Source organism: Cydia pomonella, chromosome 7 (genome assembly GCF_033807575.1).
Source record: "Cydia pomonella isolate Wapato2018A chromosome 7, ilCydPomo1, whole genome shotgun sequence".
Lineage (NCBI taxonomy): Eukaryota > Metazoa > Arthropoda > Insecta > Lepidoptera > Tortricidae > Cydia > Cydia pomonella.
Genome location: NC_084709.1, coordinates 789,910 through 1,077,500, shown reverse-complemented (window position 1 = coordinate 1,077,500; position 287,591 = coordinate 789,910). Strand labels below are relative to the sequence as shown.

General features: G+C 37.0%; 3 protein-coding genes and 2 long non-coding RNA genes across 8 annotated transcripts in view; 3 read left to right on the top strand and 2 right to left on the bottom strand.

Annotated features, from left to right (window-relative positions):
• LOC133519553 (PIH1 domain-containing protein 2) overlaps window positions 1-6,578 on the top strand; it is a 24,710-nt gene extending 18,132 nt beyond the window's left edge. Inside the window, exons 4-6 of the mRNA XM_061853559.1 lie at window positions 2,982-3,074; window positions 3,310-3,502; window positions 5,293-6,578. Of these exons, the coding sequence (XP_061709543.1) occupies window positions 2,982-3,074; window positions 3,310-3,502; window positions 5,293-5,678 (672 nt within the window). The 3' untranslated portion in view covers window positions 5,679-6,578. The remainder of the gene's footprint in view (window positions 1-2,981; window positions 3,075-3,309; window positions 3,503-5,292) is intronic.
• Window positions 6,579-14,308: 7,730 nt separating this feature from the next.
• Window positions 14,309-21,151, top strand: LOC133519551 (uncharacterized). Its single transcript, XR_009799638.1, has 3 exons — window positions 14,309-14,788; window positions 15,387-15,549; window positions 18,379-21,151. It is a non-coding gene; the product is annotated as an uncharacterized LOC133519551 (long non-coding RNA).
• A 23,546-nt stretch (window positions 21,152-44,697) lies between these two features.
• Window positions 44,698-65,922, top strand: LOC133519568 (pseudouridylate synthase 7 homolog). Of its 3 annotated transcripts, XM_061853579.1 has the most exons (12): window positions 44,698-45,199; window positions 45,633-45,843; window positions 47,277-47,418; window positions 50,641-50,761; window positions 51,865-52,053; window positions 54,606-54,780; window positions 56,780-56,959; window positions 59,306-59,441; window positions 59,661-60,051; window positions 62,083-62,231; window positions 64,408-64,554; window positions 65,755-65,922. In XM_061853579.1, the coding sequence occupies exons 1-12, from the start codon at window positions 44,895-44,897 to the stop codon at window positions 65,907-65,909; spliced, it is 2,301 nt and encodes a 766-aa protein (XP_061709563.1). In that variant the 5' UTR covers window positions 44,698-44,894; the 3' UTR covers window positions 65,910-65,922. The 3 variants fall into 3 exon arrangements, with proteins under 3 accessions (XP_061709563.1, XP_061709562.1, XP_061709564.1); XM_061853578.1 differs by lacking the exons at window positions 50,641-50,761; window positions 51,865-52,053; window positions 54,606-54,780; ... (4 more) ...; window positions 64,408-64,554; window positions 65,755-65,922 and adding an exon at window positions 48,085-50,095; XM_061853580.1 differs by lacking the exons at window positions 44,698-45,199; window positions 50,641-50,761; window positions 51,865-52,053; ... (5 more) ...; window positions 64,408-64,554; window positions 65,755-65,922 and adding exons at window positions 45,213-45,482; window positions 48,085-50,095.
• A 1,262-nt stretch (window positions 65,923-67,184) lies between these two features.
• On the bottom strand, window positions 67,185-214,708 carry LOC133519472 (zinc finger protein 239-like). The gene is made up of 5 exons (XM_061853476.1): window positions 214,634-214,708; window positions 141,394-141,469; window positions 69,855-69,938; window positions 69,107-69,192; window positions 67,185-67,363 (listed from the first exon to the last, which is right to left on the bottom strand). The coding sequence occupies exons 1-5, from the start codon at window positions 214,706-214,708 to the stop codon at window positions 67,205-67,207; spliced, it is 480 nt and encodes a 159-aa protein (XP_061709460.1). The 3' UTR covers window positions 67,185-67,204.
• LOC133519550 (uncharacterized) lies at window positions 95,537-141,234 on the bottom strand. 2 transcript variants are annotated; one of them, XR_009799636.1, is made up of 5 exons: window positions 141,220-141,234; window positions 99,183-99,270; window positions 98,395-98,435; window positions 96,698-96,871; window positions 95,537-95,869 (listed from the first exon to the last, which is right to left on the bottom strand). It is a non-coding gene; the product is annotated as an uncharacterized LOC133519550 (long non-coding RNA). The 2 variants fall into 2 exon arrangements; XR_009799637.1 differs by lacking the exon at window positions 141,220-141,234 and adding an exon at window positions 100,063-100,077.
• Window positions 214,709-287,591: the final 72,883 nt, after the last annotated feature.

Here is a 287,591-nt window from a genome sequence, read left to right as displayed (position 1 = left end):
CTTAAAAATGCTGAAAGTAATAACAATTATAATAAGTTGGGGGGAGTAGCGACCTTACACACCCGAGTGCTCCTGGGGAGTTCTGTTACCGGACATACAATAATAATAACAATAAATAAATATTATAGGGACATTCTTACACAAATTGACTGAGTCCCACGGCAAGCCGAGAAGGCTTGTTTTGTGGGTACTCATACAACGACATAATTATAATATATAATATACAAATACTTAAATACATAGAAAACATCCATGACTCAGGAACAAATATATGTGCTCATCACACAAATAAATGCCCTTACCGGGATTCAAACCCAGGATCATCGACTTACTAGGCCAAACCGGTCGTGAAAAAAAGAGCAAAAAAAAAAGAAAAAAGAAAGATATGTCAAAAGAAAATGCGATTTGCAAACGTTATTCGCCACTTAAAACACTATAATTATATTTGGTTCACAGCATTTATTTGGTGCAGATATAATGCCTGCAATATTACCCGAGTACATTAAAATATGAATAAATTAGCATAAATTCAAAAGATGGTCCCTATAACAGTTCATTTTTACGTGGAAAAATGGCTTTCATGTAAAATGTTTGTCAGACATATTTTTGGAAGTACATAGTACAATCATTAACTTAGAAATATAGGTAACATTTCACGAATAAAAATACGGTAACACATATTTTTAATTATTTTTTTAACTTATCCTACGCAAAATAGAATTGGAGAAACTGACATAGGGACTACCATTCGACACGACACGTATAGTAAAGTATGAATCCGCTCTAAGTCCCCTTACATAGACAATGGGAAGTAAAATAATTCTTGTTCTGAAAGAATAAAATGTAAAATGATTAGGTAGGACAATCCAAACTTCTAAGGTCGCGTAGATCAGAAGTAGATATGAATTTGTTCGACAATACGATAGGAAACTTTTCAGCATTTACATTGGCGCATTTTTTTCTGTAATACTATCTAAATTGCAATTTGTGTATATGCTAAATTTTTTATATAATTTGGAGCCTTTATTTTCCATGGAGTCGAACGCTATATAGCAGCTATACGAGAAAAAATAATACTTTTATCTTACCTACCCCATGAATAGTGAAGATCATCAAGGAGCATACTCTCTGAGATCAATGGAATGGAGTGCCTTTCGATTGGAGAAAATTATAGCGTATTAGAAATATACTATTTTGTAATTACAATGTTGAATATTCTAAATTGCGTGTTTTGACAATTATTGTTGACAATATTACATTCAGAGTCATCTTGACATAACTTTAGAAATCCATAAACTAGTCTATACTTTTTAAAATGATGGAGTAAGACTGACGAGATTACCGCTATGTATAAATGTTTTACGTCAAGTAGAATTTTGCTTTAGAGCGACATCTGGCGTTGAGTAGAAAAGTTAAGGCGTAATTGACTACAATTAATTAACTCATTAAATGGTTTTATTTTGGTCCCTGCAACGATTTGACCCCAGTTATATTATACGAAAAATAGCTTATAAAAATACTTTTCACATGATATACATGGCATTTGTATACACTCTTATTTCGCTGTGTATCAAGTAATTTTTAGAATGACGATTTTTTAAAACTGTTCATTGTGTCCCTTTAAATACTTTATCATTGGTGTTGATACAAAAAACATAAAGCATTTTTTATATTCTTTCGAATAAAATACGCTAAAACTTTTTATATCCCGGGTATAAGGAAATATAACTGCTTATATGCGCAACTTCTTTTTTTATATAGCTCGGTCCCTGCAAGTGATCCAAGGTTGGTGCCATACAATAAAATAATACTACGATTAAGAGCTTTAAAACGACATATGTCTCAACAGTATACATCCATGGGACACTCCCCATACAAAAGTGCCCATTGTCCTTTCCTACATTATCGTTAGAGTTAAACGGTGCGCGGGTTATTTTAAACGTCAGGCATAAGTACCAAAATATGTTAAGGCACTAATGAAACATATTTATATATATTGAAAATGAACTATATTTCCACTCATTTATTATTACACTACATTATGGATGTAAACTTAAAGGTTCATATACCGTTAGCGCTTGTGGTTAGTTCTGTACTATAACTGAATGTACTAGCGTAATAAAATAATTTAGCTTTCAATAAAAGTTATTTCTCCTAATCGCATTTTGATTCAAACATGCGATTGTTGGTCCTTCGAGCCGGATACTATAATAGGAGCTATGAGACCTAGAGGATCATAACATTTTCCAATAAATGACAGAACTGTTCTTTTTGTATGATTGCTGTCCTCATCATAGGGGGGACACTCAAATGTCAAAGAACCTACCTACCGGGAAAACCGAAATTCGCCAATTGCGGGGATCTTTCTCTTTTACTCTCACTAAGACGTAATTAGAGTGACAGAGAAAAATGTCCGCAATTGACGAACTTCGATTTTCGCGGTAGGCCCCCAGACTCCCATAGACTTATGACGTTTACTTGACACTTGCACCGTCTGGGCTATCAAAGCTGTTGCCAACTTATTATGACTATAGGGAGCGTGCATGAACTGTAGGAGGCAGCACAGCAGCTGTCAGATTTTTGGCGCGAAGCGTAAATGTGCAGAACCTACTATGCACAAGAAAACACTTGACGTGTAAATGTGATGTTTATTGTTCCGATTCAGACCACAAGATGGCAGACCCTCCAACGCGCACGGTCCCTATTAAGATGACAAGAAATTCAATCTCAGACAAAAAGGCATAATTTATCGTCATTCGAAGATCATCCATAGAATTTAAGGCATAAATAAATAACCGAAAATAACCGTAACTGGTTTTTAGATTTACCGTTATTTATAACCGGTTATTTCGGTTACGGTTTAAACCTGTTTGCATTATATGAAATTCAGCTCGCTCTGCACATTCATCAAATAGTTTTTGGCTTTGCAAATTGTCTTGCAAATTATTAGAAGAATTATTTAGAGTAATATAATTTCCTAGGACCGAGACTTAGCGGGCGAGCTCAAAGACGTGTGGCTCGCTGTCCAGAACAAGAGAGAACGGGAAAAAGGCAGCCAGGATGTCATGTATAAGGTTAGTTACTTTAAGTTAGTTAGTTTAGTTACTAAAACTAAAAATAGTTAGATTTACACAATTTTAATTTCTATAGCCACCTTCGTTTTCCATCATTAGTTTATCTGCCATTATAAATTGCATTAAGTATAATGTCTCCGTCTTTATATCCAAGTGGTTCAAACTTGGCTTCCCAGATTTAACACACACGTGCGAGTACGTGCATATTATATTTATTTTTTTGAATATGTTTCAGGTTTACGACATTGATGGTATAGGTAGCGACGAACCTGAAGATTCACGCGACCAAGGCAAGAAAGCTGTCAAATCATCCAAACAGATATTGCTCAACGCCGGACAGAAGTCGGAGTTTGACTCCGGCATGAACAACTGTCAGATCAATCAGAGCCATGTCAATAATACTGACAATACTACGTATTGCACCCCAGGTATGTCATTCATACTAATTTTTACTTTTTTCATAATTTTTAGGCCCTAGAAAGTAGGCTTTTTTGAGGTTAGACCGGTTTTTCTCAAGATTTCCTCCATCAGAGGGCAATTTGTAAATATCAATGACATTTGCAACGAATTCACTTTTACCGAGGTTGGAACCAAGGCTCAGAATCGGTTTTAAAAATAGCGGTAAATACCGGTTTTGTTGGTTGGTTTTACTCCGAACTTTTATAAGAAAGCGAACGCTTGAAGAACTTTATTGTAACCTAAATAAACCGGTTTATTTGATGAACAACCATAGACGGCCGGCCGGGTTGGTATTGTGCTGCGTAAACAAAGACATCCACATAGAAAAAAAAACGGTTTTTATTGTTCTAAACCGGTTAATCTGATAAGAACTTAATGGAAATGTTCTCCTAAAACCGGTTTAAAAATAACGGTTTTACGAACCAAACCGAAATTAAAAGGTTTTGCGCCATATACATGATAACGGTTTGGAAATTTAACCGGTTTCCTTAGTTGCAACCCACAATTCACAATTTCTGGTTTAGATTAGAGTCACATCATCAGTCAAATCATCCAAACAGATACTGCTCAACGCCGTTTCCGAGATGACTGACTGTCAGGTTAATCAGAGTCATTTTCCACGTTTTTGGTCAGATCAACGATCAACGGTTCATATTATGGGTGTAGTACCTACGCTGCATCTTCCGGTACTTTGTAGTTCCCACATGCGATCTGGCCAGCAAAGAAAATGAAAATGAAATTCTAAATTTAAATAACAAGGTCGTTTTTTTCTTGCCATTTTCTATTTAGTCCGCTAGGAGTTCCGAGGGTTTACGTGAAGCCCTTCTTTCGCTCGTTCGTTGTTTTGCCTTTTTATAGCTCGAATATGCACTTTATTGGGACCGTGCGAAGTGCATTGTGGGGGTAAGTAAAGCGATCCCAGCGCATAAGGTGGTAAAAATTATAACTAACTGCGGATAGCGTCTTTAACATTTCATACAAGTTATATGGCTCGAAACGAAACTTTAATTTACGATTACTCGTAACATATCATTTAAATTGTATGGTGTAAGGGACCATTGTAATCTGTATGAAATGCTTAATATAACTAACATATTTAATTTGATAATTATTAATACTGTATCCGTGTAAATAGCTTTGCAAATGCCACATACTATGTTATATTTTTCTAAAAGTTAAGAATGGGTAAATAGTAAGTTATCCTTAAAAGATATACATTCAACATCGCGGACTTTTTTGTAGACCCATGAAAGAGAGACAACCCCACCATACATTGTGTTGTTATAGCTTAAACGGATTAGGCAGCGTTTTCGATTAAAGTTACTAGCCAGCGTGATTTTTTCTGACAACATCGTTATATTTAAACCAATTTACACAAAACCTTAGCAAGTTAAATACCTAAACCTTTCTCAAGAATTACTCTATTGATAGATGCGTCGTATGAAAATCTGTTCAGTAGTTTTTAGTTTTGTAGTAGTTTTATAATATGTAGTGCATTGACGTTTTCCCTTAGACTTGCGGACGCTAGGTTGCGTGACAGTCGTGCACATAGCGAATAAGTTAATTTTTTTAAGTTTGATAAGTTTGACCGATATCTGTCTGTGCCACTATAGTTCTTAAACGAATAAACCGATTTTTATACAGTTTTTATTATTCAAAATCAGGTTTTCAAGTGGTGTTTCTGAGATATGTTTTATCGAGACTATTTATCTTTTTTTAAATTAAAAATCTCAACATAAAAATTCTCTCATCATTCCAGTATACGGACAAATAGTTTCAAGCAGAGAAAACCACAATCAAATCAACGACATACAGCAAAAACTCTCATCCAACGACACCAAACCATCTACATCATTCAGGAAAGACTGGAACACGGTCCACGGGAAGACTCCGGAGGGCTGGGACGAGTTCTCCAAACGGAACATATCCACCATCAAGAGTGGAGAAGAAAAGAAATCCGAGAAGAAAGTCAACGGGAAGCCACACTATGACTTCTTTCCTGTGTTCGACAATAAGGAAGATTCTCCGGAGAATTCAGAGGTCAGTGAGGATATTATAGACTCAATGCAGAAATTAGTTCTGCGTTCGACTGATAAAACAATTTGTGATAATAATACAAGTGCTCTCAGCTCTTTAAGCTCGTAGTTCGCTTTTAGGCATTGTTGGGAACTAGTCAGGTTCAATGTAACTAACTGGCCATTTGTAAGTTACATCCCAGAATACTAAAATTACACGTCGATTGGTGAATTTATAGGTATCGGCAACGGCAAGGCGAAGTCACGCACATAACATGTCATGTAATAACAGCGAGATTTAGAAAATAGTGTTCTTTTTTACCAAAAAGTTTCTTCAAAAGCTTAAATATTCCACTTTGAAGTCTCATTTTCTCTATCATTTTTTAAATATACTTTTAATAATATTGCTATGTAGTTGTGTGTAGCATGAGGGTAAAACCAGACGAGCGTAATTTTGTGATTTGTGACAGAACATGGGCTATGCGACGAAAAAAAAGACACTTTTTAAGATTTTTGACAACATACCAAACACAACCTACGTAATTTGGTCGGGTTCGTTGTTATACACCATAAAACCATAGCCTACTATGGTGGGGGTATAAAAAAATTAAGAGTGACAAGGACAAACAATAACGCTTTCTCTGTTACTCCTACTAAAAGATACATAACACTATCCCGAGCGCTCATTTCCAGCCACCGCTCATATATATCAAATATCAAACATTTATTCAGCAAATAGGCCACAGGGGCACTTTTACATGTCCATTTCTACAAACAATAAAATTACAAAAAACAATTACAAATATGGAATCGATGAAATAATAAATACTTTATTAGAGATGTATACTGTCTCTAAATGTCAAATTACACAAAAAAACTATGATAAAAAAATAAAACCAACAAATACTAAAATTCTTTAGAGATGTATAAGTCTCTAAGTGTCAGAGATAAAATATAAAAAAAGATATTAAATTATCCTTAGAGATGTAGAGGGTCTCCAAGGCTTGAATTCTTATATAAATAATTAAAAGACAAAAAATTAAATCAGACAAGAACCGAATATGATCCAGTTATACTACATACATGTATGAAACCGAATGCAGAAGTAATTGAGCAACCGAAATTACTCGACTCACAACTCAAAAAATTACGCTTGTCCAATTGTCAAACGCTTGTCAAATGTGTCAAATTGAACATAACAAAACAACTTTTTTTCACAGTAAAAAAAAATACCTTTGAAGGAAAATGTGAAAAAATACCCCCCCCCCCCTCCCTTATCTCCAAAGTTTACGATTGAAAAATAATATTTTTTTTACATAATAATAACATTATCATAAAGAGTACAGGAAAAATTAAAGTAGACCTTTATCTTGATAACTTTTTTTATTAACAAAAAACATTTTGTTATTTAATTTGCAATTTAATCCCATTTGCGGGTGTTTCTTATAGTTGAAATTCCTATGAAATTATGCTAAAGGCACCATCTTGCAAATAAAAAAAAAAAATATTGTAATCGGTTCACATGATAAAGAATTATCCCTGAAAAACCAAAATACATACAGATCGCACAAATTAGTTAGCCAATTCGCCCATAGATGGCGCTGTACACATCACGCTGGTCTATCTTCACCTCAACTCTCCTGCTTATACTTACAGTACCCAATCATTTTGCTTATGTACCAATTTTGTACTCAAATGACAGATCAGTTGGACAATACCGATAGTAATTTTAGTACTGGGGATATGAAAACAATGTAAGCCTTATGCAGTTGCAATAAGATTTACATATGGTCAGTTAAACGGTTAACAGTGTCGACGATTGTACGTTTTACTGACAATATTGATATCTGACCACAATACAAATATTCAAAGTATTCTAACTCGTGACATTTTGTGAAATAGCAATGTGCCTATTTTTCAATATTGTCAGTGAAACTAAACATTAGAAATAAACGCAGTTTTGATTTGCATTTACTCCTGAGATTGAAACGAATGAAACTCGAACAAATTGTGCAAGAGAAATCTCATTGTTAATAACATTTTGTATGAATGAGAGTGAAAATTCATTTAGATAGCTATTTGTTGGTGTATGACATCGAATTGAACAGTAAACTATTTAAATGTATTTGCATTATTTCTATCTGAGGGTGTTTACAGAAATACATATTGATTTAATTATAAAAATGACATTAACTCCTTTTATTTGTTTTTCTAGCGATTAAAGAAAACCTTTAGCTCAATGTAAAACAAGCACTTACAGAAAAAGACTTTTCATTTTAAGATTAGAGTCTAAAATCACGTAGAAAAATTGTGGGTAGTGACTGAATGGGTTATATTGTCATTTGAAAATTCAAAAATGGCGGCCGAAAAGTGGAGATAAGATTCTGTTCTCTTCTTCATTTTGTTTTACTGGTATTTTAGAAAATGATGATTGTTGTATAACAATTTATGTAACACTACCCTTTAAGCACCATTTCTGTGACTACCCTCAGTACCCAGCATTGTGTGAGCTTTGTATGTGCGAGATATTGGTGAATTTGTACATTTATGCTATGTTTATCATTGTTGCCAAGTTTTTGAATATAAATAATATAAATAACGACAAGCTCATCTCGCGATAATATTCACGGTTGTTTCTTAGTGTCGAGGGAATGAAATAAATAGTTTTTAAAAAGTTTATATTTGCTGATTATTAACATTATTGACAAAATAGGGTTAAAAAGCTTAAATTCTTAGCATACTTTTAGGATATTTTCTCAAAATCTGAAGAATTTAGCTCCGGTTTTCAACCTTAGCTGAAACAATAACTCCCTTATTCATAAACGTCCGGCGTATTGGTATGATGGAAAGGGACAAACGATTATTAGCGGCTTGTCAACTTTAGTAGACGTTTATGAATAAGGGGGTAAAACTGTAAGTATCATAAAATTACACTTCCAATAAACAATCACTTTCTTTTTTATATTGAACGAATATTTCCATTCCTGAGTTCATATAATACAAATCACCATTTTGTACTTTTACAAATATGACTTTAAACAATGTCACGAACATGCTTTCCCCAGTCTCTTGAAAGTTACGTGACAGATACTTTTAAGGATACTTTTACTCGTAATTTCAAGAGAATTACCCTGCAAAAATATGAAGGATAGGTGAATATTTTTGTTTTACATCCAATATCTAGTAATAAATTTCCTTGGTTAACCTTAAATCATGCCCTCTATTTGATTCATTCCCCCGACCCTCCTTTGATCTCAGCTCGCATTTTAACTTAGTCCTCCAACCTGTCCAACACTGCCAAACGATGCTTCTACCCACGGCAGACCGATTTATAAAAAGTTAATATACTGAATGTAATACATTCACTGTGTACAATAAGGGGCATTCCAGGAAAGTGTCGGGTACGTGACGCTTTTTTTTAAATACCACGACGGTGGCTAACAAGCATACGGTCCGCCTGATGGTAAGCAGTCACCGCAGCCTATGGACGCCTGCAACTTCAGAGGTGTTACATACGCGTTGCCGACACTTTAAAAACTCTTTTACACTTCTGCTAAAGCTGAAAATGTGGGTTTCCATTAGAGTCCTTATGCTTCATGTGAACTCTTAAGGACCCTGATGGAAATGTCCTTAGGCATATATGAAGTGTAAGGACCCTTCTCGGACCTTGCATGCTGGGTTCCGTAATAAAAACGAAACCTCAACCAATGGTTTGAAATTTATTTTAGTTAAAATATTTATGGACCGACAAAGATTCGTTATATTACGATTTGAAATGTAATTTCCAAGTCCAAATGGTTTGTAAACGTAAGGTTAAGCCCATTTTTTTCCGTAGAGTTCAAAAATTCTCCCTTCCTAGGGTTATCCCTCTGGTTTGTTTAGATATGTTTTCGATTTTCGAACCAATTATGTCAAAAAATATTTAGTTTAACAAAACTACTGATGTTTGTTCGGAAAGTTTCTAAAATTGCAAAATTTCCACAGGAAATAAGAGAAACTTTCACTGTGGAAACGATCGATTCCCAGAAAAAAATATGAAGTTTCCGGAACTTTATCATATTTTTCTGAAAAATTTTCCAACTTTTTGTAAACATTCCGCAACTTTCACGTCTGTAACCCAAAACATATTGTACAACTGTAACAATTTTCAAATATATTTGTGACAGTGAATGTGTTATTTTGACAAACATCACAAATAAAATAAATCGTATACCTTTAAGCGAGCAATTCTTGTATATATTTATTTCGGGGACATCGGAAACAGCTCTGACTTTAAATGTGCTATGGCGGTTTTCGGGGGCGAAAAATCGATCTAGCCAGGTCTTGTCTCTGGGGAAATGTTTTCTGAGTAAAGACATTAACTAAGAATAAAATCGGTCTGCCACTATCTACAATATCTACACCTTTTGACCTAATGTTAACTTAGTTAGAATTTTGTAACATTTGTATTTCAATCGCAGAACAAATATATCATAGCGTAGATTTTATATGGTTGTTTAGTCCGTAATAATATACCAGTCTTTATGTGCGATTTTCACATCACATATATTTGTATATAATTTAAGAGTGAATTTCAGTATTTAATGACACAATATCATATTTTTATTATGTTTACGATTTTTTGTTAGTTTTCGATAAAATTTGTTTGATAAATAGAGTTATCTATTCTGTACAGTCACCTGCAGTTACGAAAAAGTATTTTAGTAACTTAACGGTATTATTACATACTTTTTTTCATATGTAACGTTCTAAATTTCTACAACATTCTACAACAAAAGGGCGTACTTCGAAAACCGAAAAATCTTTCTCTTTTACTCTCACAACGACGTAATTAGAATGACAGAGAAAAATGCCCGCAATTGACGAATTTCGATTTTCGCGGTTATAGCCCAAAGTCCCAGAAAACGGCACTTATATGAAAATAACAATCAGTGTTGCCAGTTTTAATAACGTACTCGTAATATAGTTTTTAAATTGTGATGGAGTAGTTTTTCTTAATTGTGTCGCTTAACTTCAAACTCAAATAAATCCATTCGACCTCAAACTCAAATAAATAAATCGTTTCGATTGAAATTGACCCTCTTAGGAAATATCTAAAGCTTGACCAGTAATATATGAGCACGCGCCATATTGCGGAGTTTCATCGGAACTAAATTTATCATATTAAACTGAACTGTCACCCTATACATGAGAAAAACAGCGCCCTCTTGACAATGACCATATATTCCTGGTCGGGCTTTACCCTATTACCTTTTCTTAGTACCAAAATCTGATAGAGTCATACCAAGATAAGTTCAATCAATTTTTCGTGTTATGGCTCCATCAAGGTGTTGATGATTCTGATTTTAATAGCCCAGATGGTGCAAGTGTCAAGTAAACGTCATAATTTCATAGAATTTTGACGTTTAAAATAACCCGTGCACCGTCTGGGCTATCAAAATTACTGCCAACTTGCTTTTACTCTAGATGGATTTATCTCAGTTTGAAGTTAAGCTACTTTTAAATACTTTCGAATACGTTTTAAGATCAAAATTTAAAGACTCGAATCATTTTTGTGCTCTTTAGAGTTTGGCAGTTTTTAAAATAAAATTGAATACAATTCAGCTGTCAGATTTTACAATAAAATATATTATAGAATCTGACAGCTACGGAAAATAATTTCATCATGCTGATTTATCACTATATAACCTGAATGACAACTATTTCAGGGTTGGGTTAAGTATATTTATTTAAACACTTTATTCTTATTATTTTTTATTTACACCTACATGTGAAGCCCAAGTCTGAATCAGTGTATTTATTTGTACCAAATCTTAGTCTATTCCATTAGGATCTTTAAAAAAAAAAACAAAAGAAATGTGACTCGGTCATTTGACTAATGACATAATTAGATACAAAATGTTTTAACTCAGCTGAATAACCGAGTCACGTTTATATTATTTTCAAATCTACATGGAATAAAATGGAAAGCATTTAGATTAGATGATAACAATTATTTGATGCACTTTTATAGATTATGTGCTAATTATCGTATAGCAGTTTGACAGATCTAAGAAAAACCTTCATTTTATAGAAGCATGAAAGGATATTTCATAGAAAGTTATTTGATGATGAATATCGGAAATGTATTAGTGTTTATAATATTTTACATTGAATACACAATGTTTCGACATGGGTTTACCCTGGAGTGAGCTTGTGTCAAGTTTCAAAATGGATGTAATACAAATTGTGAAATTGCGTGTCATATTGAGTTTCAGAAAATAACCTCTAAAGGTTATGTATTCATGTAAGTAGTTAAATAATACTGTAACATTTAGCTGCCGTCTGTGATATTGAAATCACAAGAAATGTTACTGATGCGTCTAAAATATCGTCGTGTTTCAGTGATTTAAAAAAAAGTTACAGTATAATTTTACAAATTTAATTTAACTGGCAATATTGATGCGATTGACAGCTTGTCCAATGATTGGCATTTTGATCGGTGTTATTCTTGTAAAATTATAACCTGCCGTGGCAGCATGGTTCCATTTTTATCATTTGTCACTATGCCCGTCACTTTCGCGCTTACATACGTGTTAGAACGTGACAGGAATGGTGACAAATGATGAAGAGTCGACCATCATAGCCCTACTGATGCTTTATAAAATTGGGCCGCGGTAACAGTTGAATAAATTAAATTCAATTACATGGCAACACTAAACGTCATTGAAATAAATTGAGGCAGTGTTGCCACGTTATTGCCACGTTATTGCTTTTATTGTAGATTTAATCACAGATCCCTGTATTTTATTCCTATGTCATTCGCATTTATTTCGTTTTAATCTCTGTAAAAATATTTTTTGACGTGCTACTTTTTGTATTTAGTCTTAGTCATATCTTAGAGAGAGAGTATTCCTAATTTTATTAATTTAGACAACTTTTTGTGCCCTAGGCAGTGATTATGGTAAATAGTGCTAATATTGTTCCTTTGCGAGTTGTACATTATTTTATAGATATATTTCGATCGTATTATAACCATTGACTAGTCTATTTTTGCAATCTATTCTTCTTATATTATATTTTCATATTCTGTTAGTTTTTAATAGGTCTACCTCGAGCATACGCAAACATGTTTGGAACTATAATCAATGGACATTTCTTTAACTGTAAATTTATCAGTATTAAAAGCACCCTATCGTGTTAATTTAACATCTATGAATTAATAATTTAAAAGTAATGTCATAGATAGAAATAACTACTGATGTACGTGTTTTTATACTGATTTGTTTTCGATCTTAGACGTTGTATGTTGCAATGTAAAGGAATTATGTCAGATCTCTTGTTTACAGTATTTAAATTACATGTCATTTACAAGACTGGTTACGGTGGTTTTATTTTTGAAGAAATAAAAAACGTATAGGTATGTCGTGGTTTAATAAATATTTGTGCGCTTTGAATACTTTTATAATACTGGGAAGGCACCAATGCTGGATTTAGAGGTCTGGAGGCCTCGGGCAATAAAGAAGTGGAGGTCCCCTGGCCCCAAATTATTTTCCAAATAAAATGGTAAATTTTCCGAAGTCTATTGTGGAGGCCCCGGGGCTATAGCCCCAGTTGCCTTTCCCTAAATCCGGCCCTGGAAGGCACAAATTAGTAAACATTGGGCAGTGGAATCTTGCAAAGACCACTAAATAAACGTAGTTATTTTAAGAATTGAAAGAACTGCACTGACTGCAGAAATATATCTTAAGGTGTTTAGACTGGCTCAGGACTGACTCATTTCAAACAGACAGAATCATGAAATGTATTTGTCTTAGGCCTAGGTCGTTTTCACCCGTCGCCCGCGGCGTCTCGCGATTGTTTTCTACGCGGCGGGTACACGGCGGGCGAAAACGACCGCTCCCGAACATTACGAACACACCATACAGAGGGCCTTCCGCGAAACCACGTTCGATGTGTTGCCTCCCTATCACACTTACGCATGAATTTACAAGTGCAACAGAGAGGCAACACGTCGAACGTCGTTCGCGGTAGGCCCTCAGGCCGCGGGCGGCAGGCGAAAACGTCCTAGGCCTTACGCTAGCTAGTACAAGCATCCAAAATAAAGGGATGAGTATAATCTTCCTGGTTTTTACTGACTGACAAGTTGTGTTTGCCAGACTATAAATTGGACACTAAAAAAAAAATTTAATAAAAAAAAATAAAAAAATACTATTATTATTATTTTTTTAATTTACTTTAATATATATATTTTTTTTAATTTCTTGCGGTAAAAACCCACAACGTATCAGTAAAAAAAAAATGTGTTTTTAATTTTGTCGCATTGCGTATGTTCTGTCCCTCACGGGCGCACGAGTATAGCACATCTATATAAATACTAGGTCTATGACATTTTATTTCGGTGTATTGTGGCGCTGCCTATTTAATCAAAGAGCATATCATCACTACTATTTAATGTTTTTTGATGGACAATTTTCATACATACAATACCCCTCTGGTGTTGCAGGTGTCCATGGGCGGCGGTAATCGCTTATCATCAGGTGATCCGTCTGCCCGTTTGCCTCCTCTACCATAAAAAAAAAATAAAAAAAAATAAAGGGATTTCTATTCAAAGCACTGACATTACTGGCAACTCTGTAGTTGTCAATTTGATGTGACGTTTAATCTTATAGAGTTGGGGAGCCACTAATGCACAGCCAAATAATGCACAACCCAGGAATGTACAGCCCAATAATTGGCGTCCATCATGGACGCCAATTATTGGGCTGTACATTCCTGGGTTGAGCATTCTCGGGCTGTGCAAGTTCGGTCCGGGGCGATAATACGAAGCCACTCTTTTCACAGGGCAATAATGTACGACCCTATAATTCGCGTCCACTAATCTGAGTCCCTTGGCTTTCAATTATCGGGCTGCGCATTATTGGTACGGGTCGAGAATGCTCGACCCAATAATGTACATCCCAATAATTGGAAGCCAAAAACCAGAGACATTTTTTTTTTTAAGACAGCTGTCAAAATTAGTAGGGACGTTCTGACATGAGCTCTTGACAGTTTAAAAATAATCGGTTTTTTCTAGTGACATCTTTCAATGATATTGACAGTGTTGACACGTGTTGGTTTACATTACGCTTTGTTATCATCTTTTTATTTTTAATGTATGGTTTTCAAGAGCTCTAATACTTGTAATGTATGCATGAAATCATATGGCAAGAGAACCTAAATCGTTTTGGAACTATATGAACTCTAAAAGAAACAGTAGAGGTACGGAAAAAATATTATTTAATGGAACCTTTGTCCGGTAAACAAGTAGTGAATTTGCTAGGTTTTTTCACTCTGTATACAGTGTGAAGGTGTGGAAAGTTGGAGGTAAGCGCCGCAGCCCGCAATAGTCGCAGCGGGCACCGAGAAGAGCGCTGTAGGGGTTCAGGTTATGACAGGCTAGATATACAAGACGTGCGACGAGCCCTTCAACAACTTCAAGCCAAAAAAATCTTCTGGTCCGGATGGTATTCCCTCGTGCGTATTTAAGGACTGTAGAATTGTGCTGGCGGAGCCGCTATTGCACCTCTGTTTCAAGCTAAAAGTATTCCTAGAAATTTATAAAATTACTTGAGTGATAACCAGTACTGATAGGTGGATCAGGAGATAAGGCAGAGGGTTTCGACTTTCGAACGACAAGAAGTTCGGCCAGCAATCTTCTTAGTCACGTAGTGCAGATAATATGTATAGTGGGTAGCAGGAGTCAAACTGATAATGGTTACTTTGACTTTAAAGACACTAGATCTGGTTGATAATGACTTGTTGCTGTCAAAGTTAGCAGGCTTTGGTTTTACCCCACACTCACTTAATTTTTTTGCAGACTACATGAGGGAAATACAGCAGTATGTAGATTATGAAGAGCACAGATTGAATCCAGCAGTGACATGGGCCATTTGTTCAATAGAATATCTTGGTTATATGGAGATTGGCTGAGAAAGCAAGGTGTATGCTACAAGGTGCAGGTTTCTGCAAAATATATTAGGGTGAGTCCATTAAGACAGCTGTTTATCTGAAAAACAGGGACTGGGTCATTGGTCAATGGGTCATACACCATCAAAAACTCAATCTTAAGAGCAAAACTACAAAAGGATGCATATGTTGGTGGATCCCCTTAATACAAAGAAACATAACACTTTCAGAAAATATATATTCTCTAATTATAATGCATGATATGATAAATTTACAATGGTCATGTAACAACATTGTTACCTGACAGGCAGTCTTCCACACATGTACCTTAATTAATTTAAATAATTATAGTCCGCCTTTTTCAGATTTCCTCAGTTTGAGGTTTTTTAGATTACCTCAATAAAAATAATTTGTAGGTTCGAAAAATTCTAATCTTAAAAAACAATGCTGAGGTCAACACTGGTGAGTGTCAAATGGCAGGTGGATGTCAGCAATTTCAATAAAATATTAAATAAACATGTTAAACCTTCTTTGTACTTCAGTGTACATTTTATAGAAACCTGTGTACCTCTCCGTGAAATGAGATATAGACTCAAAACAAATGCAGGTTTTTTTTATATACCACATCGGTGGCAAACAAGCATACGGCCCACCTGATGGTAAGCAGTCACCATAGCCTATGGACGCCTGCCAGCAAACAAAAAGTCTTCTGGAAATCGATTTTCACTCATGTTGTCTCGGATATGAGTGAATATGGTATTGATACATTCAGTGTAATTCCCTGAACACAAATATATGAGATGACAGCGGCGAAAGTGGTAGGGGTTATTATATACATACCCACGCTCGTAAAACATTACCCTCCTCCTGACACAGTCGGGTAAAAATATGTTTTCAGTAACAAAATAGTATTTTTACCCGACTGCATCAGAAAGAGGGTAACGTCTTTCGAGCGCGGGTATGTCTATAATTATGTTTATTTATTTGGCACGCCCTACAGCTCAAACGGCTGGACGGTTTTTGATATATGAGTTCTGGTTGAATTCGTCAGAATTTTCTTAGTGACAGGCTATATACATTTTCAAAATGGCGCCCGCTAATGAAAAAACGGGGGGGGGGGGGGGTCTTACCATAGCAATATGGGTACCAAATGAAAGTTACCTAGTAAAATGTTCTTTCAAAAATATATGTGAACAGTCGGGTTTTTTGTGTTGCAGTTTAATATTAATATTTTTTGATAAATCTGGTTAATTATTTTTTATCATTATAAAGAGGATATTAACAGTCGCATAGCAAAGAGTCTCGATCAACACCTTGAGAGACTCTCGCTAGGTGGTTGTATCAAGGGTCAGATGCAGAAGGCGATGATCTTGGACACGGCGCGGATAGTCCGGCGGTTCCTCTCTCTGCGGCCATGACCACCGGCAGCTTGGGCCCTGCCCCGCTACTGGCGGCACCCTAGGTTAAGTTTTTTATAATGTGTTTATATGTATTTTTGTATTCTTTTTGTATGGTTTTTTGTATTTTACTTTTATGTATAATCATATTATAAAATGTCTAACCTAAGACCCAAAATAAATAAAGAGATTAAGGGTGCCTTTCGACCAGAGATGTGCCATACTTGCTATGCTATGTTATCATACATTTGAAACGCAGCTCCAGCTGCAGCTACGTTTCAAATGTATGATTGAAAACATAGCATAGCACATCTCTCGTCGAAAGGCACCCTAATAATAAAAATAATAAAGACGTTTATTCAAAAAGTTTAAACATAGGTACATAATAAAAGTACACAATAATGCTTACAAACTAATTGAAAGGGAAAGTGGCTCAGCTAATGTCTACGCCAAATGGCCAAAATTGTTGAAAGTTTTCAACTAATTTGTTAGAGCAAGTATTGAAAAAGTTACAGTATGTTATATATTTGTTATCTAATCACAAAGCCCTGTTATTTGGTACCTCACATGGTATGCTTAAAGGAAAATAAAATAAAAGTTTGTACTGCCGACTTTATGACGTCACAGCAACTAGCCCCACCACTTCGCGCTTGTCATCTCGTATATTTGTGTTCAGGCATTGACATATATCTAAGGACGGGCCTTACGGGCACTAAGAATGGTGCTAGTTTAGTGGTGTCACTCACGAGCCAATCCTGCAGTCTAACGCAACTAGTCGCGACCAATCGCGCATGTGATGCGAACTCATCAACAATTGGCGTTCTGGCGGTAGACTGTACGATGGGCTCGAATTCGTGTGCGTGACACCGCTTTACTGACCCCATTCTTACCATTAAGGCCCGTCCTTAGATATATGTCAATGTGTTCAGGGCATTACACTGAATGCATCGATACCATATTCACCCATATCTGTGACGACATGAACGAAAATATAAATATAAATATATATATATATATATATATATATTGTTTGTATCTCTTTACCTTTGGCTATTACTACTTACGATTATAACGACGAAATTTCGGTGGTCCCTTCATCGTCGTTATATTATATCCGAAATCCATTGTATGGGGTTTCGTACCCTTTTTTAAGCCTAGGTCGTTTTAGGAATAGATGTACTGATTTCGTTGTCTGAGTACCCATAACACAAGCCTGCTTGGCTTACCGTGGGACTTAGTCAATTTGTGTAAGAATGTCCCTATAATATTTATTTATTCTATTAAAGGTTTACAGAGGTACACTGAATGTGCAATATAACTGCATATTTTAGTGCGGTAGGTACAATGACAAGATTTCATAGCTCAACCCGCCATCCTGACGCTCACCTATAGTGACACATATTAGTCAATTGTAATGTATAGTTATGAAAGTAAATTAAAGTTCATGTTGCACAGATAAAATCACTTTAAACAACGTTTCTAATGAAAATAAATCTCAAATTTCAGGAGCTGATACAGGCAGCCAGAATGAGTCTGCTGGGTCGCCGGCGCCGGACGCGCGACGCGCGCCTCGGGCGTCTGACGTCTTCGTGTCTCTCGCCAGTTGCAGGGGAAGATGCGAATAGTTATAAAGGCGTGCATGACGTCGCTAAAAAATGATAGATATAATACTAATCTTGTTGCCCGAGGTATTCCTCAAGTTCACGGGGTAGATTACAGGTGTAGTGCATAATCCTTTACCATTTTGACGACCACTCTGGCCTAGTAGGTAGTGATCCTGCTTATGAAGCCGATGATCCTGGGTTCGAATCTCGCGGTAACGGAATTTATTTTAGTGATGAGTACAGATATTTGTAGCTGAGTCATGGAAGTTTTCTATGTGGGAATTATTCAATTTGTGTAAGAATATCCCTTTAATACTTGTTTATTTATTTTTCGTATTTTCTCGGAAACGTTGCTATTCGTCATGCTACTTCAGTCAACCTCAATACTTATTGTACTGAATGACCGAAAAAGCATGACACGTTCGTACGTTTTCGTGAAAATACGTTGGTAAAGGAAATTGCACTACATTTTTAAAACCTGTCAGTAAAATATGAAAAAGGAAAGTTCATGAGTTTCATAATTTTCTTTCCTCCAACAGCTTCCCATGGAGCAAATGTAAACCTTTTGTGCATGTCAATAGTTCTCAAATGGAATTGGAATAAGTCATAATATAATCGTAGATCAAAATTAGTACATTACGATATACTCGTATAAGGAGTGTACCGAAAAAAAACTGTAAACTTCAAATGAAAAAAAACTGATGCAGTTGAGAACAAATTAAGTTTTTTAGAATAACTACAATAAAAAGCGACTTTTAATTTAGATAATTGTCACTTTTTTTTATTTGTTCTGTAGGAGTGATAGGCAGCTTGTTCCTAGCGCATTCAGTGGCAGCTTTTTACGGACCCGTTTTTCATATTTGCCTGCATCACCCCGTCACCTGCTGGAATTGTTAATGTTTTTTGGCTGTTTCATTCTTCTCTTTTAATACACTTTTGATTTGAGCCCAATAATAGTTGATAGAACGGCACTGCAGGACGTTTGGAGCTCGTACTCTATTCTATGTCAACTGCCAAATGCGATTTTTGTAGGAAGGAAATTGTATGATTTTCGATTTGGCCTAGAATGATTATTATTCCAAGATTAATAATTCTGGTTTTACGCTGTTCGACTTTACACCGGCAAATAAAAGAGATGCCTAAAAATATTAATCAACATCTCCAGAAATAATCATTTTCTAAAAATGCAACATTTTAAAATAAATTTAAGAAAGAGATCAACATTTAAACACACTTTTAGTGCTTTATAGGTTTCTAGAACATATAAGTCATTAAGTTACATTCTTATTTTGGTAAAAAAAATAGCAAAAACGTCTCAGAAAAAATTAAAATAATCATGTCCAAAAATTGCCAATTTTTGAGTTACTAATTTACTCAAACTTTAAAACTGAAAAAAAAAATACTTAAAAACATATTTTTTGTGCTTTTAACCTAGGTATGAGATACTTGCAACATAATCATTCTTACTCTGTCAATAAGAAATTTATACCTCTAATTAATTTTGAACCTACGAAAGTCTGACATCTTATTTTCACATTTATAAGCGAATTTGTTAATTAATTGTACTTAATGTTAAGTTTGTGTTAAATGTATTACTGTAAAGTTGTCCATTAGGTGAAATATATGTGAAAGTCGCTTCTAACAGAATACGCAAACGTGGAGTCACGGGACAGGCTTAGCCTAGTGTGACCCACAAAATTTATGTAATTTTATCTGATTTTTAAAAATAAAATTTTACTTTACAATCTGTACCTTTTTAGGGTTCCGTAGTCAACTAGGAACCCTTATAGTATCGCCATGTCCGTCTGTCTGTCTGCACCGGAAAGCTACCTATGTTTTTATAATAATTATCTGGTGCTTTATTTCATGCATGGTGTGAAATAATTTATTTTAAATACAGTCAAATTACGGGCATCTTACCAGTCTACCATAGGGCAAATCTGAAATGGGTCAAGGTCGGTGCAGTGACAAAAAAAAACAATTTACCTCCTTTTCTACATAATTAGGCGTAGTTCGCTGTCTTTTGTATGTTTCGAGTTTGCAATATTCTTACCCCCGGAGTTACACACAATGTTTTTCATCACACTTGCGAAGAAAAAAAAACAAAATTTTAAGCGAAATAATTCTTAAATACGGTGACATATCATACATTCGTCCGATTTCTTGGAAGGTGAGGCATCGAAGGCACAGACCTATTCGGCATTCAGCCACGATTGAAAATTAAGTAAAAATATTTTTATCGGATGTTAAAATAATCAAATTAAATTAAATTATAAACGTCAGTATTTTAAAAGTAAAACTCATTTAGGCTACTTGGTTTGTATGAATAAGTGACATAATTAAAGAAAAAAGCTATAACTCCCTAGGGAGTTATAGCTTTTTTTTCACAATCCATAAATCCCGCGGCAACAAAGTAGGCCTTTGTCCTTCAGCACACCTGCATGAAATAAGATCTTTTTCGAGCAAGTGTGATGAAAAGATTATTGTTGATTTTGGATTTCATACAATGGAATTAAAAAGACAGCGGCCTACGCCTAATTATGTAGAAAATGAAGAACCAATGAGAAATGATTTTATTATAAATTTGTATTAATGTATGTGTCATTACATAAAATTTACTTAATAACTATGTATTTCATATTTATTATAAATATATTACAAGGCGTTGTACCTTTGTCGATGTTTCACTTATATGCCCACCAATATAGCCTAATGTAGATTACCACTGCAAAGCCAGGAAGGCTAATCTTTAACACGTTGGCTGCCATAAACATCACCGGTGGGATCACGTAATCTTCTCTGGCCAGCTCTCTGGCTGTGTCGCTATGACCATCACCGGTGGAATCGAAAGCTTGTTACTTACATCTTTATTAACCTCAGTAATAGTCCGATGCTGGGAACACGAAAATTGTATGGGGCACGGGAGGAACACTTTCGGTGAAGTATGGTGGGCAGCCAACGTGTTAATACTTCGTTTATTTTTGGTAGGCTTAATTTGGCTGCCCTTTTTAGGGTACCTTCCACGTACCTACCGTAATAGGGGACTACTACGTAAAAACCGTATGTAAAATAAAAGGTAAAAAAGACCTATTAGTATACCAGAGAGCCTACCGCGAACCACGTTCGACGTGTTGCCACTCTGTCGCACTTATTAGTTCTTTCTTAAGTGTGACAGGGAGGCAACACGAACGCGCCCTAGCGCCCGCACGGTAGGCCCTCAAGTGTAACTGGGTCGCAGCTGAATTTTGTCCATAATGGCGGTGAATACTGAATACTTCATCAAATCATCATAAGAAGCCTGTCGAAGAGCCCTTGCTCTTTCCATACTCTTGGACGTAGCCATGTGCAAGAGTATGGAATAACAAACACTTTACGAAAAAGACTAAAATGACTGTCTACCAAACTTGTGTCTTGAGCATACTCTTGTAGGGGGCTGAAAACTGGACGTCGTACGCTATATAAAAAGAGAAAGATCCCCGCATTTCGCGAATTTCGATTTTCGCGGTAGGCCCCCAGGAACAAAGACGGAATTTACACCTGCCACGTGCGCTGCCTAGGTACGTAGTGAGTAGGTACGTATGGTATACTAAACATAAACATAACGTGGAAAGACAGGGTTACTGGGTACCAACGAAAGTGTACTGGAGATAGCTCAACTTCCTAATATCACCGCGCTTATGATCTGAGACCACGCTACTCAAACAAAAACGCTTGCGGTGGCTAGGGCATGTGTAACGAATGGACAGTGGCGACAGCGACAGTGCTGATTAGGCTAGCGCAACGTAGGACGCCATTGCTCCGCTTTAACCCATAATAGACTGCGTAAAGCGTGACGTGTCGGTTTAAAACGGAGTTTTGTTTCAAAAAGTATTTTATCTTAAAAAGTATTTAGAAGATACCTATCTAGTATTTCAAATACCATTTCCAGAGGTAGGTATCTTAAATTGTATCATTGATGTAAGTATAATTAACTGGATTCACTATCAGCCGAAAAAAATGGCCCCACAAAAGTAATGCTCGAACGGCTCGAGCACGAGTTTTGCTCCCAGTCTCATTTCGGCGGTCGACACGACAACTGTCAAACATGACGAAATGTTCTGTAAAAAAAACCGGCCAAGAGCATGTCGGGCCATGCTCAGTGTAGGGTTCCGTAGTTACTCTTCCGTCACAATAAGCTAAACTGGAGCTTAAAGTATAGTAAATTGTTAACCAAGGGATGAAACGCGAGTTAAACAAATAGGCAAATTTGCATAATCAGTACCTAATTAAAGTCTTTTTACTATGAAGGGGAAACTTTTTGCGATAACTCAAAAACAGCTAAACTTATCATATCCGCTATAGTTTTCATTTAAAGTCTTTCTTAAGCTCTACTTCCACGATTTTTTTCATATTTTTTGGACCTATGGTTCAAAAGTTAGGGGGTGGGGGGACCCTTTTTTTTTTTTGTTTCGGAGCGATTATCTCCGAATATATTCACTTTATCAAAAAATGTTTGTTGAAGACCCCTATTAGTTTTGAAAGCCCTTTCCAACGATACCCCACACTGTAGGGTTGAAGCAGAAAAAAAAAATCACCCCCCACTTTACGTGTAGGGGAGGTACCCTCAAAAAAATTAAATTTTTAGATTTTATTGTACTACTTTGTAGGCTTTATTAATTTATATATCAATGCCGAATTTCAGCTTTCTAGCACTAACGACCATGGAGCAAAGCCTCGGACAGACAGACAGACAGACGGACATGGCGAAACTATAAGGGTTCCCAGTTGACTACGGAACCCTAAAAATGCGTTTATTAGCAAAACAACAAGAAAAAACTGGCCACGTGCGAGTCGGACTCGCACAGGAAGGGTTCCGTACCATTATCTATAAACACGGTCACCCATCCAAGTACTGACCACGCCCGACGTTGCTTAACTTCGGTGATTGGATGAGAACCTCGAGATTGGAAATAAATATTTATTTTATTCTGTTTTTAATATTTGTTGTTATAGCGGCAACAGAAATACATACTTAATCTGTAGAATTTCAGCTCGCTAACTATCACGGTTCATGAGATACAGCCTGGTGACAGACGGACGGACGGACAGCGGAGTCTCAGTAATAGGGTCCCGTTTGACCCTTTGGGTACGGAACCCTAAAAAAGGATGGCATATATTTCTTTCAGTGAGTTCTATTGATAATTTAACAGAAATAAAAATTTAATAATTCATTTTGTTGATACAAATTAACGGTTGTCACGGAACAAAAATCTATGGAGTCTACATTAGTTTTTTTTTTAATACCATGTTGGTGGCAAACAGGCATACGGCTCACCTGGTGGCAAGCGTTCACCGTAGCCAATGAGGTCCTGAAACACCAGGGTGTCACATACGCGTTGCTAACACGTTTTTTTGTTGTTGTACATGGGTGGGCTTTTTTATGCGTCTGAAGATGTATTTACTATTTGCAAAACAACTGAAACTTTTTAAAGACATTAACATGCGAAGGGGAATAAACCATAACAATTCTATAATAGCATCTAATGTATTGAAAACATTCATTCACGTAAAAAACATAACAACAATCACAGAATTGTTGTAATAAAGTCGATGTCTAACCTGTTACTAACTGTACGTTTACATTACACTGCGAAAAAAGAAAGCTCCAAAAATAAATGTAGATCAAAAAGACAATGGACCCGGGTACGTCCTTAAACTACATCCACAAGAGAGGTATGGGTATTGTGAATATCATCTCGCTTAGTGTGGTAAGGCACAGCACAGTGGATGTCATTCCAGATCTAGAGCAGAGCCCAACTGGGGAAGTACCTCCACCTTACAGAAAACCGCAGCCAAATAACACTAGACTCTACTCATAGTGTTGTGTTCCTGCCGGTGAGTAAGGTTGCCATGCCAGAGCTCAAAGAGGGGAGGGAGGGTTGTTAGGGTTGGCAACGCGCATGTAACTCCTCTGGAGTTGCAGGCGTACATAGGCTACAGAGACTGCTTACCATCAGGCGGCCCGTATGCTTCCTTCGTTAAGCTCTGGCAACCTTACTCACCCCCTCACCTTGTTTAAGAAGAATTCCAGTGATGGGAGGATCCATGAGAACTAGAAGCGTTTGAAAATTGATAGGCCGCTGGATATTATTCGGTAATACATCGTATAACGAGCGGTTAAGTCTGTTGCAAAAAAAGAAATTGTGATCCGAAGTTCCTTCGTCAAAACAGCACTCGCATAAAGAGCTAATTTTTGCGAGGAATACAGGAGTGCAGACGTGACCCAATCGGAGACGGCAGAGTGTAGACGTAGCCTATTTACTAGCAGAATGAAAACGGAAGAACCACGGTTTATGAGGTATAATTGGTTATATGATTCCATAGTGTTTTCCAACATGGCGTCCAGAAGAAACCCATAATTCTTGGCAATCGTCCCTCAAGTCACGGCGAGCTTTAATCATTAAGTCGGATGCAAAAACCATGTTGCGAGCAGTGTTGGGCAAAAATCAATTCGAATAAGAATAAAAACAGAAATTTTATTCTTATTCCAACACAATGGAATAAGAATAAATCCATTCCTTATTATTTTAAAATTACATGAACTGGAATAAATCATGCAATTTTTATTTTAAATGAAGAATAAAAGACGGAACGGAATATTCCATGAATGGAGTTATTCTAAATAAGGTTTTAGTGGAATAACATGTTATTTAGAATTAGAATGAAGTTTGAAGTTGTCGTTAGGTCAATCTTGCGAGTCGATTTACTACCACTTCCCGACGTTCGATTTGGCCTGGTATTTGGTAGTATCTGGTGCACTTGGTGACTGTGCAATATTATGGTGCTATGAAGCTGGTCTGATGGTGGAGCCCGAAGGTGGCCAAAGGAACTCCTAAAGTAAACAAAATAAAGACACCGTGTTTTGGCAAACACTTTGATGTTTTATGGTTTTTCTGAACACCTGCGGCTGCCGGCCCTTCAAAAGATCTTTGAGCATGTTATTTTGCCGTTTAATAATATGAAGAAATTTTAAATAACAGGTATTTAAAAAGACCATGTAATAACTCAGTACTTAATAAAAGTTCGGTAGCAACAAGGACACTAAAAGCACCGAAGTTAATTTAGAAACATGAAAATATATCCAGTCATCATAACTTAGACATATGTATTTTGCAGTAGCGGCGGCTCCATACAACCCGATTCCCATTCACTCGCTATTCATTTTGACGTTTATACAATGATATATCAACTTACGAAAACGTCATTTAACCATAAAGTATTCAATGTTTTAAAATGTCCGTTTGAAAACTGTATTTCATTAAGTTTACTTTTGTATGAAATACTTTTCTTGACTAAAATTATAAAGAAGCGTTATTAGCATCTACCAGAGCGCATTGCATAATGTCAAACAGCTCTATATATTTTGACACATTTCTTTGGCATTGGCCATTGGGCGTCCTCTTCTTTTAATACGTCAATGTCTTGTATATGGAGTGTGGAATTAAAAGGAGGGAAATCTCTTATGGTAAGGTCTGTTTTTTTATTCCGTAGACTAAAATGACGTTTCATATGTAAGACATGACATGAAAGTCAGTACCACATGAAATGTCATTTTAGTCTACGGAATAAAAAAACAGAATATAGAGCTGTTGCAAAAGTGTCCAGCTGTCAGCTATAAATAATTGTTCCAAATCTCTCCAGAGTAGCTAAGAACCTAGGCGTTATTGACGCAGTGAAGCGCGCTGTCTATAATTTGTTTTTTTTTTTTCAAGTATTCTAGGTATTGTAGCGCCACCTATTTAAGGTTTTTTTATGACACTTTTTGATACATGGAGATTCCATTCTTTACCTCCACCTTCCATATCTGATATCTTAGATACTTGACTATCTAGTATCTTGTATTTTGTATTTACATGTACATCCCTGGTAGTGATATATATACTTAATGTTCGAGTACGTACGTACGTTGGATTGCCTTACACGGCGGCAATGAATATAATAATTTTCTGTAGGTACATAAAAACACACAGTCGAACCCAGTGGCGTAGCTAGCATGAGTGGCACCCGGTGCGGAGATTGTGGGTGTCACGCTGTCACCCAAAATCAAAATTGTTCAAATATGTGACGGTCCACATCAAAAGGCACCTTAACGCGGTCGGCGCTTACGTCGCGTTGCTGCATAGTACTGAGGGCCTACCGCGAACCACGTTCGACGTGTTGCCTCCCTGTCACACTTACGTACGAATTTACGAGAGCGACAAAGAGGAAACACGTCGAACGTGGTTCGCGGTAGGCCCTCTGCATTAGTATTGGCGCGCCGCTAATAATGGCGTAAGCGCCGACCGCCTTAAGGTCCCTTTTGATATGGACTGTCACATATAATAATAATAATAATAAGCCCCCAGGGCAGCTTGTGGCGAGCTGAATGGGAAGTGACGTCCCTTGGGTCCCATACCCCCGAGAGTCGGACAGGCCTCTCTCTCCGGCTTGCCTTGATTGGCCGGCTGGAGTGAATACTGAGCAGGGGCCGCAGGACTCTCACCTCTGGCTTGCCTTTACCGGCCGTCCAGAGTGGGGTGTCAGAGCTATATGCTCGCAGGGTGGAAGTGAAATATGCATAAGACGCGAGTTGGCACAGTGGCTGCTGACAGCCACTGGGTAGAAAGCGGCGCACACCTCTCCACACCCTGAGCCGCTCACGCAATGTTGTCCCCTTGTCGCTCTGTGCGAGCGGCCGTTTTCGGGGACCCATATTGTGAGTTGGCGAGTCACCACCTGTCCATTTTTTCGTGTTTTTTAACATATGATCAGGGCAGGTGCCATAGTCACCTCCATAGTCTCGGTTACCAGTCCACTAGCAACTCAACCCAATAGCCCGGTTTCTTTTTGTACCTTTTTCTTACAATAGTCCTACACTAACCGGGGCTTGTCCTTGGGTGCACTGCTATAGTGTGAACAGGGATAATCGTCGGTTGGTGTCACATTACTTTTAGAGTAAATTGTCTTATTACAAGGGACCTCTACGTGTTGGCTTCGGCCCCACGCACGCCTTCAAAATGCCCGGGACCCCATGGTCCCGAGAATTTGTAAGAGACATACAAATAATAATAATAATAATAAGCCCGCAGGGCAGCTTGTGGCGAGCTGTTGGGGAGTAACGACCCCACGGACCCGAGTGCTCCAGAGAGTCGGTCAGGGTCTCCGTCTCCGGCGTGTCTTCGTCGGTCGGAGTGGAACCCCAAGGGGACCCGTAGGACTCTCTGCTCTGGCTTGCCTTAATTGGCCGTCCAGAGGGGAGACGTTAGAGCTATACGCTCCAGGGGTGGAAGTGTTAAAGGGCATAACGCCGCGAGTAACTGCCGCTCACGCCGGTGTTGCGCCTGGCCGTCTTTACGATGGCGCATCAGGTGCCCATCTAGCGAGTGGCGAGTCACCGCCTGCCTTGATAACACTGTATATCACAATGTTATGGCAGGTGTCCGGAACTCTGAGCAATAGCCCAGTCTTATTTTCCACCCAAATTCAAACCATAGACCAGGACTCTTTCTATTTTTCTGCAATAGCCTCCAATGCCTGGTGAAACCGGTTTATGGGTATCTATTTATGTACACATGAATGGGTTCCAGCAGGCGTTCTACATGACATCAAAGCTCTCCAAACGGCCTCTACGTGTTGGATCTATATCCCCACGCACGCCTTATAAATGACCGGGCTTAAAAACCCGAGAGTTTGTAACGGAGATACAAATAATAATAATAATAATAAGCCTTTTATTTCCATAATGAATAACTAATCTAAGTACATATTCAACATGCATTAATTATTAAGATTTCAACATTGATTATTTAAATAAAATATAGTCTAATTATGATTAATTAATTAAAAAAAAATCAGTTCCATGCAGAAATCAAGTTTCATTAACTACATATATGTATTATATAAATTTTTTTTTTTCTATCACTATAATAATTATGTCGAAGCAGATATGATCAAAAATTCGAAATTACTAAATTGAATTATTAAAATTATTTACTGTTTTTTTTTTTTTTTCAATATGGACCCCTCAACGGGTAAAGGCCTCCTCCATTTTGCTCCACGCCTGTCTATCCTGTGCTTGTGTGATCCAGTCTTTGCCGGCTTTTCTTATAATATCGTCGATCCATTTTTCCCTCGGTTTACCTCTTTTCTTTTTATTTGCTGGTCCTTGCCAAGTAGTTATTCGCTTTGTCCATTTTTCTTTGTCCATGCGTGCTATATGACCGGCCCATTTCCATTTTAGTTTTTGAGAGTGTTCCAAAGCATCTATTATTTTAGTGGTTTTTCTTATTTCAGTGTTTCTTTTTCTGTGTTTTAATCTTATATTTAGTACACTCCGTTCCATTGCTCTCTGACTTACTTGTATTTTATTTTTAATTTTTTTATTATAGATCCACCTTTGGCAGCCGTACGTCAGACAAGGTAGTAAACAAGAATCGATAACTTTTTTCTTGAGCTTCATAGGGAGCTTTGATTTTAGGGTTTCTTTATTGCTCCAAAATTTATTCCATGTTATGTTAACCCTTCTTTTGACCTCCTCTTCGATTCTTGTCGCAGAGAATGACACCTGTTGGCCTAAGTAAACATAGCTTTGAACGTATTCTAGTGTGTTGTTGTTAACACTTATTGGTATTTTATGGTGGTTCGTTAGTACTTTGGTCTTGCTAATATTTAATTCTAAGCCGATCTTACTGCTTGCCTCATTAAGGTCATTAATCATTCTTTGTAATTGCGATGCTGTTTCAGAAAATAGTATTATGTCATCAGCAAAGCGGAGATTACTGAGAAATGTCCCATTTATATTTAATCCTTTTCTGTCTGACTGTCACATATATAAAATGGGAATGGGATATCCCATAGCCCAGAATTTAGCCGATTAGTCTAGCTCATTTTAGATCTCATGAACTCTCAATAGTCCTTACACCCTGGCTGGTGTTGCCTCTGCGTGCATTTTAAGATGACATGGGCAAGGGCAACACCCGCTCGGTGTAACCCTTACATTTCATAAGTGTCAAAAGGGACTCTACGTGTTGGCTTCAGCTCCACGCACGCCTCCCAATTGTCTGGATCCCTATTATCCCGCGATGGGAAAGACATAAAATAAGCAAAAAACGGAACCCTTATGGATTCGTCATGTCTGTCTGTCTGTCCGTCCGTGTCACAGCGACTTTCTTCCGAAACTATAAAAAGTATACTGTTGAAACTTGGTAATTAGATGTATTTTGTGAACCGCATTCTTCTTCTTCTCGTGTCGATGGTTTCGGACTTTCAAACTGTGCGGGACCAAAAGGTAGCGACATTTATCGCCCTGTCCGTCGCATCACGGAGGTCCTGCTCAGAGCAGGCATGCGGGCACGCTGGGCAGGACAGCATGTGTTTCATTGTTTGGAGAGTCGTCCCACATGGGCATTGGGTGTCTGAGCCGCCTAGGGCGCCCCACTTCAGCATGTTCTCCTTGCTGCGACCGACCTGGGAACGCAATCTGTTTAAGGCTTTCCAGGTCGGCCACGGCTGCTTATGCCCAGCCGGAAGCGTTTCAGCGGGGCGGACGTAGTCGTCAGGAGGGGCGCGGGTACTCTCCCATTGGGCAAGACGGTTCTGGGACGGCGGGATCTGGATAGCTGCAGTACACCGCATAAAGCTCCTACGGCTCTTTAGGCGAGATGGTGGTAGCTTGTGACCGTGGAGAGGGTGCCTTGGGTCTTGTTCCTGCTTCAATTTTTCAACACTACACGCCACTTCTCTGCGGGTTTCCGGGGGTGCAATTCCTGCCAGGGGGTATAGCTTATTAAGCGGCGTTGGTTTAAGACATCCGGTGATTATGCGGCAGGTGTCGTTTAGTGCCGAGGTAACTTGTGCTGCGTGGGTAGACCGGTGCCACACCGGGCACGCGTATTCGCCAGCTGAATAGCAAAGTGCCAGACCAGTAGTGCGGAGGGTGTGTGCAGTAGCGCCCCAGTGCGTTGAAGTGAGTTTCCGCAGCAGACAGTTTCGCGAACTAACCTTCAGACGTGTATTTAAACAGTGGCTCTTAAAGGACAGCGTTCTGTCTAAGGTTATTCCAAGGTACCTTGGGCAGGGGCAGTGCTCAATAGCGACTCCATTCCAGGCAACATTGAGCTGCCTATTTGCTTCCCGGTTTCGTAGGTGGAACACGCACGACTGAGTTTTTAGGGGGTTTGCTTTTAGACAGTTCATCTCATAGTACCTAGTTAGACCCTTTAAGGCCGCAGAGAGTGATTTTTCTGTTCCCTCAAAGCTATCACTTTGGGCCGCTAGCGCTAGATCATCTGCGTATGCGAACCGCTGGGTTTTGGGCAGGACTGGCTGATCATTGGTGTATATGTTAAACAGCATCGGGGCAAGCACGCTACCCTGCGGGAGACCATTTTTTTGCGAGCGCCAGCGGCTTTTTTCAGACTGCAGGTAGACTTGAAATCGGCGGTTGTGGAGCAGTTCGCGAAGAACGTTCGTAGATCCAGCATCTCCCGTCATACCATTAACCTTCAGGAGCAGCCGTTGCATGTTTACAGTGTCGTATGCGGCTGTTAGATCCACGAAGACCACTCCCGTAACCAAGCCATGCTCGAACCCATCCTCTATGTGTTGTGCTAGCTTTAGTGTTTGACTCGTGCATGACTTTCCCGGGCGAAATCCCGCCTGTTCTGGGATTAGCTGCGGTTCGATAATCGGGACGAGGCGGTTTAGAAGTAATCGCTCTAGCAGCTTATAGGTGTGGCACAACAAAGATATGGGACGGTAACTTTTCGCATCCAAGGGGTCCTTTCCTGGCTTGAGAAGTGCGATCACTTTCGACTTACGCCATGCTTTTGGTATTTTGAGTGACGAAAGACAGCTGTTATATAATTCCAGGAGCCAGTTCCTGGCTTTCGGCCCAAGGTGTTTGATCTGCTCGACGGTCAGGTCGTCGATGCCGGCAGCTTTACCATTTTTAAGTGATTTTATGGCAGTCTCAAGTTCGTGGTGGGTAAAGGGCTTGATGAGATTAGTGCAGGTCTGTTGGTTAACAGGTACTGGTGTCGGTTTGGGCAGGCGGCCAGTGGGTTTACCGTTAAGCAGAAGTTGTGTAGCTACCTGGTTAGCCGAAACTTGGCCTGGGTTTGTTGGTGGAGGTGGTTCACCAGTTAGTTTGCGCAAGTTTGACCACGCTTTCTTGCTGTTATGGGTCATATCGGTGTTGCTCACAGCTTCGCACCATTTTTCCCTTCTGCTAGCCGATATTTCACGCATCAGATCTTCACCAGTCGAGATAGTCTCTTCAGAGAAAGGATCATCGCAGTATAGTGCTTCGTAGGCCTTCAGAAGATTTGCAGAGGTAGAATTAAGTCCCGGAATATGGTGTGTACGGCATCCCCTTGGTATACATTGACACGACACGGTTCGAATAGTTTTTATAAATTTGTCGTATTCCGATGCCCTTGGTAGCAGTCCGTCCAGGTTTTTATCTATTTGATCCGAAAATTCGCTCCAGTCAGCTTTTTGGAAATTAAAGCGACGACGGAAAGGGACTTTGACGGGTTGCACGATAGCTTGAATCCGGCACATCAGAGGTCTATGTTGCGTTCTCGGTATCGGTTTGCAGACTGTTTTGACACACTGAGGACTTATTCCTTCGCTAATAAATATTAAATCGGGATTGTAGCCACGCTTCCAACGCCCGCTGTTGAAGGAGGAAGGTAATTTAGGGTTGTGGAGGAGTAGCAGCCCGTTTGCATCTGCCCATGCTTCTACTCTCTCGCCATCTGGGTTAGATGAACCGCATTAAGATTTTCACACAAAAATAAAAAATAAATTTTTTTTGGGGGTTCCCCATATTTAGAACTGAAACTCAATTTTTTTTTTCATCGAACCCATACGTGTGGGGTATTTATGGATAGGTCTTCAAAAATGATATTGAGGTTTCTAATATCATTTTTTTCTAAACTGAACAGTTTGCGCGAGAGACACTTCCAAAGTGGTAAAATGTGTGTGTTAAGTTTTTTTTTTTTACTTTATTAGGTACACTAAACGGATATCGTACAATACCTATCATGGGAAACGCTGTGGGAAACATGCATGCACATTATGGCTTAATGAAAACTTTTTACAAAACAAGAAAACCGACTTCAAAAAGGATAAAATAAAATATTATCTTGCATCCTAATGCAACCAACTGCAAATAATATACAACATGCAATATACCAACTGATATGTTTGATTAGAAGTGGTGTCGGTCGGTGGCGGTAAGTACGGAATATTTGATTATATCCTATTTGAAGTCGGTTTTCTTTTATTGTAAAAAGTTTTCATTAAGCCATAATGTGCATACATGTTTCCCATGATATTGTACGATATCGGTTAAGTGTACTTAATAAAGTAAAAAAAAACTTTACTAATATTTCGAAAACTGCTTAAAGGATATTTATATTTTTTTATTTTCCATTTAGAACAAAATAATTTTTATTCGTAAACACAAACAAGACACATTATATTACTTGTTATAACAAAAACAAAGAAACAAACAAACAAACAAACAAACATTTCTAGTTATTCCTAACCTAACCCCCGATCCATCAACTCCCAACCCCTCAGTCCCCTACCGATCAACTCACCGCCTCTTCAACCCCCTAACCTCGCAAACCCTGACTCGTCAAACCCCAACCCCTCAACCCCGAATCTCAGACCCCCAAAACACTACCCTCTACCTTCATCTCTCACAACTACCCCTCACCTCTCAGTCTCTTTGTTTACGAAGACGTTAGCGAATATGTAAGGTCAAACTCGTGGTTAGGCTTAGGCTACAGTTGCACAAATGGGTGGTTTTTGGGAGGAAATGCTTGAAGTACTTTAGAAAACACTGAAATCACCATACACGTGCCTTTAAAAATTGAGGAGTTTCCTCAATTTCTCATGGTTTCCATCAGAGCTAAAAATATTACGGAAACAACTTGGAGGTAACTTCTTACAAACAGAAAAAGAGTTACTTTTACCACCGGTGCTGGAGTAATGTAGATATATTTAAAAAATCATTATCATGAAAACAATCATCATCATCACTCATCAGGTCCACTCTTACAAATTGGTGATTTTCGAGAGAAAATGCTCGAAAACACCTAAATCACCATACCATACATGTGCCGTTAAAAATTGAGGAGTTCCCTTAATTCCTCATGGATTCCATCATCAGATCGGGACCAAAGTAAAATGGAACCACCTTGCATGTGACTCCTTTCAAACAAAAAAGAATTAGGTACTCTAATCGGACTACGGGTGTGTGAGTAATCGGTGAACGCACATAAAAAAATCACTAATTCATAATTAAATTCCATCAAATCTACTAAGGAATGTCACTGTCACAATGACATCTGTCAACGTCAGTATGACGGACCAGATATCACCAACCTTTTTGGAATAAAAAAAAAAATATTATCTTACTGAAGGTGACGAACATAATAAAACTGTATTTGTATGGAATACAGAAATTAAGTCAAAATATTTAATCGAAACCGGCAAAACGTCCCACTTTGTCGCTTGCCATAAGGACGCCTTGACAGGTTATTCGTATAAAGATACAAGCAAATGTCGACCTTATGGCAAGCGACAAAGTGGGACGTTTTACCGGTTTCGGTCACTCCATTTTCTATACCTTTAATTGAACGCTGCCAAATCCATAAGTGAAGGGTTTTTGTTTAATGTGTCGCCTATACTTCGACTTTTAGATGTTTGTTATGTGTAAGTAAATATTTATTCACTATACGTACAAAATTACATTCAAATGTATCGTCTTTAAGCAATAGGGTTGTTTCCATCTACAAATCTTAGGGCAGAATTGTATCCCAATAAATTCTTTTGGATTATAAGAACATGTTAAACTACTTTTAGGGGACCTGTAATGACCATATTTTTGCAAATATGTATTGAATTTAAAATATCTTTTGGCACACGTCATGTGACCAAACTCGAAACGTCATTGAAGATTCTGATGACGTCACAACTCTCGGATTGACACTGTTGATAGTTAGGCGATAAACAACAAATGACAAATGTCAGTTGACAGTTCGTATCTTCTACGTGTGTATGTAGTTATGTGTCAAATCGTAAACTGTGACGTCACACAATTTTCAAAGAGCGTTTTGGGCGCCAAAGCATCTGTCAAAATATATTTGGTTAATTTAACATATTTAAAGCCGTTTTTAGTATAAGAGTTGAATTTTAGGGCAACTTTTAGTTAATATAGAACGTAATACAAGCGTTTCAAAAAATTTGGAACAACCCTATTATAATGTATATAGTACAAGCCTTGCTCAGTTGGGGACTAGGGTATTTTTAAAACATGCTGGGTACGGTGAGAGGTGTCATTTCCTACAATTTATAATCTTAAAATGCCAAATCTCGCTAAATTGTATTGAGATGACGTCTGTTCTTTTCTGATTACCCTTTCTGTTTGAAAAATACTATGAGTAACAGACGTCAGATGCCGAATGAAGTGACAACTTGACTTGCCAATTGACAAGTGAGTGTCATGGCCGCCATAAATCTATCATGGTACCATAAGGGCGTATTACACTATCCTGTAGTTGTCGTTTTCGAATTTACGTTTTGAGGTATAGTAATAATACTAATAATACACACATCTTAAGACGATAATGTTTTTGTATTAAAACGGAATACCAAATGTTGTTTACACCTGAAGTATCACCATTTCATAACGAACATTTCTACCTCAAAATAGTCTTAATTCAGTATTAATTAACGCTAATTAATACTTTTTTCATAAGTCTGATTATTTAAACTAAGTATTTAAATATTGTATTTCAAATTAGTATTAAATTATTTACTTACGTGCATTCGTTCGCCAATAATATATTTACTATTTATGGAACGTTTCATTTTACTGGCAACACAGTGGTAGATTTGATGGAATTTAATTATGAATCAGGGATACAGAACCTCCTCCTTCTATGAAATTGAAGTCTGCTTAAAAATAGCACGAGATCTAAAACAACACAGCATCATGTTTTACAATTAAGCGGAAATCGTACCTACAAATTAATTTAACACCATATTATAGCTACAGTGTAAAATATCAGGGAAAAAATACTAAACTATCTAAAACTTTAAATATTTAGGTACACACATAAAAAGCATATGTAACTATCTAAACATTACAATTTAATTATAATTGCTTACACGTATCATCAGGTTCAAATTTTTACAATTTATGAATGATGTCATTCATAACATGTCCATGCACTTTTGAACCCTACTGTGAGTACATATCAGGTCTTCCACTTCTTCCAGTAACAATTGAGTCGCTTAACTTCAAACTCTGGTAAATCTATCTGTCAGCTATGCGATTTTGGTATTAACAAAGGTAAATAATAGGGTAGATAATAGGTATTTGCTGAGAGGGTCGAATGGATTTACCCGAGTTGGAAGTTGGAAGAAGCGACACAATGGGGTTGGCAACTGTCAAAGGTTTGCATAGATGGTGCCATCATAGTTTGCCCCTTTTTCTAGAATATAGCTGAGAATATGAGATTTGACTTAAAGGGGCGGGCATCCGGGCTATAACCGCGAAAATCGAAGTTCGCAAATTGCGGGCATCTTTCTCTGTCACTCTAATTACGCCTTCATTGGAGTAAAACAGAAAGACATCCGCAATTTGCGAAATTTGCAGTAGCTCCCCAGGGCATAACCGATAGCCGTTTGTCTTATAATTTTTCTAGCTGTAGTGCAAATGTAGGTGATACGACTCAAAACTTGTCAAAAATCTATGGAAATCGTGGGGAGGCCTTTAATGTTGAACTTGGCTTTCGCTTTTGGCTGTCATTTCACATTTATGTTTTTGATGGGTTTAACTAACTGACTGAAGGAAGTGATCACCGCTTACGTTCAAGTGCGAATCTCACTCTTGCTCTTCCTTCAAATAAGCCGCGAACGTGTGCAAATTCATTCACGGTGCGCACTAGTTGTGGAACGAGTTGCCCCTGTCGCTTAAACAGTCCCGGGCTGTGTGTACCACTCAAAGTTAATCTTATGAAGCTTTTGGCTTTCCAATGTAGGCAGTGTGATTTGGTTAAGCACTCTTTATTTTTATATTTTTACTTGTGATATTTATACAATATGTTTGTACAGGTATAGTGGAGCCGTTAACCACGGATAGTACGATGATTTTTATCGACAAATCATCCCCATACCTGTTCTTTCTCAACCATTTTATAAATGCTCGTCTTCAAAGTTTTATGGCGCCAAACACGACTGCACTTGGTTAATGTACTATTATTTGTCCATTTACCTGTCGCACATTTGAAGGAAAAATATCGTTCGATAGCTTTGTAAATTAGGGCATTAGAATTCTCCACAATTACTCGAGAATTAATATCAAAGTAACGGTAGGGGGGGGGGGGGGGGTTAATGGTAATTTTTATGCCTATTTTCTTGAATAACTTCTAATACTAAACTGTATATTCCAAAATTATAAAAAAAATTTTTTTTTCACAATGAGCTCTTTCATTTCATATGTAATACACTAAAGTTTTCACGTCAGCAGCTCGAACAAGGGTAATTTGCTGCTTAAAAAAAAGTGAGCAAAATCGCATTTTGCTCACTTAGTGAGACAAAATAACATTCAAGTGACCTTTAGATTCGAATGTCATTTCAAGATTGCCTAATACAAGTTCGAAATATTCGGATTCTATTGTCTTTGTCCCTTTCACGTCATTAGCAAAAAGAAAGAGACAAAAAAAGTGCATACGTAATTCAACGGTATATTGACGGTTTATAATATAAATAATAAAATAAAATATAAAGCCTTTTATTTCCCGCTAAATTAGTACAATTATTTGTTTCTTATTTTATGATGGTTAGTAAATCATTTTTTGTTTTTTTTGCTTACATACTAGTTTTGGAATTGTTAGTTATTTCCTAAATAATTTGTAGATATGTAACAGGAACCCCTCTCAGGTGAAGGCCTCTTCCAAATTTGCCATTTTGATCGGTCTGATGCCAGTTTGGTCCAGCTATTTTTATGATGTCCTCGTCCCAGCGTGAGTGTGGTCTTCCACTGCGTCGCTTGCCTTAAGGCCTTTCCATAATGTGACGATTTTAGTCCATCTGCGGTCTTTAGTAGTGCCACATGTCCGGCCCATCGCCATTTCAACTTTTGAGCTTGGTTGAGAGCATCTAGGTATATAGTTTTAATCGCTGTTCTTATCCTTGTGTGTCGTATCTTTTGATTTTTTTTCAAGTTTAACATGCTACGTTCCATACCTCTTTGACATGTAGTTATTAGATTCTGGATTTTTTTGGTGAATTTCCACGTTTGACTTACATATATTAAACATGGAATTATACATGTGTTCATAACTTTCCTTTTCAGCTTTATTGGCATTTTACTTTTAAACACTTCTTTTACGACGGTTTATAATAGACCCCCAAAATAAGTCAGACCGCATCGTTCCAAAACACCCTACGAGTCTCCATTCGTATATATAATAACTAATTAAAGAAATAAAAGTTTAAAATTTATAATATATATTTAAGTTTTAAATATGTAAAAGGAATTATTCTGTGTATTTCTTATTGTGTATTTAAATAAAAAAAAAAAAAAAATTAATAAAAACGCCATATTTTACGTATTTTATTATACAATCAAAACAATGAACTTATACAAATTTACGCAATTGTTATGCAGTAAATAATCCTACTTAACTACTTTTACAGTACATATGGTGCTACTTTATAGCACTAGTGCAAAAATAAGCATATTTACGTTACTGTGTCGAGCATTTAAAGGACCATATGTAATGTAAAACGTTGTACGATACATGTGCGAATAGGTAATTCGCAACTCGTGTCGATTTAAAACACTCCCTTCGGTCGTGTTTTAATTTATCGCCACTCGTTTTGAATTTCCTATTTTTCGCACTTGTATCGTAATGTACTATTAACGATCTCTACTATAGTTGACAAATAGTAGTATCCGCAATTCGGACCGTATCTTACAAAGTTTTTTTTTTTACAAATAAAGTTGTCAATTGTACTGTCAATTGATGTTCGTTAATTCATTATTTTCGTATTATTTTATTGAAATTTCTTTCGTTTTGTTTTATTGTGGTAATTAAAGTTAATTGTTAGAATACCTTCAGAAAACATGAGTTAAATAATGATCCGTCCGGATTACATTTTTTCAGGTAGTATTTTTTGATGGCTGACTGACGTGAAAATTTTTGTGTACTACACGAGATCAAAGTTATTTACATCTCGTGCGCTTTTGAGTCCCTTACTACGCTCAATATTCTAAATTAGATTATATTATAGAATCTTTCGCTTGCACGGGACTCAAAACAAGCACTCGAAGCAATATCAAACTTTGCTCTCTTATTGTACAAATAACTATTGCAAATTTAAATTTTTTGTATTACTAATTTATTTAAACTTGCCCCCAATTCAGACCTACACCTACCCCTATAGACTGGGCTTTAACCGCGACAATCGAAGTTCGTCAATTGCGGGCATTTTTCTCTGTCACTCTAATTACGTCATAGTGAGAGTAAAAGAGAAAGATCCCCGCAATTTGCGAATTTCGGTTTTCGCGGTAGGCCCCCTGAGCTTATAAGACGACTCGGGGTCACCGCCCGTGTGATATTTTTTTTTATGATACAGGAGCCAAACGAGCAGACGGATTACCTGATGGTAAGCGATTACCGCCGCCCATGGACACCTGCAACACCAGAGGGGTTGCAAGTGCGTTGCCGGCATTTAAGATGGGAGTACGCTCTTTTCTTGAAGGTGCATGTCGGTCTTTGGGTCACCAAGCTACATACGTGTACGACTGTACGTGTACCAAAGTCCAGTTGTTCCGGAGTAATCGGATGTTAGAGTTATGAATCGGATGGAGGGTTACGTTTTTTCCTTTTAAGGTACAGAAACGGAACCCAAAAAATCGCGAAAATTGCGGATTTTGTAGATTTGGGCGATTATAACCCTAAAGGACTAGTTTTTAGGGTTCCGTACCCAAACGGTAACCACGGGACCCTATTACTAAGACTCCACAGTCCGTCTGTCTGTCCGTCTGTGACCCTAGCTGTATCTCATGAACCGTGATAGTTGAAATATCCTCAGATTATGTATTTCTGTTGCCGCTAAAACAACCAATACTAAAAACAGAATAAAATAAATAATTAAAGTGGGGTTCCCAAACAACTAACGCGTGATTTTATTTGCCGTTTTTTGCGTAGGTAATGGTACGGAGCCCTTCGTGCGCGAGTCCGACTCTCACTTGGGCGGTTTTTGATAGTACAGTCAGCGTCAAACAAATACTTCGTAGCAGTCAAAGTGGCCAAATAGTTCGGTACACCATACTAAAAATATGGTGTACCGAACTATTTGGCTACTTTGACTGCTACGAAGTATTTGACGCTGACTGTACCATTACAAGGCGTCTTTAAGGTAGACTAAATCTACTACAATACTAGACTAGAATTTATTGTCTCTGTAGATCTAAAGATTTCTTCGAACTTACATTCATATGCTAAGTAGGTATAGGTAAGTGCAGTGATTGTTCTAATTTCTAATTTTTATTAAGTAAAAAACTAGTTTTGAGGTAAAATACTAGTTTGTTTATACCTACAGTAGAATACGCATATAATGACATCGAAGGGAAGTGATCAAGTGACAAATAAAGCGGATGTCGAAGAAAGCATAGTGGATTAACTTCTTATTTTTGTTAACTTTTCCAAATTAATCTCAAATTCCTTTGTGAGAGATGAGTTTTATTAACCAGTACCAACTGAGTAAACGCCCGATATAGTAAACACCCCTATAATGGAACAAGCATCAGTAATGGGATGGTATAGACAAATTCTGTAAAACAAGTATTTACCATCAGTTTTTAATCGCTGCCAACATTTTTCCATAAACAAGAGCCAAAGAGCTGCTTAAGTTACATTTTTCATTGATATTTGTTAGTTTGAAAGTTAATAGTGCCTTACATTCCATGACTGGAGCATTTCGTATGGGATTTAGAAACAGCGCGCCAAGCGGAACGTTTTGAATTCTCAAAATCCCATACAAAATGAGACTTAACGTAAACGCGTACGTCACGTTACGCCATCGAATAAATTTACACTAGGGGTACAGGCCCTATAAATTGGCGCTATAGGATAGTTTTTATAACCAAAATCATCTTTTGAGAGTGTGAAAAGTAGGGGGAAGTTTGTATGGCGAAACAATAACCGCTGGACCGATTTAGATGAAAGGCCATGCCTGGATAAGCTAAGTGAATCTGCCCCCAGCGAGTTTTGGCTTGTAAATTTTTTTTTGATGATATGGCTTTATATTAGTAGCAAGTATGCAAAATATCAGCCCCCCCAAATGTTATAGATTTTGGTAAAAAAAAAAGATCTTTATTCAATTTTTTTTTTCTAGCGAGCCGATTTTGACGTGCGTCACATATATTATGCATATAGTAAAGGCAATTATACGACATCAATTTTATTATAGAACACACTGCGATACAAAAAAAAAATGAAAGTACTTTTAGATCGGCGACACCTCCAAGTTTTTCAGATAAAGATAAAGATAGTTTATTATTCAAGTAGGCATATTACAATGCGCTTATGAACGTCAAATAAAGCTACACCGGCTCTAGCCCTACATCTCTGACCCGAGAAGATTTAAATCCCCCCTCAATTGGAGGAGGGTATCCCAATATGGACCGGCAAGAAACTCGGCGGGACACATCTTTTCAAAACATTACATCTTATAATTGACATGCATTAAATAAGAAAAATAAAATACAATTTAGATTACTATAGAAATCATGCGTAATTGCATGATACAGTAGCTACTTTTCTTTATAGAAAATTGATAAAAGAATATAATATATGTATGTCATATAAAATCATACAAATACGTAGCTCTTTCAGAAAACATATCGAATTCTTATAAAAGAAAAAGAAAATTAAATTAATAAAGAAATGAGAATAAAATCACTTTCATGACTGCTCGATAGATCATATTTTTTTAGTGTTTTATATCTATTAATGCCACTAGTAATAATCAGATAAAAACTTATATTAGGTATTAAATGCCTTAATCACAGGGTATAAAATTAAAACTAAACTAGCCATAAAATAAAACTACTTAAAAATTAAACTAATATTAAATAAAACTAAAAGTAAAAGATATACTAATGAACAAATTAGTTATAAAAAGAATACCCCTTCTAAAGCCTCCGCCTGCGGCAAAGATCCCATAACGCTACCTCCGAGTTACCTCTCTGTATTGCCAGGGATATACGCTGGGAGAGCGCCAGCCCTATGGTCTCCAGTGGCGTCGATCAGCCGTGCCGACAGGGCCCCCATGAATGTTTTCATGTCCGCCGACCAAGGTCCCATTGTCTCCACTGCAAGCGCCGCAAACTCATAATCTTGCAGTAAAGATGAGTATTTGCGGCGCTTGAGTAGTTGGGCCTGGTCGGCAGCAGCGCCGGCTTGTGCGCGGGTAGCCTGGATGTGGGACAGCGCAAAGGTGTCTACGCATGTGGCGTCCCACACCAAAGGCCTACCCAGTCTCCACGGCACCAATGTGGCTCCATCCGGTCGCTTGCCATCGTCTCTCGCCATGCCTGTGGGTTCTAAAGTAGCAGGCACAGAGACGGTAGCAAGCGACCGCCGAATCAGATCATTAATAGTGCCGTGGCGATATAATCGGCCGGCGCTTTTGGTGCATGAGAGGCCATGTCGGCCTAGCCGGTCCACGTCCTTGCCGCATGCACAGGTATGGGCGGAGCATATTTTGGCTCCAATAATGAGAATATACATTATATAAGTCTGACAGATTGCTATACCTACAAAAAGTATTTGATGTGCTTTCTTACCTGAGCTGTGTCACCTATACAATGATTTTACATATACACACAGTACAATGATTTTAATTGCTACTTGTTTTTACAGTTTCTGGTTTGGACCATGCATGTTTGTCTGTCAAGTAGTCCTCGACTCTGTAATAAGCCTTCAACATCAATGACTTCTTTAAGTATTCTTAAGAGCTGGCAAAGGTAATCTTAAAGCATCGTCAGGTAACTTGTTATAAAAATGAATGCATTGCCCAACGAATGACTTTTGTACTTAGCGGACACGAAACTTTATGATAGAAAGCTTATTTTTATTTCTAGTGTTATAGTTATGAACATCTAAATTCTTAGTGAAGGAGTCTAGGTTCTTAACAACATAAATAATACAACCATAGATGTATTGGGAAGCTACAGTTAAAATATTAATTTATTTGAAAAGTTCTCTTAATGATTCACGTGCTCTTAAGTTACGAATGGCTCTCTATTGTAAGACAAATATAGTTTGTATGTCAGCTGCTCTGCCCCAAACCAGAATACCATATGACATTACACTATGAAAATATATATAATAGACAAGGCGAGCTGTCTCAACATTGGTCAATTGCCTGATTTTCCTAATGGTGTAAGCGGCCGAACTTAGTTTCTTTGCTAGCGTTCTTATATGAGGACTCCATTGTAGATTTATGTCCAATGTACTAACACTTAGTTTTAAACCTTAAATGTTACTAACCATTATGGACCATTGTTGTCTTTTGAAATAAATAAATTAAATTAAATTAAATTAAACCAAGAAACAGTGCTTTATCTACCATCTCTAAGCATTCATTATTCAAAAGTATCTTCACTTGATCACTTTTGATTGTATATAAGTGCCAATTACATCCACACTTTATCAGACCTGGGCTATAACCGCGTACATCGAAGTAAGTCAATTGCAGGCATTTTTCTCTGTCACTCTAGTTACGTCTTAGTTGGAGTAAAAAAGAAAGACCCCCATTTTGCGAATTTCTATTTTCGCGCTAAGCCCCCTGATATCAGACCCGATTTCGGGCCCGAGAAAGAGTATTTTGCCGTTTCACCAAATAAATATTAGCACATCGTTTACATTATTTTAAATGTAAAAAATGGTTCATTGCAAAAAATATGAAACATTTCACAATTTTGGCAATTAGAGAAAAAGTATTTTTTTAACGAAAACGATTATCAGACATGAAATCGGGACTGATTTCGGGTCCGAAATCGGGAAGTGTGGATGTAATTATTATTATGATTAATTGATGATTTCCGCATCTTCATATCAAGTGCCAATTACGTCCACACCTTATCAGGCCTGATATCAGACCCGATTTCGGGCCCGAGAAATAATAATTTTCCTTTTCATCAAATATAAGCACATCGTTTACAATATACAAATCCTCTTTATTGCACAACCTCTGAAAAAATGTAAATGGAAACACATATAATACATAGATAGAGGTAAACAACAGGCGGCTTATCGCTACATAGCGATCTCTTCCAGATAACCTTTAGGTAGTAGAGAAAAGAAACTTAATTTAAATATAATATTTGAAATGTAAAAATATGGTTCATTTGCAAAATAACAAATATTGAACATTTTGGCAATTAGAGACAAAGTACTTTTTACTTTTCAAATATTGTTAACGATGTGCTGATATTCCGTGAAAAGAAAACGCTTATCAGGCCCGAAATGGGGACATTTCGTGAAGATATCGAAGTGTGGATGTAATTGGCGCTTCATCAATAATATTGGTCACTTCCACACCACCAGGGCTATACCTAAACGCGAAAATCGTAAGTTTGCAGATTGCAGGCACTTCTCTGTCACTTTAATAAAACTACGTCTCATTGATCGGAAAATTTAATTAGATTGACGAAAACTTGTTCCCGTCTAGGCTGATTTTACCATTATCTGCTTATTTTTTGCGCATGGCAACATTATTGAATCGTAAACTTAAAAATCGTCGCCCCATCCCTAGAATATCACTCTATGTGTCAAATATTTATAATCTGTGGTTTGTAGCGAAAAGTGGACGCCAATTATTGGGCTGTACATTCTTGGGATGAGCAATCCCGGGTCGAGCATTCTCGGTACGGGCCAATAATGTGCGACCAATATTCGGCGTCCACTAAATGGATTCGCATTATAGGGTCGTGTATTATTGGGTTGAGCGTTATCAGGCTGTACAAGCTCGGTCCGGGCCAATAATACGAAGCCACTGTTTGTACAGGGCAATAATGTACAGCCCGATAATTGGCGTCCAAAAAAGTGGTCGCCAATTATTGGGATGTACATTATTTGGCTGTGCATTAACCGGACTCTAGAGTTGTAGGTTATAGCGTGTTGTGATTTGCAGATCGGCAATTATAATTCGACGCGCTATTTTTTTAGCCAAAAAGCATTAAAACCACGTAGATTTAAGATTTTACTAATGCATCTAGTTAAAATACGGTTAATCTAACTAGTTTCATTTCTTTATTTTAAGTAAATTCGAGCGTAACTGTGGGTAAACTTATAACTAAACATGAGTAGTGGAAATTGGGGTAATAGGAAGCCATGGGGCGGTCGAGGTCGTGGGGGCTTCGGAGGCAGAGACCGAGGCTCCAGGGGAGGGGTCAACAAGAACTACAGGGGGCATAATTTTGGAAATAACAGGGGTTTTCGTGGAGGCCGTCAGAATGATTATGGCGGACGCGGACCGCCTCAACCGTTTCAGAACTATGGAAAAACGCCGCGAGATATGCCTGGGAAGAGACTGTCGGAGGAGGAGATTGGTGTTACTGAGTATATCAACGACCATGAGGGATTTTTAGGTGTGATCAAGTCCAGGTAATACCAACATTAATATCTGTTTTAATTTTGGTAAAAAACATGTTTGTGATAGGCATTCGTGGGGTTATAAGTGAAAATCTTTAGTGTGAGATGTGTTACTCTCTCATTTAGCCCCTTCATGTGTTTCCATGCGGTTGATTTTGTTTCAATGTGAATTTGAATGTGAATGCATGTAAATGTCACTAGTTGTAATTTATTATACTCACTTATTCAGTGCAGCGTGAGCTACGCGCTACGAGTGTACCCAGTACCATGAAAAAACCTGTATCTTTCAATTCTGGTGATTACTTACTATCTAAAATTAGCTACAATCCGATGTGTTTGTTTTTGTACTAGAATAACAGTTAAATCGGGAATATTGGGTAGTAAATAAGTAGAGCTTACTTAAATGTATGCAAAAATGCTTACCAAACTTCCAAAACCCTTCCAGATACTCCGACTTCCAAGTGTCGGAGATCAACCTCAATGGTGAAATAGCTAAGCTCACCAACACCAAACCTCCGCAACCCCCCGTAGACAAAGATATTGAGCAGGACGAGGATCTGCTGTTGAACAAGTATAATGTGGAGATCCTGCCGATGGATGAGTGGGACCGGATCAATAAACTGGCCATGTCGGAAGCTAGTAGTGAGAAGGTTGAAGTAGGTATTAGTTTGTTTTAGCTTAAGAGGATAGTGGACGACCATGTCTCCGTAACATAGTCCTCATTTTCTTCCCTGGATATTTGTGCCTTTTTTAAAAGCTTTTATTTAGTTTCACCTGTCCCACTGTCTGTTGGTCTGTAATCAAATCTTGCAAATTAAATTTCATCTACTTCCAGGTTTCCGATGAATGCTGAAATTTTGCATGCTTCTATGAAACATATGACAATGCAATATTATTATGACATAGAGCTGATCTGATGATGGAGACAGTAGGTAGCCATAGGAACTCTGTGATAAAACAAGGCAACCTAATTGTGTTTGGGGTTTTTAGAATTGTCTCAATGAGAATTAGTTGAATAAAAGGTTGTACTAAATAAAATTTTTGCCAAAAGCTTATTTTTACTCCTTTAACTTCAGGGTATGGTTAAATACATTTAAGAAAACTGAATGGCATAGTTTATTGTAAATTTTTTTTGCTAGTCTAAACTAAAATCTTAATCATAAATCATTTATTTCGTGGTAAAACTTTACACTTTCGCAACCAGGCAAAATTTCGAACAATACCCCAGAAACCGACAGTACTCGCTAGTCGAGCAACGACGACGTGCAACTCAATGCCGCACGCCGCGAACCCGCTAGTCGGGCAAGCGGCGGACGTTCAGGGCTGTGCCAAGTAACTTTCGTATACTTCGTGAATAAAATTAAATCTGCTGTCTCATCTGTTTATCCGTATCTCCTATTGATACATTACCGTGTATGCAATTTAACGTAACCAACTAATAAGAATTTTTATTTTGTAATCGCATTAGGTTAAGTAAATAAAAATACAAAGTGAAGTAATAAAATATAATAATCAACTGTACCAATTTTTCGACCACACAAGTACATAATAATCAGAAGACTTTTTCTGTTAGTGGCAGTGGCAGCCCTGAGGTAGCGAAGATGCAATGCTTGCCCGCCTGTCGGGTACTTTGGCGTCGCGTGTAGGTTTATAGCTCGTGCCCGACTACCGGGTACGCCGGCATCTGAGTAAAGTTTACGAGTGCCCGAGTGTCAGGTACGCGGTGTCGAAAGTGTTAAATTACATACAGAAATATATATATTACAAAAAAATAAGATTTAAACATATTGAAATTTGTTTACCACGAAATGGGCTCGCCTCAGCATAATGCTGATCTTCCAAAAAGATACATAAGACTATCCCGTTCGGTCATCTCTCCCGCCACTCATGTCTGATCCAGTTATACTGCATTCATGTTGTAAAATTGAAAAATGAAAAAAATGAAAAATATTTATTTCGTAACTTATAAGTAGCTTTTTACTATCAAATACTATATACTATCAATAATTATCAAAAAAATCCTCATCAAATTGTTATAAATTAAATACTTGTCTGCCTGTTTACTAAAACGTCAAACATTTATCAACAGATAGACGTAACAGGCATGTCCAAAGAGCAGCGGACCAAAATCCATGATGCGGTGAAAAAGGCCTTCGGGAACAGTATTGTCGGCAGCACCATCGGAGAAGGTGACAAGAAGCTTGTACGGTTCGAAAGATACAGAAAAGGAGGTAAGCTTTGTTGTTGTTGTGGATGTTTTATGTTTTGTATATTATATATATTGTTTTCTGAGTTGTGGGTACACAAGCCTTCTTGAGCTTACCATGGCACTTGGTCAATTTGTTAAAAATGTGCCTATAGTATGATATAATATAATATAATAATATAATTGAATAACACTTTGTTACAGGCCATTTTACGAAATTTGTTGTCACCACGCGAGAAAATCGTTTGAAGTTTTTTTTCATTCCTCTACTTTTTCTTTTTCTACTTTTGATTCCGAGTATAAATAACATACAATTTTCTGACAAAAAAGGAGTGTGGATAACTTCCCGTAAAAATGCACATAAAAACAGCAACAGAACATACAGTTTGTGAAATGCTGACAAACATGGGTGTAGGCAGGTACAGGCAGGTAAAATTTGAGCTCTGGGGGGGGGGGGGGGGGGGCAGCCACCTCCCCCCAAGAGCTCAAATTTTACATACAATGTATGCCCGTCTGTGGCCTCAGGCGATATCAACTTGCTCCCCCCCCCCTAGTTCACTGGCTGGCTAAGCCCTTGCTGACAAATCCTTCAATATCATATTTTAAATACTAGTCAATATATTTTTGTGAACTATAATTGTTTTCTTACCGACTCTCAGACTGTATGTTGAACAACATCACTCGTTTTCAGGTTGGTTACCTACTGACATAAACCCCTTCGCACGAGTTTCAACACAGGATATCATGAGAGACCAGAATAGAGATTTTAGTGGTGTTTCCACACACAGCTATGACAGAGCCGCCAGGCTAGCTAATAGTATGTGTATTGGTGCTGTTTCGACAGTGCCATACAATCATGAAAATGCTCTGGCAAGATCCCGTCTTTCCCACAGTGGTTTTTTCACTACAATACCCTACGATTTTACTCAACGGGACAGTTCTACTATGCTCTCGCATAATTTTCAAAGTGTTGGTGGTGTTCCCACAATGCCTTCTCTGTTTACACGACGAGGCAGTGTTTCTACACTAACCTCTGTCTTTACAAATGATGAAAGAATGGCGCTAAGCCATAGCCAATCTAGTGGAAGTGTTGTTGGACCAGTGGCTTATCCAAGCTCGGCGCAGGGTCTAAGCCGTACCCAGCTTGATGGAAGAGTTGCTGGACCAGCTTGGAAAACTAACTCAGGCGCTCCGGGTCATTCACTGAGTGATAGTAATCTTGATGAATCAGAGGCTTTGCCTACTGATACTGAGTGTCATGCTCACTCTATAATCATAGAAGATAGTAACGATTCACCAGCAGTATCTGATGTATCAGAGCAGACAGAACAAGACGCGATATCCGTACAATTCGACGCTAATTGGACTATTCAGAATCCCGGAAATAAAACAATAAAACGAGTGTCTGAACCTATAATTAATGAAAAAAAGAAAAAGAAAAATAGAAAACAGCGTCGAAAGGCTAGAGAACAAGCAAGACAAGCAATAGAGATGAACACAATACCACTATATACCTGCCTACCAGATGCTTCTAAAAACACAAATTCAGTTCCATACAATACTCCTAATAAAAATGAAGAAAACCCGAATATATCACGAAAAAGAACCACTGAGGAGGTCATATCTCCTGCTGATCCTAAGAGGAACAAACTCAGTGCCAAAAAAAGGAAACAAGAGACAGTGTCGCATAAAAGAGATAACATTGATAATAATGTTGAGGCTAAGAGACAGAAAACAGAAACGACAGGAAATATAACGTATGAAGAAGCTATAAAGTTGGGTCTGATAGTTTCCATCACAACATTAAATGGACACTTTAGTCCTCAGCTTTCTGAAGAATTTCAGCAAAAAATACAAACGAGACTAATGGAAGAAGCCAGGCAACCAAATGCCAGTCCTGGCCCAATATTTAGAGGAAAGCCGATCTATTCCAACGGTGCTTTACGTCTTTGGTGTGAAGATGAAACCACGCTATCATGGCTTAAACATACCACCTCGACCATAAACATTTCTTCAGGAAATAAAATAATTGTAAAGAGCCAAAGACAGGTTGAACCAATGGTACGCTGTGGTATAGTTTTACCTGGTATTTGGGATGACTTTAGTTTGGTAGCAAAAACATTGAGGTATCAGAATGCTTGGGCAGAGGTCGATCGTTGGAAACTGCATAGGATTGAAAAACAGGAGACCGATACTTTTGCTGTTGTTTATGTACCAGAGATATTGGTGAAAAAAATTTTAGAGCACGGACGTCGCCTTGGCTTTATGTTAGGTTCCGTATATATAAAGTTTCAAGGTTCTAGAGGAAAGTATTCTGAACTTCCGCCTCAAAATGTTTTGCAGAATATGCATAAACGTATGGACAGTGCTATAACCAACCAACAATCCCAAACTTTGGATAGGACTGACTCGATTTTAGAAAAAGATGTAGAATTTGGAGAACATTTGGAAAGTGAAAGAGAAGACTTTATTAGACATCACTCAGAAAGCGGAGACAATACGCAGGCAACATCAATAGAAAGACAAAAAAAAAGAGAGGGAATACCAAGAGAGGGTATCCCATTCTCTCAATTATAACTTCTAACAAGTAACCAAGACAACCTCCACCTTAAAATGGCTTTAATTTTGGTGGGGGTCTTATACAGCCATATTGATTTTAGAGCCATGGATCGGAACAGGCACAATTATTGGACAACGTGTAAAAGGTAAGCTGTCATCATGCCAGTTTTGCCAAGTTTTTGATATGATGTGATGGACTAGTTCAATGCGAAATGAAATGTAGTTCCGTGGATGTTCGAATAAAACGATCTATCTATTATGTTAATGTATTCGTGTGTGTGTTGTGTCCATATTTCCTTTGAGAGGTATCCCATAGGTTCCACAAACAGTTGCTGGTCTACAGTTAACGTTCATTTCCTTGCAGTGGAGCGTCAGCCATCTTGTTACTTCAATCTAATAAATCATAAACTTAAAGTTGTATCCACATTTCTCGCCAATTAATAGGTATCAACCTCCTACAGAGCCTTAACGTGAACCTCTTCTTTCGTTCGTGTATATGCGTCTTCATCGCCCAACAATGCAAGCTATTAGACTTATTAGAGCGGCAGATAGCGAGATTTCAAATTTCGATGTTCGCCGTAGGTCTTCTTAAGTATTCACGCTCTCTATTGTTCCCAAAAGTTCCGAGACCTTTCCCACACATTTTAGAATTATGGTTGATGATGATTATATATTATTTCTGTTTCAGTGCGCATAGACAACCGTGTAAAGTGGGTGTGGGGCGGTGAACACGTGCACTTCATTCTCCACAAAGAAAACTGCGATACTATGGATGCGGCACAGCGCCTCGCAGAACGACTGCGTATGAAGTAAGTCGAAGTAATAAGTCAAACTTAGGGGAAAAATCTTAACTATACATGGGCCCGCGGGGAAACGGAAAAAATAACCACGTATTCCTAAGGTCATAAGAAGGAAAAAATCTTATACAAAAAGTCAATTCCGCCAAAATATTTTTTTTTTTTTTTTTACTTTGGTATGATTTTAAACATAATAAGTACATTATGGAAGGTCGAGGCAAGGAATAGAATCTCCATAGGCAGAACTGTTGCAAAACTGTCCAGCTGTCAGCTATAAATAATGTTTCTAAATCTCTCTAGAGTAGCTAAGAACCTAGGCGTTATTGACGGAGTGAAGTGCGCTGTCAATGATTCGATTTTTTATTTATTATTTATTTATTTTTTAATAAGCAGGCAGGCAGTTTGACAACTGATATGACCTGTATCCAATATTCATAAAGATAGTTATCATGAACGAGTAGTAGTCTAATTTATTTTGAAACTGGTTCACATTTTGTGCTGAAACCACATCTGGGAGCTATATAAGCAGTATCCGTAGTCTATGTACGCCTGCAACTCCAGAGGAGTTACATGCGCGTTGCCGACCCTAACCCCCTCCCACCCCTCGTTGAGCTCTGCCCTCCTCTGCTCTGCTCTGCGTTGTGTTTGCTCTTGTGTTGTTGCGCTTGAACATCTCTTGGAAATCCTTGAGGTCATAGATTAGATTAGATGATTTATTTCATGAAAGACAATTACATAATAAATTTGCATTGATGTCAAAAATATAAGAAATTCTATCATGATCGTCAAAATAAAATAAAAATGAAAATAATAACAGTACTAATGAAATAAAATTATAGCTCCAATAAGGATTGTCAATACAATTAGAATAACAGTAAGTAGGTAAATACTTACAAAATCCAAAATATAAATTTACAATGTCAAAACTTACGAAAATACGAGAACAATAAAAATAAAAACGATAAATTAATAAAAGAACAAATAATATCTCCCAATAAGAATCGTCAACACACAACAATATAAAAAAAACAATGAAATAGTATCTCCCTATATAATCATAGTGCTCAGATAGTATTTTACACGTATCAGCCGTTAGTAATATGTTTTGTGAGCAGTCTCCGGCCGTCGTGCCTGGGCTACGCGGGCACCAAGGACCGGCGCGCCAAGACCTCGCAGTGGTTCTCGGCGCGCCGCCTGGACCCGCGCCGCCTGGCCGTCGCCGCGCGGGACCTGCGCGACGTCCACATCGGCAACTACACCTTCAGCGACACGCACCTGAAGTTGGGGATGCTCAAGGGGAACCGGTGAGTTGTACACCGACCATTCTTGGCCGTCGGCGATTTTCCCGGTGATCCAACTTTAGCGACACAGTCTTCGGTCGTCAATTTTTCTTTCCGATTATCAGAAATCTGAGCGATCTACACGGTATATTAACCTTTGTACGGAACATTATGTTTTCCGTGGCTAAGCTTAAAAATGTAATAATGTCAAACCAAACTTCGGTTTCTTAGCATTATTACACTTGAGCAATTTAAATTAAGGCAATAATTTATTTAAAGTCGTTAACTGCATTGCTAATATTTGTGATTTTGACGTGACAACGTCTTATAATTCGATGGAGCCGGCTGCACGCACGAAAAAACATGACTCATGCGGCGTTACCTCGCTCTGAGGCGTTCCATTTAAGGCTTGAAGTGCAAGCGAGAGCGCGCAACGAGCGACAAAGAGGCACAATCGGCCTCCGCGTTCGGCAGCAATTGTATTTATGCATACAAATAAATGTAACTTGATCAATTCAATTATGATTTCCATTTACCTCCTCTATATCCATACAAAATATCTATCAAACAAATAAAATTAAAATTTACTTTTGAAAAATGAAACCATTCCATCAGTATTTTCTTATGACGTTGTCACGTTCAACTATCGTCAGTAAACCGACTTTACACACAACCATTTTTATTTCGATTCTGTTGCCATTTTTCATAAACTTTTATGAATGGAAAAAATGAAAATTGCATATGGACATTTTGGGACAGTTTAATTTTCTCGTCTAATACGCTCGAAAGATAAGTCATGATTCTGAATAAAGATCTACATACTTACAAGGAGAGGGCACGGTCTGGGAAACTCACTTTGGGACCAGACTCCGTATAATAGTAGTCCTCCACTAAGGTGTTCAACCCTTAAAATAAAAGTGCCGAATGGCCAGTTACTTCGGAGAAATAAACCCTTAAAATTTCACATGTAGCTTATATACTAGTAATTTTATCACCGCGCCAGCGTCTTCATAGTGTAGTCGGTTATGTACCTGTTATTCGCGTGGACGCTTGAGGTTCGAGTCTCACTCTCGACTATTTTTTTTTCTTGTTCAATTAATTATTTTTAATATCAAATAGATTTAATAAGAATACAATATTGTTAAATGTAAAATTATTTTTTTATTTATATTAACTACTCTACTTTTCCAATTATTGTATTCTGATTGAATTTTAAAAATAATTAATTCAAAAAGAAAAAAAAATATAGTCGAGCTCGAGAGCGAGACTCGAACCTCGAGCGTACACGCGGCAAACAGGTACGTAACCGACCACACCATGAGACGCTGTCGCCGGTAATAAAATTACTAGAGATGTGCCGACTAGTCGCCGACTAGTCGGGAAAGCCGACTATCCGGCTACATTTATAGTCGGCGACTAGTCGGCGACTAGTCGGCAAAATGAGCCGAATAGTCGGCTGCCTAGATCTTCCAAAAAAATAAGGAAATAAAATAAAAAACCACCATACTCGAAGTGTTTGCCGATTGGTACCAGTCCACCTCACGAAATAAGTACTTGGCATTGATTACTTTACTTGAATCACCTTCAACATCGTCAAAAAATGTCCACACGCGTGATTTTCTTTTAGACATAATGTTTATAAAGATCACTACTTGTTTATTTAAACTTTTAAACAACAATTACGATTCGTTTTGTATGTTTTTCTAATAATAACACACCGGAGCAACAAGTGAATCGGAAAGGTAAACAAAACCAGTCAAAACATGAAAACGCGGCACGTGCGGCAGCGAATCAGGCGACCCGAACGTTCCCGATTACGCCCGAACTTAGGCGAAGACCATAGTCGGCTACGCCGACTAGTCGGCCGACTAGTCGGCCACCTGACTGCCGACTAGTCGGCTAGTCGGCTAGTCGGCCAAAACCGTAGTCGGCACATCTCTAAAAATTACTAGTATATAAGCTACATTTGAAATTTTAAAGGTTTATTTCTCCGAAGTAACTGGCCATTCGGCACTATTATTTTAAGGGTTGAACACCCTAGTGGAGGACTACTATTATACGGAGTCTCGTCCCAAAGTGAGTTTCCCAGACCGTGCCCTCTCCTAGTTAGACAAGTTATGGGGTAACTTTCTTGTATTCATTCGTTTTATTTTACTTAAATAAAAACTTTTTAGTAAATTATAAATACGTAAGTGTCGTGGAACACTCGGTTGGAACGAAGTATACTATTATTGATAAACGTATTATATTATTCATTAGCAAATACAAAAAAATTATTGACAAAATAATAACTATCGAATATGCTTACAATATTTCACAAATCAGTTTAGAAATACGACTTACAGGCAGGGAGGATAACTAAACATAAGAAAACATTTTTGGACAACCTGAAACTGTCGAACGAAAAGCTAATCAAAATATTAAATTTAAGTGAAAAAAAAAATAGAAAACGTTCACACACGTGCATACGTGTCCGGGGATCGAACCCGGATCGTCGCCATTACCACCTGTTTCTAAGCGGCGTCCGCCAGCCGTCCGATGAAGGAACCTCGTTCCAAAAAACTTTTTCTTTGCAGATTCCGCATAGCCCTCCGCAACGTGACCGCCCCCGAAGACTCAGTGGAAAAAGCCTGCCAGCTACTGAAGGATAACGGGTTCATTAACTACTACGGCTTGCAGCGGTTCGGCACGAGGGCCGACACGCCCACTTACGAGATCGGGAAGAGTATGCTCAAGGGGGCGTTTCAGGAGGTGAGTAAAAAATAATACAAAAAAAATCATTAAAACCAAAAACATTTCACCCTGTGTCATCCCAGGCGTGAAGGTGCCCATTATGCTCCGTAGTAGTTGATGTCATTATCTTTTAGTAGCCGTCAAGCCTACCTCTTTCCCCTTTAGATATGATATTAAAAAAATGTGTTTTAAAGGTATGGGTAGGAAGCAGGGCCCATCGTCATGGGTAGAAGGCTAAGGGCCGGGGAGGGTCGCAGCGTTTTCGATTCTCCCCTCCTTTGGAGGCGAGAGCTCCACATACTTCATAGTTGAGGGTCCGTCAGACATTGCATTCATGTACAACAACACAAATACTGACTGACTGACGACCGGTCTGGCCTCGTGGATCACTATCCACGACCCTGCCTATGAAGCCGATGGTCCCGGGTTCAAATCCTGGTAAGGGCATTTATTCGTGTGATGAGCATGGATATTTGTTCCTGGGTCATGGGTGTTTTCTATGTATTTAAGTATTTATAAATATTTATATATATCGTTGTCTAAGTACCCTCAACACAAGCCTTATTGAGCTTACTGTGGGACTTAGTCAATTTGTGTAATTAATGTTCTATAATATTTATTTATTTTATTTAAATACTCTATTCACGCCACTGTTCGGGAATGTTACTATCACAAACCACACTATTCAAAGCTCCATATTTGTAACTCAAAAACTGTAACTAAACAGTATTTCTGTATTTAATTTTTGGTTTGCTTTCAAAAGTCAAGTCTCTAAACTCCTCGTTCCTATATAGAACATACGGGTTCGATTCCCGCTTCGGTCACCGGTGGACCCGGTCACTTTTTATTAAGTGGATGATATCTATTTCGGTAAGTAAGCAAAGTAAAGTAAATCATTTATTTTGTCAAACATTATGTGTAGCTGGTGGATTACAAAGTTATTCAGTATCAATAATGTTTGTACCTTAATTTAGGCATGCAAAAGTTTAATTACATATTTACATAAAACTAAACTATTATAACATTATTATGACGACCGGTTTGGCCTAGTGGGTAGTGACCCTGCTTACGAAGCTGATGGTTCCGGGTTCAAATCCTGGTAAGGGCATTTATTCGTGTGATGAGCATGGATATTTGTTCCTGAGTCATGGGTGTTTTCTATGTATTTAAGTATTTATAAATATTTATATATTATATATATCGTTGTCTAAGTACCCTCAACACAAGCCTTATTGAGCTAACTGTGGGACTTAGTCAATTTGTGTAATAATGTCCTATTATATTTATTTATTTATTATTATATATTATCTATTTACAATACAAACGCAATACTTATTATTTACTTTTATAACATTGCCTAGTACTACTAATAGGTACTCGTATTTATTTACTGTACACATTGTTTTGTCCATGTCCAGTTAACACTCATTGGCTTCACATTTTGGACCGGGGTATGTTCTTAAACTACGTCCACAAGAGAGGTATGGGCATTGTGAATGTCATCTCGCTCTGTGTGGTAGGGCACAGCACAGCGGATGTCATTCCAGATCTAGAGCAGAGCCCAACTGGGGAATTACTTCCACCTTACAGAAAATCGCAGCCAAATAACACTAGACCCTACTCATAGTGTTGTGTTCCTGCCGGTGAGTAAGGTTGCCAGAGCTCAACGAGGGTGGGAGGGTCGGCAACGCGCATGTAACTCCTCTGGAGTTGCAGGCGTACATAGGCTACGGATACTGCTTACCATCAGGCAGGCCGTATGCTTGTTTGCCATCGACGTAGTATATAAATAAGAAAAAAACATGTAAGAAATTCGGTTTTTTTTTGAAATTTTTTTTTGCTTAGCCATTTATGGAGTGTTTTTTGGAACTGATTTATTGGAAGACCAGCTATACAAGACGTTAACTTATTATACAGTGTGATTGCCATTTACATATATGTATGTAAACAAAAACGTAAGCAAATATTGTCCTTTGTTACTGAATAAAGATATTTATTTATTTATTATATATTTTAGGCGATAAACGGCATACTCCGGCCGCGGCCCGGGCCGCTGCAGCTCGCGCTGGAGCAGTACCGCGCGCGGGGCGCCGCCGCCGCGCTGGCGGCCGGGCTCCGGGCCCCGCCCAGCCTCGAGCTGCGCGTGCTGCGCGCGCTGGCCGGCCAGCCGAAAGACTTGTGGGGAGCTCTCAATAAGGTACCTCGCTATACTTTGTGCCTTTAGGTACTACTACTACTCCGTTGGCTCGGCGACCCAAAATGAGACTTGGCCTCCGACACGAGACAGCGCCACTTTTCTCGGTCCTGTGCGACCTCTCGCCAATTGTCGACTCGAAGCTCGCGCAGCTCCGCCTCCACCATGTCGCTCCAGCTATACCTAGGGCGTCCGATAGGACGTCCTCCTGCTTGGCGACCCAGGTACGCTCTTTTTACGTTCCGATCTTCGTCCATTCTCTCAAGGTGGCCCAACCGACGGAGTCTGTGGGCTTTACTTTCTCCCATGATGTTAGGTTCAGCCCCTAGGTCCTCAATCTCACGGTTCTTAAGGACTGTCCAACTTCCATCCGGTCTTCGTTTGGGGCCCAATATTTTACGGAAATAAAAAAAAATGCATTAGCTTCATATTTTGATATGTAAATTAAGGAAACTATAGATCAATTAACTGCTGCTTAATCTACTGATTAATGTTATTGAATAACTATTTGTTTCTGAATAAAATAAAAAAAAGTAAACAAACAATTTGTACATTTTCGGGTAGTTGTAACATTTATTGGTTAACCGACCAAATACAAAACCGCCTGGATCTGTCCCTGAACGATCTGACTTTAACCTACATTATTTGATCATGTAATGTTTTCATCTACCCTCAACTAGTTTGAGAGTAGATTTTGTTTACTTTTATTTAAATACCTAAAGATACGACCTTCAAACCTTCAAGAAAACAGCATACTCCTATCTAAAATGCCGGCAACGCATTTACAACCCCTCTGGTGTTCGCTTACCATCAGGTGTTCCGTCTGCTCGTTTGCCTCCTGTATCATAAAAAAAGATATAGAGTATAATTACAGTAGTTTCTATGACTGCTACATAATGAGAGGCATTAAAATATGAGTGTGGGTTTAAAAAACTAACGAAGTGAGTTTCTTAAAAGGACCACACGAGTATTTCAATGCCTAATTATGTAGAGTTACATACACTATTTTATCTACACACATATTAGAAACTTTCTATGATATATTCACTAACCCAAATTACAGCCAACGTTGGAGCATCGTTGGTCTCCTAGCTGAACTCGCGGATATGTAGTGGCGTATCCGATATATCTTAACCGCTCATTTTAGACGAAACTTTTATTATAGTTACTTTAAAATCAACAATATTAGTTGTCTGTGGTAAAAAAAATTGCCAAAAACTTATTTCTTCTTTAAAAATTATTTAGATAAATTCGGATGTTAAATATGATGACACTGTCCTAAATTAAAAGACTTTATTATTTAGGATGGTAGAAATTAGGAAGGATATACTAATTAGTGGTAAGCGCTGTGGGCCACACATAAATAATATAGTAATTAGTTTTGTAAGTATTACTCGTAGTGGCTGTTTGTTTACCCAAATAAAGAGAGAAAATGACCAGGCAAGTTACAAATCGCATGCTAAACAAACTTCCAACTGAATGGTAGGCACAGATCTCTTCTAATAATATTTCAAGGTACCTCAAAAGAGAAATGCTGAAACAGTTGCATGGAAATTACAATTAAATGACTAGTACGTACATAATTGGAGCATCCTGTACTCGGGCGAATGTAGACCGGTTCGGCCAGCGATAAGCAACAATAGGATAATGAAGGAATAGGATTAGGATAATAGGTAGGGAAGGAAGTTGTCCTCTGGAGTTGCAGGCTACGGATACTGCTTACCATCAGGCGGGCCGTATGCTTGTTTGCCACCGACGTAGTATAAAAAAAAGGAAACAAAATGTATCTCCGCTCAGTGCAATGGTATCGGTTTTTTGTAATTTATAAATTGCTGATAATAAACCTGAACCTGAGTACAGTTACTATGAACAATTGAACAGTTTGTTATGATTTTAAGATTATTCATTTTTGTATAAAATCTGCTACGGAATGGAGTATCGAGACAAACCTTACAGGTTTAACGATACTTAGTAAATGAGCTTAGTGGTATCCTGCCTTTTCGCCGAAAATTGTAATGCCGAATTTCACTTGCCAACCAAATTTTTCGCAGACGTTTTAATTGGCATTATAACTTTTATCAAATAATTATTTCGCAACCATTTCATTTCCCAACCCCATAGTTGGGAAATGAAAATTGCGTACTAGGTTGGGTTAGGTTAGGTTGGATTATGTAAAGTTGGGAAATGAATTTCGCCCAAATGAAATTTCGGCGAAAAGTTGGTTGGCAAGTGAAATTCGGCAATATAATTTTCGGCGAAAAGGCAGTGAACCGAGCCTAGTTTTTTTTTTGTAATTACCTGAATAAAAAAATGTTGCCAGAAATAGTTCTCAATGCAGTATTTCCGCAGTTGGCCCGCAACACGCGCCTGCTGTACGTGCACTCGTACCAGTCCATGGTGTGGAACCGCGCCGTGTCGGAGCGCGTCAAGCGTTTCGGTCTGAAGCCCGCCGCCGGGGACCTCGTGCCTCTCTCCGAAGTCGATGGTGAGTTAAAAAAAAAAACAGATAAAGAATCGCAGGTTGTGAACAAGAATTCAGCCCCCTTCATTATTAACTTCGTCTAAACAGACCGCGTTGTAATTTACTTTCTATTGCAACATATATCCCCGATTCATTTATTTAATTTCTCTTTGAATAGTTCGCCATTTGTACTGTTTTCTTTCTTTGCGTAATTAAGCTTAAATAAATAAATTTCTTCAATAGATGACATAGACGAAGACGGCGACGAAGAAAACCCCGACGATCAAGATGGCGTCGAAACACAAGATGGCGGCGATATCAAAGATGGCGGCGATATCCAAGATGGCGGCGACATCAAAGATGGCGCTGACGTTCAAGATGGCGACATCAAAGATGGCGACCAAGCTTCAACTACGGAGTCTAAAGACAATAAAACAGGAATGCAAAAAGAACCAGTGAAATTCCCAGTGAAAATATTAACGCAAGAAGATGTGGATAGCGGGCAGTTCAGTATATTAGACATTATAATGCCTCTGCCGGGGTATTTTATAGATTATCCCCCGAATATGGTCGACTTTTATGAAGAGTTGTTGAAGAAGGATGGACTAACTTTGGAGTTGAAAAATAAAATCAAGTGAGTTACCTTTTTTCTTGAGTTGAATAATACCGAGATAATATTTTATTCGGATTGAATTATTACATTTCCAACCTTAACTACCGATTTCAACAATATGTACAGAATAGTATTTTATGCAACAGTTATATAAGAAGGGTCAAAAAAGGCGAGTGGCGTGAGTTACAATGTGAGCCGGAGCCGAAGGCGTAGTCGAACATTGTAAAGGAATACGCCACGAGCATTTTTTGACCTACTTATATGACGTTGCATACAATACTTTTCCTACGAGTCAACAAAAATAAATCTTAATTTAGGTAAACAAAGCTAAAGTATATAGCCAAGACGCGCGAGCATACCTTGTGACGCGCCCGGCCCGCCCCGGGCCGCGGCCGGCCGGTCCGCGACACTTTCTCGTATCTTATGAGGCCCTGGTACTTGCTACTTGCTAAATTAAATTTTTGGACAGTTTTTTCTCGATTTTGGCCACCGTAGCCTACGGAGACTAACAAGCAACGCTAAGCGGTCTTCGTAGTCTATGGGTGTTGCTATATTACGGGTTTCTGACTTATGAAGTGATTGTTTTTACTATGCAACCAAATGAATATTTTGTAATGCACTTAGTTTAAAACTGTATTCGTTTTGATTTTGTTAGGTTGGTAGCCATTAATCGCAGTAACGTTATAGCGATTAAAATCACAAGTGCTGTTGATGAAATGAGGAATAGACAATATAGACTTTTCTTGAAACCTTTTATGTATGTTCTTATATTCGTGTTAATGAATGCATAAATGACAGATAACAGTAGAGGAGTAGGAAAAGACTAAAGTTTCTTTCTCGCAATGTCTACGTGTCTTACGTATAAAAGATTTAGATCTTTCAACGGTTATAGCACGGTCGCATTTTTATCACTTGTCACTATGCCTGTCACATTCTAACAATTATGTAAGTGCGACAAGCGATGAAAATGCGATCGTGCTTACAATTTCTGACCCATTTACCTCGTCTGAAATAAAAAACAGCATGCATTTTTTTTATTGCATGTAAAATACCTAAGTATAACGGGTTGGCACTGAATGAATAATATTTCTGTTTTAATTATTATGGATTTTCGCAAAGTAACGTCTGATTCTATTCACTATGCCTTCATTATTTTTATACTACGTCGATGGCAAACAAGCATACGGCCCGCTTGATGGTAAGCAGTCTCCGTAGCCTATGTACGCAACTCGAGAGGAGTTACATGCGCGTTGCCGACCCTAACAACCCTCCCTCCTCTCATTGAGCTCTGGCAACCTTACTCACCGGCAGGAACAACACTATGAGTAGGGTCTTCATTTGATATGGCCATTTCAACTTTTTTCTAAAGTTTGGTACCCGACAAATCTTGGAATTTGTATGTAACGTGGCAGTCCTGAAATCGATACTGAAATGTTTTTAACTTTTTAAAATTTTGATTGACAATAAACTACGGAGACTGCTTACCACCAGGCGGGCCGTATGCTTGTTTGCCACCACCGTAGTATAAAAAAAAAAAAACTACGCACTTCGTGCCCTATTTTTTATGATAGAGGAGGCAAACGAGCAGACGGACGTTTGACACGGACGGGACGGACGGGCTTTGACGTTTAACCGGCAAAGTCGATATTCCCGCAATTTTTGCATCTAATTTACGCAATATCTGATGATAATAGACTGTATTTGCATTTGTATAGTATAAAAATTTAATTTAGCTACTGCATGTTACTTGTTTACTTATAACTAGCTTGTAGGTTCTTATTAAAGTGAATATGTAACTTATGAGAATAAATTCTTTAAACCGAAACGAGCAGACGGACGTTTGACACGGACGGGTCTCACGTTTAACCGGGAAAGTCGACTTTCCCTCCATTTTTGAGAGAAATAACCTTAATAGCTATTGTGTGAAAAGAAATCTCAGTAAAAGCTGCGTAGGTCATTTCAAAATAAAACGACTACACACTTATTTTCAGTTCGTTTCCCCTTTGAACGAGTGTTTATATAATTGTTACCAATGAATATGTTGGTCGTCAGGAGTCTCAGCATGTCAGGCGCATATCGTCGCCTGGTGACCCGCCCCATCGACATGTCGTGGTCGTTCGTGCGGTACAACTCGCCCACCGAGGACCTCATCCTGTCCGACATGGATGAGATGAGAGGAGTCACGTTGAAGGAGACTCCAGGTACGTACTGTCAAGGGTGGCATTTGGTGGCTTTTGTCATGTCATTTGTTATTTTATTTATTTATTATTATTACTTCCTATTATCCATTTAAAATCTTAGATTTTCTTAGCGGTATCTGGGACGCCCAGACGGACGTTTTCCACCCGGGTGCCCCACATACGCTCTTCAGTCTCTGTTTTTTTTTTTTTTTTTTTTTTTTTTTTTTTTTTTTTTTTTTTTTTTTTTTTTTTTTTTTTTTTTAGTCTTTCAAATCTTAGATTAGGTTAATTATAATATGAATATAAAAGTAAAATATAAAAACACAAAACAATACAAAATACATATAAACACATTATAAGATTCCGTGGTACTACCGGACTTATAGAGCAGGAAGGTGACACCAGTTGTTAAGGAAGGTGGGAGAGAACCTAGCTCGAGGGCTTGTTGAAATTGCTGTCAAGCGTGAGTGCGAGCATCGGAACCATTTTAGCCAGAAGTTGTGCAAACCATCCGACCCAGGGCTTTTCCAGTTCTGGACCGTGCGGATGGCACAACTTACGTCATCGGGGCTGATGGTGACCGCCCCCATAGGTTCGATGGACTCGCACTCACGCTCGACGACACTCATCCAACCCCCCTCGGTGTGTCCGACCGGACCAGACCAGACCACCACCAGACCAGATGACCAGATGCTACGCCAGAAATCAGTCATGGCAGTAGCATCCGGTGACTGTCGGACGCACGACGGTTGGTTTCCTTCCACTTTCGGTATACCTTCCTTTGGTCACAAAAAGACAAAAAAGACGATTCTGCTGGAATCGATCCACACGCTTTCTGTAGCGGCAAATACGGTTTGCCCATGCATAGATTTTCTGCTTAAGAAAGTTAATGCGCTAAGTGAGATTGGCAATATAGTCGCGGGGCTCAATACTCGTCCCCGCGAACGCCTGATTCACAAAGCGCATTACTCGGGGGCTGTTGGGGGGTGGGGGGGGGGGGGGGTGGTTGCCCCCCCTGAAGCAGATCAGCTTTGCAATGAGAGTCCTAAACGAGTTGATACGTCGCTCGATCGCCCGAGGCACCTCCGGCGGTCCCGGGTGCACGTGCAGCGTCCGGGAACTTGACTCGTGCAACACGGCACGCCGCGATGGCTCCGCAATACATGATCATCATCTAAATCTCTCTCTCTCTGCTTCTGCTTTGCCTAACGGTCGACTGGTAGAGAATGCCTCATGACATTAAGTCCGCCTTTTGTACTATAAGGTTTTCTTTTGTGCAATAAAGATTAAATAAATAAATCTTTGTTAGTCCGCAGATATTGAAATTGAAAATATTTATTTCAGATTTAAAACCATCAGATTTACAACCATCTATATATGATATGGCTCTAGTAAAGCGTTTAGGGCTCCCATTAGCGCTAGATTGCGTCTATTCACAGGCAAATGTGGTAATCGTGGCCTAGTGTTGGGTGTGGACTGATACTGCGTAATCACCTCTTCCAGAGTCCTCCTCAGTTGCTCATTGGCTGTACTACTCACTCTGCGCGAACTCCTCCTCGTCCATTCAAAATTCAAATTCAAAATTCAAATTTTTTTTCTGCAAGTAGGCCTCAAGGGCTCTTTTACAAGTCAATACAACATTTATAGTAACATCATATAGTGACATGAAAAATACATAACAACATTTATAAGTACAACAGCCAATACCTGGGTAAACATTACATTATAATAATCTTAAAATAAATAATTACTACAATACAATAGAGATGTATAGTCTCTATGGTTAAAAACACATTAAATCTGGAGATGTAAAAGGTCAGAGTACTAATACTAATAAAATTTGGAGGTGTAAAGTCTCTCCAAGTGTCAAAATAAAATTTACACTAAGTAAATAAATAAACCGCGTCTGGACTGTTAAACTAGCAGTCTCATAAACTAATGCTACAGAATACATAACTAGTATATACCAAGTCAAGTATATTAGACAATATGACAGAGACGTATAGTCTCCACGGTTAATACATTAAGTTTGGAGATGTATAAGGAGTAATAACATTTAATTACTAATATTCACACTGTAACTGGCTATATGTAAGTTAACCATATTGTAAAGACAAGGTCCACTGATGGTTACTTCAGTGTTACTGTTAGTGAAATACCACATACTTCGTAGTTATTCAGTCTTTTTTCCTTTCAGACGGCCAATACAAAGCCCTCCTTCTCAGCATGTCGCTCCCGGCAAGTTGTTACGCGACCATGGCGCTCAGGGAACTGCTCAAAGTCGATACTTCTGGAGACAACCAGGCGCTGCAGAACAACTACCACAAGAAATCTGAAGCCACAGGTACTGGATAAAGTTCTACTTTCATTACAGTATTAAACTTGGACCCGGCCGTCGTTAAACTACGTCCAAAAGAGAGGTATGGGCATTGTGAATGTCATCTCGCTTTGTGTGGTAGGGCACAGCACAGCGGATGTCATTCCAGATCTAGAGCAGAGCCCAACTGGGGAAGTACCTCCACCTTACAGAAAACCACAGCCAAATAACACTAGACCCTACTCATAGTGTTGTGTTCCTGCCGGTGTGTAAGGTTGCCAGAGCTCAACGAGGGTGCGGAGTGTTAGGGTCGGCAACGCGCATGTAACTCCTCTGGACTTGCAGGCGTACATAGGCTACGGACTGCTTACCATCAGGCGGGCCGTTGTTTTCCACCGACGTAGTATTAAAAAAAGTACGAATTACACCTCACATTCTCACTATTGTTTTATTTCCGCTACCCAAAGGTTGTCTGGAAGAGATCGCTCTTTAGCGATAAGACCGCCTGTTGTCTGCGTCTATCATTAATCAATTGTTTTTATTTGAACTGTATCTTTTACTGAGGTGTGCCGATATTCTATCTTCTATCTATCTATCGGAGGCGATTTTCATTGGCTAGATATTGATATAATGTCCCCGACGGAACGACGGATCGGACGGGCCTCCCGATAACGACCGCTATGAGGAAAACTGACAACAGGACAGAAGCGTTTCAGGACGTAGACGACCTTCAGCAATGAAGAACACGTCATAGACCGCGGGCCAGGACCATATATCGTCAGTCATCGTATCGCCTCCGGCTGATACTTTGCCAGATGATAGTTTAGATGCTGATTTAAATTTTTAAAAACCGTCAGCCGGTTGAATCGCGGTGGAAAGACCGTCAGCTGTAAAATGAACATGTAAAATATACGCACCTTACCACTTTATGTCCGCAAAGTATGCGTAATGTGTAAATTGCGTAATCCGTTTATTTGAAACGCCATGGAATGCTACATGCGAAGTTTAATGATTTTGTTTCACTATCATAAAAAAGTAAAATACTTATTTTTTACATTTTCGTTGGTAACGACCACACTTTTGAGTGGTTTTCGATGTGTCAAAGCTGGGGTGAACATTTTCAAGATGACATCATATAAACCTCGTTTAACAAAGATCTAACCTAGAACTGAGCGTCTAGTCGAGTTTTTTTTATTATTATCTTCAATGTTATTTTGTCTCTTTCAGAAACAACAGATGCCAAAGGCAACGAAGCTTCAGAGGAAAAAGCTGACGAATCGGAAGTGGACAACGGAAACGAAGGCGAGAAGGAAAATGGTGCGAAGAGAAAGTTGGACTCTGAAGATAGTGACGCCAAACGGGCGAAGCAAGGGGGAGAATAAATATTCAAATTAATTATGCGTTTTATTTCGAAGTTATTCTATACTCGTTATAAGTAATTCTTACACGGTTCGACTTAGCTCCACATTATTATAGTAGCATTATTTTTTGCTGCTTTCAAACATATACTCAAACCAGCCATTAACTAGCAAGTTGCTTGAGCATTAATTTTTTATAGGAGTTAGAAGATTTAGTCATTTTTTAGTACTTTGGAGGACAATTTCTCCCAATAGGTTGAGTTTGGGCAGCTAAAAAAAATACGTGTCCGTTATTTTAGACTACTCTATAACATATATCAAAATGAATCAAATCGGAGTCAGACAGTTGGGTACCCTTCCTTGTCAGGAATATTTTGAATTTGGTTGTATATTAATTATTATAATGTGGGTTGAATTTTGTTTGTTGGAGAAGTTAACCAAACGAAATAAACGCTACTTATTTGTTTTGTAAATACTAAAAATTCCATTCAAAAGGAGTGGTCTAATAAATCAATACGGATAAAGAACAAAAATAATTATTATACACTACCAATGTATAGGCAATAAGTGTACATATGTTTTTGGGGCTTTGTCCTTATCGATATTTTAGATTTTGATTTCATTGTAATGTCAAAGTATTAAATATCGACACAAACAAAATGCCAAAAATATGTACACACTACCTTAACGTACGGGAAATAAGATCGTGTACACATATTGTCGGCACTTTGTCCTGTCGATATTTAGTGAATATTACCTGGAGTGTACACCAAGCCGCAAGTTTGCATGGAATGGTATTCATTTATAACGTTTGTATTTAATTTTGGCAATTTTGCAGCTTGCTGTACATCAGTTCTAAGGTTTAAAGGGAACTCCAAAATCGATTTCTTCACTTTATTTCTCTTCATTCGTCATATTAATTAAAAATAAAATAAATAAATATTATAGGACATTATTACACAAATTGACTAAGTCCCACAGTAAGCTCAATAAGGCTTGTGTTGAGGGTACTTAGACAACGATATATATAATATATAAATATTTATAAATACTTAAATACATAGAAAACACCCATGACTCAGGAACTAATATCCATGCTCATCACACGAATAAATGCCCTTACCAGGATTTGAACCCGGAACCATCAGCTTCGTAGGCAGGTTCACTACCCACTAGGCCAAACCGGTATTAGCATTACATCTGCTGTAAAGATGCGGCGCCAACGCTCGAGCATGCGTGCCGTGCGCTGTGTGCGCGTTGGTGAGGAGAGGTTTAAAGAAAAATGAAATATTTCTGTCATTCATTTTCTGATTTATCCTTTACATATTGGCATTACGTCTGCTATAAAGTCGTGGCACCATCGCCGCAGGACGAGTGTGTGCATGCGTTGCGTGCGCGCCGTGCGCCGCAGTGTGCGCTCGGAGCTCGCCAGGTGTCGGGAACGAACGCGGGCACCATATGCATTTGTGGGGTTTGTTCTGAAAAAGGAGCAATCATTAGCTAGGTTTATGTAGGTACCGTGGGGTTAGAAGGAATTGAGGGGGCAGAAGGGACGCAAATGTTTTCAGTCGCTACTTTTTGTAGTTTTAGACATATATTTTATTTCGTATGGCAACACTGAGTATCCAAATTATAACATTAAAAAAAGTGGAATCTCTAGAAGTGAGTGATGTAAGATATGGTGCCGGGAGCGGAACCAGGGTGGTGGGGAGCGATCATGTGGAAGAGGAGCGAAAAGGATGAGCGTAGAGTGGGACGGACAGCGGATCAAGTCAAGCTAATCCGAAATTATTTTTTTTTTTTTTTTTTAAGTAGCAGTGATGCGGTCTGTCCGAGATCTTAACGATTTACGTAACCTTTAGTTTTACTGTTAGTATTATAAGCAGTTCTATGACTTGTATAAATTTTTTTTTTGCATTTTTTAAAATGTATAAGTCGTGATAGTTGTGTGAACTTGCGCGCAAAGTTTGTTAATATTGTTATTTCATTTCTATTTGTGAGTACCTGTAATTGGCTTTGTGTTGTTACCTAAATCTGCATAATGTTTTTGTAGCTGTTGGTACTCCTTAAAATAATTAAATAAATAAATTCACAATCTGAAAATTACACATACACACACATTACATACATACATTTTCCCAACTCACCTCATTGCTGGGTAGCAATTTAGGGGGTCCTCTAACTCTACCTACGGTGTGAGGTGGGATTTCCCACTATTCTGTGCTTATCGTTAAAATTATAAAATGACACAACCGATGATCATAACAAGTTTTTGGCAAAAAAAATATTTTTGGTACAAGCTTTTATCGCTGTCTGTACTTTTCTTTCCACAGGCAACTATATAATACTCATCGAGCCAATTCTAAAAACCCCAAACACAATTAGGTTGCGTTGTTTTATCACAGAGTTCCTATGTCCACCTCTTGTCTCCATCATCAGATCAGCTCGATGGTACCATAATATTGCATTGTCACCCGACTTACATATGTATGCAAATTTTCATCTTCATCGGAAACCGGGAAGTGGGTCAAATTTAACTTGCAAGATTTGTCCCATACATACTAACAGGGCAAAACTAAAAACTTGTAAAAAAATCAAAATTCGTACGGTTGTAATATTTTTTATATATAAAAACCAACGTGCCAACATGTAAAAATAAAATAGTTTGACTGTCTGTCCCCCCCCCCCCCCCTCCCTTTAACGGCACTGTAATTATGCCGACGGTACAATATCATTAGTTCCAATTCCAAGGAATTAGTCTGAAAAACCCTACACTTTATCAACATTTTACTAGTTTAAGTATTCCTCTAATTCATTCGTGCACTACCTGTTCTAAAAACTTACTGTTCTTTATATCCTGCTACCCTAAGGTTGTCTGGAAGAGATCGCTTACAGCGATAAGACCGCCGGTTGCTACCTTTCTTTACATTGTAAATCTGTTTTTTAAATTTGTCTTCTTTGTGGTGTAATAATAGTACATTACGATACAAGTGCGAAAAATAGGAAATTCGAAACGAGTGGCGATAAATTAAAACACGACCGAAGGGAGTGTTTTAAATCGACACGAGTTGCGAATTACCTATTCGCACATGTATCGTACAACGTTCTACAGTACATATGGCCCTTTAAATGTTCGACACAGTAACGTAATATGCTACTTCTCGCACTAGTGCTATAAAGTAGCCCCATATGTACTGTAAAGAATATTTACTTTACTTTACCTTTGTGTGGGTCATACGATGGTAGTACAGGTTAGAGCTGGCGGTGAAACACTTGCCGCACTCTGGACACTTGTGGGGCTTCTCGCCTACAAATAAAACAAATATCAGCAAAAACTTTATTGCAAACCGAATAGTAAATGCCTGGAACAAATTACCCTCTGAAGTTGTGAACTCTTGTAGTGTGAATCAATTTAAAAACAATCTTGACAGACTATCTAAGCAGTGAAATCGTGTAGTGAACTCTGATTTAGACGTACCAGCATCAGCTGCCTGTCTTAAACCAAATAATAATAATAATAAATATCAAATATTATTACGAGCTGCCTTTCAGAAAATAGATCATCACCGGCTCATTTTGGGAGCTTGGGTTCCGCTCAAAAAGAGGCACTTGTTTTTACGAAAGCGATTGCCATCGGACCTCCCAACCCAGAGGGAGAACTAGGCCTTACTGAGATTAGTCCGGTTTCCTCACGGTGTTTTCCATCACTAGTGCCTACGCCAATTCTTGGGATTCGTTGTCAAGCGGACCCCAGGTTTCCATGTGCTATGGCAAAAATACCAGGACAACGCGAGAAGGAAGAATAGTGATTTAAATTATAAAATTCCATTCTAAGTGGAGTTCTACCACATTCGCAGCATACATTTTAACTTCAGGGTCCTATCATTAGCGGCTGAGCTGTGTCTACGTAACGAAATTATTTCTGATCCCGATGTTGGAAACCAATTAAATAAAGCCTTATTATGTCACCTGTATGTATCCGTCGATGCGTGTTGAGTGAGCTCGATGTGCTGAACCCCTTGTTGCACACGTTGCAGATGTGAGGTTTTTCGCCTACGGAACAAACACTTGTATAGTTGTTGTATATACTTCCTGAATGGATAGGACATCCGGGAATGGATAGGACAGTGGATACTTTGGACATTCGTCACACAACTAGGTAGTCATGTGTATGTCTGTGAACTATAAATGTCAGACACGGACGTAGCGGGTACTCCCTTTTTTTATATAAATAAGACACAGCTACAATACAGACCACAAAAAAACATGCCTAGAACTTTCAAAAATATTTTATTTTATTTCATATGAATTTTGTTAAATTTGAAGATTATGAAAGTTACGTTTTTTCTGGCTCCCTCGCTTGATTTAGGACCGAGAACTCCAGAATTCTACGAACAATAGAGCAAGAGCTATCGTTTGTGTTTTAAAGTGAGGGCCGGCCACACTTACCCGTATTTTCCTTACCAAAGCAGGTCTGGTAACTACATTAACAACTAGCAAAAGGTTAACAGTCGGGTTGCATTAAAAACGAACTTTTATTTATCCTATTTGAGTGTCCCAATGTTGGGCAAAGGCCTCTCCCCTGGTTCTCATTAACTTCTGATTTTGTGCTTCTTCCAACCCGTTATAAAAGAAGGTGTTAAAGTTCATCTCCGCCTGGGCCTGCCGCGCCCACGCTTCTATACCGGCATCCACTTGATGGTTATGTTAGCCCATCCCTCCAGCCTGAGCGTCCAGTTCTTGCCAACGTCAGAAATGCGAGTTTTAAAGAACTTTGTGGCATCAGCATAAAACGACGTGAGTTGAATACCTAAGATACCTACCAGTATGTGTCCTCATATGTCTCTTCAGCAGCGACGGTCTGTCAAACGTCTTTAAACAAACGTGGCACGGAAGTACGCTCTTACCCCGACATGGGTTCCTAATACATTGACTTTCATACAATTTGACAAGCTGATTATTGATGCCAGCGAGGAACGCCAGGTCGAAGCTCAAGTTTCGTGATTTGGTTGACAGATCTAGTGGCTCGGTTTGGGTCAGGTTTTGTAAGTCCATCGTGGTTTAAATTTTGTACAGACCGGTCAAATCAAGTATGGTTAAGAGACAGGACTAGGATATTTTTAAAAGACGAGGCTGTTAGTTGTATCAAGAGTTTCTCTTAGGACATGGTTATTGATTCGAAATTGGGCAAGGAACTATTTGCAGGCTCTTTAGAAACTCATAATTATTTAGCATACATAGAAAGTAACCAGGCAATTTAGAAAATTGGACCACTTGTTTATAAAATAAAATCTTAGGACTGAAGGAAAACGCAAGCGTCTCTTTCTCTCAAGAAGCTTAGAATTCAAGTAATTTAACACCCTGGCACAGTTTATGCACAATTAGACTGATTAGAGCACTATTTTCCGTCGAATTTCCATAAGGACTGAAGGGAACATCCAGGGCTGTCGCTTAAATAGCAGGTGGACAAATACAGGGTTGTGCAATCGAGCTTTGTGTACAATGCGTATTGTACGTGCTAATCGACGTGATTTGACGATTTTTCGGGCAAGGCAACGAGCTACGAAGGGGTTAGCAATGTGCCCAAGAAATTTTCAAAAATTGCAAAGTTCCCATGAAATGTTCTCGGTGTTTTTTCTGCACGTCTATTGCCAAACCTTACGGTTACTATTTCTATAACACTTAAAATACATGCTAGTGAGTGAGACGTAAATATTAAATGAAACAGTCGTCAGCAGTTAAGAACATTTATTAATAATTCCTAATCTAAACGAGTATTTTCTAAGTGGAAACTTGCATGAGGACTTTTTCATGAAAATTTTCAGAAATATCGGAAATTTTGAGAATTTTTTGCAACTTGCACATTGTTACGAAGGGCAGGTTTGTTAATGGGTTCATGGAAGTCGCAGCAGATTTCGACAAATTCAGGTAATAACCTGAAATTGTTGAAATCTGCTTCGAATAAAGTAAATAAACTAATAACTTTTGCACGTCTTGAACCGGTAAATGCCTTTAGTGTATTGTGTGTCTTTAATTCAAAGTTGATCAGTGAAAAGTGCAATCTTCCGGACACTTTAGAGATTGTTTACAGACAAGAGGACTAAAAAACGGGTTTATCTAATCATGATAGGCGCACTGTTCTAAAATTAGCTAAAATTAGATACAATCTTACACAGGTCGACCTACTAAGCAAATCATTGCTATGGATATTAGGCGACGACATGCATAGGTACTTATTAATAACAGGTATTAATACTTACACACTCAAATATCACTATAAGGAAAGATGAACCCTTAATTTTTACAGCATAGTTTTGTTGGCGACAAACCCGCCGCCGCATCGAATTAACTCAACAGCAATAGCGATGACGTCCACCGTCACGTCACCGGACCGGTAAGCCAGCGACGGGGACCGGGGCCGGTCCGCCGGGGGACGGTCAGCATCGAAGCGGCTCGCGCAACGCACACATATAGAATAGAATAGAATAGAATAGAATATCATTTATTTCAGTATAAGTACACAGTTATACAATACATATAGAGGAAGAAAGAGAAAAAATGACTTATAACTAACTTGTACACTGTATATAATTATACTGAAAAAGGTGAACACTCAGCATAATGCCAGGTCCTACTGAAGTAGTATGCTGACGCTGGTCTTCCGTGGACACCTGTAGGGAGCGTAGTTGCGCGCAGCTACCAACTACAGTTAAGTTACTGAGATAACTATAATAATTACGACGGTAAACAACAAAGCGGCAATGAAGCAGTTGACATCATATGTTAGCATGACTATCATGGTCCAGAAAATATATATATATGTACCCAAAATAATAATATAAATAATTAGTTACAGTACTTAAGATTTGTAATGGCTTCACTCAATCACTCTGACAATAGTTTTTGCTTAGAGAGAAGGTAACTTTTTATTTTTACTTTAAAAGACTGCAAAGAAGTTAGTTGCTTAACCCATTGGTAAGTTGGTGGTAGGTTGTTCCAGCATTTTGTGGCGGTGTACTTAAAAGTGTACATATCGCGTCGCGTCGCAAATAATTATATAATTTTTTGGAACTACCAGTAATTAAAATAGTGTTTACAGTCCGCTATGGTTTTATTCAGCAGTCTAGATCTCCTGGATTCAACGTACTACACGAATTAGGCACTAGACGCAACAGTTTGTTCAGAAACATAATACTTAACTGCCACATCCAAAATTACCTCCTCCCAACCTTGTATTGAAGAAAACGTAATCGCCTATAAAGGTGACGCATCGAAAAGTGTCGCTCTGACAAACGATACTTCAATCAAATTCATTTTCAAAACCTCCTAGCTCATCAACACCTATCATTCAAATATGAACTCCATTTGTACATGTATAAGGTTGGTTTTTGACGGAAAAGTGGGTGAGATTAGACTTTGCTAGAGTTGTAACCCTGATATTGTTGTGGGTTGTATTGGGTTGTCATTCAGCGTATACCTTTCACGGTATTAGGGATGTTTGTAATATTGGAAAGTAATTTATTTATAGAGCTTTTGTGGCGAGTTATTCAGGTTGCGGGTGCTCGTTCCTTTCAGATAACCCATATTTTATGAGTATAAAGCTTTATTACATCGCAATACACTGTTATACATTTGTCAAATTGCAGACATATTTTTGAGGAGTTTCTCGGTGAGCATTTTCAATCAATGTCTAATTCTTAGTCGGCAAAGCGCATATGTAACACCTTTGGAGTTGCAGGCGTACATAGGCTAAGGGCGGGCGTACATCAGGCGGGCCGTATGCTTGTTTGCCACCGACATAGTATAAAAACATGATCTATTCATGCAGCACCATATCTCCCGCTATATCATAATCCCGTAAGAGATTCCACACAGGCGGTGCAAGCACATTCTGCTCGCCCCTAGAGTTGGTCAGGTTTTTGAATACATCATTATATGCATACCCTGGGTTTTGGGTACTTGTGTTATTTTTATTTCGTCTATTTATAACTTTCTTTAATGTGAAATAGTTACCAAACTATCAATTAAAAATAAATAGTAAGCTCCAAATGAAAGTCCCTTAGAAGTGCATAGTTTCCATTTTTACCAATTTTTTTGCTAGTAACTCGACCCTTGAGGCGAAATTACAGACTGTACTTTAGCCAGTAGCATTTTACGTGGGGATTCTGGCTGCCCCGAACTAGTAGCTCGGTTACTGCGTCTGCCATTTGTTAGCGCTGCGACCAGTACGAACTGTGTCCCGCCGAAAATCAGCGCTTGTTCAAGTCTTGCACCTGATAAACGCGCTCATCCAATCAGCACCACACCGTGATGTGTTTGCGAGTGGATGGTTGGACGACGTATGTGATGAATGCATGAAATTCTGCGACGAATGAACGATGGTTCGGTGATATGTTAATTATGCGTACTATGTGTATGAAATTCTCTATTGATTTCACACTTTCACAGTGCTTTGGCATTCTGTCATGCTGTGAAATGTAATCTATACATATAATAAAGCTGAAGCAGGTCGAAAGTCTGTACACGGAAGATATTCGAAAAAAAATAGGCTGGGGATACTAAGAATCGTTAACAGAACACGTTCCAACAGTTTTTAGAATTTTTGTCTGTCTGTTTCTCTGTTTGTCTGTTTATTTGACCTCGCATCACGTGAAAACGGCTGAACGGATTTTGATGCAAACTTTACTAATCTGTCGAGAAAATGCCCGGCCAAGTTATAGGCTATAAAAATTCAACCCCTAGAAGGGGGGGGTAGCCACTACACTCGATTGAGTTAAGTTTGCACCTGAATCTTATGACGCTACTTAGGAAGGAGGTGCCCACTTTTACAACAAATATGTGCTACGAGTATCGAGTACCCTGCTAAACTAACAGATATGGTGCTGAAATTAAGCCACCGAGGAAGAATTTTGCCAAATTAACTCTAAAGTTAGAAGAGGGGGGTACGGATATCAATTCAATTTCAATTGTGTTGATGTAATAATACAACGAAATTAAACGACACTAAATTAATTGCCATACATTGCACAGTGCCATCTTTTGGGAAACTGAGTAAAAATTTTGTAATCAAGTAAACTAATAATTTTTAAGAAAAAAAAACCGACTTCAATGAGGTAGACCGGTGAAAGAACGATTATTGTTGATTTTTGATTTCATACAATTAAATTAAAAAGACAGCGTCCTACGCCTAATTATGTATAAAAGGAGGTAACATGTTTATTTTTTGCCACTGCACCCACCTTGACACATTTCAGATTTGTCCTATGGTTGACTGGTAAGATACCCGCAATAGGGTATTCGACTGTATTTAAGATAAATTATTTCACACCATGCATGAAATAAAGCACCAGATAATTATAAAAAAAACTAAATAGGATAGAAATATAAAAATGTGTCTTGAAAACCTAACTACTTGACAAACATGCACAGAGAACAAATTGCCAAACGTGAACTATGCATCGTTGAAGAGTTCCATTCTGTTCATCATGAACAGCTCCACTTCATCAAATGTCACTTCTACAAATGTAAATACTTGATTTGTTGATGAAAATACAAAAAATCACTATATGTATGCCTTTCACATTTGAAGAGTTCCCTCGATTCCTCATGGACCCCATCGTCAGGACTCGAACTTGACAAAAATTTGGCTTAAAAATCTAATTTACTTAACAAACACAGCGAAGAGGACAAATCGCCAAACGTGTACTGTGTATCGTTGAAGAGATTCTGATCATCATCAGCAGTTCCACTTCATCAAATGTCACTTTCTTAAATGTAAATGCTAGATTTGTTAAAGAAAATACAAAAATCATTATATGTATGACTTTCATATTTGAAGAGTTCCCTCGATTCTCCTCCTTTTGAAATCTTGAAGTCGGTTAATAATGAGTTTACTTACATAGTTAAGTAGTGGCAAAATCAACACACACACACACACACACATACACAATCAACACGAGTATAACTGCATAATTATCTAAAAAAATATTTTCTCCGTCATGAATTATACCTAATCGTAATTTTATCGTATCCATATTCATACGTATCGCCTCTTTTAAGCACTTAATAATGGCTACGAAGGTGGGTACTATGAAAAAAAAATTCTCTGATGTTTGCGGTGTAAATGTCAAACGATTTGGGACTCGCATTTTATACGCGTTAAAATGCCATAAGAACTAAGAACTGAAAATGCCTTATGAAGAATGCCGAGTGTAGTTTTATTAAGTGGTACCTAATTGTAAAATATTTTATCTAGACTACAGTCCTCTAGCGTATCCATCTGTCAACTTTACTTCAAGTTCCACCTCCAGGGGAGAGGCAGAGAAATTAGTGGTGAATGAGCCGGTTACTGACACAGACCGAATACCACGCGAGCGGAGCCGCGGGCACAGCTAGTGAATTATAAAAAGAAAAAAGAACCCAAAACTCCGGGGTATGATAATGTGTGTATAAACGTAAATAAAACATAGGTACCCGTGTATTATAATTAACGAAAATTCGGCATCCGCGTATTTCAGAGCGTGGAGACTCATGCCAAGCACGTCCAAGACTGAGGTGTCCTGTTTCCATCTCACTAACCAGCTGGCCGGATACCAGCCAACTGTTTATATGAATGGCGAAGCTCTTAAATACACCCCCTGTCCCAAGTACTTAGGTGTCACCTTGGATAGATCACTGACATTTAAACACCACTTATCAAAACTCTCACAGAAGGTCGCCACGAGGAACAATCTTCTCCACAAACTTCGCGGCACGAGCTGGGGAGCCTCAGCTGATTGCCTACGCACCTCGGCCATCGCGCTTGTGTACTCGGCAGCGGAATACTGCGCACCAGTGTGGCTTGAAAGTGCACATACCCATACATTGGACGTTAAGCTTAACGAGACCATGCGTTGCATCTCTGGCACTATCCGATCTACACCCGTACACTGGCTGCCGGTATTGAGTCACATTGCCCCTCCTCACCTCCGACGACTCCAGGCGTTAAAGAGGGAGGCTGAGAAGATCACGAATAACCCCGTAATGCCTGCCCACGAGGAATTCTGCCGCCCACCCCCTCGGCGATTAAAATCCCGGAATCCACCCTGTACTGCAGCTGAGAGTCTGAGCAGCTTTAACATTTCGGATAGGTGGAAAGCGGATTGGTCTGCTTCGGCAACACAGAACAGGCATATATCCGACCCGACTAAAAAACCACAAGGGTTCGACCTTCCTCGGAAAATCTGGTGCCGCCGGAACAGGCTGAGAACCGGACATGGCCGCTGCAATTCAGCCACACACAAATGGGGATGGACGGCTTCCCCACTTTGCGAATGCGGAGAGGAAGAGCAGACCATCGAACATATTTTCCAGCGCTGCCCACTCCACTCATATCCTGGGCCTCCTGAGGACCTAAACACCGTGACACCTGACTTAGTTGCCTGGCTTAGCAACCTCAAGGCTACACTCTGATTGCCCTCAATATAATGCCATACGATTAAATAAATAACGAAAATTCGGCATGAAGGCATAATGGATTGGCACGGAACAATACGGTATGGATGCCGACTCACGTCCGCCTGCCCTCGAAACGACTCGATCAAACTAATGTAACACAAAATTACCTATCTATATGTTTTAATACAAGTATACCAAAGAACCACGAGTAAAGGTTAGGACTACGTAAGTAATTTTGTGAAGTGGCGAGTATTTGTGACCGTGCATGCCAGCATGCCTAAAGGGTATATGCTAAACATGGAGTATAGGACCCTTTAGGCATGCAAAGTCACAAATATTTGCCACTCCACTAAATTACTAAAGTAGTCCGAACTAGCCTTGAGAGGATACGGGAGCTGAGATTTAAATATTTTATGTGAATATATATATCCGTCTCGCTAACGGAAGCGGCTCCTAAAACTAGTGCGATAAGGACAATGCCAGGTTAAGCGAAAAATCCTGCGTAAAAATCTCAAAAAACTGTTTCGTACTCGACGGTTTCCTCCAGAACGAAATGTAACGAAATTTGGAGATCTAAATGGTAAGCTATCTGTGTTGGACTGTTTTGCTTTTTAGGTTAATTAATGTCAGTTTTGAATACCATGCTTCTCTTTGCGGCCTAGTAAATTAGGCCGTTTTTGCGAATATTTGAAGTGCACTAGCGCCTTAAGAACAAAAATATCAAAAAAAGCAAAACAGTCCGACACAGATATTAAATAACAATAATCTGTGTTAAATTTTTTTATTGCTCTAGCTTCAAAAACCACGGAGGAAACGGTCGAGAACGTTCGTATGGAGAAATGACTGTTGCCTCTTAACGGCAGTAAGGCGCTATAACATTATACGGTTTCCAATCCAAAAATAGTTTATTTATTTATTCATTATTATTTATTTGTTTAACTTCACCTAACTATCTATTGTTTTAGAAGGGGGCAAAGTTGTTTAACCGCTCGCGCTAATATTGATACCCGAGCAAGCGAAACATCCCAAAATTGGACCACGAGCGTAGCGAGTGGCTTGAGAAGTGGAATCTTGAGCGTTGCGAGGGTTTCGACGCACGAGGGTTAAACAAACTTTGCCTCCTAGTGAAACACTGCATATTTTGCGATCTGCCCATTATGAGAACTGCACATTTTGTGATCTGCCCATTATGAGATCTGCACATTTTGCGATCTGCCCATTATGAGATCTGCACATTTTGCTGTCTGCTAATTATGAGATCTGCACATTTTGCGATCTGCCCATTATGAGATCTGCACATTTTGCTGCTCATTATGAGATCTGCACATTTTGCTGTCTGCTAATTATGAGATCTGCACATTTTGCGATCTGCCCATTATGAGATCTGCACATTTTGCTGTCTGCTAATTGTGAGATCTGCACATTTTGCTGTCTGCTAATTGTGAGATCTGCACATTTTGCGATTTGCTCATTTTATTTGCTAACCTAACCTGCACATGCGAGGAAAATACTAACTATGAAATACCAAAAAAAAAAAACAAACCAAATCAAATCCAAATGAACGTAATAATAAAATGTATCATTCAAAGTCATCATTTACAAGTCAAACCAATAAGGAAACAACGCAAAATTTTCATCAGATTACTTTGCCCCACATGTGGATGAAATGCAACTTTTTCATTCGTTTTTGAACAATCAAGAGGGCTTTTACTGGTTGGTGTGGTGAAAAAATAGTTTCAGAGTATAAAATAAAATAAATAAATAAATATTGGACATTGTTACACAAATTGAATAAGCCCTCAACGCTCAAGAAGGCTTGTGTTGTGGGTACTCAGACAACGATATATATAATATATAAATACTTATGTAAATACATGTAAACACCCATCAGCATCACTCAGGAACAAATAAATGCCTTTACCGGGTTCCGAACCCATACTACATCGATACCAGCACACAGGAAAGGAGCCGTCAGATTTTTGGCGCGAGGTGTAAATGTGATGTTTATTGTTCCGGTGTAGCCCACAAGATGGCAGAAACTACTATGCACAAGAAAACACGTGACGTGTAAATGTACATGTTTATGGTTCCGATTCAGGCCACAAGATGGCAGACCCTCCAACGCGCACGGTCTCTATCGGCTTCATAGGCAGTGTGCACCTGCTAGAGCAGATCGGTCGTCTAAAAATATTTTTATTATGAAAATACACTAATAAAAACTTATTCGAAATCCTGAATGTTGAACACGTCCATAAATCCAAAGAAACAATTATGATTGCATGCTAGTTTACGAAAAGTTATGGACGGAAGGCGAATTTAGGGTATGTATTGTGTTAACCCTTCTTTTCAACTAACTGTAACATAAATAACGTGGTTTATATTCAAAGTCCCTAAAATTGTAGGCATCTAGCTAAAGTTAGACCACGATAAGTCTGCAACGATTTTGATAACACATACATTGCAAGTGTTATTTTAAACGACAAATTTCTATGGAAAAATAAACGTCTTCTATAATTAATAAAGGTAATTGTGTAAGGTTTTACAATAAACTTCCTAATATTATAACTGACAGGCAGCGGATGCTAACTTAATCTAGTTAAATATCTATGTTAAATATTACAAAACTCCTTTTAATTTCAAATTTAAAATCGTAGTTTTATAATCTGTACAAATTTATATAGGTACTAAAATTAAAACTAAACTAGCCATAAAATAAAACTACTGTCTGTTATTATTATTTCTAAAGCCTATTATAGCACACAAGACCACATGAATGACGAAACACCGTGGGATTGTAAATAATGAATTATTTATTGTTATGTTAATAATAACTAAATTGATAATTCAATGTATATATACCGTATTTTTTTGACATTTAAATTTCATTCTAGAAAGTTTCTAGACTAGTATTTTTATACAATTTTGGTGTTTGACGATCCTTTTGTGAAATTCTTATTATAGAGTTTAACATATCTATAATAATTCTATGTTTTTTGAGAACAATAATAACTGCATCAATAAATTGCTCTGATATTTAGATTAAGATGATATTTGTTAAATTTGACGATTTAAAAGTGCTTGTTGCAAGAATATATTGACTTCGACTTTGAAAGGCGCGGATGTGTATATCTTTCCAGACTTCACTGAGAAAATAGGTACATAAAAATTCATTCAGTCTGGAAAGAACACTTTGATGAACGTTGCAAAGAAAAGGGCGTGTAGCCTATTTGAATGAAGAATATATTGACTTCGACTTTGAAAGGCGCGGATGTGTATATCTTTCCAGACTTCACTGAGAAACTAGGTACATAAAAATTCATTCAGTCTGAAAATAACACTTTGATGAACGTTGCAAAGAAAAGGGCGTGTAGCCTATTTGAATAAAGAATATATCGACTTCGACTTTGAAAGGCGCGGATGTGTATATCTTTCCAGACTTCACTGAGAAACTAGGTACATAAAAATTCATTCAGTCTGAAAAGAACACTTTGATGAACGTTGCAAAGAAAAGGGCGTGTAGCCTATTTGAATAAAGAATATATTGACTTCGACTTTGAAAGGCGCGGATGTGTATATCTTTCCAGACTTCACTGAGAAACTAGGTACATAAAAATTCATTCAATCCGGAAAGAACACTTTGATGAACGTTGCAAAGAAAAGGGCGTGTAGTACAAGACGATGCAGTCGGAACCTCTTCAGATACCTTGGTTTACTGACAGTAATTTAAATAGACAGTTTAAGTTTAAGATTGCGTTCCGGGCATATGCCATCAAATAAGTTTACTTACTTGATGAAAAAAAACCATCCCCAAATTGCGAAGTTTTCTGTTCTGTTGAAGATGTGCTACATATTTTGACGGAATGTGCACAGAAGGAAAGCGATAGATAAGCATTACTAACTGCCTTCAAGGTAAATATATTGGTTTTTTGACGACCGGTCTGGCCTTGTGGGTAGTGACCCTGCCTATGAAGCCGATGGTCCCGGGTTCAAATCCTGGTAAGGGCATTTATTCGTGTGATGAGCATGGATATTTGTTCCTGAGTCATGGGTGTTTTCTATGTATGTAAGTATTTCTAAATATTTATATATTATATATATCGTTGTCTAAGTACCCTCAACACAAGCCTTATTGAGCTTACTGTGGGACTTAGTCAATTTGTGTAATAATGTCCTATAATATTTATTTATTTATTTATTTATTTATATAGGTGCTTTTCAGAGCATCTTAACTGTACCGACATCAGAAGAGGCTAAAAATATTTTTTATATGTTATAGATTTTTTAAACGGTACAAGTCCCATAAGTAGACATGTAAGAATACTAGAATGAGGTACGACGGGGCTGGCATAATCATGTAACTGATTTAAGCCCGTCAATAATAGTTAGAAAAGAAAAACTTCTATGAAATTATTACCCATAAATAACACTGCGCGTGTGCTATCAAAATTGTTGCAGACTTATTCAATTCAATTCAATTTATTTTTATTTCGGACCATGTCCATAGTGTTAGTATACATTCCCTTAATCCTATGTTAGTTAACTACTATACTAGCTCATAATAACTTATACACTAAGCCTCTGGATCCCATATGTACTCCCTCCCAGTGTTTCCAGAAGGCGCAAGCAGGCGTTATATTGGTGTAACTCTATGTATATCTACCTAAGCATATTTGTTTCGCATTATTTTATTATGCAATGTCTCTGCTAAAGTAGAAATACTTAGATCCCATCCCCCCATTAAAAGGGGGCTCGGCAAGGTAAGTACGCACTTGTTATTGGGTCTTATTCAAATTCGGAATCCGATTTACTCCGTAAACTTGTTAAGGATTCTCAACTTTTTCCTTTTTTGTTTATTTTTGTCTATTGTTTAACGAAAGGTGAATTACTTATTCAGGATTGAAATAGGGCCATGGCTTGTTTGTTTAAAATTTTTTTTAAAACTTTTCATTTTCATTCAGCAATCCTAAATTTCAGAGTTTTTCAAAATTTTGCGCCGGGTGTGGGCCAGCCCGCGGTCAATTGCGGACAGGTTCGACTGTCCATATTTGAGGCACTGCTGCGAGATGCATGTTTTCTGCAGCCCATATTATCTATAATTTATTAATTATATACTGAAGAAACCCTAAAGAAAGGTGTATGAGGAATTTTATGAAAGTGAAGGAAGCGAAAGAGGTATGTCAGGATCGTAGCAAGTGGAAATCCGTGGTCTCTGCCTACCCCTCGGGGAAATACGCGTGATTATGTATGTGTATGTATGTAAAATTCTATGAAAATATGACGTTTATCAACAAAGTGTCATTCACTTACACTCTTCTGTTCAAGTCAGTGCTAAAATAGCTTAGAAGGACTCTAGTATTAGTATGTCGAGTGTGTCTTCCAAACCAGGAATCATCAAATTCATATTCCACACACTTCATTGACCCTCGATAGAAACAAATAGACGATAACCAGCGAAGTGTGGATGGAGTCGCAGTTTCGGTGAAATTACGCGGCGTATCGATCGAGGCTAACGGCTGTTGAATAAATGCATTAGTCTGAAGATAGGCACCTCGTGTTGGATCGGGGTTAAGTTGAGGGCACCGGCGGGTTGGGTAGCGATTTCATTTCCGCTTGCGCTGATGAGACGGGAACTTTGTATAATAATTGTTTAGGTACCTGTAATTGAGACAGAGAGAGAGGGGTAATAAAAATGTGAATGATACGTACGTTGTTTAGAATGCGAAGTGTAATGTGTTTTTCGTTTTAGAGAATTTTGAGTAAAAAAGTAAGTAAGTAGAGTAAGAGAACGCCATGGCAATGTTCTTTTATATGGAATCTTAATACTGTTTTTGTTGTTTGGAGTAAAATAGATTGCGTTAATTTTACCTCGTCACGCTATAAATATTAACAAGAAAAGCAAAAAATAGTAAGAGCACGTTGAAAAAAATCAACCTGTATATGTAATATGGTAAGGACTGGAGGTAAGTGACTTATGTTAGCTCATTTCACAATAAAACAAAGTCTTTTATTTTTTTTTAAAGAAAAAAAACTGCATTCATTTCTTTATTCGCTTTATAAACCTACACGCATTATGCAGACGTTTTTGGAAGTATTAGCCTCAGGAAATATGTCTGAAGATAAGAAAAGGAGGGCATGGCAACTTACAGCATTTGTTGCAAAAAACATTAAGTGAAAAATAGTTTAGGGCTATACAAACCGTACATTTGTTTTAACAATAATAACTTTCGAGAACAAGAAAGACAAATTAGTAAACGTAAATATGTTTACCTATGAATCTAATGTACCAATTTTATTTACTTACTATTTCTGTATACTGTAGATGTAACTATATTTAAAAAAATTGTTAAAAGTTTTTTGGCCAGGAAGGCTTTCTACTCCTGTAATGAATTTCTTACTGGAAACTTTGACTTGAATATAATACATACATTATTATTATTTTATTTAGAAATTGTAAAAAACTTATTCTTATTATGTTATAGTGACATTGCTGGAAGTTTTATTGTTGTTAAGTGTTCATTGTATTTGTTGCCATTTAATTCTGTTTGCAATTTAGTGCATGTTGCATGCTAATTGATATTATCAATGAAACATAATTTCGTATGCCCTTGGGTATGTACGACATAGTGAAACAAGCAAATGTATAATCTTAATCAATATAATCCTCATATGCAATATCATGTTGTATACACCTATGTTTGACGAATAAAATATTTGTATTTGTAGTTCGTATACTGACATTACTGACACACCCCTGCTCCAATTTCTGCCGAGTTTTCCAACCTGCTTGTCCCCTTTCCCTTGGACCACGCGCCGCCCGCCGTCCGCCCTAAATTTATTCTTAATAAAGCGCCAAGAGGCCGGCGTGTATTTTTTGATATTTCTCTTTGAGCTCTGAGGGCTCAGGATTGAGGCACGTGCAGGGTTCATAGCCAATAAGTGCACCTATGAGGGCTTTGTTTGTTTTTTAACGCTAGATAGAGGAAAGTATAAAAAGGAGGCGGGCCGATTTTTATTTATTTATGTTTTCTCGTCATAATAAAACTTTGGTGAATTTTCCCTGTTCTGTACAGCACAGGATGTTTTTTTTTAATAACCTAGAATATTTTACGATGTGTGTAGGTCATACTGGGCAACTTTTACTATGGGACCAACCCCGAAATCACAAAAAAATGGCTGTTTCATACATTTAGGCTGGTTTGATGTAGTATTTATAAATAATAATAATATAAATATTATAGGGACATTCTTACACAAATTGACTATGTCCCACGGTAAGCTCAAGAAGGCTTGTGTTGTGACTCAGACAACGATATATGTAATATACAAATACTTAAATATATAGAAAACATCCATGACTCAGGAACAAATATCTGTGCTCATCAGACAAATAAATGCCCTTACCGGGATTCGAACCCAGGACCACTGGCTTTATAGGCAGGGTCACTACCCACTAGGCCAGACTGGTCGTCGTCGAGGTCGAGGTCGTCGAAGTCGAAGTCGAGTATTTTCTATGGGAAATTAAAAAAAATCGTGATTACGTAGTTGGACCCATAGTAAACGTTGCTGCTCAGTATGACCCGTATCACAGCCTGTATAAGCGTAATTTCACTGTATGTCCCTAAAATCTTCTATGAGGTACGAAAACGGAAAAAATCAACGCAAAATTACATTATTTTTTTGTCCCATATTAGGATGTTTATTTCCCATAGTCTAGTACCCATAGAAGCTTTGCTTATAGGGTCAGGTCGACCTGTGTAAGATTGTCCCTAGATGTATATTAACTATTTATTATTCGGCTACGAATGAAGAGCTTTTCAAAACAACCAAATTTTACTTAGTTAATGTTTGAACATACGTAGAGGTAAATACAGGCCCAACTTCAGATGGTTGGACGGCGTTTACCAAGATATCAGGACCTCAGGAGTGACAAGTTGTAGAAGGAAAGCCACGAATAGATCGGACTGGAGAGATTTGCATGACCAGGCTAAGGCCCACCCGCGGCTGTAATGCCTCAGATGATGAATGTTTGAACACTTTGGAGTTGGTTTGTCATCTCATCTCAATTATTTTAAAATAAGATTATTTATAGCAAATATTTCAATTCTACTATTACTATAAAAAAAAAATCTTTTGAAGACTCATTACCTTTCGCTGCCTTAACTTGCCTTTATTTATGATTGTATAATATATAATGCATGTATGCACATATGTATTTATTTTATTAGTATGTAGGTATGTATTATATTGTTTGCGTCTTCATTTTGTTGAATTATATGTATATCGGCACTACCCGTTCAATGTTGTAAGTTCATAGTTTCCTGCTACCCAAAGGTTGTCTGGAAGAGATCGCTTCTTAGCGATAAGACCGCCTGTTGTTACCTAACTTTTACGTGTTTTCATTTCCTGTCTATTTTTAACTGTATGGTGCACAATAAAGAATATTTACTTACTTACTTACTTACTATACCAGCTCTTTAAATGAGAAAATATTGTTAGAAAATTTGTAACTTAATAAGAATTCCAACAACTTAATTTCCCACCATTAGAACGCTCAATATTATTTCTTTGTATAAGAAAACCAAAGAAACATAAAAGTTTAACGTTCGCAGTAAGTTATCTCTGAAACTTACGTAACGCCCCCGCCACTCGAGGGTGGGGGTAATAAACCACAGTGTCTTTTCCCCGAACATTCTACTACCTACTTGAAATACTACTTGATACTTGGTTCTGTATTATTATTTTTATGGGTTTTACGAGTTCAGGTTTCGGGTCTTAATAAAACAGTAGGTAAGTTCCTAAACTTTTCAATCCTTTACCCCTTTGTCTGTCCGTGACTTTTATCTGTAACTGTTTTACCCCTAGGTTCGAAACCGATTTAGGTAGGTACAGTCAGCATCAAAAGTAGCGGATCAAAGCTAAGGGCATTTATTCGTGTGATGAGCTCACGGATTTTTGTTCCTGAGTCATGGGTGTTTTCTATGTATTTATATATTATATATATCACAGTCTAAGTACCCTCAACACAAGCCTTATTGAGCTTACTGTGGGACTTAGTCAATTTGTGTAATAATGTCCTATAATATTTATTTATTTAAATAACGCTTCATAAGTATCTACCATTCTGTAACAGCTTAACAAAAAGTGATGTCTTTAATATAAAACAACTTAGACTGTAAAAGATATATTTTTGAACGTGAATGTTAGAAAATTATATACATTTGGAAAAGTTATACGGAATATCAGATACTTTTGGCGCGTTGTTTCATCCGCTACTTTTGATGCTGACTGTACTAGACGGTTTAGTCATCATTTCAGTCGATCGTACAGTGCTAAAAGGAACGCGTATCACCTTCACTGACCGATGATTTTTTTTTAATGATACAATTTTTTTCCATTGTGTTTTTTACATTTTGCCATGGAACTGCAAGCTTGAAGTTTTAGTAATTTCCATATTTTTGATACTAAATGATGGTAAGACAAAAGTGATATTATGGCATAAATAATAGCATCTTCGAGTAGCTTGTATTTCCTAATGCGATTGCCTAGGACCCAGGCTAAATTATAAGATTTTAACCTTTTCAACGCCAAAGACCACTAAAACTGTCATCGTCTGTCGTGCCCGCGACGTCAATGATCATTAAAAAGGCTATGGCGGACGTTGTCAAAGCGACTTTCCTACTGTCAGTTAAGCTTCATATTCGCTCTTCACCAGTTAACTTTTTGGCGTCCATGGCATTTCTTGACACGTCTGGAAAAGCGTTGAAAAGGTTAAGCAAGTAGATAATAATTTTAGTAATTATTGTTAATAAAATAAAAATAATAGTACTATTCACTGATTTAAACTTTACGATTTTTACACATTATTAACTAACACAAACGGGACTTAATCGCGTATTAAGTTTAAAATTTACCTCCGACGTTTCGAGGACGGCGTTGTCCCCGTGGTCTCGGAGAAGACTGCTTCTGCATGCTTAACCAGAAAAATTGTCATTACACACAAATATCTTTTTAACACCACCTTATTGTACCATGTTTTTTGCAAATAAAGATTTTTTAATTTTTATTTAATTCCACTTTATTCTTTAAAAAAAGTGCCAAAAATATGTACAAGACTTATACAAGACTTTATTGCCCATATATTAAGGTAGTGTGTACATATTTTTGGCACATTTTTCGTACCGATATTTTCAGACGTGACTGCACAATGATACTGTTTAAGTCATTTCTATGTTTAAAGTCAAATTTGGCAATGATAACTATACCTTATAAAACAAAGTCCCCCGCCACGTCTGTCTATTTGTATGCATGTATGTTCGCGATAAACTTAAAAACTACTTCATGCTGTTTTCATTTTCATCTATTAATAGAATGATTCTTGAGGAAGGTATAGGTGTATAATTTGTAAAGATTTTGCGTAGCTCGTGCGAAGCCAGAGTACTCTAGTACATAGGTATACGCTGGTAACCATTTCGAAACTATTTAATTTTTTTTTTTTTTAATATTATAGGACATTATTACACAAATTGACTAAGTCCCACAGTAAGCTCAATAAGGCTTGTATTGAGGGTACTTAGACAACGTTATATATAATATATAAATATTTATAAATACTTAAATACATAGAAAACACCCATGACTCAGGAACAAATATCCATGCTCATCACACGAATAAATGCCCTTACCAGGATTTGAACCCAGGACCATCAGCTTTGTAGGCAGGGTCACTACCCACTAGGCCAAACCGGTCGTCAAATTTACTTACGTTCCAAAATAATCATCCAATTTCCTGAAAGCTTCAGCTCGCAACGCAACCCTAATAAGAATCGCTTCAACGAAGGCTGGGCGTGGCCACGACGTAGGCGGGAGGCGTGGCCACAAAACTATGTCAAGTACTTTTAAGACGGATTTGCTGCTGAAAGTGCCTTCGAGAGCTTTTGACCACGATAGATAGGGAGGGTTATGTTTCTTGGGAAAACAGCTTTTATTTGAAATAGTGAAGAGGGAATTCTTTGAAGTAATCTTGAAATTGAAGAAAGGTTTCGAGGAAAAATACGTTGAATTTTGTGGGTTTTTTTTTTGTTATTGTCGATCGACTTTCTTGGAACTTATGTGCGGAGTATATTTTCTTGTTTACTAATTGTTAAAGGAAGGCGTTATTAGAAAATCAGCATACATCTACAAAATATAGAAAAGTAACAAATTCTAAATAATAGTTACGGATTTTACGTTTCTAATACTAAAAAAAGTCGGGATTAAATAGGTAGATGAAAATGATGAATTTATAAATTTTAACGTACTTAAAGACACATATAAATAAATAAATATTATAGGACATTATTACACAAATTGACTAAGCCCCACAGTAAGCTCAATAAGGCTTGTGTTGTAGGTACCTAGACAACGATATATATAATATATAATTATAAATACTTAAATACATAGAAAACACCCATGACTCAGAAACAAATATCCGTGTTCATCACACAAATATATGCTCTTACCAGGATTTGAACCCGGGACCATCAGCTTCATAGGCAGGGTCACTACCCACTAGGCCAGACCGGTCGTCAAAATACAACATATGGAACACATATGGAACGTGAACTTGAGTAGGTACCTATTGAAATAGGTCATCTGCTCTGTCATTATGTATGTATTTATAACAACCATATTAAAAACTCATCAAGTCCACTGAAAAAAAAATAGCCGATCATTGAGTAATTAAAAAAAATAACTGAACTTAACTATGTAATCAAAAAATAAATGGTGATGAATATCCGAAGAAAAACAAAAAGAAAAAAAAAATATCTCGCGCATGGGAGGCTTGTGCCCAGCAGTGGGTCGTATATAGGCTGCATTATTATTATTTAATATAACCCCAATTTTCTTGTTATACTCGTACCCGAACTGTAGCCGTTGTTGTGTCAAGCGATGTGTCATAGTTCGCAAATTTCAATTATTTGTAATTAAGTAAGATATTTTGTTACAATGTACTGGTACTAATTAATTTAACCGTAAGATTACTGCATGTTCACTGGTAGAAGATACTTATATAAGATGTGGTTACCTATAATTAGATAAGCATCAGTCCTGATTGTCATATAGATTTAAGAGCATGTAAGATGTATTATCTGTTTGTAAACCTAAATAAAAAAAAAAAAATAAAAAAAAAAGCTAGATTACGATGTTACTGCTGTTTATTATGTAACAGCAATAGTAGCGGATGAAACGCCTTAAAAGTATCTACCATCCTGGAATTATTTTACAAATAGAACCATAGTTATCTATACGGCGGATGTCATTCCAGATCTAGAGCAGAGCCCAACTGGGGAAGTACCTCCACCTTACAGAAAACAGCAGCTTATAACACTAGACCCTACTCATAGTGTTGTGTTCCTGCCGGTGAGTAAGGTTGCCAGAGCTCAACGAGGGGGGGGGGGGGGGGGGGAGTTAGGGTCGGCAACGCGCATGTAACTCCTCTGAAGTTGCAGGCGTACATAGGCTGCGGAGACTGCTTACCATCAGGCGGGCCGTATGCTTGTTTGCCACCGACGTAGTATAAAAAAAAAATACGGCGTTCAAAAGTATATGCAACCGTCTCATTTTATTGTTCACATAATAAAGACATAAGTACCTTTCTTGAATTGAAAAAAATTATTATAAAATAAGTGATTATTTAGATGAAAATTAAATGTTAACATTTAATTTCTTAAGTATAATTATATTCCATTTTTTGCGATAATGTTTTAAATGATTAAATAATATTTAATTTACAAATTGTAAATTTTATTATGATGCATGTTTTACGTTTAAAGTATAGTTAGTATTTGTACGCCACTTTTGGCAGAGCATAGTGAGACTACGAAACCTATGTAAGAATTGTAAGATCGATCATTGTACCTGTGTTTTCACAAATAAATAATCTCTCTCTCTCTCTCTCTCTCTGTCTTGTTAAGTTGTCAAAAAATTCTACCATACCATACCATAAATTCATCATTATATCAACATTATCAATAAAAGCATACTTATCAGACAATGAAAGAACAACATTCAGCTCACGTCCAAATCTGTGTGTTAACCAGATTCCTTGTCCCAATCGTTGCCCCCCCTTTTATCTCCACTACTATTAATTATATGTCCTGGAATGTATAAATCACACTTTTGGTGACCTTTAGAGTGAATTCTTTTGGTAATTGTATTGAAGTGGTTTTCTTAATATGTTGGACACTATCTGTGTAGGCTATAATAGTTATTTACGATACAAGTGCGAAAAACAGGAAATTCATAACGAGTGGCGATAAATTAAAACACGACCGAAGGGAGTGTTTTAAATCGACACGAGTTGCTAAATTCCTATTACGTGCAAAGTTTTACAGTGCATTTGGTCCTTAAAATTTTTGACATAGTTACATAACTACTACTACTACAACTAGTGCGTAAAGTAGCACCATATGTACTGTAAATACTTATTTACATGATAATATATGATATTCTAGAACGTCTAGTGACAAAAGTAGGTATGTATTACAGGATAGACATGTCACGTCAGACGCCCGTATTCGAACAATGCTTATATGATATGATATCACAGCGATACGATACCGTTCTATCAGTGTCAAAAGTGACATTTTTTCAACTCAAAAAATGCCTGGTTTTCGACATTACATAATTGAAACTCAACTCTCATAGGAACCCACAGCGTCATCAAAATTTATCAACCTACCCTCTTTAAAAATATGACTTTGACTCTTCATATTGTACAGAATTAAACAGGGGAAAGTAAAATAAAACGCAGTTCCACCTGACTACCCGCTTTCTTTCAATTTCATCATGTATATGGAGATGAGGCTGTAGCTGCGCGCTTAATATGTACCGACACTCTTTATTATCTTTATGGAGCAAGGGTCCATTGTAGTACGGAATTTTACTGAATACCTTCCTGATAAATACATTTGAGTAGTTTCAAAATGTTTTCTACTAGATATGACAGCATGGAAATTCAACCAGAAACAAGTAGTTTGATTTTTAATATTTTTAAAACGTAAGTATCTAATTAGGTACTTACACCCAATTGTTTTGAGTAAAAAACTTCACAAAGCAAAGGATGTATTACGAAGTACCTAATAATTTACCATAGGCTAAAGGATGACCCACGCTAGACCGAGCTGGGGCCGGGCCAGAGCTTCCGGCGCCTCATTTTCTATAGAAAGCATCTCGAGATCACCGATCAGAGGGCCTACCGCGAACGACGTTCAACGTGTTGCCTCCCTGTCACATTTACGTACGAATTTACAAGTGCGATAGAGAGGCAACACGTCGAACGTGGTCCGCGGTAGGCCCTCAGCTGTCATAGAAAATGACGTGTCGGACGCCTCGGCCCGGGCAGGGCCGGGTCTAGCGTGAGTCATCCTTAAATCAGTGTCAATTTTATCACATGTAAAATAACCTCTTGTTACTATAAAAAATCCATAGTTAACTTTCCTAGTTTCCAGATGCAAGAACTTACATGAATTTAGACTAATTCAGCCTAACCTCACTTTATTTGTTATTATTATTACTTATACATTAGAAAACTATAACCATAGGTCTATAACGAAATCAATGTATATTAGCTATTAGCTAAGTTGCTCATATGTTTATTTTAAGACTGTTTGTTTCTCAATAAATTAAAATTAAAAAAAAAAAAAAAACTCATCCAGATCATTCTGATTTTGTACTATGTAAGAATATAGATTTTTACATACAACTTGAAAGAAGATATTAAAGTTGTTCATATTGAGGCAGTCGAATGGTAATTTTTGAAAGTGTATCATAGGTTGATTGTCCAAATTGCCGTGTCGTGCGACAACGCGCCCGCGCTCCGCTCGGCGTGTCGCGTCGTATTTTTCCAATTTCGCGACGACGACGTGTCGGGAAAATCCTCTTTTGATTTATTTCTTAATTCTCTTATTTCAATTTATTGCCGCGTCGGCATTTGTGCTACTAATGTTTACTAATCGAGTTCCTTTGATGGAATTACGCTCATGTCTTATGGACTTTCTGAAGTTTTGATTTGTTTTGAGGGATCGTTTTTATCTTTATCAATCAATCTTTCAATTTATGTTGCTGTGAATTTTATGAAAAATTACCCAAAAGTTTAAGTTTAGATAAGGTCTTATGAATAAAATGATATAAATAAAATATACAGGACATTATTACACAAATTGACTAAGTCCCACAGTAAGCTCAATAAGGCTTGTGTTGAGGGTATATATATAGTCCTCCTCATCGTTTTCGATGACGGCGACCCCAAATAAACACATTATGGACGTTGTCTAGCGTGAGCCCTAATGTGGCTGGCCAGGCCGAACTTGCTCTTAAATACAAATGCTCTTAAATGTTGAGGGTACTTAGACAACGATATATATAATATATAAATATTTATAAATACTTAAATACATAGAAAACACCCATGACTCGGGAACAAATATCCATGCTCATCACAAAAATACATGCCCTTACCAGGATTTGAACCCAGGACCATCAGCTTCGTAGGCAGGGTCACTACCCACTAGGCCAAACCGGTCGTCAAAAATATAGCAAATAACTTATGCTTTTTATAAATTTTATGATATAGGAGACGAATCGCCCGCTGGTAAACAATCACCGTCGCCCATGGACACCTGCAACAACAGGGTTGCAAGTCCGTTGCGTTTTAAGATGGGAGTACGTTCTTTTCTTGAAGGTTTGAGCTCGGTATTTTCTCTGCAAATTATAAAATTCGCAAGACAACCGTCCGTTGACATAGTCCAGAGAGTTATTAATAAATAAAAAATACCTCATCATTTTACTGTTAAATACATATTTATATTATTAAAATCCAGGGAGTTTTATTTTCACTTTTCATTGACTCGATTTTAAGATAAAAAGCAAAGGCATTTATTTGGCTGTATAACTGTACTGATATGTAGAAAATATTTATTTCAAGTAAAATTTCATTCGTGGTTTCATACGATATTTAATTTTAAATATGCAATGTCTTTGATCTACACAATGTCCTACACATCATTTATTCTCCCAAGTTAAATTTTAATGTCGATTCCTTAAAAACACATTCTAAAAACTGTCTCCAGAAAATGAGCGTAAAGCTTTATTTTGTGAAACAATATTAGCGCAAGATGGCGGCCAAGTAGCAGATGATCTTCATTTAAATATTGCGGAGACGGGTACACTAGGGGACTTTTTAAAAAGTTTTTTCCTTTTTAACTGTGCCAAGTTAAAATTACTAACTTAGAAGACGGCATCTGTTCAATAGTAAAAAAACAATGTTTTGTTGTAGGTAAACTTAATTTGAACCTCAAAAAATAGATTTCTATGAAATCCTATCTTAAAACGAAGCCCCTCTTCTGATCGACACATTTAGATGTAAGCTTAAACAAAACATTTAAGAGGCGTAGTTACATTTTATAAGGCATCGCATCGTATCTAGAGACCTAACATTTGACGTATCTTAAAGTTCGAATCGGGCAGTAAGTTTAATATTGTAAATTATTTCCAAAACAATAAAACAAAAAACTAAAACCGACCGATGACACTTTCTTTATTACCTGTGTCAAATACTATGAAGCTGTTTTTGGTATAAATAGTCTAAATAGTAAGTACCTACACATACATATAAATGAATAATTAGTCGTCAGTCGGATAGATTCAATTAGTTTAAGTCGTTATAATTCAATACAATTTCATTGGCTTACAGTATTATTTGCAATAAATCTTTCCATGAAAAACAGCCTAATGTGTTTGCGAAAATGAGATGCGGGTCCAGCAATATCTGGGGATCAAAGCGGGGTCGGGCATTAGCAGCCCGTCGAGTCAGTCAAGTGTGTCGCTTCATAACTGACGAATAAAAATATATCGCACCTTTTTAATTACCAGTGATCGGAACTATGGGAGTAAAACTTTAACAAAACTTGTTAAGCGGACATAAAATCCGGCATACAGCTCTAAAAATATTCATGTCCATAGAGATAGGAATAGTATAGTACTTACAGCCACAAAAATATTTACATTCATAGATATTCGAATATTTTTAAGGCTTTAAGCACTCTTTTTACGTCCGCTTGATAAGTTTTGTTAAAGTTTTACTCCCATAGTTCCGATCACACTAAAACACACACACTACACTAAAATGAACCCAAAGCGTGAGCTCTGCACCTTTCGGACGGAACCGGGCTAACCACAAAAATCGAAGTTCAATTGCGGGCATTTTTCTCTGTCACTCTAATTACGTCTTAGTAAGTGTAATAGAGAAAAATCCCCGCAATTTGCGAATTACGATTTTCGCAGTAGGCCCCCCGAGTTACTGCCTCTCCAAATGTCACCGATAATTGCATGCGATTTGCTATACATGGCGCCATTTGATCGATCGATGGAATTCGTTGCTCGTACGTAGCCAGCAATTATCTAGAATCACAGAAGTCATTTTTTGCAGGGTTTAGAAGCCTATATAATTCTAACTAGCACATTACGTAACTATGTCGAAATTTAAAGGGCTGTAATACGTACTGTAAAACGTTGTACGATACATGTGCGAATAGGTAATTCGCAACTCGTGTCGGTTTAAAACACTCTTTCAAAACACAGCTTTAAGAAAAATAACTGATTAAAGATTAAATTATGAGAATTAAAAGTCAAATATCGAAACAATTCCATCTCACATCGATATTTCATTTGCCAATATATGAATCAGTCACTTTGTATCGTAATCTCCGTTTAAAGTAGTTCGTTTTTATGGATTAAGGTGAAGTTTATTAGATGTTAACTGCAGCTGCATTACTGTAGCGATATTACTACGGCGCTGTTGATGTTCCTTGATAAAATGAGTAATGTCTAATGTTTGCCTCCGCGTTAAGGCGGGATTCCACCTGTGTGCTGCACTGTGGGGCAGTGTTTGCCGAAATTTTAATGCAATTGACCATTATAAATTGAACTGTAAACTGTAATTTTTAATGGTTAATTGCAATTAACGTACGACCGACACTGCTGTGGGGCACAAGCGTAACCAGTACAAAAATGCTTGTACTGCACATTGGTGGAATCCTGCCTTTACTGCCACGTAGTCCGTCTCTCAGTAATGTCGCAACAGTAATGCAGCTGCAGTTGACATCCGTATTTTAAGAGCAGTAGGCTTTTAAATAAACTGCAGGGAAAGGCGAGATGCAAAATAAAAGTACCAGTTTTAAAGTAAGAAAAAACACAAGTTTAATAGAAAAAAAAATTAAAACTAGGGTCAAAAAAGAAACTTAACTAGCGCCGACTGAAATGTAAAATGGATTGACAAAAAACTTATCTCTAAAATTGTGTATTATACTATGTAAGAATGTTCAGTAACGGAAAAGTATAGCGGTGAATCCCTATTTCATTTATAATGCAATCGTGAAAGACTGGTGAACGAATTACAGATATTATAATACTAAAGACTTAACTAAAATGTTAAAAGGTTTGATTTTCTGAAACGCAGCATGTTAATGTTTAAACTACAATCTTTGACTCTGCTACGAGACCGCGATCTGGAACAAGGAGAGGAAAAACATAAGTTAATAAACAATATTGTACATTTTGTACATTTTGTATTAAGGGCGTTACAAGAATTTACGAACTAGTGTGAATTGAAGCCCGAGACTAAGGCAGAAGCCTTAATTAACACGAGTTCTAAATTCCTGTAAATTAAGAGGAAAATAGGGAAGTAAATATAACCTTTGCCTAATTTCGTACGTACATTATTGCCCTATGTCGAAATTTTTTATTTCGAGATTTACAGACTGCATCGCCTACATGTAATAACACCTTTTACGAGCAAATGTGATAAAAATAGTAATAAGTAACTGGGTTTAAAACCATTCAATTCAGAAGACGTTAATTTACGACAAAGGTTGTTACATCTTTGGTTGACGATTCGTTACTGCCGGGGTCACGCAAAACACTTTCCAACGCAGTCACGAAAAACACTCTCTCAGCGCGTCCACTGCTAGCCGCTCGCTGCATGGGCGCAGCCTCGCTGCCAGACTTCCGATATCACCCGATGTCGACCGACATCGATCGATGTCTACTGCCGGAGTCACACAAAACACTTACCAACGCAGGACTTTCTCATCGCGTCCAGTACTAGCCGCTCGCGGAACGCAGCCGTGCTGCCAGACGTCCGACTTTACCCGACGTCGCTCGACGTCTATCGATTTGGGCCACCCTACACTAGCGTAGTTTGAGTGTCGGCATCTAGTCAGCGCTATAGAAAATGGCAGCTGTGAACGTTGCATCGAGCAGCAGCCATAGAGTTAACTAGACGCCGACGCTTGGGAGACGCTAGTGTGTATCTCGCTAACTGTTATAACACTCACCAACGCAGGTCTCCCTCAGCGCGTCCACTGCTAGCCACTCGCTGAGCGGGGCAGCCGCGCAGCCAGCGCTCCGCCCGACGTCACCCGACGTCGCTCGACGTCGATCGACGTCGCTGACGGAACGGCACCGGGCGGCCGGGCTTGCTGCCGGAGCCAGGTGCGTGTGCTACCTGCCTGGAAAAATAGAAACGTTCCTAGTTAAAGCTACTATTGAAATTGAATTGAAGACCTGGAACAAAAGTCCGCCTATACAGATTTGTTTTAGTCATAGGCATAGTCATTTATTTTATAAAGCCAATTTACAAGTCAACATTAATAATTAACATCAAATTACTATACAGTAAAATTAATACTTACATCACTGTAAAATTAAATAAAATAACATTAAAATGTTCAATTAATACATTTTAAAAAAAGTCACAAATTCATTGAAATTATAATAATATCTAATAATAGATCCGCAGGGCAGCTTGTGGCGAGTCAGCGAGTCGGTCAGGGTCTCCGTCTCCGGCGTGTCTTCGTCAGTCGGAGTGGACTCCAAGAGGACCCGCAGGACTCTCAGCTCTGGCTTGCCTTCATTGGCCGTCCAGAGAGGAGTCGTTAGAGCTAAATGCTCCAGGGGTGGAAGTGAAAACTTGCATAAGACGCGAGTTGGCACAGTGGCTGCTCGCAGCCACTGGGTAGAAAGCGGCGTACACCTCTCGACACATCAGTGTTGCTCCTGGTCGTCTTCACGACGGCATTTTCAGGGGCCCATCTAGTGGCCGGCGAGTCACCGCCTGCCTCGATAACTAGTGAAAACATTGTTGTGACAGATGTCCGGACCTCTTTGCAATAACCCAGTCTCATTGTCCTCCCAAACTTCAATCCATAGACCGTTATACTGTTCACTTTTACTACAATAGTCCCAATGCCTGCTGTAACCGGTTCATGGGTGTCTATTGTTGGGCCTGTGAACGGGTTCCAGCAGGCGTTCTACATGACATTAAAGCTCTCCAAGGGTACTCTACGTGTTGGATCTATATCCCCACGCAAGCCTATCAAAAGACCGGGATTTATAGGCTCGTGAAATCCAAGGAGATCTAAGAATAGTAAAATAGAAATAATAAAAAATCTGAATAATTTATATATAATTAATAATTATATCTAAATTGATGCTTAAAAAGACTAACTGCCCTTATACATTAAAAATTCATTATCATTATTTAAAACGGGCGCTCAATAAGCCAGTGTTTTAGACGCCGTTTAAAGCTATGCAGACTTGTGGCCTCAGTAACAATGCTTGGCAACCTGTTGTAGACCGTGGGGCCCATCACGTGTGTTAGCTTGGACGACTTCACAAGTTTACGGCTAATACCCACGAGCTTGTTATCGTTTCGCATATTGTACTCGTGTAACATTGCGTTGGTTTTATAGAACGCAAGGTGTTCACGCACGTACACAGCTACTTGCATAATGACTACTGCGGGTAATGCGAGTATGCCCAGTTTTTTAAACAGTAGCTTCGCTGGAGTATCAGCGGCACTCGTGAGATGATGCGTATAGCACGTTTCTGGACGCGAAAAACTCGTTTTGCTAGGGGAACTGCATATACTTACAATACCTATATTAACACCAATAAACACTAAAAAGTCAACAAATACACGAGATAAAAGTAGTTAGGAAGTGGAAAAAGGAATATTAAAAAATAAACTTACCATGCTGCCGCAAGCCCAGTATTAGCGGGTACCCTGGCTTACTGCAACAAAAGGACATAATCAACGATAAAGTACAGAAATACTTTCAGAGAACGATTAATACTAGTTATGAATTATAAATTATCAGTTTATGTCAAAAATAGCAGCGAAAAAACATCGTTGGTTTCTTGACATTATTTTAAAAGTATATTTAAGTTATGAGTAAAACTGCTTTAATACTAGTTTAATTCTTCATCGATTTAAAAGATTTAAAAACTGGCTAAACGACGTAACTTGAACACGTGGTTTTAAACTGAAACGATATTATGTCACGTAAACTACCTATTCAAAAATAATGTTCCTCATCTTCCTGGCCTCAGCTTCTTATTTAAATCATTTGAACGTGAAAAACCAAAACCAGAAAGAAAAAATTACGAACACGTGGTTTAAACAAGATGGCGGATTCAAAGAACGGAGTTAGCTAACTGGAAGTTCTAAAACAAGATTAATTACTTTTCAACAAATAAATGTTTATTTATTACTCAATTAACGTTTAAAGTCGAAAAAGAACTAAACAGTTAAAATGTTAAACAACATGTCGGATTTCCGAAATCCATCTTCGATAGTAAAAAAAAGGTTTTTAGCAATAAATATCCCTTTAGAACTCAGTTAAATAACAAGTAATATTTACTTACTTACTAACTTAAATAACATTTAAAGTTGAAAAATAACCAAATCATTTCAGCACGTGTTAAACAAAATGGCGCCATCACAAAATGGCCGTTAAAGTACAGAGAGTGAATACTTACGTCCCGCTCCGGTCCCGAGTGCGGCGTGCGCGTGGGCACGCTGCCTTTTATAGACGCAGATGCAGGCCTCCGGTACATAGGGTTGTAGCTAGAAAATAAATAAGTAGATTAAAATATAATTGCCTAACATTTTCACGGCATTATACCTGTGGTCTCGGAGAAACACTGGCCAAGTTGTTCTTCTTTCTTTCTTTTCTATTAAGGCCCGTTAAAGTAAGTGTGAAAATCGTGAAAGTTTTAATAAGTATTTTCACATTAGCCTTGATAGTTGTTGTCACTCATGCCCTTAACATAATCATTAAGTAATTCACATGAGTTTGATCCTCAAAGCAATTATGTATTTAGAAAGTATCCACACAAAAAAACGTGTGTGTGTCAGCTCTGACTCTGACGCACGATTGGAGTTGAGAGACTAAGCGGTTACCGTAGCATACGGACGCCTGCAACTCTAACCCTAGCACCCCACATCATCGTTGAGCTCTGGCAACCTTACTCACCAGCAGGAACACAACACTATGATTAGGGTCTAGTGTTATTTGGCTGCGGTTTTCTGTAAGGTGGAGGTACTTCCCCAGTTGGGCTCTGCTCTAGATCTGGAATGAGATCTGCTGTGCCCTACCACACAAAGGTAAATGACTAAGATGACATTCATACCATACCTTTCTTTTGGACGTAGTTTAAGGACATACCTGGGTCCAATTATAGCTCTTGCTTCCCATAGTAGGTATCTTATTAATTATTTACTTTTGGGTTAAAAAATGCTTCTTTCATCGACGATGTTCTCCATATGAATCGTTGTCAACTATGCGTGGTTTGACAATAATCAACAAATTTAGTTATTTAAAAAGAGCCAGAAGAAGAAATAAGATGTGAATCTTACCTTAACTACACCAAACTCACACTTTCAAAGATACTTTTTACCCAAAACATTGTGTGAATATTTCGGCCGCCATGCGTCAACTTGTCAACGACATTCACGCAATAAATCAAAACGCAAAAACAGGAGGCGCATCGTGAGATTCCATCTTTTTGTTGAACATTCTTCGGAAAAAACGTTAAAAGAAAACTTGTAACTACATAAATATTTAATTTCTTTTGTTTTTGTGTATAAATTGCGTTTATTCAGTTCTTGAATCGAGTTCTGTTTAAATTTTGCGTGTAATTGTATTTTCTATATATATATTGCTACATAGTTATTGAATGATGGCCCTGGGTGATTAATTGATTATTGATTAGGAGAAAGTCAGGACACATGTACGGTAGGTATATAAATCATTTTCTAGGGTCACTTGCACTGTACGTATCTTCAGTTTCGCTCGTATTTCTTCTCAAATTATAATTGTATCAGAAATATAAAAGAAGAAATAGTACTAAATAAACACCTTTTCAGTATAAATGCCTGGCTAAGTTGTTCTTCTTTCTTTCTTTTCTATTAAGGCCCGTTAAAGTAAGTGTGAAAATCGTGAAAGTTTTAATAAGTATTTTCACATTAGCCTTGATAGTTGTTGTCACTCATGCCCTTAACATAATCATTAAGTAATTCACATGAGTTTGATCCTCAAAGCAATTATGTATTTAGAAAGTATCCACACAAAAAAACGTGTGTGTGTCAGCTCTGACTCTGACGCACGATTGGAGTTGAGAGACTAAGCGGTTACCGTAGCATACGGACGCCTGCAACTCTAACCCTAGCACCCCACATCATCGTTGAGCTCTGGCAACCTTACTCACCAGCAGGAACACAACACTATGATTAGGGTCTAGTGTTATTTGGCTGCGGTTTTCTGTAAGGTGGAGGTACTTCCCCAGTTGGGCTCTGCTCTAGATCTGGAATGAGATCTGCTGTGCCCTACCACACAAAGGTAAATGACTAAGATGACATTCATACCATACCTTTCTTTTGGACGTAGTTTAAGGACATACCTGGGTCCAATTATAGCTCTTGCTTCCCATAGTAGGTATCTTATTAATTATTTACTTTTGGGTTAAAAAATGCTTCTTTCATCGACGATGTTCTCCATATGAATCGTTGTCAACTATGCGTGGTTTGACAATAATCAACAAATTTAGTTATTTAAAAAGAGCCAGAAGAAGAAATAAGATGTGAATCTTACCTTAACTACACCAAACTCACACTTTCAAAGATACTTTTTACCCAAAACATTGTGTGAATATTTCGGCCGCCATGCGTCAACTTGTCAACGACATTCACGCAATAAATCAAAACGCAAAAACAGGAGGCGCATCGTGAGATTCCATCTTTTTGTTGAACATTCTTCGGAAAAAACGTTAAAAGAAAACTTGTAACTACATAAATATTTAATTTCTTTTGTTTTTGTGTATAAATTGCGTTTATTCAGTTCTTGAATCGAGTTCTGTTTAAATTTTGCGTGTAATTGTATTTTCTATATATATATTGCTACATAGTTATTGAATGATGGCCCTGGGTGATTAATTGATTATTGATTAGGAGAAAGTCAGGACACATGTACGGTAGGTATATAAATCATTTTCTAGGGTCACTTGCACTGTACGTATCTTCAGTTTCGCTCGTATTTCTTCTCAAATTATAATTGTATCAGAAATATAAAAGAAGAAATAGTACTAAATAAACACCTTTTCAGTATAAATGCCTAAAGTCGAGCATATGTTCTGAGAGCAATTTTATTATTAAAGTCATGCCTACCCTCATTCTTAGTAATGTAAATTGAGTGTTGTAAACATGCACATTTTTAAAACATTTGAACTTTTACGATTTTACACACTATTAAGTATTTACTTAATCGTGAATACTTAATTCGAAACGTCGGAGATAAGTTTAAAGCTTAATTATGCGTGATTAAGTCCCGTTTTGGTAAATAATAATGATAATCTTAAATTTGTAACGAGTGTGGTTATATTTCAAATATAATCACGAAGATAGGTAACATTAATCTATCTTATACTTGTAGGTCCCTACATAATTCAAAAGACGAAAAATAAAGTGAGTTGTCGTTATAAAGCGTATAGAAAATTTTAACTAGTTTAAAATTTAAGCTAAATAAACTTAAAAAATGTTTACTTAGTTGAATCATTATCACAGCCAACTCTCAAACGTCTTAAGTGAAATAGATCCTACTGGCGCTTAAGTCCTTTATGCCAATTTCCACCATATAGAACATTTTCAAAAACGAAACGACAGAAAAAATATATTTAAATACCGAACCTACTCACAGAATTTTATGAGAATCGATTGAGAAATGCGACCTGCAGAGAATAACCGGACATACGAAAGAATTTTTGCCCGAGCTAAAAGAGAGACCTTCGCTAACGCTCTGTCAATAAAATCTTTCTCTATTGAAGTGTTGATTTTTATGGATTTTTTTGGAAAAAAGGAGGTGTAATGCGGGTTTTTGATTAACGTATAAGTATCTCTATTTCATTGGCAAGCTTGTAAGCCGAACGGTATGATATAAAAATACAAAAATACAAAATACAAATGTGTTTATTTCATTGCTGTTTATATGAATATGAAAATTGAGTTTGTAAATAATTAAACAATATTAATAACAAAACTTCTGTGAGACATATTACATGTTTAAATTGGCTACTGATATATAAATAAGTAAACATTCTTTATTGCACCACGAAGAAAATAAATTTAAAAACTACAATGTAAAGAAAGTAGCAACAGGCGGTCTTATCGCCGTAACCGATCTCTTCCAGATGTTTCAGACAACCTTAGGGTTGCAGGATATAAAGATCAGTAAGTTTTTGAACAGGTAGTGCACGAATTAATTAGAGAAATAGGAAAATTACACAAACATTAAGCAGACAGTACATATACATTGACAATTTATTTATTTTTTATTTATTTAATTAAAATATAGATTGTACTCAAACTATAGCATTTTTTTTCAATAACTTTTAAAAAATATGAAGTCTTTAGACTTCCTAGTTCGTAAAAAATATAGGGACCGTGCGCGTTGGAGGGTCTGTCATCTTGTGGTCTGAATCGGAACCATAAACAGGCACATTTACACGTCAAGTGTTTTCTTGTGCATAGTAGGTTCTGCCATCTTGTGGGCTACAACGGAACAATAAACATCACATTTACGCTTCGCGCCAAAAATCTGACAGCTCCTGTGCTGCCTCCTACAGTTCATGCACGCTCCCTATACCTATAGGTAATAATAATAATAATATTCTTTATTGTGCACAACGAAAACATGATTACCTTCATGGATGCTATTGTACGAGTAATTGACGTTGCGTGTCACGTTTTAAACATAACAAAATTAGCAATACATTGCGTCTTAGAATAAATGAAATGAAATGAAATCATAATAAACCTAATAAACCTTAAACCTTAAAGTGTAGGTACTAAAATCAAAACACAGGTTATTTTTAGAAGTAGTTGAATAAATGTTGGTCAGTTTGCGGAGTACAACCTAGTTTATGTTTTTTACTCCTGTTACAGGCCCCATCCGGTATATTTAATATACAATATGGTATTTGTGGTTTAAGAGTCCTTATTCCTACAGACGAGCGTATTTTGTAAAATGCTTCCTTTTTCATTCAAGATTACGACGTAACTATTAGTATTTATTCAAAAACTGATAACGTACTTAAATAATCGTTTCCTAAACTAGGGGCTCCAACAGTTCAAATTTTCATTTTCTCTTTTAAACCTCTTTTTTAATGAGGTTTTTTGGGAGTCTTTTCCAAATTTTGCAGTGAGATGTGGCGTTTCGGTTCTCAATTTTGCTATAAACAAGAATCATTTGGTACATGAATGACTACAATTTGATTCAACATATCTCGTACGAGGGGCTGGAATGATTAACAATCGAAGATTCATTTGAAAAAACTGATAAAATACCTTCCGAGTTTTCTTCATTTTTTTGGCGAAAACAGGGTTTTATTATATTTTATTTCCGCAAATTGTACGCATATTTTGCTTTAAAAATAATATTATAGCAAACTGTAACTTTATGTTAACCTATAAAAAAAAAATCGTAACTATGGGACCTACATTGCCGTAAATTTATATTTTTTTAAAACACGTATAAATCACGTAGCAGCGACGCCCCGCTCTCAGTCCGCGCGGAGCGCGCTTAGAGGACGGACCTGTGCTCGATTGTCAGGCATTCGTTGCGATCGTAATCAGCTACGGAGTTCCGAGAAGTGCTATATACTGCGATTAGAAAATCTTAATAAAAGTTCATTTTATACAGTATGCCTAACAGACTCGCTTATTGATGGATTTTCAGTGTTACTTTTTTTTTAATACTAAGTCGGTGGCAAACAAGCATACGGCCCGCATATGTACGCCTGCAACTCCAGAGGAGTTACATGCGCGTTGCCGACCCTAACCCCCTCCCGCCCCTCGTTGAGCTCTGGCAACCTTACTCACCGGCAGGAACACAACACTATGAGTAAGGTCTAGTGTTATTTGGCTGCGATTTTCTGAAAAACGCATTTTCAATTGAAATTACGTTAGGGTTTGCATTATTATTTTTGACCCGGATGAAGTCCAAGTTCTCATGATGGAGTCAGGAGTTGGTCACCAGAACTCCTAATCTACTAATTATAATCCCATCGTGTTTGGGCTCAAAAGATTTGCCCTGACGAACACCATCAATCTAGATGAGGTCCAGGGTCTCATGATGGAGTCAGGAGTTGGTCACTAGAACTCCTAATCTACTCATTATAATTCCATCGTGTTTGGGCTCAACAGAGTTGCCCTGATGAGCACCTTCAATCTAGATGAGGTCCAGGGTCTCATGATGGAGTCAGGAGCTGGTCACCAGAACTCCTAATCTACTCATCATAACTCCATCGTGTTTGGGTTCAATAGAGTTGCCCTGACGAGCACCATCAATCTAGATAAAGTCCAGGGTCTCATGATGGAGTCAGGAGTTGGTCACTAGAACTCCTAATCTACTCATTATAATTCCAACGTGTTTGGGCTCAAAAAATTTGCCCTGATGAGCACCATCGATCTAGATGAGGTCCAGGGTCTCATGATGGAGTCAGGAGTTGGTCACCAGAACTCCTACTCTACTCATCATAACTCCATCGTGTTTGGGCTCAATAGAGTTGCCCTGACGAGCACCTTCAATCTAGATGAGGTCCAGGGTCTCATGATGGAGTCAGGAGCTGGTCACCAGAACTCCTAATCTACTCATCATAACTCCATCGTGTTTGGGTTCAATAGAGTTGCCCTGACGAGCACCATCAATCTAGATGAGGTCCAGGGTCTCATGATGGAGTCAGGAGCTGGTCACCAGAACTCCTAATCTACTCATCATAACTCCATCGTGTTTGGGCTCAATAGATTTGCCCTGATGAACACCATCGATCTAGATGAGGCCCAGGGTCTCATGATGGAGTCAGGAGTTGGTCACCAGAACTCCTAATCTACTCATCATAACCTCATCGTGTTCGGGCTCAATAGATTTGCCCTGACGAGCATCATCAATCTAGATAAAGTCCAGGGTCTCATGATGGAGTCAGGAGTTGGTCACTAGAACTCCTAATCTACTCATTATAATTCCAACGTGTTTGGGCTCAACCATTTGCCCTGATGAGCACCATCGATCTAGATGAGGTCCAGGGTCTCATGATGGAGTCAGGAGTTGGTCACTAGAACTCCTAATCTACTCATTATAATTCCAACGTGTTTGGGCTCAAAAGATTTGCCCTGATGAGCACCATCGATCTAGATAAGGTCCAGGGTCTCATGATGGAGTCAGGAGTTGGTCACTAGAACTCCTAATCTACTCATCATAACTCCATCGTGTTTGGGCTCAATAGATTTGCCTTGATGAACACCATCGATCTAGATGAGGTCCAGGGTCTCATGATGGAGTCAGAAGTTGGTCACCAGAACTCCTAAACTACTCATCATAACCTCATCGTGTTTGGGCTTAATAGATTTGCCCTGACGAGCATCATCAATCTAGATAACGTCCAGGGTCTCATGATGGAGTCAGGAGTTGGTCACTAGAACTCCTAATCTACTCATTATAATTCCAACGTGTTTGGGCTCAAAAGATTTGCCCTGACGAGCACCATCGACCTAGATGAGGTCCAGGGTCTCATGATGGAGTCAGGAGTTGGTCACCAGAACTCCTAATCTACTCATCATAACTCCATCGTGTATGGGCTCAATAGAGTTGCCCTGACGAGCACCATCAATCTAGATCAGGTCCAGGGTCTCATGATGGACTCAGGAGTTGATCACCAGAACTCCTAGTCTATTCATCATAACTCCATCGTGTTTGGGCTCAAAAGATTTGCCCTGACGAGTACCATCGATCTAGATTAAGTCGAGGGTCTCATGATGGACTCAGTAGTTGGTCACCAGAATTCCTAATCTATTCATCATAATGGTAATTTGATGGTGCTTGTCGGAGTAAATCTATTGAGCCCAAACACGATGGAGTTATGATAAATAGATTACGAGTTCTGGTGACCAACTCCTGACTCCATCATGAGACCCTGGACTTCATCTAGATCGATGGTACTCGTCAGGGCAAATCTTTTGAGCCCAAACACGATGGAATTATAATGAGTAGATTAGGAGTTCTAGTGACCAACTCCTGACTCCATCATGAGACCCTGAACATCATCTAGATTGATGGTGCTCGTGAGGGCAAATCTATTGAGCCCAAACACGATGGAGTTATGATGAGTAGATTAGGAATTATGGTGACCAACTCCTGACTCCATCATGAGATCCTGGACTTCATCTAGATCGATGGTACTCGTCAGGGCACATCTTTTGAGCCCAAACACGATAGAATTATAATGAGTAGATTAGGAGTTCTAGTGACCAACTCCTGACTCCATCATGAGACCCTGAACATCATCTAGATTGATGGTGCTCGTGAGGGCAAATCTATTGAGCCCAAACACGATGGAGTTATGATGAGTAGATTAGGAATTATGGTGACCAACTCCTGACTCCATCATGAGACCCTGGACTTCATCTAGATCGATGGTACTCGTCAGGGCAAATCTTTTGAGCCCAAACACGATGGAATTATAATGAGTAGATTAGGAGTTCTGGTGACCAACTCCTGACTCCATCATGAGACCCTGGACTTCATTTAGATCGATGGTACTCGTCAGGGCAAATCTATTGAGCTCGAATACGATGGAATTATAATGAGTAGATTAGGAGTTCTAGTGACCTACTCCTGACTCCATCATGAGACCCTGGACTTCATCTAGATTGATGGTGCTCATCAGGGTAAATCTATTGAGCCCAAACTCGATGGAGTTATGATGAGTAGATTAGGAGTTCTGGGGAGTTCTGGTGACCAACTCCTGACTCCGTCATGAGACCCTGGACCTCATCTAGATCGATGGTGTTCGTCAGGGCAAATCTTTTGAGCCCAAGCACGATGGAATTATAATGAGTAGATTAGGAGTTCTGGTGACCAACTCCTGACTCCATCATAAGAACCTGGATGGACTTCATTCGGGTCAAAAATAATAATACAAACCCTAACGTGATTTCAAATAACACTGAAACTCTATAGCACTAATGTGCGCAAACGATTGGCATCTTGACTACGCAGCATGGGTGCGTAGCCACCATGCCAATCGATACGACAACGAAACACTATCTGTCTCTCTCTCGTACTAATATGCACAAACGATTGGCATCTTGGCTGGGCAGCATGGGTGCGTAGCCAACATGCCAAACGTTTACGATACGACAAGGAAACACTATCTGTCTCTCTATCGCACTAATATGCGCAATCGATTATTCGATCGATGTTTTGTAGTATTGCCTGTAAACATGTTTCAATGTGGTGTTAAATAAATAAATTCTATGTCTATGTCTATGTCGATTGGCTTCTTGGCTAGGTATCATGGGTGCGTAGCCAACATGCCAATCGTTTACGATACGACAACGAAACACTACTCTCTCTCTATCGCACTAATATACGCAAACGATTGGTATTTTGGCTAGGCACTAAGCAAGTGTGTGGCCAACATGCCAATCGTTTACGATACGACAACGAAACACTATTTGTCTCTCTATCGCACTAATATACTTTATTTATACCTGCAGTCATTTAGTAACTTCTTCATTTTCCATTGGTGTGAAAGAGACAGAATAAAGAGCAAGGGTTATAGTACACTCTGTAGTCTGTACACTTAGTAGTAGTGTACATAAAAAAAAAAAAACTACTGTGCATATACAATAAAATAAAGAGTGCCCATATGATATCATATGACACTGAAATTAATGTTGCTTGAAATTATATTGAAAACTATCAAGATTATTCTAGTCTGCATTGAAACGCGCGTCGCGTTGCCGGCGCTCGCGTACCGAGCGCCAACGCCATCTATCGAGCGTTATTTCGTGAAATCGGAGAACGCTCCATGGATTAAGGGCTCTTAAGATATTTATTTCTCAAAAGATTTGCATAAATTGCTTATTGAGAAAACAATAATTTTGTTTAAATGTTAATAGGAGAGGGTAGCATGCAAAAACGGTGAACGACTTAAGAGGCTGTCAACACCCAATGTCCTCAAATTGATGTTACTTAAACAGTTTTTTAAGAAAGACTATTTGTTTTAGTCAAGTAAGAAAAATATATGTTCATATTAATTATATTTCAAAGACCGTGGTTGTACTCGATACCTACATGATTGAACGAAATTGGCTCGATAGAAAATAATTACAAAGATTGGTCTTAAAATCACAATTAAACGGTTTTATGTCTTTATTGTTTTGACTTATGGGTCTGCAATTAAAATCACAATTTCAAAACATTTATATCTAAACCGCTATTGAGTAAAATATTACACTAATAATCCACTTTTTTTTATTTAAATATTTTTCTTATTATTCCCTTGCCCAGGCCCAGTAACATGCGACAGTGCTATCTCATTTACTCCGATACAAATAGACAGTGTGCGCGCTTTAGGTATTGACAGCCTCTTAAGTACAAAGACGCTTGGTAAGAACATGCGCAATGCAATAAATGCAATAATGTCATGCAGTGCGTCGAGGCCATTTGATTCCCAATATTCCTCTAGTCAACCAAAGTGACATGCTTAAGAGGGACGAATAGCTTTTTGCATCTAAATAAATAAATAAAATATAAATAATAACTTTATTTAGCTACATGATAGCTCACATAACTGCTTACAAGTAATAAATGATACAAGGTGAACTTACCATTGTAAATAATTTGTAAACAAGTTTTAAGGTAAATGCAATGAAACATTGAGTAAGCGTCATCTGATCCCCGTACTAGTAAAAACTGTATCACGGTGGATCAGGATTCCCCTTGTGGTTGTTTACATTATTATGTGTAATTATTATAACTATTTATTATTAATATAACATGACTTCTTCTAACGAAATTACGGTACTTTTTATATGAAATTCCATTCCGGGAGAAAACGTTTTCCACTTACTCAAACTTAACGAATCACTTAGATGATGTCAATCGCTTCAGCGTAATATATTCTAGGTTTATAGGTTTCGCTTTATAAATAAAACATAAAATAAACAGTGTGTCCCTAGCCATTGGACAAAGCCGAAATGCACATATGCATTAGGGTATTTAGAACCAGTGTACAAAGTATCATAACAACCGGTGTAGCGGTTTCGAAGAAATTAACAAATTACCATTTTTTACTTTGGAGCAGCCTGTATGTGTTAGTAGCTCCGAAGGTTATGTCCTAAAAGAATAGTATGGAACCTTCTTCGACCTTTTTGATTATCTTTTTATTTATGACACTAATAAGCTTCTGACTTTTGAAAAATGTCATCATTATCAAGTATTTCGAAAAAATTGTCAAAAACACTGCCAAAGATTAACACAGATCGAAAAATTTAATTTTGATCTTTAGTTCTAATCAAAAAAGATAAGCGCTGGTGGCCTAGCGGTAAGAGCGTGCGACTTGCAATCCGGAGGTCGCGGGTTCAAACCCCGGCTCGTACCAATGAGTTTTTCGGAACTTATGTACGAAATATCATTTGATATTTACCAGCCGCTTTTCGGTGAAGGGAAACATCGTGAGGAAACCGGACTAATCCCAACAAGGCCTAGTTTACCCTCTGGGTTGGAAGGGCAGATGGCAGTCGCTTTCGTAAAAATTAGTGTCTACGCCAAATCTTGGGATTAGTTGTCAAGCGGACCCCAGGCTCCCATGAGCCGTGGCAAAATGCCGGGACAACGCGAGGAAGAAGAGTTCTAATCAAAAAAATATATTAACGTCAGAGCATTCCTGAGAAGTAATCCTACGTGGGATTTCAGGGTTTGTCCAATGGCTAAGGTCACCCTGTATATTTCGTTTTCTTCTAATTACCTGGCTTTAATAGGTACTTTTGGAAAATACAGGATGTTTATTTGGTCACCTGCAATAATTTACGGGGTTAATATATAGCAGCGGCGGCGCGTCACAAATATTCGTGGGGAACCCGCAGCTAATTTTCCTTTCCTTTTCCCCATGAAGCGATCGTGAAAGTACTCAACGGGCTGAAATTAGACAAGCCGGTGGGAATCGAGTTCTTTGAACGTTCCGCCACTGATATATAGGTGATACTGAGCTACTTTTACTATGGGACCAACCACAAAATCGCGAAAAAATGTTGTCTGTTTCATATATTTTGGCTGTCTGACCTTGACATTGACTTTTCTATGGGAGAGTACTTTTTTTTCGCAATTTCGGGGTTAGTCCCATAGTAAAAGTAGCTCAGTATGATCTATATATTCACCCCGTAAATTATTGCAGGTGACTAAATAAATACTCTGTAGAATGTTTATACCTGACATAGGTACAAGTCTCTTTGTCTGCCAGTAAACTTAGTTAGCCAACACAAAGGAAGGCAAAATACCTACATATAGGTACAAACCAGCATATCTTTTGTTACCAAAGCCCATTTCTCTCAAATAGACCCCCGCATAAATAGTAGCCATCTTTCCCCCCACCACCCACTGGAAAATAAAACCTGGTAATTTTAAGGGGGGAGTGTCAGTGGGCGGGGCGTCACCACGCCCTGTCGAGTGGGCGGGGCGTTTGAAAATCGTCTTTTGTTTATAGATAAGTGGACAAAGTAATTGGTTGGATGTTGGTCAGAATTAAATGGAATAGGATGATATTTATGTTTGAGATAGGAGTTGGCGCCAAGTGGATATTGTTTTCCGTAAAAATTGTATGTTGTTTTTCTCTTGGCAAGATATGAGGCTAATGTCCACATAGACCTTCGATATTTACCAGGTCGCTTTCGTAAAAACTAGTGCCTACGCCAATTCTCGGGATTAGTTGCCAAGCGGACCCCAGGCTCCCATAAGCCGTGGCAAATGCCGGGACATCGCGAGGAAGATGATGATGAAACCATAAAACGTTATGAAATTTCACTTTTAGAAATTTTTAGTAATTATAATGCAGGGGTCTTTTTGCCTTCAATCAGCCTCCTGTGGACCAATAGACAGCCTTTAACTGCCTCGAAGCCAGTAGTCAGATTAATTAGATTAAGATTCTTGCTAGGCTTGCCAAAGAATATTTTTACTTTTTAGGCCACGTTCTTCCCAACTTCGCCTAAACATTATTTTATGACGAAAATTATACCAAAAATTATTCAAAATCCTAAATGTTGAATCACTAAATATAACGGCCATGATACAAGTTATTGTAAAATTGTGTTTTAATAATGCTAGTTGACGCGAAGTTATGCACTAAAGGCGAATTTAGAGTTCGTATTTTTGCCAATTTTCATTGAGCTTAAATATTGCTGGATAAATAAATAAATATTATAGGACATTATTACACAAATTGACTAAGTCCCACAGTAAGCTCTATAAGGCTTGTGTTGAGGGTACTTAGACAATATATAATATATAAATATTTATAACTACTTACTAATATATAGAAAACACCCATGACCCAGGAACAAATATCCATACTCATCACACGAACAAATGCCCTTACCAGGATTTGAAGCCGGGACCATCAGCTTCGTAGGCAGAGTCACTGCCCACTAGGCCAAATCAGTCGTCAATAACATAATAATAGTCGTTGTAGTATAGTGGATGTGATAAAAAAACAACAAAGGTCAACATTATTATCCCTAGCCGGGTATGAAAATAATGTGGTGTTTGTCGATCTACTGTTAGGTCCTGACATCGCGTCCTTAGTTTTTTTTTACAAATTGTAAGTTCAATGTGAACGTGGCTCCGCGGGGGAAAGTTTAACAAAAAAAACCTGGCTCGTATTAAAAAATAGCATTTCACCGTTTTCCACAGATTTTCGAGTGACGAAATCGAGCGAAATAAAAAAATCGGCCCCCCAGATAACGAAATTTCATTTTACGTGGTTCGCGGTAGGCCCTGAGAACTGAAAAGGTAATTAAAAATAAGTTTTTGGCAAAAAAATATTTTTTTACAAGCTTTTATCGCTGACTGTACTTTTTTTAGACAGGCGACTATTATTACTCATCGAGCTAATTCTAAAAACCCCAAACACACTTAGGTTGCGTTGTTTTATCACAGAGTTCCTATGGCCACCTCCTGTCTCCATCATCAGATCAGCTCGATGGTACCATAATATTGTATTGTCACCCGACTTACATATGTATGCAAAATTTCAGCTCAATCGGAAACCGGGAAGTGGATCAAATTTAACTTGCAAGATTTGATTACACAACGACAGACAGACAATGGGATAGGTAAAAATAAATAAAAGCTTGTACAAAAACCGTTGTACCGTTATTTATAAAAAAAACTTAAAAAAATTATGTTTGTTTTATGGGAGCCCCCTTTAAATATTTATTTTATTCTGTTTGTTATAGCGGCAACAGAAATACATAATCTGTAGAAATTTCAACTGGCTGACTATCACGGTTCATGAGATACAGCCTGGTGACAGACTGACGGACGGACAGCGAAGTCTCAGTAGTAGGATCCTGTTTGACCCTTTGGGTACGGAACCCTAAGAAACAAGTAACAATAAGACGCAGAGATAATTATTTGTTATTTTCGATTTGTCTAATGCCGGTACTTCGTGCAATTGACATTATTGCGACATTGTGCAGAGTGGATTTGTGAATCCATAAAACAAGATGCCTAAAGTAGTATTTTAATGCGAGCTTTCGGATTTCCACGTATCCGTTTTTAAATAATATCAAGTAGAATTAAAAAAGAACTGTTTTTACGGCACGTAAATTTGTTTTCTACAAACGGGAGACGGTAAAAGATAGTATAACCTCCGGAGTCTAACTAGCACAAAGGGCAGTTAGCCGGATTCCGTATCGCAATAAATCTCACCCTGTATGTACCCACTTTTGTACTTTTTAAACCGCATTTTTATTCAAATACCCACTTAGTAAATAAAATATGGGTGAAACAAAGCAGGAGCTGGGTGGAGATTGTCCTCTTCCGTCCGACTTCCTTTTTTAAGAGAATTTATTTGTTGCAAATAGGGACAGGATAAAGAATAAAGACGTTAAGACATCCTACCTTTTTTGAACTAGGTAGGTACTTACATTTTTATTACGATTTAAAATGAAATTTCTATAATTAAAATCAAAAGAAAACGCCCAGATCACTAAGGTGATCTTCGGATGTCGACTGCAGCTGCATTTCTGTGGCAACATTACTGATGCCGTGTTGATGTCGTCGTGATCTGTCAATATCCTTGATAAAAATAAAATGCGTGACATTCGCCGCCGCATTACTGCCACGATTATATCGGTCAATCTGTCACTCATTTTATAAAGGACATTGACAGTTACAGTGGCGGCCTCAACGCCGCCGCAGTAATGTCGCAACAGTAATGCAGATCCAGTGGACATAAGGTAGTCACTTTAGCATCATTTTTAGGGTTCCGTACCCAAAGTATTATTATTTTTCTCAGACCGTGGGGACCTTATACATCTCCAAACTTAATGTATTAACCGTGGAGACTATACGTCTCTGTCATATTGTATAATATACTTGACTTGGTACATACTAGTTATGTACAGAATGTAGCATTAGTTTATGAGACTGCTAGTTTAACAGTCCAGACGCGGTTTATTTATTTAGTATAAATTTTATTTTGACACTTGGAGAGACTTTACACCTCCAAATTTTATTAGTATTAGTACTCTGACATTGGGGACCTTTTACATCTCCAGATTTCATGTGTTTTTAACCATAAAGACTATACATCTCTATTGTATTGTATTAATTATTTATTTTAAGATTATTATAATGTAATGTTTACCCAGGTATTGGCTGTTGTATTTATAAATGTTGTTATGTATTTTTCATGTCACTATATGATGTTACTATAAATGTTGTATTGACTTGTAAAAGAGCCCTTGAGGCCTACTTGCAGAATAATAAAAAAAAAAAAGGGTCAAACGGGACCCTATTACTGAGACTTCGCTGTCCGTCCGTCCGTCCGTCCGTCCGTCTGTCACCAGGCTGTATCTCATGAACCGTGATAGCTAGACAGTTGAAATTTTCACAGATGATGTATTTCTGTTGCCGCTATAACAACAAATACTAAAAACAGAATTAAATAAATATTTAAGGGGGGCTCCCATACAACAAACATATTTTTTTTGCTGTTTTTATGAATAATGGTACGGAACCCTTCGTGCGCGAATCCGACGCGCACTTGCCCGGTTTTTAAATTAATTGAATTTAAATAGCGAACTACCGCAATGTCTACAGAGTACCTAACCATAGACAATAACTTAAAACATTAAACCTACCCACGGTATGTATCAGAACGTAAAACAATTACTCACACCCGTTAACGTTTAGGCCATACTGAGCAACTTTTATAGTCCTCCTCATCGTTATCGATGACGACGACCCTAAATAAACATTATGGACGTTGTCTAGCATGAGCCCTAATGTGGCTGGCCAGGCCGAACTTGCTCTTAAATACTCTATTGCACGCATGACAAGAAAGTTGGCCAGCTGAGTTGAACGTGTACACGTAGGAGGGCTTAGGTCGCTCTTTCCGTAACTGGCGTTTTATGTCAAGGCTAGTGAGGCGGTTATCTTCAAATGTTTTGACACCGTTATGGATGGTAGAACGCCAAGAAGACCTCCGTCCAGCATGCTCCTCCCAACGCTCAGGGTCGATGGCGCAAGCGTTCAGATGTCGTTTGAGCACGTCCTTGTAGCGCGAAGCTGACCACCGTGTTTCCGCTTACCCACCGCCAACTCAGAGTAGAGAACAGCTTTAGGCAAGCGCTGGTCATCCATTCGAAGGGTACAAACCCGTGATCACTCAAACCAAGCATTAACGGGTTTAAGTAATTGTTTTACGTTCAGATACCTACTGTATTTGATATAGAAGGACAACAACTATCAATAAAATCTAAATAAAGTTCTTGTTGTTGTGTAGGTTGTCGAGCAAATGCATTTGTGACTCACGTCTAACTTGCCCAGACGATTTCCAAATAGTTTTACGAAGGTATTTTATTTTTAGTGTACTCTAACATTCCTTAAATAAACTTTCGCGTCTATCCATTTATATTTTTCCAGTAATAAAAATAACCTAACGCTTTTCCTAAAACAACAATAACACAGTTTGATGTCGCATGAGCCTGGCTAAAAATACAGTAAAAACATTGACCGTCGATCGCCGAAATGGCGGTATTTTTCTATGCGGTCATGAATTACGCATGCCCGCTGTTTTATATCGGGTCACAATTTTTAAATTGAGGACCTGGAGAATTTTCAGATCAAATATTGGGAATTGCGTAAAACTTTCTTAACATACATTCTCATTATGATGTCGTCTCTGTAAGGTGGTATTAATATGCAAGAACTACTGTGAAAATCATAGTAAATTTGGATAGGTACGAAATAAATTGAACAATGTACTAGTAAGTAACAGTACGTAAGTAATAAATACTTTATAGTACGAAAAAATATCGGTTAGAGCAGATAATACATAAGGCCTATTGAATACTAAAATACAAGCTAATTTTATTAGTGATTTTACATATTAAATCACTATTATTGTGCAATAGGCGTATGTATTGGTACGAGTATCTATATACAACAGTCTCTCAAAAGAGAAGGAATAAAATAAATAAAACAACTGAAGCACGTGCGCCTTTTTCTTTTATCTAAAGTGTACCCCGTTTTGTTAGAAATTGTAGCGAAAAAATGTTTAGTTGTTGGCAAATTAGCATTTGGAGGACCCGCGGAGGGGTCCGGGTTTTGTTTTACTTTTAAACCGCTCTTAGTTTAAAAACCTTTTCGGGATTTCATTTAATTTTGTTACAAACTCGCTTCAAAATAAAATTGCGTTACAATTTAACTTTATTTACTTAATAGTAGAACCTACAGTCTTCTTTTGTTTTTACGAATATTACCTAACTAAACTTCCTATAAATTTACAATTAACGAATTTATTACAAAATATGAATAACCTAAAGTTACGAGTAAATATATTGCGCAATAATAAATAAATAATAATAATAATAAATTATAGGACATTATTACACTAATTGACTAAGTCCCACAATAAGCTCAATAAGGCTTGTGTTGAGGGTACTTAGACAACAATATATATAATATATAAATATTTATAAATACACCCATGACTAACAAAACAAACAAACATCCTTGCACATCACACGAATGAATAATAAACTAAGGTTGTTCTAGTCACTGACAGGTGTGACATTTTTTCGACAAAAACGTCACTTTTGATACTGACAGATCAGATCCATAACTAATCCAGATCTAATTTATAACCTGTTCGCGATCTAAAGTATAATTTTTCGCGCCAAAAATGTTTCTTCTACTTTTTCCTAATCAGAATACGATATCGATTATACCCTTAAAGGAATCCCCACTATTTTTGTTATATCTTGTACAAATAACCGAATTATTACATTTCTTTTGACAGATACAGCGACGAAATAAACGCCTCTGTAGACACTACACTCGTCTGATGTTTTTGTGGAACTCGCTGACAGCTCGTTTCATAAATCCATACTCGTATTTTAATGCCTTTCATTATGTAGCAGTCACATAAACTACTGTTTTATTTATAGTAGAAATTAATAATGTAGGTATTGTTGTTACCTCCTTTACCTCCCAGTCCTTATGGATGTTAGGTTCTAACTTATACAACAAGTTCTGAGACTTAGGGCACATTTAGCTCTATGAACAGAGGACCTGCTCACTGTGCACTACTCGAACCAGTGTATCACACACACAACACTTCAAAATCATAACATCATATGTTTTCTTCATACACACGACACATAAGCCTAAATTATTCTAAACTCAAAATTGCCCTGTAATATTATTGCGTCAAAGTAAAATAGGTCTTATATTAATCTCGTTAGAGTCAGTAGTGCGACGTGGATAATTACTGCGGGCCTACCGCGATAACGAAGTTCGCAAATTGCGGGCATCTTTCTTTGTCACTCTAATAACGCCTTAATTTGAGTAAAAGGGAAAGATGCAATTTGCGAACTTCGGTGTTCGCGGTGGGCCTCTGATTAGGACAATAAAAATTGGTCTGTAAGATTCCTGTCCTTCGTCAAAGGGAAATAGGTCTTACGTCAAGGTGCTAAGGGTCAGGTGTGTGACCCGATAAGGTCGTGATCTTGGTAATCGCTGTGCAAACAGTAGTGGCATGCGCACGATTGTTTGCTCACTGGTTTTAATGTACAGGTTGATGCGATTATTTTTAATCGAAAAAAAAATATCAGGGACAAAATATAAAAAAAAAAAAATTAAAGAGGGAAGTATAGCACGGACTAGTCCTTGCAAACAAACAAACATTTTTTTCAGCAAATAGGCCACAGGGGCACTTTTAGATGTCAATTTTTTACAATCAATAAAATAACAAAATATAATTAAAAATATGGAATCAATGAAACATCAGATACTTTTGCAGTCTCTAAATGTCGAATTACACAAAAAGTAAGATAAATAAAATACAAACAACAAATACTAAAATTCTTTAAAGATGTAAAAATCTCTAAGTGTCAGAGTCGTCAGAGATAAAATATAAAAAAAGATCTATAAATTATCGTTAGAAATGTTAAGGGTCTTTAAGACTTGAATTCACGAGTATGACGCGTATCTCAGCCATCCTTACAAAAAGCAAAAATGTTTTTCCACTTCCAAAAATTTTTCATTCTCCATGATTTTCTTTAAATATGTTATTGAAAAAATGATTTTTCAAAATACGCAAAACTACTTTTTTCAAAAAAGCGAAACCTATAAACTTAGAACATATTATGCTGATTTTTGTATTGTTTCTGTATTGAGGTGTGCAATAAAGAGTATTTGTATTGTATGCTGTAGCGACCGACATCAACATTAAAGTTTTTAAGATTAAATTTATAAATTTGTTTAGATTTAGTTAGTGGAAACCGTTTTTTCCCGAAATGGAATTTTATCGTAAAACTACGTTAAGTTTCGTTAGGATCGCATAGTTATTCCCTCGTAAGAGTTCCTTTTCTACGATATAGGAGGCAAACGAGGAGACGTATCGCATGGAGGTACGCAATTACCGTCACCAAGGGTGTCCGGGTGCAACACCAGACGCGCTACAACGCACAGTTGAGAACTGCCAACCATCTAAGTGGTGGGCAACGTTAATGTTATGTGTTCTTGTACAGCGCACTAAAGAAACCAACAACCTGTAGGATAATGACCGTGAGAGCGGCGTGCGCGAGCATCCGACGCCTCGGGCGGCACCCGCGCATTACGCCTAGCTCTCACCACCGCCAATAATCAAATTATTACGTACCCGACAGATCCGTCTACTGAAGTACCTACCGTACAGCTCACTGGCTTCTAGTAAGGTCAATGTGGTGAAGACCGGCATATAACATTTTTGGCTTGTATTGTATGTGTAAAAAAGCAAGAGTTGGAAGCGACGAAAGAATACGACCGGTTTGGCCTAGTGGGTGGTGACCGTGCCTACGAAGCTGATGGTCCCGGGTTCAAATCCTGGTAAGGGCATTCATTCGTGTGATGAGCATGGATATTTGTTTCTGAGTGAGTGTTTTCTATGTATTTAAGTATTTATAAATATTTATATATTATATATATCATTGTCTAAGTACCCTCAACACAAGCCTTATTGAGCTGTGGGACTTAGTCAATTTGTGTAATAATGTCCTATAATATTTATTATTATTAATATGAAGACGGTCTTATCCACATTGACCTTAAGTGTGTTGTTATAGCTAAGATCTACTTTGACCAAACTCATGTGCGCTGGTGACGTCTCGGGCACCCGCGCATTACGCTTAGATCTCGCCACCACCAATAATCAAATTATTACGCTCCTATCATCAAATTATTACTTTGTCTGACTGTCGCATGACGTTTTGAAGTCAACGACTACCGCAGTGTCGAAAGCCAGAAAAAACGCTAAATGTGAAATTGGTTAAGTTCTCCTTTTTTGAAAGCCTATCGTTAATTTATTACCTATGCATCCGATCCGACGCATTAAGGATGACTCACGCTACACAGTGCCAGGACCGGGCCGGGGCGGACCGGAGCGAGCCGTCACACGGACTTTCAGGAGCGCCACCGTCGCCGGACCGTTCCGGGGCCGGGGCGACCGGGCCATCATCTCTATATTATAGTATCTCTATGCGTTGACACTATCGTTGAGTCTCCGAGCGCGAGACAGGCCGGGCCGGGCTGTCCGAGCTCACCGAGCCGTCCAAATAACGGACTGTTCATGACAAATGTCACAAATGTCAATCATATTGAAAAAATTGGTTCGATGGGAAGCAAGTCGATATAGAAATAAATAATAAAATCAAAATATTGGCCCTGGCTGCCATAATAGCTGATGAAGAGAATACTGCATACTCTGGGTAATTGTGCATTTGGACATTTCGCGGACACTTTCGGAAAAAGGAGAATTACACAACATTATGTTAAGAGCTTTATTTCCACATGACCCGAGACTCTTTCGAAGCCACCGTGTTCTCTGCTTAAGGTAATGGAAATACAATGCGTGTATATTGTCTCAAATAATCATGTGCCGAAGCATATTAAACTATTAAAAGGAAAAGGGATGACCGGTTCTCCATACAAACATAGTCCCCATTTTCCTCTCTGGATATTGATATTCCCTTCGTTCTACATCCAATTTTGTAATAGTACATTACGATACAAGTGCGAAAAATAGGAAATTCGAAACAAGTGGCGATAAATTAAAACACGACCGAAGGGAGTGTTTTAAATCGACACGAGTTGCGAATTACTTATTCGCACATGTATCGTACAACGTTTTACAGTACATGGCTCTTTAAATGTTCGACACAGTAACGTAATATGCTAATTTTCGCACTAGTGCGGTAAAGTAGCAACATATGTACTGTAAAAATATTATCCGTAATGGGGACTACGTTTGTATGGAAAAGCGGTCTCGTTTTGAGGTAGGTAACTAGGCAGATTACTTAGAGATTGACTCATCACAAGCTGCCCTAAGTGCTTCTTAGCGAGTAGACAGGCCTATTGTTTTTCAGTATTATTTTCTTCTATTGAGGTGTGCATTTGTGTTGTATTGCAAAAATATATCCGTTGGGGTTCAGTGATACCCGATAGATATTAACCCTGAATCACAAATGATCATTTTGCTTAATGCCGCGTTTTTGCATTATTTTCTCCCATCAATCCTATCATAGACTTGTTCCGTTTCAGGAATGCATGAAAAACTTAAGTTTAAAAGAGAAGATATTTAAAATGGCTGTAGGAATACCACAACATTTTAAAGTATCGATATAAGATAATCATCTACAAACATTCAGCTATAGAGAAATACGCGTACACCACTAAGAATGTCGGTGGTGCGCTCTCAAAGTGAAAAAAATAACTGTTAAGTTCGGTACACTAAGATAGAATTGTCTAACAAGTACAAAAAATAAACTACTTACTGGCTTACTTACTTCTTGCGGAAAAGGAATTTTTGATCTATAATACGAGTGGGTTAGGTAGTTGAAATTTACAGTGTGCATTTTATGGTTCCGTAGCCAAAATGGCAAAAACCCTTACAGTTTCGTCATGTCCATCTGTCTGTCTATCTGTCTGTCCGTATGTCACAGCTATTTTACTCAAAAACTATAAGATAACCAAAAGAGAAAAGTGGAAAGTAGGTATTTTTTATACTACGTTGGTGGCCGGCCTGATGGTAAGCTACTACTTAGTTTAGAAGTTCAAATGTATAAAAATATAATTTTTAGGCACGCCATCCATGTAACTAAAAGTGAAAAGGTTATTCAAGTAAAAGAGTATTAAATTTAAGATTTTTTTTAAGTAAGTGAGATGGCAAAGGAGTCTTGCGTAGCCCGTCATGCTAGCCCGAAATGATATGTAGCCCTTGTGCTATGCGTGCTCTAAGGCCGAGGGTCCCCTCATAACAAATGAATCGGGGGTAGCCTTACGTACCTAAGTAGCTTCCTCATACTAAAAAGTCGTGCAGAAGAAGATAACAATATAATTTTTTCAATATGTCAATTCCAGATTTTCTGTGTTTCTTAAATGTATAGTAACATGGCAGCAGTTTTCATCTTTAGGGTTCCGTACCCAAACGGGACCCTATTACTAAGACTCCGCTGTCCGTCCGTCCGTCCGTCTGTCACCAGGCTGTATCTCATGAACCGTGATAGACAGTTGAAATTTTCAAAGATGACGTATTTCTGTTGCCACTATAACAACATAGTATTGTGTTCCTGCCGGTGAGTAAGGTTGCCAGAGCTCAACGAGGGGAAGGAGGGTTGTTAGGCTCGGCAACGCGCATATAATTCCTCTGGAGTTGCAGGCGTACATAGGCTATGGAGACTGCTTACCATCAGGTGGGCCGTATGCTTGTTTGCCACCAACGTAGTATATAAAAAACCAAATACTAAAAAAATTACGGAATCACGTTGGGCGAGTCCGACTCGCCCTTGTCCGGTTTTTGTATTTATTCGTAAGCTTGCATTAATTGCCATGGCACTTTAGGCTTAGCTTGTAAGTACAGTCGAGGAAATTGATTCTTTAGCAGTTAACGTGTCACGTTACAATGGACAGCTCTTACCATAAGTATGTACAGCCAAATTTACTTGAACCGCAAGTTGCTAAAGAATCAATTTCCGCGACCGTACTAATAGGATATTCTTTGCTAATAGGTCTAATAAATAATATGTTGCGGACTCTTTTCTTAAACCTTTTTACTTGTATACTTTTTACGACATTTGACGCTGTCATGTTATTCAAATAGTAAAATAAATCTGACAAGAGAGAAAATTGTGATCTTATTTACAGAAAGATACTTAATGTATGAAAAAATAAGCAAAAATAAGAATGAATGTTTTGTGAGTGTGAAACAATTTTATTTTCTTTGACAAATAGAGCACTGCATTGCATTAACGATTATTATTATTTTAATTTGTATGTCTTTCCCATCACGGAACAATGGTATTCCGGACCTTTGAGAAGCGTGCGCCGAGCCCTAACCTAACGTAGAGGCCCTTTTGACACGTTCATGAAATGTAAGATGTACACCGAGCTGATGCTGCCCTTGCCCATGTCATAGGACGCACGCAGAGGCAGGCCCGACAGGGTGTAAGGACTATTGAGAGTTGTTGGAATCTAAAATAAACTAGGTTATTGTGTGAAAGCGATGGGCTAAACACTGAGCTATGGGATAAAAAACCAGACGCCTGCCTAATAAAACGGTATACAATTTTATTTCCGGCAGACGACACAAAAAGCGACATCTGGGATGGCTCAAGAGTAACACTGGTGTGAGCGGCTCAGGGGTATCGAGAGGCGTGCACCGCTTTCAACCCAGTGGCTGTAACAGCCACTGTGCCAACTCGCGTCTTGCACTTCCTCCCTTGGAACTTATAGCTCTAACGACTCCACCCTGGCCGGCCGGCCAAGGCAACCCAGAAGCAGATAATCCTGTCCCACCCACCCTCCTTCGAATGACAGAACTCCCTAGGAACACTCGGGTACGTGAGATCGTTACTCCCCAACTGCATGCCACAAGCTGCCCGAAGTTGACTGATTGCACTGGTAAAATCAGCGGGCCATAGATTATTAGTTTGCAGTTCCTAAAAGCCATTGCTGAAAGGATGTGTAGCTGTCATATACAAAAACAATGGGTAGACAGTCTCAAAGGGTATGTCTTATGATAAATAGTTTCATGCCGCAGTAAAATAATGTGATTTGTAGTATTTAGTTTTAAAATATATTTTTATAATGTGTATGCTAATCTTAAGGTATTTATCTATGGGCCGCTAGTTGCCTGAAATAAATTATGATAGATAGACGGATAGATGGGGTGTTCTAAGAGAAAATCGCTTTGAAAATGCTTTTGTCTTGTATGGCAGCTTCCTCAATCAACTGCGTTGATCGGCTAGATAATAAGTTTTTATAAAAGAAACATGTCTTTATGGCACCCATAACATTGAAGCAATACAAAAGTTAGAAATGAGAGTCAAATCTGACAATCGTTATCTACGCACGAAACATCCCTTATTAAATGATACTTGATCGTGACGTCATGATTAAGTTTAATGCGTTTTATTTGCATTGCATTTACAAAAAGAGGAGCTTTCGAGTTTCGAGGATTATGTTTTTAAAATACGTGTATATTACGTAGGTTTGTTTGTATTGATTTTTTGATTCTAGAAATAATAGTTGTATAACCTTAATATGTATGTAGGTAAGTACTAAGTACATAAAAGGTACCGAAATAGGTCAGAAGAGCAGTAAATTCAATATTACTATACAGTATATCCAAAAAGAGCGCTATGATAAGTAAAAGTTCCTTTTTAGGGTTCAGTACCCAAAGGGTAAAACGGGAGCCTATTACTAAGACTCCGCTGTCAGTACGTCTATCCGTCTGTCACCAGGCTGTATCTCGTAAACCGTGATAGTTAGTTGATATTTTCACAGTTGCCGCAATAACAACAAATACTAAAAACTACGGTACCCTAGATGGGCGAGTCCGGCTCGCATTTGTCTGGTATTATTTAAATATAGGAGGCAAATGAGGAAAGCCCATGAACAGAGGTCGTACCTATCATAGGATAAGTAGATATATATGTACAAAGAAACAGCGGTATGTTAAGTAGATTTTTTTATATAGTAGGCAAACGAGCAGAGCCCATGAACAGAGGTCATACTCTTATCATAGAATTGGTAGATATGTACAAAGAAACAGCGCTATGTTAAGTAGAATCGATTTTTTTTAAGTAGGAGCTAAACGAGCAGAACTCATGAACAGAGTTCGTATCATAAGATTTGTAGATATGTACATAGAAATGGCGCTATGTTAAGTAGAAGTATTTTTTTAAATATAGGAGGCAAATGAGCAGAGCCCATGAACAGAGGTTGTATCATAGGATAAGTAGATATGTACAAAGAAATGGCACTATGTTAAGTAGATTTTTTTTTTAATATATGAGGCAAACGAGCAGTGCCCACGAACAGAGCTCGTATCAGAAGATTTATAGAGATGTACAAAGGAATGGCGTTATGTTAAGTAGAAGTATTTTTTTTTAAATATAGGAGGCAAACGAGCAGAACCCATGAACAGAGCTCATATCATAAGATTTGTAGAGATGTACAAAGGAATGGCGCTATGTTAAGTAGAAGTATTTTTTTAAATATAGGAGGCAAATGAGCAGAGCCCATGAACAGAGGTTGTATCATAGGATAAGTAGATATGTACAAAGAAATGGCACTATGTTAAGTAGAATTTTTTTTTTTTTTTATATAGGAGGCAAACGAGCAGAGCCCACGAACAGAGCTCGTATCAGAAGATTTATAGAGATGTACAAAGGAATGGCGTTATGTTAAGTAGAAGTATTTTTTAAAATACAGGAGGCAAACGAGCAGAGCCCATGAACAGAGGTCGTATCTTAAGATTTGTAGATATGTACATAGAAATGGCGCTATGTTAAGTAGAAGTATTTTTTTAAATATAGGAGGCAAATGAGCAGAGCCCATGAACAGAGGTTGTATCATAGGATAAGTAGATATGTACAAAGAAATGGCACTATGTTAAGTAGAATTTTTTTTTTTAAATATAGGTGGCAAACGAGCAGAGCCCACGAACAGAACTCGTATCAGAAGATTTATAGAGATGTACAAAGGAATGGCGTTATGCTAAGTAGAAGTATTTTTTTTAATATAGGAGGCAAACGAGCAGAACCCATGAACAGAGCTCATATCATAAGATTTGTAGAGATGTACAAAGGAATGGCGTTATGTTAAGTAGAAGTATTTTTTTAAATACAGGAGGCAAACGAGCAGAGCCCATGAACAGAGGTCGTATCTTAAGATTTGTAGATATGTACATAGAAATGGCGCTATGTTAAGTAGAAGTATTTTTTTAAATATAGGAGGCAAATGAGCAGAGCCCATGAACAGAGGTTGTATCATAGGATAAGTAGATATGTACAAAGAAATGGCACTATGTTAAGTAGAATTTTTTTTTTAAATATAGGTGGCAAACGAGCAGAGCCCACGAACAGAACTCGTATCAGAAGATTTATAGAGATGTACAAAGGAATGGCGTTATGCTAAGTAGAAGTATTTTTTTTAATATAGGAGGCAAACGAGCAGAACCCATGAACAGAGCTCATATCATAAGATTTGTAGAGATGTACAAAGGAATGGCGTTATGTTAAGTAGAAGTATTTTTTTAAATACAGGAGGCAAACGAGCAGAGCCCATGAACAGAGGTCGTATCTTAAGATTTGTAGATATGTACATAGAAATGGCGCTATGTTAAGTAGAAGTATTTTTTTAAATATAGGAGGCATAAGATCAGAGCCCATGAACAGAGCTCGTATCAGAAGATTTATAGAGATGTACAAAGGAATGGCGTTATGTTAAGTAGAAGTATTTTTTTTTAATATAGGAGGCAAACGAGCAGAGCCCATGAACAGAGGTCGTATCTTAAGATTTGTAGATATGTACATAGAAATGGCGCTATGTTAAGTAGAAGTATTTTTTTAAATATAGGAGGCATAAGATCAGAGCCCATGAACAGAGCTCGTATCAGAAGATTTATAGAGATGTACAAAGGAATGGCGTTATGTTAAGTAGAAGTATTTTTTTAAATACAGGAGGCAAACGAGCAGAGCCCATGAACAGAGGTCGTATCTTAAGATTTGTAGATATGTTCATAGAAATGGCGCTATGTTAAGTAGAAGTATTTTTTTTAATATAGGAGGCATAAGATCAGAGCCCATGAACAGAGCTCGTATCAGAAGATTTATAGAGATGTACAAAGGAATGGCGTTATGTTAAGTAGAAGTATTTTTTTTAAATATAGGAGGCAAACGAGCAGAACCCATGAACAGAGCTCATATCATAAGATTTGTAGAGATGTACAAAGGAATGTATGACCTATTATTCACCTCGTAAATTATTTGCAGGTGACTAAATAAACACCCTGTATATATTTGTTGTTGTATCAACAAATCAAGCATTTACATTAAAAAAGTGAGTGACATTTAATTAAGTGGAACTGCTGATGAAGACCAGACGGAACACCTCAACTACGCGTATTTCACGTTTGGCGATATCTTCTTCGTTGAGATTGTTCTGCAAGTTATTTTTTAAGCTTCATTTTAGTCAAGATCTATTTCTGATAATGGATCCCAGGAATAATGGATGAAACTCTTCAAATATTTTACATATAGTATATTTTTATATTTGCATTTAAACAGTGCTATTTGGTGAAACGTGTTCATGAAGATTAGAATATAACTTCTCCTTGACAAGTATTTTACGAGTTAGGGCTTAGGTATATTATATGGGCTTACCTATAGGCTATTGTTTTTCATTCAATAGTTTACATATGTGAAAGAGAAAGTATAACAATATGCTTGTTAGACTAAAATAGCTTTAGTTTTGTTAATTTCAAAAACTTAGTAGGTGATAATTATAACATAGGTATAGAATCTTCAAAAATAAAACAGTAGGTACAAAGCAGGTGTTATTGGCCCGTCTTTATATATAAAAAATCGATGGCATGATTCCTAGGAACAGATCTTCGTATGTGTTATAGTTTCAAACTTTCCCATACTGAACGATCTAAATAGGCCACCATGTATACCCTACGGAACATTTTATTTCGTTGGATGAATTTAGGGTGTAGGGGAGAAACTACCCAATTATGAGCTACTTACTGAAAACTATCATTAATAGACAATTGTAAGGATATTTAACATTGCCAAAATAAGGTTAAAGGTGCCCTCTAGTAGTACTTAGTCGATATTGTGATACAATGAATGGTATTATAAACATTTTTCTTTTTTCATATACTATGGACATTCCTCGATGGCACCAAGCTGCAACTGGAAAGCGATGATCACACGGCAAATAAAATCGTGAAGACTGTAGCAGCCACGTCTAAGGAGGATGAATGTATCCACATTCAATATTTTTTATTTATTGTTTGTTTGATATGTAAAAATGCACGTCAATAAGGTGGCAAACTATTATTAACAGAGACCGGAATTATTGTGGCATTCTTGAACTGTCATAGAGAGTTCTCATTTATCGACTTCGGGTACACATATATCCATACAACGTAGAACACAAAATATTAAAAAGTTATAAAGTTAATGGATATTTGACTGTAAAAGAAGTAACTGCTTTTTTGCATTTCTTTTTACTTATTAAAAAATAGCTCTATAGTTAGGGAGTACAAGTCCAGTAAGGGTTGCTAGATAGCATCTCTCCAGCAACTCTTACTGAGTTTCAACATAATTACTTATATTTTCAAGAAATGAGAGGGGTAAAAAATTATAACTAACCATATTATTCTCAAAATGTTGGATTGTTTTAAGCATGACATCAGTGGAATATCATTTTGAGCGCTGGGATTCGGTGGTTAACAGTCATAGTCGGTCTTTCGCATGTATTGCCGTTATTCTTTAAAAACGGATGGGAAAGTTACTTACATTTTATTCACAAGAAATGCAAAGTAATTTAATCATTCAAATTTTGAAATATTTTATCACCTAGGAATGTAAAATTAACGACGACGACGACTTGTGATGATTTTGAAGTTTAAATATTTTTTGGCGTTGGTGTGGTAATTATACATTAATTCATAACGAGTTCAATTATTCACAACCAGTGGCAGTAAATTAAAACACGATCGAAAGGAGTGTTTTAAATCGAAACGAGTTGCCAATTATCTATTCGCACATATACAACGTTTTACAGTACATATGGCACTTTAAATTTTCGACATAGGCGCGTAAAGTGCTAATTAACGCCCCAGTGCGGTAAAGTAGTACCATATGTACTATAAAAAATGTTGTGTTTCAGTCGTTAGAAAAAAATGTTTAACCCTCGTGTCTTCAAACCCCCGAAACGCTCAAGATTTACACTTCTCTAAAATACATAACTGTTTTAGCCAAAAATAATAACTGTTGAACTATATTGAAGGCCCGGTTCACATTGAGTGGCTGCACCACTGTGCACATACAAAGTTTATTCTAACTGTAACTTTTTTGACCACATTATTTTCAATATTTCTCGATTTTTAGCGAGGTAAATTTTTTTTGATGTCATGTACCAAATAATACAAAAAAGGTACTAAAACTGGGAGTAAGCGTCAGGATGTCAGGACCATGATAGCTATTTATATCGTTATAAATAGCTATCATGGTCCTGACATCCTGACACTTACGATACTACAATACAGTAAGGGCTATAACCGCGAACCACTTCATTAGTTCATCTATTCGCCTCTCTATCACTGCGCGATCTTTCTTTGTGCGAAAGAGAGGCACATAGGCTTCCCCTTCCCCTGATGAAATTATGCGTTCCACGTCTTAATCATTAATTTAAGAACAATAAAACATACGAAGAGTATTATTGTATTATTTCAGTAGTTACAGTAATAATAGGCATAAAATAGGGAATATTACGCAAAACTCTGCGTAGAGGGCGTTACTAACGCACACAGGGCCTACCGCGAAATGGAAAATCTAAATTGTGGTTTCTGCCTCCATCATTCTTGCATATTCGATAGACAGAGAGGCATATAGGTAAATAATTTTGTATTTTGTATTTTGTATTTTGAAATTTCGTTTCGCGTTAGACCATCTGTAACCAAAACGCCTTGATGCATCAATGCCATAGTGAAAACTTGTCAAAAAACTGTTTAAGGCATAGTATGCATAAGTTACTCTCAGGTTTATAATATATGCTAGTGCTGCTCTCTACAGCCTGAAAAAATGTATGGCCTATCTATTTCAGGAGAATGCATCGTACGCGAGCAGTTAGCAATAATATCGCCAACGACAGATTGCAAATGAAATATAGGCACCTTTATGAGTAATTCAATAACTGCACTGAAATATGATGTTCGTACTCTCTGCAGGCAGATTTACAGAAGATCAGTTGGACTCTAAATTAAGTAAAAGAAATAGTTTCCCGTAATCTACAAATTTATTAACGAGATATTTCATTATATATAACTTCGTACGAAATGAAAAGTAATATGTGGGAATATGAGAAAAAATTAATATATTTATATTAATTTATAACCTACATGCTCATTAATGAATAATTTTTACAAGCAGTAACATTACTAGATATCTCATTTAATATAATCCGACTAAATTACATTTCCGCAACACCTCCGTATTTCACAAAATAAATCAAGACATTATGCAACTTATATAATTTTGACGTATATATCCGAGTCGCCCGTGTTGCGACCGTTGCGACTTTCATGTAGTAACACCTAACATGGAAAAGTAAATAATAAAGACTGAATCTTCACGGATACCGCGTTGTTCGGGAAATATATATAGGTCAAATAAATACTTAACTAAGTCGCTTGTAATAAACCTTGCGTAGATAGATAGATAGATAGATGTATAAATAGAATACTCTTTATTGGAACACCTCAGTAAAAAATACAAAAGAAAATAAAAAACAAACAATTGATTAAATGTAGAGGCAGACAACAGGCGGCTACGTAACGACTTCTATATACTTATAGTACGTTATTCTTTTGTTATATAATTTATTTCATTGTCAATAATATGATAATCCGACAATATGTACGAAACGGCAGTATTTAGTTCTTAAAGCTCTGCTTCTTCTGAATATTTTTTTATTCCACTTCATTTACTATTAAAATTGGTAACAAATTCTAAGGCAACTTGTCTGGCGCTATCAACTATCTCAAGTAAAATGTGGAGCCAGCGTGACTAAAATAAATATAAGTACTATTTTTTTATTGCTTTCCACAAAACCGGCAATATGTAGAATTGTGTAGCTTTATTTACAGAAATTTGGTTTCATATAGAGATTGGCAGTCATTGTTAATTAACTTCTCTCTGCGCCGAGTAAAATATAACCCGACCAAGTAATGTATTGGCTATACCATCCATATTTAACAAACAAATTTATGACGTTTTGTAACCTTCTTATTTTGGCAAATATATACCGACACATCCGAGCATGCACATTGCGAAGGGTGGTATTCTGGTTTTTCATCTTGGTCCAATGTGTATTTGCGTCTGACATTTTGCTTAATGAGAGAGTGAGACGCAATGCACATTGGACAAAGATCTTAGACTAGTGGAATATCACCCGAAAGGAAGAATTGAGTCACCGGGTGGCCCGGAGGCTCCGGGAAGTCCGATTTTTGCTCATAGCATGACCGGCTAGTCTCCGGTCCGAGCCCGCACCGGGCCACTACAGAGCTCCGGTGATGACGTAATGCTTTCCATAGAAAACGAAGCGCCGGAAGCTCCGGCCCGGCCCTGCCCCTGTGTAGCGTGAGTCAACCTTTAGGCACGAATTACGCCTACCGTCACCATATCATATAATCAAATTATTGATGATGATGTCCTCCCAGACGTATCCGTCGACGATGACAAATTATTACCTACATATCTACTGACGTACAGAGGTTATAGCTGTTATACTTATAAGCTACTTATTGGACACAGCCAGAAACATGAGCTCTCAAGATGGCCATAACATTGCACATTGCATGAGCTTTTTGTAAGATCTACAACAAAAAGTTTTAATTTTAGAAAAAAATCCACATGTTATTGTACGCTTAACAGTCCCCGGCAAGCTCGGCCCAGTTTTAACTTCCCATACAAACGGAGTTTAGTTCTCATTTTAAAACTGCGTGTTGGATGGTAATGAGACTTTGCACATACAATGACATGAAGTATATCTAGTCCTGCAATTAGTTTATGAAACAACACAGTTTAAAAAACAAGTGAAATAGATCAAAAACAAGTTTTGATTGAAAAACTTAAATTCGCTGTATTTTTTTAACTATAGTATCTGAGGTTACATAAACTAATTACAGGACTAGATATACCTTGTCTTATTGTAAGTACAAAGTTTCAGAGCCATCTAGCTAAGTCGTTTTAAAATTAGAGCGTAACTATTATCACGAGCTACTGGGTAGACGCTAAATAAACTGGATTTTTGGTCCGTGGGGCCCCGCAGCACAGGGCCTATACCGGCAATTGGCGAATCGGCTGATGGATGGGACCGGGGATAAGAGAGCTGGCAGCTTCCTCGCCCAACGCTTGAGCATAGCGATCCAGCGAGGAAATGCTGCCAGCATCCTCGGTACCATGCCACGGGGGCCCATTTTAGATTTAGATTTATAGTTTTATATAGTAGTTTTAGTTTAGTTAATTGTATTACGTTTGTAATAAATAACCGGATAATTTAATTTTAATTTAGTTTTATGTAAGTTAACTGGTACTTACGTAGGGTGTAAGAATTATTTTACTGTTACTAACAAAATTTATGGATCTTATCGATCTGAAATAAATGGTTTTTATTTTTATTTTTTATTACGCATCTTTCGTATACACGTCGCAAGATTAAGGGACTCAGAAGCTAATTTTTATGCTACACGGTACCAGTAAGCTATTTTTTTGTTAATAAGAGTACACAGTGAACTTAAATTGTTATTGCGCTATTGAAAACCTAGCTATAAACATATCATATACAACAACTAAGAAGTAGTTATTGCTCATTGTTTCACTCGGTCATGTGCTATGGTATAGAATTTTGGGGTACGGCAGCGGAACGGCAACGGGTATTTAGACTGCAAAAACGTGCAGTACGAACAATATCATACTATCCCTCCGACTCCTCCGCCCGTCAACTGTTTAAAAGTAAAAAAAAATATGCCTTTGACATATCAATATATATATACCACGTTATTAAACACGTCAGAAGTAATTTTCAATTATACCCAAGTAAGGTTTTCAAAAGTACAATGATTGCGAGTAAGAACAAAAACACGTTATCTACAACATGTTGCCGACTAGGTAAATCGTCTAAAATAATATCTGTTAGAGGACCAGTACCCCTAGTGTAAATAAATTCGATTTTGAAACGTGACGTACGCGTTTGCGTTTAGTCTCATTTTGTATTGGATTTAGAAAGAGCGCGCCAAGCGGGACGTTTTGGAAACTCAAAATCCTATACAAAATGAGACTTAACGCAAACGCGTTCGTAACGTTATGATGTCGATAAAATTTACACTATCCCTAGTCTACTACTACAGAAGTCTACAATAAACTACCCAATGACTTAAGGCAGATTGAGTGTGACTCAACCTTTTACAATAAATTAAAAATAAAGTTAACTGCCCCAGATTTTATGACATTAACGAATTTCTTAACTTTTAAATGTAACAATTATAAATCATGTAGCTTAAATAATATTAATGTATGATTTAAATTTTATCCGAATTACTTAATAATTTTAACTTGATATTTTTATTTATTTATATTTGTATCCTTTTACTTTAATGTAATGTAGATCAACTAAATAATTGTAAATTTTATATTTAATTTCATCTGAGTATTTTATTGCCGACATGTAAAATTGTTCTATTTTACCAATAAAAGAGTATGAGTATAGACACATTTAGCTCTCTCTTTCTTTACTCTTTTCTCTCTCTTTACAGCATTCTAAAGAATCATGTAATTATTGTACTCTCACAATTTGCTTTTCACGAAACGATTCAATAAAAACAGTCATACGTCAGTTATAGCAACTCTAAAAAGCTGATTGACCCGTACTTGTACATTAGCGAATTTGCGCAAAAACCTCGTCAGATTAGACTCATCGGGTAATACTTTATTGCGTAGAACTTGCACGCATTCCTTAAGGCGACTGACTATCTCAACGTAAAGACCATCAATTGAATACATCACCGCGATTCGAAGCTACCAACGTTAAACTTTCAACGTAAAATTGATTCCATTTTTATTTCATCAAACTCTTGCCTCTCGCTCGTAAGATATGTTTATAACCGTGTGAGAGACTGGGAGTAACTGGGTTTTTGTGCCTGCGTCTAAACTCAAAATGTTTGAAAAGTTTGACGGAGTTGAGGCTGACCGCAGTCATATAATTTGAGAACGACCCAACTGAGAAAACATTTTTAAGTTCGAATGTTGATGAGAGTAAAAGCGGGATTCGACCATGGTGCGACATTGTGCGGCACAAGCATATTCAGTACAAAAATGCTTGTGCCGCACACTGGTAGAATCCCGCTTTAACATACACTTCTGTCACGATCTTTAGTTCAGTACTTAATTCAAAACCTTTAGACTATGGAGTGACCTTAGGAGAAAAACGACGAGGAGTGACCTTAGGAGAAAAACGACTGTCAGAATGCCCAATGGACTCAAGTCCTTCTATTTTAGCATTGATGCTTTCGTTTGAAAAACAATGATAACTTGAAAAAAAACAGGCACTGTTATCCTTTTTGCTTTTCTCAAGTCTTATTCGACATTCGATATTGGTCCGCACTATGTGAAAACGCTCTTAGCTTCGAAAAACAAATATTCAATGTAACTAATCGCCTTAACACTGCTTCAACATAACCCAGTATAGATCGTGTCATTCACGAAGACACGTGCCTTGACTCGTATTGTCATGTTATTAAAGGTTAGATTTGACAAATCTGTGCGTCATAGTGGATGACACGATCTATACTAGGAATACAGCCATGAGAACCGCGATCGTGGAATCAATTACAAATGCTCGCATAATTACTAATTAAACTTAACGGACCCATTCTCCTTAAACAATTAGCTGGACTCGATGCGATGTGGAACACATCCGAGAGAATGAAGACATAATTTTATTCCCTTTTAGTCTTATGAAGACTTCTGAGGAAAAACGATCAGTCCATTTTAGAGATAACTGACTTTTCTTGCCGCCGTGTGCTTAGTAGATTGTGTCACAACTCACAAGGGACGTAAATGACATTTATGGCAAGGGCGTACATTGAATCCTAAACGAATCCCGAGAGTAGCGAGGGATTCTAAAGTAGAATCCTGAGCGTAATGAGGGGTTGCAGTGTGTTACGTCCAAGATGGAAATAATTTTGCTACCACGTGACACATACTGTTTTTCACATCACCTATGAGGAATTTATGATGTTTAAAAATATTATTTTAGCTAAAAAAAGTATGTAAAAAAATATTAAATGTGTTATTTTGATCCCTCCTAGCAGGGAAGAAAAAGCCCTTTTTCGAATTGATGATGTGAAAAAGTAATTGTTTTTAGAAGATTTTATTTGTTTGGGTCAAATCTTGCGAGCTAAATTAGACCGACTTCTGATTATTGGATTGAAGCCTGAGCTGAAACTTTACATACATATATAAGTTGTGTGACATGGCATATTATGGTACCATCCAGCTGATCTGATGATGGACACAGGAGATGGCCATGGAAACCCTGTTATAAAACAACGCAACCTAATTGCGTTTGTTAGAGCTGTCTCAATGATTATTTTAGTTGCCTGTTAAAATAAAATTATACCTACTCAGCGATAAAGGCTTGTATCGAAAATGAAATGTTTGACAAAAACTTATTAGTTTTTTATTTTTTACGCCTCGTAATAGGTACGTAAAAAGTTAATTACGAACCTTGATTCGTTTTGTTCGTGTGAAACTGGTTTCAGTCACCCAAACGATCCTGAAGAAATATTACGAGCAAAATTATACTAATGTAGTTCTTTATGAATGGTCTGCAATGCGCTAACATTAGTATAAGAGATGATTTAAGAACAGCGAGCCATGCTGTTTAATGTTACTAGTTCACGTAAAACCTGCGTACTTAGATGTGTTTTTTAACCGACTTCAAAAAATCTGCATAGCATGATATGATAGCTTCTCAGTATAGAATATTTAAAAAAAAATCTATACTGAGAAGCTATCATATCATGCTATGCTCATTTTATGAAGTCGGTTAAAAAACAAATCTAAGTACGCATATAGCATGATAGCCTTGCAAATTCAAAACTACAGATTCATAGTGCGGAGCTTATACTAAAAAATAGTTTATATATGACTTTCAAATTGTAGCTAGTTCACCTCGCTACTGAGATGAAAAGAGTTATTCGCAAAATGCGCCACACGAGACCAAAGTTAATTATATATTCCTCTTGTTTTTAACCGACTTCAAAAAAGGAGGATTTTTTTTGTATGTATATTACTCGATATCTCCGAGAATCGTGAACCGATTTTCAATTTTTTCTTTAATCGAACGGGTATAATCCCGAGGTGAAGAGTACGCTCTTTTCTTGAAGGTTTGAAAACTTTGAGAACGTTAAAACGTTGTACAATACACGTGCGAAAAGTCATACTCGTTACGAACTTTCTACTTTTCGCACTCGTATCGTAATGTACTATTACTAACCTAATTAGGTAATGAAACATTATTAATGTTAAGAAAATATTGACGGTACTGTTGTATTACAGGTTACGGTCGGTAAGAAAAGAAGTTATCATGATCGGCTAAGAACTGACTGAAGGCTTGGCTGAATAAGATGATTTGTACACATTATGTTAAGTATATATAGATCAATTTTAGTACAAAAACTTATAACTCTCTTTAGGTATTTAAATAAAAGTAAACAAACAATTTTTAAATTTTCGGGTTCTTATAACATTGATTGGTTAACCAACCAAATACAAAACCGCGTGGATCTGTCACTGAACGACCTGACTTTAACCTACATTGTTTAATCCTGTAATGTTTTCAGGGATAATGTTTTGAGCCATTAATAGTAAAAGCTAGGCTAAGGTTTAATTTAGGACTTTCATATTCATATTTTCAATTTCAATTAATTAATTTATTTTTATTCATCATTAATTTATTGACATTCCCGTTATTGTGTATCGTACTAACCATATATTTTAAGATATAACATTTTTACTAACAATAATGATCTCAGTTGGTCTCTCAATAAATGAAATTGAAATATCATTTGTAGGTACTTTATGATTTGTACAAAAAATAGTTTTAAAAATTTGTTCTTTATACAACTAGATAAAAGATTAATTTGCACTGCCCTACCAGGGCGCCATGTGTTCCACAAATGTACCATGTTTGACAATAAACGATTCTATTCTATTTTTACTTTACTTTTATTTAAATACCTAAAGATACAGAGTATAGCTACCTTCTTTTAGACAATCGTCAATCACTTACGCAACTTTTTTACCATCCACACTGAAAGAAATGTTTGCATAACTGTAACAAAATTTTGGTTACTGTTTACACAAAAATTGGGACTTGCGAACTATGTGTTATATGTTACAAAACCGTGTTTGGCTATCAGTGTTCAGGTACTGGGTATACACTACAAAATAAGTTTGTAAATTTATGCAAAGTTTATTTTCTTATAACCGTAGTTTAGTTATTTAGTAAAGTTACAAAACCAGTTCGGCTATCTATTTTTTTCAGTGTACCTGAAATAAATTGGTAGACGTATAACACATAAATCGTGGCCGTTAATTAGTTGCCACAACAAAGTAGAAAATATTTACGTCAACGTTCTACTAGTACAAACGACGTAAATAAATCGTGAGGCTAATTAATAGCCAATGTTTTACCACCTACCCTAACGAGCCTTTGTACACGGAATTAGGCCACATATCGCAAGAAAACATCGAGACTTTTCACATTGGTGGCTTTCTTTATGACTGTTGTTTTTATTTATGTTAAGAAATATTAGCTATGTTAACATTGTTGAACAACATTGTTGGGGCTAGTTAGTTCAAGTAGCCCCGATAATGAGTGCTCAATAAATTTCAAACTTATACAAGAATAATATGTAGCTTTAACGGAATTCCGCTCATTTTCGAGTTTCAGATTAGATTTTTTTTATGATAGACACCCGCAACAACAGAGGGGTTGTAAGTGCATTGCCGGCGTTTAAGATGTGAGTACACTATTTTCTTAAAGGTTTAAAAGTCGTATCGGTCCGAAAATACCGCAGGCGATAGTTCTTTCCACAGTCTTTGATAACCATACAAAGAAACCAAAGTTTTCCAGCATTTAAATCACTAATTACTATCATCTTGTGCCAAAGCAAGCCACTGGAAGCTTGGGAAAATGTGCTTTCTGCCTCTCTATCCGACTCATCTAACAAATCCCGGCAGCTCTCCTCTATATCTCGATATTTTTAAAATTTTGTGAGCAGGATCGATAATTACTTAATTACCCATTTTTTTTTAATTTTCGGGCTTTTTACAAAAATATGTGCTCACATACTCACTATTACTATATGAGAAGTGTACATAATTAAGTCCGATTTGTCAGTAAATAAATAAATAAATACTATAGGACATTCTTACGCAAATTGACCCACGATAAGGTCAAGAAGACTTGTGTTGTACTACTCAAACAACGATACAAATACGTTATTTACGTATTACATAGAAAACATCTGCATACACGCTAAATAAATGCCCGGAATTCGAACCCAGGACCATCGGCTTCATAGGCAGGGTCACTACCTCACTACCTACTAGGCCAGACCGGTCGTCTACGGTAAAATACGATAACATCTTTATATACCTTCACATATTTGTCAAAACCTGCGTGTGTTGTCGTCAACTTTCCAGCAACTTCGTTGACTGGTGCCTCAACATGCATGTGCACGTCAAAATAGTTTTACTAAACATTTCCATCTCGAATTCCAAATTTAAATGGAAATCCGTTATACGCATTTTCCGCATGCATCGAATGCCCTCGACATCAGAATCCGTTGACACCTGATTTTCCACGCTAGCGCCCTTAACCGAGCACATCACTCCAATCTAACTAACCAAAACAACCGATGTTCCATACAAACGTAACACACTTAAGCCCTTTCAGTTTTGCGGTACAGTACAGGGTTGCATATAGCAAAGTTAAATATGCATGCGCCAATTAAATAAGCAATCTTATTTCGAGCTCGTAAGGTGCATTTTGCTAGTTAACTTTGTTTGACAGATGCAAAGTTATAGTGGTGTAAGGTTGTGACATATGCTTCAGGTGACAAGTGATTTGTATGGGCGTAAATGGATGAAGGTGTGCTGACTAGTTGCAGTATTTACATGACGAGATATTTAAAATGAATATAGCCATATATCTGTCTGAAAAATAAACGCTTTTTAGCGATAAGACCGCAACCTTAACTTTTTTGCTTCTGGCAGCTTCGTTTCAATAAGTAAAACCGTATAATAACTAAAATTGACTTAACATGCCATTTCAATTTCTAATAGTAAATAGTAGACTGTCACAAGAGAGAGAAAATTATTACTTATTTACGTCAAGGGCGTACACGAAACGTCCTGAACGAAGCGAATGGCCGGGTGCAGACGGCTTGGCGGGAAAATAAAAACGATCGCAGCGCTTGATGTGGCCAAAGTTGGCGACAAATGTCGCGGTGTATGGGTACTTCTCAGTTAGGTAGTATGTTCGCGATAAACTCAAAAACTTCTGAACGGATTTTCATGTGGTTTTCACTTATTAATAGAGTGATTCTTGAGGAAGGTTTAGGTGTATAATTTGTTAAGGTTTTGTGTAAATTGGTTGAAATATGACGATGTTTGCTAAAGATGTCGGAAAAAATCACGCTGTCTAAGAGCTTTATTCGAAAACGCTGCCTAATCCGTTTAAGATATAACAACACAATGTACGGTAGGATTGTCTCTCGTTGGTTGGTCTACAAAAAAGTCCGCGATGGTATATATCTATCTTTTAAGGATAACTTACTATACCCATTCTTAACTTATAAAAAAAGATCACATACTTATAATCTGGTATTTGCAAAGCTATTTACACGAATATAATATTAATCATTAACAAATTAAATACGTTAGTTACATTCAGCATTTCATACAGATTTTATATAAATTGAATCGAAATATGTTTAAAATAATTTTAATATGTTCAGTCTTACGAGAATAAAAAAATAAACGTAAAGGCTAAACATTTTATCTAGCTTATGTCAACACAGAATTAATGCTTGCTTTTAATATAATATGCATAATATAGTATGATAACATTAGGCGATTTTAATAATAGTTATAATATAGGTGTACCCCTTACATTTAATTAAAGTGTCAAAAGGGCATCTACGTGTTGGCTTCGGCTCCGCGCACGCCTCCCAAAGGTCCGGAATACCATTGTTCCGTGATGGGAAAGACATACAAGTAATAATATCAGTTACTGAAAGACCGTCAAAATCATACTTTTGGGGCGTAGAGCCAGACGCATAGACTTTGACCAAGCTAACTTGGCAGCAATTTTGATAGCACAGACTGTGCAAGTGTTATTTTCAACGTCAATCTTCTATGAAATTATCAATTATCTCCTCATCTTCATTCTGTCTGTCGTCTGTCAAGTCAAGCGTGTGGCCGAGAACGATGACGAACGAGGTAATATAATCGTACTGTAGGAGTAAGTTGCTGTTTAAAATCCATAAAAAGGATAACGTTTTATATTTGAAAACATCATACGTATTCCCTGAAAGAACATCACAAGGTATGCTATAAAAACACAACAAAACATAATTTTTTTTCTATAATATGTAACGAAAGATCAACGAATAATATTGACATAATAGTATTAAATACACAAATAATTCTTACTATTTTCAGTAAACCTAAAAACCAAATGTGTTTAACCTTAGAAACGAATAGATTTTACGCATTAAACTGCATTACAAAAAATGTTTTTAAAGGAGATAACCTTTATTTTGTTGCGCTCATTATACTTGAGCGCCTACCCAGTTGCTAACGCTAGGCGGTGCTGCCATCGTGCACCCGGCCACAAGAGATTCTAATCAGTGAGGGATTCAAGTGTTAACGCCCAAGATGGAAATTATTTTGCTACCATGTGATGTAACACATACTGTTTTTCACATTGCTCATTAGGAAATTGTTATATTCCGAAATATTATTTACCCAAAAGAATAATAGTATGCATAAAAGAGAAACAATCGTGAAAAGTGCCACTTTGATCCCTCCTAGCGGGGAAGAAAAAGCCCTTTTCGCATAGGAGATGTGAAAATTTACTTTGCATTCAACCAAAAAACTACAAACACTTAAAAAGTGACGAAGAAAAGAAACACTAAAGACTAAAGCTTAGGAGCCGTCATCATGTAAAGGAGTAAAGACACTAAAATTAAGGAGGAATAAAGCACATAATGATTGTTTCTACGTACTCTTACTAAGTACCAGTATGTATTGAAGTTTAGAAACAACTGAAATATCATTTACTAAATCCAATCATTCAACAAAATATTGATGATTATTATGTGTAACTGTTCACAACCTGATTACCTTCAAAATGTAACATGAAATAAACCTTAAATTCATTTTGATCTTTAGTAATATTTGAGTAGATGGGCTACAAAACTTGAAGCATTTTGTGGTGGCTCAAGTTTTTATTGGGATTTGCTAATATTCAAACCTATAATTATACCTAGTCATCATCTTTAAACTTATGTCATTAGTAATAGAGGTCACGTCTATTGGGCATCGTCAAGGCAAGCACTGGCTACGACGTTTAGCTCATAACAAGTTTGCCCTATTTGGCCGGTATCAGAACTTGCATGCAATATTCGATACATTGCTAAGTACAATGCTTTCAGTCGATCGACCAAATACAGCAATGTAACGAAAATCGAACCGTCTAAACGGGGTTTAAGTTAGTAGCAGTAGATAATAATCTTTTTAGATTCTCACTTGTTTAGTTTGCACGCGACATACCGTATAACCCTTCTGACTGTACGCACGCGCTAGCGGCCGAAAGCGTCCAAATCCATTTAGATATTACATGTATTCGCCTGTTTACGACTCCCAAACATCTCCAAATAAGCAATAATCTAATGGATTAAAACACAATGCAGATTCCATGCAAAAATATTCAAAGTAGACAGTTACGACGGCCATGTTCGGAGACACGCACGCCGTCTGGCGGACGCAGATGGAACCAACTGACGTCTGCAGCGCCATCGCGCTACAACTGCATTCAGCCCGCATCTCTCACTAAACCCGCACTCATTTACATTCATAAACACTTAACACTTTAGTTTTTTTAAACGGGAAAACACTTCACTGTTTCACGCGCGATAATTAGTTAAAACTAATTGACGGAGCTATGTCTTCTACGACAGCAGACCGGCGAATGAAATCCTCCACCATGTTGTTACGGAATTTTATACTCCATCCGAGCCACCAGAGCCTCCAAGTTTGCCTCCTTCAAATTCGTTATGCATACAGCACCAAGGGCTGTTGAATACCGTTCGCGTTTATTTATGAACACGCAAACTTCTGGTGCCAGTCCACCGGGCAGCCTCCGGCTCCACAATGCATGCGATCGCTGAAAAAGCCCTTTTTATGTATTCAACTTCACTCTAGCTCATCTGCAAGTCGTATTATGGATCTAATTAACAAGTTAATATGGATGGAACGCCGCGGCTGCGCAGAGCGGTCGAATCTTCAAACCATCTGACTGCAGCTGATCAGTCAGTTTGAAACTTAAACTATTTACCTGTATCAAGCTTAAAGCGAACGATTGCGACTTTGCAATGGTAAGAAGCGTTCAGAAATTCCGCCCCGCCTGTCTCCCCCATCACAAAGTATAATGATATCGTCGCCCGCGTTATTATGGAGTCGTCATAAATATTTCATGGCGGGCAGTAATGGGCAGCGGCCGGTGGTCGAAGACACCGTTACGCGGCATTACGTATCTAATCCAGAGAAATCGATGATCAGACGCGGGTATCCTGCAGAATGAGACTGGACTATGCTCCGCTGCGGTTTCCTTAACGACCACACAAGCGCTTTCCGTCGTTATTTTTCTACTTTGCGCTTCAAATTCACGCAAATAGTACACCGTGAGAGCATTTGGAAACTAGTTTGTACTTTATTGCAAGGAAATAAGGTATACAATTGAATATTGTTAAGTTCAAATTAAGAGAAAATGCAAAACCTGCTTAGCTTACAAATAGAAAGAAAGGTTGATAGGTAGCGAATACCTTTTGGCATTAAGTCCGCCTTTTGTACGATAAGTTTTCTTTTTGTGCAATAAAGTTTAAATAAATAATTGTTAAAATTTGTTTTGCAAGGGGGCAAAGTTGTTGTTTAACCGCTCGTGGTAATATTGATACCCGAGCAAGTGAAAGATTCCAAAATTGAACCACGAGCAAGTCTTTCACCGTTTATTGTCCCTACCTGCAAAAGAAAATAAACATCAACGTTTTTGTGAGATACAATAGATAACCATAGAACCAGATGAAGATTATCTAACATCTCCTTATATGTGCAATCTTTTCCGGTCGTTCAATAATAGCACCTGAGATCCAATAGATAAACGTTAGATCAATGGAGATACTATCTCATTGATCTGTCTTGAAATATTATCTATGTTTAATTCAAGGATCAAAGAATTTATCGGAAGTCATGAAAGAAGTTGGTCCTAAGTCAACTTGTTTGTCTTGCTAGACTGAGAGGTAGATTAATTGAATAGTCCATGGTACTGATGTAACATCACAGGTAAAGAGAGACTGAAGTCAGGAGTGTTAGGATTTTCTGAAAAACATTTTGTTGAGATTGCGACATTTGTGACGTAATGTAGCATTTAGCGACATACTTCATATAACAACGTTTTCATTCCTCGCATTCAAGCGCGCGCGCCGGCGACCCTGCCGAAGAAAGGACGCACCTCAAGGACACTTTTCGAAAATGAGCCAATCAGGAGAGAGCTGGCGTCGCCCGTGCGACGCCATCTTTCTCTAGGCTAGTTGCGGAGTTAGTTGCTAGACCGCCGCGTTTAAGTCATGACCGTGTGTTTAAATGTCATAATTGATGTGAAGTGTAATCGGCTTATTAGTGAATAAACCTAAGTGCTCTATATTACATTGTGTTATTTGTTAACCTAGCGACAGATTTCCTTAACATTCAATTAATTTTTAACAAGCAGAAATGTCTACGAACGATGCTATTAAGCTTAGAATAAATTTAAAAGTGGAAAAATTACTTGAACTCACGGCATCTGGATCGATACTCCAGCGCTCTGCCATCTGAGCCACCAAGACCTCATCCATAGACAGCAAATTTTCCACCATATGGGTCTAGGGGACCCTAGCGACATCTACCGACCATCTACCATCTTAAAGCCCTTGGTGGGCTTCTACGTGTTGGATCTATATCCCCAAATCCAAGGAAATACAATACAATAAAAATCCTCTTTATTGCACAAACCACAAAATAAATTTACAAGGAGCACACATAATATATAAAGACAAAGTCAACAAAACAGCAATAATAGGTTAATGATTAGATCAGATCCATACCTAATCTAGATCTAATTAAATAAATAAATAAAATATTATAGGACATTATTACACAAATTGACTAAGTCCCACAGTAAGCTCAGTAAGGCTTGTGTTGAGGGTACTTAGACAACGATATATATAATATATAAATATTTATAAATACTTAAATACATAGAAAACACCCATGACTCAGGAACAAATATCCATGCTCATCACACGAATAAATGCCCTTACCAGGATTTGAACCCGGGACCATCGGCTTCATAGGCAGCGGCGGTATTATGGTTCCATTTTTACCACTTGTCACTATGTCCGTCACTTTCGCGCTTACATATTTGTTAGAACGTGACATTCATGGTGACAAATGATAAAGAGCCGACCATCTTAGCCCAGAAGGGTCACTACCCACTAGGCCAAACCGGTCGTCAATTATTAAGAGCTTATTATTAAAATTAGAATACGCCTGTTTGGCACTGAAACGTTTTTTTTCTGTATACCTTAACGTGGCTGGGGTGTTTAAGCTAAGTACTTATGTAAATTCCTACTTCTCATTTGTAAATACACGTAACATACATTAACTTTTCCATCCAGGCAATGTGGGTCTCAATAAAATTTTACATTATTATTCAATTGCCCAAAAAGGCATTCGGGATACAGAAACCATTCCTTTTTGTTGCTGGTTTTTGCTTCACCCTTTGCCCTTAAATTTGGAGGTTTGGATCAAACATTTATTAATTATGTGCATTAATTTACCGCAAACTGGCCTGGAATATTGCGACATTTTACTTTTGTGGGTTTAGGTTTCATTAAAATGGCATAAAACTGGGATATATAAATGTGAAACGTATGACAATTTAGAAAAAAAAAAATAAGTACGAGGAAAGTTTCTCATTAAATTCAACATGTACAGTCAAATAATTTAATTTCCGTATCATTTCGTGTCTTGTATGTATGTATGTATGTATCAACTCTTTATTGTACAAAACACATATATACAAAAACGGTACAGGATAGGCAGTACAAAGCCGAACTTATCCCTTTAAGGGATCTCTTCTCACAGTCTTCTCACACAGTTTGTCAGTTCTTGTCACAGTGACAATCAAAAATACATTTTGCTTAATATCCTAAAACCCAATTCTGTAAAAGGTAAACACATAATTCGCAAGTCCATTTTTTGTGTAAGAAGTATCCAAATATTTTGTTACTTTAATGTAAACATTGCTTTTAGAGAGAGCCACATGGCATAATACCTGTGTTTCAAGTCTAAAATTTGAGGCCTTTTTCTGTTTGAGATTTTGAATATAATAACTGTTATAAAACTTAGAAACATGAAAACCAGTCGGTCAAAACTTGACCTGCACTAGTTTACCCATACCGAAAGATGTCGAAGCATGAAAATGATAATGTTTATTTGGTTAACAAATAAATTATAATTATAATATAATGGCTGGAATTTCCTAGTAGATGAATGTATACATCTGTGTCAGGAAACCCCGCTCTTCCGTTTAAGCTTTACAATAGCTGTTTCCGAAATAAACTAGGTACATATTTGCGAATTGTATTTCATAGTACATAATAACAATTTCACCGCATATACGCAGTGATGCGAACTTATAAGTTGCATCGTCGAATATTCTTGTGTTTTATCTCAACCTACTTTCTGAAAATCAGTAGCAAAAGGCTGAAAGAGCACCTATTTGTGATTTGCATGTAGTTGCTATTGACTTTCAAATCCACGCTTGCCCTGCTTCACAAAAATAAATGCTTCTCAGAGACACAGAAACACAAAGTTACCAGCCAGTTGGGGGCTCTCTATCTCCACGGAGGGGCTTAGTAAAATAGGGTAAATAAGTTTCTTTTTTCGAACTGTCAAAACGATTAGCCACTATGGAATTTATATGAATATTGCACATGTGACGTCACGGTCAAGTCACCTACTTATAAGCCACGAAATGGTCCCGACTCAGCGTTGTGCTAGCGCTGGCATTTAAAGCAAATAATAATTAATTTGAGAGCGTTGAGAAGTGTGTGTGGTGTAAAATTACAAGATAGAATTAGGAACAGTGTGATACGGGAAAAGTGTGGACTGAACGAAGGTGTAGTAACGAAAATTGAGAAAGGTATGTTGAGATGGTTTGGACACGTGGAAAGAATGAGTGAAAGAAGGTTAACAAAAAGAGTGTATAAAGGAGAAGTAGAAGAGGGAGCTGGAAGGGGTAGACCTCGGCGGACTTTCTCTGATCAAATCGGGGAAATCCTGAAGAAAGGCCAGGTCAAGAGCACCCTAAACCGATGAGCGTGTATGAGGAATGTCATGAAAGTGAAGGAAGCGAAAGAGGTATGTCAGGATCGTAGCAAGTGGAAATCCGTGGTCTCTGCCTACCCCTCCGGGAAATAGGCATGATTATATGTATGTATGTAATAATTAAAAACGAGAGGATTTTTGTTTTGTTTGTACTTGTTGTATGATGTTACAATTAATAAGTGATTTAATTGTATACGTATTCTATCGTTGTAAATTCTAAATTGATAATGGTTGTCCATTATCACACACGGTTATTAATGCGGTGGTTATGGCGCTGCGGACAGGATGCATATATTTCTTTTTCATCTTACTCGTTACTTAATTCTATTTCTATCCCTTTCATTCGATCAATCATTCTTCTCTTTCTTTCTGATGTATATTCAAGCATACTGTCTCTTTCACGCAATACGTTTCTTTCTATACAGCACCTTACAATAGGGCAGTAGGTACTAATGGTGAAGTCGGTAGCTGTCTAAAATCCGGGCATCAACATTAATTTTGACATTTGCAACAGTTATACAGTCACCAACAATGTTTCGCCGGAATAGAAGTACTCATAACGCTAGCGGAGTCTGAATCCGAATGTTACCTTTAGGCTAATCGTATGCTGAGACGCAGGCGACGCAGTTCCGCGCATCGCGGGGCAGAGCATGTCCCATGAGCAGGACCCGGGTATGTCCTTAAACTACGTCCACAAGAGAGGTATGGGCATTGTAAATATCATCTCGCTCTGTGTGGTAGGGCACAGCACCGCGGATGTCATTCCAGATCTAGAGCAGAGGCCAACTGGGGAAGTACCTCCACCTTACAGAAAATCGCAGCCAAACAACACTAGACCCTACTCATAGTGTTGTGTTCCTGCCGGTGAGTAAGGTTGCCAGAGCTCAACGAGGGTGGGAAGGGGTTAGGGTCGGCAATGCGCATGTAACTCCTCTGGAGTTGCAGGCGTACATAGGCTACGGATACTGCTTACCATCAGGCAGGCCGTATGCTTGTTTGCCACCGACGTAGTATAAAAAAAAGAGCAGATTTTGTAAAGTATGGAACGTACTTTAGCAACGCACACTGCGGCTTCGTTGTCTGCGTCTCAGCATACGCTTTAGCCTTATGGACGCCTCGCCACTGCAGTCCGTATTATTCTTATCGTCCCTGTGCCCGGTACGAGGCGCTATCAAAGTCTCCCTGTCTAATTACGCTGGACGGTCCTTTGATCAGTTACTTCGATCGGACGCCGTGGACACACGAGCGAGAGGGACATCTACTTATTCAAATTAATTATTTTTCTAACAAATATATGTTTATTATCAACTATAAACTGGGACTTGATGGCGTATAATTTAAAACTTAATATTAACTTGAAGTAGTCAATAATGTGTAAAAATCGTGAATGTTTAAATGAATATATGTTCCACGGGAATTTTGCTCTGACTACTAGAGGTTTTATTGTTCTGCCGAAAACATATTATAGCATGCCAAATTATAAGAAATGTTCTGAAATGTTTTGAATGTGTATCTGGATTTATAAACCGATTTTATAGTTGTGTGGTTCAACACAGCTTCAATGTCATCCAAAAAATATATAAGTAGCGCGACGAATTTCGAACTTCGCACTTATTCATATTGTACTTGTAGAATCACTAAAAAATATAATTTATAATCTTGAATCAAAACCCATACCTATTTACGTGTGTACAAGATCCACAAATCTAAATTTTAAGATTTACTTACAAAATTTCACCTGAACTCACTTCAATCGCTCTCAACACAAATTCCACATTTTCACCTACCTACAATCCAAACCCGATTTAGAAAAGTTTCCTCAAAATTCGCGTCCGCTCCGCTCGAGTGCAAGGAGCTTTCGAGTTCTACACGATTCCTTTGACGCCCGAAACTTGTTAGAGTCCGTATTAAAATTCAAAAACGTCGCACAACTCCTGAACATTATGCAGGAGGCCAATTCCGATCGTCGTTTCTTTTTAATCTGTTATGAATATAATGCTAGCTGTCAACAGTGACATATCTGGTTGAAAAAATTACACTGGAAATTGGACCGATTTATATTCGTTTGTCGAATTTCGATATAATTTCGCAGATAGTTTCCTATTCTGTACAATATAAGCGACATTTCATTATTTTCCTAAAAATCTTCCTTTGAGTTACAAAAACTCATGGTATTTGCGTTACTCAATAGAAATTACATAGGCAATTTTGTTGCGGAACACGTTTGGTTTCGTATTTATTTCGCCCAGAGGAGAAGCTCTTCAAACCAGCTCAATTGTATCCGTATATTTAACGAAAAAACAATCTACAACAAAAAATCAATTGGTTCAAATCATACTAATAACAAAATTATAACAATAAATTACTAGATATCCGAATTGGCCTCTTGAACATTATGCAGGGATTTGAATAACGATTTTGTTTGTACCTAAGGTAATGTATGCGAAGATTGGAGTTTGTAATGTGATTTTTGGACTTAAATGGTTTTAAACTTTACTTTGTGGGTGTTTTATGTAACCGAATTTATGGTGCAGGACGCTGGGGCAAATAAGGTTTTGAGGCTCTGTTCTCCTTTGATGAGAAAAGCTTTACCAACGATGTTTAGGGTGAAGCCAGTGTAATTTTGTGAGTTGTGAGCTGCGTAATTTCAGCTGCAGAAATTCTGATGTATGTCAGCAGACAGTCATTTTGCGTCGTCGTGTGAACCAAACAGGCGTTTTGTATGAAACTGAATGCAACTGTAATTGAGCAACCAGAATTACACGACTCACAACTCAAAAAATTACGCTCGTCTGGCTTCACCCATATATTAAAGCGGGCGAGTACCTCCAAATGTCACCTTGTTTAAAATAAATAGGTTTACAATTAGGCACTATAGCGTTTCTAAACAAGTAGACGTATTGATCGGATTTCACGATTTCGTATATTTCATGATATTTTAGTTTTACCTTTACAATTTTTACAAAAATCTATATTTGTTCTGACTTAGTATTATAAAATTCGGTCCTCTCTCCTCTTCGTCCACATAAATAAGAAAAGACTATAGGACATCAGACATTATAGGACATCACACAAAAAAATACTAACTGGGGTTCCAAGCCAGGACCATCGGCTTCATAGGCAAGGTCACTACCGACTAGGCCTGACTGTCATAAACATAAACAAAGTGTTCATGTAACCATGAGACTGTCAAACTTAACTTGATTCACATTTTAATAAAACTGAAACATTAACCAATAAGACGCGCTTTAAATCAAAAACCTCATTAGCATTTTTATCACTATTCTCTTCAAAAGAATACACCGTTCCGCGACAAAATGAGGACATTATGACAACAATCTTGGCAACAATTTAGGCATTATTTATAATTTCTCAAACATTCGTACTTAATGTATTGCTCGGTGCCATACTTCTCCACCAATTTATCATCTTCATCTATATCCCCATCAGTTATTGAAAATTAGTCTTTAAGTTCACGTAACACGGTATTGTTTTGTTTTTAGGGATGGTATTTACAACGTGGTACCGTTTTAGTAAGTGATTCCTCTCAGTTTAGTCATAAAAATGTTAATGCGCAAAAACAAACAGCGGTAATGTATGCGAGGGGACAGGGACAGGAATTAAAGAGACGCACTCGAGAAGTTGAGACGGCAAATTGAATTGGAGATAAGAATTGATTTTATTTGATAAGCGAGTTTGAGGGAGCTTTGTTTTATTGTTAGCATTGACAGGAAATAAGATAGGTATATTATGTTATTTACGATTATATACACACAGCACATAACCTCTAGTTGTAGAGATCACTATCAGATGATAATAAAGTACAGTCAGATGCAGAGAAACGTGTCCCCCCCCCCTGTGTACAATCAGTCTATGCAGGGGGGGGGTATAACATGACAATACAAGTTAAGGCATGCGTCTTCGTGAATGACACGATTTATACACAAAATAAAAATCGAGCCTATATGAGCTATGGAAGCACCTTGATTTTCCACAATATTTTTCCCTGCTTCCCCATGACTCAGGGATATACTTATACTTGTATAATTATGTGTATATCTTAAGATAACGGTCCAGCGCGCGAGTGATGGATGGCAGGAATCTGCGAAAACGGCCGGATGTGGACGCCATATGTACACTTGTACGGCACTATCCGTGGGCGGAAGGAATTAATTGATCCAATATTATATACACACTCTTTTGTACTTTGTGGTCATGGGTATTTTAGGTAAGTATTTAGGAAGGCATGATCTTTCTCGAAATATTTTGACGAAATATAGAAGGTTTTATGAAATAAGCTTGACTAAATTTAAAGACACATTTCTTTTAAAAAATAGGTACTGACAATTTAAATGACAAGAAAACGCAAAGAAAGGATATTAAACACCGGTTGCATCAATTTTTATCTACTTTTCACTTACTAATCATATTGATAAAATTTTATATTAAATAAAATAAAATAAATATTATAGAACATTTTTATACAAATTCACTAAGTCTCGCGGTAAGCTCAAGAAGGCTTGTGCTGTGGGTACTCAGACAACGATATATATAAAAAACAAATACTTAAATACATACTCGTAGAAAACATCCATGACTCAGAAACAAATATCTGTGCTCATCACACAAATAGGTACCCTATATTATTATCATTAAAATTAATATAAACCATTTTTAAATCCAAATCAATTCGAAACGTTAATATTTTTGCACAAGCGACCGGTACCCCAAATTATTCAAATAAATGCAGAGAGCAGAGACCCGACTTTGTTTGGCACAGCGTTGTACAGTGTTAAGGACTTAGGTGTTCGCGATATTGTGCTCGCTTGTTTGTTTACTTAGTTATGGAGCCGTGGCTTAACATGCTCATGTACACTTGATACACGTAATATTTGAATAAATAAACACATCGATCGTTCTATACAGGATACATTCGGATATCAACTGCAGCTGCATTACTGTTGCGACAGTACTGCGGCGTTGTTGCCGCCGTTGTTATACGCATTATTCAATAAGTATACATACAGACAGAGACAGACAGAGAGACAACGGTCATCTGTCAATATGTATAGTTATTGAGTAAAGCGGTGGCGAACGTCACTCATTTTATCAAGAAAATGGACAGATAAATCACGGAGACGTGATTGGAGAAAAGGTTAGATTTGATAAATCTGCGCATCATCGTGGATGACTTTGACTCTGTAGTTCGATACAGCGACGGCATCAACAATGCCGAAGGAGTAACGACGCATTAGTAAGGTAGCTGCAGTTGTCATTCGAAAGTCACCCGGACCCCCCACTAGCATCTCCCGAGTGTCGGCATCTTGCCAACTCTATAACTGCTCCTCGACGCAACGTTGGCGCAACTGCGCAGCGACGCCATTTTCCATAGCGCTGACTAGATGCCGACGCTCAGATGACGCTAGCGTGGGGTGGCCTTTAGAGTCGTAATTTTAGAGGTCAAATTCCTGGATTAAACTTCCACAATATGAAATTTGTTACATAGTATGTTTTTCGGAATTAAAGATATGCTGTGGTTAATGGGCCATTTTTTATCGTTGTCGGTTTTCTTTTTTCGTCAGATTTTGATAAAAAGCTTGGTGGGTAGATGGAGATCCTATTCAACATTTTTTTATACTACGTCGTTGGGAAACAATACGGCCCGCCTGATGGTAAGCAGCGTCTGTAGCCTATGGACGCCTGCAACTCCAGAGGTGTTACATGGGTTGCCAACCCTAAAACTCCGACCCTCGTTGAGCTCTGGCAACCTTACTCACCGGCAGGAACAGAACACTTTGAGGTCTACAGTCTACATATAAGCTTAATTTCACCGTATGTCTACAAAATCATCCTCTGATTTACGAAAACGTATAGTATTTTTGTAGCTCAGCGGAAAATTTCATTTTTTTTTTCCAAATTGGAATTTCGTATTTATTCCGCCGAGAATTAGGAGCTCCAAAATATATTAAATTGTATCAAAATTAACAAAATAATAAAACACCAAAAAATGATTAGGTATTTGAAATACATACAATTATTTGCAACTTAGTGAACTTAGTGAATGCGTTGGGCGGACAGAATAACGTCAGAGACAAAAACCACAGTACAGGCTAGCATACACTGGGCCCAAGATAGAGCGGCCTGGAGAGCACTGGTGAAGATTGTCCACTGTCGTCACGTCCCTCAGTCATGAGGATACGATAATGAAGAAGAAGAATTGTGTACATAATATGTTATTACTTCCTCTTGGGTAAAATGACATGGGTTTTTCCAAAATGCGAGATTTTTTCTGGGGCCCCTGGAAGCTCAGTAACGTAGGTAAATTAAGTCCTCTGGGGCAACATGACTGATTATTATAGTTATTATTTGGATGTGGTTAGGAACATTTAAGTGACAAGTTTCGTTCTGACATACCTACATTCCTTTTTTGACTGCCGTGTCTCACAAGGCTGGCGTCCACTAGGCTCGCCGAGGCGAATCGCAATAATTCGCCTTCTATACATTGACTATTAAAACTAAAAAAAATAGAAACATTGTCGAAGAGCCGCGGCGCGTCGAATCGAATTTAACATTCATAGTAAATGTATGGAAGGCGAATTATTGCGATTCGAGTCGATTCGCCTCGGCGAGCCTAGTGGACGCCAGCCTTAAATGTCAGGCACACGACAAGATTATTAATAGAAGTAGGCACGTATAAACCTCACTTGAAAATATCAAGACCCCGTGGGTTCTTCTCTCATTATCACAGAGCGTAAGTTTATTTTGACTGCTTATGTCATAATTCTTACAACCTGTCTTGGATCTTCAATAGTTATTTGTACAACAAGAGGAAAGTTTTTTTTTTTTTTTTTTTTTATAACGGTAGGCAGGCGTTTGACCACGATCTCACCTGATGGTAAGTGATGATGCGGTCTGATGGTTTTTCTTGCGACACTCAAAAACACAAGATGTAAAATAACTATGCTCTCGTGTGACACATACAACTTTTCACCACAGTAGTGAGAACAAAATTCAACATCAAGTAAAGTTAACCACATTTATTTTACATAAATGAATGAAAGCCATTATCATTAAGACGAAAGCTTCTAGAAATATTTCTGTATTCATGGCCTGGATTAACGAAAATTGTTCGAGCTTCTGAGGTGAAAAATAACTATGTCAGATATTTTCTTCTTATTACTTAGCAAGGCGTATAATAGTATGATTATCAATTTATCACGGTAATCGACATGACAACAACGTGTTAGAACAAACTTCACCTTTTGACACCTCGATATACAGTCGGAAGCTTTATCATGTCATTATCACGCGATAACTGCGTCCATCATACGTAAGTCAACAACCATAAGTCAGCAATGATCATAAGTCATGAAGTTCTCGTCCCGATTACAGCCCTCATTACGGCCGAGGCCGGGAAGGAGATGCTTCCCTCCCGCATTTACATACGACAAGGCTTAGTTGAGAATAAAAAATAAACGTCTCGTTTACCGTTTTTTGGAAATTTTGGGACTGGGTTCCGTTCAGCCAAACTATCACTACTAAAAGTGTGTGATAAGAAAAACAGTAATTTGAACATTTATCGTTTCCCAAATCTTAAATTCTTATGATTCTTCAGTATGAGGACAGTATGAAGGCATGTAATCTCCCTATAGCTAGCAAGTAATTATAGTTTTTTTTTTATATAAGCAAAGAGATAGGTGCGGGCTGAAAAACAGCGCTGTGCAGTCACCAGACTCGCGGCAAAAGCTGAGTCCCGAGCCCATTGTCGCACTTAAGAGTTTGAATGTAAACAATAGTTCTACAAGGTATATTATCATAGTTCTCAAAAGCTGTATACTTAAGCTGTAAGCTGTCTACTGTGCTGTAATTAATCCTTATAGGGTGGTTGACTGTTAAGTCAAATCAAGTTGCTCAGTCAAAACGATTAGTCAATCATGTTTGCTGCTGCTTGCTGTATACTATTTATTTATTTTTTGCGACAATAAATGACTTTCTTTTAGGTCATACGGGTCAAACACAGTATCACATACTTTATTGTATGGTTAACACGTTCGCGTCTTTCTTACAGACGGGATTCATTTAGAATTATATTTTTTCAATATGATTGTTGATGTTATTATGAATCCCACTCGCATACACATTTACACATTCACACACACACACACACACACACACACACACACACACACACACACACACACAAACACTTACTCTTAAAATCTAATTTAATAGTGTTACCTATTGTTATAAAATATTATAGATCCTTAATTGTAATATCACAATTGAATCGGGTCTGAAATTGTATACTTATTGTAAATTGTAATAGTAAATAATAATCAGATTTGTAAATTGTATATTAATTACCTAAGTTAAGTACAGTTTGTTGTTTTTACCCTATTTCCTAATGGAAGAGCGGGGTCTCCCGACACAAGTATTGTTATACTTAATGGGAGATTCCAGCCCTTTATGTTATGTGTATTATAAGTTAAGCCAAATAAACTATTTGTATTTTGTAAACTATTTGTATTGATTACTCTTTTATTTCTTGTTTATATTCGCTAAATTTATATTTTCGCGAGTTGAGACTTGTGGAAAACACGACTGTATTCTAACGTTACACCGAAAGCTGCAGTTACCCGTTCCCGTTATAGATCAATATTTTTCGGAATTTTTGGGGTGACGTTCGGATACCAAATGCAGTTTGTATTTCTGTTGCCGCGTATTGCCGCCGCTGTATATTCTGTCAATTTCCTTCATACTCGTAAAACGACTGACGGTTTGGCCTAGTGGGTAGTGGCCCTGCCTATGAAGAGTATGAAGCCGATTGTCCCGGGTTCAAATCGGTAACTAATTTGTTAGCACCTTATAATTATATTTTTACCGTGGGATTTAGTCAATTTGTGTAATAATGTCTTATAATATTTATTGTAAGTATGTGTATTGCCCGCTGCCAGAAAATTTATATAACATTTTTCCAACGGTTCTCATATTATTCATTTATTCGGTTGTAACCATATTCATTTATTTATTGATGAATAAACCCCATAATCGCGGCAGTAGTGTATCACTCATTTTATTAAGGAAATTGACAGATACAGCGGCAACAGCGACGCAACATAAATGTAGCTGCAGGTGTCTATATTTTTGAATTATCATGTCACTGCCAAGGGACCCCTAAAAAAAGCTAAAAAATAAGTAAGTTTAGCATCTGCGAGGCGCAGTTTCGGTTCATTTGCTGGAGATGTATATAAAAAGTTAACGCGCCTCCCCCAAGTGTTCTTAAGGCTGTTTTGAATACGGGCCTCCTGTTCACGGGCCGACGGCAAAGATTACAAGACTGTCGCGAAATGTAAAAAATGGCCTTAATAAAAGGGCTTAAATTAAAAAAAATTAAAGGGGGCCGATTTTTGAATTTCGAGCGCTCGATTTCGTGTGGCTTCCTTCAATATCTCTACACTAACTAGGCATTTAATTTCTACTAATAGAATTGAAAACGAGTGGTTAATACTACTAGATTCGCAATTTCTATTGCTTGTATTTCAAAAATATCACTTCGCCGTTTTCCACAGATTTTCGAGTGACGAAATCGAGCCTTCGAAATTCTTAAATATTGTATAGGTAATGACCTAATTCAAAACTCTGTATATCTTGTATTTACTGATCTTTAAAAGAAAAACGCTTGTAAACAACTTTGCTATTTTAATTTCTCTGGCGCTCGAAATATGTTAACGGCACCAGTCACGGGACATTTAAGAGAAAAATTGGAGTAGTTTTGATATTTCACCGACATTTATAAATTTCTACCGCTTTATGCTTTAAAAGTTGAATGTCCAATCCGTCGTTATGTTTTCTATGTATTTAATGAAAGCTACTGCAATTGATTTCAATATTATTAAATATATTATATGTAAGAAAATATCAAACAGGATACACTGAAGTAAGTGAAGGTTAATTGAACAGGAAACTAGTGGTAGGGAGAAAATTCATTACAGTTCTTGAAATTTGTAAGTAAATATTTCATTGTCTAAATTCTAATGTACTGGCGCGGGAGTTTTGATACTGCGGTCTATAAAATAAGTAGGTAGGTACGAACAACAGTATTAGGCAGGTAGGTAGGTTTCTTTGTAGTTTTACATGTAAAGTATATTATTATTGGTGCAATAAAATTTTATTTTATTCTAATTTTAACTACAGATAAGTAAGTTTTACCATGATTTTGCACCGCGTGAGGAGCAAAATATAATTAACCTGCCGTATAATCTCACAATTTGAGTGTGATTTTTAGTCGCAACCTTTCGTCGCCCGTGAATAGCCATCTTTCCCCAGTTTTTTGAATAATGCGAGTGTTATGGCCGAAATATGCTTCATTTGGCGCGAAACTTCAGCGAATCGTATTCATATTTCTTGCTCCGACTGTTCTGTCGCTATTTGAATATTTACACGTTGAAAAACTCGCTAAATTGTTTGGAATATCTGAAACGAGTATTTAAAGTTTTTTGATCGCATCCAGTGTGATAACCGCCTTAATAACAAAACTTTCATAAGACGTAGAAAGTCATTTGAAATATATTAAAAAAACATGGGTAACCATTTTAATAGATTGAACATACCTGAAACTAAAATACTAAAATACAAACATTGAAGTTTTCAATGTTTGTATTTTAGTATTTTTATTTAAGTAAGTTTTGTTTAAGTATTTATTTCTAACTAATTTATTTATATGTTAGCAACATCGTTGCTTACAGTAAAGTCTGCATCTACAAATGTTTCCCTAAACTCATTTCAAAATCAGCGCTCAGCTCCGCTAGACGCAAAATATTACAAGCGAATCCGCATAATTTTCTAAAATTCCGCATTTCCTAGAAAACCTCAAACCATATTTCCAGACCGAACTTAATTTCGCCCTCGCAAAGAAAACTTACCTCAAAATTAATATTTCTTTCATTAAAATCTTGTAATATTTTCCCTCCTGCATGCATAAGTAATGCCGGAATAACTTACGTGCAAAAATCGGCAGACTGATTGGGAGGATGATTGTTTTCTCTTCTGGAAGACGTTGGCGAACTGTTTGGCTCTTTAATTGTGATTGGTTAAACAAATATTTGGATTTGAGTTTGATTGATGGATTTGGGGAAAGTTTTCAAATTGAGTTTCCTTTTTTTCATCTTTAATTTTTCTGATTTTGAATATGAACTTGCTTTGTTTATGTTACTAGCGAATATATTCGCAAAATTGAAATCCATTCACGCTTATAAAAGTATGACATTTGTACTGACTTTGACTTACAAAAGTAGACAAGCATCTTAACCGGACCATCTTAAGCGCAGGTAATACCTTACCTTGTACCTTCGGTAATACTTCTTCTATATTCAAGTTTTTGTCTATGGGTAGTAATCCTAAAGTCTGGACATAATCTGATCGACGAATGAACCACGCAATTTGCCTTTTTTTTCTGAATCGCGGGAGCGAATAGTAACTATTGTTATTTTAACAGGCCATTGGAAGGTAAACTGATATCAGAATTAAATTTAACTGATGTCATTCAGTTATCGTGAATTTCGCTCGTACCTACTTATCCGTACATGTATTGACGCGATAACTATTATTGATTCTAATATCATTCTGATGTCAGTGTACGTTCGAATTGGCCTATGTAAAAACCTTAAATTGGTTAGTTTCGATAAAGTTTTTAAGACTTGTACATAGTTTTTATTACTGTATGTATTTTTTTCAACATCGCCGGCGCCATATTAAGGGCCTGTTCCACAATGTCCAACAAAACTTAGCACTTTATCCACCAGTTAATAAATAATAATAATAATAAATATTATAGACCATTATTACACAAATTGACTAAGTCCCACAGTAAGCTCAATAAGGCTTGTGTTGAGGGTACTTAGACAACGATATATATAATATATAAATACTTAAATACATAGATAACACCCATGACTCAGGAACAAATATCTATGCTCATCACACGAATAAATGCCCTTACCAGGATTTGAACCCGGGACCATCAGCTTCGTAGGCAGGGTCACTACCCACTAGGCCAAACCGGTCGTCAAAAGCTAATTTGAATATTGTGAAACGCCAACGTAGACTTTATTCGTCAAATAAGTGGCAAGTAGCTTATTCAGGACTTTACTAGGACATTGTGAAACAGGCCCTAAGACATGGTCTTAGACTGTTATTCAAACTTATAAACTTAAACAGCTACATATTTATTCAAATTTAGTTTCGAAGAGGTCTTAACGAGTTTTCTTCTTTATTATTTTATGTCAAAATAAATAGACCCATCCATTTCCAGTTTAATTATACCGGACCTCATAACTCTATTCGCGAAAGGGTTGCGCTAAGAAAATGAGGAAGTTGAGGTAAAAATGAGGCAATACATCACCTCACACCTGCTACACGCCAGGCTGAGGCTACTTTATTTTTGTGGCTCTTATAATGCTTGTAAAGGGTGGATACCTATATGTATCTTTAGTTCTGTTTTCACACTATTTCCTATTACATACCTACCTACCTAAAAAGAGTTGATTGGGTAAACTTGTCTTTTATGAGTGGGATCTGATGGATACGAATAAGTTAGGTACAATCATGTTACTTGGAAGTTGTTGTTAGCGAATTCACAAAAAGAAGGTCATTTTTGGGGCGGTACATAATTCAGTCATTTATTGCGCTCATAGGTATGTACCTATGTATGTATGTGGGGTGGTATATTAAAATAAGGTCAGCTCGTTGGTACTCATGATTAAATGAGCGGTTTTTCGTGATCTCCAAATCATAGCGATTATTATTACTATTATGTTAGCTGTTAAAATAATTTGATGTTTATAGGTTATGGTCCGAATAATATCTTACAAAAAGTAGTACGCAAAGATATATGACACGCTCTTAATGACGACGACAAATAAGATGGTGACTGATATTTTCATGCGCACCTTTGTGCAATACAATGCTTTCAACAATACTATGAAAGACGACGACCGGTTTGGCCTAGTGGGTAGTGACCCTGCCTACGAAGCTGATGGTCCCGGGTTCAAATCCTGGTAAGGGCATTTATTCGTGTGATGAGCATTGGATATTTGTTCCTGAGTCATGGATGTTTTCTATGTATTTAAGTATTTATAAATATTTATATATTATATATATCGTTGTCTAAGTACCCTCAACACAAGCCTTATTGAGCTTACTGTGGGACTTAGCCAATTTGTGTAATAATGTCCTATAACATTTATATTTATTTATAAAGGTAGAGGCAAGGAACAAAATCTCCTTAGGCAGAACTGTTGCAAAAGTGTCCAGCTGTCAGCTATAAATATTAGTTCCAAATCTCTCCAGAGTAGCGCTAGAGTACCTAAGAACCTAGGCGCTATTGACGGAGTGAAGTGCGCTGCCTATGATTAGATTTTTTTCTCAAGTATTGTAGGTATTGTAGCGCCACCTATTTATGGTTTTTTGTCGCACAATTTTTGGTATATGGAGTTTATGTTCCTTGCCTCTACCTTCCGTAAACAATACTCTAGATAAATGTCAGAACAGATTGTTCATTAACTCGCAACCAAAAGCAATTTCAACCTTTTCACCGCCCTCTCAAACCGCCCAAACGGCACCTTTCGCGTTTTTGCTACTATTACGTACCTAAACTCCCCGTAAACTATGTAAATGCCGACCCCTGATTAAGCAAATGTCTAAAATCTAAAATAAGTTGCCAAATACAAAAGGATTAGTCCCAGCGTCGCAAATTATGCACCGCGGGTTTATGCAAAGAAAGGGACGAAAGGGGAGTGTAAAGAAAATAGTGGAAAGAACTTTTGAGGATGGATTGCAGTCGAGTGATTTTAGCTTGAGTTGTTTGCTTGAAAAACCAATAAAGTTTATTTACTTTCAGTTGAGTAAAAAAGAGAGAAAATACTGTTATTTAGCATCTATAAGATGGTTGTTTTAGAGGGACTGTCCTAATCTATTACTAATAAGGTATGTAACTAAACATATTTAAACATTATGATACATGTTTGCACAAAAAACTACGAGTATAATTACTTTTAGTGCATTTCAATTTAAACTTTTAAATGGTTTCGCCATTCCCGGAACTGCGTGATGTGGCACAGTAAAACCCATACAAGATATTTTCCCGGCTATGAACGGGCTCCCACATCACACTTTCTATAAAAGTTGTGCCACATATTGACAGCTCAGTTTGTATGCATCTTCATACATGGAAGCGGCTCGTGATACGGCATCTCGTCTAGATGTAACGTCCTCAGTCGTGTCGTGCCGGAGCACGCGTCATGGCCTTATAATGGTAATGCATAAAGTCAGTAGGTAACTGTGAGGATTTTGCTGTGACACCACAGAGCCTTGTGCTGTGCCTAAAACGGCACAAGATACTTAAACTTCTTTATAATCCTATGAAAACTCGGTGTCTGTGGACGGGATTGGGGTTTTGTCAAAGTAAAAATCACCGGCTACAGACGTGGTGCGATATTACGGGAGTCCCGACGGACTGTCCGTGAACGTGTTAATGAACGATATCTGTTTAGTTCTGTTCCAATATTGAATGCATTAGTTATGTATCTAATTATACTCGTTGGCTATACCTAATTTCAAAATGATAAAACAAAAAGTGCCTAGTTTAGAAACCATATCATAGTGTAGTTTGGATCATAGGTATGTGTTTGACTTACCTGGTGGTAAACAATAGGCGGCCCGGCCTTATCTAAATAGCTTGCTACTATCAATATGGCTTAAAAAACTAGTGAATAATATAAAACTTACTTTGAACATCTGGACACCTACCTAGGCACCTACTAAAGGTAAGTAAGTAGGTGTCGTTATAAATGAACAATGCGATCGTTAAGACACATAGTAAACATAAAACGGTAAGAAAAATCCTTCATAATAAACGACATGTCATTATAACACGAAAAAACTAAAGTTATTTCTGCAACAAAACGGCATTCTACATCAAAATAAATTCCATACAAAACCGTCGCATTGTCAACGCTGACTGAATGACAGCTTCTGTTTTTTCACATAATTATTCCCAATCTTGAAACCTTCAATCAAATAGCACCCTTACCACATTACGAATACGATTAAAAATCAATCACATACATCCATCAATCGGGAATAAAATTCGCAGTTTCGTGAGCCCTATTCTACACCTTAATCCAGCTCTTATATGACTTATATTTGCGTAGTGCTTAACCTGTATCTGACATGGCAAACTTAATTTTGCGTTTGCTGAAAAATGGGACTGCCTGGGTTTAGTGTATGAAGGTCGTAGGCAAGTCGTTTTAGGAACTGCATTGAAGGTTGGTAGTAGTGTTGTCATATTTTTCACGCTCGTCTTGGTGGGACGAAGCGGAGTGCCCTCGACGTAACCTATGTGCATAAATTTGCTGAAGAGTTGTGGCAGCACAGACACCTTTGTGCGAGGCGCTGGGGAGTCTTTGAAGTGTAGGTGTGGCATTAATTGCAATTACGCGTTTTTGCTGCTTTGAGGAATGTTTGTTTTAGGCCTTCGTTTTTAATGTTGAGCCATCCAAGATAAGCTTTGTAAAATAGTATTTGTATTACTTTTTAAAATGTTCAGGTTGTTCATTTAAACTGTTAATCTTTGTTATACGTGCATGATTCTAATTACAACTGAGTCACTGATGATCAACACAACAAAGTTAGATAGAAGTATAGTTAGAATGAGATTTGATTTTATTTTATTATAGTTAGTAGGTACACGTAGGTATCTAATTGTTACAATTTTCAGTTTTGCCTTGTCTTTGGACCTATCAGTTACAATTTAAGTTGCATGTTTTCTTCCGGATGGGAGTATATTTACAGCTACAAATAAACCGCATCAAATTTCACTATTTGCCATAATATTATTAAAATAGCCATTATATTATCCAAATATTATCGCGAGGAAACCGGAATAATCCCAATAAGGCCTAGTTTATCCTGTGGGTTGGTTAGATGGCAGTCGCTTTCGTAAAAACTAGTGCCTACGCCAATTCTAAGGGTTTGTTGCCAAGCGGACCCCAGAGGCTCCAATGAGCTGTGGCAAAATGTCCGGACAACGAAAGATTATCCAGATAACGTATTAGAACAGAAGAACAAAAAGTGGGGAAGAAATCGTGGCTGTTCTTTAGTTCAAGTTTATTTATTTATTTACGAAACCAAATAGTCATATAAACATATTAAAAAAAAACACAATAGATGTATCGCAACAAAAAGACAATAAACTTAAAGACCTGGAGGTTCATAATTATAAATTATGTTAACTGAAATAAATATAGTTATAAAATATTGGTTAAACACGGGTTATCTAAGCAAGCCGCTTTTTAACAAAAAATAATGCACCGAAGTTCACAAAAATAATATATACTACGTACGATATATTTCACATTGCTCTTTCAATAATATTTCCCAGGACACGACACATTGAAACCCACATTAAGAACCTAATATAAAAGTTTATTACCCTGACACATTTCAAGAGAAATGTATTCTTCTAACAGGAAAAGTTGAAAAAGGACTTAAAGCCAATATTAAACTAAGAGCCCATGAATACGAAATCCTCAGACAGACTGAAATATAGCCTCGGAAACTGCTGAAATTTACATGAAACATTTTAATATAGCTTCCAAGCTCACCTGCCCTTTTTTCTCACGCCATAAAAGTACCAAAAAGTTAAATTTGATGCGCCCCTTAAACCCGTTATACGGCTTTTATACAGCCTTTATATACCTATCCAGCGAAGTATAGCGGTGACAAAAACGCTTGGCTCGCGTTTAAGGTTTGTTAATGGAGGGCCGACACTGTGCTACAATAACTATTTAATAGTAATTAAAGCTAAGTAATATTTGGTATCAAAATGTGAGCACTTGCGATGAATATTTGCGTAGATGACTGTCTTTTGACTTTTCAAACCCAGAGAGATGTTGCTATTTATAACCACTATCAAAATAATGTGTTAACGATGTATCGATTTTATAATAATATTTGGAATTAATCAGACGCAGTAGTGAATAAAAACGCCCTAAAATAATAGGTATACAAATGGTAAAATAAATTAATAGGGCCTGCTATTTTATAGATTTAAAATATCAACATTGACATTATACCCAGTTTGATCTTATATTTTATTACGTGTATTGTAATATGGTACGGATTTCTGTAAGTAGGTTGTACAGGCAGTTACAATGTCAACTTAAATATTAAGATTTAGAGAGATTTAGGCGGGTTATATCAGTCATCAAGTTAAAAATCCATCAGAAAATGAATAAAAGAGTTCAATACTTTAATATTTAAAACCAGACAAGATTTATACTTGTGCCTTAAAAAATAAGGAAACATTTTTTATTTATACCACGTCGGTGGTAAACAAGAACACGGCCCGCCTAATAGTAAGTGGTCACCTTAGCCTATAGAACTGTAACTCCAGTGGTGGAACATGCGCGTTGCCGGCCTTCCATAACCTTAATATGCATAGGTAAGTAGGTGCATATGCATATTGACCTTGTTCGAAATAGATGGTTTTTGATTTGATTTGATTTGACAAACATCTCATTTTATTGTCTCCGCATTACGCATTCACCATCTCCGTTATATCGTTGATAAAATATGTTCAAGTTTGTTTTACGCTCATTCTACTCGTAGAAAGTGTGATATTTTTTTATTAAATTTTACCCAATCCTAGTTATTATTTATTCATTTATTAGCCTGTTGTGTCTCACTGCTGGGAAAAGGCCTCCCTCTCTTTGTTCCTCGCGTCTCGGTCTATGGCAAGGCCAATCTTTCCGAAAGACGACAAGATCGTGCCACCATCTCTTTCCAGGTCTGCCGTGACGCCGCACTATATTTGGTGTCCACTTAGTAGTTTGCTTGGCCCACTAGTCGTTTGGCCTACGGCGGAAATCCTAGTTATTTGGTAAAATTTTATTTGACAATGTAGCAGTCCGTTGCCGCATGTGGCACAGTATACATCCGACTGCACGGACATTCGCGCGGAACGTCGCCGACGCCGCGAATCCGTCGAAAAAGTCGCGTCTTTCAATCAAGTTTGAATAAGGAATGGTTCGGAATGCGAGTTTGTTTGTAAAGTTCGGAATAAGTGATTAGGACCAAGTTCTCGAGTATTTGAATGTCGAAACGACGGTTACTGGTGAAGCGCGTTTTGAGTTTGTAAGTAAGAATTTCATTTTAAACTTTTTATACTAAGTAATCTTTCTTTATAACGTTTTTGTATTAAAAACTGTTAATCTATTGTTGACTTTTGTACAGCACACTAAATATAGATAAATAATTCGAGTAGGTTTCCTGTCCGTCAAAATAGACTTTTGACAAAGACTCAAAGCTGAACCGATCAGGTTCGCTAAAGTTTTCCTTGTAAGTCAAGTTTTTGGACTCATGGTTCAAAAGTTAGACCATGGTCGGAAAGTCTCCGGTCTCCGAAATGACCTCACGCTACACTAGCGCTTCTAGCGATGAATTCGTACGCAGTATGGTAGCCTTCATTATGGCTACGCGTTAAGAACTATATCAGTCACATTGCAGTACGTTTAGGAAGTAATAGAATTTGAGAAAAGTGCAAGAATGTAAATGAGCCACAACGAGTTTACAGTTAAGATTAATAGGTGAGGTTTTTCATAAAGCTTCATTAATCATCGGGCTAATGCCCGCGGGCAGCGTGGAATTCAGAAATTGATGGAATATACCTACCTTCCTATAGTACCTAATTCATTTAAAAATTGTTTACTTTTAGGTCTAATTTAGGCAAGATTAACATGACATCTTGATGATAGTAGGTAGAAGGTAGATTTAAGTGGTTTTGAAACTATTTGAAGAATTTTTAGAAGTGTAATTATTTCTACATATGCGTTGAATCTTGTAATTCGTACATAGGTACCTATATGACGAACATCAAGCATATAAACGGATAAAAAACCAGCCCACTCCTGGGCACAGGCTTCCTCTCATGTTCGAGAGGGCTTAGGCTATAGTCCCCACGCTAGCCCAATGTAGGTTGGGGACTTCAGATTCACCTTTGAATTTCTTCGCAGATGTATGCAGGTTCCCTCACGATTTTTTCCTTCACCGAATAGCTAGTGGTGAATATCAAATGATATTCCGTACATAAGTTCCGAAAAACTCATTCGCACGTCATATCCATTAAGCGAACATCGCTTTTAAATGGCTTTTACAGTACATATGGTGCTACTTTACCGCACTAGTGCGCAAATTAGCATATTACGTTAATGTGTCAAACATTTAAAGGGCCATATGTACTGTAAAACGTTGTACGATACATGTGCGAATAGGTAATTCGCAACTCGTGTCGATTTAAAACACTCCCTTCGGTCGTGTTTTAATTTATCGCCACTCGTTTCGAATTTCCTATTTTTCGCACTTGTATCGTAATGTACTATTTTAAATGGATTATTATAAAAAAAATAATGAGACGCTAAAATAACTTGAAAGGTAAATAATAAAATGAAAACGCCAATCCATCCCCTCGTATAATACCCGGCCGCTGTTTGTTTTGATTGTATTAATTAAAACTTTGCTAAGAATCGGGCTTAGCACCTTCTTTCCTCCATATTCATGTCTCTTTACAAGTGTTTAATTTCATTTATTAAAGGGGTTGTAAAAGTAAAGTTTTTTTAATTGCAATTAGAACTAAGAGGCAAACATCAGTGAAGCTCTTTAATTTATTTCATTTTATTTACTTACTTAGACTTATCTACTAGTTGCAAACTACAAGCTTCCACATTATCTACTCTTATTCCTATAAAAACCGGCCAAGAGCATGTCGGGCCATGCTCAGTGTGGGGTTCTGTAGCTACCCTTCTGTCATAATAGACCGAATGGGGGCTATAGGTAAGTATCATGTACATTATAAGGAAAAGGGAGTATTTAGGTACCTTCGCAGCGCTTTGTGTCTTTTTACTAAGAAGGGAATAATACATTTTGAGATAACTCAAAAACGGCTTAGCCGAATTTGTTTGCTATAGTTTTCATTGAACTTATTTATTAAGCTTTTATTTCATGATTTTTTATATATATTTTTCATATTCTTGTAAAAAAATAAAGCACTGGTGGCCTAGCGGTAAGAGCGTGCGACTTGCAATCCGGAGGTCGCGGGTTCAAACCCCGGCTCGTACCAATGAGTTTTTCGGAACTTATGTACGAAATATCATTTGATATTTACCAGTCGCTTTTCGGTGAAGGAAAACATCGTGAGGAAACCGGACTAATCCCAACAAGGCCTAGTTTACCCACTGGGTTGGAAGGTCAGATGGCAGACGCTTTCGTAAAAACTAGTGCCTACGCCACATCTTGGGATTAGTTGTCAAGCGGACCCCAGGCTCCCATGAGCCGTGGAAAAATGCCGGGATAACGCGAGGAACAAGAAGAATTCTTTTAAAAAAATACGTGTAGGGGAGGCACCCCAATTTTTTTTTTTAAATTTTATATACGACTTTGTTGCCATGATTGATTTATGTATTCATTACAATTTGCAGCTTTCTAGCACAAACGATCTCGCAGCATAATCGCGGACGGACAGACAGACGTACATGTTAATAAAACGACACCAAACTAAAAAAAAAACACAGAAAATCTAAATAAGTTAAGTAAACATGATTATTAAAAGGCAATAAAGACAAAGACAGCTGGTTCGTTTGAAATGAAATGAAAATGAGTTACACCTGCCGACTTATCGACTAAATCGCAAGGTAAAAAACTATGGACGCGAATAACAGTATGCGATTTTCATTAGCTTAAAATGATCATTATAATATTCGTATTTCTTTTGAGCTTATGCGCCAATTACATCCACACTTCCCGATATCGGGCCCAAAATCAGTACCGATTTCGGGCCTGATAATCGTTTTCCGTTTGACGAGATATCGAAGTATTTAAAATTACTTTGTCTCTAACTGTCAAATACGTTCAATGTTTGATATTTTTGCATATGAACCATTTATTTACATTTCAAATATTGTAAACGATGTGCTGATATTTGGTAAAACGGGAAAATATTCTTGCTCGGGCACGAAAAGGTTCTGATATAGTGTGGATGTAATAGACAATTTAGGGAATTATACATTCTCTATGATGTTTTTTACAAATTAAATTAGGCAGGTATTTCAAACCCTGAAATATTTCAACAAATTTCCTAAGCATGTCCAACAAAATGTACCTATTGGTGAAACAAACCCTCGCCCAATGTCCATATTCAATCCATTCCCACAACTCTTATTCAATAATCTAATTTATTCCCCCAAAGCAACTTAACCCGAAAATAGAAAAAAAAGATAAACGCAGCAATAATTTACCCGAACGGGGAAATTTACCCACGAGGCGGGGAAAATACCCCAAATTAGCATAAGGATGTACCTACCGCATACGTCGAGTGAATATAAGATGTGTTCAATTTAATTGGACACCAGAATGGTGTAATATCGTTTTATTGTGGGGTAAATGACTTCATCCCGGTAAAGAAATATTGTATGGTAATTTTGTCCATGGATAGGGATGTTTTTTTTTATGGATAGGAGTAGAATTATTTTTTCTCTGTTCATGTAGTGTGTAAATAACTGTTATGGGTATAGTTATGGGCACGCACGCAAAAATAAAAAAAATGTAATGACAGCGAGATTTTGAAATTAGTATTCCTTTTAACCGACTTCAAAAAAGGAGGAGGTTCTCAATTCGACTGATTTTTTTAAAATTTGTTTTTATTATGTTACTCGATATCTCCGAGAATCGTGAACCGATTTTCAATTTTTTTTTTATTTGAACGGGTATAACCCCGAGATGGTCCCGTTGGCACCAAGTCGGGGTCTGATGATGGGATCTTGGAGAAATCGAGGGAACTCTTCAAATGGTATAGGTACATGTATGGCGCGATTGGTAATATTTGAAGTCGGTTTTATTTTTTGTTAAAAAGTTTTTATTTCGTACCGATACCAAGTTGAACCGCCAACTGCAAGATGGATCAAAAAATGTCTTCAAGGTCTTTTATTTTTTTATCTTAATGTCGTTCGCTTAACTTCTTCATACCTGCGCTGTGGATTTCGATGATGATTGTGTTTTTTTTTAAATGATGATCTTGAAAAATAAATTGTAAATATAAGGGCACTTTTATACGTCAACATGGAATTTATATACAAACAAAAAAGGACATCAAAATAATAATAATTATAAAACACTATTAACTGACAATATCAATGCAAATCAAACTATTATTATTACTTAGAGATGTATAAAGTCTCTTAATGTCGATTAAAGAAAAAGCTATAATTATAATATTAAATAACCGGCCAAGAGCATGTCGGGCCACGCTCAGTGTAGGGTTCCGTAGTTACTCTTCCGTCACAATAAGCTAAACTGGAGCTTAAAGTATAGTAAATTGTTAACCAAGGAATGAAACGGTACCTTTCACCCGAGTTAAACAGATAGGCAAATTTGCATAATCAGTACCTAATTAAAATAAGTCTTTTTACTATGAAGGGAAAACTTTTTGCGATAACTCAAAAACAGCTAAACTGATCATGTCCGCTATAGTTTTCATTTAATGTCTTTCTTAAGCTCTACTTCCACGATTTTTTTCATATTTTTTGGACCTATGGGTCAAAAGTTAGAGGGGGGGAGGGGACACATTTTTTTTTTCTTTCGGAGCGATTATCTCCGAATTTATTCACTTTATATAAAAAATGTTTCTTGAAAACCCCTATTAGTTTTGAAAGACCTTTCCAACGATACTCCACACTCTAGGGTTGAAGCGAAAAAAAAATTTCACCCCTACTTTACGTGTAGGGGAGGTACCATAAAAAAAATTAAATTTTTTGATTTTATTGTACGACTTTGTCGGCTTTATTGATTCATATATCCATGCCAAATTTCAGCTTTCTAGCACTAATGACCACGGAGCAAAGCCTCGGACAGACAGACAGACGGACATGGCGAAACTATAAGAGTTCCGTTTTATGCCATTTGGCTACGGAACCCTAAAAAAACACAAACAGATACAAAAAAAAATTAAGGCACAAATCGAATTTAAACTATCGTGAGCCATACTATAAGTGCCTTAAATTAAAACGCGACATGTTTCGGAGAGCTTAGGTAAGCTTGAGAAAGGAGACTCTCCAAAACATGTCGCGCGACTGACTTAAACCACTTGAGTGAAATGTATAACTAGTTTAATACAGTGAGGATTTTATAAGCACACTAGCTTCTGTCTGTTTCTTCGTCTGCCAGGACTAAAACTGTTTCCATTCCAAATTTAAATAATTTGAATCGATTCAGCGGTTTAAGCGTAAACAGGTAGTCTCTATCGAATTTGTAATATTAGAAATGATTAATCGATTCAGGGTTACGTTCGATAAAATACTAAATGAAAGAAAACTATGTGAATGGATTACGTATATAATGAATTTAAAATACTCCCCGTCGCCGCGTTCGTGCTCAACGTGTGACTGATACCCGATTACATAATGTGGAGTTCAAGACAAAAGACAAATAATGTAAACAAATATGACAGATTATGTTAGCATTTGACGTATAACCTAAAAAATTTACGATGGTAATTTTCATTTAAATACATATTAACAATTAGCATATACTTTAACTAGTAATTGATATAAATAAAAGGTTTAAGTACCTATATAAACTGTTGATAAAATCATTGTTGTCCACAAAAGTGAAGGTAAATTCGTTTGTTTACATTATTTGTCTTTTCTATAGAACTCCAACTTTCTTATTTCATGAATATCGCGTTAACCGAAGACAATATTAAAATACTAAAACTTTTTTTTTAAAGCCGGTGTCTTGCATTGTTCAAAATTGTTTTATCTCCCATCGTCCACACCTAAAGAGTAATCTCACTCGGTGCAACAATAAAGCGAGCGTAAAAAGCGGAATATCAGTCAATGGTGGGATATCTCAAAGCCTGGTTTTTATCCTACTTGACTGGTAATGTGGTGAATACATACATGAGAAATCGCGGGAGGGGGTGGGGAGGCTTTGTTGTCTTTGCGTAGGGCTGGCGCTAAGGAAGATTCTTTCTTAAATATATTCCTGGAAGAGTGGGCCGAAAATGGTTACTGAGTTCCCAGTCAACACCATAAATGGTGCAAAGCGGGGTACAGGCAGACCTACAAGGAGATGGATGTTTTTTTTGCCGCAAATGTCAACAAATAATCAAAGCGGAATTCATGCCGAAATTCACTTTATGGTTTGTTACCTATCAGGCCAACTCGAACGAACATTAACATTAAAATGATATTTTATCGGCTGATTTGAAGAATGATTAAGACACGATCCCAATAAGATCTATCTATAAGATTAGCTAAATCTCTCCCCATTTTCAAAAATCAGCTGAAACTATACTTTTTACCTCTACCTTAAGTTGCCATTTTATATATTGTATATGTGTAAGTATATTGTATTATATTGTATATTTATTAGTATATTAGGTATTGTTTTTTTTTTTTATTTTTTTATGTGTGTTTGTGTTTAATAGTCTCCATATTTAGCTCCTTGCACTACCTGTTGACTTTTGTATGAGTTCTAAATTTCCTGCTACCTAATGGTTGTCTGGAAGAGATCGCTTTTTAGCGATAAGACCGCCTGTTGTTACCTGGTTCTATTTTCCTTTAAAATTCATTTGTAGTTTAACATGTATGTATGTGTAAAAATGTATAATTGTTGGTGCAATAAAGAATATTTACTTACTTACTTACTTACTTACTTACTTACTTACTTACTTACTTACTTACTTACTTACTTACTTACTTACTTACTTACTTACTTACTATACGATATTTCTAACGTCAGTGACATTGGTTGCCCGAATCGAGCTGCTTCTGTCAATTATACGACATACAAACGATATCTAAATGAAAACTTATCTAAACCAGAACTTATCGTTGTCGTATTTCATTGTTCGCATAGGCCCGCGTGTTATTCACACTAACGAAGGTAAACGGTGCTACGAGCTACGGCGTAGCTTAAGCAGAGTTTGTTTTCATCAAATTAAGTATAAAATGCATACATAACGAAATTTTTTGTAAAGTACACTGATTTAAACTCTCACGGTTTTTACTCACTATAATGTATTTTAACGCCACTTAAACGATACTTTAAGCTTAAAGTGCATCTTGTTTAAAAGGTGTTGATGTTAACTTTAGCCAGTCTTTCTCCGAGAGCACGGGGCGATGTCATCCTCGAAACGTTGAAGGTAATTTTAAAGCTGTACATACACGATTATGTCTCTTTGAAGTGAATAATTTTATTTCTTATTACTAATTTTTTTTACGATGTTACAGATGGATTTTTATCAACTATTAGCCTAATCATGCTACGATACTTCTAGAAGCTGCCCTTTGGAATTAAACCCTCCATTCCCATAAATGAAATATTCTCGATTTCTTTATTCAAATTAAATTCCTAAGGTTTTCTTTAATCTTTAAGGTTTAAAATAAAATAAAAACTCCGTCATTGCCATCCCTAAGCTCCGTAAAACCTCCGTCCGAGTCCGTCCTATTTCCAGCGTACATAAGCCTTATATACTATATACCGCTGTTTCAGACTGTTTTCTGATTTGCGCGCACCGAGGGAATCCTTATGTACGCGGTCACTTGTTTAGCTGGCTTATGTATATAAATTGGCTAAGTTTTTTCATGAAGTTTCAGCTTTGAAATGAATGGGAGTTTGGTATAAGTTGGTGCTTGTTAATGGGAATTTGAGGTGTTTTTGGAAAGTGAGTGGGAAAATAAGCAGCCAGATGAAAGAGTAAGTGTGATTGTATGGGTCAAAGTAATTATAGTACATCGTGCAACGAGGGGGGTAAGTGAAATTCTGGATACGAGGGTGGTTATGGAAATAAAGAATCGAGTTTGCAATATTCTTACCCCCGGAGTTACACACAATGTTTTTCATCACACTTGCGAAGAAATAACTAAATTTTAAACGAAATAATTCTTAAATACGGTGACATATCAAACATTCGTCGGCCATTTTGTAATTTCTTGACAGGTTAGCATCGAGGGCACGGACCTATTCGGCATTTAGCCACGATTGAAAATTATGTAAAATATATTACAGTACATATGGTGCTACATTACCGCACTAGTGCGAAAATTAGCATATTACGTTAATGTGTCGAACATTTAAAGGGCCATATGTACTGTAAAACGTTGTACGATACATGTGCGAATAGGTAATTCGCAACTCGTGTCGATTTAAAACACTCCCTTCGGTCGTGTTTTAATTTATCACCACTCGTTTCGAATTTCCTATTTTTCGCACTTGTATCGTAATGTACTATTTTAAACTGCTGTTAAATTAATCAAATTATTTAATTTTAAACATAAACAAAAATATCAAATTATAAACGTCAGTATTTTAAAAGTAAAACTCATTTATGCTACTTGGTTTGTATGAATAAGTGACATAGTAAAAAAAAGCTAGCTTTTTTTTCACAATCCATAACTCCCGCGGGAACAAAATAGGTAATTGTCCTTCAGTACACCTGCATGAAATAATAACTTTTTCGAGCAAGTGTGATGAAAAAAATATAATAGTTTTAAGGAAGAAGTGTGCATTAATTGACGGACATAGGTGTATCTTTGTATACATGGCAAAATAAAATTGAAGTTGAAATTAATATAGGTAAACTTAGAATTTGTCTGGTTGACGTAACTGGTGACCGAAGAGCTGGCGATTTCCTCGCACAACGTATCAGTATTGCGATACAACGAGGAAATATCGTCAGCATCCTTGGTACAATACCTCAAGGGCCTATTTTAGATTTAAGCTAGTTATAGCAATCCTCGCCATATATCCATGTAATGTATATTGTTAATGTAAATAAATACTTACTAAATATAGAAATATAGCTTATTAAGGTGACGTTCGAATGTCAACCGCTGCATTTTTGTTGCAGATACTTTTTGCTGCCGCTTGTCAATATCTTTGATAAAATGAGTGACAGTGAGATTACTGTCACGATTATGACGTTGATTATACAGGAAACTGACAGATACATCGCAGTCATCAACGACGACGCAACAGTAATATACACCGTGTTTTTATTGAATTCCTTTAACAATAAATAAAAAGATTTTATTTAAATTAAAAGTAATCAAATGTTGCATATAGCGTTGTAGTAACGCGGGCATTACATTTAACTCAACCAAACAATTGAAAATTGTGACATATCAATGTAATTTCGAACAGCGATCGTCCGAGATAGTACTTACGTTTAGTAGCAAATGTATCAACTCGTACTAAACACTAATCAATATCAAAACAGGCCCTAAGGCAAGTGTACACGCTCGTAAGGGCCTTATCAGATAAAAAAATAATTATTGATTATCTCCGAAATGGAGTTAATTAGAATACCGGTGTCTTTGAGAAACTTACTTAATTTAAGCTCAGGGATCAAGCTCACCTTTGCAATTAACGGAAATAAAAAAAAACACTGTGTATAATTATGTAGCTGCAGTTAACATCCGGACGTCACCTTTAAAAAAATAGTTTTCTAGACAAAGCTAATTTGGTTAAAATACTAACGCAATGACATGTCTAATGTAAAGTGAGGCAACAGGAGTGGTTATTTCTCCGTACAAGCGTACTCGACTGTTTCCTCCGCGGTTTTTGAAACTAGAGCAATGTTTTTTTTTAACACAGATTATTATTATTAATATCTGTGTCGGGCTGTTTTGCTTTTTTTGGTATTTTTGTTTCTTAAGGCGCTAGTGCACTTCAAATATTCGCAAAAACGGGCTAATTTACGAGGCCGCAAAGAGAAGCATGGTATTCAAAACTGACACCAATTAGCCTTAAAATCAAAACAGTCAGACACAGATAATTTCATTACCATTTAGATCACAAAATTTCGTTACATTTGGTTAAGTTTTGGAGGAGGAAACAGTCGAGTACGAAACATCGTCTTTTGGGTTTTTTATGCAGGATTTTTCGCCTGACCTGGCGTTATCCTTATCACGCTAGTTTTAGGAGCTGCTTTCGTTAGCGAGACGGATATATTCACCTAAGATAAAATCTCAGCTCCCGTATCCCCTTAAGAAACAGAGTGAGAAGGCTTTTCACGATCTTTCTTCTGGTAAATTTACTATGAATTCATGGTTTCAATCCTTCAATGATCATCAGAAACACTATGTAGGGTCGCAGGCGTCTATAGGGTACGGTGATCGCGTACGATCTGACTAACAGTAAGCTTGTTCACCGCCGACGTGGTAGACATAGACATAGACATTCTTTATTGGTAATAATAACTTACAGGTCACAACTTACATATTATTAAATTATTATAAATTAGTCATTATATACATATTATTTCATAATTATACTTTAGTGATTATGCATATTATTTTATTTATTTTTGTTCAATAAATTCTTTGTAACTGTAGAATCATTTTCCAATGAGCCATTTTTTTAATCTATATTTAAAGCTAGTGTCGCTTACAGCTTCTATTACAACTTTTGGCAATTTGTTGTAACCTACAGGTGCTGCAATATGAATAGACTTTGCAGTCTTTTTGAGTGTGTGAGGGATGGTCTTAATTTTGTGCGCGTTTCGAGTGACCCGTGCATTTCCGTCACCTTGTCTCCCATACAGTTCTAAGTTCTCTCTCGCATAGACTGCCGCCTGGAATATTAGAAGTGAAGGTAATGTAAGTGTCCCTAGTTCTATAAAATGAGCCTTGGCGCTGTCAACGTGCTTAGCGCGGGCCAGGGTGCGTACACCGCGCTTTTGCAAGCGGAATACGCGTTCCCACTCAACAGCCCGGCCCCAGAACTCCAGGCCGTATTGCATTAGGGATTGTATGCTTGCGAAGTAGCACGACCGCACTGCCTGACCTTGTAATGTCTGGCTAAGCCTCGCCAGCGCAAAGCAAGCCTTGCTCAGTTTGCCACATGCCGCACTGATGTGGAATTCCCATGTGAGGCCTTGGTTGAGCTGGAACCCCAAAAATGTGGTAGTTGGGACTTGTTGAATGGTATTGCCTTGATGATTTATATTGAGTAGATGACGTTGTCTACCCGACAAGTCAAATTGCATGAATTGCGTTTTAGTTAAGTTCAGTAGTAGTCCGTTCATTTGGCACCAATCTAAAATTTGTTCTGCGGATATGTTCAATTTCGATTCCAGCTCGTCCAGGCTCTCAGCAGTGACAACGGTCGCCACGTCATCCGCGTACATGAACACTTCGCCTACCTTTACGGTATTCGGGAGGTCGTTAAGCATAAGTGAGAACGCCAGATTCGACAACGACGAGCCTTGCGGGACACCTATTTCCGTGGACAAGCCATCCGATTTTATGTTATCTCCTTGACTCACAACGTCAACGTCGTCGTTTATTGTATTAAACTAACTATTTTATTGTATGCTTGTAGTTTAAAATGCTAATGCATAGAATGTCATTAAACGACAATATTTCAGTGGGCATCAAAATTACATTTTCACAGAAGCTTCGAATCTATTTTTGATATCCCTTTTATATTATCACCCAACATTTTTATAAACATTCAATTAAAAGTGTTGTTCTCAGTTCGCGTTAGTAGTTCGCCTAGTTCGTTCTCATTCACTGCCAGCGAACCGCGATGCGGGTTCGTGTTCGTGCAAAGCGAAAAACACGTGTTATCGGCTACGCTCGTGTTTTTAAATGCAAATGTGTTAGTTTTTTTACTATAACTAACGTTATTTACGCAAAACACCGTAAAATATTTTACAAAAATGAAAATAAGACTTTCATTTTACAACTTCAGGGATAAAAAAAACTCCGCAAGTGTCTCCCAATGTATTCCGCCAGGGTAATGAGATACGGCGACCCGGTCCGCCATTACCAGATTGCGTGGTCACCGTACACATTAATTAATTTGGTATGCGCTGGAGTGGAAGTTATTGTTATGTTGTGTTTATTGTGGTGGGGTGATGGGTGTAGTCGCGGACGTGTATAGTCGTATGCAATTTATATTGCGTTTTTCATCGTGTCACATCCAATTGTGTACAAGAATTATAGTTGTGCCGTTTTCGAGAACGTTTCCGGTTATTATGGGGAATATTCTCGCACGAGAATATTGCCTATACAAACGGAGAACGTTCTCGAGAACGGCACATCTATAACAAGAATGCTTGGTAAATTTTAACTAATTATCGCACTAGTTACCATTACCACCGGCGTAGTATAAAAAAAAATGGCATCGAAATTAATTATACTAAGTATGTATTTGTATTAAATACCTATCTATTATATGAATGAAAATAATTCAGCGTATCTTCGTCTCTACAATAACGAAGCAATCCTGGTAATGGCAGACGGAGCCGGGGTCGCCGTATCTCATTGACCTGGCAGGTGCCCGGGAAAATATTGGAGATTTACTTTGTTCCTTGAAATAAGTGGTATATAGTTTAGGACTGTGTCATTTCAAATATAGACAGAGAGAATCATATTGTCTTTGTCCTACGCTAGTAATAGCACTTAAAAGAAAGGGATGTGTATAGTTTTCTTTGTTCTTATTTACTGACTTTGGCTTGCCAGACTATATTTAACTTGAAATAATATGATAATGTTCGTAAAAAGCAAATATGTTTTAAAGGTTGTGATTTATTTTGTATAACTGGCTTGTTATTTATGTTATATTTATTTATTTTATTTTATTTATTAGGTTTGCCAACAGTTTTTACATCACGACACAGACCATGGCTCGGAAACTGGTTAAATTTCCAAACCGTTATCACGTACTTGGCGCAAAACCTTTTAATTTCGGTTTCGCTCGATAAACCGTTATTTTTAAAACGGTGTTTATGAGAGCAGTTCTTGTCTAATTAACCGGTTTCGAGCAATAAAAATCGGTTTCTTCCTATATCGGTGTCTATGTTTACGTGGCACACCAACAGTCCGGCCGGCCGGCCGTTTCGGCGCTCGTCGCATAAACCGGTTTTTTAGGTTACAATAAAGTTCTTAAAACGTTCGCGTTCTTATAAAAGGAGAAAAACCGAAATAAACCGGTATTTACCAGTATTTTATAAACCGGTCCAGAGACAAACACTACATGCAAAATCATGACATTATGGTTGATACAATTGATACACTAAATGGAGCTTCTTAATAAAAAGAGTTGGTACTTTTTGACCTGAAACGGTAATAATATTCATGAATTCTATATTGTTTTATTTCTCTGCAAAATGAAAGTCAAACTTTGTAATTAAGTAAACTAAAGTAAACATTCTTAGTTATTTAGAAAAAATACGCACGTATCACAAATATCTTATTGAACACATACAAATTCATAAAGTTTAAAATAAACTCTAATTAGGCGACAAAACCCCGTGGCTTCGTTGATGGCTTCTGAGTTATTTCAATTCGGAATCTTGAGGCCATCACTATAAAAAGGAAAAAAAAGTGTCCGAAAAATATTGTATTTTGACACACAATTTGTATGAAACATTAATAAACTGACAACGACAAACTGACAAACTGGGGACACTTTTCCTTTGTTTTAATCAACAGTCCTCGTAATTCTCAGACGACCGCTCTGGCCTAGTGGGTAGTGACCCTGCTTATGAAGAGTATGATGAAGCCGATGGTCACGGGTTCTAATCATGATAAGGGCATTTATTTGTGTGATTAACACAGATATTAGTTCCTGAGTCATGGGTATTTTCTATGTATGTATTTGTATATTATATATATCGTTGTCTACTTGTCTGAGTACCCACAACACAAGCCTTCTTGAGCTTACTGTAGGACTTAGTCAATCTGTGTCCTATAAAAAATGTCCTATTCCGTGTCGAAATAACCCAAGAATTGCTAGTTAAATGTAAATGTTACAATTTTTTTATACTTTTTTTCTGAAAACCCCCATTAAAGATAAATCCACTTTTTCTGGATTCGCCGTGTTTATTTCACCAAAATAAATACAAGAATCACTCGAATCGTCGAAATACAAAGCTTCAACGTTGGGGTTTCCATTCAAGTGGCATGAATAATCATGAAAAACCGAGTCTCATTAAAGCAACCGCAGCTTGGGCACCCTATTCAGTAGATGTCCTGATAAAAGTAATCTGGGAGATGGTCGCTGTGGCGGTGAGTAAAGTGGACCTTTGCTGTGTCACCTTATTAGCAAAGCTGTGGTTGGATGGACCTCTTTGATGGTTTGCTAGAATGACTATGAGAAATCGGTTGGCGTTTACCATACTATTTTACGAGTACTACCTTTTAAGAATTTTGCGAATGTACGCGTAGATTATGTTTGTGACATCTGCGTAACCAAATGTCAAATTTAAATCACATTTAGTAACGCCGTACATTAAGATTAGACACAGTAGATTATTAGACACAGAGGATTTGACGATCGGTTTGGCCTAGTGGGTAGTGACCCTGCCTACGAAGCTGATGGTCCCGGGTTCAAATCCTGGTAAGGGCATTTGTTCGTGTGATGAGCATGGATATTTGTTCCTGAGTCATGGGTGTTTTCTATGTTTTTAAGTATTTATTAACATTTATATATTATATATATCGTTGTCTAACTTTGTGACCTCGAGAGCCGAATGCGACTTTGTCAAAAATCGAGGAAACCACGATATTTTCGTGTTTTTTTTTTGGGTTTTGGCGATTATAATCTTCAAAGACTAGTTTTTGATAGTATCTTCTCAGTGAAATGAAATGTATTCATTTTATTATGCTTCTGTCTGTTGAATTTGTCTTTACTTGTTGTTTTTTTATTGGTTTGTTTTTTATATTGATTTTATTCAGACGAAAGGAGTGCCTGGCGTCCGTTGGCTCGTTGGGTGGACGACATTCGGAAGACTGCGGGTCACTTCTGGATGAGATTGGCTCAGGACCGGGACAAGTGGGGTACTAGAAGAGAGGCCTATGCTCAGCAGTGGGCGTTACAAGGCTGATATGATGATGATGATGATAATTGTTACATTTTTATATTACAATAACTTAACATTAGAATTAAGATTTGATATGTAAACGACTTGGTACTGGACTGTACTGTAAGTTTATTATGTATCTAAATAAATGAATTGAATTGAATTATACAGTTTCCGAGATAATAGTTATTATATTGTAGTTCTGTCGTTGTGCATGATTTATGTAAGTATCTTTCGCGGACAGTCAGACAGACAGACGGACATGGCGAAACTATAGTTGACTACGGAACCCTAAAAACGGGTACCAACTTAAACATTTTTACTGACAGAGATCGCAAGTGACACGCAATGACTTGAACAAAGAAAAGTGAGGCGGTGTCATTACATAACTAACTAACTATTGTGGCGAAGTGATGAAAAGAGGGTCTTGGCCTCCAAAACGAGAGAACGCCACCTGTCCCGATCCTGGGCCACTTCCTGCCAGTTATCGGCTTTGAGTTGGCACAGATCCGCCTGTACACTGTCGCTCCAGCGGTATCTGGGCCGACCCACTGGACGGCGACCAGTCTGTCGTCCCAAATAAGCTCTCTTAACACCTCGATCCTCACCCATCCTCAGTAAATGGCCGAACCAACGAAGTCTGTGGCATTTCGTTTCGCCGATGATATTGGGTTCGGCCACTAACTCCTCGATTTCGGCATTCTTACGGATTCTCCAGGTGCCGTCATCTCTTTTGGTGTGTCATTACATACGTCATATTTTCATAGAAATTGACATTAATGATGACATGGCCCTACTTAGTTATTGCAAATGTCATGAAAAGTTAGCTTGGTGCGACTCTAAATGATATAGTTTTTTAATAATAAATAAATATTATAGGACATTATTACACAAATTGACTAAGTCCCACAGTAAGCTCAATAAGGCTTGTGTTGAGGGTACTTAGACAACGATATATATAATATATAAATATCTATAAATACTTAAATACATAGAAAACACCCATGACTCAGGAACAAATATCCATGCTCATCACACAAATACATGCCCTTACCAGGATTTGAACCCGGGACCATCAGCTTCGTAGGCAGGGTCACTACCCACTAGGCCAAACCGGTCGTCAAAATAGTTGAAGTGAGAACTTTATTTTAAATTATGATTCTTAAAATAATCACGTTAAATTATTTTCGACGTCATAAATATTTATTTCATTGAAAGCACCTTAAGAACCGATAGAAAAATATGAAGAGAAAATAGTGTTGATCCTTACAGTGGCTTTGTTATGTAAAATAAAATAAAAAACACATTAATGAAATAATGAAATGAAATAATGAAATAATTTATTAATGCACGTGGAGAATGGGTTACAAATATTAGCTAAAATTGCTACTCTAGTAGTCTCACCAAACTCTACCTTTTCAGGTGTACATACATTTTAGACGATACACACACACACACACACACACACAATCACATTATATAACATCGAATTGAAATAATTTAACTTAATTCTATAACTAACATAAATAAATTAAATTATATTAAAATTAAATTAACATGTCATACATTTTGAAATTATTAAACATTTGTTTGTATGTAATGTTGTATGCTAGTGTTAGGAGTGAAAAACAAATTACTAGCAAGTTTTTGGAAGCTTCTTATGTTATATCGATTTAAAAAATTTAAAACACGAGATGTTTATTAGATATCAAATTGTATAAAAAAAGTATAATATCGAGGGAGAAAAATGGGGCCGTTTGTATGAAGAAGTGATCCCCTACCATCCTCTTAGGGCCGTTGGCGTTTTTTTTTATACCACGACGGTGTCAAACAAGCATACGACCCGCCTGGTGGTAAGCAGTCACCGTAGCCTATGGACGCCTGCAACACCAGGGGCATTACATGCGCGTTGCCGACCCTTTAAAAACCTGTACACTCCTTTTTTGAAGAACCCCATACTGTAGCCCCAATTGGCGTTTCACAATCTTCAAAAACATTACCCTCCTCCCTTTGGCAGTCGGGTAACAAATAAGCTTGACTGGTAGATAAAGTGCTAAGTTTTGCATGGAATTTTATCTGGAAGTTAATTTATTTGTTAATTAGCTATCCAATACGAAGTGCTGGTGGCCTAGCGGTAAGAGCGTGCGACTTGCAATCCGGAGGTCGCGGGTTCAAACCTCGGCTCGTACCAATGAGATTTTCGGAACTTATGTACGAAATATCATTTGATATTTACCAGTCGCTTTTCGGTGAAGGAAAACATCGTGAGGAAACCGGATTAATCCCAACAAAGGCCTAATTTACCCTCTGGGTTGGAAGGTCAGATGGCAGTCGCTTTCGTAAAAACTAGTGCCTACGCCAAATCTTGGGATTAGTTGTCAAGCGGACCCCAGGCTCCTATGAGCCGTGGCAATATGTCGGGACAACGCTAGGAAGAAGGAAGAAGGAAGCTATCCAATACATTAGTTGGACATCGTGAAACAGGTCCTTAATATATTAGATGAAATAGAAACTACCTTTAAAAATACTTTGTTGAAAACATCAGAATCCGTTCATTCCGCCCTCTTCTTTATTTGCTCCCGCTGAAAGCGGTTGGCTCAAGTTGGATGTCAAGCCTCGCCCATTTAAATTTCAGCTTTTTGTCTGATGTTTATTTGTTTTATTTTCGCTAAACTTTAAACTACGAGGGATATTTACACGTTTCAGAAATAAATTCTAAATTCAATTCCTTTTGCATCTGTATCTATTCGACATTTGACGACCAGTTTGGCCTAGTGGGTAGTGACCCTGCCTATAAAGCCGATGGTCCCGGGTTCAAATCCTGGTAAGGGAATTTATTCGTGTGATGAGCATGGATATTTGTTCCTGAGTCATGGGTGTTTTCTATGTATTTAAGTATTTATAAATATTTATATATTATATATATCGTTGTCTAAGTACCCGCAGCACAAGCCTTATTGAGCTTACTGTGGGACTTAGTCAATTTGTGTAATAATGTCTTATAATATTTATTTATTTATTATTTATTTATTTTATCTATTAATTAATATACATTTACAATAAAATGTTATGTATAATGGATATATACAGTGGTGTTACTAAGACTAGATTTTAAATCTAAAATAGGCCATTGTACCAAGGATGATGGCGGCATTTCAACGTTGTATCGCAATAACAGATTTATATAATCGCAATGCTGATACGTTATGCGAGGAAGCCGCCAGCTTTTCGGTCACCAGTTACGTCAACCAGACGCTTTGCGATTTCTGCAAAAAATTTGGGCGCGCCGGGATTTCATGGACCTATACTACGTATCTTTAGGTATTTAAATAAAAGTAAACAAAATCTACCCTCTAATGGCTCCTTAAGCCAGTTGAGGGTAGATGAAAACATTACGTGATCAAATAATGTAGGTTAAAGTCAGGTCGTTCAGTGACAGATCCAGGCGGTTTTGTATTTGGTTGGTTAACCAATAAATGTTACAACTACCCTAAAATGTACAAATTGTTTGTTTACTTTTATTTAAATACCTAAAGATACAGAATTATAGAGTTTCAACGCCAATTTAGTTATGATAGCTATACATAGTAATATTTTTTCTTTCTAATTTCCTTGAACTTTCACATTTTAAATGTATTGTTATTGGTCCAATATTTAATTACTTTCTTGTACGTTTATCTCGTCTGTACCAATTCACCTACGAGATTTTGTCGTGATACATGGGCGAGTAAGTGAAAGTGATAGAATTTTGTAAGTTCGAAACGTCGTCCCGAATATGGTGGATGACGTAATCCGTCACTTTTCAACACTGAGCGATTGAAAGAGACAAATACTATCATTATTACGCTACAGGGGATCTAGCCAAGTGACAATCATTGATAGAAAGTGAAATAATGTATGAAAATGATCACGTGACGTTGTAGCATCTGTCATCCGGATACTTTTTAGGGTTCCGTAGCCAAATGTCAAAAAACGGAACCCTTATGGATTCGTCATGTCTGTCTGTCCGCCTATCTCACAGCCACTTTTTTCTGAAACTATAAGAACTATACTGTTGAAACTTGGTAAGTAGATGTATTCTGTGAACCGCATTAAGATTTTCGCACAAAAATAGAAAAAAAAAATTTGGGGGTTCCCCATACTTAGAACTGAAACTCAATTTTTTTTTCATAAACCCATACGTGTGGGGTATCTATGGATAGGTCTTCAAAAATGATATTGAGGTTTGTAATATCATTTTTTTCTAAACTGAATAGTTTGCCCGAGAGACACTTCCAAAGTGGTAAAATGTGTATCCCCCCCCCTTTAACATCTAAAATAAGAGAATGATAATAATAATAATAATAATTCAGCCTATATACGTCCCACTGCTGGGCACAGGCCTCCTCTCATGCGAGAGGGCTCGGGCTATAGTCCCCACGCTAGCCCAATGCGGATTGGGGACTTCACATACACCTTTGAATTTCTTCGCAGATGTATGCAGGTTTCCTCACGATGTTTTCCTTCACCGAAAAGCTAGTGGTAAATATCAAATGATATTTCGTACATAAGTTCCGACAAACTCATTGGTACGAACCAGGATTTGAACCCGCGACCTCCGGATTGAAAGTCGGACGTCATATCCACTCGGCCACCACCGCTTTTTAAAACCCGCTTTTTAGAGAATGATAAAACTAAAAAAAATATATGATGTACATTACCATCCAAACTTCCACTGAAAATTGGATTCAATGAGATCTAGTAAGTAAGTAGTATTTTTAATACGTCATAAATGGTACGGAATCCTTCATGGACGAGTCCGGCTCGCAACTTGGCCGCTTTTTTCTATTCGATCGTCGTTCGTCGATGTACTATAGTCATCTTAGCTAGGCCCCCGAGATAACTGACGCATATTTTATGCCACCAACATCCCACTTATCTTCAACTACGTGTGTCAAACTCCATATTGGAATAGGGCAATAGGGCAAGAAGTAGGCCCTGCATCTTATTAGCTTGGGGACCATGTGAGAGGGGACCCGGTGCTCAATAGGTCTGAAATAACGATGAAACGCGTAAGTATTATGCAAGTTTCTGCAGCTGTTCGGTTGAAGATTAAGTTCAAACCACTTTTTTGAATAAATATAAATCTCTCCTGTACATAAAACGTATTTTTTATTGATAAACACAACCTAAAATTAACTAAAAAGTTTTTATTTTTATTTTGGGGTAGCCTCTCGAATAATTTTTTTAATTTTTCGATGTCAATCAATAGGTATGTCCAGACTAGACCTCAAAGTGGCAATACCGCAGTCAAAAATGTGTTTTGTACCGACTTATGGCGAAAGAATTAATTATCTCTGAAACTAGGCCTAATCCAGAAAAATTTATATGACATTTTAGTTTCTAAATATTAACAGGAATGCTTAGTTAAAATATCTCGCAATGCTCACGGGCACCTTGTATAATAGCAGTATATAAGAAAATGTAAATTAAGGGAAAACTATAACTTTAGATCAATAATATTGTATCTTTTTATATACTTTTTCTGCATTACTTGATATTGTTTCAAAAATTAACTGTAACCTTTACTTAAATGATATTGGAAATAATAAAAAATATCATGAAAATCGGCTGTTTTTACTAGGTTACGGAAATTCCTATAAAAACGTAAAACGCTACGAAAAAAATACAATTGTGTACTATAATTGTAATTTAGAATCTTTCCTATTATTTCCAATCAAAGCTTTACATCTAAACCCAAGTCATCCAGAAAAAAAAACTTTTCTATAAGACGATCTTCGTCGCAGAGTGTATCATTTGGACTTTCTGGTTGATTTTTGACCGACTTAGTAGTGCAGAAGAATTATATAAAAAGGTAACAGTTAATTTTGAAACAATGTCAATTAATGCAGAAGAATTATATAAAAAGATCTAAAGTTATACTTTTACCCTAATTTTCCTTTTCTTATTGACTGCTATTATGTTGCACACAACTGGACATAAAACTTTGTCAAAATATTATCAATAACGTTAATATCCAATGAGGAAAATGAGAAATACCTTTGTATGAAGAAGCGGCCGTCAAAAATTTAATAACTAACTGTGTCATCGTAAGAAAAGACCTTTTCTTTTACCTATAGGTAAGTGCCTACACCCAACATCTACATGAAAGATCCCCCAACTAAAGCCTTCAGTAGCAACCGCGTCTGCTCCCGACGGCCACTTGTCATAAGTTGCCGTGATAAATCGACACTGGCGACATCTTCCGGGACGTTATTGTCCCTTATGTACCTTTATTTACTTTCTTTACAGGCAAATATGGACTCTAAAGATGTGAGATAAGGTTGGCATTTGAGTGTAAATGCTATTTTGATGAGATGTCTGCGGAGGTAATTGTTAGAAGTTGCTTTTTGGTGTTTTATGGCGTCTTTCTTATTTCTTATGCTATAAAAATAGACATAAAGATAACTATCTAGCTACTGAATCTGTAAAACTGAATTGAGGCATAATATTATAGTATGTAATAATATTTAGAGTGTATAATAAACCTAACCTTGAAATGAAAGCGTATTAATCAAGATTAACTTATTTATTTCCTACTACGAGTAAATCTATATTAACTACGAGTATTAAACTGTAATACCTATTTAATTTTCACATTCAATAAACCGAAATAAACACGGAAACTAAACTACGTAAACAAATAAACATGAATTATTAAGGCGTCCGAACACCGCGGCGCTGCCATCCATCAATCTGTTACGTTTTGCCGCACAATTATCTTACTAGTTCCGCCGCTCTCCGCTAGATGGAGCGCTCCTCATTAATTATGCATACTGATGACCCACCGTAATGAACCAGCTTTATTCCCCAACATTTTCTTATGAGAATTTGGCAAGAACCAAGAAGATTAGGAGAAAGAATGGCTTGATAAGAGCAGTGTTTCGGTTTTATACCAAAGTAGGCAATTTGTGTGTTTATTTTGTGATAAAAGCAAATAAAATGTAGCGTTCGAATCCCTTTGACTAACGCTGGAAAATTTGGCGTCCAAAGAAAATGTATCAAACGGCCGGTGGGCGAGGGTAGGTATAAATAAAAAAAACACTATTTACACGTCAAAAGACGAGGGTGAAGCGATCGCTTTTCAATATTTTTGTTTCGATGTATTTATTAAAGTGGAAGGGGAGGTAGTGGGCCCTCAATGGGATGGAAACGGACAGTTTTAGGAATTACAGAAGCCATATTTTTGTGCTGGTATTGGAATCTTTATGTTTATTTTGTTTGACTAGTCGCACTTGTTAGTAGTATAGATATTATGTACATGATGTACATTTTAAATGTACCTATTACCGTGTGTGATGAATACACTATTATCTATCTATCTATTAACTGATAATAGAAAAATATCAAATACGCAACATTGAAAAATACATATTTTATAATTTGTTTATTATTCGACTATTTTTTGTGGGGCCTAACATTATCAAAATACTTCATTACTAATTTAGTCTCTGAACCTACTAAAGTTAGAGAGTCACAGATTGAAATTTTTTATTAGACTCTTATTTAATGACTTTTCCACACTTCATTGGCTTTCCTAGATTATACTACAGGCGCATTCTGATTGTAATACTTGTAAAAGATTATAAATGATCGACTTATGCTACTTTGATTTTACGTACGTTGCGGATATAAATTTATCAATCACCTATCTACTTATATCTATTTATGTTTTGTATAGTTAACTATAAATAAATTAATATTATTAAGGACTAACGAATAACATTTGATCGAGATTTGTTATGAATACGATCTGTCAGTGACAAATGTGACACTTATTCAACAAGAAACGCCACTTTCTAACTACAAGTATTATTTAAACATCTATATCTATGTCATCGAAAAACTATATCTTACGGAAGGTGGAGGTAAGGAAATAAATCTCCATGTACTTACCAAAAACTGTCATCAAAAAACCTTAAATAGGTGGCGCTATAATACCTTGATCATAGACAGCGTACTTCACTCCGTCAATAGTGCCTAGGTTCTTAGCTACTCTGGAGAGATTTGGAACTATTATTTATAGCTGACAGCTGGACACTCTTGCAACAGTTCTACTATAAGAGACGTCACTCCTCTTAATTCCACACTCCATACTATATCTACCCAAAATTAGCATTAGATACATTATAAACTAAGAGCACAAACAAACCGCTAATCCACTTACAGGAAGTCAATACTTGATAAATTACCCGATCGGTCTCGCCAAATTAAGAAGGGATGTTATTATGCACCCCCTCGCCGCGGCTACTGGCCGAGGATTTATGTCCGAGATGCCCGTTATGTTTTACTGTTATAGCGTTATTTTATAACGCTATTGATAATAATGCTTTGGGGTTTCAATTTTCGAATGTGTGAAGTGTTTTTTGAGAATATTGATAGTCGAATGTGGAAAGCTTGATTATTCGTGGCAGCGGCAACGGCCTCCTCAGAGTATTGTCAGAGAGTCTTAATTGACCTGTGACCAAATATTGGGTCGAAGTGGCCATTGGAAGGGCCAAATAGGTTGAGACTTCGAGTATATATTTTTGTATATTTTCTACTCCTACTAACTTAGTTATTAAGGTGGTTCGATTTTCATACAAAAAACAATCGCTATTTATTAATTAATTACACAATATTATTACATAAATAGTTGCGCATCTATCTACTTTCGAATATTCATTTGCGCTAAATTAATAGAAAAACTTTGTTTCATACAGAAATCATGCAATAATCAACGTTATATTTTTATAAATTTTACTCATGTGTGTGTGACAAATGTCGTGTACAAATACATTGCGGCGTTGCCACTCCATGCATCGGCGCGACGTTGCGATGTTTGACGCGTTTTTAGCTGACTCTGTCGACACTGACACTCAGTGTGACCAGGCGTACGATAATTGTCGTACATGTACGATAATTTGGGCCCCGGTATGACGTAATGTTCCAAAGAGCATTATCGTACACTAAAGTACTACAATTTCAACCCTTGGATGATGCCACCTTAAAAGTCTAGTAATTTGAAGCAAAATATGACACTTTCTCTCAGAAATAGGCTAAAATTAGTATCTTTTGGGTGTTCGGCTCCTTGGTGTAAGTTTAAAGTTTAAAATGTCACAATTTCCTGTATACCGTTTGAGTCTATCCCAAAAATACACAAACATAAACAGATTTTTTGCGCAATTTAGACGAAAATTGTCTTTTTTTTATTATTAATTGGAAGTTTAAGCTTATTTTGAAAGACATTTTTAGGGGCTGCCTTTTTGATTGGCGTACGATATTTTTTTCAACGGTACAATAATATTGACACTCAAGTACGATAATTCTCTTCCGCTCACCTGGCAACACTGCTGAAACTTGACAGGACCTGGGGGCCTACCGCGAAAACCTAAATTCGCAAATTGCGGGGATCTTTCTCTTTTACTCTCACTAAGACGTAATTAGAGTGACAGAGAAAAATGCCCGAAATTGACGAATTTCGATTTTCCCGGTAGCCGCCCTGGTGCTTGAGGTACTTGATAAAAAACAAAGCTGCCGCAGGTTCTGAATTGTGATTTTATGTGTTTTTGGATTGAAAATGATAGCAACGTCTAAATCAAGTTACAAAAATCATCGATATTCTGGTCCGCGAAAAACCAGGAAAAGTGTAACTGAAAAATGACCAATTCATAGAAAATATGACCTAGACCTAGAAACTAGTTCACTTTTATAAAACTCAATTTTGCCCGAGATTGTACTCAGGCGAATACCTAAGGGAGCTAAGTGTATTGATCTTGAATAATTAGTTGGCTAATACATATATGACTCCAACATGATATGGACATTTACATCATAACTATTATACCTAGTTGGTTACTAAGTTCTGTTACTCGATTTCTTTCTTTCTTCCTAGCGTTGTCCCAGCATATTGCCACGGCTCAATGGAGCTTGGGGTCCGCTTTGACAACTAATCCCAAGATTTGGCGTAGGCACTAGTTTTTACGAAAGCCACTGCCATCTGACCTTCTTACCCAGAGGGTAAAACTAAGCCTTGTTGGGATTAGTCCAGTTTCCTCACGATGTTTTCCTTCACCGAAAAGCGACTGGTAAATATCAAATGATATCTGTTCTGAAGTTCTGTTACTCGATTTGCAACCTCTTTATTTCCGTTAAAACAAATGCTACCGAAAAAATAAAAAATGACATAATGTGGTGGATTTGTGAGCTATAATTATATACCACACATAACGCTTATCTCGTCGTATCTATAATGAATTGGGACCTAAAAGAGAATCGTATTCCAATTTTTTGAAACGCTTGTATTACTTTCTATATTAACTAAAAGTTGCCTTAAAATTCAGCTTTTATACTAAAAACGGCTTTAAATATGTTAAATTAACAAAATATATTTTGACAGATGCTTTCGCGCCCAAAACGCTGTTTGAAAATTGTGTGACGTCACAGTTTATGGTTTGACACATAACTACATACACACGTAGAAGATACGAACTGTCAACTGATATTTGTCATTTGTTGTTAATTGCCTAACTGTCAACAGTGTCAATCCGAGAGTTGTGACGTCATCAGAATCTTCAATGACGTTTCGAGTTTGGTCACGTGACGTGTGCCAAAAGATATTTTAAATTCAATATTTACAAAAATATGGTCATTACAGGTCCCCTAAAAGTAGTTTAACATGTTCTTATAATCCAAAAAAATTTTTGGGATACAATTATGCCCTAAGATTTGTAGATGGAAACAACCCTATTGCGTTGCACAAATGTGGGCACCCGCCAAACATGATTTTGGGTGTGTCATACTCAGGGCTAACACAGATTCATTTCTGTGAAAAAGGTGTGAAAACCGGAAACTGGAAACCGTTCTCGAACCAATAGTGAAGCCCTTAAGCCACACCCTATTTCAAAACCAGCCATGGATCTTTGAACAGGACTCAGCTCCTGCACATAAGGCAAAAACAACTCAAGCCTGGTTTCGAAGCTGTAATTTAATTAAATGTATCGTAAAAAAAATGTTTTAATTCTACTGTAAAATAGTACCTACTTTTTTAAAGGCTGGGCAGTAAGGAATTGCTTTAATTTTAGAACAAAACAGCGTTTTTTTTTGAAAAAAATACCGGAAAATGTGACTTACAAATTTGGACTTTCTTAGGTTCATTCTACTTAGAATCTTCGCCACCCTAGCATTAAAAAAAGATATCCTAAAATATCCATACCATTACGTCACATTTTAGTGTTAAAGAAATTTCAATGTAAAACTAAAATTTCAATACAAATTTTCGGGTTTTTTTAGCACGAGGATTGATTATGCTAGTGATTCTGAGTTGGAAGAACCCAAAAATATCATGATGTGTGAGAATCAGATTTTTAATATTTTTTATGGAAAACGCTCATATTTCTCATAAAATAATTTATTAATAATAGGTACCTACTTGATAATACTGATAACAAAAAAAAATAATGAGTCTCGAACCCACATCCTCTTGAATGTATTTCCACGTACATACCGCAACGCTATTGAAGCCTACTCACGCTGTGCCAAATTGTCTACTACAAGGATCCCAGTAAGACTGTTTGAATGTGTGAGTGATACTTAGAAATAGAGTCAAGAAACATTCTGTCGACATTAAGGGGTAGTTTTTGTACAATGAAGTGTTCAATCTTTGTTGTAATAGTTCAATATTTATTTAAAGAGTGCGCTAAACATAATTTACAGTATAGAAATACCAAGACTACTCCACAAAAAAATTAAAACTCAAAATTTGCAATTGTGGCGCCATCTGGTGAGGTTTAAGCTTTGGGTAACCTAGTCGAACCACCTTAAGTCCAAATTGTTACTAACATCCTATGGATCATTGATCTGCAATAAATGATTTTTATTTAAGTTAATTTATTTTTTTATTATTTTCAGTGTAGCATGATAGCCTTGCAAATTCAAAACTACAAATTCATAGTGCGTTGCTTATACAAAAAAAATAGTTTATATATGACTATCAAATTGTAGCTAGTTCACCCCGCTACTGAGGTGAAAAGAGTTATTCGCAATATGCGCGAGGCCAAAGTTAATTATAGATTCCACTTGTTTTATTAGGCTACTATAGAATTTACTATTATTAGTTCAGAGAAACGACAGAAAAAATATATCTAAGTACTATACCGAAACTGTAGTATTAAGATGGTCGGCTCTTTATCATTTGTCACCATGCCTGTCACGGTCTAACAAGTATGTGACCGCGAAAGTGACTGACATAGTGACCAGTGATAAAAACCCAAGTAGCATTCAAGTGTCGGTAAAATCAATATACCAGCCAATTTAGAACTTAGGGTGGTTTAAGGGACTTATAAGAGTGTCAGAGAAAACTAACCTGAGCTCAAGCTGTATAAAATCATTATAAAGGAATCTGCGTACGCATGGGGTGTTATATCAGAAAATAAAAAATCTACTATAAAACTTTAAGTGTTGTGTGACACTTCGACCTAATTCTATCGTTAAAGCTGTATACAGGCTGTATTGTAGTATCAATTGGCACTTGTTGCTGTAAAAAAGTATCTGTAAACTCCGTTATAAAACTTTAAGTGTTGTGTGACGCTACAAGCTTATTCTATCATTTAAGCTGTATAGAGGCTGTAGTGTAGGATCACCTGGCACTTGTTGCTGTATAAAAGTATTTGTCAACTCCGATTTAAAACTAATTCTTATGGCGTAATTTTACACTATTATAAGTATAATGGTGTTATAACTTCTGTCTGTAAGGTTATTATAGAACTAAAAGAATAAATGACAGCTGTAGTACAGTTTTTGTCTGTATTTCTGACCAAAGTCGCTTAAAGTAATTTTTTGGCGTAATTTTGCACTCATATAAGTATAGTAGTTTTATGATTTCTGACAAGGAGTGTATTATAAAACTAAATGAATAAATGGCAGTCATTTAAATCCAAAAGCTGTAGAAGTGACTCCATTAATTACATAGTACAGCTACTAAGATTATGATGCTCTCCAACTATCCTATAGGCTGTTTAAATACTGTCGCCATTTTACTATGAATAAAAACATATTTGAAAATATAATTAAAGATAAACTTGCAAATATTTAACAAAAACTTGTCATATTATGATAACCAGCTAAAATAAATTGACTTTAACCTTAGAATTAACATTAAAAGAAAAAAAAACCTTAACCTTAAAAACAAAAACTAAACTTATGTACCACTTTTAGATATTTTTGTTATGTTTTTCTTGATTATTAAGCAGGGGCGTGAATATTTTGCCAGAAAAGATACACATGTTTACAATAAATAATAATCGGCACTTACCAATAGTAATATAACTGCTCTCAAGATCCTGTATCTTAACTGCACTTTATTACTTTCCACTTATATTTGTCATTTGTCGCCATTACAAATATAACGAATGAACAGAAGACATTTTTAGACTTGAATATTTTTTATTCTATTGTAATTCTTCTTAAAAACCTATTTAAAACTGATATTCTTAAATCATATTTATAAGAGATAATCTGTAGTGCTAAGGTTTCCATTTACACCGAATTACAGCTATTATACAGCTTATCTATTGCTTGTACAGCTACTGTACAGCTACTGTACAGCTCTAATAACGCGAAAAGCTGTATAATTGGGGCCCTTTTTTAACTTATAAGGGCTGTATAAGCGCTTATACAGCTGTAGTACAGCCTAAATGTACAGCTTATAGTATTCAAATAAACTGATATACAGCTCTTATACAGCTAGCAATGCTACTTGGGAATGGAACCACGATGCCACCGCTGGTCACGAAATTTCACGTGAATCAGTTGAGAAATGCGACCTACAGAAGAGGACATCCGGACATACGAAAGCATTTTTGCTCAAGCTGCAATGGAGACCTTCACTCGGCCAATTATGATTGCGAATGTATCTCTCCCTGTCTACCTTTTTAAGTTTAAACCGCTGAACCGATAAAATGTACATGAAAACTGGTATGGAGATGTGTGTGGCCCGTGGAAGGACATAGGATAGTTTTTATCAATCATCATTCTACGCAGACGAAGTTGCGGGCAGATGCTGTTTTTTTATTTTTAAGTTTTGAAGCATTTGGCGTGCATACAAAATGACAAACCAACAGAATGTACCATTACTGTTAATGACAATTACGACTGAGTGTAAACAATCCAGTCTCATCCCAGTTAAAGTAACAGAGTAACATCAATTAGCAACAGGCGGGGTTACTATCGCAGTTGCGAAGTATCTGCAACTAATTACTCCCCGATTAACATACGCGCTCGATCGCCACCCTATTGTGCGCTGGCGCAACTCAAAGGATACCGCGGGAAATCGTACGGTAGACTGGGGTTATTTTGATTCGCGGGGTAACATTGATCATCGATTTTTGAGAAATAGGGAGTTGATTTTTAAATGCGAGTTAGGAATTTTATGATGTGGTTGGCAACCGTAACATGATGAAATTGTTCAAAAATAAATTCCTTATAGTTTAAAAATCAATTCATATATTACCCCACGAATCAAAGTAACCGCGGTTTGCAGGTAATCGCGTGTTGTAATTACTATGTGAAGCTGGTTTTGCCCTAAGGGTTTTTATATTGTCATAATTATGAGAATATGAAAATTTTGCTGAAACCTCCTTCCTCCACCTTCAAAAAAGTTTGTAGATCTATGCGATCTATAAGAGGGCAATTAATATGACCCTCGATAGAGTCATAACATTTCTATGTACAGAGCACATAGATCATGAGTGAAACACGAAGAAGGGACCAGTTAACGAGAGGGCGAGCCATTGGTCGAGATGAAAGTCTCATTTATAGCCTGATATGTTTAGTTGTTATTGACAGAAGAAAACATTATTGAATTTTTTCACTGCGACTCTGACTCTAGGCTGAATCTGTTTTACCGAGTACCTTACATATGACATTCTTCATAAAAAGCAAAACGCATGCGAGAGAAAAACGTTCAACTACTTATACACCATATACTATACGTACACAACTTATGCTTAATTCGTCATATTTACACATAAAAATGTATACATTTAAATTATTATTAGACTCTAGATTTCAACTATGTATCATCGTACCCGCAATATCGTTCTTCATATTGCAAAACAAGCAAATTTGATTTGATCTCATTTCTAGTATCAGTCGAGATGACGTTTTATTGAGTGTGATCAAATGCCACACTGGCGGTTCCTGATCACATACGGAGCTTATAATGTGTGTAGATAAAGCCATTTTTGTAGCTGTATATAATAAGGCATTATGTAACAGTTTCATAACTGCTATTTTAGTGAATGTTTAAATCGCTAGTAGCCTATAACTTACAGCTTGTTCTACGATGCCACAGTCTCTACAATAAGTCGGTTAATCCCAATTCTTATCTGCGCGCTAATGTTCGCATTTGCATTGCGTTACTCACAAAAAGCCCGATTTAAATACTTGGAAAGTGTTGCCACCTCAAAAGAAGGGTTGGGTCTTACCCAAGACCCGAGTGCTCACATATTTTAGCTGACTTAGCTTTAACAGGATTTTTACTTGCTGAAAAATATATCTGAATTTAAAAACAGCCGATTATACAACTGTCTGACACCTTTGTAAGATAACCGTTTGACCAGGTTATTTGACTGTAAAATTCTATGTATTCTATTATTTGGTAAAATATGTATTCGTTGTTTAGATGGCTGACAGATCATGAATAGCTTGAAATTAGAAACACATTCTTCAAATGTAGTACGAGTCGGATTCACTAAAATGATTTTGTGAAATTCAAATTCTAAGGGAGTAAAAATTACGGTATAAATCTATTTACGCCGGCTAAGTTGAGGACAAAGGCAAGTATGTCAAATAAAAGTAGATGTGATTTTTTATACTTTAGCGCTAAAAATTTTTTACAGATATAACACATGTATTAACAAATTCTAACATAAATAAGGAACGTAATATTTCTTACTTAAGTATAACTTCAAAGCACTTAATAAAATTTGTTAACTTCCAAATATTCTTTAACCGGCAACACCGAAGGTAAATTAGGAAGATTTGCAAAAAAGCTTTGGAACACGAAATCAAAGGCGACGTTAATTGAGGGTCTTTGGTATGCTAATGCCAGCGCCCTCTCTCGGCAAGTAGACAGACTAAGTCGAGTCTTGTTTATTACATTCGGGGATTCGATTTTGAAATCGTTGAAGAAACTTTTTTGAGTGTTAAGGGCTTAAGATATTTTCAATCAGTGACTATATCTAAATATTCTGGATGTCAGACATGTTTTTATTTGAACGAGGATGGTGAGCCCCTGGAGGCATAATAATATTTTTAATGTAATATAGTAAACGCCCCTATGATGGGACTGGCTCTAGTAATGGGATGGTATAGACAAATCCTGTAAAACAAATATTTACCATTAGTTTTTAAACACTGGCAACATTTTACCATAAACAAGAGCGAAAGAGCTGCTTAAGTTTAATTTTTCATTGATATTTTGTTCGTTTGAAACTTAATGGCGCCATACATCTCATGACTGGAGCAAAACAAACATACTTTTAATTTATTAATAATATTGAAACCAATTGCAGCAGCTTTGATGAAATACTTAGAAAACATAAAGGACGAATAGGACATTCAACCTTCAACGAATAAATCGGTAGAAATTTTAGAGGTGTCGGGAAAATACCAAAAATATTCCAAATTTCTCTTAAATGTCCCATGATTGGTGCCGTTAACATAGCAGGTTATGAATTAGATCTGGATTTTCCTGTATATACGATCCGTCAGTGTCAATAGTAATATTTCTGGTGGCTAAATGCTAAAAAACAACCGATATTAAATATTTACTGACAAAAATTATCAATGTCGCCCAAAAAATTTGTTGGCTAAGCTTTGTAAAATCTCTAGCGACGTCATGGGACCTCTTTTGATAATTAAATCAAGGAGCATGTTAATTTGAAAGCTTTTTAATTAATGTTTTTACCCTGACCATGATAAAAAAAGCATTATTCTATATCACTTTTTTCACATTATTAAAATCCTCATCCCAAACTCAGCGGAGTTTAAATTGACAGGCTGACGTCCATTTTAATTTTGAATATATTATAGGGTATTTTTAAAAGTTGCCCGTCTGTCTGTCCGATTTCCGCGGCTTGTTTAATTTCCCATTTATTAATTTTCTTGACGTAAAATATGCGGAAAAGTTCCCGTGGAAATAGATACGTTCATTTGAATAAAGGAATGTTTATAAATAATATTTTTAATTAAGTTTTCGGCTTTGATTTAACTTTGTTGTATGTGAGGTTGAAAACGAATATTATAATTAACGAAAGCCTAAAATTGTTGAATAATTTAAAGTTTTAGTCTGATTAAATGTGGGGATTGCTTGATAAAGTTGTTTGAGAGAGTAGTAGTTTCCTGTTCATTGTCGCATTTTATTTGTATAGCAATTATTAGCATCGAAAATTAGTACCAGACCTAAAGTTCATGCCAAGTTTTATATAATTTAAGCATATGGTCAATGAAACCGATTGTCCTGGGTTAGAATCCCGGTAAGGGCATTTATTTGTGTGCTGAGTACAGATAATTTTTTCCTGTCTTGGGTGTTACAAGCCTTCTTGAGCCTACTGTGGGGCTTAGTCAATTTAAGTATGAATGTCCAATATTTATTTATTTATTTTATATCGTTTTAAAATAAGAACGTAAACTTCAAGCTCGCTCTTGCTAGTCCGTACATGTGTTAGTGCAAGCGAGACGCCTGCGCGTTAGCCAGCAAACTGATATGATTCCAATATGATTCAAATATCGGTATGATGTCAGGTGCAAGCGGCTTTTTAGCTTGAGGGTTCGAGTGTCAAACATAACAATTTCACTAGGAAAATGGATAGGGACAACTGGACGATAAATGCAATATGTATTTTGTAAATACAATGAATCATTTCTTCTAGAAATTTCATCATCGTACCTAAATATGTAACTGTGACTGAAAAGACAGTGAAACTTACCAGTATTAAATTACCTCGTTTCGATATGATCACAGGTTTACTGAAGGGCCCGCATTTCAAAATAGTTTATCTCTACTTTCACGCGAATATAAGCGACATCTACCATCCGATAGTTAAACTAATATTATCTATAATCTTCCGACTGAATTTATAAAACTGAGGACACAGCCCCAAGGTGTGTATCGTTGCGTAAAGTTAGCGGTCCGAACCAAAACATTATCCATTTATATAAACCGTATTTTAATCGCTATTATTATGATGAATGAAAGCAAATATAGTTAGTAAAAATGCCATGGATCTCGGGCAATTATTTTTTTATAAATGTCGTGTAAACTGCGTTAGATGTGAAAACGGAACAATTAAGAAATTTTAATAAAATATGCATGAGATAATCTGCTGTACGCATCTGCACGCGTTTTTTGTGGGTCTAATTATTCTCTTTAAAAATATGAACGTAACTATTTAGTTGTAAATCTAACTAGGTGTTGAACTCACTGTAGAGTAATAGAAACATATCGAAAAACACTTCGTCTTCGATAATAACAGGGTCGGTGGGTGGTTGGATCAAGGGTCAGATGTAGAAGGCTGTAGTCTTGGACACGGTGCGGATAGTCCGGCGGTTCCTCTCTCTGCAGCTCTGATCACCAGCTTGGGCCTTGGCTGCTGGCGGCACACTAGGTTAGGTTTTTTATGTGTTTATATATTTTAGTAGTGTTTTGTAAGCGTTTTATATTTTACTTTTATAGGTGTACATTGGGACGGCGGTGGTGGCCGAGTGGATATGACGTCCGACTTTCAATCCGGAGGTCGTGGGTTCAAATCCTGGCTCGTACCAATGAGTTTATGTACGAAGATCATTTGATATTTACCACTAGCTTTTCGGTGACGGAAAACATCGTGAGGAAACCTGCATACATCTGCGAAGAAATTCAAAGGTGTATGTGAAGTCCCCAATCCGCATTGGGCTAGCGTGGGGACTATAGCCCGAGCCCTCTCACGCATGAGAGGAGGCACAGGCCTGGGCCTGGGCACAGGCCCAGCAGTGGGACATATATAGGCTGAATTATTATTATATATATTAGGTATTTATATTATAATGGACCTAATCTAAGACCATAAATTAATAAAGTAATAACAGACACTTTATAGAGAAATTGTTATTTTTAACCATCTCGTCGCCAGTGGCAAACAATAATACGGCCTGCCTGATGTAAGCGGTAACTGTAGATATGGATTCCTGCAGCTAAAAAGGTGTCACGTACGCGTTTCCATATTGTAGTGTAATATTTATTGGCCTTCTGTGTATCTTTTGAGGATTCCGTACCTCGAATAGTATCACTTTGTTATCCGTCCTTCCGTCTTTCTGTCTGTCAAGACCCTTTTTCTCAGGAACGCGGAGGTATCAAGCTGGAATTTATATCAAATACCTGAGTATTTGATATAAATTCCAGCAAAAGAGAAAGTAGACCTGAGTCTACCAAGTCAATATATTCTTTGTTCAAATAGCAACAAGCACTTTTAAATTGTCAAATTTCACAAACATCATCTTAATCTAAATATCAGAGTAATTTATTGATGCAGTTATTATTGTTCTTAAAAAAACATTGAATTATTATAGATATGGCAAACTTAATAATAAGAATTTCACAAAAGGATCGTCAAACACCAAAATAGTATAAACATACTAGTCTAGAAATTTTCTAGAATAAAATCTAAATGTGAAAAGATACGGTATATACATAACAATAAATAATTCATTATTTAATGCGACTATTTAAAAGACACAAATCAAAATATTGCATTAAAAATTTAGATTTTTTTCGTACTTGTAGTTTAATACTTAAAACATTTATTACCCGGTAACCTGCAAGCTGACACATTTATCTATTTATCGTACGTTCGGCCGTTAGGTCCCTTTTTACGCAGCCGTCGCACGCGCATACATTTGCATACATTTCATAACCAGTGAGCGGAGGCATAACATTAGACGGGTCGCCGTTCTTTTATTTTTTCGCTTTCCAACGGACTTTTGCCCAGATGGCCAGTTCCGGGGTCTAGATTTTGGGAAAGGCATTAGAAATAGTACAACATGGTAGATAGAGAGTAGATGCGTACGTACAGACAGACGTAAGGCTAGTAAGGGTATCTAAATGTGGCTGAACATTGGGGTCAATTTATACATTGATTTGTATTTATTGCGAGTTCATATATTTTCCACTAAACGCAAGTAACTATACTTATTTTTTTTGCATTAGAAAAAAAGGTTCCAACCAACTTTATGTGTTTTTTTATTTAAAAATACTTTCAAAAACAGTACCAAACTATTAGGTACTTATGAAACCAAAAAAATGTAAATGATCATATATGCTATAGGTATAATTTATTACATATTTGCTGTCACTTCTTTTTCAAAACCGTTTTTCAAAAAAAAGTACTCATCAAGATCGCTTACCTTCTGTCTAATGCTAAAAAACGGACAGACAGACGGACATGACGAATCTATAAGGGTTCCGTTTTTTGCCATTTGGCTACGGAACCCTAAAAACGAAGTTAGCAAGCAGAAAATAAGTGTATGAAATCTCAATAAAAACTAAAATGTGTAAACACTTAAACAGGCCCTAGTGTCAGCCAGCAAAACTTACCCGTATGCCACACTTAACCGTAAGCCACACTTAACCGTAAGCCACACTTAACCGTAAGCCACACTTAACCGTAAGCCACACTTACCCGTAAGCCACACTTAACCGTAAGCCACACTTAACCGTAAGCCACACTTACCCGTAAGCCACACTTAACTGTAAGCCACACTTACCCGTAAGCCACACTTAGCCGTAAGCCACACTTACCCATATTAAATATAAATATAAATATTATAGGACATTATTACACAAATTGACTAAGTCCCACAGTAAGCTCAATAAGGCTTGTGTTGAGGGTACTTAGACAACGATATATATAATATATAAATATTTATAAATACTTAAATACATAGAAAATACCCATGACTCAGGAACAAATATCCATGCTCATCACACGAATAAATGCCCTTACCAGGATTTGAACCCGGGACCATCGGCTTCATAGGCAGGGTCACTACCCACTAGGCCAGACTGGTCGTCATAATATTGACTTTTATCTCTCATATCTTAGCGGTTGCATCATCAGGTGCCTAGATAAACATTCTGACTTTTCTCCTCCATTTTGCACGGTTTTTGGCATCCTCATTTCTATCCAGATATTTGTTATCGTAGCTTGTCATAACAGTGGCCATATTAAAGACAATATTATTACTTGGATAGATAAATAAAAATATATATTATACATATCTACTACAAATTAAACTTTGTATAGTTTACGAGTAAGTACTGGTGACCTACAATTTCTGTATTGTATTTTTTATTGGGTTGGATGTATTTTTTAATTACGGAATTATTGTCTGTTGCTATAGTAGTTAACTGTATTTTAGTTATTATTTTTAAATTATCATTTCGATTTAGTATCACTTTCAAATAATAACTACGAGATTTCAAAAACTATGTTAACGATGGATTGTGACTATAGAAATTGTAATACTTAACCCCAATAATCATACAACTTAGCAAACCTCTGATAAAATTTAACCCTTTCTAACAAATACAAATGTCTGACAGATAAAGACCAACGATTATCAAGGGCTTGTTAGAGTTGAAAAGTGTTTATGAATATATATTATATAAATTATTAAAACTAATATTACTAGGACAGGTTGACTGAGTTATCAGTTTTGCTATTCGCCAATAGATGGCGCCACAAGTATCAAAGTAAACTATTATTTGCATCGCCAGTAACTTGTCTAATACAAGTTTTGTAATGTATATCTTTACCTAAACCCCTAGTGTAAATTTCTATCGAATAAATTTACACTAGGGGTACTGATCTGTCACCTTAACTTTTGCTCCAAATATTTCAACTGGTCTTTAGCTTACGTGGCAAAAGCCCTGAAGTGGCACTGGCAGCATGGTTCCATTTTTATCGCTTGTCACTATGACCATCACTTTCGCACTTACATACTTGTTAGAACGTGACAGACGATAGAGAGCCGGCCATATTAGCCCTACTGGACACTTTAGGCCATTCTTACTTGCTCACGTCATCTGTCCCAAATACTCGAGAATATTCAATCTTTGAAAGGGTAGGCTCCTTTGACCAACTCGAAAGGACGAGCCGTACGTGCTATGTACAAAAAATATTAAGTAATTTTAAAATTTTAAAAGGGCGATGCAGGTTGCGGGTATAATCATTGTTTTTTTTGGGATGAAGCATGTTGCTCAAAATTCAAATTATTTTTCCCTAAGTAGGCCCCATGGGCTCTTTCACAAGTCAATACAACATTGACAATGACATCATATAGTGACATGACAAAATACATAGGTAGTACATTATAAATACAACAGCCAAAAGAATAAATACATATTTCCATTTCTAGCCACCTGACGAAGACTGCGTTGCGGATATGTTACATATAAACTGGATTATTATTAAGGTTTTATTTTGGTCATTTCTCAATCAGTCAATTTTTTCCCATAAAAATTTAAGTTATAATGCATTATTTGTCCGCATTTTCGTTAATCATATTTTGGTTTGTTCTCAGATACGAGTAACTTTTCAGGATTGCCATAAAACAAACCTAACCTAACGAAATCTATACGAAAATCCTGAAAGTTAACGGTTTCAGAATTATGGCCAAAGAAAATCTGACAATCATTTACATTATGACTTTCAATAATTATATCAAATAAAAGGATCCGATTATATTAATGTACCATAAATATTAATTTGATTTGTTCCCTAGTTGCAATATCAAAACAAGGACAGATTGTAATAATCGAATGCCATTCCTGTTCGGTCTAGTTCTTTATTTAATGAACACTAGCCACTTACTCAAACAGTGTTAAAAACATAATGCTCAATGCAGTAATGGAGGCAAATTTATTCGTCATACTGCTTCGTATGAATAATTAATCTTGAGAATTCTTGTGCATACGCGTTGTTTGTTGTATTCTGATTTGGTGCGATTATTGAGTATTTTAGTTGAATCGAGAATATGTTAAAGTAGGTGTTTTGAACTTTTTGCGAAAGCTTGAGACGCTATTAATATGTAGATATATATAAAGCTTATTTCGGAAATACTACATTAAAAATAAATACCAATGAATTTATATTAAGCATAACTTATAGAATTGAATAACTCATAAAAAAGCTACATGTGTCATATCATTATAATTAAAAAAGTAAAAATAATACCAATTAATACTTTAATGGTAAAACATACTTCGGAAAAAATAATTTAAAATCGACACTAGGAACAAGAAATCTCTGTAATTGACTGAAATTGATACAGCTCTGGTAAATTCAATCTTGCATGGAGTATATTAATTTGGAGAGTTCCGGTAAATATTTCACAACGAACTACCATACTATACTTATACTTGTCGACCGGTTTGGCCTAGTGGGTAATGACCCTGCCTACGAAGCTGATGGTCCCGGGTTCAAATCCTGGTAAGGGCATTATTTATTCATGTGATGAGCATGGATATTTGTTCCTGAGTCATGGGTGTTTTCTATGTATTTAAGTATTTATAAATATTTATATATTATATATATCATTGTCTAAATACCCTCAACACAAGCCTTATTGAGCTTACTGTGGGACTTAGTCAATTTGTGTAATAATGTCCTATAATATTTATTTATTTATATTTACTATAGAAGGCTGACTTGAGCTCAAAAACGAGCCCCCGTGTATTATGTTCTGTGCGCCAACGTCTAATCGTCAGGAGACAAGCAAAACTCACTAACCCACAAGTTCATAGCCATAATGAACCATAGGACTACAAAAATGGGTTAAATAATAATTGTAGGGTTATTGTAGGGGTTTTTTTTTTAATAATTGTAGGTATTGATTCATTTATAAGGGACATGTAACTTACTTTTTACCCGAATATGACATTAGATGTTGAGTTTAGATAATTTATAATTATATAGTAATCGTATTTTATGTATTTATTTTTTATTTCTTAATTTTTATTATTTTATATTTGACATGTTTCCTGTAAGTTAGTTAATATTTTAATAATATGATAATTTTTAATTTGTATTTTAATTTTTATCTTTATGTTTCAAAACTTTGATGAGCCATGTTGCTTGAAAAATAAATGCAATACAAAAATAAAGGTTGATTTTTGTTTAATTATTTTTTTAGTAATTTGTGTTTTGCTTGTCACCTGACGAAATATTAACATGGTGTCATTTATTAAGACGCGTGCCTTGACACGTAATGTCATGTTATTAAAGTTTAGATTTGTCAAATCTGCATGTCATCGTGGATGACACGAACTAAATCTAGAAGTTTGACATATAGAATTTTATTTTAGCCAATTATAACTTTCATTAACCAACCACAACTTTTTTTTAATAGCGGAACATTATGTATTGGCTAGTATTCAAAGCTGCGGGCGGAGTATATAATAAACACCCCTATGATGGAACAGACACCAGTGATGGGATGGTATAGAGAAATCCTGTAAAATAAGAATTTATCTGCAGTTTTTAAACACAGGCAACATTTTACTATTAACAAGAGCCATAGAGCTGCTTAAGTTTGATGTTTATTTTATTTTTATTTTATTTTATTCGGAAAACCAACAGCTTAAGTAAACTAAAACTAGGTTAACATAAATATGTATCAGGGAAGCCAATTACAGGTTTCCACAGACAGGATACAAAGGTAGTCATATTACAGGTTAGCACAAAATGAAAGACGTTACAAACTCCAAAACATGCTATGAGAAAAGAAAGAAGTAATTTGTTTCTTATTTAAATCAATAATTAAAATTAAACCTATGCTAATCTTCTGCAGGCAGGGGAGCAAAGAAGCTAGATGCCATGAGGTTTTTAATTATAGCAGGTTTCATTAGATGTAAATCCAGTTGATCGTTGCTATGACACAGTTCATTCATTGACCTCGGAGCTCGGACAAAGTATGAATTTTGACGATAGTTGGTTTTGGTCGGTGGAAGTGACAAAGGTCGGTAGTGTCTAGAAGAAGCTCTGGGGATACGAAAACTAATATTCATAACCAGTTCCGGGCTATCAACAGATCCGTTTAAGATTTTAGTTAAGTAGACTAAGTCAGTGATTTTTCTTCTCAAATCTAGGGGAAGAAAATGGTGTCTTACGCACCTATCACGATAACACAATTCTGTAGTTTTAGTTTTGAATTGAAGGAATTTTAAAAACTTTCTTTGAATTTGAATTTTGTTTATTTTAAAATTAATGGCGCCATACATAATATTGAAACCATTTGCAGTATCTTTCATTAAATACATTGAAAGCATAAAGAACGAATAGGATATTTAACTTTTAACGCATAAAATATCAAAATACTGCAAATTTTCTCTTAAATGTCCCATGACTGGTGCCGTTAACATGGACGGATTAATGGAGAAGGGATAATATTTGTCAGATAAGGGTCAGTTATATGGACTGTTTTTTAAGTCAAAAATGTTCTGAGAACTTCGTTTATATATTCCGTCGCTGAATTTCCACCCACATAGTGTCACAAGCGCTTTCCCTTTATAAGTAGTTTTGACGACCGGTCTGGCCTCGTGGGTAGTGACCCTGCCTATGAAGCCGATGGTCCCGGGTTCAAATCCTGGTAAGGGCGTTTATTCGTATGATGAGCATGGATATTTGTTCCTGAGTCATGGGTGTTTTCTGTGTATTTAAGTACTTATTTATAAATATTTATACATTATGTATATCTTTGTCTAAGTACCCTCAACACAAGCCTTATTGAGCTTACTGTGGGACTTAGTCAATTTGTGTAATAATGTCCTATAATATTTATTTATTTTTATTATTATTATTTAAGTATACAAGAATTCACTGTATCGACAATTTAAGGGACAAGCGCAGAACAGATAGAAGAATAGCCTCCTATTCACGAATCACCCCCAGTTCTTCGGAATTATTACTTCTTTCCTTGCATGGAATTTATGATGATTTCGCCATTCAAAAGTTTTGACGACCAGTTTGGCCTAGTGGCTAGTGACCCTGCCTACGAAGCCGATGGTCCCAGGTTCAAATCCTGGTAAGGGCATTTATTCGTGTGCATCACACGAATAAATTTAGCTTGGGTATTTGTTCCTGAGTCATGGGTGTTTTCTATGTATTTAAGTATTTATAAATATTTATATTATATATATATCGTTGTCTAAGTACCCTCAACACAAGCCTTATTGAGTTTACTGTGGGACTTAGTCAATTTGTGTACTAATCTCCTATAATATTAAATTATTAATATTATTAAAAAGTGTGCTGGTAAAGCATTGTTCAGTAGTTGCTTTTAGTAAAGGGCAATTTAATGGGCAAGCGGAAATCTTTTCAGAATTTAAACTTCAAAACCTGAACGTCACATTCACGAACGTCAAACATTGTACCAAATTTGAAAACCGAACAAACACAGCTCAACCGTCACTTGATTCCCACAAGAAAAACGCCGACAAGCGACATGTGGCCGCACGTTGCTCATGCATATTCAGCGCTCGCCCTAACGAACGACCGTTACTGATACGAGTATACTGATACTGTTCATTGATACTGTGATTGTGATATTGGCCTTTTTTATTTACAACTGACCAGTAGTTGCAGCTAGTTTCTGGAGAAACGTATAAACCTACATAGACAGCAAACGATAGATTATGATACCTATTAGTTTTTATTATGAATTCGCTAGCACCTATTCGCCTACCTAACTTGTGATGTGTCTGCGTTCTGATATTATTCACAGATTTAGATAATGTGATATTTGTTTCTCTTCTGACTGACCCGTAGTTGACCGTTACCTGACTAATATGCACCTAAAATTAGTAAAAAAAATTAACAATTGCTTCGTCTATTTTATTTCATTCATCAATCATCAATATTGTCATTACATCAAAATAAACAATGGATGGACTACAAAGAAAACAAATAGTGCCAAAAATTGTGAAAACATTATAGAAGTTGATACTGAGTGGTAAAGATAGATAGATAGTCTAGGCTAGAGTATCTATTTAGAACGTAGACTATATAACAATGTCATTAAGAATGACAGAAATTAAGACCACTTAGCTATAGTTACAGTCTAGTACCCCAACAATGGTCGAAAATTTAAAGGGTCATATGTACTGTAAAACGTTGTACAACACATGTGCGAATAGGTAATTCGCAACTCGTGTCAATTTAATTTATCGCCACTCGTTACGAATTTCCTATTTTTCGCACATGTATCGTAAATAACTATTCTATTTCTACTTTCTATTTTTTCGCGATTTCGGGATATGGTTCCATAATAACAGCGACTTTAGAGAGTATAATCGCACCCCGCATTTAAAGCCCCATAGTGGAAGGCACATTGCAACTATATGATAGTGTAAGTACAAGGTAGTACGTCAAACGCTTCAGTAATCGAGGTATGGTATGGTATACGGTATGAAAAGGTTCCACAGCCCATTTTCCTAACAATTAATGCGTTAACCGCCAGTCCGACTACCGGCTGTCAACATAGTAACGTTGCACACGAAACAGTACATACACTCATGTCTAGAATATGAAGGGTTAAATGTTAGCAGAATTTTTTTCTAGCACATTTATGTAGAATATCATTCATGGCCATGGAAAAAAGTAGCTTTTTATAAGATATCATAGCGCAGTATTTTCGTGAGTTATATAAACGGTAGCAAACGACGTTTACATTTTCTTCATCATCTTCCTTGCGTTGTCCTAGCATTTTGCCACGGCTCATGGGAGCCTGGGATCCGTTTGGCAACAATTCAAACATTTGACGTAGGCACTAGTTTTTACGAAAGCGACTGCCATCTGACCTTCCAACCTAGAGGGTAAATTAATAAACTACACCTTATTTGGATTAGTCCGTCACGATAGTCAGTTTCCTCACGATATTTTTCTTCACCGAAAAGCGACTGGTACATAAGTTCCGAAAACTCATTGGTACGAGCCTGGGTTTGAACCCACGACCTCCGGATTGCAAGTCGCACGCTCTTACCGCTAGGCCACTAGCGCTTCCCTTATTTTCGATACGACTATAGTTTAGCACATATATACTAACAAAGAAAGGTACCCAACTGTCCGGTTCCGATTTGATTTATATTTATATATGTTATTACTACTCTAGTCTAAAATAACGGACACGTATTTTTTTTAGCTGCCCAAACTCAACCTATTGAGAGAAATAGTCCTCCAAAGTATTAAAAAATTACTAAATCTTCTAACTCCTAGCATCACTTTGTAGATGCTCAAGCAACTTGCTAGTTAATGGCTAGTTTGAGTACGAGTATATGTTTGAGAGCAGGAAAAAATAATGAATACGTGTTTTGTTATATCTGCTTAAACTCAAGTTTTCCTAAAAAACACCTGTCTTTATGTGTATCTTTAGCGATAAGATATTATAAAACTTCGAATGTTTTTTCTAGGAAAAAATGAGTTTCAGCCGATATAACAAAACACGTGCTCATTATTTTTTCCTGCTTTCAAACATATACTGAAACCAGACATTAACTAGCAAGTTGCTTGAGTATCACTTTCTATAGGAGTTAGAAGATTTAATATTTTTTTTTACTTTGGAGGACAATTTCTCCCAATAGGTTGAGTTTGGGCAGCTAAAAAAAATACGTGTCCGTTATTTTAGACTACTCTATAACATAATATATGTAAATATAAATCAAATCGGAACCGGACAGTTGGGTACCTTTTCTTGTAAGTCTATTAGTTTAGGTTTGGAAGTCGACGGTAAGGTGGGTTGTAGTTGTACTACTCCACATACCAAAAGGTTTCTTGGGAATTATATGCATAATATAAGTTATTCTTCGGTCAAGAAAATACCGTGAGAAAACCAGCATACTCGTTTATCTGGAAAAAAAATCAAAGGTCATATTAATCTTGCTAAAAAGTGATCCGCAATTTTTTGTCTGTCTGCTTCTGCTGAAAACAGTCGATTTTGGGACGAAGGCCTGTCTTCATCAACCATTATAGATGGCATTGTAGATAGTATACTGTCTATAACTACGTTGTGCTATAATTGCGACTACTGGTTCCACCCGCTCGGCGGCATGTCAGTCTGTCAGCCAGTAACGCCTAAACTGTTTCCATACTAAGTTGCTTTATGTGTTTCAATCTAAATGAAAACTAGCCAGTTTATACTGCCATCTGATTGGAGCATTGAAGCCCGGATATTACACAAATTAACAGGACATAAACTGTAATTCCAAGTAGATTGTACTATCTATATTATATACAAGTAGTCTTGTCTTGAACCTATCAGTAGGTGTAAATTAGCAAGAATAGTATTCACTATTTCCAATGAGTTTTTCGGAACTTATGTACGAAATATCATTTGATATTTACCAGTCGCTTTTCGGTGAAGGAAAACATCGTGAGGAAACCGGACTAATCCCAACAAGGCCTAGTTTACCCTCTGGGTTGGAAGGTCAGATGGCAGTCGCTTTCGTAAAAACTAGTGCCTACGCCAAATCTTGGGATTAGTTGTCAAGCGGACCCCAGGCTCCCATGAGCCGAGGCAAAATGCCGGGACAGCGCGAGGAAGAAGAAGAGTATTCACTATTTGTGTCTTCAGTTTGTTGAATTATATCGACATTAGATACCAGTTGTAATTACCTTCTAAGTTTATTGCTAGCCAAAGGTTGCCTGGAAGAGATTACTTTGTCTTTTGTTTTTTTGGCTTTTGCGTCTGCAGTCTGGGACCATGTCTCGTGCTGTGCCTTAACAATATTTTCTAAAAAAGTTAGTAATATTTTTACATACCTTTAGCACCTTGTACCGGACTAATGGCCGTCGGGCCAATATAGCAAGTATGCAGAAATTAAAAATACATACTAACACTATATTATCCCATACATTTATTCATGAGAAAATAACTAAGTTCTGGCGGGTCTGGGGTCTTGGACTATGAAAGGTATAGAAATAGTTAGAGGCCCGAGGAACGACTTAGAGTAGTTTTATTAACCATCATCATTCCACGCAAACGAAGTCGCGGGCATAAACTATTATGTCATAAACTAATAACAAAATTACCTGAAACTCTTTTCCATATTTACCGTGACGATATTTACCTAGCGGCAATTAGTTTTTTATCACCTCGGTAATTACAGGCGGAACGGCCGCTAATGACTACCTGCGACATATTACCGAGCCTCTAATACACTGGAAACAATGTTATAATTAGCTTACCTATATAAATAAAACGATCTATAAAATACTTACGGTTGTAGGAGGAATTAGTTTAAAAATAAACAAAGAAATAACCAAATATACGCAGTGAACCTAAATAAAGGTGAAAAAAAATTTAACGATTTTTTTTTACTGCATTTATTTTATTTATTTTGGACGGCCGGTCTGGCCTCGTGGGTAATGACCCTGCCTATGAAGCCGATGGTCCCGGGTTCAAATCCTGGTAAGGGCATTTATTCGTGTGATGAGCATGGATATTTGTTCCTGAGTCATGGGTGTTTTCTATGTATTTAAGTATTTATATATTATATATAACGTTGTCTAAGTACCCTCGACACAAGCCATATTGAGCTTACTGTGGGACTTAGTCAATTTGTGTAATAATGTCCTATAATATTTATTTATTTATCATAAACACGTAGTCAGTCTAGGTACGTCTACGGTGTTTCATTAAATTGCGCTTAAAACCAAACATGAGAAACTTGATAACGGTTTAATGAAAACTCGGATTACGGAAATACTATCTTATACCTTTAAAGATCAATTCGGGGACCTCGGAAACGGCTCTAACGATTTCGATGATATTGGCTATATGGGGGTTTTGCGGGGGCAAAAATCGATCTAGTTAGGCCTTATCTCGCGCTGAAAACGAGCAGTTTTGAGTTGTTAAATGTTTTCTGGGCAATCTCGGTCTCCCAGATATTAGGTACATGACGAATTGACGAGTGATATCCCATCCTGATATGTCCCTGGGCTTCACACTGTCTCCATACCAAATATCATTTAAATCGGTTCAGTGATTTAAACGTGACAAGGTAACTAACAGACACAGAGTTTGAGAGAAAAGCGGTGGTGCCCTAGCGGTAAGAGCGTGCGACTTGCAAAACAAGTCGCGGGTTCAAAGTTCAAGCCCCGGCTCGTACCAATGAGTTTTTCGGAACTTATGTACGAAATATCATTTGACATTTACCAGTCGCTTTTCGGTGAAGGAAAACATCGTGAGGAAACCGGACTAATCCCAACAAGGCCTAGTTTACCCTCTGGGTTGGAAGGTCAGATGGCAGTCGCCTTCGTAAAAACTCGTGCCTACGCCAATTCTTGGGATTAGTTGTCAAGCGGACCCCAGGTTCCCATGAGCCGTGGCAAAATGCCGGGACAACAAGGAAGAAGAAGAACAGAACTACGGAAAAACACTGAGCGAAATCTTTTACAATTTCGGTTTTCAAGTAATATTTATCAGTATTCTAAACGGCTAATTTCGCTTATTTTTGCCTACAAAAGCAGCAAAAGGTACTCAATATTTAAACAGTTTTTTAGATTTTTACGTTTAGTGTGAAAAATGTATTTATTCATATATTTTTTACTGTTTATCATGCTCTGGATGAGTATTTAATTATTTTATAAGTACCTATTTGTTTCCTCCGTGCAATCTTGCACTTATATTAATCTTGTGCTAAAATCTAATTTGTTGTTTGAGGTGTGTAATACAGTGTTATAATACAGTATTGTATAAAAACCTCACGTTTAATAATATACTTACGTAAAGTAGTAATATACTACAAAATGCGTAAAATGCTGGAACACACGCACACATAATTGCCGGAAGGAAGCCCCCCATACATTAGCATGGCGACGGGAAAGGCTTTGTGGACGATGGATAAGATAACAGCTTTATTATATTACGGGGAATTTCACCGAGAATACGTTTTAGTTCAAAATAAAATGAATGCAACATAAAATGAATATTATATATAGGTTTGTTATGGTAACTAAAGCCCTCCCTCCCCTTACTAGATGGTGTGCTCAAGTCACTGCACCTATTCAATTAAAACTGAACGAAGCTATGCGCTTGGCGACGAATAGAAGCCTACGGAGGAACCTGGTCTTCAACAGGATCCTTAGCATTGTGTGACCGACTGAAGAAGAAGAATGGTAACTGAAGACTGAAAGTTACCATAATAATACCTAGTAGGTACATTTTAATATTTAAAATTTCTTTTTAGGTTTCCGTACCTCACAAGGAAAAAAACAGAACCCCTATAGGATCACTATGTTGTCCGTCCGTCCGTCCGTCTGTCAAGAGTCAAGACGCCGATCTCAGGAACGCCACACCTCCACAGGTCTCAAGTTGAAATTAAAACTATACACTCAGGTCTACAGATACGGCCGTTTATGCTGTTAAAAAAAGGTTATGCAGCGATACAGTAGCAGGAACCGGCTGATGTCACTGTCAATCTCCTTGGTACAGATTGAACGCTGTACTTAGTTGTAGCCACGAGAGTAATGTGGCAATAACAGCGTTATATCGCAGGGCTGCAGCAGTAACGGTGCGACAGCCACGCTTTTACTGTTACCATCAGAATTTAACCTTTTAGGGAAGATAAATGTGGCTTTCCATCAGAGAAAGGTCTTTATGCATCACTTGCTTCTATGATGAAAAGCCACAAATAGATAGGCACAAGAAAAAAAGGGTTATAATTTATAATAAATGCGGTTTTCCTGTAGGTCTAGTTGTCTGACAAACTCAATGAGTGTGCTAAATTAATGTTTTACTTTCTCAAACTTGAACAAATGCTGTCAATAATGATTACGCGTCGTCTATAAATAATGCAACGCCATGCGTGAAGAAATCCTGGAGGCTTATTCAGTATCAATGATTGATAATCAATGTAATACCAACTCATTGATTATAATTAATGGTAGCTGCTTCAGGAGACTAGCCAAAATGCCAATCGTTCGTCAGCTCAACGTGTTTTTCTTATTGTAAGTAGAGTTTCTTTTCGGTGAAATTAAATTTAGAAAAGTGACCTAATTCCAGCTCCAGCAAGCTTCTGTTAATTGCTTGGGGTGGTTAAAACCCTTTAGTGCAAACGGACTAAACGGAGCCATATTGGGAAGTTATAATATTCAAATCTATTGACTGCTTCAAATGTAAACAAAAAAAGATATGATATGATGTAAATGGTTAAAAGGTGAAATAGCAGTCATTTTGGAAAGTGTCAAGTGTCAAGAGTGCATTTTTAAACTTCGAAGTACAAACGTAAGATGAACGTTTGTGCGACAGATCGCGAAAAACTGTTGATCGACAGAATGGTTTTACACGATGAAATTATAAAATTGAATTTAATAAACATTTGTTTTAAATAGCCTATTTTGTGTCCCACTGCTGGGCAAAGGCCTCCCCTTTCTTCCCTCATCACGGTTCAGAGCATGTTCCCGCCAGTCGCTGCAAAAAGTGTCGAGGTCATCCCGCCATCTCTTTTTTGGTCTGCCTCTGCCCCTTTATTTTATTTAATAAATAATAAATAAAATAAACTAGTATGATGTAAGACAGTTTCAATTCGATGTATTGAACTTTTTGGTGAAGAATCAGACTGCACGCAATCAATTCGTTATCAATATCATTTTAATACTTGAAAGGTATATATGAGAATAAAGCCGCCAGTTTTTTGTGCGTGAGTTTGCGTACGGCACGCACCGTCGGGGACAGCAAAAAAAAACTAAACAACTAGAACAATGTTCCAGCCGCGCCGCCGGGAAAGAAATGTTGGCAAAAACGGCTTAGACGGGCTTTCATTGTTAACAGAGCTACTGGGCAAGATCTATATCAATGTTTCAATGTTTTCTTCTAGTTAAGTACATATATAATCTATGCAAATTGTCTAAACAAGAGTCTCTCACTTTCTTAGCTATGATTCCACGAGTGCCAGCGTCGGGAAAGAAATGCTTGCAAAAACGGACTTAGACGGGCTTTTGCTGCTAATAGATCTACTGGGTTTGATCTAGGTCTACCTTTGTTTCAGTGTTTTATTCTAGTTTATTAGACATAACATATGCTGGTTGTCTAAACAAGATTTTTTCACTTTCTTTACCTTGCTGTTCTTTACGATGATTGCAGCGGCGGGAAAAAAATGTTTGCAAAAACGGCTTAGATAGGCTTTGGTTGTTAACAGAGCTACTGGCTAGATCTGTATCAACGTTTCAATGTTTTCTTCTAGGTTATTAATCTATGCAAATTATCTGAACAAGAAATTATCACTTTCTTTGCCATGCTTTATGTTACGTATTGAGACTATTGAGAGTATGAGAATGGTAGAGGAAAATTCAAGGAGCAAACGGTAACGGCACCACTTTTCTCCGAGCAACATTGGGTTTCTTAAACAAGAATCAAAAGTCAAACTGCGGTCTAATAATTTTGCATACATTATTTTGCATATTATCGGGGTTTCCAGGTAAGTAACTAATCTGTTATAGAGTGTGTTAAAGTCTGTCAAATTTCTATTAGGCATAAATGCTCTGAGGAAAATATACTAAAATCTTACACCCACCCTATACGATATATAATACTGCCTAGTTGTCTTTTCTGTAGTTGATAAACTTAATAACACTGAAAAAATAATTCGCCGACAGTGAACTTAAGTAATAAAGAAATTAATTTTGATCAATATCCTGAATCCAATTTAGTTGTTACAAACCGACCTGTTGGCCGCCCGGAGCGCATAGTTCGCAAGTCTCAATTGTGTAAGTGGTAAAAATATTTTGTTACTGTTTACGCAAACATTTCTTTAAAGGCATCGAGCTGACGCAGACATTAAAAAAATACTAACTATAAATCATACTCCCGTTGGAATTCGCCTGACTAAACTCATCAGACAAAATATACCAGACTCCCCAAATATCACTATTTTCAAAAACAACAGTCCAACCAAAACCTTCCAAAAACACCATCATAATTTCAACTATGAATCGGAGGGTAACGTTTTGTGGGCAGTAAAAACAGTCCTATAATACGGTGTGCCGTGTTATTCTGTAGAGAACTGCGCAAATAGTGGAGCGAGGCTGCCTACCCACCTGGGCAAAGAGGGGGAGTCGGAGGAGATTTGAGAATGCCTAATTGGAGGTGATATCAGTGAGGTTTCAGACCAGAGTCAAGTAAATGAAGGAGCCCCATGCCGCCGTAAGAATTGTCAATGTTGTAGGTAGATGACATCCCATTTACCTAAGCTTTGGACTAGGACGGACACATCTGTCGTATGCCAAACGACTTGTAGGCCAGGAAAAGTTGCTCGGATTTTACGTTTAGAAGTCATAAAATCAGTAGGTACGTAAAGCTACAATGGAAAAATAGTAAAAATAAACACAAGGGTGGTCTAGGCATCTGCTGCGTATACAAAGGATGCTGGTTCGTTTCATATCAGTTGAATATCAGAATGATATTTGTGAATGTGATATTTGTCAGCCGCAGCTGCGAATCATACCCTAGCTATAGCTGGGTGTGATTCGGGTGGCGAGTATAAGGCACTTTTCACCCTTTCCGACTTACGTTTGATACTTTAGTTTTCTGTCGCTCCTTCTTCCTCGTTTCCACATGACTGAAGATCACGACCATTGACCTCATGGTTATGCACTAAGGCTTCCCATTCTGCACGATTTTCCGCCGTCCTTATAATAGGCGTCTGTGTAAATCCCTGGCAGGCCTTATTTAACTATATCTGTCGCTTCAGTGGCGTATATCTTTGTCAGTCGCAGCCAGGTATGATTTGGGCTGCTTCAATCGAAGACGGGTTAACCTGTCGCCGGTTTAAGATTCTTATTTACGAGAATGTAATAAAAATACTTTAGCTCTTTTCAACTTCATCTAATTATCATCTTTGCCAGTTGGGACGTGGTGTTTCATGATATTTCTTACGTTTGCTTTAGCCGACGACAATGTTCCAGTTCATATCTGATTATCCATAGGCGGTCAGAGTATTATTGAGGTCCAGGTATTATTTGTCGCATCAGGACTGTATAATCTTTGACAGTCGCAGCCGACTATGATTCGGGCGCTTCATGCGATTACGCGGCACCTGTCGCCTTTCCCACCGCATTCATAATGCACGGCGGATTGCCGGATCGCACTAATTGTATTCACGAACACACCGGATTTATATTTATAAAGCTGAAGGATTTAAAGCTGAAAATTAATTGTTTTGCCACTTCCGAGTTTGGGTCTGTAGATTATTTTAAAATAGTTGACGCCTTAAAAATCTTCAGGAAAACGGACATATTTCCTGAGGCAAAATAAACTAATTAACGATTTGGACACATTTTATTTTACTAATGCATAATATGTATATGCTACTGTAGAAACCCGTTTTTAATGAAAACTCGTTTTTCCTAGTTATCAAAACTAGTTTTTCTAATCGTCTTGTTGAAAAATATTTTTATTGTTAATTTTCAATTAAAACTGGTTTTCGAAAACTATCTTGACGAAGTTTAATTTTCTCTAAGTATTCAAAATCAATTTTAGTTAAACTGCACCAAAGAAGGAGATACCCTAACCTTGGTTTTCAGTTTTTCTTTTACCATTTTATCGACATGATTGATTTATACATATATGCCAAATTGCAGCTTTCTAGCACTATAGATAATGGAGAAAAAAACCTCGTACAGACAGGCAGATATGCATGGATAGGCAGACGGGCACTGCGTAACAACCAGGGTTCTTAGTTAACTACAGAACCCTAAAAAAATTGCCTGGGCTGGGCCTAATTGTAAGCGATTGGTTTATTCCTTCCGCAGCACGCCGCAACATCAAAGGATAGCCATAGGCAGCAAACATTGTTAAATAAATAACTACTGTATCCATTGACACGTGAAGCCAAGTATCGGTATGCACATGATATGCAAAGCCGCGAGGAACTGTGTTTCTCCAGTGATATATAGCCTGTTCGAGTGGAACGTTTGATTGACAGAATGTAATTGCATATCCTTAAACGCACATAATGTGTATGTCCTTGACAAATCGGAAAATACGCCAGATCATGAAATTTCTAGGTAGGAATATCAAGAAAAGCCATTACGGCCAGCGACCACCCGCCATATCGTTCAAAACTAATCCTTTGTTGGTTTGTCTAATGACCTTAAGACATATCGAATAAGTAGGATTTTCAGTATTAGAAATAAAAAAGAATTCATAATAAGTAGTTGAAATTTTAAATTTATTAAGTGAAATAAAAATAAAAAAACTAAATTATGTATTTTGTTTGAATATAACCTTTCTACAAAACTATTTAACGACGTTTATGTTCATATTGTTCAGTTTTTATTTCATGTTGGTACTTTACTTTAATTTCATTATGTTGCGTACAAGATATTTTTGTGACGGCAACATCTTTCATAACAGTGTCGTGAACGCTATTTTACGATGTGCCTCGTATATAACTAGGAGCATTGACGAATACATTGCTCTATAAATACAATAGACGTATCACCAAATTGACGTTTCGTAATATGCCCAGGAATTACATGATTTGGCAGATTTTAAGATTGGCCGGCGACATGTAAAAATCGAGGCCGGGGCGTAAAGGCGTTGCTGATTATGATAATTTTAAGTATTGGCAACATTGATGCCATCACCCGTTAGAACAATATAAAATGTAAAGGCTATTCGACACGCACGACCTATTTACATATAATGTTTGTACCGAATATATGACCCAATGAGAACTCAGGACCGATGAGGATACAGGATACAGGTCCTGATTATCATGTCATCATGTCCGTCCTACCTACCTATATCTTCCTCTAAAGAATGATGAAAATTATGTAGCTTCATCTTTATCTATACGTAATATGATAGTTTAGCTACTAGTATTAGGATATCTAACTATTTAATAAAGATGTTTTATAGATACTTAAGAGGGAATAATAGCTTTTTGAATCTAGCGAAATAACGATATTTTTTCTATGAAATTCCATTTCGGGAGGAAACGGTTCCACTAACTAAATCTTAACAAATCACTTTGATTTTGATGTCGATCGCTTCAGCATAACGTATTCTAGGTTTATAGGTTTCGCTTTTTTGGAAAAAAAAACATTTTTTATTTGTTTTGCAAATGTTGCAAAAAAGGAAAACCTAAAAGCGTATAACCTAAAAAAAGAAATGAACGATCACTTCCCTTTTAAACCTAGAAAATCTAATAGTAGTACCGGAATTATAGCTGGAACTGTTTTAACAAACTTAAAACTTAGTTTAAAAAGTTTTTAACTTCGACGCCATTATTCTAATACCTTATTAGGATTTTCTTCGCGCTTCAACCTATTATCATAATTATTTATATTAACATACATTATCGTGTAATGTCACGTTATTGTCGTCACGGCTCACGGCGTATGACGATATTTAAAACATAATGACGTCACTGCACCCTCAGTTAACAGGATGTTCGGTCGGTGACCAATCGGAGGGCGATCTACCAGTAGGTCAGGGCCCAGGGGTAGAAGTTGTGGGAGTTTTGGTTGTGGTTCGTTTAGGTACACTTAGGTGAAATTACTTGCAATCAATTTGTCAGCAGTAGGCGCGAAAAAAAATGTTATCGTTCACAGCATAGGTATGACGATGGTTAAAATATAATTACTTCACTGCACCCCCAGTTAACAGGATGTTCGGTCGGTGACCAATCAGAGATACCAATGGGTACACTTAGGTGAAATAACTTGCAATCAATTTGTCAGCAGTATGCGCGAAAAAAAATCTTAAATGTTGTAACATTATCGTGTATCATCGCGTTATCATCGTGACAGCATAGGTATGCCATGGTTAAAACATAACGTCATTGCACCCCCAGTTAAGAGGATGTTCAGTCGGTGACCAATTGGATGTACCAAAGCATGGATATTTGTTCCTGAGTCATGGGTGTTGTCTATGTATTTAAGTATTCATAAATATTTATATTATTATATTATAAATCGTGTTGTCTAAGTACCCTCAACTCAAGCCTTATTGAACTTACTGTGGGACTTAGTCAATTTGTGTAATAATGTCCTATAACATTTATTTATTTATTTATTTAAACCAATGGGTCTCGGAGTGGACGTGTACGTAAGAGGTGAAATCAATTCCAATCAATTTTAATTATTAGCACTTGGTCTTTGTCGACTGCGCAAAACTTAACTGTATTTTTTAAATGGAATTTTCAAAAAATACATTAACCAAAATAATGTCCTCCGTTTCGTTAATTTTGGTTATCAATTTATTGAAGTTAAAGTAAGATGGACTAGGACGAAAAAATATTTGAAAGTTGCGTTTTCAATTATTTAATACGTGAGAATAAAAAGGCGAACTTGATTTTATAATTTTTATGTATAAAACATGCGGCTATGTAAGACTACTTTCAACTCTAATTGTTATAAATATAGGCAAATTCGTTTATTTTGAGTGAAGGCAATGCGGGAGTTTACAAACAACACTTTCAGAAATATTTAGATTATCAAAAAATAAATAATACGCAAATAAATGTTTTTAAGTATCCTATATACTACCACGGTACTCCTTAACACTATATTTAAAGAGAGGTAACGTAGAAAATATATTATTAACGCGTGGTGAAATGTAAGGTATTTTCGCGGGAAACATTAGATTTACCACCAAATAAAGACCGCCATTACAAGGATTTTTATTAAAAACTGTAATCATTTCGCTCGGCTGCCGTGTTCTTTGTATATAGCAAATAAGCGGTATGTCTGACAGTATAATTATGTCGCTGCATGTATGTCAATTTGTGTGTGGACTCATGCATGAAATGAACAAACACTGTATACATGCGTATTCGGCGTACAAATATTATGACGGACCTCAATCGTGTTCGGATTGAAGTGTATATTTGTTAGTAAAGAAAAACCAACACACATACCGTAAATTACTTACTGTAGTTCTGTCATTGGTCCTTCCTTTTACATGAAAATTACCACTGCCGTTTCTATTTTCTCGTGGCCATATCCTTTTTAACAGCTGTGGGACTTGACGTCATAACTTTCGGAATCCTTTGTTTGACATAATTATTGAAAGTCATAATGTAATGATTGTCAGATTATCATTAGTCATAATTCTGAAACCGTTAACTTCTCAGGATTTTCGTAAGGTTATCCTATAGACAGAATAGGTTAGGTTTGTTTTATGGCAATCCTGAAAAGTTACGCGTTTCTGAGAAAAGGCAAATTATGACTAACTAAAATGCGGACAAACAATACATACACACATTTCATACATACTCCAATTTCATATATCTTTGCACTTACTTAACCCCGGGGGTAATAGGTTGAGATGATTAGGAGTATGTTAGATACTTTTTCTGATTTTCCGCCAAATTTCTCTATCTGTGTGCATTCTTTACTACTACTAAAGGTACTAGATCAATTTAGTGTTTATGGTTATATTATCCCTTTCCCTTTCACACAGCCCCTCCTTGTCCGACAGCGGCAGCGAGCGTGAAATGAAGAGATAACGTCCGTTGCGGACCGCGGACTCCAAATAACAGGGACAATAGGCCATGTAAAATAATGGCTAAGGCATATACTGCGACCTATTGGACTGGTAAGGAATTGATGACAATGGTGAAGTACTTGTGAGAATTGATGATAAGTTAGTACATTTCTTCACTCTTTCAGTACTTTATAGTGTTCCGTACCTAAAGGGTCAAACGGGACCCTATTACTGAGTCCTTAGAAAAATAATAAATTATATATTTACATCAATCTCGAGGTTCTCATCCAATCACCAAAGTTTTCACCGTTTTTGTAGATAATGGTACGGAACCCTTCCTGTGCGAGTCCGACTCGCACTTGGCCGGTTTTTTCAATTTAATAAATGTAACTAGACGAAAGTGGGGGACCCGTGCGAAACAACCTTTTCATACAAATGTAGTCCTCATTTTCCTCTCTGGATACAATACAATACAACACAAATACACTTTATTGCACACCTCAATACAGAAACAATACAAATAATACAACACATAAAGAAGAGGTAAACAACAGGCGGTCTAAAAAGCGATCTCTTCCAGACAACCTTACCTATACTAAGATAGTTGAAAATATTTTGACACAATTTGTTGTATATCAACCACAGCTGTTAGGGACACAACGTTTGATTATTTTCGAATTTTTATTATTATAAGAGTTAGGAGCATTTCAAAGAGGTCTGTTTTTCGCTCCTAATTAAAAAAAAAGTGAGATATAGGGGCATAGCTATGATTAATTTATATCAAATTATGTAAATATATTACGCACAATAATATGCACAATGGTTATGGCATATGATGCGGTGACCCATTTGACTGGCGAGGAATTGGTGATCATATAAATATGTGTTAAGGTGAAATACTTGTGTAAGTACATTGAAGAGAAGTTTAAATTTTAAATAATTTAAATAAATATTATAGGACATTATTACACAAATTGACTAATTCCCACAGTAAGCTCAATAAGGCTTGTGTTGAGGGTACTTAGACAACGATATATATAATATATAAATATTTATAAATACTTAAATACAGAGAAAACACCCATGACTCAGGAACAACTATCCATGCTCATTACACGAATAAATGCCCTTACCAGGATTTGAACCCGGGACCATCAGCTTCGTAGGCAGGGTCACTACCCACTAGGCCAAACCTGTCGTCAAAAAGAAGTTAGTACATATCATCACTTTCTTTCAGTACTTTTCTTATAACATCAATTCAGATTCAGAAAACTAAATAATTTAATAAATATAACGGATGTTAAATAACAGAGGCAACAGGCCATGAAAAATAAAGCATAAACTGCGACGACCTGTTTAAAGTGCATATGTTAAAAAAATTGATTTATGCATTTCGTACCTTGTCACAGTAATATGAGATCATTAACAGTTTATTTGGATAAAAAATTGAGAGAGTATTTCTTGTGTTAAATGACAAATAGGTAGAAGATCTTCCATAATGATTTTAATTTTATTGGGCCGGTGTTTCAAAAGGTCGCAAGTTCGAATCCGATCTTGAAGTGACTGATAAAAAAATCCTTTTTTTTTAATTTAGGAGATCAAGATAAAACAATGTTCAAACCATATTAAGTATAATTGACGAAATATATTCGGCACCGATTGCTTATACAACTTGTATGTCGAATCGGTGAAAATTATTCATCAACTATTTCTGAATTTAGGTACAATTAACATCATTATTTAGTAGATTTTTTTTTATTTTTTTTAACAGCATGAGACAATTTTTTTAATTAAATCAATTTTGAAATGAATTTCACAGTACATATGGAGCTATTTTGTACTGTAAAACGCTGTACGAAATATGTGCGAATTTCCTATTATTCGGCTATTCGCACTTGTGGCGTAATGTACTAATATATAATAATTACTAGCACATGTCTTAAGTAACATCATAATTATGTTCGCATCTAAAAAACGCCTCGATACAATTTAATGTTACCCGTAATTGCTAACTAGCAAAGAAAATGAGTACGTGTCTCTCAACATTATTAACGCCGTAATACCTATATGTAATTAATTAAATGAAATATTAAGATGTATTACAGATGGCAAAATGGTTACATTTCAGTAAAACTTCACTTATAACATTTTCCTTGCGTTGTCACGGCTCATGGGAGCCTGGGGTTCGCTTGACAACTAATACCAAGAATCGTAGGCACTAGTTTTTACGAAAGCGACTGCGTTCTAACCTTCCAACCCAGAGGGGAAACTAGGGATATATTGGGATTAGTCCGGTTTCCTCACGATGTTTTCCTTCACCGAAAAGCGACTGGTAAATATCAAATGTTATATCGTATCGTATATAAGCAACCTTCGAATTGAAAGTCTCTTCTAAAACTTTATTTATGATCAGTTAATTTAAGTTAAATGATTAACATCATCCCTGCATAAAATAATCCAATTGATTTTAAAGTAGTGTTTAAATTTCTGTATTATTATAAGTATACTGAAGTATTAATAGATTCTTTACACTCTTTTACATTATTAATTACTAAAAGTGATTAACAAAACGTTTATTACGTCTTTTATTCACGTGCAGCAATTTGACAGACATTATAATAGTATGTAAACAGTAAGAGCCGTCCAAACCGCGAACAATCTCATGTATAATTAATATAACTCGTACTCCGTATAATATATTAATGAAGCAAGGTCGTCTGCATACATCGGCATTGGAAACGGAAATATTACTAACTTAAATATTAATATTCTCGCCAACAAACTCTATTTGCATTAAATTATTCAACTAAAACAAACACGCAACTTAGAAATGAACCATGCTTGCCTTTCAGTTCCGCTACTCGCCGATAGATGGCGCCACTGGTCTCGAAAATTTGTTATTCTGGTTTCCAGAGTTAGCATTTCGTTTGGTGTTTATTTTAGTACGGTGAACGAGTGCTCTTGATTTGAATAATTATTCAGTAGTGAATGAATGAAAACTTGCTACGTTTTGCTTGTAAATAATTGGTGAGGAATGAGGGATTGTTAGTGTCTGAACGGAAACATTGTATTTATGGAATCTAAAAGCTATAATTATTTTATTACGTTATAATTTATGATAATATCTTATAATGTTATGGAACTTATAAATACGTTTTCACCTACAGCTTCGGTCCATAAGGTTTCAATTTCACATTTTGCACAGTATTTTTTAAACTTAAAATTATTTATTCCCCTAAAACTAATAATTATTTATTCTCCTTCACCGTTATCAAAAAATATTATTCTTCAACATTTTATGAACTTACCTCAATAAACTCTTTATTTTAAACTATATACATCTTGAATATATTTATTAAATTATCATTGTTCGAGTCAGGTACGAGCGCCTATTACTGTCTCGGTTCTCTGCCTCGCTCTGGCTGGAGTGTTAGAACTCCATTACGTTGTACGCTTATCGGTAAATATACCCGTTTCGTTTTTGCATAGTAAACATTGTGATAGTGGTTTTTAAATGTATCTGTTTCGTGTTGTGTTTGTATAGCTAGTATTTTGTTTTGTTTGAAATAGTTTAGTGTAATGTAAACAAAATTGTTTTTTAAACGACTGGTAATGCTATGTTTACTACAAAATAGTACCTATTTAATTATTCGTGCTTTGATATTTTGTTACATTTTTGTCATGTGAACATTTATTGTTTTATTTACTTTAACGTAAGTAATATAAAGTCCTGACGTAGCTACCAATCTTTGCTTACGAAAATGTCTTAATCGATTACGATCCGTTTTTCAAAACATAAATGTTTCATTAGGTATATGATTATTTTAACATACCTGTAAATTGTATCTGCATTATATGTCTTGAGTACTGTAATTCACTGATAAAAAACATGATGGATTTTTTCCGTGATATCAAAATATGATAGGTATTTAAAATATGATACGACACAAATTGATTGAAAAAGTCGTTTTAGCGTGTGATCGCATCGATTTCACCAGCTTTTATTTAAATGATATGAAAAATATGGTAATTGTACTAAAATATGACAAGCATTCTTTAACAAAGTCGTTTTTAGCGCGGTAATAGCGGTGTCCTACATCGCGTCGATTTCTGCATCCTTTGAAATGATTACATATATAATGAAGTATAATAAAATTGTACCTACTAAAATATGGTACAAATATGACGCGAATTCTTTGACAAAGTCGTTTTTAGCGCGGTAATCGGGGCGTCCTACATCGCATCGATTTCCCCAGCCCTTGAAACTCGCGTCGTTTCATGAATTATTCAAAAGCTCGGGACTCGAGACTCGAACCTGCGGCTCTTTCTTACTGTATGTCGCTTGGACGGACTTTGTTTCTATTTTTAAGTAAGAAGTAACATATTTTTCGAAATTATTAAATTATTTTATATTTTGTAAGAAACAGCGCTCTTATTTGTAAAAAAAAATCTTACTCGGAACGGTTCAGTGATAACGCGCCATAATACCTATAAATTTTTTAATGAAAAAATGTAAGTAGACATACTTATGCTTCTTTGTTTAACTTGTTACGTTTTGTACTGGCTATTCACGTACTTAATTTTTTTTATTGTGAATTTAATATATTAAATAAAATTTACCTCGATAGATCTGTACGTATTTATGTACATATTTATATGGTATTTGAATTAATATAGTGATGATAAAGTTTTTATATTAGATACTTTTATAACTATTATTTCAATGTTAGTAAATCTCTTACTTACCTTACGAGTGCTTCTTATCAGAAATTATACTATTTGATTCAATCGGATTTCTAAAACTTACCTTGAATTACATATAAAGCACATATGTTATCAGTTTTGTGTGTTAAACGGTGTAATTTCATTATACCTACCTTAATTACCGACTAAAGTAGGTACCAAATTAACATAAATTACCAATTTTTAGAATGACTGTATTTTCCACTTCGATTCTTATTTCATCAAAGTGGTTTTTTTTCCTGAAAGAATACTTTCAGTTCATTTTCATTAAGCTTTCCATTGTGACCAATAAAAAGACTTTAGATACCACTGAAAATACCAAACATTATCCATTTTCCTATATAACCTACAACTCACCAAATTACATCCACATAACGAAAACAAGCGATAGATATGGAACCAGCTAGCATTCGTTCGATGACCAATCATATGGAATAGATTTACTTCCATACAGCGGCGGTGGGGGGTGGGGGGAGGTAGGCGGCGCCGCGCAAGCGCGGCGTTGCCAGGACGACGGCACGTACCGCCATCTATGTGTGGGTGTACTTACGCTCCATGAGACCCGGTGTACTCTAACCTATTTAAAAACGTCATAAATCTCTTTCAACTTGTATGGCGCTTAAGACTTTTTCAAATTACTGATTTGTGCGTATGTAGTGTGTATTTCTGGTGGAAGCCGATGGATCGGTGACGCTAAAACAAATGAGCATCAACTTGTATAACAAATCAATTCGAAATTGGACTCTTTTCAGACACATTAAGATTCAAATTCGAGTTTACTTGTTGGGAAGATTTAATGCCTTGCATATTTTGCGTTGCAGGATTTACGTGACTGTATGAAAAGTAGTATGTTCTAAGAATGTCGGTGAGACATAAGTCCTTTCGTATTGGAGTTGTTGTCCGTTTTGTTTTGCGTTGATAATGAGGGGATTTGTTGGATGTATTAATTCTGTAGTTAGAAAACAAAAGTTGATAGGTTTGATAGCTAAAGCATACTTTATTGGCTATAAAATGCTTTTTAATAGGTACTAATCGCTTGTAATTTTTTGTATACCTTGCAGTGAAATCATGTCTGTCCAAAAGAAGTTTTCTAATAACATTTATGTTTCTCTACCGTTAAATATTTACTTAAAACAAGACTTGGAACTTTCCGTGTAAGTATTCATCGTTTACGATGAAGAAAGAAGAAAACTTATCTATTTAAAAAATAATCAACGTAACAAAGAAAATTGGCAACACGTAATCTTCGTAGATACACATTTTACTTAAAAACATCCTTAAAATTCTTGAACTACTAAATCATATTAGCAATGCGAAACCTATTTGAAACTCGTAAAAACATTCATACGCAATCTTCACCAAATTCATCAATATATTCAAGTGACGTCACAGTACATTATTATTTCAAACGCAACTACCGTACCGCATTCCACACACACATACACAAAAACACACACAACTAAACATACAAGCGTTACAATTCGCATTCAAACTTCTACTCTAGCTTCAATAATTTAAGGCTTAAATTTAAAGCGACTGTTTCCAATGTTTGAACCGCTTTTGTTTCGAACGCGCTACTATAGGAGATATCTTTGTGTGTGTGCTATCTGTGTAGAATACCTTAGGGATGTGAATTTTTTTACAAGCAAGCCTTTGAACCTTTGGTTGTAAAATTCGGTCCTTTATAGAACCTTTGTAAAGTCTCCAGAGATGCCTCTATTGTCGATCGTAACTTTCATAAAATCTTTGTTGTTATATAAGGTACATAAATAGAATCGGGAAAATTTTGTGCCGTTCAGTTCGGTTTGGGAGGCTTTTCAACGTGTTTTTATCATATTTAACTTCTAAATTATTGGCTTTTAGTTGCGTTTTATGTACGAAACATATCTTTAGAAAATATTATGTCTTGACGTGATTTAATGGGATTGATAAAAATATTTTACAGAAAGAAAATCTAACAATATTATTGAGACTGGTCAATTTGCACAAAACTTCGGACCGCTGGAAAGAGACCACGAGGGTATACTGTAATATGTATAATGAACTTTATCTGCGTCGGTTTACATTGTATAACAGTATTAGGAGCAGTAGGTAGTCGGCATCAAAAGTAGTGTATCAGGCTATCAGCCGTATTCGAAGAACGCTTATAAGCTGTAAACTTATAAGGAGTTTTCCAATATTCCATATGGCCGTAGGCGTCAAAAGTATCTTTCATACTCTGATAGCTTAACTAAAAGAGATATGTCTCTATACCATCATATGTAACAAACTGTTACAGATATTTTCGAACGCGAACTGTACTATTTGCAAAAAATATTCGAAGGTGGTAGATTATTTTGGCGTCTTATTTCATACGCTACTATTGATACTGACTGTACCTATATTTTCCGAGATCCATTTACCCACCTGGACACAATGCTCTAGAACAAATAAGTGGTTTTAATTTATAAACAATTGCTATAACTGTTCCAAATTTTAGGTATCTACGTCAAACGGTCGTTGAGAAAAACGCATTTAATTGATTTGCAAGACCGAAGTGATCCCATAAGTGTTCCGTGAACAAAGTTTAGTACCGAACACTAAAAATGGAAAATGACCTCTAGTTGGTTCTTATTAACTACTATACCTATTCACAGAAAATACCTACTCGCAGAAAAAACATTCCTTGAAGACAAATAATACTTAAGTTGATATTAGTAAAAAAACTTATCCGGAACAATGGTGTTAACATACAACAATGTAGCAGGTAGAAGCTGTTTAATACATTCCACGGAACTATTTTAAAGGAATTGCATCGCATTACGCATAACTATGATAATGTTAGAGGATATATTTTATTTTCAGTTCACGACCGTATGAACCAGAGCACTGGTGGCCTAGCGGTAAGAGTGTGCGACTTGCAATCCGGAGGTCGCGGGTTCAAACCCCGGCTCCTACCAATGAGTTTTTGGGAACTTATGTACGAAATATAATTTGATATTTACCAGTCGCTTTTCGGTAAAGGAAGACATCGTGAGGAAACCGGACTAATCCCAACAAGGCCTAGTTTATCCTCTGGGTTGGATGGTCAGATGGCAGTCGCTTTCGTAAAAACTAGTACCTACTCCAAATCTTGGGATTAGTTGTCAAGCGGACCCCAGGCTCCCATGAGCCGTGGAAAAATGCTGGGACAACGCGAGGAAGAAAAAGAAGTTCACATACAATGAACCAACACGATTCTATCATGACGAAGATGATTCTGATGTTACAATTTATTGACCGAAGCGTTAGCGAAGGTCTACGTTTTGACTCGGGCAATTTGCTTTCGTATGTCCGGATGTTCTCCTCTACAGGTCACAATTATCAACCGATTCTCGTGAATTTTTATGATCAGGTTCAGTGGTAAGATAGAATATTTCTGTCGTTTCGTTTTTTAAGCCTATTGTGAGTTTGCTGTGAATGAGTCAATAAACATTTTTTAAGCTTATCGCGAGGTTTGCAGCAAACAGAGCCACTAGTTATAGTTTTGATTTTGTTTCAACACGACCTTAATGATCTTGATTATTGCACTAATCAGCTTGATCGTATCAAAACCAAGACATTTTTATAATCAGAATTGGCCAGAAAATCACTGTGTCTATATTTCATTCGAAGATTTTTCAAAATCAGAATTGACCAAAAAATCACTGTGTCTATATTTCATTCGAAGATTATTCTCCTATTCCTATACTATTTCACAGTAGGTATTTAAATTCACAACTTTGCTATAAACACTTCCAATGCACAGAAGCTGTGTTAGCTTTAATTGTTCGAAGGAGTGACAATTGTTGTATGATATATGTAAATGAAATATCACGAAACTGTTTTTTTATTAGTTCCAAAAATTACACAATTTATTAGTTCCAAAAATTACAGTTAGTGCTCACGGTGAAATTCATTAAAAGTACACTAGTACAAAAATACGAAAAACGAACAGATGTAAATTATACTTCCTATCCAAATCCAAGACAACAAATATAATTTACTAGCAGCAGTACACGTTATCGTAGGCTGCCTTGGATATAATTCTCTAGAGGTGAGGCGCAACAACATCTTGCTGACTACAGCTTGTCGCATATTGCGCGGTGACTCGGACTGCCCGGAACTGGTAGATCGAGTCGTGAGGTTGTACGTCCCGGATATTCCTCGAGTCTTCTTGAGGCCGCGAACGCGTCCACTGTTGGCCGTACCGGCGGCGCGCACAGTATCGCGCAGGAACTCGCCACTCCTCCGCGCGTTATCGCTGCTCAATGCACTCTTGACATCAGCACCAGAGTGTGACTTGTTTGCGGGGAGATGGGCGAATGTGTGCCAGGCGTGTCTGAGGTTCTGTGAGATGATGGATGATATGCTTTCCAGCACTTGCATGTGATTATTAATGAATATCTGTTTTTTATTTTATATATGTTTTGTATTTGTATAGTCTAATTATTCGGTGTATTGGCATATGCTGTAATGCCGTGTAAATATTTGAAAAAATAAATAAAATAAAATAAAATAAATAAATAAAATCGTGCAGTCCAAGTCTACTCGTATAATTGTAATCAAACTTCACAGGTAAGTTCGTTTGATTATTAAATATTACAGAAGAATCTTATGTATCCATCGCCTCACAAAACCTCATACATACTTCACACAATTTCACCCAGCTGCTTGCAACTGATATACAGGCCGTAGGGCCGATGTGAGCTTGTCAAAACACTTTTTGTATAAACTGCTTTTTAATTGACCTAAAATATAAATATTGCAAGGTATGCAAACTTTAATCAAATTCAATGTTTGATCACTTTTACTAAGTTTTAAGTACTAAGAATCCATTTAAGCCATCGAATTGAATAGAACAAAGTGATGGAGAGTTCATAATAAACGTCATATTTCTATAAATTCAACATTAATTTTCCACACGTTGTATTTGCAAAACATTGCCACACTTTGTTATTAATAAAACCAATATCACCAAATTTTCCTTTTATTAAATTTTCTTTCAAACTTTGCTACCGCTAATTAATAAATGTCATTTTTAAATTATTTATGACTATTTATTTTACTTATAGATGGCAATAAACACTATTTACTTACTTTAGTTATTTTCTCGACGGTCAGAAAAGTCGCCATCACTATATCCTTATTAGTAAAACAACTAGAAAGATGGTTGAATATCCTAAAGTTCTACAAGAAGTGCAACATTTAAAATATTCCCAAGTTCCACGCAGCTCGGGTCTATGAGTACAACTGACGGTTATCCTGGGTAAAAAGGATTCTTGAGTTCTTTTCTACAAAATGTTAGCAACATTTTTACTCTAAATTATATGGCATAATTTTGAGTACATAATTTCAAGCTCGTTATATTATTTACACTACATATGGGGCTACTTTATAGCACTAGTGCGAGAAGTAGCATATTACGTTACTGTGTCGAACATTTAAAGGGCCATATGTACTGTAAAACGTTGTACGATACATGTGCGAATAGGTAATTCGCAACTCGTGTCGATTTAAAACACTCCCTTCGGTCGTGTTTTAATTTATCGCCACTCGTTTCGAATTTCCTATTTTTCGCACTTGTATCGTAATGTACTATTTAAGCAGTTTGGTGACGGTACTTTATAAAACTAACGTTTAGGAAAAAGTAGAAAAAAAAATACACGAAACAATTTTTTTTCTTTGTGACTCGAGCTCGTCCAAGTCAGCCAACCCTCCATATAAATGCAAAAAAATTTTTGCGTCAAAACATTTTTCTTCTACTTTTTACTAATCAAAACATGATGCAAAATATGCCTTTAAACTGATCCCCATTATTTTTGTTATACCTTGTATGTTGCAAACTAAATATATATCATTTTTTTTCAATGGTACATACATTTTAAATTGGTTATTTATATATTGGTTAAAGTAATTAAAATAAATCTTTTACCATATTTATTACATAATATCATTTGACCTTATATAGCACAGGAAAAATGTAGAAAAAACTCCACACCACCTTAAAATCGATGTTATAACTTTACTAACCTAAATCGAAATATCTATCAAATGTCTTGCCAGGCTAGGGTTTGACGCGTACAGGCTCACGCGCGGCGCTACAATCGATTCCCCAAAAAAATCGATTAAAAAACAAAAAAAACAATCGATTGAGGATCCTGCGGAAGGTCACGGCCCCATCGATCGGTGGAAAGTGAGACCGGCTGCCACTACTAACACCGTCCTGGCTATGCAGCCTGAATTAATCGCGCATATATTTGAATACATTTGGCCGCGGTTCGGAGGTTCGTCGCCCCCTTAAGTTTTAGCGATTTTGTTCGCTCGGCTGTTGGTGGATTTGAGTCTAGGTTCGAGCTTGGTCTCGCGACGGTGTGACATCTGTCATGTCAGAACGGGAGATGAATTACATCTGTCGTGCATCAAGGTTTCTAAAGTGGTGACGGCTTTTTTGTGGAATGCATATGATATTCAACTAAAATTAATAAAATTCGTCGTGGTCGTAAATTAGTATGAAATAAATTAGACTAGATAGTGGCTCTATGAGTTGAAGACTCGCAATAAGCTTAAATAATTTAAAATACTTCGTTGAGTCTTACCACAGCGAACTCACAATGATCTTAAGTGCCATAAACCCTTCTGGCGCTCCTTTATGACAATTTTCTGCTCACGAAATTTCTCGAGAATCTCTTAAAAAATGTGACGGGCATAGGGGAACATCCGGATATAATGAAAGCTGTTTTACCCATGCTTAAACGAAGTCCTTCGCTAACGTTCGGTGAAAAAGTTAGCAGGTACCTATACATAACATAATATCAAGTTAAATAAATAAATAAATATAAATATTATACGGCATTATTACACAAATTGACTAAGTCCCACAGTAAGCTCAATAAGGCTTGTGTTGAGGGTACTTATTAGACAACGATACATATAATATATAAATATTTATAAATACTTAAATACATAGAAAACACCCATGACTCAGGAACAAATATCCATGCTCATCACACGAATAAATGCCCTTACCAGGATTTGAACCCGGGACCATCAGCTTCGTAGGCGGGTCACTACCCACTAGGCCAAACTGGTCGTCAAAAAGTTCGGTTTAAGGTCGGCAAAGTTGATACATATATTATTAACAAACTTTAATTAATAGCAATTATGACGACCGGTTTGGCCTAGTGCGTAGTGACCCTGCCTACGAAGCTGATGGTCCCGGGTTCAAATCCTGGTAAGGGCATGTATTTGTGTGATGAGCATGGATATTGGTTCCTGAGTCATGGGTGTTTTCTATGTATTTAAGTATTTATAAATATTTATATATTATATATATCGTTGTCTAAGTACCCTCAACACAAGCCTTATTGAACTTACTGTGGGACTTAGTCAATTTGTGTAATAATGTCCTATAATTTTTTTATTATTTAATTATCAGAATTGTTACCTCTGCAGTGTGTGGCTACCACCAGCTCGGCACTGGCATCAACGCTATCGGGAACGTAACTTACTTTCTATGCATCTCGCTCGTACTCGCATATGAGTGCGAGCGAGATGTAAAGAAAGTAAATTACGTTTTCGATAGCATATGCGTATGTCACTTTTGATGCTGTCAGTGACCCATGGTACGGGTACAGGTTAGTAAAACAACCAGTGAATAATCTGTAGTATTTATTATTGCAAAATACATATAATTAATATTTAGGGTATGTAGTGTATGTACAATGTTCTTTTTAAAGGAACGACACCATTCTGATGTTACCTGTAAATGAGAAAAATAAATATTATTTTTTCTAAATGTAATAAAAATCTCAAAAACCTACAATACGTAACATACTCGTATTCTTCGCCGAAATGTATGAGCAATTAATAAATTAATTAATTTGTCGTATAAATAATTTAAGGGACGCGAAGTTGATAAAAGTTAAGCAAGGCAGAAGTCACCCATGGGAGTGGACCTCTTCCCCCCCCCCCCCCCGCACGGGCACGATGGAAAGTACGGCAATTGTCACTAAACGCAATTACTGAACAAAATAATAAAAATAACGTATTGGTTATATTTTTTAGAAAGTTCAAATGATACAATAATAATAATATTACCTATAGGCCTTATAAGTCTTAGCCTAGCGTAACTAACTTTGTAAACAGACTAGAGAGACCATAGCGAACCATCGCAGATCCGCATAATTATTTACTTATTTATTTAAATAAGGCGAATTGCTATGAAATTACAGCTTCAAATGAACAGCTTATAATAGCTTGAAACAGACCGCTTACATGCAAATGCTTGCTATCTTAGAATAGTTTAAAAAACACGATTTGCTAGCCAGAGTTTCGGCTCGCAGTGGATAAAAGTTAAATAAGGCAGAAGTCACCCATGGGAGCGGTGCGTGTGCCCTCCCGCACGGGCACGATGGAAAGTACAGCGATTGTCACAAAACGCTATTACTATTCCGCGCTCGTCACGCCGCCAGATGTCTTCGTACTAACATTAGTGGGCGTACAGTGTCTGGGACAGTTTGAAAAAGTTTGACTAAACAGTTGATTGCGGAAATTATCTACGCATTTGGTAGTGCTTATGTTCTGCAACTCGAAATAAGTACGCAATAATTAGTATGGAATTTGGTTTTACGCTCCTAGTTCTTATAATGACCATGTGTAGGTATAGAACACACTGTTGCTTGTGGACTCAGAAATACGATCAGTTGTCAGCACTTTTAACGGAGGATCAAAAAGATTATACTTCTCTCTCTCTTACTTTCTATTCAGTCACCCAGAAGGTCAGTGATATATCAATCAGTCATATATAGTGATATTCCACTGCAACTATCGGTTTAAACTTTTTTTTGTTGTATAAATGTACTTTAGCTTTTATTAAGACAGTGCTACGCCCTTGCAGGGTGACCATGTACCAAATTATTATGTAACACCTTTCATAACCATGGTTTTTTGCATGAAATAAATGAAATGAAATATCAGAAAAAAATATTTATACTGTCGTACTACTATCGTGCTGAAGACCTACCTGATAGCTTCGAACTCAGAGGGTTTCTTGTTGGAGTTTTAACAGCAATTTGCAGAGAAGTTTAGAACTAACAATTTAAATTCTTGCGTTTTGTCCACATATAAGTTTTTTTTCAATAGAATACTCATCAGAAGTAAACCACCACACCATTGGTTCTTCAACAGGAGTATCTATGTGTGTACAGGGGCAGCATCGCCGGACATTTCCACGGCCTACTTACGTGCCGAGCCGATCCACCGATATTGCCTTCAGCGGCCGTTAACCGACAGGATTAAAACCCGTGTCGATCTAGGTTTATTATTCTAACAACTATTTGTTAGTTACATATGCAGTATGACATTTATTTGTTTTTTTCATCTATAGGTATTCTATATTGTTTTTTCATCGGTGGTTATGGTTAGCTCACGTACGTTTCTTACTGGTGCCAACGTGATATCGCCTTAGGTGTCGAGATTCGTGATGCGAGATTTAACCCATTTATATTACAAGCTTTTATTTAACTTCCGACGACTAGTGGGTAGTGACCCTGCCTACGACGCCGATGGTCCCGGGTTCAAATCCTGGTAAGGGCATTTATTCGTGTGATGAGCATGGATATTTGTTCCTGAGTCATGGGTGTTTTCCTATGTATTTAAGTATTTATAAATGTTTATATATTATATATATCGTTGTCTAAGTACCCTCAACACAAGCCTTATTGAGCTTACTGTGGGACTATAATATTTATTTTATTTAATATACCTAATATTTATTTAACTTGCCCTGTTAGTATATGTGTGGGTCAAATTTTGGAAGCTAAATTTGACCCACTTCCCGATTTCCGATTGAGCTGAAAATTTGCGTACATATATAAGTCGGGTGACAATATAATATTATGGTACCATAGAGCTGATCTGATGATGGAGACGGGTGGTGGTCATATGAACTGGGTGATGAATCAACGCAATCTAATTATGTTTGGGGATTTTAGAATTGTCTTGATGAATATTAGTTACCTATGGTATAAAACGTAGGTACAGTCAGTGATAAAAGCTGGTACCAAAGATGCAACTTTTGCCAAAAACGTATTTTCGTACCTACACATTATCAGTTCCAGTCCAGTGGGCGTATGGTGGATACAGTCACCGGTGGTCTTATATCACACCTACGTAAATGAATAAATTATTTATATACCACGAAAAACCAAAAACTTTCAATTCAAACAACTATTACGAAAATCGAAACAATAGAGTAACAAAAACGTGCGTTACGTTATGTAACACGAGACAGTAGGCTTGCCACTTACTGTATGACAATATGTCACGTGTCATGTCATTGCAAAAACGTTGCCTAACTTGACATGGCCACTGGAAGTGTCAACTGTCAATGTAACATGTGGGATGTTCCTATTGTTCTTGTCCCACACATTTAAAAATGACACTCAAATCTAAGTTAGACTCGTAGCTTAAAAAAATAGGATAAGAAGCTAAACATGTTAGTATAAGAAGTGTAAGGACTTGATTATTGAAACAACGACATATTGGAAGTGTCTTTTATTTGTAAAGCGCTGTCTCACTCTTACCTTACAGTTTATACATATCTCTATTCTTGTTACTCTAACGGTGTTATTAAATATCGAATGAGACTACTATGGTTCGACCTAATAATCGACTTTGCCCTTACATGCCCTTTGAAATTTAAATTGAAAAGAATATATTATTTTAATTTTAAATTTCACATCTCTCTTACCCTTACAGAAATGAATTTTATAAGTTACTATATTTGTTAAATACAATAAAAACACTTAAATTAAAAACTTATAAATAAAAAACTTTGCCTAAGTCGAAGCCGCTCAGTAGGGGGCCCAGAAGGCCACATTGCCCCGCAGCGCGCTGGATGGCAATGTTGATCCGCTGGGCATAATATTGGCCAGCCCTCTGCTCACCAGCCAAGCCTCTATAAGGCGCTTTGACAGCTCCTCATAGAGGCAACACGCGCTAGGCCCCCACGGCCCCAGGGTTTCCACCGGGTTATAAGTACAGGTTGGGAAAACTATTACCTTTTTTTTTTTTTTTTTTTTTCTAGGGGGGAAAATGCATTCCGCATACCACCCGGGTGCGGGGGGCGACCCGAGTGGTTATGTGGGACTCCCGTCCAGGCTAATGAGGCCGACGGTATACCCACTAAAAACCCCCCATATGTCACCTCGCCGCCTTATTGGTGGGGTTACGGGAACGCTTGCGCACTCATCCGCGACCCCACCGGCGGCAGCCGCCCGCGAGCGGCTCCCTCGCAAATGCCCGAAGGCCCTTCACGCTAGGCGCGCCAGATGGTTCGACGCGCCTTCCTCCTCGGCCTCCGTCCTGCAGTGTAGCGGGCCCCCCCGAGCCCGCCACAAGGAGGCCACGGGCGCCAGAAAACTCCCAGCGCCCGGCGGCAGATGAGGTCCATGGTTCTGCCGCAAACCACAACTCGGCTGCAGAGGACAGGGAGAACGGCACACCGTAATACCGACACTCCTCTTTCTCTGCAGCCCCACCAACGCCGCTACTGCGGAACGGCCCCGCCAAGATCGCAGGGGATAGGGAGAGTGGCGCATCGTGATACCATCACGCCTCTTCCCCTGCGATCCCACCTCGGCCGTCGAGGATAGGGAGAACGGCTCACCGCAATACCGACACTCCTCTTCCTCGACGGTCCACCTCCAGCGCGTCACAAGCGGGCTCCCCAAGCCCACTTGGAGCGTCCTCCTCGGGCCATCCGCACCTCAAACAGGCCGGCCCTGGTTGCCTCTTCGCTTCACCGTGGGTGACCAAGCCACGGCTACTAAGCCCCTCCACCACGACAAGGTGGGCAACCCGCGGGGGGACAAGGTGGGCAACCCGCGGGGGGTGGGAAAACTATTACCTTAACCCAACTATATAAATACCTAGTTCAGTATCCGCAACTACAAGAAGTAACTAAGTGTACGTACCAATGTTCTATTTAAAAGTATCTAGCCACGGGACTACTAAATTCGAGAATGAAAGTATTCGAGGTAATTTTAGGCCTTAGTTGAGTTGCACATATAGGTACTCTCAATGTGCAAGTTGCGGAAAGTTTCTAAAAAGTCGGAAGTGTTCTCAGAAATTTCAAAGAAATATAAGTAATTTCTATATTACGTTTCTAAAAGATTCAATCTCCATACAAAAATGTCAGAAACTTCTGAAACTTTCCTATGTGGAAAATCTAGCAATTTTGGAAACTTTCCGGCGGTACATCAGTAGTTGAAAACTTTAGGAAAATAGTTGGCTGGTTTAACGGACATGCAAAAAAAACACAATCGAATTGAGAACCTCGTCTTTTTGAGATTTGGAAGTGGTTTAAAAATTAGGAGCTCTGTCTGTTGCCAGTTCTCGACTGGTTTTCATAAGAAACGAAATATTAAATCCCCAAAAATCTTGCCATCCGTTTTTGCTACCACGTTCTTCGTTCATTAGTCTATACAGGGTATCTTGAAATGTGTAGGACTATGGATCCAACCCCGTTTGGATACAAATGTTGGTCACCTGATCAGCAAAAATGCATGAAACAACCAATTTTATTTATTTCGCGATTTGTGAGTTGGTGGCAGGTATGTACCTAGTTCAGTATGACCTACTTAAGCTGTTTGCATATGGGTATGGAAGAATAAAAAACCGGACAAGTGCAAGTCGGACTCGCCCCCCGGGGGTCCGTACTTTTTAGTATTTGCTGTTAGAGCGGCAACAGAAATACATCATCTGTGAAAATTTCAACTGTTTAGCTATCACGGCTCATGAGATACAGCCTGGTGACAGACGGATGGACAGCGGAATTTTAGTAATAGAGTCCTGTTTAACCCTTTGGGTACAGAATCCTAAAAGTAAGCTTGTATATTTTAACGTACTTACACATACTTTATTTATCTACAAGCATCTTTTTGAAGATCTGTTTAAGCAATGCATACCATAATTGTAACTGGAAAAATATCTCAAAAAAACCTAGCGTACTCATCCTGACGACCGGTTTGGCCTAATGCGTAGTGACCCTGCCTACGAAGCTGATGGTCCCGGATTCAAATCCTGGTAAGGGCATTTATTCGTGTGATGAGCATGAATATCTGTTCCTGAGTTATGGGTGTTTTCTATGTATTTAAGTATTTATAAATATTTATATATTATATATATCGTTGTCTAAGTACCCTCAACACAAGCCTTATTGAGCTTACTGTGGGACTTAGTCAATTTGTGTAATAATGTCCTATACTTAATATTTATTAATTTATTCCTCGAGCACGTTCAGCCACATATCATGGATTAAGAATGCCAGCACTCCTAACACCCTTATTGCTGTGTTCAGCGCATACGTCACTCGACCTTATTCAGGGCATGTCGCAATGGCAAGGTCGTCTGCGCAGAATACGGAGTAAGGAGTAAAAGCGTTAGGGTCTGACCACGCAGAGGTCTTGTTGATCGACCCCTCTGTAGTTGCCATTTCAGAGGGCCTGGCTAAGATGACAATCGCTGATAAAAATCACTAATTGAAACTTTAATTATGTATAGAAATGATCACGTTACTTTGCGTAGCATCTATGTTAACCTTTTTTTTTAAATTGGGGTTTGACGATTCTCATCTTTGGTTAAATCATATTCAGGGTCTGTAATTACATCAGTTATGCTGCAGTCTGGAAGCTATTAATGTGCTTGAGTGCCCTATTTTTATCTATTGCTCTTATCAAAGGAAGGGTAGTTAATTGTAAAAAAAAACAATAGAAATACCCATCAATTTAGGACTAAGGTTTTACTCGTAGTGAAGTTCGACAGCTTTATATCTTTATTCAGGCATTTAATCCTTTATATTCTACATATATTTGATCACATTTTTGATATACTCTATGTTTTTTTATTTCCGTTAATTTCAAGGGAGCATTTCTGAGCTTAAATTAAGTAACTTTCTCAAAGACACCGGTATTCTAATTAACTCCATTTCGGAGATATTCAATAATTTATTTTTATCTTATAAAGCCCTTACGAGCGTATACACTTGCCCTAGGGCTTGTTTACATGTTGATTAGTGTTTAGTACAAGTTTATACATTTACTACTAAACATAAGTACTATCTCGGACGATTGATGCTCGAAATGACATTGATAAGTCACAGTTGTCAATTGTTTGGTTGAATTAAATGTAATGATCGTGCTACAGCAATGCTGTATGCAACATTTAATTACTTTTTATAAAAATCAAAATCTAAAACATTGTATATATATTTTTTTAAATGAACTATGCCATTTAGTTTCCTTAAACGTACTTACGCATACCCCGGAGTTAACGGAATTCAATAAATAAAAACAGGGTGTATTGACAATAGATTTTGATGATATTTGATAAATGCTTCTGTCACATAATCAGAAAAGATATAAAAATCTACTGCCACTTTTTTAATAATGTATTCATAAATACGTTCACAAATTGAAGCTATATGGAATTAGCGCCTTATTGACAACCTAGAATAAGTACCCTCTTGGTTGAAACTGCCACAAATTGAATATAATTTGGTACAAATGCCTAAACAATGTTCCAATTTTGGAATTACTTTGGAAAATATTTAGATCAATCGTGAGGGGTCCAAAAATATGACAGCTCTACGGACATCCCAATATGTAGATATGCAATGCGATTGACGAATAGGTACGGAATTTTACAAGACTCCGAACTTTCCATATCACTTCAACCCTTCGCAGAAGCCAGCGACATCATTCTTCCGAATTTCAGTTTCACGGACAAAAAGTAGCTTTCTACAAACATCTGTGTCGCGAGACAAGCTCGAGACGGTTTGTATGAACCGTATCTTATGCATTTTACATGAGGCTAACGCTGGGTTAAATCCAAAGAGTCATAAAAGCTAGAAGCTTAAGACAAAGTTACGTCATTCTTGATTAAAGGGTGGACTCCTTCAGTCGCCCGCACACATGGGAAACAAAAACACCCACACAACATACGTAATTAGTTGTTTATCAACATGCGTGTCTGTGTGCGTGGTCATTGTTTGCCGTAATGAAGTCTTGGAGGTGTCAAGGACTGGGTTTGGGCTCTTCATTAACATTTTGCCTGGAGTTTTTAATGGAAGTTGCGTATAATTTGGGTAACGGACGCCAGAGGCCTTGACATCAAATGCGTTTGTGTATTGTACACCTTTGATATACCTTTTTTTGGACCTGGTTCTAGACTAACTACATTAAATATGAATAACAATGAATAAAAGTATTTATAAATATGACAAAATCTTTAGTGATAAAGTTCAAAAAGTGTAAACATTTTCTGTTTAAGCTATCCCAATATGGTGCTAACCAATATGCTGAGCCCTTTTAATTTCCTTCTCAGGTCTTTTCCTTCACCGAAAATTAGCTGATAAATATAAAATGATATATCATTTATAAGTTGAGAAACTTACTCGTTCGGGCCCGATGCGAACCAGCAATATCTATAAATATACTAGTGAGTATATCAATCGTATCATAAATTAACTGTAAATACAAAAAGTTTTTGTATCCAAAACAAGATTGAGTTTGGCTCATCACGGTAAATTCACCATCATATATGACGGACCGCCAACAGTGCTGAAAGATATATGAACAAACTAATATCAAAGTGTTGATATAATAATAAGCACCTTGGTCACTCCGATATATTTGTTGGAACTGTACCTAATTACAAATAGGTAAGTAGTTATGTAAGTAGTTATCACGTTCCTGCAAATCCTTGCCTTTTTCACATCCAATATTTTCAACTTAATTTACTAGAACTTATTTATCAGTTGACCTAAATCTTCAATCTCATTTTTCTACTTTGCCTCTCGCTCGTTGGAGATTCAGCCTTACATTCCTTGCTTTAAGGTTCAGGGTGTAATATTGGTATTTACAGGGGTAGGGGTGGGGGTTAATGAACTATGAAGATGCACGGACATTGCAACTCTTTGGCGATTTCTGAAGCATTTTCTTGATGTACTGTTTTGACGTTAAAGAACTTTGCGAACTAAAATGACCTTAAAGGTTCCTTCTTATTCTTTTTATGCAGTAGAAAAAAAAAACCGGTCAGGTGCGAGTCGGACTCGCACAGGAAGGGTTCCGTACCATCTATAAAAACGGTCACCCATCCAAGTACTGACCCCGCCCGACGTTGCTTAACTTCGGTGATTGGATGAAAACCTCGAGATTGGAAAGAAATATTTATTTTATTCTGTTTTTAGTATTTGTTGTTATAGCGGCAACAGAAATACATAAGTAATCTGTAGAAATTTCAACTGGCTAACTATCACGGTTCATGAGATACAGCCTGGTGACAGACGGACGGACGGACGGACGGACAGCGGAGTCTCAGTAATAGGGTCCCGTTTGACCCTTTAGGTACAGAACCCTAAAAATTCTCCGAAAGTTATTAGCTACTCTGGATGCGATTGCAATATTATTAATACCATTATGAGGGATCTTTCAGTACTCATGGAGGTGGTGTACATTTGTTTTAGAAGACGCTTAATTTTTAGGGTTCCGTAGCCAAATGGCAAAAAACGGAACCCTTATAGATTCGTCATGTCCGTCTGTCTGTCCGATTATGTCACCGCCACTTTTTTTTCAATATTTTTTGACTTCGGCGTGTCGAAGCCTAACTAACAGTCATGATGATCAGTAATTAAAATCACGTACCATGCAGGCTTTGTTTTCAAACGACAACCTGCTTACCCAAGATTGTCCTGTAATTTAACCTGCAGTTTATGAGACAATAACACAGTTACGGACACTTTGCGTAGAATAAGAAGAAGCCAATTAACAAGGAAGTGTACAATAAAATGGCTCCTAAATCTAGATGGACGGTACATGTGTCTTGGCGAAAATTGCAATTGATTGCGACGGGGTTCAGGATTTGTGGACACTGCTATAACAGAAGAAGAATATAAATATTTATTTGTACTTAGATGTTTATTTATTCTTCTTCTTCAGTCGGTTCCTCAATGCAGAGGATCGTGACATCATGTCCTTCTGGTGAAGACCAGATTCCTTCATAGGCTTTTATTCCTCGCCAAGCGCATGGCCTCGTGCAGTATTAATTGCATAGGTGAATTGATTTGAGCACACCATCTAATAGGGGGAGGACCATGAGTTCTGGTGCCTTCAACTTGCCCGTCATAATAACTCTCTCTAGGCTATCCGCGGATAATTATTTTTGGTTATTTATTATTGCAACTCTAATAATTTGCAAATGTTCAGCTTTTTTTAATAGTTTTGATACGGAAAACTGATTAATATTGAATTGCAGATGTACTTATCTACGAAAAAGTAACTAAAGTACAATAAAACATTTTTTTCTCGTAAATGTATAACGTTGATAACAATTTTGTATTTAGCCTATATTAGTTTAGTCAATAAGACAGAAGAATTTGTAAAATAGTGTCTACAATACGAATTGAAATTTGGATCGCATTCCTGCCCTTTGTCCGCGAATACTTGGGCTGTGTCCGGTCTTTGTCAAGGCCCTTCTTAGTAAAGTAACCTGCAATAATATGTTACACAATGAAGGCTGTAAAAATATCTGACACATTCTATTTTGTAGAGCTATAAGAGCGTGTCACATATTTTAGCGGTCTTCGAAGAGTAACATATTATTGCAGGTGACTATACCAGTCACTAATCAACCTAATAGATCTGATAGGGTATGAAGATAGATACATATTGGCTCGTTCATACTATTTTTTTAATAAAGTAGTTATTTACGATACAAGTGCGAAAAATAGGAAATTCGTAACGAGTGGCGATAAATTAAAACACGCCCCAAGGGAGTGTTTTAAACCGACACGAGTTGCGAATAATGCGAATTACCTATTCGCACGTGTATCGTACAAATTTTTACAGTACATATGGCTCTTTAAAGTTTCGACTAGTGCGGAAAAGTAGCACCATATGTACTGTAAAAGTATTTTAAGGCATGTAAAAACAGATATTACCCTCATGACCTGCATCCTCCGTCATACATCATTATGGGTATTTATTTCAGAGTGTTATGGTTAAAAATATCATCTAGACTAGCAAAATTATTGTTAAATTTTCTATGAATATGGTGATCTAAATGTCCAGAACAAAAGTCTGTATAGGGTGCTAATATTGTCGTTATATGTATTTAATTACACAAAAACAAAGAAAAAAAAATCATAATAAAAGTAACTAAGTACTTAAACTTAAGGTAAAAAAATCTATATTCTAGACTAGAATTTCAGACATATAACCAAACAAGACACGATCAATTGTCATTGTTTCGTTTATCCTGCGTTCCTCAATTCTCGAGCCCCCTCTTGCTGTATGCGGTCGGCATACAAACGCGGTAATCAGACGCCGGGTCGCCGTGCTGGATACTGGAGCAGGAGGTCGCTAGTTCGACTCCCGAGTCATAATATGGGGTGAAATAATCTATTCTAGGTAGCTTTTGTTTTGAGGAGCTATGATGTCTATTTTAGAGCATTTGGATTAAATATTTTTGGTATAGGTGATTGTAATATAAGGACAGCAACATTCTGCACTGGTATACGGTCGGGAGTAAAAGTAGTCTTAGAGTAGTTACCTTATTCCAAGCTGAATTGAAGTGGATGACTGGAGTTGCTTTTAGAATTTAACTAAAATTTCTATTGAATTTCGTAGTGAAACTATTAAGTAAGTATAAGGAGCAGTCCAAAAGTTTCCAGACTGTAGGCGTAGCCAAATATGACAATCAAAATTCTAAAAACCAGTCAAAACCCTGAACTTTAGATAGCATTGCAAAACAAAACCTCCATAGATTTGGGTCTTCAAAATGATATAATTTGTGAGAGGTTACCATTTAATTGTGAAATACTATTTAATACCTATATCTCCACAGCCACAACCATAACTCTTTATAAACCCATATTACTAATAAATCCTCCACAAATCTTTTAAAAAACGTAAGTATGCGCAAGCGCGGACATACGCACAATAGTAAACCCAGTGACGTTTCAATGGGCAGTCTGTAAATTTGTATAGCGACCCGGCGCGGGCGCCGTTTTGTCAACACTGTCGCCGACTGTACTGTTTAATCAGTTCTGCATTCAACTGTACCGCCTTTGACGAGTAATTGCTGCCAATTGAAATGTTATTTGCTTTTTTGTATTGATTGGTTATTTTTAGTCTGACTGAGTGGATGGTCTATTTTTTCCTATTGGAAAGCTGTAGATAAATCTTAAGTGCAATGCGATAAATTAACTTCCCTTATTTGCAAAACCTAGTCAGTAAGTCTAAGATGGTCGGCTCTTTATCATTTGTCACCATACCTGTCCCGTTCTAACAAGTATGTAAGTGCGAAAGTCAGCAAATTCAAATCGAAATTAAAAACATACATAAAAGACAATATTCAATAATAACACTTAGTTATCTGGAGCTTATTTAAAATCACCTCGCATACTCTATAGTACTTCCTTTAACCTAATTATTCATGTGCAAACTAAAGATGTAAACAACTAAACATAAACATATGTACTTACTAATTATTAAAGATTTAACTAATCTATCAAATAAGTCTGCATGCTTGCTTACTGCTAATATATTATATGTATAGTTAATTGTTGTCTTATAAGTGAAATTTTGTAATTTCTTCAGACAATAAATACTCTTTAAACCGAAAGTGACGGGCATAGTGACAAGTGATAAAAATGGAACCATGATGCCGCCGCTGAGCTCTGTAATTTAAAATTAATTGTGTCTCTTGTCAACAAGTTTCGAAATGACAGATGGACTCATCATCTTACTCGCTTTGTCCCGGCATTTTGCCACGGCTTATGGGAGCCTGGAGTCCACTTGACAACTTACCCCCAGAATTGGCGTAGACACTAGTTTTACGAATGCGACTGCCATCTGACCTTCCAACCCAGAGGGTAAACTAGGCCTTATTGATATTAGTCCGGTTTCCTCACGATCTTTTCCTTCACCGAAAAGCGGCTGGTAAACATCAAACGATATTTCGTACGTAAGTTCCAAAAACTCATTGGTACGAGCCGGTGTTTGAACCCGCGATCTCCGGATTCAAAATCACACGCAAGAGCGTAAGCGGAGCGGTAAGAACCGCTAGGCCAACAGCGCTTGTCAAATGACAGATGAACAAATGCGTTTCAACTGAACTGCCTACTAATCCAAACGATTTTAAATGACTCCATATTACTGAGAATATGAGCTAATGCATATAATTACAATGTGTCATTACCATGGATCAATTATTAGTAGGTACAATATTTTTCATTTTGATTCACTACACGTTTGCACAGACCCTTTAGACTTTATGCTTGTTTGATCTTTACATGCTCATATTTTGTTTACCACACTTAAACTAAAACATAATCTTGATGTAACAACTCATCTACAGAAGAAGGCAATTTTACAAAAAGGAAGCTTTATATCCCAATCCTAGATACAATTTTTTTTTCTATAGGACATTATTACACAAATTGACTAAGTCCCACAGTAAGCTCAATAAGGCTTGCGTTGAGGGTACTTAGACAACGATATATATAATATATAAATATTTATGAATACATAGAAAACACCCATGACTCAGGAACAAATATATTATGGATATTCATCACACGAATTAATGCCCTTACCAGGATTTGAACCCGGGACCATCAGCTTCATAGGCAGGGTCACTACCCACTAGGCCAGACAGGTCGTCAAAAGAAACAATTTTCCACCAAAAGAAAGACCAAGCAAATACCGCTCTCAATTAAAATAGAAAATAATATCAAGAGAATCATAACGAACCAACCATTAAAATAAGAGGCATAATGAACGCTCAAATTAAAGAAGAAAAATCCAACGCCGATGCATACGAAAACCAGAACAAAAAGAGCGTATGTCCCTAAGACAACCGTATAAATTTAAAAGAGCAGAACTCTTTATGAAAGAAGTAAACATAAGACATTGTTGTTTTAAGAGGAAAAGTGTGGTAGGTACCGGCGACCAATCAAAATTCTCCGTCAATTAAGAGGAGATCGCAAAAGGAAAATTGAAGGAAACCCGAGGGGAGCTAGGGACGGGCATTTGCATATCGATAATGTAATGTTGGGGCTGACGTCACATCTCACGATTGTCGATATTAGAACATAAATTTGGTGATTCCGTAAACGGTTTTTTTTATATAATTTTATTTGCTGAGAAATCCAGTGATTTACTGCAAAGAAATTGGCTTGGTTGCGTTAGAGATATTTTTGCTATAATGAATAAAGGATAAACATTGGTTTTTAAGTTCATTACACGTGTAAAGTGTGGTCGCGAATCCTACGAAACATCTGTTAAATTCATGTCTATAAAATGTATTTAAATTTACCCATGTAAATTTTTTTACGTACTTAAAGTAGAAAATATTTAACTGATTTGTATTCATTTTAAGTTAATTTTTAGATTTTCTTAAAAAAAGTTGTACTGTACAACTTACCCCTTTTATAAGCTAATTGTTAATGTATGCAATGTAGAATGTGTCAATGATTTTATTCTCATCGCATGATGCAATTACATTTTATTATGATGTCTTAGTATGTTCCAGCGCGTTGATCACATTTTCTTTTAAAATCATCGATATCGACACTTACATCGACAGCCAATCCCTAGCGCTAGATATGATTCTATGGAAATACAGTTTGTCCCCCCGCATTGTAGCGCGTAAATGGATTTTATCACTATATAAATATCCCCCTACTTTACGTGCCGAGGGGGGCCGAACCCGTTATAGGATGCCCGTTTGACGTAGCTTCGCTTTTAATACGTTCCATAAAAGGTATCTGGGTTTTATGAAGTGACTCAAAACCCTTTCTTCAATGGAATTCGATACTTTTTACTCCTACAAATAATATGGTTGGTGGAAAGAAAGTCAGTCATTTTTACAAAACTTATGAATGATTATAAATGATGTAATTTCTACAAATATATGTAGAATTATCTAATGATATGTTGTCATTCGCAACATCCAATTAAAAATCAAGAGGCGAATCAGAAAAACACACTTGCGATGAAATTTGTATTTGGTGCTTTAAAATTCTTAATAATGAACTGTTTGAGACTTTACTAACCATACTAAAAAGTGCCATACTTTTCCTGCTATCAAAGAGAATTGATTATAGAGAGGTAAAGTCTAAGAAAAATAAACGTGCTTCTTATTTTGACATCCAAAACAGATGGCGCTGTAGTACGCCATACGTTTTGCGGTCACTGAATTATCAAACGTCAACTTTGGATACTCAGAGTACAGCGCCATCTCATTTACCTGTCAAATTTGAAATTGTCTTATATTTTGTATATCATTATATACAAAATATAAGACAATTTCGTGCTTCAATGCAATGGCTGTTGCCGAAAGGTTGTTTAGAAAAAATGAAAAATTATCGTTCTTTCTTTCTCCTGTATTGACTTCCTTAGAAAGTTTTGACTTCACACCCACTTCCATACCAAGTGAATATTTCATTCCCAAAGAATTAAGATTTCACGATATGGGCAATAACCGATGAATAACCGACCAAAGGGTCCCTCGGTGAAATTACGCGACAAATGTCTCGCGGATCATTTGAGTTGACCCTTCCGGCCGTAATCATGTCTTTACGTCCGGGTCGGGAATGCATTTTACAAGTGTTGATGTCAATTTAACTTTGAATACTTGTAAAATACATGTTAAGAGATAGATTTAGAGGGAGGTTCAAGTACAATTGAAGAAGACAGCAAAATGAAATTGCAAGGAATAAATATATCAGCCAAATTATTTTATGGCAAACATACCATGCGTAATTATACTTTAAATACAACTATAACATACAAGTTAAAATAAGTCAAAAGATAATTTCTTTCGCATTAACTTTAGCTCAGATGATCAGCTAATTAATGTAATGTTTGTAGCAACAAAGTCAGTTCTATGTATTTTTTTATTTCAATTCTCCTTTGAGTGTTTACTTATTGGTAAAAATAGATTCATTGACCAATTCAGAAAACACTCAAATGATTTAAAGTATTTTGTGAACAACTCGTCAGTTTTGTTGAATGAAAATTTAAAGGCCTTTACCTATTGGACACTAGCCGCCCGATTCGAAGAATGATTAAGACACGTTTAAGATCTTTAAAAGATCAATAACTAAATGACATGTCAAAATTGACGTTTATCTCGATTTCGCTGTGATCCCAATAAGATCTATCTACGATATTTCTAACGTCAAAGTGACATTGGTTGCCCGAATCGAGCTTCTTCTGTCAATTACAACAAACGATATCCAAATGAGAACTTATCTAAACCAGAAATTATCGTTATCGTATCTCATTCTTCAAATCGGGCCGTATGTTAAAAATGGTAATAAGTTTACTAAAATCTACACATATTTAAAACAATAAGTCAAACTTCCCAAAAAAAGAATGACCTAAATTAAATAACTAAGGTCATAGCCGAAGTCGTGGCTCCTAATTGTTAAAAACCTTGGTGGTATCACAAACATAAATACTCATCTAATATATGCCCAAAGTAGAAGTCCTGTCTTAACCTCCCCAACTTCCCCAAAACAGAAAACCTTAAACAAAAACACAAAGGTCATAGTCGAAGTCTCCTAAGGGTGTTAAAACCTTGCACCTATGCAAGTAGTAGGTCACAGACATAAATTCCCTCCAGGATACAGGATAGGAAGCCTAATTTCCCCAAAAAAGAAAGCCTTAAACAAAAACAGGCAATACTTGTGTGTAGGCAGTTCTAGAAATTTATCCAAAATAGCAATTCTTACTTCCCCATAAATGAAAGCCTTAAACAAAACCCTAAGGTCATAGCCGAAGTCTCCTAAAGGTGTTAAGACCTTGTAGCTATGCAAGGTAGTAGTAGGTCACAGACATAAATTCCCTCCAGGATACAGGATAGGAAGCCTAATTTCCCCAAAAAAGAAAGCCTTAAACAAAAACACTAAGGTCATACCCAAAGTGGCTCCTCAAACAGGCAATACTTGTGTGTAGGCAGTTCTAGAAATCTAACCAAAATAGTAATGCTTACTTCCCCATAAAATAAAGCCTTAAACAAAAACACTAAGGTCATAGCCGAAGTTGCGGCTCCTAAAGGTGTCAAGGACCTTGCGAGGCGGTAGACAGCGCAGCGAATTTGAATAAAGCGTGGCTCATTTACATAGCTACAGCTGACTTCTTTACGACGCTGCATTGATAGGTCAGCTGCAGAAAAAACGGGTTTATGGGGTTTTTAAACGTACAGATATTACTGCTTGGAATGAGTACAGAAGATTCACTCGCCTTTGAACTAACTAATTAGATGCGTAATTTATTGTAAAGATTAAGTAATTATTTAGAGAAGTACTTTATTGTTGTTGACTATTATTTATCAGCCATTTCAACCTAGTTGCTGGTGAGTTACAAATTTGTGCTATAAACTTAGTATTTTTTAAGCTAGCTATTTTGGGCAGTTACGTGGTTTTTAGGTCGTTCTTTAGGACCTTCTTAAGTAGCAATGTAATTAGCAATAAGGGTGGTTATATTCTAAAGGTCTCAGAAAATACGTATGCACCTAAGGTAAAACTTGGTATGAGTAAGAATGAGACTAATCTCATTCTTACTCATACCAAGTTTTCATACATTTCAAATAGAGCCGTGGAATAATTCCGCATACACATTATGAACAATGAAGGAATCTGTAGCGGGTTGAATCTTTGAATACATTTTCAGTTAGCTTTCATTGTTGTTCAGAAGAAGATTTCAAATATACGACTTTTGAAGTGCCTACATTTTAAGTATCTACCTAAAGTGTGTGGTAAGTTTTTTTATTAAAATTCCTTGCCTATTTCTGTAAGGGATGAGTAATAGAATGTAGTTGCGTGTGACCTAACCTTACAAATATAGACTGCATCGCTGCAGTACTAACAAACTCGTACTGAAACGGAATATCGATTACTTTCGCTACTATAATGTAATCCCCCGCCCACAATTCCTTTTTTTAGCGCAGGATAATAATATAGTCGTCTTTGTCTCTCCCACGCGTTCCATGTACGGCGGGGGCCCTCGGGCCGCCCTCGGTCCTCTCTGTTTCTCTCGCCCGCCGTATGTAAATGATCGTCTCCGTTCATCTGTGTGCGTACACACCGACGGCACACGTACAAACTCATTTGAGGTTTACTGCCCTGACAGGTTTTGTCCTATTTTAAATACGAATCTACAATTTGATTCCTTGTCAACGTGAATTTCGGGAGAGTTCTGTCAAAATTTAAAGTTTTTCTAACTTGAATTATTGTGAGCATCATGCGACGATACGAAAGATAACAATGGGGGGCAGTTTGAGCGAAAACGATTTTCCGAAGGCCTCCAGTTCCCAAGCAATTTTAAATCCTAACCTATTTTCTTAAAGTTTACTTTCCTTTATTCACATATTTCCGTGACTCGTCTGTGACGTCACGTATACGTCGAAAATGACACTTTTACGAGCAATAATTTACATTATTTCGGTGTTAAGCCTCGCGTGCCGAGTCTGCGCGATTGATTTTGTGCCCCTACTCTTTCAAATCGAATCACTTGTACTGTGTAATGGTCGTTTTGCGTGTTTTTTGTGTTTTTCGTGTTTATTTTGACCATTCAGGGAGGTATCGTATAAGGCTGTTACGCTTGCTTAAACTGTTTTGTTTGGAAATAGTCGGGCATGAACATGGTAATATGTAATCAATGATATGTAAATTTCTCTTGTCATCATACTTTGTTGCTATGATTACATGGTAGTGAATCGATGTTTTTGGGCTTTAATAATATTGATTTTGTAATAACGAATCAATTGAAAAAACAATTAATTGATATACTTTTCCTTGTCATGGGTTTTTCTAAGGACTACAATAGGCCTTCTTTAATAATGGAGGTAACTGGGTCGGCAACGCACATGTGGCGTCTTTACAATTGCAAGCGTTTATAGGCTACGGTAGCCACTTGCGAACTATATGCTTATTTACGATTCACGAGATATAAAAACTTTAGTTAGGTAATAAATCATTGTTGTCATTTTTGTCTGCCTTTAAACCACTACAGTTATTTTTTTGCATGGTTTTGTGATTGGCAGGAAGTACCATAAGGCATTAAGTCCGCCTTTCCCAAGTTTAGTTATACCTTCAAATCATACTGTAGCATTCTGTTTAGTTTTTTGTCGCTACAACAAAAGTTGGTCGTTGAATATTTATTTATTTAAATTTATGCTTTAGGGATGGCAATGAACTTGCTAGGCATAAACTGACCTAGCCCAAACCTGCTGTTTTGACTAAGCTTGTAGCTTAGTGGCTTTTGTCTTTTTAGAGCATGGTCCCGGGTTCGAGTTTGGTTTGAGCACCGAAGTTTAACCATAGAGACTATACATCTCTATTGTATTGTATTAATTATTTATTTTAAGATTATTATAATGTAATGTTTACCCAGGTATTGGCTGTTGTATTTATAAATGTTGTTATGTATTTTTCATGTCACTATATGATGTTACTATAAATGTTGTATTGACTTGTAAAAGAGCCCTTGAGGCCTACTTGCAGAATAAATTTTTGAATTTTGAATTTTGAAGTTTCTGATGAAATCTGGTACTGTATCTCAACAATCTTAGAAGTAGAGTTAGCAGGGCCGGATCTTGGGAAGGGTAACCGGGGCTACAGCCCCGGGGCCTCCACAAAAGAGGGGCCCCGACAATAGAGACTTTGGAAAATTTACCATTTTATTTGGAAAATAATTTGGGGTCAGGGGGCCTCCACTCCTTTATTGCCCGAGGCCTCCAGACCTCTAAATCCGGCATTGAGAGTTAGACAAACATCAACCTAGCTCAAACCTGCTGTTTTGGCTGAACTTGTACATAGTTTAGTGGTTGTCTCGTTAGATGGTAGTCCCAGGTTCGAGTCTGGTTCAAGCACCGGTTTCTGTTGAAATCTGGTACTATCTCAACTATCTTAGAAATAGTTTTAGGCTTGCAGGGGGCCTACCGCGAAAACCGAAATTCGCAAATTGCGGGGATCTTTCTCTTTTACTCTCACTAAGACGTAATTAGAGTGACAGAGAAAAATGCCCGCAATTGACGAATTTCGATTTTCCCGGTAGCCGCCCTGTAACCTAGCCCAAACCTGCTATTTTGGCTGAACTAGCTTAGTGATTGCCTGGACTCGTTAGACGGTGGTCCCGGGTTCCAGTCTGGTTTGAGCACCTTTATGTTTCTGTTGTTTTTTCTTAGGATCTGGTTATTATATCTCTCGCTATAAACAATGAACAGTGTTAGGATTAAACTGAAGCGCTGGTGGCCTAGCGGTAAGAGCGTGCCACTTGCAATCCGGAGGTCGCGGGTTCAAACCCCGGCTCGTACCAATGAGTTTTTCGGAACTAATGTACGAAATATCATTTGATATTTGCCAGTCGCTTTTCAGTGAAGGAAAACATCGTGAGGAAACCGGACTAATCCCAACAAGGCCTAGTTTACCCTCTGGGTTGGAAGGGCAGATGGCAGTCGCTTTCGTTAAAACTAGTGCCTACTCCAAATCTTGGGATTAGTTGTCAAGCGGACCCCAGGCTCCCACGAGCCGAGGCAAAATGCCGGGACAACGCGAGGAAGAAGAAGTGTTACGATTAAACTGAACTAGCCTAAATCTGACGTTTTGGCTGAAATTAACTCGTAGCTTAGGGGCTGTTTGTCGCCTCGTCTTCGTCTCGCTAGATGGAAGTATCGGGTTCGAGTCTGGCTTGTGTGTCTGCTGCGCATGCTGGAATTTGGTACCTATATAAAATGCTCTCTCGACTTACTGACGACGACAAACTGCGTCAGAAGGAGTAATATTAGCACTCTGAAATACTTTTACAGACAGGGATATACTCGTATACAGTTCGCGTTCAAAAGTGTTTGCCACAATCTGATTGTTCGACTTATAGGCATACCTGTTTTTGACCGAGCGTTAGCGGAGGTCTCCGCTTTGGCATGGGCAAAAATGCTTTCGTATGTCCGGATGTTCTCCTCTTCAGGTCGCATTTCTCAACCGATTCTCGTTAAATTTTGTGAGCAGGTTTAGTAGTTAAATATAATTTTCCTGCCCTTATTTTTTTGGAAAAAGTTCTAAAGGTGGAAATTGGTATAAAAGACTTAAGTGTAAGTAGGGTTTATGGTACTTAAGACCATTGTGAGTTCGCTGTGACAATGGATAAATATTAAATAAATAAATATTATAGGACATTATTACACAAATTGACTAAGTCCCACAGTAAGCTCAATAAAGCTTGTGTTGAGGGTACTTAGACAACGATATAATTATATAATATATAAATATTTATAAATACTTAAATACATAGAAAACACCTATGTCTCAGGAACAAATATCCATGCTCATCACACGAATAAATGCCCTGGTAGATTTGAACCCGGGACCATCAGCTTCGTAGGCAGGGTCACTACCCACTAGGCCAAACCGGTCGTCGAAATATTATAATGAATTAACGAAGTATTTTTACTTTTTACAAGCTTTTATTTAACTTGCCCTGTTAGCAATGTATGGGACAAATCTTGCAAGTTAAATTTAATCTACTTTGCGGTTTTCGATGAAACTGAAAATTTGCATTTGTAAGTCGGGTCACAATGCAATATTATGGTACAAGCTGATCTGATGATGGAGACAGGAGGTAGCCATAGGAACTCTGTGATAAAACAACGCAACCTAATTGTGTTTGGGGTTTTTAGAATTTTCTCGATGAGTATATATATAAAGTACAGTCAGCGATAAAAACTTGAACCAAAAATGAAATTTTTGCCAAAAAACTTATTAAGCTTATGGCGAGGTCTACATACAGCCCACAGAGCCACTAGTTGTTAAGTTATTAGAAAATGATAGATACTTTAAATGCGTAGTCTGATCCGTTATTTTTGATGCCGACTGTAACTAAAGCCGCGTCCACACCGCGATAAGCCACGTGCTCAATTAAAATCTTCATTAGGCGCCTTCCGCGAACGTGTGCATGCGTCGGTCCACACATTTGGCGCCCCTTAGTTACACTAGGTCGTATCTGCTTTAGATACAGGATGGACACTGCAAACGGGCCCGTTAAGAAGGGGCATGTCTTTTATGTACTTTGTTATTAAACATTCAGATTGCACCACCGTTAAGGAAGACTCACGCTCTTCGAGCAACACCGGGAAGGGAGACGGGATTCATACTATTTCCCCTCTGCCGAACCATAGGTACAACTGTACCTATGGTGGTGCAAGTTGTGACTCGTCCGTACACAAAAAGAGATGGAGGTGTGCACGATTTGTCTTTGACGTGTGTCATTTTCTATGTATTTGTGTCGTTATTACAAATTTGATTTTGTATGTAGTGAGTGAGAAGTGCGACTGTGTGCACGTTTCCCCCCGCAAAAAATGGGAGAATGATTTTTTCGGTATGATATCGCTTACGCTCCTCCCTTCCGACGTGTTGGAAGCCGGTGTTGCTCGAAGCTCACGCTAGACCGGGCCGTGCCCGGGCCGAGGCGTCAGTCACGACACGTCATTTTCTATGACGGCTGATCGGTGATCACGTGGTGCTTCCCATAGACAACGAAGCGCTTGAAGCTCCGGCCCGGCCCCGGCCCGGTCTAGCGTCTTCCTTTACAGCTGCTGTATTGCGGCGATTGCGTTGTTGTTCTAAAAAGTGTGCAGTAAATGACACTTTTCTGCACTAGAGAATTTTACTTTCCTAGTACGTATTTTTCTTTTATATTACGACAAGCAATTAAAATTTGATATTAAATGCATTTGTTTTACAATTTTTATTCTGATATTTTACTTCCCATTCTATAAATCACAATACTTTTATCTAAGTAGATAAGAGTTTAAGATATGCTCATGATATGATATGATATAATAAGTCATGTTTTTTTTAAATACACATGTATTTTACTCTCCTCGTATTCGAAATGAAAAATAGAGTGTTATACTCTGGTGAAAAGCAACATTTCAGTCTCGAATTTCAGTTCGAGCGCTAAACTACTTCGTCGGAAATGAGTGTCTTTCCCTTGGTTAACAATCTACTATAGTAGTATTATTGCTTTAGTTAGAATTTTAGAGTAATTACCTTTACTATTGTAAACACACTTGGTTTTCATTTCTAATAAATGTTTCTTTAAAATCATTTTTATAAACATTCCTTTTTTTCATGCTGCTTTTTCCGATTTTTGCCAAATCAATAAAAGGTGAGATATGGAAAATCATAAAGTTCATTAGAATAAAAATGAAAACCCTTCCTTGCTGTACGTCGACGAGAGTTCATGAACTCATAAAGTACAGACAGACGGATTGAATTTAATTAAATTAACAAAAGCCAATAACTTGGGAAGTTCAGAACGTGTCAGCTAAGACAATTCCGTAGTTCGTATACTCAAACCGCTGTGTGGAGAGGACAGTCGAGCACGATGCATGAAAAGGAAAGATAAAGATAGTTTATTATTCAAGTAGACATATTACAATGCGCTTATGAACGTCAAATAAAGCTACACCGGCTCTAACCCTACACCTCTGACCCGAGAAGATTTAAATCCCCCCTCAATTAGAATTGGAATTGGAAGACTATTTAATATGTAGTTTTCGTAAGATATGTACCTAAAAATACTAAAAATCTTTAGTTCATATTTGACTGTCTATGTACAAATATTTTTCGATACTACGAGTATTATTATAATCGAAAAGCCGAATAAAGAAAATAAAAAAAATTAATTAACAAAAACCGTGACTAGTAAAACTTAGATGTAAAGTGTCCATTATCATCGGATAGAGTGAACCTTTGTAAATATTATCATAATCCAGCCCAGCTTGTAAGTTTATCATCAATATTATGTCAAAATAATTTACATTCTAAAAGAGCCCACTGGTTACCAGTTCGCCGGACGATATCGGCCTGTCAGTTATTCGCAAAAGCTGACAATCGCGAATAACTGACATGCCGATATCGTCCGGCGAACAGTACCCCTAGTGTAAATTTGATCGACATCATAACGGTCGAACGCGTTTGCGTTAAGTCTCATTTTGTATAGGATTTTGAGTTTCCAAAACGTCCCGCTTGGCGCGCTCTTTCTAAATCCAATACAAAATGAGACTAAACGCAAACGCGTACGTCACGTTTCGAAATCGAATTTATTTACACTAGGGGTACTGGTAATCATTGGGCCCCTTAAATATTACCTGTCACGTTCATTCGGTTAATTTACAATATTTAAATAGCCAAAGTTTCCAATTGCAAATAATCAACATCACACTGTTCAGATACAGTTTTAAACAGGCAAAAATCAGTATGAATATTTATTTTCCCTACTTATTATCTATAAAATGAATTCCCAGAACCATTCTTGCAGTAAAAACATTGATATACGTTTCGCTCATGAGCCTCGGCAAACAGCGGCGCGCGCGACTGTACAAACATGGCCGATTTATCATATCCGCGCAGGTTGTGCGACGATTGTAATGTAAAACCCAACGCTGAAACTAGCTTCAAATATCTACATCTATATCTATTTATCTATGGCGGTATACAGGGTAATTCATGAGACGTGACTTGTGAGCAAGCCCAACCTTACGTACTCAGTAGATGTTAATGGATCGTTCACAATCGTATTTAAAAAGTCAAAAGAGACGTTTTTCTTTGACACTGGCATATCCAATCCATATCGTATCTTTAGTAAATGTATGACGTATCTTAAAGTTCGAATCGGGCCGTAAGTAAAACAACCACATTTTTTGCCTTTTTTTTTACTTTTTCTTACTTCTATATAATCATAGTCACCTCTTTCACCGTTATGATAGCACTTTGCTTATGAAGAAAGTAGAGTGTCCACTTGATTGAGATACAATTTCTCAAAAGTAACTTTAATATTATTTAATTTGACAATTTTCACTGGTAAAATAAAGAGTATCGAATAATAATGAACGTGTATTTAACTCAATAGATGCCTACGAAACAGTTGCTTATCATTTACTGAATTCATAGGGTTGATTATTTTTACGTCTCCTGAATCACCCCGTATAGTATATCTACCGGTATACCGATGTGGGAGCTTCTAATTTGAGAGTCTAGGTTTAAACTACAGGGTGCTTCGTATAGTTAGTCGTGCATTGGAGTCGATTATTATGGTGGAGATGCTGGGATGATTTCGATAGTGAAGATAAATCAGAAATTGAAAATTGGAAGAAGTGTGATTAACGTTTATTAATACTATTTTCAAACCTATTTATGTATAATTTTTTTTTTTCTATTATCGATGGTACCTTAGCGTTATATATATTTTTGACATTGTATAAAAAGATAGCTACCGCGAAATACACAACACGTTCCATATCTTCTTTGATAAATACCTTATAAACTAGCATACATATTATTATAAAACTTTTATTTATGACAAACTTATAAAAGAGTATCAATACACACAAAACAATAATATATAAATAAACTACTAACTTATTCTAAAAGACCTCCGTGGGCTGCACCGGGTGCAAAGGTGCCCATCACACTTGCCGCGTTACCGCGCTGGATAGCGATGGCCAACCTCTGCACCAGGTACGAACCCGCGCGGGCATCAGAGGTCTTCTCCCTAATCCTTCGTCCCACTTCCCTTATAAACGCTATGGCGTTTATGTATAATTGGATGTCAAATGTATATGTTACCATAAAACCCCGTTGTAGTTAAAATGCGTTTTGGACCCGGATATATCCTTAAACTAAGTCCAAAAGAGAGGTATGAAGAGAGGTACTGTGAATGTCATCTCGCTATGGTAGGGCACAGCACACCCTACTCATTGTGTTGTTCCTGCTGGTGAGTAAGGTTCAAGAGCTCAACGAAGGTGCAGATTATTATAGTTGGCAACGCGCATGTCTGGGGTTGCAGGCGTTCATAGGCTACGGAGACTGCTTACCATCAGGCGGGCCGTGTACTTGTTTGCCAACGACGTAGTATATATAAAAACGCGGTTTTACGCTAACATATACACCATATATTTAATATGCCGGTTCATTGCAGTATCTGAATCGTGGCGATAAAATAGAAGAATAATCTTATCGATATCCGTATTGATCCAGATAAGGTCCCGAAGAATCTCTTCTCTCCGGGAGCTACTTAGATTTTAGTGTAATGTAATAAAAAATGAATCAGTTTTATCATTTTTGATAAGGGCTTTTATTCTTAGCGCTGCAATAAATAAATAAATATTATAGGACATTATTACACAAATTGACTAAGTCCCACGGTAAGCTCAATAAGGCTTGTATGGCAATTTACATAATCCATAATCATTTATTGGCATATAAAAAGGTACTTTTAGTGACACCTGTCCCTGAAACATTTGTCATCTTGACTGGCATCAATAAGGAATCATAACGGACCTAGTAACATCCCACTCTAAGGCAGGATGTGTTAGTTGACCATTAGCTAGTTTAGCCACGGTCCGCATACGTCTGCGCACGGGACACAGGTTGATCTTTCGCGAACGAGGTTTAAAAGCCACAGATTAGAAATGGTTCCAGCTCTTCTTCTTCTTCTTCCCGTTTGCCCCGGATTGTTGCCACAGCTAAGTGCCTGAAGTCCGCTTGGCATCTAAACCCAAGTATTGGCGTAAGCACTACATTTTGAAAGAAAGGAATTAGGTGGAACTAGAAATCTGGTTTCTTCACGATGGTTTCCTTCACTGAAAAGTTACTGATAAATATGAAATCATATATTTATCGTACACTACTTCCAAAAAACTCATTGGTCAAAAAACCCACGAGCCGGGGTTTGAACCCGCAACCTCCGAATTGAAAGCTAAGCATGAAACTGTTGTAAAGGTAAAAACGATTATAATCATGATTATCATAAAACATAAAAACAGTACTTACTAAACAGTAAACACGCAATCTTAATACTTATTAGAAAATACTTGCATGCAATGAAGACATCGGACGCGGATCAACCTAACAATAATTTACTTGCGCATTTCGTATTCGCGCTCCCTGTGCAGACATACGGACAGACAGTTGATGTCTAAGATCAATCCGAGACTACCAACATATCCCACTATAGTACCAAAGACCCTTTATTTATTTTACGTACGTCTCAATAAATTCAGCTCAGCGATTGTCCGACGGATCCCGGAGACATTGTCTGGACCTTTTTGCACTCCGGTTGTGAGACATGCGAAATTAGAACGAACTGGGCCCATTCCCGAGAAACTTTTTACCACCTCTTTAATTCAAGCCTTTTATAGAATTCGAAGATTTTTAAATTCTGTTTAATTGACATTGCTATCGGTGTTGTCTCATTTAAGGGTGAGCTACCGGCGTTGTAATTGGGATTCCTAAGATTAAGGGAACATGATCACTAAAAGCAAGTTCTTGTCGCGCAGGCGCGGTGTGATTAACGCCTCGGCGCATGTTCGCCTTAATTAGCCTAAAGACACAATCCTTAAAAGGAGCCTTAGTGTTTATTAGTGAAGGTAAAGATTTTGCAAAATGGAATATGACAAATTAATACTTCGCATCCGCTGTTTCAATCAAGCCATTTTAATTGGTATATGTAATTATGTGATGATATCTCTTACGTTTTGAAAAAAAAGCTTCAACATGTACACAATACCAGGGAGTCTTGGACTGTATTACTCCATTCCTTGCGCAGCTTCCGAAAGCAATGCGAGCAAAAACGAAGGAGCGTTGCAATGCGGGCAACGGTAGCGAGCGAAATAATAAGATCGCCAGCAAAATAAAGAAATGGGCTCGAAACAAAAGGAAGGGTTTTGAAATAAGGCGAAAAGGTACGCGAGTGACGCGGTGTGGGCTGCCCGGCTGTGCGAAGGTTGGATGGGGGATTTATGGCGGCTACGATAAGATGTATTCGAATAGTCTTCATTATTCCATTGTTCGTGGGAAATATGGCTCTTTTTAAGCATGATACTGGTATAATAACCGTTTTTCCAACACATGTGTACGTACAGATTTTCAAGTTGCAGAAAGCTTCCAAAAAGTTGGAAAAATTCTAGGAAATCTCTAGGGAAACTTTCATTATGGAAATGAAAAACGTCGATTCCCATAAAAACATAAGAAGGTTCCAATATTTTTCTATGGAGAAATTTCTGCAATTTTGGAAATTTTTTGACGGCATATCACTGAATATCAGTACTAAAATCTAGTAAAATGTTTACGAATAACACTTATACTAAGAAATATATTTTGTATAATTATGGCACTTATTAGACTATAGAGTCTAAATACACATGATCTAAATAATTGCCGAAAATTCCAGAGCCATTTTGTATGGAAATATCTATTAACGGTGTTTCTTCTCTTAGAGGCACTATCTATATTGAGTTTCTTTAAGTATGAAAAGATTTCTTTAAATTGACATAATGTGCCTCCTCCATATTTGTTCTGAGATCTCAGCCGCTAAGGATGTTAGTGAAAAAAGCCTCGCAATCGAGCTGGTCGAGATACATCATTGTTGTCCCGATACCTGCCACCGACTCCTCAAGCTCATACGACTAACGTCACCCTTAACTCGACGTCGTAAAGTCCAAGATTGATTGACATGCTGAGTGAAAAGTCGTGCTGAGACTTGAGGAAAAATAATGGTGAACGACTGTTAATAGGTTTGACTTTGTTTGCGAGCTTAAAAAAGGTTGACTCATTAGAATGGGTTTAAGTTTAAATTGGATGGATTCGTTCGATTTGAGCTGGCTTCGAAGTTTTTCGTTGACGTATAGTAAATAGCTAGAATAGTGTGCATAAATGCCATTCACGTATTGAGAGAAGCTCTTTCTCAAAGTTGTGTATAACATATTATAACGGTTTCCTAGTCTGGGCGGTAGTGTCTACAATTCTGGAGGTCCCGGGTTTGATTCCTATTATTTATTTGTGTATTCCTGAATATGTCTTCTCAAGTTAAGAATGTTTTCTATACACATAAGTATTTATATATAATATACATATTATATCTATCAGTTCTATGTATTGTTGTCTAGCTCTTAAAACTAAATTAACTACCAAATTATGTAACTGATGAGGTGATGAGCCAAAAAATGCGTTAAAAATTTGAATGTGGTTATTATCAGACACTTGGTCACCAGAAAATACCAATTGACATACTTGAACATATTATTTTATTTATTTCTTTATTCCAGAATAAACGAAGCCTGCAGTGTAAGAAAACCTCACTCCACACAATTCCACAGAGACGCAATAAGTCCGACTGGCTAATAAATTAAAGAGAAAAGTGCAATCAGAGAGTCCCCGAGCAATCGGCTCCGGATTGGGGCACTAATCGACCGTTAGCCTTATTTGATGGTGACCAATGAGGTCAAACTGGTTGACCCGTGAAACTTGGGAATTAGGGGCAAGATGCTGATTGACTTTGTAAAACTGCGTTTAGATACTTTTGGATTATTATGAATTGTGTCGCATGCCATTGGGACTGCCTAAGTCATCCTAGATTATCCGATTTTTTTGAAAAGGAATAAATACTTGTCAACTTAGCTTCATTCCCTAGGTCATTATCGATATGCATTGTTCGTTTTGTAGGCTGTTTTACAAAAAATCCTTTTTAATTAAGTTTGTCGGATGAATACCGTAATATTAAAAAGCTACTGATCAGAAATTATCTCGAATGCAATGTACCTATTTATTTCTGCCGAATCCTGTTAATTTGTGGTTAAGTCCACTTTTGCTGATGCAATTTTTGAGATTTTAGTATCTTTTGGTTATATTTCTTGAACATTATTTTTGTAAGGCGAATAATTCATGGTCTCTGTATTGCCATTAATTAGCACATGCTGCAAAATTAAACAGACCCCTAAAATCAACTAAATTCACTCAACATGCCGGTACCTTAAATTAAATGCCCGCTTATATCCAATTCCCTCTACATTCCAAATCCCGAAAATAGGCCAAGCAATAACCTCAAACACTAAAACGGGGGTCTAATTTACATTCGCAAAGGGCAGACCTCAAATACATTGATCTCGAATACCAAGACATGGTACATACCTACTGGAGCAAATTGGCACTCAGCGAAGTGTTAAGGGTCTAACACGCCTTTGCCGAAAGGTCATTTGACAATTAAGAGTCCCAGGAGCAATCAAATGCTACGGTCTGTGATTGGTCGATGTTTGGACGGCGGATCAAAGGCGCGGGGTGTCACTTGTGAAGTGGAAAGTGGAATATTTTAGGGGGCACGTTTGATGCTATGTTTTCAAAGGTTTTAGGGGATTTATTGGATGGATTTGTTATGTACAAAGAGGGTCACTATTGAGGCCATATTTAAGTTATTTGCCATGAATTGAGTGAGCGGCGCGAAAATATAACATTCCTGGTGTCAACAAAAACATGCTCTGCATCACAAAAAAACATATTTTATGAAAAATAAACATTTTTTTCTATCCTACAAATGACTAAATAAATATTCTTTATTGCACCAACAAATATACATTTTACATACAAGTAATTTTTAAAGGAACATAGAACCAGGTAACGACAGGAGGTCTTATCGCTAAAAAGCGATCTCCTCCAGATAACCAGAAGAAGCTCCTAAAGCTTAGGTGCTCCCTTATCAAACACAAAGATTTGTGCTATTCTCTCTACGCTAGGTCAAAGTAGTAGTAGTATGTTGTAATAGTCATTTATTTAAGCAATTGTTTTGTCTTCAAATATAAAACACATTCTTTTATTTAAAAAAACTATACAACGTGTATGTATGTACACACTACCTTAATGTATGGGCTATACGGTCGTATGTACATCTTTTTGGAACTTTGTCCGTTTCAATATAATAGTTTACTGTACAATAAATGTCATAAGTACGATATTTTTGTACTCAAGGTCATTTATACTATTGCTGTCATCTACTGTGCTTTAACGCTTAGCAAAAGTGCATATCCACTATATGAATGTAATTCATTCACTAGGTCTATTCTGGGTGAACTCATTTACACACTGGGTGTACATTACGACAGCTAAACTATGTTAGCAACACCAACGCTCCCAAAAGTTCTTAAAGAATAAAATCGCACTCAATTCACACTCTTTTGTTTCTCCATATTCAACAAATCCTTTTACATAGCGACCAGCGAACCCTATCATGATCTTTCCCATTTCCTCACAAGAAGGCACTTTTAGTTTACTCTCGTCATTCGCCGGAGATTGCCGAGTTTACGTCCGAGGGTGGCAAACAACCCTTTAAAATAGTGCCCGGGTGGGGGGTCGGCTAAATATCTTTTAGTATCTGCAAAACGTCTAATTTAGTAGCGAGGCTTTGATGTTGTTTCAGGAGTTCAGTGGAGTCGACATTATTACGAGTATATAATTTTGGTTATTTAGTTTCATACCGTGCTATTTGACGCAGTTAATTTTATTTTGAATTAGGCATCTCTCAAAAATCTACAAAATGACTACCTAACACTGTTTTCGTCCAATGGTTCTCTGTCTTTACCACATTGTTAAACAAGGTACTGGATTATTGGAGTAGGAGTATCGCGTGTGCTTCGAAGAATTAGTCAGTCACAGTCATTTAAGAGCCGATTCAATAAAAAAAACTATAGATGACTGTGCTTAAGACTGATGCTTATAACCCATAAATCCAAAATGAATTATGTACTGACCTAAAATTTTAAATAAGTACAGAAGACCTCAAGTATTAATGTTTCAATGACTTTTGAAGTTTAGCAACAAAATACGTATTACGTTTAAGAAGAAATCACGTCTTACGCTGTATAATAAATCAGGTACAGAATTACTAAATTATGAGTTGATTCGACTCCGCAGCTCTCCTGTTCTTCGGGTCTCTGGGGAGCGTTCTCTCATTTACTTATCCGACGCTATCTGATCATCGCAGGTTTCAATACTCTGCGTACAACGCACATGCGTAGCTATATTCTGCTTGTTTACTAATAGTCCCTGTATTTGTATCCCTAACATATTGGGAAGGTTCAGTAAAATATCGCAAATGACTACAAAACTAGGTTAGTGTAATTCTTCTCTATTTCACTCTTACTCTCTTCTCTTTTTGTTCTCATTCACACTCCTATCCTTTTTGTTGTTATTTCTCTTTCTCTTACTCTTACTCTATCTCTTCTCATTTACTTATCCGACGCTACCAGATCATCGCGGGTTTATGTATGTATGTATGTAAACACTTTTATTGTATATAAGACAGGTTAAGTTACATCAAGAAGGAATGTTTGCAATGTACTTATTACTGTTTCGGGATATTTCGGGTTAAAAACTTGTCTAAGATTCTATTATTTCATCGAATTTTACCCTTTCTTTTCTTCTTTTACTGGTATAATTTACGATTTATATAATTTGCGGGTAATATTTTGTAGTTATGAGTAGGTACGCACTTCGTACACGAGTAGGTATGTTTTACTTGTTTACTAACGAGTTCAGTGTTTAAGGGCCTCCTAGCCCAAAATGGTAGTGACCCTGCCTACGCAGCTGGAGGTCAGATTGTAATAACAGGTTGGTTTCGATCCAAATTCCACATAAAACTTGTATCACTTGTCATGCACTGCGTCACTTTCGCACTTACATACTTGTTAGAACGTGACAAGCATGGTGATAAAAAACTGACCATCTTAGCCCTAGAGGCGTACTTGTACTCCAAAGCAGTAATACAAGAAGGTTTACCATTATCGGTATATTTGCGGGCGTTGTTCTCTAGTTGTCAGTAATTATCAACCCACAACATATTCAGTCCCTGACACTCGCTCGGTCGTAAAGCGTGATTAAGACGCGTGCTAAGGGGTTACATGGTTAGCTGAGGATGCTGAGATATTCCGTTTAAGATGTGACTCAAGTTATAAGAGCTTAGAGAAAACATGAAGTAAAATATTACAAATGACTGACGAACGAGATTGATGTGGATTCTTATTATTTCGTTCGCACTTTCTCCCTCACTCCGTCTTTTCTTCCTTACACTCAAATCCTATCTGTAGCTATCTCCCTTCCCTACTACTTGTTATATCTGATACTTCAGTGTTTCTCTGTTTATTTTTCTCTTTGGCTGTATTTGTTTCTGATATTAGCTTTTAATGAGTCTTGCCTTTCTTTTTTCCTCTCTACTGATATAATTTTCTCTACTGGTATTATTGTTTAATTATCAAGCCACAACACAAGTCCCCAACACTCGCTCGGTCTATAGTTAAATTTCTGTATGATTTTTTTCATTGCATTTGCTGTCTATTATATAAAACGTGTAAAAATTCAAAATCTCCTAAAACCTCTCTCTCTTCCTAATCCTCTATGTCTCCTAGCCACAGTCGCAGACAGGGTAGATGGCGATTTCTGGCAGTACTGGAGTAGTCTATATGCTTATAATATTCAATGTACATAACATATTATGTAGATTATACTTAACATTGTCGCTAAAATAGGTTTCGTATATTAAAATATTATGGAAATTTAATTCTGCCATAAATGATTATTTCATTCAATTTAATTTAACTTAAAACCTAAATTTTGCGGGTCCTCTTAAGGTGCCGTTTCAATTCCGACTACACCCGCAGTTGCAGTAATGCTGGTGTAGTCTGTAGCCTAACGGCACCTTAACCGCTATCCTCTTATGACTTAAGCGATCATCTTGGCATCCCTCGCGGGCGATTCTTCGACACGCGTGGATTTCGCTCTAATTGTCCAGAATCCAGAAGCTGCCGACAATTAACTGTCCATTTGGCAAGACAACGACGTTTAAAAGAAAGCTTAATAAATAAATCAGGAGGATTAAACTTAGTTAGTTTTTTTAAAGATTAGAAAAAACTCTGCAGAAGCAAGCGTTATGCACTTTTTGAGGTGAAATGTTGAAGAAAAGAATGTGATAGATAGATATAACTCACGCTAGACCAGGCCGGGCCCGGGCCGGAGCTTCCGACGCTTTGTTTTCTATGAAACACACCACGTGATCACCGATCAGCCGTCATAGAAAATGACTTGTCGGACGCCTCGGCCCGGGCGCGGGCCGGTCTAGCCTGAGTCTGTAGCTAAGATTGTTTTAGTTTATTCCCTAAATAGTGTCCGTTAGAATTCTCATCCATAGTTTTGCGAAGTTGTTTTTAAAGCTATATTATTTTGTATACCCCTTTTACAAGAGACAAATGATATAAATCTTATTCGACTTACACGTAAAACGCAAAGCATTGCACTGAAGAACAGCTTTTATGACCTTACTTACAGGTTTAAGGCGTTTGTATTGCTATTACTCGAAATTTCGTGAAGGCTTAGGCCACACCGAGTCCGCAAGTAGCAAGGTTTAGGCTCTCTTTGCAATATACTAGTGGTCCGGTGTGGCCAGGCTTTTAAGAAGAATCCGAGTTTAAAAACCAGGTAACTGCGAGTAATTGCAATAAAAATATACAGAATAGGTAGGTTCACACCAAGGTTTAACAATGAATTTATTTTGGATTTTTCCAACAAAACACCGTAAAGTCATAAGCTTGATATAATACAGTTGCGTTTGAGATATTGTAATGCTGGAGCGCTGCACTACTTCTTACGGGCCGATTCAAAGAATGATTAAGACACGTTTAATATCTTGGAAACATCGCTATCTAAACGACATGTAAAAATTGACGTTTATTTCGATTCCACTGAAATCCCAATAAGATCTATCTACGATATTTCTAACGTCAAAGTGACATTGGTTGACCGAATCGAGCTGCTTCTGTCAATTATACGACATACAAACGATATCTAAATGAGAACTTATCTAAACCAGGACTTATCGTTATCGTATCTCATTCTTCGAATCAGGCCGTTAGACACTTATATCAACATGGTTGTAAGCGTCATAGAACCTTTTCAAAATCATGCCGTTTCGTTTTGTATCTGTGACGATTGTCTGAGCACCCAGGTCACAAAAGTATCATGTGCCGTACATTTCTGGTAACTTAAAGATGTTTTAGAAGGAGTGTTGTAAACACGTGAGATATGTAGTTTAGCGACACCAAATGGATCGTTGTCTACAGGAATGGCGGTTTTGAGTTTACAGCTATAACTTTTATATTAGGTACTACTTGATACTCTGGTTTTAAAGCTAACAAGATATTAATGAAAATTCTATACTGTTTCTTTTGACTGCCATTATGTGCGTCATTATGTATTGCTTTGTGTGGTAGGGCACAGCACAGCGGATGTCATTCCAGATCTAGAGCAGAGCCCAGTTGGGAAAGTAACTCCACCTTACAGAAAACCGCAGCCAAATAACACTAGACCCTACTCATAGTGTTGTGTTTCTGCCGGTGAGTAAGATTGCCAGAGCTCAACGAGGGTGCGAAGTGTTAGGGTCGGCAACGTGCATGTAACGCCTCTGGAGTTGCAGGCGTACATAGGCTACGGAGACTGTTTACCATCAGGCGGGCCGTATGCTTATTTAACACCGACGTAGTATAAAAAAAAATGATATAGGTATCTAGATATAAATCGTTATTTATAAAAATATAAACATTTATACATCATGATTCTGTTGTATACATTATTTATTACAGTATCAGATATAATTAAATATTTCAATCATCTATATCATTTATACAAATATATCATCTATATATCACTATCAGTATCAATTTTGTAGCCACCTATTTTATACGAATTCATCAACACTGCACACCATCATCATCATCTGTCATGTCTTAATTTTAAGATTTCGAACATCGAGTCAGAAGAATAAAAACATTGACATATATATCTAAGGACGAGCCTTATGGGCAATAAGAATGGTGCTAGTTCAGCAGTGTCACTCACGACTTCGAGCCAATCGTGCAGTCTAACGCAACTAGTTGCGACCAATCACGCGCGTGATGCGAACTCATCAACCAATCGCGTTGTGGCGTTAGACTGCACGATTGGCTCGAATTCGTGTGCGTGACACCGCTGTACTGGTCCCGTACTTATTGTGCGTAAGGCCCGTCCTTAGATGTAATTATATGTCAATGAATAAAAAGTATTTTTTATGTCTACCATTTGCAAAGGTAGAAAATTACTTCTGATACGGTTATTTCCCAAATTACCCACGGAACACATACATACGTGTATTTTTATGGAAATTCATATTTCATTCTCGGCGTTGGAAGGACGCCAACTAACTATTGTTATGAGTAATGATAATACATGACCCTTTTCTTAACGTTATACACGTGTAAGTATCGATAAATGTTAAGTGTAATTGAAGCGGTGGTAGCCGAGTGGATATGACGTCCGACTTTCAATCCGGAGGTCGTGGGTTCAAATCCTGGCTCGTACCAATGAGTTTTTCGGAACTTATGTACGAAATATCATTTGATATTTACCACTAGCTTTTCGGTGAAGGAAAACATCGTGAGGAAACCTGCATACATCTGCGAAGAAATTCAAAGGTGTATGTCAAGTCCCCAATCCGCATTGGGCTAGCGTGGGGACTATAGCCCGAGCCCTCTCGCGCATGAGAGGAGGCCTGTGCCCAGCAGTGGGACGTATATAGGCTGAATTATTATAATGTTCTTGTGTAGGTACTATAATGTTCTGGTAAATAATGAAATTATGGCATTGATCCGACTGGGTATGTACAGCCATGTCTGAAAATATCGACACGATCGAAGTGCCAAAAATATGTATATACGACCTTATGGCCCATACATTAGGGTAGTGTATACATATTTTTACACCTTGTCCATCTCGATATTTTCAGATATGATCGTACAGTCAGCATCAAAAGTAGCGAATGAAACAACGCGCCAAAAGTATTTGATATTCCTTACAACTTTTCCAAAAGTAGATAATTTTCTAAAATTCGCATTCAAAAATATATCTTTTACAGTCTTAGTTGTTCTATATTAACTTAGACATCACGTTTTGTTAAGCTGTTACAGAATCGTAGATACTTATGAAGCGTTATTTGATCCGCTACTTTTGATGCTGACTGTACTTGTGACTATAGAACTTGCAATATCTGTCTGTGGATAACTTTAGAAGTGTCCATTACTATGTGCATAGTAATTTACTAAACTAGAGAAATAGTTTAAAAAATTCATCGAAAGTGACATTGTGTACCTACAACCTACACCTAGTATAAAATAAATGTGGGATACTTTCTTCATTTTTTCTTCTCTTAATGTCATACGACCCGATTCGAAGACTGAGATACGATAACGATAAGTTCTGGTTCAGATGAGTTCTCATTTAGATACCGTTTGTATGTTGTATAATTGACAGAAGCAGCTCGATTCGGGCCACCAACGTCACTTTGACGTTAGAAATATCGTAGATAGATCTTATTGGGATTACAGCGAAATCGAAATAAACGTCAATTTTGACATGTTGTTTAGTTATCGATCTTTGAAAGATTTTTCCAAGATCTTAAACGTGTCTTAATCTGTGACTCGGCTCAGCAGCACGCATGTCGGATGCCATGTTGACAGAGTCTGTTTCAATAATATAAGTTATGCGAATGATATGGTGTTGCTGAGCCCGTCGATAGGGGGATTGAAAATACTTATCGACATTTGCGAATCGTACGCCCGTGACCATAAGTTAAAATACAATGCGCTCAAAAGCGAATATATGGTTTTTAAAGCGGGAACCAAAAGCCCAACGTATGTCCCTCCCATTCTTCTTGATGGACAGGAACTAAATAGGGTGAGGTCTTTTAAATATCTTGGACATTTGGTTACCGAAGATCTGCGTGATGATGCAGACATTGAGAGGGAACGCAGAGCTTTAGCGATGAGAGCAAACATGATTGCGCGCAGGTTCAGCCGATGTACAGCCCAAGTAAAGATAACCTTATTTAAAGCGTACTGTACATCGCTGTACACATGTAGCCTATGGACAAGGTACACCCAGCGATCGCTAAATGCTCTGCGGGTCCAATACAACGATGCCTTCAGGGTGCTGTTGCGGCTGCCGCGATACTGTAGCGCGTCCGGGATGTTTGCGGATGCGAGCGTGGACGGTTTCCACGCCACGCTCCGCAAGCGTTGCGCCGCGATGCTTAGCAGGGTGCGTCACAGCCGCCACAGCCTCCTGGCCACAGTGGTAAATAGATGGGACAGTGGCCTTTTGAGGCACTGGTCCTCCCTGCATGTCAGTTTTAACAGGAAATTTAATTTAATGTAATGTTTGTTATTATTTATTAATATTTAATTTTAATTTTTTTATTTATTCAAGTCTAATAGTATTTAATTTATATAATTGTATGTTAATGTTATTTAATTTTAGTTCTAATTAATTAACTTTATAAATTATGGATTGTCAATTGTCTGAAATAAATGAATGTTAATTTTAATTTTTATTAATCATTCTTTGAATCGGGCCGATACTATCACGCACATTTGTTTCAAAAAATCAAACAAAGGGACGTAGCTTTTACTATTTGAATATAATAAATTACTATTTTCTATGATCAGCACAGAGGAAAATGGGGACTCCGTGGGGAAAAGCGGTCATCCACTATCTTCTAACGTAACGTTTTTCACGTCTTCATCGATACTAACGCTAAGTAACTACTCACTCAAAAATCGATTCCCAAATTATCCGAAATAAATAAGTATAAATATTACTACACAACGAAAATGTTATAGCGTCCGTATTTAAGAAAAAAATGAACTAATATGATATTGTGTGAATTTTTTAACCTATATTGTCATCAAATACATAAAAATATTCCAAAAATTGCACAATAACGTAAACTTTCTCTCTCATAATCTCCATCATAACCTCAAACGCACCCCAATGTATAACCTCCAAGACAGCACAAATCCTCACAATGGTACAAAATGAAAGCAAAACTTGTCTAATTAATTATACCTTCAACGCTTTGTAATAAATCGTTTTATCCGAGTATAAATTTTATCCCTCGCTCGAACTTTATCCTCTATCCTTATCCCACTTACCAATTTCCACGATATCAAATTTTGCGTCCTTGTCCATGAGTCACAAATGATTTTCAGTTTTCCGCACTTAATTTATAACCGTCGTAAACGCCATCACCCTCCCAATCTAAAACCAACTCTGTTCTTTAACTGAAAGGTTAATATTCAAATGGGAAAGTGTATGATGGTCGTTAGGTAAAGTTTGTTGAAATAATTTCACTTATATATCGGTGCATAGAATGGACGGAGAGGAGATAAGGCGCCGTAATTCTTAATCGGGGGGACGGTTACGTTTTCGAGACGGTTTTTGGAAATTAATAAGGATTTGAGACGACTGACGAATGTCAGTGAGACACTGATCTAAACTTTCACGATTTTCACATATTATTGTTATATTAAATATATTAAAAACGGGTCACGCACGTATTTTACAAGCTTTTATTTAGTTTCACCTGTCCTGTTGTCTGTCTGTTGTTCTGTAATCAAATCTTGCAAGTTAAATTTGATCCACTTCCCGGTTTCCGATTGAGCTGAAATTTTGCATACATATGTAAGTCGGGTGGCAATGCAATATTATGGTACCATCGAGCTGATCTGATGATGGAGACAAGAGGTGAACATAGGAACTCTGTGATAAAACAACGCAACCTAATTGTGTTTGGGGTTTTCAGATTTAGCTCGATGAGTATTAGTCGGCTGTCTAAAAAAAATACAGTCAGAGATAAAAGCTTGTACCTAAATGATTTTTTTTCGAACGCTCCACATGTTTCACTCCGTACCGAGGAGTGTCGTCAGGAGCTTGCGTTGGCGGACCAGCGCACGCTGCACTCCTCAACACTCGACACGATACGGTATGGAGTAGAGATGTGCTGTTCTCGAGAACATGCCCGAATGAAAACATTGCGAGAAAGTGCTCGGAAATGTTCGGAGTAAGTACAAAATATATGCATGAATTCAGATTTTTTGTTTTTTGTGTATCTTTCTATAAGTGTTTAATACATGTTTAAAATAATTTGGCAACTTTCTCTTCACTCTCGGGAAATTTCCGAGCACATTCTTGGGAATGTTCTCGCGAGAACTTTCTCGAGCGCTTTCTCGGCACTTTCTTTATCCGTTTATTGGAGGAAACATACTCATTTATTGGGATAATGTTCCTTGTTTTGCTCTGTGTTTTATTGATATTAGTAAAGCGACTTGGTCTCGAAACAATATTTTAAACTTAATAGAGCAAATTTCTCATTACTCCCAAGAATATTCTCGGGAAAGTTCTCCGACACATTTCTTTATAAGGCGTCCGTAGTATTTTGAATACAAACTATTTATTATGTATATCAAGTTGTTTCTTTGTACATGTGTTTTTCTAATACTTGAGTTTTTACAAGCAGTTATAAAACTTTGGAAGCTAAACTTGACACTTGAATTTTAGCAAATCGGATGATTGCTATATTATGATGACTCCATGTCATGATGATCTGATGATGGAGACAGGAAATGACCATGGGATCTCTATGATAAAACAATACAAACTAATTAATAATAATAATAAATAAATAAATATTATAGGACATTATTACACAAATTGACCAAGTCCCACAGTAAGCTCAATAAGGCTTGTGTTGAGGGTACTTAGACAACGATATATATAATATATAAATATTTATAAATACTTAAATACATAGAAAACACCCATGACTCAGGAACAAATATCCATGCTCATCACACGAATAAATGCCCTTACCAGGATTTGAACCCGGGACCATCCGCTTCGCAGGCAGGGTCACTACCCACTGGGCCAAACTGGTCGTCAATTGAGTTTGGAGTTGTTAGAATTGCCGGTTATTTATTTTTTTAGAAGTTAAGTATGCATAATAAAAAACAATTGAACCCAGTATTAAATTATGTATTGCTTCCTATTTCCTAACCACTATATCTTCTTCAATAGATCAGGTCATTAACCTCCAAGATATCGCATTGCGGCGACATCCGCTTCCGTCGGCGGCGCCGCGGTCCACTTCCGGTGTCCTGGCCCAGTGACGTCACTTCCGGATAGCGTGTGACGCACTTCCGGCGGTGTACCTGCAATTTCAGGTTATTGTTTAGTATTTTGTTGTTAATAATAAGTAAATGTCAGTTATGTATTAGGTAACATTTTTGATAAGGTTAGATCGTGTCATCCACGATGACGCGCAGATTTGTCGAATCTAGCCTTTAATAATATGCAAATACGAGTCAAGACACACATCTTCGTGAATGACACGATCTATACTATCTCTGTGTTGTTTGAATTCAGATAAAGGGTACCAACTTGTGGGGAAGGGTACGGCACATTAACGTACTCAAATATGTAACAAATAAGTCAAATGAAAGTGCTTTATAAGTTGATATCGATAAACTTTGACATATAATACCAGCGTTATACCGGGTGTTACCGGTAACAGGAGCAATAAATTAAACTGTATGCTGTACTCCTCAAACTCACCAACATTTGTTCAGCAACTAAGACGCAATGTATTGCGAATAATGTTACGTTTAAAGCGTGACAAGCAACGTCAAACACACTGATGTCAGCGTACATTGAAAATACTATTAAAATTGTATGAAAAAGATAAAAACTAATTCATAATTTTTAAGTTTTTAGTCAAACGTTAGATCGGTTTAGGAGTACAATATAGGGTTTAATTATTTGCTCGTGTTACAGTAAACACCCGGTATAATTGTAATATGAACTGTAGGGCTAAGATAGTCGGCTCTTTATCATTTGTCACCATGCCTGTCACGTTCTAACAAGTATGTAAGCGCGAAAGTGAAGGGCATAGTGACAAGAGATAAAAATGGAGCCTATGAAATAGAGCTATCTAATTATTTAAATTGAATTAAGACTTTTTTAGAGTGACATAAATAGATTAGACATTGATATTTATAATTTCGATAAGAACGAATGACAACGAATTTTCATTTCTCATGTTCTGAAAGTAGGTCGTTGTTGTTCTAAAAAGTGTACAGAAAATGATGCGTTTCAGCTCTAAATCACTGTACTTTCTAAGTAAGTTTTCCATTTTTTTACGATAAGCAATTAAATTTTTAATTTTAAATGGATTTGATGTAGAATTTCCATTCAGATAATTAACTCCCCATTCCATAAATAACGATATTTTTACCTACATTTTTAATTGGTAGAAGAAATACTACTCTATGGAAGTGTCCTACGTGGGCGATCTCTTTGCGAACGCAAATGCCGTGAGCCCCCGCGCCACGCCGCTTCGCGTTTGCGAGTTATTCGCTCACGTAAGCCACTGCGTTTGAGTTGAGTCGTTACATCAATCACTAGCACTGGTGCAATTTTGCGTTCGTTAGACCGGGGTATGATAATAAATATAGCTTGCACTAATTATAACTTCTATATTAGTACCAAAGTTTGTAAAATCGACTTGGATTATATAATTAGACAAAAGAACTTGTTACAAGAACAAAAATACGAAAGAAAGCTGTATTGTGTAATTCACAGGGAGTCCTGAAGTCTCAAGGAGAATGAAACTTTGAACATTGACTCTTGACCTACTACGGTAACATTGAATTTAGTTTTGTTTTTCTGCAAATTTGTAATACGCGTTAAGTTCTGTTTTGAAATATGTACACCCTATGGCGTAATGCATACTTATGTACCTACACATTAGATACCTACTTACTAAGATAGGTAGATTAATACATTTTGATCACTTTCAATTCAGTTTGAAAACGGGACATATGACGTATATATCGGCCGTTACTGCATGGTGACTTATTCAAAATAGTTTTTACAGTGTACATATGGTGCTACTTTACCGCACTAGTGCGCAAATTAGCATATTACGTTACTGTGTCAAACATTTAAAGGGCCATATGTACTGTAAAACGTTGTACGATACATGTGCGAATAGATAATTCGCAACTCGTGTCGATTTTAAACACTCCCTTCGGTCGTGTTTTAATTTATCGCCACTCGTTTCTAATTTCCTGTTTTTCGCACTTGTATCGTAATGTACTATTATGGGTTAGTTTAGGTTAAGTTTAATTTATAACGAATGTATTCCTTATTCAACGTTGTTTCTACTCTGTATTTATTTTATTTTATTTATTTCAACTAATAGCTGTCCCGTTCTCGAGAAAGTTCTCCGTTTACTATGGGGAATATTCTCGCACGAGAACATTCCCTATACAATACTGAGAACTTTCTCGAGAACGGCGCAACTATAATTTCAACTCTTAATGAGTATCTGGACATGTAATAGTACCATATGTACTGTAAAATTATTTACAGTACATATGGTGCTACTTTACCGCACTAGTGCGAAAATTAGCACATTACGTTACTGTGTCGAACATTTAAAGGGCCATATGTACTGTAAAACGTTGTACGATACATGTGCGAATAGGTAATTCGCAACTCGTGTCGATTTAAAACACTCCCTTCCGTCGTGTTTTAATTTATCGCCAAACGTTTCGAATTTCCTATTTTTGCACTTGTATCGTAATGTACTAATTGGAACATTGGCTTTGTACACTCGACTTTAAAAGAGGTGTAAGTATTACCTGAGTTTTTAGTTACTTGATACTTATAAATACATTATTTATCAATAAAAACATACTTAATAATATTTAAATATTAAGTACAGATAAAGCGTTTAATTTCGGTGCCATTTCGCACCTCGTCGAAGTGCCAAAAATATGTATATGTATACACAACCTTATGGCCCATATATTAGAGTAGTGTATACATATTTTTGGCACTTTGTCCGTATCGATATTTTCAGACGTGACCGTACAGTACCCCTAGTGTAAATATTTTCGACAGCGAAACGTGACGTACGCGTTTGCGTTAAGTGTCATTTTGTATGAGATTTTTGACTTTCCAAAACGTCCCGCTTGGCGCACTGTTCAAAATCCCATACTAAATGAGACTTAACGCAAACGTGTACGTCACGTTTCGCTATCGACTAAATGTACACTAGGGGTACTGAAATCAATAGCCACCGCCATAACCAATAAGATGTTACTAGCCATTAAGTCTACCCATCTACATCTATGTTTAAAGGGAGTCCCTCTGCCAACAAACTGGCCTGTAGTTTGGCAGAAGAGTTGTTTTGTAAAATGGGTTATATTTACTTTGAATAAATGTTTTTTTTTATTAGGTTCCTTGACCGTTCCTACCTAATGTATCTATGTGTAATCTTTGCTATCTTACCAGATGCAAATTCCGTCTGTTTTCGTCCAAAATACCAGCAGATAGAGGTTAAAAATTTTCCATTGTGTTTCCCTTCAGTGAACCTTTAATAAAATAAAGGGAGGTTCTGTATTTGTGGAGGCGAGGGTGCGTACATTGTTACTTGGATAGAAAAACGTGGTTGGTGTTTGTGTATTTTAGCTACATTCATGCTAGGTTTCAGGCATGGAATAACATTTTAAGTGTAGAATGCAGTTTTGGATTTAAAAAAAAGATACTGAGTCCCCTGAGAGAATAGTATGCAAAAAATAATATACATTTTTAATATCAATGAAAAGGATTTATTACTTATTATAGAATTAATTAAAAGTGCTCCTTTGTGCTGATTTCTGAGTATACTTACTTGACTCCCGAGCAGAGTGAGGATTATTTTTGAGTGTTATTATATTTTAAACTAAGTCTACTGACATCATACGAGTAAGGCATCTGTTAGGGTGTATATTCTATAAATATTTGTGTTGGTAGATTTCTTCAGAGTTATTTTGATTGAGTGATTATTTACGGGTATCAAATTGGGAGAAATTTAGGGCTATACGAGTATAATTTTTTTTCCTTCCTAGCGTTGTCCCGGCATATTGCCACGGCTCAAGGGAGCCTGGGGTCCGCTTTGACAACTAATCCCAAGATTTGGCGTAGGCACTAGTTTTTACGAAAGCGACTGCCATCTGACCTTCCAACCCAGAGGGTAAAACTAGGCCTTGTTGGGATTAGTCCGGTTTCCTCACGATGTTTTCCTTCACCGAAAAGCGACTGGTAAATATCAAATAACATTTCGCACATAAGCTATACGAGTATAGTATTAAAAAGATATTAATTGATTTCATTGCCAAAATAATACCCTCGTAATTTTGAATTTCCAATATTTCTGTGAAATGAAAGGTACTTAGCAAAATTAACCGCGGCACTCAGAAACCCTAAAGCCGTGTTTATTCCCAAATTGCAAATTCAAAATTTCAATACACCTTGATTCGAAAACACGAATAAAATTATACGCAGAGATTTCAAAACCCAGGTCACTCCACGCTGTAGTGGAGAAAGTGGGGTGCATCCGATGAATATGTATGAGGGAGGGCCGCGTGTAAATGGAAATTTCAAATAAAAATACCTCAAATATTAACATGAACCCGATTCGTGTTTTTCCGCGTTTTTTGCGAGCCGACCGGGACATGTGTGATAACATGGTGGCAATAAAAACCGGGTTTTTTGACGCAGATTCGCTTTTTTTGAGTTATGACGGGAGTTGTCTAAACGTTTTTTGGGTGGGGTGATTTTTATAATTTTGAGGAATCTAGAGTGGCATTCGGAGCTTTAAAATACCATTACCAATTTACCTAATTTGTGATCAATACAAAATTGAGATTTGAAGTTTTATATTCGAAAGCCGCTTATGGGTGACCAGGTATGCTCCGGACAGGATTTGAGGTTATCTCTTCTCAGCTTCTACAGCATATTTACATAAATTGCTCAAATAATTATTGAAGGCGCCTTACGATTGCTGGTACAAAATTATCGGAAGTTATTTTCATTTTAATTGAAGCGGTTAAAACTATTTTATAGATAATTGCGCATGTGGTAAGAAAAGTAAATAGGTATACTACATAATACTTAGCAACACTTTTCATTTACCATATCATGTCTTTACATTAAGGGTACGAATTATCTGTTAACATTATGGACGATGCAAGTACCTGCTTAAATATTCTCAAGACACACACCAATATGGGCGTTTTAAAAAAGAGTGTATTACGTATTGGTCACAGTCGTGGCATAAAAATAGGGAACAGTCTGGTCTATTTTAAACTAGTTCTGCATAACTTCGGCTTCCAAATTGTTGGTTTTCGTACGCTATCGGACTCGGCACCACGGTCGAAACGGCATATTTACTATTAGAACAAAACTACGACTGCGATAGCGGACTCTGGAACAACCGAAATTTAGTAGTTACATCGACTTTTAGCAAGGGATCCTGTGCGCAAAGTTTAGTCTAACATCGTAAGTTCCTCGTTTCTATGTAATAACAATCTTGATGTTATAAAACCAGGACTTTTCAGGGATCCTGTGCACAAAGTTTAGTCTAACATCTTAAGTTCCTCGTTTCTATGTAATAACAATCTTGATATTATAAAACCAGGACTTTTCAGGGATCCTGTGCACAAAGTTTAGTCTAACATCGTAAGTTCCTCGTTTCTATATAATAACAATCTTGATGTTATAAAACCAGGACTTTTCAGGGATCCTGTGCACAAAGTTCTACTCGTATGTAATAACAATCTTGATGTTATAAAACCAGGACTTTTCAGGGATCCTGGTGCACAAAGTTCTACTCGTATGTAATAACAATCTTGATGTTATAAAACCAGGACTTTTCAGGGATCCTGTGCACAAAGTTTAGTCTAACATCGTAAATTCCTCGTTTCTATATAATAACAATCTTGATGTTATAAAACCAGGACTTTTCAGGGATCCTGTGCACAAAGTTACTCTAACATCGTAAGTTCCTCGTTTCTATATAATAACAATATTGATGTTATAAAACCAGGACTTTTCAGGGATCCTGTGCGCAAAGTTTAGTCTAACATCGTAAATTCCTCGTTTCTATATAATAACAATATTGATGTTATAAAACCAGGACTTTTCAGGGATCCTGTGCGCAAAGTTTAGTCTAACATCGTAAATTCCTCGTTTCTATGTAATAACAATCTTGATGTTATAAAACCAGGACTTTTCACGGATCCTGTGCACAAAGTTTAGTCTAACATCGTAAGTTCCTCGTTTCTATATAATAACAATCTTGATGTTATAAAACCAGGACTTTTCAGGGATCCTGTGCACAAAGTTTAGTCTAACATCGTAAGTTCCTCGTTTCTATGTAATAACAATCTTGATGTTATAAAACCAGGACTTTTCAGGGATCCTGTGCACAAAGTTTAGTCTAACATCGTAAGTTCCTCGTTTCTATATAATAACAATCTTGATGTTATAAAACCAGGACTTTTCAGGGATCCTGTGCGCAAAGTTTAGTCTAACATCGTAAATTCCTCGTTTCTATATAATAACAATATTGATGTTATAAAACCAGGACTTTTCAGGGATCCTGTGCGCAAAGTTTAGTCTAACATCGTAAATTCCTCGTTTCTATATAATAACAATATTGATGTTATAAAACCAGGACTTTTCAGGGATCCTGTGCGCAAAGTTTAGTCTAACATCGTAAATTCCTCGTTTCTATATAATAACAATCTTGATGTTATAAAACCAGGACTTTTCATGTCAATCAATCAGACAATCAAACGCGCTTGTCAGGCAAACATACGTTCACAATGACAATGAAAGCCGCTATATAAGATTCATACTACAGGGTGGGCCTTCGTTGTATACGTTGGCAAAAATTTTGACTGCGGCATATAGTTGATAAATTTAACACATGTTTGATTTAGTTTTAGTTAACTGATTGTCGTTCTAATTTAATGAATAATATTCATAATTTGTTCAACATTTTTTGGGCTGTTCTGTATTGTCACGTTGTTGACAAAGCCTTCTAAAGGTGATGTTCGGATGGCAACCGCAACTGCATTTCTTTTGCGACATTATTGCTACTGCCTTGACGTGGGCGCTATCATTGTCAAATTCCTTTCAATTTATTTATTTCGGACCATGTCCATAATGTCAGTGTGAACGGGTGACTTTCGGAGTCGCATAACTGTCACGATTGGAACATTAAAGCTGTCATTTTTATTATAAAAAAAATAGACAGTAATTGCGGGCGCGTCTACGCTACAGCAGTAATGTCGCCACAGTAATGAAGCTGCAGTTGCCATCCGAATGTGACCTTTAACCTAACCTACGATTGATGTCATTTCAATTGATGGGTTAATATTTATGAGTCCTTCAAGCGTAACCAATTGAATTAGACAGCTTTTATTATAAGACCAACCTCTTGAAAAAGATCGCTATTCCCTAGAAAAAATAGACATCAGTCCGCGATTTTTATGTTTGCTATTTTGAGGTTGGTCCTTTAGGAAAAGTCGTTGTACAATAATAGCTAAACGTTTGATTAAGTAATATTATAGAATGAACAACAGTAAAATAATCATGCTTATTCAGTAGGTACAGTCAGCATCAAAAGTAGCGGATCGAACAAGGTTTCAAAAGTTCATTCTGTAACAGCTTAACAAAAGTTGATGGTTCTATATGTAGACCAATTTAGACTGTAAAAGATATATTTTTGAAGGTGACTTTTAGAGAATTATCTATATTGGGAAAAGTTATCCGGAATATCAGATACTTTTGGCGAGTTGTTTCATCCGCTACTTTTGACGCTGACTGTACCTATAGAATTTACGGGCACCATTGCCTATTACAAGAGCGAAAATAAATCACATAAAATACATTCCATTCCATTAAAATCAGCCCAAACATGCGTCAGCACGCACGTGAGGTTTCCATAAAACTATATAACACTGCTTAAATTAAGCTATTCAAAAATTTGCCCCGACTCTTTTGCACCCAGTATAAGTTGATTTCACTAGGTACCTATATTGGACATTACTTATATATGTAGTATACAATCGCCATCAAATATATCGAAGCGGTCAAAATGTTCACAAATATCTGAACAAGCACTTTAACGCCTTGACAATAGAGGCGTGTTCCGATATTTGTGAGCGCCTTGCTCCGATGTATCTGATGGCGACTATACATTATACAAAATATGAATGTTAATTACGTTAATGATAAATTATACTACTTATATAAAACTTATTTTTATACAATGTACAGTCAAATAATTAAATTTCTATACCATCTCGTAACTTGTCACTGCAACAAGTTAGGAAATGGTACTGTTTATTCCTTGACCGTACATGACAAACAAGTACACATATTGCTTGATTGTATACAGTTACCTTAGTCTGTACACGCTTGTAGCTGAATGAATGTTACATGCGCGTTGTCTATCCTTTAAAAATAGCGATCTTTTTACCTTAAGGCACTACACCAGTTAACCCTAGTGACAAATAGAAAAATTCGAAAGTGGGCGCGGTGAAATATATCGCGCATAAATCCTTATCTACTGACGTTAAATTTTGGCATCCAATTTTGAACGTTATCAAAACGTTATAACGGTTATGGCGACGTACCACATTCGTACGTTGGTAGGATTAAGGGGCAAAGAAGGCAAGCGTTGTGAATTCCAAACAAAAATGTAGTAGCTCTGTGTCGAATACCAAATAATTACCCGGCAGAAAGATATGTTAAAAATAAAGATTGGTAAACTTCATACAGTCCTCAATCATTTCCTCATTATTGTTGTTGGCATGGCATCCTGTTCGGCATATTTTACTTCTGATCTTTTGGTTAAGCTGTGATACTAACTGGCGACTGAGGTCATTATGTTATCTCTTCCCCTCTTGCCTGTTTTCATTAAGGAGTTAATTTATCAGCATATGTTACAATGCAAGAAACATATTATTATAAAATATTACAAAGGTATGTATCTATGTCCTCAATAATTGGCGAATGGCAATATAATCTACAGTATATTTAACATGCTAGACGTGGGTTGCGCCATTACCAACCTAAAATGGACTTGGGCGGGACATGTTGCTAGGCAGAGTGATGGCAGGTGGACTAAAATGTTAACGGAATGGTGGCCGCTTTCGGATGAAAGAAGCTCCTGGCGTCCGTTGGCTCATTGGGTGGACGACATTCGGAAAATTGCGGGACACTTCTGGATGCGATTAGCTCAGGATCGGGACAAGTGGCGTACTGGAAGAGAGGCCTATGCTCAGCAGTGGGCGATAAAAGCCCGTAAAGCATATTAGCATGATGATGACGATGATGAATATATTTAACATTGGCGTACTCATGTGACAAGTCGACCTGATCATCCACAAATTTTCAACAGCGCAATCTGTTGGGGCGTAGCGACTCTAAGTGCGGTCACGAAGTTTAACTGTAGAACCATTTACAGTTCAAGCTAATTAGCGTGTATGTCGTTGTTTATTAAATGACCGATATAAAGTTATAAATACGAAGTTATTCTGTCTGTGTGTGTGTTACTTCTTCATGCTTAAACCGACTGATTTAGATGAAATTTGGTATGGAGATAGTTTCAGGCTTAAGAAAGAATATATAAAATAGTTTTTATTTTTTCATCATAATTATCACCATCATTCCACGCAGACGAAATTGCGGGCGGAAGCTAGTCTACAATTAAATATAGCTAACATTGGTGTAGTAAAGTGATGTGCAGTAAGCTGCAGAAATAGTTGATCCTCCCTGAAAAAGTAAACTACACAAGGGAGTCACTTATCTCTGCAGCTTACTGAACCTGTCTGCTTTATAGATCACTTATTGATTATTAGTATTTTTATCAGTGCGATCACCCATGAAGTCACCTCTACTGTCACTTCACTCTTAGTACCTGAGATTCCAATGAGGTTGAACAGTGGCCACAGACCGTAGTATTTTCTAGTCACCGTCGACCGTACTGGTGGTCAGTCTCTATTTTTTACTAGTCTCCGGCCAACCGTACAAGCTGTGACGAGATTTAATCGGTGAATATATTTACAAGTTATTACCGTTAGTGGTGAGGTCTCAATTATAGTTATAATTGCTGCTGACTGTACTAATTACGATAAAGGTGTTTAAGGATTTTTGGAGGAAAATTAGCATTTTGTATGGCATTTTCTTATTATGTTTTTATGTGGTGAATTATTTCAGCTACATTACATTTAGTAACTTAATGGATATTTTGAATTAAGTAGGTACCTACCAATATAAAAGGTTACATAATAATATATAGGGTGTGTTCTGTAACACGAGCAAAAAATTCAACTGTGGGCTATACTCCTCAAACTGACCAATATTTGTTCAGCGACTTTAAAAAAAATGTATTTTTATTTTTAGCACACTTAAGTTTATTCTAACACGCTTGCGAAATTTTTTACCTATGTATAAGCGTACATTGAAGACAATATTTAATTTGTATGAAACATTCTAGTCTTCATAATTTGGTCAGTTTGAGGATTTTGATTTTTTGCTCGTGCTACAGGCTACACCCGGCATAACCATATATCTACTTAATGTGTGATTCGCAAAAAAGGTTAAAAAAATCATTTTTAAAAGGTTCAGGGGGTTTAGACAAGATGACAATCGTACATCGACAAACGACAAACGACAAACGAAAAGAAAAATGTATCGGAATGACAGATGCTACGAAAATTCACGTGACTATTTCCTGTATTTCCGTACATGTTTAAGTTTCGCTTTGCGTTTTTAGGGTTCCGTACCTCAAATGGAAAAAACTGAACCCTTATAGGATGACTTTGTTGTCCGTTCGTCCGTCTGTCTGTAAAGACCCTTTATCTCGGGAACGCGTAGAGGTATCGAGTTGACATTATGAGTTTTAAGAAATAAAAGCCACATGATGCCATTATGGGGCGTAGTCTAAATATCCTTATTGATAGATGTCAAAAAGTGACAAGTAACCTTTACAAAAAAAAATCGTAAATTTTTATTTTCAGTACCAGTTTTACTATAACATTGACTTTTTATGTACAAATACGTTCAATATTTGAAAATAAAAAATATTTTTTTTTGCGAAATTTACTGAAAGTCATATAACATTTTTTCCTTCTTTTGGCCTCAGAAGTACGCGGTTAAAATCTTTCGGGTTCCTCGTGTGCACCGTGTATATCAAGTTTAATACCTAGCCAAGGCAGTAATTTAGAAAAAAAACCTGCGTTCATCATAACAGCATACTCACTCGGAACCCACAGTATGTAGCCACCGACCGGTTTCAAACGCCACGAAAAAAACGTGGTCATAAACAATCATTTTATTTCACTAGTTTTTCTCAATAAACATCATACGTCCATTTATTCAGGTCTACAGTCCCTTCATGAAGCTGCGAAAAAATGAAACTTCTAAGTTAACGGAAATAATGATATGGCCGTCTATGCCGCAAAAACCGTGTTTTGATACTCTTAAGGGAATCAAAATTCATGTGGTACCTCCCATTGATCTAGAACTATGAAATTTGGCATGTAATATCTTCATACACTACAAATACAGGGGAAAATCACAAAACTATGAATTTGTAAAAAAATAAAAAAAAATAATACGAGTAAACAAGTTACATTTGTACAGAACCCTCGGTGAGCGAGTCCGACTCACACTTGTCCCTTCGCCTTGTTTTTTATCAACGACTAAGCCCCAGGAAAATTTTATAGGAATTAAATATTCATTTTTCAAAATGTTTTTATTTTTCTGAGATTTTCATGTCGAAAATATCGCTATTTTAACAAATAATCCCTAGGTAAAAGTATATGTCCCTCTTTTCAAGTTAGGTTAGTTTCTTTCGCCTTCACACTAAATTTATCGCAGCGTTTCTCCCCTTTTTCAGGCGTAAAATACACCATAAACGCCAAGATAAAGTGGCGTGTACGTCTCAATACGGCGTAAAGTTTTTCACGGGATGATGGATCGCAACCCTTTCCAGATATCTTGATCTTTGTTCCTTCTCTATTGAAAAAGATAATGCTAGGGATTTGGTAGTTTTGGCCTCAAGGTTATAAAGATTATATAAAGATACATGTCGTATTCAGGCCCATCGCACAAATAAATGCCCTTACCAGGATTTGAACCCGGGAACATCGGCTTCATAGGCAGGGTCACTACCCACTAGGCCAGACAGGTTGTCAGAGGGCCAATATCTTCAAATTATTATCGTTGGAAACCAAGATCAAGAGGTCCATTGTTTGTTACCACCACAGTAGAGATAATAAAACTTTTTAACAAACAATAAAACCGACTTCAAAAATTACCAAAAGCGCCATACATGTACCTATAACATTTGAAGAGTTCCCTCGATTTCTCCAAGATCCCATCATCAGACCCCGACTTGTTGCCAACGGGACCATCTCGGGTTTATACCAGTTCGATTAAAAAAAAAATTGAAAATCGGTTCACGATTCTCGGAGATATTGAGTAACACATACAAAAAAAAACAGTCGATTTAAGAACCTCCTCCTTTTTTGAAGTCGGTTTAAAAGCCAGATAAGGAAGATAGGCCTTCGAGAGTCAATATCGGCCAGGCCTCTTATTGGCCTCTTGTAAAAAACTGACGTTGTCAGACGCACGGCTAATCTTATACCTTTAAACGAGCAATTATTGTAGATATAATTATATATTTCGGGGATCTCAGTAGACGGCCCTAACGATTTCTATGAAATTCGCTATGGGTGTTTTCGGGGGCGAAAAATCGATCTAGCTAGGTCTTATATCTTGGAAAACGTGCGGTATTGTGTTGTTATATATTTTTCGAGCAAAGCTCGGTCTCCCAGATTTAATATTTTTTTTTTTTTTTTAATTTATTTAGGCAACAAACAGTCTTGTACAAAAAATAATGTAAACATAAGTAATGTGTTAATAGACCTTGAGTGCCCTACCTTAATAATAATAAGTAGCTAGTCTAGGAGCAGTAAGCGGAAAACAAAGTTATCAGTTAGTAACAATAAAGTTAGCAGTATATATGAGTAATAAGTAATAATATATGAGAGGTAATATGATATTGCCACAAGATAAGTAACTATATGTTTGTGTTTAGGATCGATTGGTTCAATATTAATACAGATAGGTAAAGTCGCGGACTGGAGCTAGTTATGTCATAAATCGCTAACGTCAAAGGCCAGATAAAGGAGGGCCCTCGAGAGTCAATATCGGGCAGGCCTCTTACTGGCCTCTTGTAAAAAACTGACGCTGCCAGACGGGCGGCTAATAAATGAGAGGAAATATTATGCTACTGTCTACAGATGGGCTACTTGCGGAGAGATACCAAAAAGTTAGAAAATTCCAGAAAATTTTCAGGAAACTTTAATTTTAGAAAATATGAGAAGTTTCCGAAATTTGTCCATGTGGAAATTTCGTAACTTTGCTAACTTTTCGATGGCATACCACGTCTGTCACAGAATAAGTAGGTACCTAACTATAATGGCATTTAGAAAAGATTTGTTCAAAATTAATGGAGTAAATGAAAGGCCGGCTAGAAAGCAAGAGGCGTTTTCTGATTGTGATAACAAATTATAAATTTAATCTGGATTTGTTATGGATACGATCGGTTAGTGTCAGCAGTGTCGTTTCTGATTGAACATACTTACAATTTAATCATTTATTCTCCTGAATATCACCATGGCAGCTATAGTTAGCTGCGCACTCATGCAAAAACAACTATATAACAAATTCTATATAATTATATAATAAATTACCCCACAGTATATCGACTGAGATTAAAATTCAAGGCAAAACTTGTAAACCTACTGACTAAAAATAGTACATTACGATACAAGTGCGAAAAATGGGAAATTCAAAACGAGTGGCGATAAATTAAAACACGACCGAAGGGAGTGTTTTAAATCGATACGAGTTGCGAATTACCTATTCGCACATGTATCGTACAACGTTTTACAGTACATATGGCCCTTTAAATGTTCGACACAGTAACGTAATATGCTAATTTTCGCACTAGTGCGGTAAAGTAGCACCATATGTACTGTAAAATCTATTATAGTATAGACGAATTCCTTAATGATTTATTGATTAGACATATTCAATTACATGTGACAAATACTATAAGATATACTAAATGAGAATACATTTAAATGTATGTAATAAAACAATATAACATAGGTATAAGTATAGAAATAAGACATTGTAATGCCCTCACAGGGTAGCATGTATTCCTAAGACATTACCAGGGGTCGGACAAAAAGTGCGGATGACGTAAAAATGACGTAATCTTGCACATAGGATGATGTTTGAGTTTGTTTTTAAACTTCCGTGTGACATGTAGTAACAAAGAAGTATTAATGAAGTAACAAAATAATCGTAAATAAATCCATGGAATTAATAATACATTTATGCATTTTTTTATGAAATTACGGAAGTTTTCATTTTGTAGTTGCACCCAGGGTATGTTTGCTGCTATCATAAAATTTGTAAGGTTCATATTAAATTCACTTTGCCCTTTTTTTTTCTACGTTTCCGACATGTTTGGTTGTCTCCAAATGTCTTTTAATATTGCTTACCTTCATTGGTATATCTTGATTACAGCAAGAGCAGTATACGTGTTTGTCACGTACCTCCAAAAACGGAAAATTGACACAATATTCGAGTAAAGATGACATTTTAGAGCGTTTTCTTATACATTAGTAAATATAAATTTTAGCTAAATATAATCGTGAAGATACAATAGCTAAACAATAACGAAGTCAATTTATTGTTCATCTGATTGACAATGTGTCAGTCAAAAACGTACTTACTCATTTCAAATGGCGATATCGTTTAATAAAGAGGTTGATAAATGATAAGTGATAATTGTTTATGAAAATCAAAAATACTATTTGAAATCATCCTATAAGTGGTTTGACGTCATCCGCACTTTTTGTCCGACCCCTGGACATTACTTATATTTAACACCTTGTGTCTTGATGCATCACTTGTACGGTCAACCAATTTGATTCCTAGGCCACTATAGAACCATGTCATAATGACTTCTACGACAGTGCTTATTGAGTGAATGCATGTCATGTATAGAGCAGTTAAAGCGTCAAGGTTCTATAGTGGCCTAGGATTCAAATTGGTTGACTGTACATGTATACAATAAATACAATACAAAACATCTTAACCCCCTTCTAAAACAGTAGAGGGATAGGTATTTCTGTAGCTAACTTTAGACTTAGCTATACAAAAGGAGGATGAAATACCATGCCGTCATCGTTAGTGACGTTCCACGCCACACTTATGCACGCTTAATTTAAACTCAAAAACACGCACGCCAGGGGTAGGTGTACGACTCGACACCTCCCCTACCTACCCTAACCTACCCCTAACGAAGATACTATCAAGGGACTTTTAATTTCGCAATTTGTACCTACCCCCTTGGGATAGACATACATTTTAATATTTAGATTTTTAGTTGGCGATAAAATTTTGCATATTAATTGAAATATGGGTTAGCGTGACTAGCTCGCGTGTGGGAAGTCTAGGATTTTATTTGTTATTTGAGTATGAACAATTAGTTAGGTTATAGTTTATGGGTGACCTAGTGTGGTGGTTTCCTTGGTAATGTTTGTTTTAGATGTGACG

Coding starts and splice junctions, on each gene's coding strand:
- LOC133519568 (XM_061853578.1), top strand. CDS start 44,895: ATGAGTAGTGGAAATTGGGGTAATAGGAAGCCATGGGGCGGTCGAGGT. Junction 45,200..45,632: donor TTAGGTGTGATCAAGTCCAG/GTAATACCAACA, acceptor AAACCCTTCCAG/ATACTCCGACTTCCAAGTGT. Junction 45,844..47,276: donor CTAGTAGTGAGAAGGTTGAA/GTAGGTATTAGT, acceptor ATTTATCAACAG/ATAGACGTAACAGGCATGTC.
- LOC133519472 (XM_061853476.1), bottom strand. CDS start 214,708: ATGAGGTCAATGGTCGTGATCTTCAGTCATGTGGAAACGAGGAAGAAG. Junction 141,470..214,633: donor AGAAAACTAAAGTATCAAAC/GTAAGTCGGAAA, acceptor ATGCAGTTGTAG/CGCGATGGCGCTGCAGACGT. Junction 69,939..141,393: donor TGTCTCCGAACATGGCCGTC/GTAACTGTCTAC, acceptor TTTGTTCCGTAG/GCGAAAAACCTCACATCTGC.